We start from the raw sequence: 288,358 nt of genomic DNA on the forward strand, positions 1-288,358 counted from the left end.
AGCAAAATTAAACACAGAATAAATATGGAATTGCCTGTTATTATTCGGTTGAGAAGCTTTTATCATCCAGTCTGTTGTCAAAAAATATGAAGGTTAGAATTTATAAAACAGTTATATTACCGGTTGTTCTTTATGGTTGTGAAACTAGGACTCTTGCTTTGAGAGAGCAACATAGGTTAAGGGTGTTTGAGAATAAGGTGCTTAGGAAAATATTTGGGGCTAAGAGGGATGAAGTTACAGAAGAATGGAGAAAGTTACACAACACAAAACTGCACGCATTGTATTCTTCACCTGACATAATTAGGAACATGAAATCCAGACGTTTGAGATGGGCAGGACATGTAGCACGTATGGGCGAATCCAGAAATGCATTTAGAGTGTTAGTTGGGAGGCCGGTGGGAAAAAAACGTTTAGGGAGGCCGAGACGTCGATGGGAAGATATTAAAATAGATTTGAGGGAAGTCGTTTAAGATGATAGAGAGTGGATTAATCTTGCTCAGGATAGGGACCAATGGCGGGCTTGTGTGATGGCGGCAATGAACCTCCGGGTTCCTTAAAAGCTAGTAAGTAAGTATTATATACTTATAATAATAATAATAATAATAATAATAATAATAATAATAATGATAATGATTTATTTTAGCTGGCAGAGTTAAGGCCGTAAGGCCTTCTCTTCCACACAACCAGCAAAAAGTGTATATACATATGCATGAACTTACAAAGAATTCAACAATTTGATTTAGATGAGAGTTACATGTATACAAGAGTTATTTACGAATTAAGCAACAAAATACTATGAACTATTAATTAAACACTGAAATAAACTGGGTAGCAGAATTAAACTAAAATACATAGAATGTTAATATATTTCAAATTATATTAGATAATAGAAAGAGATTATTATGAGACAATTTTGAAAATGCAGCACAATCAGGATGATGTCTAAAGAAAAAAAGCAACAGTGTAGTCAGTAATATTTTAAATCAGTATGATTGGAGTGAAATGCTAATAAGGTTATCTTTTAAGCTGTTCTTAAAGGTGTTTGTTGTCTTGCAGCCCCTAATACTTTGTGACAAGGAATTCCATTGACGCGAGGTGGATATTGTAAAAGATGAGGAATAACAAGATGTTCTATGAAGAGGTATATTTAGCGTGCCACAGATAAGTGATCTGGTATTTACGTCGTGGTTAGAGTATAGATAAGAGAAACGAGACGAAAGGTAATTTGGTGTTGAGGTGTGCAGAATTCGAAAGAGTAAAGACAAAGAGTGTAAAGTTCTGCGTTCTTTAAGTCGGAGCCACGAGAGACTTGCGAAGGACGGTGATATGTGATCATATCGTCGGATGTTGCACACGTATCTGATGCACATATTCTGAGCTCGCTGTAACTTGACTGACAGTTCAGAACTTAGATCACTTAACAAAACGTCACAATAATCGAAGTGCGGCATTACTAGGGTTTGTACTAGGGTAAGTTTTAGTTGCTGGGGCAAGAAGTTTCTCAAGCGACTCAAAGAGTGAAAGGAGGAACAGATTTTCTTTATCGTTTCTTTAACTTGAAAATTCCAACTTAGATTATTATCAAAAAAGAAGCCAAGATTTTTTACGACAGATGAATAAGGGATTAGCGTGTTGTTAAGGGTAACAACTGAAAGATTACTGTTATTAAGGGAGTTAACTACACGCTTATGTCCAATAATTATGGCTTGAGTCTTACTTGGGTTAAGTGCGAGTCCGAAATTGGCCGCCCAAGTGGAGACAGTGGCTAGGTCACAATTTAACTTGTCAATCGATTCATTGATCGTATTGGGTCTGGAATGTATGTAAAGTTGTAGGTCGTCGGCATAGAGGTGATATCGGCAATACTGTAAGTTCTTTGATACGTCATTAATGTAGATAGAGAAAAGTAGTGGTCCTAATACGGAGCCCTGCGGCACTCCCGCCTTTGTGTATCGCCATTGGGAGAATTGATTATCAAGTGAAACACACTGTTGGCGGTCCCGTAGGTAGGAGTCCATCCAGCTCAAGGTATTGTCTGATAGGTGCAAAGTTTTCATCTTTGCAAGAAGCAAGTCGATATCAACAGAACCAAAGGCATTGCTGAAATCGAGAAGAGTTAGTGCCGTTACTTCACCCCTATCCATAGCTTCACGGATGTCCTCGGTCACTTTAAGTAGGGCTGTAGTAGTGCTGTGTCCATGCCTAAAACCCGATTGATAGTCATCGAGGAGTTTGTGTTCGTCGAGATAGTTCGTAAGTTGTCCGTGTACAATATGTTCTAATGCTTTTGAAAGAGTGGGAAGAATTGATATCGGTCTGTATTGGTTTACTGTAGAAGGTGTGTTAGATTTAGGTAAAGGTTTCACTAATGCCATTTTCCAGAGTGAGGGGTAGGACCCAGTCATAATAGATGCATTGAATATATGGGTGACGGCCGGCAGAATCACATCTATTATTTTATACAGGAGAGTGATATTTATATTGTCTACACCTTGGGCTTTAGATTTCATACATCGCAGCGTCTTCATTACGTCAGTCGGGTTAATGTAGCACTTATGTATAATAAGTACATATAAAAGCCATTATTACTAGAAGCAAAGCCATTGTAAATGCTTACTGGATTGTGCAATGAGGTAGGTGATTTTTTGAATCCTGTCTCAACTTTTATATTCAATTATTATTATTATTATTATTATTATTATTATTATTATTATTATTATTACTACTACTATTATTATCGACGAACTGTTAATACTATACGACTCATAGATCTGTCAGTCACTGGAGACCCTCGGTTTCTTCTTTTTCTGACGAGGATATGACATGTACATCTGTGAGGTACGGTTGACCAACTGACGTATGGCGACCGGCTTAGCCTGGCAGCAGGGTCGGCACGTAACTCATTCCATCATGGGTGCGTAAAAGGCCTACTTGGGTTGAAATACTTAGAAGTATTCCATGTGACCAGTTAAGAGATTAGATACAGCTTACAGCAATAAAATTTTGAAAAATATTCAACATTTTTTTCCTCCATTACTGTATCTTGTACAATAATGAAAATTAGTATGTGTAAAATACTGTCCTTCTGCTATATGAAAAAAAAATATTTTTACGATTTAAAGAAAATCATTTTTTTTTTCAAAAATCAAAATGGCGGCAGTTCACTGTGCAGTGATGAAGCGTTTTCCTCATAATTCAAAAACTATCCAACATTCTGTGATGAAATGTTTTGTGTATATTTATGCATGTCATATCTGCAATATAATTGAAAATCACTTCTCTACCTTTGATAGATTGTATGATAAAACATTAATTCATTTAAAAAATGGTCAAATATCAGTATCTTCTTCTAACACAAAATAAAAAGAAAATGTATTAAGGAATGTAGTTGAAAGAACATGATATTGTAAACATGAGTTTCAGCAATAACACAGAAGAAAGAGAACATGAAAAAAATGAAAAGTTTATGAGCTATGAGGGAAACACTTCATCACTGCACAGCGAGCTGCCATCATTTTGAATTTTGAAAAAAAATATATATATAAATAACTTTTTTTTAATCGTAAAAATATTTTTTACACATAGAAGAAGGACAGCGTTTTACACATACCAATTTTCATTATTGTAGAAGATACAGTAATGGAGGAAAAAAATGTTGAATATTTCCAAAAAATTTACTGCTGTAAGCTGTACCTAACCCCTTAAAGAAAAATGAACAATTTAATAGTAGTGGGAAAATGTTAGAAGAAGACCGATGCAGCGAAAGAATATTCCATTGGTGCATCTACACCTTCAATATTCACTATTATATTGCACGACTTGAATGTTTTATTATTATGTTGTTTTTGTTTAATTTAACAAAAATAATTTCACTCTCAGATTTTTTTGTACCGATTTTTTTTTTCGTTATTGTTGGTAACTCTATAGCATCTATTAGATGCTTTATGGTTGTGCTAACAGATGGAGTTACTTGTCAACAATGTGACGCTGAAACGTGTGTTCAGGTTACAGCCCAGCGACGGTCCTGATGTATTTTTATATTTGTGATGATTGGTTAATTAATATTAACCCGGCACACTCACAATCACACTCACATTCATACAAATTTCCAGACTCTACTGGGTGTTCAGTTCAAAGTGTGTCATGGCTCGCTGTATGCCGTCATGTGGCTAGCCGATGAGCCTAGAGAATCCAATCTTCCTACACTTCCGCAGAGGCGTATCACCTAAGAGCGAGAGAAGTTGCCTAGCAAGTACGGCGTTCATTCTGAAGAGTACGTACCGATTCGTACGGTAACGCCAGTAGTGGCAGGAATGTGAACTGTTTGGAAACACGTATTATCGGGATATGGGGAGAGGGTTAAGACGATTACTTACGTATTTGTTGACATTAACTTCGACGGTCAACATGGACACGGAGCATTTGATTTGTGTTGTGGAATGTTACCGTACGCAACCGATGATAACAAATACCCTGCGTACGACTTGCCGGCGCAAAACACAGTTCGAAAGAGGTTATGGTAGCACACAGACCGTACAGACCGCCATCTGTTGCTGCGACGTTCAAGTTATACCGTACACGTTCTCAAGTTCAGATTGAACGCCTTGAATAATAGGCAACTTCTCTGACTTATAAGGTGAAACTCGCTTCAAATCGGTGACTCAATAACAGTGACGTCATGACACACTTTGAAATGAACACCCAGTAGACACCCAGGGAATTCCTCTTCTTCAAAAAAAAATTCACCGAGAGCCGAGCCCGGGAATCGAACCCGGAATCTCCTGAGCTGGAAGCCAGCATGCTGACCAACAGACCACGGAGGCAGTCTGTACCGAAGTTTGACTGTAATATTAAGAGAGAAATTTCAGCCGTGAGAAAAGCTGTTAAATAATTTCTGTTGTGTAGTATCAGACAGATGGAGAGAGAGAGAGAGAGAGAGAGAGAGAGAGAGAGAGAGAGAGAGAGAGAGAGACATTATTATTACTCACGCATCATCAGAGGTTGTTGTTTTTTATTCTTGAATTGGAACGTGAAAGAAAAATTAATAGTCCTTACGTTTGAACACAAGACAAGCATTCAATTGGAATATGATGTCATAATCTTGAGTTATATTAATCATTTTGACATGGACAAGTATCGAAAAATAATCGTACAAAAGGTTTTCGTAACGCTGTGCTTCTCTGAATAAGAAATTTTGACATTAACCCATACAGTACGAACATTTATCACTTCATTCTGTCCCTTTCCGAAGGTTTTGAATTCACTTTTCGCTCTCTTGACTAAATAAATCCTCACTGCCGCTGAGATATACATTGTTGCTAACATTAGCACCAAATCAAAGCCTCTTGTAACACATCAGCATCATACATAATAGTTGCGTTCTGGCCGTGTATTTTATTACGGAGGCGACATACGATTTAGATCTGTGAAATGTTTACTGATCGAGGAATAATAGACGCCATCTATTAATAAAACTATTCTTTTTCAGTACATATACAGAGAAGGAGATATATAGTTATGCATACTGAAGCGGGCAATATAATACATTAAAATAAATCAAAAACTGTTTTGTAATTGAGTGCATGATTAATTAGAATATTAAGCTGAAATTCTGCTAGTTTGCCACCAGTGACTCACCTACGAATATAGACACCTACTCAATTAGCAGCATTCTATCTCTTAGCCACTGCAGTAGGGTTGCCGGACTTTCTAATGGCAGAAAATAATGATACGTGTTAATCATTTTATTTAATTTGCAAGAAAACCGTCCATTTTATTTTAAAATTGCAAAAGGATAAATCATGTCTTATCAGTTTCTTTAATGATAAGAGTCAAAAATCAGAATTGTACTGATAATGCTTATCGAGAAAAACAGTCTTAACATTTAGAGGAATTTTTTTTTTTCTGAGAAATGTGGACTAATGTGATATTATAATTTTTTTTATTGTACTCTATGCAAGGAATAAGTTGTTAAAATATGCACAGGTTATTTTACTTCCACTTTGTATACAGGGTGTTTCCAGGCTGGTGTTACAAACTTTCAGGGATGATGGCGTAGGGCACATGTATCAATTTGAGATAAGGAACCCTGGTCCGGAAATGACTGAGTCGAAAGTTACAAGCAAAAATAATTGTGTGGAAATGGAATTGTAATTTGGTACCATGTGGCCTCCTTCCCTTAACCTTTGGAACAGTCGTGGAAAGATGGTACGGGCCGGATGTCCCTGATATGGTCATGCTAAGGTTTGAGAATTTTTCTAGCCGCCATTTTGAAAAAAAGTGAAAACCACTTTTTTCTTACTCGTTCTCAGTTTAATGGACTTTCTTAAAACAATTTCCTTTCTCCATAAAAATAGCTTTAATTGTCCAAAAAGTCCCAAATTCCAAAAGTCTACCTAGTGGCCGTATCAGGAACATGTGCACATGATATGGCCACCCTTGTTCCATGTTCTACAAATCGTGATCGTTTTCAGTTTGATAGCGCAGTTGTGCTAAAATTAAATAATTTTGGTGTAAAATGAATAAAAATGACACTTAATAATCTTTTTTATAATTCAAAAGTGTAGTCAAAACAGGTTTTTCCATAAAAATTAAGTTGTTTTTCTTAAAATACAAAATTTTTGCGTAATCCCAGCTACAGTATAAGGCATGTAAATTTCTCAGGTGAAAAAATAACAGTAGAATGAACTTGATATGGGCATGGTGCATTTGATATTGCCATGATGCATTTGATATGGCCATATCAGGAGCAAGTAAGCTTTCACGAAAATCGTTTGATTATGAACAACTCGTAAAAGATACGCCATCAACGATAACACCAATCAACAGAATATTAAAAACTGAATGGAGTACGATGGTTTTCATGAAACAAGTCTTTGAAAAACATGCATAAAACAAAGGAGACTTACCAGAGAAAAATAAGAAGAGGTCACACGAAAACCGCAAAACGGGCAACTGACGCCATATTGGAAGGAAAACGATCAAGTGACATACCAGGATGCCCTTTCACTGGATGCTGCTGCAATTTGGCGGATTTTTTGGTTAACTAACTCACAATATGGGGGTGGCCATATCAGGAACATGGCCATAACAGGAGCACCCACCTTATGTGTCTTTCAAGTGTCAAATTTTATGTTACCTTGTTAACATGTTTCGGCCTGTTATTGGCCATCATCAGAACTGGTTGTTGCTGGTCTTGGCGCCTTTTGTTTTGTTTCCAAAGTGATATAGTGTTAAAAGTTGTGTAATCAAGATGTATATCGGTTCTTCAATCACAATTACAATGATGTGTTAAAATAGGAAACAAATTATGAGCATCAGCTGAAAGGCTAAAGGAGCATGCGTACATTAAAACACTGCTTCTGGGGTAAGAAGGAAATAAATTTTATTATTGTTAACAGTGCTTATGGGTTGTTTCTAATTTAATTCACAATGATAACAAAATTACTTCGACGGAAATGTGAGAGCTACAACACATAATTTAGCAAGTTTTATTGTAGTATTTAATATTAGCTACGTTCGTTACTCGTTTGTTTTTCTCTACACATCTTTGGCGTGCTATAATAAGATTGAAATTGTGTTTTCATCAGCTAGAACGATTCATCAAGTAAACGAGAGTAACCACATTGAATTTCTACTACTACACTTTCCTCATTTGTTTTTCAAAACAACATGAGCAGAAAACAGAAACAGTAATACATAATTACTCTAAACACCGCCTACTCGAACGTATCTACGCATCCGATGGCTGCTTATACCAAATACTGCCTGCTCACTCGGTGGTCAAACATGAATAAAAAAATTGTCGATAGATGGCAGCTTCTAACGGCCAGTGAAGTCGCTTGTGGATATAGGTTCTGTGCTTTATGTTTTGTAGTATGTGATTAAAATATTACTTTGCTTCGCGACTCTAATAGCTTCGTGAATCCATTATATTCTTCGCTCTTGAAAAAAGAGGAAATGCAACTAGACATGCATAAACAAAATTTAAAATATGGAAGCTAATGAGTTGCACAGTTACAAAATCTGTTGTGTGACAGAATTAAAAACAATTCTCAAGTTAAAATTGCAAATGAACTACTAGTAGGACATTTTATGGAATTTGTAAGGTTAATTAATTATTTTTGTTCTTAAAAAACTGACGGAAACCATGATCTGTTCATATGCTACCAAAAAACATTATGGACTTTTCAGATAGGGACTTTTGCAACTAGTCAATTCAATAAAAAAAAAAAGAACTACTTCCCCCAGGAACTTACATCTTCAATACTTTCCGAGAAAGGGGTTTCACCGAACAAGAAAACTGGAAAAGTTTTCTGTGTGGAACTTCCCTACATTATGGGTAATAAGTAGAGGTTTCACGAATTTATCCACAAGAGTTTTTGATACAAATTCCTGACATACTTCAATATGTCACACTGGCACAAAATAGGTAGAACAACTTTTTTCCCCATAGTTTGGAGCATACATATGCATTGACGAAGTACATTTCGTGCTGCCACCTACCATTTCAGCGAAAGCATTGTTAGAATGGTCTTATGAGCAGGCAGTATAAACAGCCATCGGATGTGTTCAAGCAGGCCGTGACTCTAATGATCAGCCATAATGCTGACGTCGTGTTCAGTGAAGTTTATTATATCTATTACTACCACAGCTATTCACGAAGTTCATTGTTGTTGCTGCTTCATTTTTTCTCATTGTTTCTCAATTTCTGTAGTTGCATTCGTTTATATTGGCTTGTTTCTCAAGAGAGTGACCTTTGTGTAGTATAGCCCAGAATTCCTCGCATAACCACTGAAATTGATTCGTCGTTCTTGAAGAACACTGAGGCTCAACGCTCTCTTCCTTGGTTTCCATACATTATCTTGAAGATGGAACTATTTCGTGCATCTTTAATCTGAGGATTGGAAGTGTCAGGTGACTAGCACAGTCAGTTCTGCTATGGCGCAAGTTAATAATAAGCAACTGATTAAATAACCCAGAGCGAAGAAACTTTTTTGCTACTTTTGAAAATTCTGTTATAATCTAATGACAGATTCTATAGCTGCAAATTTTCAGCTAGAGTTATGGAGATGATTGCAATGAATTCGATGAGTGTATGGATTGCGTGTAAACATGTATGCATATATGCCCAAGAGTACTGACAATTTTTCGCATGAATTTAACCATTCAGATTCAAATTTCAAATTCCAACAAATAATGAGAGACAATATGAAGTTTAGACTACCTCTGTGGTGTAGGGGTCAGCATGCTGGTCTCTTACGCAGAGTTCCCGGGTTCGATTTCCGGTCGGGTTGAATTTCCTGGTTGAGGTTTTTCAGGGTTTTTCCTCAACCGTAAGGCAAATGCCAGGAAATTCGGGCCACAACATCCCTGAAAATCACCGGCCTCATTCATCACCGAAATCATATTCATAACAAATCAGTAATACATATACAGTCGCCATCTAGTTCACAACAATAGAACCAGTCTCAACAATAGTACACAGACCTTCGGATTTCAACCAAAGATTAACTCGCGATATGACCAAAGGTGTTAAAGGGAGTATAAATAACAGCGAGGGGGGAAAAAATGAAGTTCATGTATAAAACGGTGGAATGGGTGACGTAGTGTTTTTAGACAGAGATTTTTATATTCAGATATTGTCCTATAGCAATCGTCGTGGCTAACAGGCTTCGGCACGAATTGGAGTCACGTGATGGTCCAGTCACGGCCATCTTGACAATCGCCTAATATAAATACATGTTCAATGTTCTAAAAAATAAACGAAGTCCTATATTAAACTCATGTTAAACGTGCATTTAAATATAAACTTGTTCAACGTTGGCCATGTTATGACTAAGAATCGTCTTATGAAACACAGCCCGTCTTGCAAGACAAGGGATGGTAAAAAACAGTAGGCTGGGAGGAGGGGGAGAGAACTGAACTTCGCCCATATAATCTGGAAATAATTAACAGAACTATATGATGTCTTCATATCCATCTGATGAATTTGAAATTACTAATCAGCCTATCCCGATGTTTTAATTAGAGAAGTGAAATCTGGTTCTCCATTTGTTGTAGGGTAATTTGTAATTGCTCAAGTAAATGTTGGTACATCAATATGGAGCCCGCTTTACGTTTAAAGTGTTTCATTTTTTTTTTTTCAATTCCTCACGTATAATGTCGAGTCGAACATTAAAATAAACCTAGCACGAAATGACATAAGGAATGGATATTTTGAATTGTAATAAATTTTCGGGAAATTTTTAAATCTGAGAAATTTTCCCTTATTTAGGCTTCCTTGCAAAGTTTAAAAATTTTATAATATCAAAAGATGATATTCGACAACGTTTTTTTCTTAATCAGTATTAATATTATGGCAAAGTACACGTGACAATGGAGTTTTGTATAATGTATGAAACCCTTTAAATAGTTTAGAACATAACAAACGTGTTAAACTATGGTGAAATAATGGTGAAAAATTAAGAAAATCGATTAAAAAATTTATTGTGGCTCTCTATTTAGATCGAGCTCAAAAAGCTAATTAATTTATGTTCCCATGACTATTTTCAAGTTTTTGAGCTAATATGAATAAAAAATTGTGAAAATTATGACGCAAGGAGCCTTTTTAGTGATGTCAATATAAAATACATTTTAAAAATATAATTTCGAAACTATCAGCCCTAATGGCACAAAATTTAGTACAGATTATAGTATTGTAGGTATATTTTTGTAGTTTAAAATTCATAAATTTTGGATGAAAATTGTAATAGTAATATGCGTTACAAGAGCGGTATGTTGAAGTTTTCATGTTCGAGGAAAAGTTTGAAAAAGCGAAACGTAGTTGAGATTTTTTAATTTCCGAGAATTGAAAGAAGACATACCGCTCGAGTATCGTACATTATTTTGTGCGAAGATCGTTTATTAAATACCTGAAAGAGGAATTTCTAATTAGTTGCAATGAAATCTCCATCTTGGTTTCTGTTCAATGACGGCAAATTTGCAAAACAAAAATATCTATCTTCAACATTGTTGCTTTAAAATGTTTTCTGTGTTTACTATACTCCAGCAGGCCGTGATATACGTCTGTCTTTTTTTCCTCCCAGTCTATGATGAGTCTGGAATCTTGTTGATTTTTCACGGCTTCCTTAATGTTACTTGCATCACGAATGCAGTAACTTTAGTGGAGTTGTAGAGTTTACTTAATTTTTGCAAATATTTAAAAACAATAATTAACAGTGCAATTTAGGTGTAATTGCAGTGGTAAGTTTTCAATTTATAATTATTACTATATTGAATGTCTCTAAAAATAATATGTTAAAAGCCTAAAGCAGTAAAATCAATATGTTACTTAAGCGGTAAGAAGAGGGAAATTGTTATGTGTGTTAGGTTGGGAATACTGAATGTGGAATTTTAGACTTACCGCGGATTGGTTTTGTGCGGAAACCAAGCAAATACGCACGATCTCGCACAAAAGTTTTAAAACTCACAGAAGTGTCCCCGAAGTGATTTCTAGTGTTTAAGATATAGAATGATTCAGACTTAAGAAAAACATTTTATTTGCATCTTCTTTTTCAACTATAACCAGTCCACGCATATATCAAACTTTAGCGGGAATCTTGAGATGCCATTGACGGCAGTTGTCGCGTACATCACCGGTCTCAGGAATGCATTAATACCGGTCAGATAGTTCAAGGAATGCGCCATAGGAGGAGAGACTGTGCTGTTTGGAGGACTGGGTTAGGTTGGCTAGCAACTCAGTTGCGGTTGTTGTGCTGCGAGCGGGATCCCCGCTCGGACCTCTGCTAGATGGCGACGCCCCAGCTGCGGTCCGGCTGCGTCCAGATGTAGCCGGTGCCCGTCATGGTGCAGAAGGCGTTGTAGTAGCGGCCCGGGCTGCGGCAGTACGACCACAGAGGGCATTTGCAGCGGAACAGCATCTGGAACTCCTCCTTGCAGATCTCGTTCCACCAGCAAGTCCGCTACGCACACGAAATTGAATAATTATACAAAGCATCGGAAGATGCTGCTACCTTCATGCGTTACCTTTAAAGTTTACGAAAAAATGTTTCTAGATTAGTAAGCTATAGTTCCCTAGAATACGACCGCAAAAGAAGTGGATTTACAAAATGTAATGTCATTTTTATGCAACAAGAATAGAAGGAAAGAATGAAAGAGAGACTAGAAAAAGGGAGAGATGAAAAGAAAGGGGAAACAATACGAAAAAAAAATCTAGAGAGACTGGGAAAGGAAAAAGAGATCTAGAGGGAATAGAAAAGGAAAGAAAAAAATGAAAACAAAGAAAAGCTAGGGAGAACTGGAAACTAAATAAGAAAAAAGCAAAAGAGAGAAAGAAAGAAGATCTAGAGAGAATATGAGAGTAAGAAAAGAAAAGTAAGGAAAAAGAAAGCCAAAAGATCTCGAAGGAATAAGAAAGTAAAGAAGGAAGGGAAAAAGAAAAAAGAAAGAATATTGAAAGAGAAAGGAAGAACATGTAGAGAAAATATGAAAGGAAATAAAAAGGAATGAGTCATAGAAGAAAGAAGATCTGGAAATAATAATAAAAATAAATAAAAAAGAGAGAAAGAAAGATCTAGAGAGAATAAAAAACTAAAGGAAGGAAGAAAGAAAGAAAGAAGAAAACAGAGAGAGAAAGATTGAGAAAGAATGGGAAAGAAAAGAAGAAAGAACAGTAGAAAAAAGGAAAAAAGAAAGAAAGAAAAATCTAGAGAGAATAGAAAAGCAAAGCAAAGAAAGAAAGAGAGAGAGAGAGAGAGAGAGAGAGAGAGAAAGATTTAGTGAGAATGAGAAAGAAAAGAACGAATGGTAGAAAGAAGGAAAAAAGAAAGAAAGGAATAAAATCTAGAGAGGAAGGAAAAATCTAGATAGAATAGAAAAGGAAAGAAGGAAACAGAGAGTGAAAGATTTAGAGAGAATGAGAAAGAACAAAAAAAGAATGGTAGAAAGAAGGAAAAAAGAAAGAAAAGAATAAGATCTAGAGAGGAAGAAAAATCTAGAGATAATAAAAAAGGAAAGAAAGGAGGAAGGAAACAGAAAGAAAAAGATCTAGAGAGAATACGAAAATAAATGAAAAATAAAACGAGAGACAGAAAGATTTAGAGAGGAAGGAAAACTGAATATCGAAAGAAAGAAGGAAACGGAGAGAAAGATTGAGAGAGAATGAGGAAGAAAAGAAGAAATAATGGTAGAAAGAAGGAAAAAGAAAGAAAAGAATAAGATCTAGAGGGGAACAAACAATCTGGAGAGAATAGAAAAGGAAAAAAAGGAAGGAAGCTAAAAGAAAAAGAATCTAGAGAAAATAAGAAAATAAATTAAAAATAAAACCAGAGAAAGAAAGATCTAGAGAGAATAAAAAACTAAAGAAGGAAAAAAGAAGGAACCAGAGAGAGAAAGATTGAGAGAGAATGGGAAAGAAAAGAAGAAAGGATGGTAGAAAGAAGGAAAAAAGAAAGGAAAATCTAGAGATAATAGAAAAGGAAAGAAAGAAACAGGAAGAGAAAGATTAAGCGAGAATGAGAAAGAAAAGAAGAACGAATTTAGAAAGAAGGAAAAAAGAAAAAGGGGGATAAAATCTAGAGAGGAAGAAAAATCTAGAGAGAACAGAAAAGGAAATAAGGAAACAGAGAGTGAAAGATTTATAGAGAATGAGAGAGAAATGAAGAAAGAATGGTAGAAAGAAGAAACAAGAAAGAAAATAATAAGATCTAGATAGGAAGAAAAATCTAGAGAGAATAGAAAAGGAAAGAAAGAAAGGAAAAGATATGATGGAGGATCAAGAGAGGGATGGATAGAAAGGAAGAAGAAGAAAGGAGGAAAGAAAAGAAAAAGAAACAAGGCAGAAGAGAATTAAAGCAAAATTATCTCTGGTTACATACGGGTACGGCATTGTAGAAAGACCAGTCAAAGATGACAATGAGTGAGTTGGACGTTTTTTACGGTATAAGTCCTGATATGTGATCCCGGACGTGTGATATTTGTGACGAAGAAATCAGCTATTGGCCACTTTTTCTCAGATAGGACCTACATGATTTTCCTCTGTCATTATCATCCTACAAATTTATACATCATCATCATTATCATCATCATCACATCACCACCACTACCACCACCTCACCGAAGTTGATGAAAGATCTGATGTTCATTATCAGACTACAGAAGATAGATGATAATATTATGCTTACTTATTCTGTACACCTTGAAACTTTTCTGATAGCCTTGCTAAAACTATGCAAGCGACGTTGCTATTATGCGAATGGATGTCGCACCTCTGTTAGATAGCCTCTCACTGATTGGTCCTTGAAACTCCTCTTGACCAGAACCCGGGCCTCGGATTGGAGGAGGAGCGCCAGTAGCAGCCACGTGACCTGCAATAAATTAGTTGCTTCATTTTATTCTTGACATGTCACACCTCACAGATTGATGCTATGCTGAGTTCGAAATGATATCCGTTCATTGTCCAGGAGGTGAGACGCGGCGTTTGAAATCTGTCATCTAGAAAGATCTCTCCTACATCCCGTCTATCAAGGGAACCCGGACATTGGTTTGCAGCCTTTTATAAATTTAACTATGTCTAAGTCATATACAATTTTTTTGTTAAATTTATTTACACACGCTTTAAAATGTATGGTGTTATTATCACGTGTGATGGATCTTTGGGTAATATCAGTAGGCCGTGAACTATTGTTGAGAGTCTATTTCTATTGTGTACAGATTACTTGTGCTCATGTAACTGATTTATATTTTGTTTTAATGTTTATGATTAGGGCTAGGATTTTAATGAAACTGCATCTTTTTTCTAGTAAGCCAGAAACATAGCTGCTTTAGTATTTATATGTTATGTGATAAACTGAGTGTTTTAAGACATATTTGTTAGGGAATTTTTGCCTGTTTCAACTCATAAGAGCATCTTTTGTGTTATTCGGACATTTTTTAGGCATTTTCATTTAATTTTGGCCACAAATCTCCATTATTAATATAAAATAATGTTTATTTCCTTTGATATTTTGTACACATATTTTGTCCATTAATATCCTTTATTTTTTACTTGGTTATTTAACGACGCTGTACCAACTACGAGTTATTTAGCGCCAATGGAGTTGGTGATAGTGATATGATATTTGGCGAGATGAAGCCTAGGATTCGCATAGATTACCTGACATTTGCCTTACGGTTGGGAAAAACCTCGGAAAAAACCCAACCAGATAATCAGCCCAAGCGGGAATCGAACCCGCGCCCGAGCGCAACTCGGATCGGCCATAACCGACCGAGCTGCGCCGGTGGCTAATACCCATTATTTTGTATAATATTTTAATCGTTTTTCTACACAAATATTGCCCTTTTAACGTAGTACACCCCATGTAATGGATCAGTCCAACCATCCCTTCAATATAGACTCCTCTATACTTTCTAATTCCGTATAAGAGCGGCCTTGTAATGGACTACATGAAAACTACATCAGGTAAAATAATTAATTAAAGTGTACCACTTAGAAAAAATTATGTAAAATTAAATAAACTTGAATGTTGGTACTAGAATTTAATTTAATTACTAGTCTAAATATCAAGTAGCACAAAACTCCTTTTCCTACTAAACCAATTTTAGAATGTAAGATCAATTTTAGGGCATTTTTAAGGGCATTTTTGAAAGATTTTTAGGTTATAAATGCATTGTTTTTAGGACATTTTTTTATGATTTATAGGTCATCAAAATCCTAGCCCTATTTGTGATATTGGTGATTAAGGCGGTGATGAATCAGGCTATCTAAATTTTCAATCCGGCATTTCTCTTTATGACTGAGAGAAACCATGAAAAACTCCAATCATATTGGCAGGTTACGGGGCTTGAAACCGGGATCTGCCGTATGATAGTCTGAAATGTTACCGTGGTAGCCATCTCGCTCGGTTACATAGTATTTTATACCGCGTATTCTTCTGGGTATAGGACATGGCGATTTAACATTGCCATAAGAAACTTTTGTATAAAATAATGAAGAAACTTTATCAGAGGACCATGTTCAGAAATTAGCAGCAATAATGAACAGTTGAATATCACTAGGTTAAATTTTTTTGTTCCTCTTCCTTTAACAACGAATTATTTCGGTACAGTAAAGGAAATAAAAATTCCCCTCATCACAATAAATCGTACATCGCATAGATCTTTTATTCAATTATTTCTAAAGTAATTATTCTTTTTTATTTCACGAAATGCAAACAATTACGAAAACTTTAATTTTAAGAGAAATACATCTTTATTACAATCCATACTCAAAATTTACTGTAATAAAATTTTAATGTTAAGCTAATTTAAAGGGGCGGGTAAGAAGGAAGAAATTACAGGGAAATCTTATGACGCCGAAAAAGTTACGAGTGGTATGTATCCAAATATTTTTCATAATGAAAAATAAATAAAATCACTGGTATTGTACAGTACTGTGAGATTGTAATCGAAAAATATCGACATTATGACTGGCAGTAATAAACAATTGAATGTCACTAGGATGAAATTTCTTTTGTTATTTTTATTTTGTTATCAAAATATTTCGGTATCGTATAGGAAAATTGAAAATTTCCCACATCACAATCAATAGCATATTTTCTTATAACTTTGCATGATATTGATTTTAACTTTTTTTTTTTTTCATTTTACGGAATGCTTTTAATTCGGATAATTTTGATAATTGTAACAATTTTAAGAAAAGTACACCTTTATAACAACCCAGTCTCAAAATGTACAGTTAAGCCGACTTAAAGGGACAAGTATGAAGGAAAGAATTGGAGAGGAATTTTATGTCATCGATGATAATATTACCAGTGGTATTTACCAAGATATTTTTTTAAAATTCAAAATAAATATATAGTTAGTGGCATTGTACTGTGAGATGATATCGAAAAATGTTGATATGTTGACTAGCAATAATAAATAATTGAAATTGAATGTCACTAAATTAAAAATAATTTTGTTGTTTTTCTTCTGCCGTGAAATTACTTGGGTAACATAAACGAAAGCCAAAATTCTACACATCACAGCTAATAATATATCGTATAGCTTTTCATTGAATGGGTTTTAATCAAATTCTTTAATTTTTTATTGTACAAAATAGAGATGATTATGATAATTTGATAATTGTTACAATTTTTTGGGAACTATACCTTTATAATAATCCAACATTTACTTTAATAGAATTTTACGGTTATGACTTAAAGAGACAGGACCAAAGGAAGAAATTAGAGGGGATCTTTGTCACTGGCAACATTAGAAGTGGTATTTATGGAGATATTTTTCATAATTTTAAGTAAAACAGAAAATTTGTGACACTGTATTATGAGACAATTTATTAGCTAGTGGAAGGAGAAGTTGGGTTTGGGTGAAATTCCTATGCAGTCGTGTCTTGTATTTTAAACAAAGTATTTAATCACCACCAGAAAGAATCGAACATAGCAATCTTTATGAACGTTGGTCGAAACGCTTGGACAGACAGACGCACTGATCTGCATTACTTTCCCGTCGTGGCGCTCCTCAGGCGCTCCCGAACACCTCACTAATCAATAACGGGCCCACGCCCCGTACGGATCGACGTACCTGTGGCCCCATGCCTACCGTCACTGCGACTGAAGACTGGTCCGCGGTTTTGCTGTCCTCTAACGGCCAAATTCTGCATTCGTGTCGTCGCTTAGCAACGAGACCGGCAAACATAATATGGCGTCAGCCGGAGCGACCGTATGACAAAAATGAAAAGAAATTCCTCAGAAAATGATTTCGTTTCTCGTAAGAAGTAACCAGCGAATAGGGATTATAAAGAATGGACACTGAGCGAATTTTCCTGTGTTTTGTTTCTCTGTGTTCCGGCGTTTAGTTCCACTTTCAAGCGCTAGAGGTTAGTGTAATCGAGCATACGCTAAGATAATAATTGAGTATAGAGTTGAGCATAGACAAATAAATAGGGAGTTGAGACACAGAATCCAAACATCGCCTACCTTATTGCATAATCCAGTAACGCTTTGCTTCATATAAATTCAAGTTAACAGCTTTTTCTTATTTCTCAGTGACAAGCTAGTTGTAATAATAATTTTGTATATTTCAGATATAATAAATTATATTATAAAATAATATAATACATTATAAAATTATGTATCAAATTCGTTTAATATTTGTATATGATATAATATAGGTATATGGTTTTACTTCTCATAAGAGTTTTGTTTTTCCATTTTCAGTGCTATCAAATCATTACATATTTTAATTGTTGTTGAGGTCAACGTCTCAACTCTCATTATAAAGGAACTCTTAGAGTCTAGACATTACAGTTAATGACGTATTTATTATTTTATGGATCCAATTTATTTTATTTGAGTACATAGTGTACCTACATGTATTAATTTTATGTGTTATATTTCCGCTGTGTCGACTGCTAGCTGGTGTGATGTCAGCGCCAACTCTAGGGAGAAAGCAGAATCTCACGCTCTAGCTGGCTTGAAGGTCATTGAAATCAGTCCGGCTACATCAAAGGTACCGACGCGAAGTGTCCATTCTTTATAATCCATATTCGCTGAAGTAACTTAGAAGTCAAGCAAGACCACTCTTGTTTGGCTTTTGTATGAGATTATTGGAAACGGTTAAAAAATCACTGAAGTGCCATCTTTGTATCTGCGAGTGATTATCTATAACATATTATTGTTTTGTAACTTTCCCTCCATCGATTGGGAAATTTATTAATGTTGAGCTTACTTACATCCCGTAAAAAACGGGGCAGCTCCTTTTTTCGGCCTAGGCGTCTAGCGTCCCCGTAATTTTTGTCGGGACACGCAAAAGTCCCGTATTTTGAACCGAACTTTATTTCATAATGTAAGAATCAATAATTTCTCTAAATGATGTGAGTTTTTAGGCTTTCACGGTGACTGTGATTAGAAAATTAGGCTTTTGGTAGCCCTAATGTCAAATTTAAAGACACGATGAATTATCCAAGGGCCTAATTCTAGTTCTCTAATTGCTGTTTACTTCAGAAATAAAATTAATGTTCAAGTTATTGTTTTGATTTGTATAAGTGTTTGCAAATGTATGATTCTGAGATCAGCAAACATTAATGAACTGAAGGGTCCAGGGAAGAAACCAGGTAAGTCACTTTGTCCTTGAAACCTGTTTTCTTCGCTGAAAGAGTTGACTTACCTATCTCTTTTCATGTACGCCAAAAATTTGAAGGCAAATAAATCCATGACTAAACTGTTTCTTTTCCTGTTTCATGCCTCTAAACGATATTCCTTTCCATAGAGAATCTAATGGCACCTCAAACTCCATCTCGACAAAAAAGTGACTTACCTGGTTTTTTCCCTGGACTCTTCAACTAAGGGTACCATTAGACATCATCTCATCTTGCCAAAAAATTGTATAAATCTTGACTTGTTTCACATCGTAAAAGTGCAATGCTAATGTAAGATCTGTGAAATACAATAAATGAAAATAGAAAATAAAAGAAGTGCCAAATACTGTAAAATGACGTATAAATTGACATAACTTCCACAAAATCTATAAATCACATGGTACGGGAAGCTCTTAAACTTGATTGCCAGGTCATTAGTGTAAAGCGATGTTCTGGTCTTCTTGCTTTATAAAACTAAAAACAATAACACTATAATTACATCTACGCACAAATCCCTCATTAATAACTTTTTTGGTAGTTTCTTAGTACCCGGTACTCGTTACACAGATCGTTTTTATGTTTACAAAGTGGTTCCTTTCTGAAAAGAATTTTAATAGTTTGTTACTAGATGTGATTCTAGTCAGTTTGTAATATATGTTTGGTCCAGGGAAAATATACATCTTCTATGATTATACAACAATGGCTGACTTAACAGCTTATGTAACGAGTACCGGGTACTAGGAAACTTCCCTTTTTTAAGGGGAGAGTGTACTTCCATATCTTACAGTGTTAAATTCCTCAATTTTGGGTGCACTTTTCTCAGAAGCTATTAAAGATACAAATATAGTAAATATAGGGCATATGTAACATACCTTTATATGTACAACCGGTTAAATACATTTAAAATTCCAGTGAGCGGTTGGCAAAAAAAAAAAAAAATCATTGATAATATTTTTTGCATTAAAATTTACTAAGACATTTTTTGCTGAAGACAGGGCTAAAAGCTAACAATTTGTTGACAGAAATGTCTTTGCTTTCTTCAATCAAATTTAAAATAGTAATTCTCTTGCTGTTTATAATTTAATTGATTTTCTAAGGGTGGTTACTAATTTTAACAAATTCAATAATGACATGCTATCAAAAAGGAGTACATTATATGACAGCAAAATTTTTTTTTTATTAAATGTGAAGCACAGGAACGCCATTTCATAATTTCAATTAAGAAACACGCCAAACGAATTATCTTTGCACCAAAAAGCGGATGCTTCCTGGACCAAAAATACACAAATTCAATCTTCCAACACGATTTTTTTGTTTGAATACTTTCGTTTTATAGTTTATTTCAGCGATTTTAAAAAAGGTAAGAAGTGGCGTTCCTGTAATTCACTATTACCAAAATTTTAATAGCCTCCCTATGGATATACAAATTCAAACTCAAAACATAAAACTATTTAGGGCCAAATTAAAGACGTAGCCTATCAACTTTCTCACGCCTTCTTTTCTGTAGATGAATTTTTGACATTCAACAACGCTTCATGAATATTTGTCTTGTATGAAGTATTGATACTAAACCTTTGTGTTGTACTAGCAAACTATATTGTAAAACTCTTCTGTATATATATTTCAACTACATTGTGACTATAATTTAAGACTTTTGTATTAAGATTTTTCTTTTTTGACATGTTCTACCCATATATTCTAGCTGTGAAACCATGTACGAATACCATGGAATGTAAATAAATACAATACAATTATTGTTATGTTTATGAAACGCTGTTGGCAATTCACAAAATGTATTTGTCAAAGCGGATAAGAATTGTCAGAAAACAAATGTTACAATATTCTGACATATTTGTAGATTGTCAAGATTGTAGGACTGTCAGATTTATGAAACAGGGCCGTGCCTGATAATGTATACTCTTGCCATCTGGTGGCAAATTATTGTGACGAATTGGTATATTTCACAAGAAATATACCGATTGAAGTTGGCAGCATTGTCTACTTTTGGGAATCAAACATGGCTACACAGATGTTCCTGAGGAATTCTCTCAGGACTCTTACAACCAGAAATATCCAATGGTATGGTATCAGAAGCTTATCTTAATGTCTCCATTTATTTCAATGGATACTAGAAAACTGGTAGAAACTAAGTATTGCATGTGGTAGTTTTTTTTTTCTCTTAATGTGCTGATTTGTAATGTTATCGTCTACAAAAATTTAGTGTGCTAGAGGATTTTTCTTTTCAAATATTTTGCTTTATGTGGATTTGAAGAAAATGCGAATTTTGGAAAATACCGTACTGTGTATTGACATTATCAATTTCCTTTTTTAAGAAAGGGACATTAACGAAAATGATTGTATTTTGTTTGTATTTAGACGTTGTTGTTACTGAACTGTTGTAGGAGACATTTTTATACATTATGAAAATTTCGACAAGTCTTAAGAGTTGAAAGAAGTCATATCTGATTTAAATATGATTTTCAGGTGTGGATCTGCAGTTCATACAAGTGCTGCAAGACTTGGTGAGAATGTTGATAAGGCTTTGGAGGTGAAAGAGGCCCCACAGGTGGACACTAAGAATGCGCTGTTGAGGCCTGACGAACTGTCGCACAAGAAACAGCTGGAAGGTTACATTACTGTTGATCAACCAGTAAGAAATTCCTCTGATACTTGTAATTTTGTCGTGGATAATATGAGTAAATGTAAGACATTTCGGTAATTAACTTAGCCTTGTTTATGACGAAATTAACAAACGAGATAGTGTGGTTCTAGACACAATTAACAAAAAGGTGTTTTTGATGGATATAACATCCACATGCATCAAATTTACAGTGTGCGTACACAATTAGCATATCCAAAAATATGGAAAAGGTAGAGTATCCACCGGTCACTGAAAGAACATTGCACACTTTTATCACTGCCAATGTGATGTTATAATAGTACATTATGCAACGAGCCTATAATGATAGTAATTAAGACGCAAGTATGTTTGTTTATGAAACGAGCACAAGCGAGTTTCATAATTTTCATACGAGCGTCTTAATTACCATTATAGACGAGTTTCATACGACTTTTTATGCTCGACCATATTTCTAACTTGAAATTATTCAGAAGTATTCATTTTATTTGTATCTAACTGAAGAGCGGAACTGACCTTGTGCAATACCTCGTAAATTGTGAGATGTGCGCATACGCGAAAGTATTGATTTTTTCCGAGGAACAGATCTCCACATTGACCTTGATAGCCTAAAACCTACAGAGTAAACTAAATATTAACCTTGATATAACCTGGAAATTGATTTAGAATTGAAAAACGAGATGACAAATTGAATTTATTTCAATATTATTTACAATTAACGCTAATTATTATAGTAACAGAACATAACATTCTGCGACAGTATTGGATTTCCAGCCTCCTTGACGTTTCCCTCGTCTTTCGATTGCATATCCGAGAATAATCGAAAACCTGACCTTTAATGAGTAGGTGTACTTTAATGACATGCATTAAAGGACTGCTACCAGGTGTATAATTACTACATTTCGGCATGGTCGAGCATGAATCAATTTTGAACACTTTTATCACAACCATTATACATTTCAATTTTTACTGCACTATATATATGAAATTATTACTGCATTAACACATTGATTCATTCACATGCTTAATGAACTAAATGTAATTATGAAGAATGAAGACAAAAGACGTTCGCCAACTTCTTCCACTACACACAAATTCCACAATTTGGGACATCTGGCTGAAATCTACGGCTGACCACTAGGATCCAGAATACAAAGCAGAGGTTAAATTAAAAATACAATATGATTGCGGAGAGAATACGAAACAATGATAAATTTAACAATAAAGTACAATTTGATTTTGGAGAAACATGAGATGAAAATACATTGAAGAATAATGAAATGAAGTAAAAAAAAAAAAATTACACAGTATTATACAAGTGATTGTGTAAAATGGACAATGAATCTCTCAATAACATTAGACAAATTTTGTTAATGCCCTCATTAGAAAATTTAAGAGAAAGGAGAGTGGTTTTAGTTAACATGAAGTTCCTCTAGCGCCAAAAAGAAGTCCTTCACTTCCCATGTATTAATATTAATTTTATATCTCTCACTGAAGTGAGGAATACATGGGTTGTAAATAGACTTCTTTTCATCGTTAATGTTTTCGATATGTACACTAAGGCAGGCAACATTTGCAAACGAAATGATACTAAACTTGAGGAATGTTACTACAGAGGTATAGTATTATGTGAGAGGTTAGGTTAGGTTTGATTAGGTATATGTATTATGTGGCAGGTTAGGTTTGATTAAGGTGTGTAGTATTATGTGAGAGGTTAGTTTAGGTTTGATTAGGAGTGTAGTATTATTACTGTGTTGGCGACACTGAAACCCACTTTCACATTAAGGAAATATGGCCGTATTCGTCATTCACATACGACGATTTTCGTATATAAGTAAGATAGGTATTTAGGGCAGGTTGGGTTGGCATACAGCTCTCTCAGTGATCACATCAATTTCTAAAAATCAATACTATAAATCCAAGGCATTTTCAAGGTATTTTAGCAAGTTCTTACAGTGGTCTTAACCTTCTCCTTTTCTCTACCGGCCGCATATTGAAGTACTTACATAATGACAACATTCTGCAAAAATAGACTGTGACAAGCTCCGTCATTTGTAACTCATAGATGAACATTGCCTCCATCACGGGTGTGCCAGAGGAGCATGTTAAGACCCGCCTGGTTCGGATCTACCAGCCCAGCAAGAATGCCATGCAGTCTGGCACAGACAACACTCACCGCTGGGAGATGGAGTTTGAGACCCGGGAACGCTGGGAGAATCCACTCATGGGCTGGGCCTCCAGGTAAGTTAATGCCTCATGACCATTCATCTGTCTCTGCATCTGTGTCTATTGTTGAACGTATCTGTCTGATTTTATCTGTATCTGTCTCAGCCTGACTGTGTGCTTTCATCTGTCTCTTTGTATGTCTGTGTTTCTTTCTGATTGTGTTTTTCTGTCTTTCTCTATATGACTGTGTGCTTTCATCTGTCTCTTTGTATGTCTGTGTTTCTTTCTGATTGTGTTTTTCTGTCTTTCTCTATATGACTGTGTGCTTTCATCTGTCTCTTTGTATGTCTGTGTTTCTTTCTGATTGTGTTTTTCTGTCTTTCTCTATATGACTGTGTGCTTTCATCTGTCTCTTTGTATGTCTGTGTTTCTTTCTGATTGTGTTTTTCTGTCTTTCTCTATATGACTGTGTGTCTTCATCTGTTTTTGTCTGTCTTATCTCTCTCTCTTCCTTAGTGACTATGTCTGTCAGTGTCTCTTTGTCTATGTATTTTAGTCTGTCTCTATCTGAATATGCCTCTCAGGCAACAAAAAAACAGAAATAAGATTAAGAAAATAGTATTTAAAATTAGCTTACGCGTGTATCCATACGCATCTGTAAATTTACATTGCACTAAATTATTGTAATTCTCTACTGTAAAATGAATAACTTTGATTTGTTATTTCACTCTTTTTAAAGTCTTAATATGTGTGTCCTTTACATGACATTTGATTTTCGCTTTCTATCTCATTCCTAAAAAATTAAAGCATAACCATTCATTTTACACGGCTGTTTTTACTTTTATTACAATTTTTTTTGTTTTCTTTTGCATGATATTTATTGTCAGTTAGTAGGTAAAAGTCTTTTGACATGTATATTCTTTGACTCACTGAGTCTCCTCTGGGAATTAGTAAAGCAGAAATAAATATTAATATAAATTTAAAGTTTAAAAATATGGATTTTATAATAAGAAATTCCCAGTAACTAACAACAATGTTAATTCGTTTAAGGTGGGAAATTATTGGTCACGAATAGACCTAACATGTCAGACGGCGCCAAACTTGCTACACTTACTGCTCCGTGTGGCCGCTTCCATTTAACTCAATGCGGTCTATAATTCCAGCTACATTTGTCGCAGAAAGTTGCTACAAATGTCGCTACGTGTGGCATGTCATGTGGCCACACGTAGCGACATTTAATGCAGAAACTAGCAGTAATTGTAGCGCCCGTGTGGCCACCCGTTTTGCGACAATTACGGCAGCTTCATTTGTAGCAGAAAACCTGCGACAAATGTAGCGCGTGTGGCCGTACCCTTAAACGTCTGTATATAGAGTTTTTATTAGTAAGACCGTTAGTGGATAGAGCATCAGCACGTAGAGCTGAAAACCCGGGTTCAAATCCCGGTGCCGGAGAGAATTTTTCTCCTTTCCACTCATCTTTCATCATATGTTGACGCAGAATTTCTGCACGGAAATATCATATGTACTTCGGTACATCGTAATAATATAATCTTAATTTTTAGTTTTGAGTTGGTATGGGAAGGGGGTAACTTAAGAATTGACAGTCACATAAAAATGTGACCCTTCCCTTTGTTGTTGTCTTCCCTTTCTTCTCATTGTATTCCCCTTGTTCTCCTTGTTTCCCTTATTCTCGTATTCCTCTTGTTCTTCTTGCATTCACCATTGGTCTCCTTGTTTTCCCTAGTTCTTGTATTCCCCTTCTTCTCCTTGTTTTCCCTTGTTCTCCTCGTATTTGCCTAATTTTCCTTGCAGTCCCCTTGTTCTGGTGACATTCCCCTTGTTTTCTCCTTGCGTTTCTCTTTTACTTCTTGCAGTCTCGTTGTTCTCCTTGCATTCCCCTTGTTTTCTGTGTCTTTCCCCTGTTCTCCTTGCTTTCCCCTTGTTCTTTTGTTTTGTAACCACTTGGCGACCAAGGATATCTTACATGCAGATGTTAAAAATATTTCTAGTACACAATGTTTGGCTTGGTGTTACATTATTATGGGTTGCAGTAACTCTTTCTTCTGTAAGCAATTGTGTATGTGTTTGTTTCAGCGGTGACCCACTATCCAATATGAAGATAGACTTTCATACTTCAGATGATGCAATCGCATTTTGTGAGAAGAATGGCTGGAAGTGGTATCTGGATACCCGAAAAGAAAAAGAAATGAAGCCTAAATCTTATGGCGTGAACTTTTCATGGAACAAGAGAACTAGAGTATCTACAAAGTGAAGGTCATCAAAGTATACTACTAGTATCCACTATTTGTTTTAGAAAAATAAATTGATACATTTCTTCTCTTCTTCGTAATTTTGATGTATTTATAATTATTTTTTTAAGCTTTGAGCAGTTTCTTCTTCTGATATTCCTTTGTTATCTCATTCTGATTGAGAATTAAAAGAAAAAGAAATTAAGAAATAAAAATGTACTCTTCTCTTGAATTTTGTTCAAGCAGTAATAGAAAAGTTAATGGTATAAAGTCATCCCAATACCATTTCTTTTTATTCGTATTTGTTGCATATATTTGCTTCATGTGTTTTCAGAACTTTTAGAAGGTCACGTATTTCTGTGGGTTGAAGTAATTGCAAAGCAGAATTAGCATGATAAGAAAGTCTTGGTGATTTAGCACCTCATTCCCCTGAAGTCAACCTGTCTAGGGTTCCCAGAATCATCAGGAAAAAGCACGAGACACTTAGCATTGATCATAAATTGAGCTGTGATGCTTATCCATGTTGTCTTTGAACAGATTAGAACAATACAATTAAACCAAATTAAATATTGTTATTGAAAATAAAGTACTAAAAGAATAAATTGAACAAAATGAATTGAAAAGGTACAGTCTTAGAAAAATATTTTGTCACACAGGTACTTTATAAATCCAATCAATCAATCTTCTTAATGTATCCAGCTGTTTGCTGACAACATAAAGTCCACTATAGTCCACTGTAGTCTATTCAGTTCCTGTTTTTCAAGAGAAATGAGGGGTATTTTGATCGGTGTTCCTTATAGATGCCTGTTGCTAGTAGCCAGAGTTGGGGTGTAGTCAATATATACTGCAGGGTTGTGTAGGACAGTATAGAAGAATGTGTTCCAGATCTTCATCATGATTATTACACCACAGACAAGTAGGATTATCAGAAATGTGAAATCAGTGTAGGTACAATTGAGTGACATTGTGACCTGTTCTGGCTCTTGTTAAAAATGTTTGAACATGTCTGGGCAAATTTTTGTACATTTCCAGGTCGGCTGCAAAAGGGTATCTGTCGGATACAAGGGGGAGAGCCATTAATCCTTCCCATTGAAGGCTTTAAGGAACTAATCTGGACAAATACCTAATGTCCCATCCCTACCTTCCTGTGGTGCAGCTGTTGGTAAGCATAATTTTACAAGCTGAACTAAAGGGAGGGGCTACTCATCAATTAGCACTGGTCAGCTTGATGAATTAATGACTGAATTTGGTATAATTTTCCTCTATTCAATACCTAATTCCCTCTTTACCCTTTCCTATTCAGTCTTCTGACTGAACTCTTACTTTCTTCGACCCCGACGGCATTAGAGCATTCGAGGCCTAGGGGTTCATTTCCCTTTCTACTTTTCTGTTCCTAGTGCTGACCTGCTATGGCACTAAAATCGTCCTCCAGTGGCTTAAGGAGGGAAAGCTGGTGATCAACAAGATCTCCCAGCTAGGTCCAATGGACCTGTCAACCAACAGCAGGTGTGGTCCTCCAGACATTCTGGGGGTTGTGTGTGAATGAAGTAGCCACCAAAACGTTAAAATATGGTGTTCACTTAAATCGGCTACAGCTTGCCATTTTCACTCCAATACCCAAGAAATGGATTCGGAACACTTCAAAATCTGTGCTTCAGTGGCTGGCCATGATAATATCTTTGAAAAATATTGGAGTGTAAGAGGTCAAATGACTTTATTGTCAAATGCCTGGCATTAGAAAACAACAACATTTCCAGGTCATTTGGTTTCTTTTGTACAGACTGTAAAATTTTTCCTTTGTCAGAAGAGAGCCAATTGTTGATCCATAGGTTTGTAAAATGAGACTTTACTGAAGCAAAAGCACTGGATAGAGATATCACTTGAAGAGGTCTTGGTTGCAAATATGTTGCCTATTTTGCAATATTATCGACTTCCTCGTTTCCAGGTATACCACAATGACTAGGTATCCATTGAAATGTTATTTCCTTTTGGAGTTCTTAATTTATTCTTTATAAATCCAAGAAAGGAGGCATTGCGCATGATCAGATTTACAACGAAACAAAACTAATTTTATTACCTCAACTAGTCATTCTCTTGTGAACCAGGTCGCTCATCTTCTGATCATGCGCACTTCTTCATTTCTGGGACTTATATATAATTTATTTCAAGAAATAGTCTGCCCAGGCATCCTGGGTTGCCAAAAACACAGAATAACACACATATAAGAATAGTAATGATTACAGTAAGATAGATGAGCCAAATTTAAATGTGAACTAGCAGCTTAAGTTTAAGAAATAATAAATTTGTACATATATTTGTAACAATCACACACTAACGAATAGAAAAGGGGGGGGGGGGGTATTATGCTATTCCGTATAAATGATTTTTCAGAATTGCCACAGACCCTTTAATGGTTGAAGTAATTATTTTTGGAATGATGTCATGGATTCCAAATGTTTTGATAGTGTTTACAGTTGATCGTGGGATGGTACCCCTCGCTCCGATCATTAAACCATGTACTTCCCAGGTGCCTTCCATCTGATATTTTTCTCGAAAATACGGAATAGTAGGCTCATAAATTTGTTGTTTTTCTTTGTTGACCTCGGATGGTTGGGTCTGGCTCATCTCAAATCTAACAGTTGGGTCCAGTATAAAGCCTTTACTATTAGTCTTGTCTAGAGCCACGATGTCCGCTCTTCTAATTCCGCCGCCTTCAGACGCAACGCAGTGCACCTCTTCATGGACCTCGAAGGATTTGTTTCTAAGGGCTTGTGCTATTAGTTTTCGGATGTTATGATGGCGTGAATTTCTCAGGAGTTCTCCATGCTGACAGGATCCTAGGACGTGTGCTAAGGTTTCAATCTCGTTGCAGTATCTGCAACAGAAACCGTCCAAGGATCTCCCATGAAGACTTCTCACTGGTGCTACGTTAGCATTCATCTTAATTGCGTCCCGCCATTCAGAGGAAGATAGACCCTCCTTAGAAAAAATCCATTTATTTCCGGGAGTATATTCTTGAAATAAAATAACACCTTTTCCTTTATGTGGAAGCGCACACCATTTGTCGTACTCTTGTTTCCTAAGATTTTGTCGTAGTTTATGGACATTGATGTTACTTATATCCAGATCTCTGTGCGACAAGACTTTTTTCTAAGACTGTACTCCATACAAAATAGGTCCACATGAGAGTACACTGTTACAAATCAAAGTTACTCGTACAATAGTTTTCTGAATAATGGATTTCTTTTAATAATTGTTTGTTGTGAAGCATTAAGTCATGAAATGCAACACAATTCTCACTCCACAGTGAGTTTATGCAAGATAACAATCTTTTAACATTTGCATTTATAACAGGGATACACATAATGAACTCTTTTTTTTTTTTTTTTTTTTTTTTTTTTTACTACCTGTCTACAATGATAAGTCTTTCAAAGTAAGGTAAGTCTCTGAAGTGGTTGAAGTTTGTCATGTTGATAATTTGAGTTTTAATGTTACTGACTTCCATAAGGGTGATAAATCAACTGTAACTACAGTACATCCTAATAACTTTAATGTAACTGAAAATCAGTACCTGCTTCCGTGACCACATTTGCACATATCTAGCAGGAAAGAAATGAAGATGCTCTAGGAATACTTTGAACACTACATACAAAATGTTTATACAGCCAGTGCTGACATACTGCGGAGAAATTTTAATTACTTCACCTTTCATAAACGACATAGAATATGTTCAAAACCAAGCTCTCAGACTCATTACTTGTGGAATCAAAACAACTCCAATAGATTCTATGAGATTCCTCACTAATATTAACAGCATCAAAATGACAGTACAAAAAAAAGCACTGATTCAATATGAAAAACTTATCAGATTACCAGGAAACAATTGGCATTCATACAGTCCTCTCTGTAGATTGAAAACTCAAAAAAGTTTCATATCCATTGTTCAAGAATTAAAGCAGAAAATCAATATCCCGAATTTAAAAGAAAACTTACAAATTAAACCAAACCCTTTAACTCTATTAAATATAGAATATAATCTAAATTTAACAGAACAAATACTGAAATCAGAAGAAAATACTGAAACAATTGTCTTTAGAGACAATTAATATTAGGTACCCTCCACAAAACTGGCTTCATTTATACACCGACAGATCCTTGATCTCCAGAGAACAAGGTGCCGGTGCAGGTGTTACGTGCTGTCTCTTCTCACTTTATAGATCTCTTGGATATGGAACAACAAGTTTTGATGGTGAAATCATTGCAATAAGTGAATGTCTCAGGAATCTTCTATGCCACATCAATAAATTTAGGAATGCAGTTATATTGTCAGACTTCAAAGCAGCTATTCTATCAATCGTCTCTAAACACACACCTTCATCTCAAACAGCAGAAATAACTAAAATGCTCTCTCAATTAATGTCACTCAATAAAAGAATTGTATTCCAATGGATACTATCCCATTGTGGAATCCTGGGAAACGAGAATGCGGATGCTTTAGCAAAGAAGGGCAGCATTGCTACTTACAGACCTGTTACTAAATCTACGTATTACTCTGTGAAGAGATTTATTAAATCTACATACTTAGACTTCTGCAAACAAAATTTGATAACTCAATCCCAAGGGAAAAAATGGAACTCTCTGCATCAAAATCCACAGTTAATTCCCGATTTATCACGAAAATCGTCTGTAGCTGCATTTAGATTGGCAACAGACCATGATTGTTTGGCCAAACACCTGCATAGAATTGGAATATATCAGTCCCCTAACTGCCCATTGTGCAACTCAAACCAAGAAATGGATTCGGAACACCTCAAAATCTGTGCTTCAGTGGCTAGTCATGGTAATATCTTTGAAAAATATTGGAGTGCAAGAGGTCAAATGACTTTATTGTCAAATGCCTGGCATTAGAAAACAACAACAACAGTTGCACATATGACAAGTGTCTTTTGAGTCAGAATAAAACAAATTACGTTGAAATTCGAATGCTAGAGGCGGACAAAATAATAGAAATTAAATAATTTAATAATACTTGGTGGTACCTAGCTTAAAGACTGAATAGGACTGTAAAATTTTGAACAGTGTTGTTACTTTGATCACTGCCATAATTCTGTAAAAAATTACATTTTTCATTATTCTTAAGACAAAACACGTCATTCATGTGTAATAAACCTTCAGAATATACAATTAAAATGTAAGTTATACCATTTAGGAACACATTAAAATTTTTGTCCGACTCTAATAATGTAAGTTTTCGGTTAATGTCCCCCACTTAATGTGCATAGACCTGTTACTTTATATTCAGTATCAACAAATCAGTATAATGTGTAACTCACTGAAGCATACCTTTGTTCCTCAGATGCATTTTTTTTTATTTTATTGGGTTATTTTACGACGCTGTATCAACATCTAGGTTATTTAGCGTCTGAATGATATGAAGGTGATAATGCCAGTGAAATGAGTCCGGGGTCCAGCACCGAAAGTTACCCATCATTTGCTCGTATTGGGTTGAGGGAAAACCCCGGAAAAAACCTCAACCAGGTAACTTGCCCCAACCGGGAATCGAACCCGGGCCACCTGGTTTCGCAGCCAGACTCACTGACCGTTACTCCACAGGTGTGGACCCTCAGATGTATTCTGAAATAGTTCCAAACTGCTGATTTTCAAGGAAAATTAGAAAGTTGTCTACAGTAGAGTACTTTATTTTGTTTAGACTTCAACTCTTACAGGCATTCAATGACAGTCATGGGAAATTCATCACTTGACCATATAGGAGGCCCGCACATATAATTTTAAAAGGGAAGAGTTTAAGTAAAACATTAATTTTTTTCTTGACATAGTTTATTTATTTATTTTTTCTTGACGTAGTTTATTATTTTTTTTTTTAATAAATGTTATATGGAGATCGAGTAGCTCAGTTGGTAGAGCAACTGGCTATGGACTGGAAGGTTCTGAGTTCAGTCCCAGATGGTAGTGGAATTTTTCATCAGAATGGCCGTGACGTTCATTCGGCCTCCTATCAAATTGAATACTGGGCCTCTTTTTCCAAGTAAAAGGCGGCCAGAATATGGTGGTCACCACACCATCTCATTCTAGTGCCGAGGCCATGAAAGCATGTTCCTCTACACCCATGCCCCCCAAGCACTATCATGGTATTTGTCATAATCTATTCACCATAAAACAAATACATGTTTTGGCTTCGTAAAAAAAGTCTTAGAATATACAACTATAAACCTAAATTTTACAATTGACAAGGACAAAGTATCATATCTATATAGAAAGTAATTTGTTACTGGCACTATGGATTTACACAACAATAAAAAATAAGCATAATAATTAACAGGAAAGAATTTTACAAAAATTATGTTAACCTACTCAAAGTTCGATGATAGAAATTCATGTAGACCATAAAAAAAAATTCTGCAAAAATGCATTTCACATGTATTCTAAATGCCGCCTGATTTTGATCTATTAATGTTATATGGAATAACACAGTACAGTAGCTTAAGTAGGGATTGAGGGGTTACAAAATAAATGAATACATACATTTAATGAGTTATTCTTTGCTTCAGAGTTTTGGACTGTAAGCAAAAAACAAGAACACGTAGAAGCAATAGAAATGAAATTCCTGAGAAGTGTGGCAAGTTATACATTACTAGACAAAACGCGAAACCGTGGCTACTGGCTGGTGTACAATATTCCAGTGGTAAGGTTTCGTTCGTGCCAGAAACTACATCAGCAATAATAGTTTAATGAAACAATGTTCACATAAGCATTAAAATAAACATATTTTATACAGTTAATAAATACTCAGCATGTTCGTTTGTGATGTCAATAACCTAAAAATATAGGTCTCTTCTGAAATTATTGAGGTGTTCAAAAAAAGAAGTGGACAAGCCACAAATCCTGATATATAGAATATCTCAGTATTTCTCTGGGAGTTTTAAGTTTCATCTGAGCTCGAATGTTTAGGATGGGAGGTAAATCCGAGAAATTGAAATGAACAATTTTTCGAAAATTTCGTAACTTAATATCTGCCGAAATTAGATTTCTAGGAAAAAAAAATACACAGATGGAATTTATTTTATAGCTAAAAGAGCTCGAAAATTAAAAAAACAAAAAAAATTGGAGATAGCAAAATGGAATCTTTTCGTTTGAAATGGAATATATTGTGCTAGGGCAGGAAAATGAAACAAGACAGCTTCAGTCCACATAATAATAATAATAATAATAATAATAATAATAATGACAGTAATACCAATAATAAATATAAAAACTGCTATGATATTCTTTTCATTTTTCTGAATTTCAAAGTATGTCATACTAGTGTTTAATCAGCATAAATGTTATTTATGTAATATAACTATTTTTATTAAATTTCCAAACTCACAATTAACTCGAAAACTTTAAGTAATTGAAACATTTCGAAAACAAATTTGAAATCACCGCGATGATTTCTATGAGAATCCGCAGTTTTAACATACAAAAATTTAGTCACTCTGGATATGAAAGCCCGTCAGATGAAAATACGTCTTTGTTTAACAAGCCGTAACATGGAAACTAGTAGAAATTTTGAATAGTAACTACTTTTAAAACTAATTTTGATTCTTTCGAAACATTTCTCTGCTTTGATCCCCATCTAAAGTGAAAATTAAAAATGTTTGCCACTTACCAACTTTTGAGGATGTCAGTGTCTATTTTGAACAGATCACTTCGAAGTTAGTATTTTTTCTCACTTTCCAAAAAAAGATTTTGATTTCGAATTTTTTTATGCTTTCCTTAGACATTTATCTATGAATCCTAAAAATTCCAGCATGATTGACTGTCATAAGAGCTACGACATGATAATGTTTAACAGTGTGAAAAATAGTGTCCTGATCGCCCGCACAACTATGGCAACTTTCTTTCTCTCCTTTCTGCACAAAAGATCATATTTTGATGCACTCCTTACCCGATACCCATGTCAGCAAGTGCTGACAGCCATTGATATTAAGACAAGACCTCAAGGTATATTAATTGACCTATAAGTCAGTAGGCTATAGGAATAACTGGAGATAATCATGTTGACAAAATGATAGAAGATTGCATACCGAAGACAGTATTGAAATAGGCTTACAAACCAATATTGGAAGAAGAAATGTGGGACAATCGGTATAGACTCGACAATTTTGAATAGCCTTCTCTCCTGAGATTGGAACAAGTCCTTGAGACTTAATCTTTGTGGTTAATAATGATTATGAATGAGTTTCGTATTTTTTAATTACTTTTAAATGGGGGTGGTTTAAACCCCCAAGACCTCAAACTTGTGTACATATATGAAATGTCACCTGGATAAACAGTTGAAATGAGCATAAGTTTAAACCTATTAGAAGTTCCAACAAATATGCTGACATGATTGTAATCGACAGGAAGAAGAACATTGGCTTTGTTATTGACCCAACAGTACGTTTTGAAAAAAAAAAGTCATGACTAAGTAAAGAAGCAGGTCGCGAGAAAGAAAAAGCCCTATGAACCTTACTTCAGATATCTGGAAGAAAAATACAACGTACCTAAAAATCATTTGTAGGTGAATGGGTTATAGTTTAGAGCACGTCGAACTGTATTAAAAAAAAATGTGTATTTTTTTTCTTCCATAGATTTTATATTGATATATCAAATCTACAGAAAATTTTAATTCTTTATTGTAAATCATTCGTACAGTTTCATAAAGGAGTAAATAAATTAGGGCCTATTCAGCTCTGAGGATGGCCTCTAAAAAGAAATGCTGAAAAAAATTATCTATGTATTTTTTTTTTTTTTTTCATTTTATATACAAAGAATTTAAATACGTGGTTGTAACCAAACTGTACCCCTTGTTATAGGGTAGCTACCCTTTTCCGGACTCTCTCTACATGGAGTAGTTTACTGTCTTTTATTCACATAGGCTGTACCTTTTCTTTGCAATTTATCTAATATTTTTGATCAGACATACTCTGAAGACGTAAGGACCTTGGTAAGGACTTCCCAAGAGATGTTAGGTTGGTATCCCCTCTGTTCCTAGCGTGTAACTTAACGAGCGCATGCTCGACTGTAGTGGGCGTTGGAACTTGGAATTTAACATGAGATATTAGGACAAAATTATTATGTGCAGCTCATTAAGTTCTGCATATAGAAATACAGTGTGTTAATATCTTGATCATGATTGTACCTAAGTGAAGGAAAGAAGGAAAATTAGTATTAGGTGTATTTATAGTGTGCAGATTCACGATGAACACGTGGTTATTTTAAACATAGCGGCGCTCAGCGGTATAGCGCTTGTGTATGTGGTAAGGAATGGAATCTTATATTGATTTGGATGAAAGCTCCAACTCGAACTCCAAATTTGATCACAGCGACTGCAGCACTGACGCAGGCGAGGGGACGCCAGGCATTCCAGGAGGACCACTGAATGCGAAGCAGGTGATAAAACCCTTGCCTTTCTTTTCTTTGTATTTATGTACTAATTGGGCATTTTAATACAGTGAAACGCAGAGAAGGATGACGAATGATTAGTTAATATGATTATCTAGATTTTAGTTACGTAGTATAATTCTGAACTCGGTCTCTTTTAGAGAATTGCCACAGCTTTAAAGAAGTTAACTCTCAACGACAACATGAAGTTCATGGAAAACTTCGATCCTGAAAGAAGTAACAGAGAAAGGAGAAAACTAACACGCAAAATTTATAATGGAGGGTACGTATCATAATTAATGTCTTGTAAGCTTCACATTACGTTTATTTAAAGCACGAATAATGTTATATTTTCAATGCAGATGTAAGGTTATGTTCGCATTTAAGATGGTCTATATGCATTGTTCGTGTTTTTAATCGAATTTATAACAGTTTTCATGATGTTAATTTAATACGAAGAATTCATTGCGTTACAAGTTGTTGGCAATTGGAAAATACCGTTTACCAATGATTGGAATATTATATAATAGGCCTAGTGTCTTGTTAGGGACATCAGGTTATGCACATATTTTTTTACGTTTCAGTAGGTTGGCAGTATGTTGTCAAGTTTCCAGTAACTGTTGCATAATGAAGTAAGTGATTGAAGTTCGTCACGTTGATAAATTAAGTTTTAATGTTATTGACTTCCATAAATTCGGGAAGTAGGTAGTTCGATTCCCGTTCTTCGCATACAATGTAATGTCTTTTCAAATCCTGCTTAAACAGCCCTTCTATTCGTCATCTTCTCATAGTGCGACTCCACTATATGTAAAGTGAGGGAAGTTATAATATTGGTTGCTTCACGTACAACCTTGTGACAAGACCGATGAAGAAGTGGAATCAGAAGTAGAATTTGCAATAGTTAACAGTTTTCCCGTTGATACAGTTTCGTTTATGAATTAAAAAAAATAATGAAATTGTGTGGTGTAGGTTACAGGAATGTTGACATTTTCTTTTTACAGAAAAAAGCAGACGAACTTATACGATGAGAAGGGAGTGATAATGACACTGGAGAAGGATTTGTGCGATTGTTTAGTGGAATCCTGTCCAGGATGCCATTTTCCCTGTCCAAAGTGCCGTTCGTGCAAGTGTGGTCACGAATGCAGGTACCTTTTTTCAGTTGTTAAAGTTATTAGAATGTACAGCTTGATTCAGGGATTTTGGCCCCTGCAAAAAGTAGATAGACTTCCTTCTTATGTCGCGGTACATTCCATCTTAAAACACAATATTCTTCCACACGTCCCGTTACTAAACACTAGGCTACGACTGTTTGCTAAACAATGTCATGATGACTTATATTTTCTTGACATGAGTGTTCCTCAGCTTCGAGCATAGATATTATTTTCATATTTCTTCTTTCCTCTTCTCCTTCTATGCACATTTGTGATTAAATTTCTTTCTTATGACGCAACACAAAGCTCGCTCTCTAACCAAACAACCAAGGACAGGGGCCATTAACGCTGAATCGAGCTGTACTGTAATTACACAGTTGAGTTACCATTAGTGCTGTCGGTCATTCATTTCTTTACAGTAGCGTTACCAAACAAAGGCGAAAAGTTGTAGATAGGGATTTGGGTGGAGTAGTGACATTCTTAGACAATAATTTATTGTATGTGCAACGAATACCAAAAAGCCTAAACTAACATAATTTAACCTGTCATTGATTCGACCTTATGAAAACTCGCCTTTTCTCTGTGATCGGTATGGAAATCCACGGAAATGAGATGTTTCTGCCCGTTTCTGCAGCCTACCCCTTCCATCTCGACGGAATAATCACACCTGTCCGCAAGTCTCTGCTGGACACCACTTTTACAGCAATTTACCATCCTTATTTCGGTGCGAAATAGGTGTCGGCATTCAGTTTCTCTAGTGTATGGTAGGCCTACATGACTCAACTAGAAGCCAGGTCTGTAAATACATTTGCACTATGTGGTGCAACTCTTATTGGAGGATTTCCTGTATGAAATAGACATCTAACAGCGTCTGTCTTCAATAATTCCCCGTTTCTTCAATAATTTCTCAATAGGTGACAAAGAAATCGAATTCTCTTCCAAACGTGAGTGACCGTATTTTCATTTGAAATTCAAATTTCACACACATGTAATGCTGAATGAAATGTCATGTATATTTTATAATAAAAGTTTTCACGTTTTATTTGGAAGAAAGAGTAATTTTTCGTGCGAATTCGCCATGAAACCTGTTTTTGTTGAAAATATCGTGACTATGAAGTAATTTCGTGTTTTATATCTATTTCGCGAATATGTTTCACATAATTTTGGGCTTTCATTAAGGGATTTACATTTCCTATGCATAACATTAAGTTTTTAACACATTTTGCGTATATCATTAATACCAAAAGTCACACTGCTGATTATATTATACATAGGTTGGATAAAAAGTAATGGCAACACTGCTGTCATGTGACGATGGTGCGTTCGAGAGCTGCCAGCTGTGTGGACATGAACAAGGACTGTTAGATGAGTTAGTGCAGCCAGCGGCGACAGTACTCCATCAATCTGCAGTGTGTAGAATGTTGACTTTCATAGGGTAGTGCGAGCGCCCTAAGACCATCCTTACAAAACTAGAGCAACGTTCCTGGATCAAAATTGAAGTGGCACGAGGTCGTAGTGCACAAGAATGTTTTCAGGGACTGCGTGAAGCATGTGGCGATGCAGCGTTGCCATATCGCACAGTTGCACGATGGGTTAAAGCGTTCCGGGAAGCCTTGTTGCACCGGTACCAAAGGGAAGGTGACGACTTTCTTGGACGAATCGTCGCTATGGACGAAACCTGGACTTGCTCGTATGAACCAAACTTGAAACGCCAATCAAATGAATAGAAGCATCCCGGTTCTCCTCGTCCAAAGAAAGTGCGCCCTACACAAAGTGCTGTGAAGGAGGTGTTCATTGTGGCGTGTGACATTGATGGGGTAATACTGCACCACGCTGTACCTCCAAGGCAGACGGAAAACGCGGACTACTGGAACATCCTCCGTACTCACCCGATATGATCCATGCGATTACGATCTTTTCACCAAAGTGAAAGAACCACTGCGAGGGACCCGTTACAATACCAGAGATGAACTTATCCGTGCTTTAGGGCGGTCAATACGGAACATCAACAAAGATGGATGCACTGATGGTGTACGATGCCTTCCAAACATTTGGCAAAAGGTAATAAATAAGGGGAGTGACTATATAGGAGGTACGTAAATGTTGTACCCCTGTGAATAAAGCCATGTCAGAAATATCGAACTGTTGCCATTACTTTTTATCCAACCCTAGTAATTATTATTATGGAACTAAATTCATGAATAAAAGAAGAGTGTTATCGTAAAAAGACAAGTATTTGTCCTGGATACAAAATACAATGCAAATGGAGTAACAAATTATTATTTTACCATGGACCAAATTTGAGATAAAACTGAAAACAGCGAAGTACATAGTGTATCAGAAATATGGCTGCATAACTGATACCAAGCTCACATGCAGCTTGTTGGGTTGATTTTTGTGGGCTCGTATCAAAAGCTACAAGAATCCTTCCTGTTGTTGCTGCTGCATCAGTGCTACTGCGAGGCCTTGCAGGAGATTTCCTTTCTGGATGCTTCCCATTGCCAGCAGTTGTTTTCTCCACTAAAACCCGAGTCACATGGGGATAGTTTACAGGAGTCAAGTGCTTGAAGCCTCTAAACTTGATGCTATATTTGTGATCACACGGAGACATTAAACTTGAAACCATGCTTGAAAAAAAGCGCGCGCTGAATGTTGTATTCGTAGTGGTGTTTGAATTCTTGTATTCTGTTATAGTTAATAAAAATCAATAGTGAACTGGCATTTTTAGTTTGGTGAAACTGAAGATGCCACCAGCACATATTCAAGCATATGTGCAGCTAATTGGCGCCTTGTTATTATACGAATTACAAAATCCACAGTTAATTCCCGATTTACCATGCAAATCGTCTGTAGCTGCATTTAGATTGGTAACAGGCCATGATTGTTTGGCCAAACACCTGCATAGAATTGGAATATATCAGTCCCCTAACTGTCCATTGTGGAACTCAAACCAAGAAATGGATTCGGAACACCTCAAAATCTGTGCTTCAGTGGCTGGCCATGATAATATCTTTGAAAAATATTGGAGTGCAAGAGGTCAAATGACTTTATTGTCAAGTGCCTGGCATTAGAAAACAACAACAATAAAATATTCTTGAAAAAAAAAAAAAAAAAAAAAAAGGAAAAGAGAACATGGGTTAAGAAATGGATTCGTAGAAGAATTATGCACAGTGCATCTAATACCTTATTGAAAGAATTAGCTGAAGAAGATCCTGCAGAATACAGGAAGCATCTCAGAATGAGTCCTGTTTTAAGGGTTTTTAACTTTTTTCGAACCACTTCTACGTCTATGTTTTCGAAACCTTGTTCCATGAGTTCACTGACTGGTTTCTGGAATAATAATTCCTGCTTGTTTTTATTGAGGTATTCTTTGTCACGTACATTCCATAGATAACTCAATCCCAAGGGAAAAAATGGAACTCTCTGCATCAAAATGCACAATTAATTCCTGATTTACCACGAAAATCGTCTGTAGCTGCATTTAGATTGGTAACAGGCCATGATTGTTTGGCCAAACACCTGCATAGAATTGGAATATATCAGTCCCCTAACTGCCCATTGTGCAACTCAAACCAAGAAATGGATTCGGAACACCTCAAAATCTGTGCTTCAGTGACTGGTCATGATAATATCTTTGAAAAATATTGGAGTGCAAGAGGTCAAATGACTTTATTGTCAAACGCCTGGCATTAGAAAACAACAACAACAACATTCCATAGAAGTTCATACTTCTCATACACTTCCAAAAACTTTATGATATTGTTGGAATTCCACTTAGGGGCGCTCATTATTAATTTACTTCGACAATAGGCCTGAAACTACAAATTTTCTACTTGCCAAGTTGCTACAAGTTCGCATTCACATGCGGGAAGTGGTGGAGTCAAGTTGGTCACGTGACGGGAAAGTGGACACAAAAGTTGATGGGTCGTCAACTCAAATTCTGCTTGACCCTCAAGTCACAACTTGGCTGTCTCGACCATATCACACGGGGAAAGTTGAAGGAAAGTCGACTTGCTCCAAGCACTTGACTTCTGTAAACTATTCCCGTTTGAATTAGCCTTTACCCACAGTCGACGGCTACAATGCTATGTTAAAATCATGTCTCGCCAGTCTTGCGGCCTCACGATCATTACCATACATTATTGCCCACGCTCAACTGTAATTTAGTGTTGCATGTTCAGCGCCATGTTGACTAATGATGTAAGTTCAGTATCATTATTTGAATTGCCTTTCGAACAGTAATGTCATATTTCCTGTAACAATAATACTGCCATCACACAATGCAATCAAACATATAGCCATATTTCTGATACACCCCATACACGTTACCATGGAACACAATAGGTGCTCGAACTTCTTAAACTCATTGAAAATGGGTGTGTCAGATTACACTGTTGAATAAAATTTAAATGGAATTTAATCTCTGCTATTCAGAACCTTACACAATTAACATATTTTTAATTTTATTTTTCTTTCCCTGATTTATTTTGCAGACAAAACAGGAAGTGGATGTATGACTCCATAGAGATCGAAGGCACTGACGATGTGATTAGGAACAAGTTTAGATAATGGATATATGTATATCTATCGTGTTTCTGTTTATATATTCTTAATTTACAGCCATTAACTGCCATGTTATCTTGCGTTACATGTTCAATGTTACTTTACAGATTATAATAAATTCTTCAAAGAAAAATATATTTTTTTCATACCTTCAATGTTTTTTTACTACTGATTGAGAGTAACTGCCAAAAGCTTTTATAGGCTATGACCTTTCCTTTCACGTATCCCTACGCATTTATTTTATTCCTTTGCTTTCCTATCACCTTCCATTCCTTTCTTTCTTGTAGAGTCTTCCTCAGTTGATCTTGCAGTCCTCAGCTTGGCTTCCTTCAGGAGGGAAGTACAGCTGTGGATCCTATGTCATAGATACATGTTACGTTAACTCTGTCCCCGATAGAGGACCCTTTCTCGTACTGCTGCCACTAATGCTTCTTCTGAGAAAGTGAGCACTGAATGGTACGTACAAAAAACTTGCCATTTTACTATTACAGTAAAATTCCTCGTAACTGGCACCCAAATAACCAGTAATACAAAAAATAATTTGAATCTACCACATTGCCACAATCTGGGCTGTCAGGTTTGCCACATTAGGAAGTTTGCATGAACTTTCGTTTCCAGTGAATATTCGAACCTAAAATTAGTGTATTATTTGTGTTTTGTGATGTGTTTTTATAAGGAATATCCACATATTTTTTCATGTTTACTCAGTTATGAGCAAGTGATTGAGAAATAAGCTTCATGTGGCTGCAGTTTCAACATTTGCTACCATGACATACGAACTTTTTTTTTTTTTTTATATATACCGGTATTTATTCAATTATCCGGCAAAATCTCGTATCCGAAATAGCCTGATCCCTTCGGTGCCAGATAAGAGGGATTCTACTGTATTTGAGATTTACAAATTATTTTTTTTAACATGAGCAATCTCTTTTTGAATTATTTGGAGGAGCGAGGCCCCTCTATTAATTTTATTGGGAAGGGGGATCGACGCCCCTAGATGTATAAATTGAGGGGATAGAAAGTGCATTGCCTCCCCAAAAGTCTGCACCTGTGCTAAATGTCGTCCCAAAAAATAGGAAATGTGATTGAGAAAATGATCTGTAATTATTCCTGGAGCCCTCTCAGAGGAGAACAGGATTCCTTTATGTGATGTAAAAGTGTGGTAAGAAACTGCCAGCTTTTCTTACTCTGAAAGAAACCCTGTTTCAAAAAATTGCATTCCCCATAAGTAGACAGTGGATGCGGGATGAGTTATCGAATGTAAGTGCACATTTACTGTATGTTACATTTTTTTCATTTCATATTGGAGTGAAAAATGGCAAGTTGTAGCCGATTTAAGTGAACACCATATTTTAACGTTTTGGTGGCTACTTCATTCACACACAACCCCTAGAATGTCTGGAGGACCACACCTGCTGTTGGTCGACGGGTCCATTGGACCTAGCTGGGAGATCTTGTTGATCACCAGCTTTCCCTCCTTAAGCCACTGGAGGACGATTTTAGTGCAATAGCAGGTCAGCACTAGGAACAGAAAAGTAGAAAGAGGAGGAAGGAAAGGGAAATGAACCCCTAGGCCTCGAATGCTCTAATGCCGTCGGGGTCGAAGAAAGTAAGAGTTCAGTCAGAGGACTGGATAGGAAAGGGTAAAGAGGGAATTAGGTATTGGATAGAGGAAAATTATACCAAATTCAGTCATTAACTCATCAAGCTGACCAGTGCTAATTGATGAGTAGCCCCTCCCTTTAGTTCAGCTTGTAAAATTATGCTTATTAACAGCTGCACCACGGGAAGGTAGGGATGGGACATTGGGTATTTGTCCAGGTTGGCTCCTTAAAGCCTTCAATGGGAAGGATTAATGGCTCTCCCCCCTGTATCCGACAGATACCCTTTTGCAAACAAAATTTGATAACACAATCCCAAGGGAAAAAATGGAACTCTTTGCATCAAAATCCACAGTTAATTCCCGATTTACCACGAAAATCGTCTGTAGCTGCATTTAGATTGGCAACAGGCCATGATTGTTTGGCCAAACACCTGCATAGAATTGGAATATATCAGTCCCCTAACTGTCCATTGTGCAACTCAAACCAAGAAATAGATTCGGAACACCTCAAAATCTGTGCTTCAATGGCTGGTCATGATAATATCTTTGAAAAATATTGGAGTGCAAGGGGTCAAATGGCTTTGTCAAACGCCTGGCATTAGAAAACAACATTTTTTTCATTCAGACCATTGACTGAACAGGTTTTAAACGTAAACAGACGACGTCAACATGCTACCGTCAGAAGGAAAAGAAAAATAACGTACTGTAGTACATACCTTGCAAGGTTCAGTCCTCGTCATCATTGATGCAATTACCATTGTTGCAGTAAACGACGATATATTCTCGTAAGTTGTCGAAGCTGAATCGTCTTCGCCTATCGCTTAAACAGTTTTTGTATCGAGAGAATTTCAGAAGAAAACCTCTAAAATGGGGATCACTCAATTTCTTTAGAGGAATATTTGTACTGAGCATTATGTTGCACGTGTCGTTTAGACCCACACAACTAAATGATGATGATGATGATGTAGATGGTTCCTCAGATTTCATTTCAAGCATTTCCTGTGTGATGTACTGTTGCAATGTTTCTCTATAGCCTTAGTTGTTTTGGTTTTTATTTCAATTTTACATACATTACACACGATATTGTCTTCATTAATACATAAAATGTCACTCTCATACTTCTTAATTGCATTCTGTAACTGAGCGAATTTAACGTTTTGCCATTATGAATGGATCAGCAAAACATATTCAACTCGTACTAAATACAGGGACATCATTTTATTTTTACTTCAACTTTTATTGTACCTGAGTTTTTGAATTTACTTCACTCCCACCCTTTCTACTAACGAAGTTCCAACTGTCCTCCACACAGAACCAAGGCCGCAGTACTGAGTTAGTGATTATAGTACGTTTCAGAAATATGTTCGCGTTTTACAGTGACGAAAACTTCCAATATTGAATCATATTTTCGCACAGGTACTGTCGTCCGTTTGCTAAGTTCGCATCCCGATTTTTCCCCACCTGCTTCTGCTCGCTCCACTGTAAAGACTAGTGGCTGGGCTTTCTTAGCTCTTTTCTTAAAACATTAATTTCTGTTAGGAATTAATTGGACGTCTACGTAATATTATGCAACTGTTTAAAATAACTTAAATAAAAGGGCCTCGTAACTATCACGTAATTCCCCCCTTTCTACGATCCTGCGACATAATCACTTGGACGGACAGTAGATAGCATGTCTGAGTAATTTTAACTGTGCGGGTCGGGCAGAAGTGAAGACTGAATTTACAGTACGTAAGGTACTCTTTTACAGAGTAGGTACAGAATTATTTTAACATGAGTTACTAAGTATGAAGGACGAAACTAGTAATTGGAATTAGATGCAATAGTCTATAGTGCGATAATAGGCACAAAAGAACTGAAGCCTGTATCGAAATGAACGGCCACCATTTTCAAAAATGTGTTTAAATATCCATATTATGATTATTTTTCATTTTAACTTCATTCTCTATATCGTACACTAATGTGCTGTAGACAGTATAATATACACTGCATAATGAATACGTTCGTATGGATAACTCAGTTCGTGAGTAAAAACACTTATTGTTAATACTGTACTGTATTTTGATTAAACAAAACCTAATGAAAATTATCACACTCAAAATCGCGATATTTCCTAGTTTACGTAAATGGATGAACTACTTTTCTTCCCTGCTATACCTAGTGAAGTGATTTGTTTGTGTTTTACGTCAGTATCATCGAACTACAGTCATGGAAGGGGGTAGCAAACGATGTTTGCGGTTCTCTAAAGGTATAGCCAGGTTAATATTATAAATGTTAGTAAAAATTAAATGATGTCCCTGTAGCTTGTCCCTACTAGGATTCGAATCTGCGCCCGCTCGTTTCACGATCAGACGCGTTGACTGTTACTTCACAGCGGTGGACAAGCTTTAATAATAATAATAATAATAATAATAATAATAATAATAATAATAATAATAATAATAATGCATTCTCTTAAAATATTTAAGTTGGTATACTTTGTAATTTGTATGTGGAAAGATTTAATTTCCTGTATTTACTTATAATTAATATTATATTTATTTATTCGTTCTGCGAATATCAAATTAAATATTTCTAATAAAATTAATTAATTTCCTTTTGTCCTGTGATTTGTGAATAGTGAAAAGGATATAAACGTTGAATGAGTGTGATGACACGGAATTGGTCGCTTATTTAAAGTCCGGGAGCATCATAACAAAATTGGCCCCGTTTTGTTGTGTTTATGTCCCCCTCCCCTCGTTTGCGCTATCAGTGCCAGCTGACGAACTCCCTCCCACTGCCGCCACGATCAGTCTACTCCTGTCGTCCACACGTGCAGCATGATTAAGCAGCGCACAGGTCTCTTGTGCTTCTTCATTGTTTCCGTGATTCAAGCGCCCACCACTAGATCGCGTAAGTAATATTGTGTACTTCAGTGTGGTCATTGTTAAGAATTGTGAATTAAACTATGGTTTAACGTTGAAAGACCTATTTATCCAGTTTAATTCATGTAGACCTATAGAAGGATTTTGGCCACAAAATATACGTATAACGATTATGGTTCTTTTAAAGAATCTATAATACTGGAAGGCGTAAAAACAAATCAGCAATTTGTGTTGGTTATTGGCGCAACTTTACTCTATGTTTTCATTTTTAAAATATTGTTGACATTAATGTTTTTCAGTGATTGTATTCATACCTACATACATTACTTACATACATACGTGTTCTGCACATGGGCAGGTCTTTCACTGCAAACCCAGCTTTATCCAATCTTTCATATTTTCTGCCTTCCTCTTTGTCTCCTCATATGATCCATACATCTTAATGACGTCTATCATCCGATATCATCTTCTGCCCCGAACTCTTCCCTCGTTCACCATTCCTTCCAGTGCATCCTTCAGTAGACAGTTTCTTCACAGCCAGTGACTCAATTTCTTTTTCTCTTTCTGATCAGTTTCTTAGCATGATGATTGTATTCAGTATTAATTTGTTAGTTGTCAATAGACAATATATACAGGGACATCATTTTATTTTTACTAACATTTTTAATATTAACCTGGCTATACCTTTAGAGAACCGGAAACACAGTTTTCTACCCCTTCCACGACTGTAGTTCGATGGTACTGGCGTAAAACACAAATAAATCACTCTACTAGGTATAGGAGGGAAGAAAAGTAGTTCATCCATTTACGTAAACTAGGAAATATCGCGATTTTGAGTTCGATAATTTTCATTAGGCGTTTGTTTAATCAAAATACAGTACTGTATTAACAATATGTGTTTTTACTCACGAACTGAGTTATCCATGCGAACGTATTCATTATGCAGTGTATATTATACTGTCTACAGCACATTAGCGTACAATATAGAGAATGAAGTTAAATTGAAAAATAATAATATGAATATTTAAACACATTTTTGAAAATGGTGGCCGTTCATTTCGATACAGGCTTCAGTTTTTTTGTGCACATTATCGCACTATAGACTATTGTATCTAATTCCAATTACCAGTTTCGTCCTTCGTACTAGTAACTCATGTTGAAATAATTCTGTACCTAGTCTATATAAGAGTACCTTACGTACTGTAAATTCAATCTTCACTTCTGCCCGACCCGCACAGATAAAATTACTCAGACATGCTATCTACTGTCCGTCCAAGTGGTTATGCCACAGGATCGTAGAAAGAGGGAAATCACATGACAGTTGATTACTTAACGAGGCCCTTTTATTAAAGTTATTTCAAACAGTTGTATAATATTACGTAAACGTCCAATTCCTAACAGAAATTAATGTTTTTAGAAAAGAGCTAAGACAGCCCAGCTTTTACAGAGGGGCGAGCAGAAGCAGGTGGGGAAAATCGGGATGCGACGTAGGCAAACGGACAGTACCTGTGCGAAAATATGATTCAATATTGAAAGCTCTTTCGTCGCTTGAAAACGCGAACATATTTCTGGAACGTACTATACTCACTAACTCAGTGCTGTTTACTGTATGCGGTCTTGGTTCTGTGTGGAGGACAGTTGGAACTTCATTAGTAAAAGGGGTGGGAGTGAAATATATTCAAAAACTCAGGTACAATAAAATTGAAGTAAAAATAAAATGATGTCCCTGTATAAGTTTCTGACGTCAAAATTTTAACGTTATAAATTTGTTACAGTGTGTATTAAAATTATATATAATAACTAAAATTAAAGATTACAATGAATTAAAAAATGACTCAGAATATTAACTATTTACAATGACTATAAGCTGCATTTATATTAGCATTTTGCAAGATAACTGAAAATAATAATTCCGTTTATTGAATCCTGTGGCCATTAATAAATGGCGCAGATTCTAGCGATGGAATTCTTCGTACTCCAGACGATGACGTACAACATACAGGAACACCATCCCTGAATTGTCTCCATTTAAATACTCTTGTATTGGATAATAACATTTTTCCTGTAAATTTTTAATAACTACCTTTTTAAATTTTCCTACTGCAGAAAGATGTTTCCTTAACGTGTTGGGGTAACCTGTTGTATTATTTAAAGCCAGTATGTATGATACCCTGGGCTGTGATTTCATGTGTAATAATACAATGTATTTTAATGTAATAATAATAATAATACTTACGGCTTTTAGAGAACCCGGAAGTTCATTGCCACCCTCACATAAGCCGCCATCGATCCCTATCCTGAGCCAGATTAATCCTCTTCGTACCATCATATCCCACCTCCCTCAAATCCACTTTAATGTTATCCTCCCATTACGTTTCGGCCTCTTAACTAACACTCTATATCAGCCGTGGCGAGAACGTGACTCGCGAGACATTGTGGCTCGCAGTGATAGCTGTGCATTTCGCTTGCTTATACCCTCCGCCAACCCCCACCCTCTCACTCACTGGAGTCAAACCCCATTCCATTTGTATTTGTCTCTGACCTGCGAGTGGCATATGTCTCTCTCGAAACCATGTACGAAAGTTCCAAGTAGGATGGGAGGACGCATTTTTTGCTGTCAATATGATGAGAATATTAAATGTATGATTTGTTCACAAGTATTACGAGGAAAACGGTTGTATAACATAAAACGGCATTATACTACATGTTACTGATGAAACATTAAAAGGTTAAGTGTTATTGTTATCATCATCATCATCATCATTATCATCATCTCTGTACGTCGACCCTTTTTCAGCAGATGTACGAATAATGCGGTTAGCTCTTCAATTTGAACTCACTGATTTGATGTCAAATGAAAGCTAGATGTAAGGACTTGACAAATGTTGAACTTTAAAATCTTTGCCAAAAAAAGAAATATCCGAAGCTTCGTTCTTTCGCTTACTCTGTTGAAGCCATGTTCGCTACAGCTTACGTTCGTGAAAAATTATTTTCAACAATTAAAATAGTAAAAACCAAATTTAGATCACGACTGACAGACAAATACCTTCGTGATCAACTACGACTGACAGTAAGTGACATAATTCCTGATTTTGAAACTTTGTCGCAGAGACATTCTGAAGACAGTTAATTTCAGGTTGTGATATTGTTCATTTATTGTTCATTTCTTTCTTCGTTACACGTACTAAACATTAGTTTGTAGCCTTGTACTGTATAAAATTATATTTAAGTGCTTGACGTAAGGAAAACGAAAATCCGTTAATAAGTCAGACAGTTGCTTCACTTCCCCTTCGGGTGTCCGCCTCCCTCCATAGGTGCTATGCACGTTGCAGGTTACACAGTGGCTCGGCGCCGATTACATTTTCGCCACCGCTGCTCTATATGCATTTTTGAATTCGTCCATACGTGCTACATGCCCTACCCATCTCAAACGTCTGGATTTAATGTTCCTAATTGTGCCAAGTGAAGAATACAATGCGTGCAGTTCTGCGTTGTGTAACTTTCTCCATTCTCCTGTAACTTCATCTCTAATAATAATAATAATAATAATAATAATAATATGAATTTAATCGACGAAACTTGACGCAAAATTGGAATATTTGAAATGAGAGTTTATGATGATGATGATTATTATTATTATTATTGTTATTATTATTATTATTATTATTATTATTATTATTATTATTATTATTATTAAGATAATCTTACTAAATGCATTTTTTTCTTATTTATGATATTTCAGCTTTATGAGAGTTTACAATATATTATTTGTTATGTTTGAAACTGTTTTTGTACGAACGATTCACTCTTAATAATACAAAGGCGTTAATATACGGGCAGTATTGGTTGTGGTTATTTAGGACGTTCGTAAATAAACTGGAAAAGCCTAGAGTAATGCTTGGTAAATTTGGGTTGTCTTGAGTGGAGATTTAATAATAATAATATTAATAATAATAATAATAATAATAATAATAATAATAATAATAATAATAATAAACTGAAACCAACCAACCTAACTGCAGAGCTGGGATGTTAGAAAGGAACATGACACATCTTTAATAGACGTCATATTATCTATGTTTTATGATATACAATTAAAATTAATACGGCACTGGAATTGTGAACTCACTGGCTACATGGAAACCAATTTTCCAATTACAATGATTTAGTTCGAAAAGACGTTTCTGACTTGGGTTGGGAAAGATTAATGAATCAGCAGGCTTTGTGCCAGTAACAATCAAGTCGTCTGCGAAAAAAAGAAGAAAGAAAAAGATCCGTTATGAGTTCGCCTGTTACACATACACACACAGTGTAATCACTAATCAGCAGTTGCCAGATGAACAAGTTTTGTCGCAAGAAACGCTGGGAATGTTGGCGTCCACTCCTACGTTTATCAAAATTAAACGCACCGACTTCTTACGAGACGGGTTCTCTTTGAAGAGATAATGAGACAATGAGGTCACTGCGTGCTTACCGATGTAACGTTTGGATAGTGAAGGCCAAGACTTTTAGAAGTTTCACAACTCTAAATAAATGGATAAATATGTATAACTCAGAAATATTATTGTTACAGAAATACGGAACAATTCCTATTGAAGAATTTGAATGGATGTAGTCGAAGTGAAATATAAAAATTGGAAATTTATCTTTTGAAGAGGTGGAGAAGTTCAAATATCTTGGAGCAACAGTAACAAATATAAATGATACTCGGGAGGAAATTAAACACAGAATACATATGGGAAATGCCTGTTATTATTCGGTTGAGAAGCTTTTGTCATCCAGTCTGCTGTCGAAAATCTGAAAGTTAGAATTTATAAAACAGTTATATTACCGGTCATTCTTTATGGTTGTGAAACTTTGAGAGAGGAACATAGGTTATGGGTGTTTGAGAATAAGGTGCTTAGGAAAATATTTGGGCTAAGAGGGATGAAGTTACAGGAGAATGGAGAAAGTTACACAACACAGAACTGCACATATTGTATTCTTCACCTGACATAATTAGGACCATTAAATCCAGAAGTTTGAGATGGGCGGGGCATGTAGCACGTATGGGCGAATCCAGAAATGCATATAGAGTGTTAGTTGGGAGGCCGGAGGAAAAAAGACCTTTAGGGAGGCCGAGACGTAGATGGGAAAATAAATATTAAAATGGATTTGAGAGAGGTGGGATATGATGATAGAAAGTGGATTAATCTTGCTCAGGATAGGGACCAATGATGGGCTTATGTGAGGGCGGCAATGAACCTGCGGATTCCTTAAAAGCCAGTAAGTAAGTATTTAAATGCATATTGGGGCACGCGGTATTCCAAAAAACTAAAGGTCGCGGGTTCGATTCTCAGTTATAATGAATTTTGAATATTGACATAATTGCTCTGGCTGCACTATAGCTGTCGCATCTATTCAGTCTCTAGCAGAAATGTGTGTCAAATGGTTCTCCTTTGGAACAAAGGCGACAAACATTCAGGATTAGTACCGATTGTCTGTAGAAGTGGAAGCTTTAACATTCCCCTACTTTGTGGGCCTATATCGCCTGTAATAGGTATACCTTTACCCCAGTGGCGGTTTCTCGGGGGAGGGAAGGGAGGAACGTCCTCCTCACATTTTTCTTCTTTTGAAAGTAAATACCAAATGAAATATATGCCTTGAAATTCGAGGAAGATTCGATAATTTTTAAGTTCACAGCTATAAGAAAACCTCGGTTGATCGAGTTTTAAACGACGCGCAATCAAGTGCTGCTAGAAAACTGTGAAAAAGATGCGAGATTGTTTGTGAGGAGGAAAACCAATCCATTCCTCATTTACTGCAGTTAACACACACAGACAACAGCGCACTAGCGGCGAGAGATAGAAGCAGAGTTTTAAAGCAAGTAAATGAACGGAGAGGGAGGAGATCCTCCTCTGAATCAGCGCATGGGCGGGAAATAGAAACCGACTGGTCTTGCAGCAAGCTCGCTACCGCTGCCATCTAACGATGCTGCATTCAACCAAACTATAACACATCTAGGAGGAGGCACAATAAAAACAGTTTTAACTCAAAACTATGAAAGACACCATAATATAACTTTCTTTTAAAATTACAAAACAAAATATACTATTATTCATTGCACTTTATATAAGGTACTATTCATGGTTCGAAACTTTCGAGGATATCTGAAAGTTGAAGTTAGATTTATACAGGGTGCGTCAGAAAGAACGGATGGATTTCACATGGCAAGAAAATTGTAAAGATTCATCAAATCAAAAATTTATTGTTATCAACATATTCACCAATACATGCAGTTTATTTATGGAAAACAACATTATCCATATGATGTCCTTGGCTTTCAATACAGGCATCGAGGCGTTTTCTGATGTTCGCCATCACTTTCACAGTCATAGTTGGTGCAATTGCCACGATTTCTTCGCGAATCGCTGTCTTCAGTTCGTCCAGTGTATGTGATCGATGTTTACAAACTTACGCCTTCAAATGGTCCCAAAGAAAGAAGTCGCAGGGCGCGAGATCTTACCGTAGCCTCGGACAATCTCAGTGCAATAGAATTTCGTCCAGGTGATTTCTTCTTTAATGTTGAACCTGTGATACGAAATGAAGCCACCCACCGCAAAATTGTATTCCGAGTTGGAATCCTAGCGTGACATCCGATGTCGAAATGAGTCCTGAGTGGCGATCACAGACTTCATTTTTCAAAAATGTCTCTACGATGAAAGCACGTTGTACACCAGACCAACACCATATTCTCAACTGAAACTGCATTCTATGGCTGACCCAACAGTCGTGGTCCTCCTCACTATATCTCTCTCCTCGTTGCGTATCGATAGTTTGAAATCCATCCGTTCTTTCTGACGCACCCTTTATAAAACAAAGAGGAAGTAGTTCTAAGTTAGTATCGCAGATCATTTTGGCCCCTGAAATTCACTTCCATTCATTGTGTACTAGACAGGACAACAGCCAAGTTGTCAGTTTTGTATAAATATATTCGAAATTGAAAGTACTCCAAACTACATTATTTTGAACATAAAAAAATTAATCGGTCACCTGCAGCTTTGAACAATAATGATAGTATGACCAGAAAGGTATCATTTTACAAGAACTGACATGTGATACTGAACTTGTAAAAGGTAATTTGTGGCAACACAGACCACGTGAGTGGGTGCAGTGTTCTCGCTTTCTTAACAGATTATTTCCCATCCCCACTTCCGTAAAACGGTTCTGGTTATGTGTTAATAGCTAGTCTCTTCCAACACTTGTGATGCTGTAGTGTGCGCGAAAAATGCTGGGAGTTTGTGAATTTCCTTGTAATTGTTAATTTGTGCAATTATCCAACAATGAATGGAAGTGAAAACATAATATATTTTGGACAATTTAGGAAACTCAGTTTACAAGAACAGATTATTGCTATACAGAAGGGAAGGCCAACCCTAGCACTATCTGATCTTACAAGTATGCATGTAGGCTAATTTGTAGCATGCTTCTCTCGAGAATGTGTCATTTTGCGCTGCAAACTTCTTTCCTCCTCTTAAGAAATATGCAGGAGCCGCCACTGCTTTACCCACTATTTTACCAAGCGTAGGGTATATTGAAAATATAGGTTATGTGACATTTACATATTCTTTCTTTCTTTCTCTATTTCTTGCTTCCTTTGTTTCTTTTCATTTTTTCTTTATTTTAACAGTAAGTGAATCGAAGATGTCAGGGGAAACGGGAGAGTCTCCCAGAACCAATTCGTGATTGGTCTGGGTCATAGCGCCCTTGATGGAAACCACACGCGCCACGGGCAGAGTACACGCAATAAAAGAAACGATTGTGGCAGTCTTAAATGGAAGCGCTTTGTGTGACGCACTTCCGGTCTGGGCAGCGAGAATGGGAAGACTGCTCTTTGAAATCGACGCAGTAGCTTCTGCGAAGTAATGAAAACAACATTACTAGTAATGATCTAGTAATGTGATAACAATAATAATCATCATGCTAATAATGCACTTTTAATGACGCATGCAAAAGGATTTCCCCAGTCATGAAGTCCGCGTGTCATTGTTGCGTATGCAACGTGAACCCTTTTCACGGCATAAATTGAAATGACCGTGAAGCTGTTCCCACCTCCGTTTATTGCGGGGTTTATATTGGATGTAATGTTGCCGCTATGTCTCCAATACACCAATATTGCATGGCGTTCAATTACTGCAATGACTAATTTCCCAATAAGCGAAAGTATTTATGTATGTCTAGCAGACCATTCGTAAATACCGTGTTTTACATTCTGCTGCCACTTTACTAATGTGTTCTTTAACACACTGCGATAATTTAACGCAAACTGACGTCAGATGTATGTGGAAAATTATGTATTTTTTTATTTTTTCGCCTCTTGTGTCGATCTAAAATGGATAGCATATGATTATGCTACAATTGAACCGAAATCCCGCATGTCTAGAAAACTAAACTTTTCAGGAGATACAAAATAACATCTCAGGTCCTAGATTTGTGCTCAAATTATTTTTTCTTAACACTTTAGCTAAAATGAATGTTGATGGGAATATGTGGGGTTTCTCTTCATAATATCATAGTCTACTATATACAGTCACGAAGCTTGAGTTTTGAGGGTGCTAGAAACAATAAACTGTGCCGATACTATTTCGCATTGTCTGTAATGAGGCGATATTAGCGATCCTAGTGGTGAGCAACTATCTAATGTTTGCATATTTACTACGTATTGAGCTTCGTGACTGTATATACTGGACTGTGATATCATGAGTCACATGTTTAGAACTCGAAATCATATATATATATATATATATATATATATATATATATATATATATATACATACATACATACATATACACAGTGAAACCTCTCATTTACGGACATCGAATGGACGTAACAATATGTCCGCATATGGAAGGTGTCCGTTATTGGGAGAGAGGCTCCCCAATCTAACAGTAAATTTATAATATGCTTTAAATGAAATGAATCCACACCTGTGGAGTAACGGTCAGCGCGTCTGGCCGCGAAACCAGGTGGCCCGGGTTCGAATCCCGGTCGGGGCAAGTTACCTGGTTGAGGTTTTTTCCGGGGTTTTCCCTCAACCCAATACGAGCTGGGTAACTTTCGGTGCTGGACCCCGGACTCATTTCACCAGCATTATCACCTTCATATCATTCAGACGTTAAATAACCTAGATGTTGATACAGAGTCGTAAAATAACCCAATAAAATAAATTAAATGAAATGAATTCCTGTAGTTTGATTCTAAATACAGTCTACTGTACTACAATAAATTCTTTGCAACTTTGAACTACAGTAGATAAGACCGAAAAAGGAAAATACAGTACTGTGCCATGCAATTTTATTCTAGGTCTACAGTTATGCAGTACTGTAATTTACAGTTTTCAACTTAACCTTTACGTTCAGGTGCCATGTCTCTCGAAACAGAACAAATGATTGAAGTGCAGAGAATAATCCTACTAACCCTATCATGTGTCGAATACAATTTCACGATCGCGGAAACCTTGGACCCATCAGACAGGTTAAATTTTATGACTTTGTTTATCCACCCGCTTCCAGCTAACAAGGAGTAGCTGGCTGGGCTAGTGGTAGCCTACGAGACCCTTATTGTCTTCTTTCATGTTAAAGAATTTCTTTACAGTTCTCAAAACTAAATTTTCCATTTTTGTAACACATTAGGTCTTGACATCCAAGTTCTGTCCGCAGTCATGAGGTAAAGCAAGCTGTAGGACTGTGAAACAGCTGACCGTGTCCGTGTTTGAGAGTGTCCGTAAACGAGAGTTAAAATTATCATTATTTCTATATTATTTCAGTTGGGACATAAAAATCTGTCCGTATTTTGGGGGTGTCCGTAACGAGAGGTTTCACTGTATAACTCAATTTCGTGAAAAAAAATTACATATGGGGTTTCTCAATAATTATTGTGATTCAATTATATCCATATTAATTTATCGTTTTTCTGAGGAGTGGGTGTAGTATATGTAGATATTATATCTTATTTTAAGGGTTAGGTACAGCTTACATCAGTAAATTTTTTGGAAATATTCAACATTTTTTCTCTCCATTACTGTATCTTGTACAGTAATGAAAATTGGTATGTGTGAAACACTGTCCTGGGTGAAATCCGAAGGCCTATGTACTATTGGTCGTATTGTTGTAAAATAGATGGCGACTGTATAGGCCTATGTTTTACTGATTGTTATGAATATGAGTTCGGTGATGAATGAGGTCGGTGATAATCAGGGATGTTGTGGCCCCAATTTCCTGGCACTTGCCTTAAGGTTGAGGAAAAACCCTGAAAAACGTTAACCAGGAAATTCAACCCGACCAGGAATCGAACTCCGGCCCTCTGCGTAAGAGACCAGCATGCTGACCCCTACACCACAGAGGTGGTCAAATGCGTTTTATAATACTTACTTACTGGCTTTTAAGGAACCCGGAGTTCATTGGCGCCCTCACGTAAGCCCGCCATTGGTCCCTATCCTGTGCAAGATTAATCCAGTCTTTGCCATCATATCCCACCTCTCTCAAATCCATTTTAATATTATCCTCCCATCTACGTCTCGGCCTCCCCAAAGGTCTTTTTCCCTTCGGCCTCCCAACTAACACTCTATATGCATTTCTGGATTCGCCCATACGTGCTACATGCCCTGCCCATCTCAAACGTCTGGATTTAATGTTCCTAATTACGTCAGGTGAAGAATACAATGCGTGCAGGTCTGCGTTGTGTAACTTTTTCCATTCTCCTGTAACTTCATCCCTCTTAGCCCCAAATATTTTCCTAAGAACCTTATTCTCAAACAACCTTAATCTCTGTTCCTCTCTCAAAGTGAGAGTCCAAGTTTCACAGCCATACAGAACAACCGGTAATACAACTGTTTTATGAATTCTAACTTTCGAATTTTTTGACAGCAGACTAGATGACAAAAGCTTCTCAACCGAATAATAACAGGCATTTCCGATATTTATTCTGCGTTTAATTTCCTCCCGAATGTCATTTATATTTGTTACTGTTGGTCCCAGGTATTTGAATTTTTCCACCTCTTTGAAGATAAATCTCCAAATTTTTATAGTTCCATTTCTTACAATATTCTGGTCACGAGACATAATCATATACTTAGTCTTTTCGGGATTTACTTCCAACCCTATCGTTTTACTTGCTTCAAGTAGAATTTCCGCGTTTTCCCTAATCGTTTGTGGATTTTCTCCTAATATACTCGTGTCATCAGCATAGACAAGAAGCTGATGTAACCCGTTCAATTCCAAACCCTCTCTGTTATCCTGAACTTTCCTAATGGCATATTCTAGAGCGAAGTTAAAAAGTAAAGGTGATAGTGCATCTCCCTGCTGCTTTAGCCCGCAGATTGGAAAAGCATCAGATAGAAACTGACCTATACGGACTCTGATGTAAGTTTCACTGAGACACATTTTAATTAATCGAACTAGTTTCTTGGGAATACCAAATTTAATAAGAATATTATATAAACCTTCTCTCTTAACCGAGTCATACACCTTTTTGAAATCTATGAATAACCGATGTACTGTACCCTTATACTCCCATTTTTTCTCCATTATCTGTCTAATACAAAAAATCTGATCAATAGTCGATCTATTACGCCTAAAACCATACTGATGATCCCCATCAATTTCATCTACATATGGAGTTAATATTCTCGAAAGAATATTGGACAAAATTTTGTACGACGTCAACAAAAGTGATATTCCTCGAAAGTTACCACAGTTAGTCTTGTTCCCCTTTTTAAAAATAGGTACGATTATGGACTCCTTTCATAGTTTTTATGCTCGACCATGCCGAAATGTAGTAATTATACACCTGGTAGTAGCCTTTTAATGCACCTCATTAAAGTACACCTATTCATTATAGTTCAGTTGTTCAGCCAATGAGAAATCACCATTGTGCCATTATAAAACCGCAAGTATCGATTATTCTCGGATATGCAATCGAAAGACAATAGCGAAACGTCACGGAGGCTGGAAAACCAATACTGTCGCAGAAGGTTATATTCTGTTACTATAATAATTAGCGTTAATTGTAAATAATATTGAAATAAATTCAATTTGTCATCTCGTTTTTCAATTCTAAATCAATTTCTAGGTTACGCATTCTCTGCATTACATCAAGATCAATGACATTATTGTTCCTCGGAAAAAAATCAATACTTTCGCGTTTGCGCACATCTCACAATTTCGAGCTATGAACAAGGTCACTTCCGATCTTCTGTCAGTACAGATACAGGGACATCATTTTATTTTTACTTGCATTTTTATTGTACCTGCATTTCTGAATGTACTTCACTCTCACCCCTTCACTAATATCCTTGCTCCCGTCAGACACACAAACTTACGGCCGCTGTTGCATTCGAAGTCTTCAAGCAGTGAAGTAAACACTGCAGTGTATAGTGTGTTTCAGAAATATGGTTGCGTTTTCTATAGAAGAAACAACCTATATTAATAATATCGCACTAAAAATTATATTGAAGAAACGATAAATTAAATTTCAGAGAATATGCTTCAAAATGTTTTTAATAATATGCGTAAAGAATTGAAGCCTGCATTGTAATGAACAGCAACCATTTTCAGCAACTTGTTTAAAAATTCAGATTAGCTTATTTTGAATTGAGGTGGCTAGAAGCAAAGGAATGCTAGTGACATTTGTAATAACATGAGTTAAGTGCATCCAGTGTAAGCTAAAGTATCTAAAATTTTAGTGTCAAAGAGATATTTTAATTGCATCACACATTAAAATTTAAATAAAAATTTCACCGATTTTACGAAAGCTTAAATATTTAAACCCCATTTTCTCAAAAGTAACAAGTGCACTTACAGCCCTTTACTTATGAGCCCCTCAATTTAAATGCACTCTCTATATTGTATGTTAACATCAATAATTAATATGCTAAATAAAGTAGACATTACATAACGAACATAGCCGCCTAAAAAGTTGAGTTTTTGAAAAAAAAATGTTACTACTCTACTGTATTTTGATAAATTCCGTAAAAGTGATGATCAAACTGAAAATCGTAATATCGTATTTCCCTACAACATAAATGGATACACTACTTTTCTCTCCTCCTATACCTAGTAAAATGATTTGTTTACATATTGCACTAGTATCATCAAACTCCTGTAATGGAAGGGGGCAACAGTGTTTCCGAGTATAGCCAGGTTAATGTTAAAAATGTTGGTAAAAATAAAGTGATGTCCCTGTAAAATGAATATTTCTGAATAATTTCAAGTTAGAAATATGGTCGAGCATAAAAAGTCGTATGAAACTTGCCTATAATGGTAATTAAGACGCTCGTATGAAAATTATGAAACTCGCTTGCGCCCGTTTCATAAACAAACATACTTGCGTCTTAATTACTATCATTATAGGCTCGTTGCATAATGTACTATTATGTTACAATTATTAGCAAAATAATAAATAAATAAATAAATAAATAAATAAATAAATAAATCAATAAAATAAATTCAGTTTATCTACGGCGAGAATTATTTTTCCCGGGAAGGAAATCAGAACACCTTTTCCAGTCAACACTGGTGTGAAGTTTCTAAGAAGTCACACTTGAGACATAGGCGAAGACTTCAAGGTCTGCGAGTCCTACAAACGAGAGGAAATTGGTTCGCGGGGCGGGCGCGCCGTCTTCTTCTGTTTTAAAATGGGCGTCTGGTCTCGTTTGCAGAGTTGGTGTGCCAGACCAGCGACCGGCCGCAGGAGACGGAGTTCCTGCCGGAGGACGGCGTCCCGCTGGTGGCGCCGCTCAGCAGCGGGCTGCCCCCCGGCTCCGTACTGTCTCTGGAGGGCTCCACCCCGCGGGGAGCGCAGGAGTAAGTATCGTGGGCGACTTCCTTGCAGCTGCCCGCCCTACCGCCCGCCTTCTCTGCCAGCCACTTCCTGCTGCATTAACCCACCTTGTCCACCTCCAGACATTCATCTCAATCAACCCAATTACAAAACCTCGAAAATCTGAATGTGACCACGTGCACGCGACAAACAACACCACAACACTTGGAAATTCCTCCTTCATTGCAGTGGGAGCCAGATTCATCTGTTTATTTGGGAACCATAACTGTCATCGTTTGAGATGCAGCACTTCATACAACAATGGAAGCCAAATTAATGAGGTTATTTAGGATGTAATATTTTAGATAACAATGGGAGCGAATTAATATCGTTATTTAGGATGTCATTTTCAAACAACAATGGAAACCAAATTAATGTCCTTATGTGGGATGCAATATTTCATACGAACAACGAATTGTATTATTTGGAATATATTTCGTACAACACTAGTGACCAAATTAATGTAATTATGTAAGATGTAATATTTCATGCTACAGTGGAATACAAATTCATTAGATTCATGGGCTGGAACATTTCTTACAACAATGGAATCCAGATTTATTTGATTGTTTGGGATGGAGCATTTCATACAACAATGGAATCCAGATTTATTTTATTGTTTGGGATGGAACATTTCATACAACAATGGAATCCAGATTTATTTGATTGTTTGGGATGGAATATTTCATACAACAATGGAATCCAGATTTATTTGATTGTTTGGGATGGAATATTTCATACAACAATGGAATCCAGATTTATTTGATTGTTTGGGATGGAATATTTCATACAACAATGGAATCCAGATTTATTTGATTGTTTGGGATGGAACATTTCATACAACAATGGTAATCAAATTAATGCGACTTTGTACGATGTAATATTTCATACAACACTGGAATCCAAATTTATTTTGTTGTTTGGGATGGGATATTTCATACAACACTGGAATTCAAATTTATTTCGTTGTTTGGGATGGAGTATTTCATAAATACTTGAATCCAAATTTATTTTGTTGTTTGGGATGGAATATTTCATACAACACTTGAATCCAAATTTATTTTGTTGTTTGGGATTGAATATTTCATACAACACTGGAATCCAAATTTATTTTGTTGTTTGGGATGGAATATTTCATACAACAGTGGAATCCAAATTTATTTTGTTGTTTGGGATGGAATATTTCAAACAACAGTGGAATCCAAATTTATTTGATTGTTTGAGATGGAACATATTTTCATACAATAATGGTAATGCAATTATGTAAGACGTAATATTTCGTAAAACTACGGAATCCAAATTCATTAGATTGTTTAGGATGAAAGGATTCATACAACAATGGTAATAAAATTAATGCGACTTTGTACAATGTAATAATATTTCATACAAAGTGAAATCCAAATTTATTTAGTTGTTTGGGATGGAATATTTCATACAGTGGAATCCAAATTTAGTTGATTGTTTGGGATGGAAGATTTCATACAATAATGGCAATGCAATTATGTAAGACGTAATATTTCGTAAAACTACGGAATCCAAATTCATTAGATTTTTAGGGTGAAAGAATTCATACAACAATGGTAATAAAATTAATGCGACTTTGTACGATTTAATATTTCATACAACAGTGGAATCCAATTTTATTTGGTTGTTTGGGATGGAATATTTCATAAAACAGTGGAATCCAAATTTATTTGATTGTTTGGGATGGAACATTTCATACAATAATGGTAATACAATTATGTAAGACGTAATATTTCGTAAAACTACGGAATCCAAATTCATTAGATTGTTTACGGTGAAAGAATTCATACAAAAATAAGAGAAGAAGACGAATTTCCAGGCTAAAAAAAACGATAGTCCTCCTATCATACCTTCCAATTGGTTCTTGATCGTTGTGTGCAGTGAGTAGTTGCAGATGAAACTACTTTAAATAAACATTGCTCACATTATTCATTCTTTTTTTAGTGTAGTTTTCCATATCCTACACTGCGTTATGGTTGAAGAAAAAAATATAGGTGCTGACAATAAATAATGTGTGACCCCAGGTTTTCAATCGAGCTGCTGGTCCCAGATGATACGAGGTTCACAGAGCAGCCACCAATGGCCCTGAGTTTCCATGCGCGGTTCGACATGGAAAAAGTGTACCACAACTCATTCCTGAAGCATTCGTGGGGACAGCAGGAGATTCCTTATTGGTTTCCACTGCAAAAAGGAACCGAGTTTAACATCACAATCCTTGCAGATGATAGAGGCTTCAAGGTCAGTCCTCCGATACCTTCTACATTCTGTATGGGATTGCTGCTTGATCTTAGGTATTTGGTACCAAGAATGTGATAATGGGTAGCCTATATTTTTACTTTTCATATGATGAATTTCAATTGTTTCAACATTATTACCGGTACCTATAATTTCTATGGACAGAATAGACTGTAGAATTGTTTTGAAAATGAACGGAAATAATTATATGTGCATGCTGCTGGCAATAAAGTAAATAAAAAGGCGTTGATAAAGTTGTTCAACTTAATAACCTCAAATTAAATCAAATTCAAATGATGACGCAAATACATTAAGTAGATAAATAAATAGAGAAGTGAATAAACTAAGAAATGAATGAATAAATACAGACATGAACGAAAAAATAATTACATGAACGAATAAATAAAGACACGAACGAATAAATAAAGGTATAAACGAATAAGTAAAGAAATTAATGAATAAATAAGGAAATGAATGAACAAATAAAGAAATGAATGAATAAATAAGGAAATGAATGAACAAATAAAGAAATGAATGAATAAATAAAGAAATTAAGAATAAATAAAGATATAAACGAATAAGTAAAGAAATTAATGAATAAATAAGGAAATGAATGAACAAATAAAGAAATTAATAAATAAATAAATAAATGATTAAATAAATAACCAAATTAAGAAATAAATGAATAAATAAGAAAATGAATGAACAAATAAAGAAATGAATGAATAAATAAAGAAATTAATGAATAAATAAAGATATAAACGAATAAGTAAAGAAATTAATGAATAAATAAGGAAATGAATGAACAAATAAAGAAATAAATAAATAAATGATTAAATAAATAACCAAATTAAGAAATAAATGAATAAATAAGGAAATATAAATGGATAAATAAAAATAAACAAATAAATAAATAAATTACTAGTAAATAAAGAAAGAAATGAGAAATAAAGAAAGAAATTAATAAATAAATGAATAAAGAAATAAAGACATTAACGAGTAAATAAAGATATGAATGAATAAATAAAGATATGAATAAATAAATATAAATAAATAATTAAATGAATAAATAAATGATTAAATACATAACTAAATGAAGAAATAAGTGAATAAATAAAGGTAAAATAAAAATTTATAATTAAAGAAAGAAATGAATAAATAAGAAAGCAATGTGTAAATAAAGAAATAAGTAAATAAATTAATTAATTATTAAACAAATAAAAATGAACGAATAAATAAAGACATGAATAAATAAATAAATAAAGATATGAATGAATAAATAAAGAAATGAAAGGATAAGTAAAGAAATGAATGAATAAATAAATAGATAAATAAATAAATAAATAAATAGATAAATAAATAAATAAACAAATAAATAAATAAATAAATAAATAAGTGATTAAATAAATAACTAAATAAAGAAATAAATGAATAAATAAAGAATTAAATGAATAAATAAAATAAATAAATAAGTAAATAAATAAATAAATAAATAAATAAAAAATAAATAAATAAATAAAAAATAAATAAATAAATAAAGATATGAATAAATAAAGAAATGAATGGATAAGTAAAGAAATGAATGAATAAATAAATAGATAAATAGATAAATAAATAAATAAATAAATAAATAAATAAATAAATAAGTGATTAAATAAATAACTAAATAAAGAAATAAATGAATATATAAAGAATTAAATGAATAAATAAAATAAATAAATAAGTAAATAAATAAATAAATAAAGATATGAATGAATAAATAAAGAAATGAATGGATAAGTAAAGAAATGAATGAATGAATAAATAAATAGATAAATAGATAAATAAATAAATAAATAAACAAATAAATAAATAAGTGATTAAATAAATAACTAAATAAAGAAATAAATGAATAAATAAAGAATTAAATGAATAAATAAAATAAATAAATAAGTAAATAAATAAATAAATAAATAAAAATAAATAAATAAATAAATAAAGATATGAATGAATAAATAAAGAAATGAATGGATAAGTAAAGAAATGAATGAATAAATAAATAGATAAATAGATAGATAAATAAATAAATAAATAGATAAATAAATAAGTAAACAAATAAATAAATAAATAAATAAGTGACTAAATAAATAACTAAATAAAGAAATAAATGAATAAATAAAGAATTAAATGAATAAATAAAATAAATAAATAAGTAAATAAATAATTGAATGACTAAAGAAATGAGTAAATAAATAAAATAATTAATAAGAAAATAAGGATATGAACGAATAAATAAAAACACGAATGAATAAATAAAGAAACGAATGAACAAATAAAAAAATGATTGACTAAATAACTAAATGAATAAATAAAGAAGGAAATAGAAAATAAATAAGTAAATAAATAAATGAAAAAAATATAGAAATCAGTAAATAACTAAATATATAAAGAAATAAAGATATGAGCGAATGAATAAAGACATGAATGAATAAAATAAATAAATAAATGGGGAAAGAAGGAAAGAAAGAAAGAAAGAAAGAAATGAGTAAATGAAGAAACAAATGAATAAATAAATCAAAATATGAATACATAAATAAAGAAATTAATGCATAAGTAAAAAAATGAGTAAATAAAGAAGTGAATAAATAAGTAAAGAAATTAATAAAGAAATAAATAAGTAAATAAATCAAATTCAGGTAGTGGTGCAATTGCTTATACTGTTTGAAGTATAATAACATCGAATTAAATTAAATTAAAATTATGGTGCAAATGGATTATATTATTAAAAGCAATAACATGGAATTAAATCACATTCAAGTGATGATTCAAGTAACTTCAATTCGTCTTGTCTGTTTTATTTTTGGCTCCACAAATAACATACATGTTTTTCAAGAACTGAAATTTCGTACATAAAGAAGAGACAACATTTTAATCAGTTCTCGTAAAAGTTAATTTCACTTCCATTTGAATAAGGTGTTCTGTTATTTAAAAAAATAGGAAGTTTCGATTAGAATACTAAAATGTGATTCATGCTATTGTGTTTCAGATTTTTGTAGAAAAGGCTTTGTTCTGGATGTTCTTCCACCGAACAGATTCAACAAAAGTTTCACATGTCAGGGTTATCGGTGACGTCACATTACACAAAATGTCTTACCACGTGGGTGTTCAGGTGAGATATATCTTCAGTAAGAAATGTGATGCAGTGTAACCTTAATAATTTGGGGATTATGATTTCAAGCGCAAAATTAACTCAGAATATTATGTATAAATCATATTTTGAATTTTACTAAGTTTATTCTAGCAAAAGTTGTAGGCCACATACTGCCTTAAGCAAAACAAAAATAGAGATTTATGGATAATTTTCGGTCTGTAGGCCATAATGTCTTATGTGAATGTAAACAAAAATGCAATCTCTGTTCCAGAAAACGTGCAGACCACGTTCAGATCTCCGAGCACAGGACCTGCAGGTGATTGGAGCTGCTCCATATGTTTCGCAACTTCAGCATCCCTTCTCAACGGGGTCCGTAGTTTCTGTGTCCGGTGTCCTGCACAGCAACGCCGAATGGTAGGCTGCATTGATTACTTACAAGTTTATCAAGCACACACTTGCTTGGGTAAAAGTTGTTGTTGTTGTTTTCTAATGCCAGGTGTTTGACAATAAAGTCATTTGATCTCTTGCACTCCAATATTTTTCAAATATATTATCATGGTCAGCCACTGAAGCACAGATTTTGAGGTGTTCCGAATCCATTTCTTGGTTTGAGTTGCACAATGGGCAGTTAGGGGACTGATATATTCCAATTCTATGCAGGTGTTTGGCCAAACATCATGGCTTGTTGCCAATCTAAATGCAGCTACAGACGATTTTCGTGGTAAATCGGGAATTAACTGTGGATTATGATGCAGAGAGTTCCATTTTTTCCCTTGAGATTGTGTTATCAAATTTTGTTTGTTGAAGTCTAAGTATGTAGATTTAATAAATCTTTTCACAGAGTAATACGTAGATTTAGTAACAGGTCTGTAAGTAGCAGTGCTGCCCTTCTTTGCTAAAGCATCCGCATTCTCGTTTCCCAGGATTCCTCAATGGGACGGTATCCATTAGAATACAATTCTTTTGAATGAATGAATTTAAATACTATTATAGTCACAATCATGCCATGGTATGAAAGAAAAATTTCTTTCGATCGGGAATCGAACCTGCGACTTCCTGTTCTCCAGTCAGGTGCTCTACCACTGAGCTATCGAGTTCGTCTCACGCCAAAGGCTTGGAATTATCCTTTCATACTGGCGACTCTGTTATAGAGTACTGTCCATAGCGTCTGATCTAGTCAGCACTGCTTATGGCTTGAAAGAAACTTTACAAATGTAATCTTCATCTTACGATGTTTGGTGACATATACACGTCCGTTGATATGACATATTAATGAATTTAAATACTATTATAGTCACAATCATGCAATGGTATGATAATTCCAAGCCTTTGGCGTGAGACGAACTCGATAACTCAGTGGTAGAGCGCCTGACCGGAGAATAGGAAGTCGCAGGTTCGATTCCTGCTCGAGGTTGTGAAATTTTTCTTTCATACCATGGCATGATTGTGACTATAATAGTATTTAAATTCATTAATATGTCACATCAACGGACGTGTATACGTCGCCAAACATCGTAAGATGAAGATTACAATTCTTTTACTGAGTTTGAGAGAGCATTTTAGTTATTTCAGCTGTTTGAGATGAAGATATGTGTTTAGAGACGATTGATAGAACAGCTGCTTTGGAGTCTGACAATATAACTGCATTCTTAAATTTATTGATGTGGCATAGAAGATTCCTGAGACTTTCACTTATTGCAATGATTTCTCCATCAAAACTTGTTGTTCCAATTCCAAGAGATCTATAAAGTGAGAAGAGACAGCACGTAGCACCTGCACCGGCACCTTGTTCTTTGGGGATCAAGGATCCGTCGATGTATGTATATATATATATATATATATATATATATATATCATCTGATGTCGTCTTCTACCCTGAACTCTTCTCCCATTCACTATTCCTTCCAGTGCATCCTTCAGAAGGCAGTTTCTTCTCAACCAGTGACCACAAGGTGATATGAATGGGATATTTGTAAATGCTACCATTGTCCTGGCTGGACAATGACTGTTTTCACAAAAATCGTCTTTGAACTATGGTTGTTTTATGAAAACCACTGAAAAGTTCCACTCCTATAACATAGGCCTATGGTGTTTTTTTCCCTAACAACTAATTCAGTAGATGACCGCTACAATACACTCATCACATGCTTAATATCTCAAATTGACATTTTTTGGACTATAGTTTCTTCTTTTTCAAAAAACCCTTCAATTTTATTGAAACTTTGTTATGTTCTATTTAGTACAAAATAGTTATTTATAGAAACACGAGCTTGCTAAACGAGTGTGTACTACATAAATAATATGTACTTATTTTTGTGTTATATGTACCAATAATTACTATATACTAAATATTTCTTCCCCTTAATGTTGATATTTTTCTTAAAAATCCACAGCACTCGCTCATTGTTTATTTGTGTGTTTAAATGTTCTGTTTATGATTGAATCATTATCAGTTAATTAATTAACTATTAATTTTAATAAACGCAAAAATAGTATAGTAATTTATGTCTCAGTTATATCTTTTTACTCTCTTCTTTCGCCTCTCTGTTCTTTCATGTTCGTTAATGCTACAATATACTGGAGTACCGGTACACTGTAAAATTATATCTTTTTATCCCTAGTTTCTTTTAGATAATTAATTTATTATATTTGAAGAAGGTCGAATCCGTGGAGATGAGACAGAAATGCATGTATCAGTGTTGTAATTTTATCTCACACTGTGTTTCACTCTACAGGATGATTATCAACCTGCAATCAGACGGTGATATTGAAGACGTGATAGTGCTGCAGTTCAAAGCTCGACTCAAGGATGGAGCTGTTATACACAACACTTTCTTCAATGGAATCTGGGGTTGGGACTTCAGTAACGACTCTGTCCCTCTCCAAAGAGGAGCTGAGTTCACAGTGGATTTCCACTCAGATGACAGACACATAAAGGTCAGTTCATTAGCCAATACAGGGCGGAAGGGAACCTATTACATTAATTCACAGAAGTAATAGAAAGATTTGTCACATAAGTTTTTTGATACGTCCAATACTTTTTAAAATCCAAAAATGTTGTTGTTGTTTTCTAATGCCAGGTGTTTGACAATAAAGTCATTTGACTCTTGCACTCCAATACTTTTCAAAGATATTGTCATGGTCATGGTCATGGTCACCCACTGAAGCAAGAGAGTTCGAATCTCACGTCGCTGTCACAATATAATAACCATTGTTACATAACAGATAAATATAATTGTTAATAATATTAAAATAACCTGGGCAAGTGCAGTGTATCTAGCCTAACATGAATGCATTGAGGTGTTCTGAATCCATTTCTTGATTTGAGTACCGGTAAATTAAAAAATATAACGTGTTGCAACACTGCAAAGAGAGTATGGTAGCTCTTCAGTTACAATTTCGCCTTTTTCATTGAAAGATCGGTAATCTTCTTAAGGAATTTCTCTATTATGCAGTTATTTTCAGACATACAACACTTTCGCTTCAATTTACAACCATAAAATATTATTCACTTCAATGCTCGCATACCAGAAGCGTACTGACTGTACAGCAGGGCCCTTTGTAGTGGCAATGACACAGCATGAAAGTTAGACTAGATTTGAAAGAATTGATACTTTATGTAAAAGAAATGTGGTTATTTATTAACTTCTGAAGCTAGTAATACATTAAAATATGATTAATATAATATTGTAAATTTATTTCAACTCAACAATAATAATTCCTTTCTACAATTCACATTAAACGCTCTCGGCAACAATGGGATTTGCTCTCCACAGACGACGACAATGACAATTCACTAGGACTATTACGAACAACAATGAACTGTTAATCTTAACTAATATTTACAAAGCACTATTTACAAATCAGAACTGTCAGTTCTCAGTTCACAGTTCTTCTAGCTCAGTCACTCGAGTTCACAGTATCTCGAACCACAGACCTTCAGAGACAGTCCACTGTACTCGAACTCAGGTCCCTCCAAATGCGGTCCACTGCACTCGAACTCAGGTCCCTCCAACTGCGGTCCACTGCACTCGAACTCAGGCCTTTGGATGCTGACACAGTTGCGGACGCACACTCAAGTCGAACTCCGGTACACAAGACTGGCTGGCTTGCTCTGTTCACTGGCTTACTCACTGAACTAATCATGAATCACACACACACTGTCCGAGTTCCCTCGCGCTTCTTCTTTTATAACCACAGCGACGTAGCCTGGAAAGTTCGAATTCCCGATTTTTCCACTTCGACGGACTTCTCGAAGAGTCGGGAGGGTCCGTCCCCCCTTCACTCCGCACGCAGCAGTTGCGCGCGCACACTCCCTCGCCGCGTAGGCCCTTTCCCCTCTCTTCTCTCCGCCGCACGCCGTCCCTCAGTGCTCCGTGGAGCCCGCGCGATCTTCTCTCTTGCGGGACGCTGGTCGTGAGTTCGAATCTCACGTCGCTGTCACAATATAATAACCATTGTTACATAACAGATAAATATAATTGTTAATAATATTAAAATAACCTGGGCAAGTGCAGTGTATCTGGCCTAACATGAATGCATTCCACTGGTTCATATTATAAAGACGAACTTTACAGTTTTGTTGGTATGTGTTTTATTGCAAATATTTTTAGTCCATATCTAGCTTCTGTATTTCTAATTTTGTCTTGTTTCATAGAAACATTAACTAAAATTAGACTGAATAACTTTATGATATCTTTATTGTGTTAACATTTGCAGTTTACCTGGCTGACTAGTTTCGGAGTGGTAGTCTTCGGACAATGAAGGATACCACTTCTAAAATAGTCAGTCAGGTAAATTGCAAAAGTTAACACAGTAAAGATATCATAAAGTTATTCAGTGATTATAAGTTTTGTTGTTGTTGTTTTCTAATGCCAGGCGTTTGACAATAAAGTCATTTGACCTCTTGTACTCCAATATTTTTCAAAGATATTATCATGATCAGCCACTGAAGCACAGATTTTGAAATGTTTCTTGGTTTGAGTTGCACAATAGGCAGTTAGGGGACTGATATATTCTTTCCAGCCATAAGCAGTGCTGACTAAGATCAGACGCTAACGACAGTACTCTATAACAGAGTTGCCAGTATGAAAGGATAATTCCGAGCCTTTGGCGTGAGACGAACTCGATAGCTCAGTGGTAGAGCGCCTGACCGGAGACCAGGAAGTCGCAGGTTCGATTCCCGCTCGAGGTTGCGAAATTTTTCTTTCATACCATGGCATGATTGTGACTATAATAGTATTAAATTCATTCACAGATATATTCCAATTCTATGCAGGTGTTTGGCCAATCATGGCCTGTTGCCAATCTAAATGCAGCTACAGACGATTTTCGTGGTAAATCGGGAATTAACTGTGGATTATGACGCAAAGAGTTCCATTTTTTCTCCCTTGAGATTGTGTTATCAAATTTTGTTTGTTGAAGTCTAAGTATGTAGATTTAATAAATCTTTTCACAGAGTAATACCTACGTAGATTTAGTAACAGGTCTGTAAGTAGCAGTGCTGCCCTTCTTTGCTAAAGCATCCGCATTCTCGTTTCCCAGGATTCCACAATGGGATGGTATCCATTGGAATACAATTCTTTTATTGAGTGATATTAATTGAGAGAGCATTTTAGTTATTTCTGCTGTTTGAGATGAAGGTGTGTGTCTAGAGACTATTGATAAAAGAGTGTATCGAACAATGAATAATAAAATTAGAGATTTCATCTCTGCAGCAGTTAATATCCAGGATTCTGAACCATTAAATAATAGTGAAACTGCTAAAGTTTTATTAACTTTTAATTTGCAGTATTTATATTCCCTCCACATACCGGTAAGGGTTTTCACAAGACATATCGTAGTAAAGTTTATTTGACGTTCTGCTGCATTTGTGTGCAGGTGTGTATCAATGGGGAACTGTTCTCCCGCTATGAGCATCGCCTTAACCCTGAGCGTGTGACCATGGTGGTGGTGAATGGAGCCCTCACCTTAAAGAGCGTGCTGCACTACACCAATGGGACACACGTGGATGTGTCTCAAGGCCCCTTCAAGACTTGTGCCCCACTGGGGGCTACACCCAGCTTCAAGACTGTAAGCATCTTTTATGGGATGACCTACGTCTATGCAGCAAACCTTAGTGTAGTCAGCCAATGTGGGTACGAGAATGCGCCTAGAATGAGGATTAGCACAATAGATCTTGAAAGATCGCAGTGCTGGGTCAGTGCCTCTCTCCCGAAATTCCCTTACATTTCATTCCACTCTTTATGAAATGGATAATATCTACCTCTACTTAAAGAAAACAAAGTGAGTTAAGTGGCAGGTTTTCTTTGAGTATTTGATTTTGTCCTTCCATCATTACCTTATTACCACTCTCTAATCAACTTCGAGAGCCTGTTTATCACAAATTAATAAAGAAATTAATAATATAGTACAGTTCTCCACACTATGTACCTATTAAGTATGAGTATTTTAAAAATTATAACACAATAAAAAAATTCGACTCCACACTTCAACACCTTCCAACAATAAAACACACCCTCCTAACAGGCAGAGAAGTTCGAGATGACGCTGCGATCTAGTAGGCTCTGATGATGGTGCGTCAAGCACTGAAACAGCTGTAAGCCGGACAAATATTACATATTTAACACGAGTAAGTCCACTAGTTCATCAATTAATTATATTCAAGTGTTAAAAGTGATGTACGCAAGATTCAAAATAAATAAAAAATTATTTTATACTTGAAATTTAAATACTGTTAGGATATATTTTGTGGTTCAGTACTTAGGTACTGATGAATATGAATTCAAGATATTTTGAGATTAAAATGAGTATTACTTTTAACTGGCCAGTACATTATCTCATTGTGACAAAATAATTACCGTTATATGGTATCCAATGGTTTCCAATATACAATTAGTACCTTGACTAGAAATATAAGACAGGAAGAAGGTATTTTCATAGATTGAGTCATAAAAATTCATCTTCTCAAAAATGAACATCATTTTAAAACTTGAGATTCTTAATGAAATGCATAAATATGTGGCATAGCAAATTAAATGCACTTTAACCTTTACTTAATAATAGTGAAAAATTAGTTGTTTAAGAGTTTTGTGTGTGATGTAGCTGGAATTTACAGCATATGGTTTTTCTCTTCAATTCTGTTGCAGCTTCTCTGTGAATTGTGTTCCCGTCTGCCTGACCCACACATGTCTGTCATGGCAACCCCAATGCGTTTCAAGCGGCAACCTTGATGACAGAGGTACGTCATGCTATTTTTGTTGACTATATCAACATTTTCTGTCTTGTATAAATAATAATGTAACTATTATTTTTATTGTAAAGTAATATAATAATAGAGATATAACATTTTACTGCTACCAGAACAAAAGAATCGACTTCTGACGTCTCTAGTGAAGGACGTGGAATGTACAGGGCCATAGCAAGGTTTTGCAGTTAGCAGCATTTCTTTTTCCTTCACCTTGGTGACAGATAGCAGATGGAAAGGAGACTTACCTTCCCTGAAAGATCAGGAAATAACCCAAAATAAACTGTTTTATCATCCTACAAGCAATTGATAAATAATAACAATCCAGGTTGCCAGGCAACGATAGAAAACAAAACAAAAGCTGTGGGAAAAAATGAATGAGATGTATAAAAAATTGAATACTCTTTCTTCGGAATATAAAGTTGTTGTTGTTTTCTAATGCCAGGTGTTTGACAATAAAGTCATTTGACCTCTTGCACTCCAATATTTTTCAAAGATATTATCATGGTCAGCCACTGAAGCACAGATTTTGAGGTGTTCCGAATCCATTTCTTGGTTTGAGTTGCACAATGGGCAGTTAGGGGACTAATATATTCCAATTCTATGCAGGTGTTTGGCCAAACAGTCACGGCCTGTTGCCAATCTAAATGCAGCTACAGATGATTCGGAATATAAACTACTGGTATATAGTGTTAAAAGTTGTGTAATCAGGTGTATGCTCTTTCTTATTGAAATTTCAAAGGGAGGTGGGAGTAAGGGGGTGAAACCTAAAATGCAATTAACGCTAGTTTGCATCTGTAAGACATACTGACATCATCTGTAGACTAAAAAAAATTTAATGGATGCCATTTGAAATAACGTGAGGTGAATGACTCTGATTGCCTCTTTTATCTTGGTGGAGTACTCATGAATCAACCTTTTATCTGTCGGAATTTCAAAGACAAATTCTTTCCTGAGCCTTTTTGCACTTCAACATAGCATTAACAATTGATATTAGAGGAAAAAAATTCGGTCCGGTGCATGGGATCGAACCTGGGTCCTTGGTTCTATGTACCAAGCGCTCTAACCACTGAGCTACACTGAACTTCAATCCACAGCACCGGATCGAATTCCCCTCCTCTAGTGTAAAACCAAGAACCAAGGACCCGGGTTCGATCCCCGGTGTCGGAGCGAATTTTTCTCCTCTATTATCAATTGTTACCATAACAGATAAATTCTGTAGGATAAAAAATTAATCTTTATGTAGATAGCATTAACGTTTAGCATACTCTTTAATATCTAAATTGACGTGTTTTTAATTAAATTTAATTGAAATAAATAGTTATTTAGACTGTAAAGTTTTTTTTTAAATGGAAGCCTTGTTTAAGCTCCATTTGTACATAATAAGAAAAAATTGAAATTTGAATGCAAACCAACCAACAAAGTGGACAGAACAACAAACTGCTTTATTCTTATGATATACCCAAACATGTCTATACTTTTTTTGCAGCATTGTCTAATATACCAAGACCTCAAAATGTCTAGATAGTACATATCTAGTTAGGTATGAAACCGCAAATATATGTCAGAATATATACTACAATTGTTGGATGGCAATATCACAAAAACGAATAGTTATTTCAGTATTTTAATTTTTTCCTATCTTCACACTTTTGAGTATAAAATATAGAATATTTTAATTGTGGCAAAAATGTTTTAGGTGTTCAAATTCTTCTCTACAGTTCAAAGGAGGGGCACAAAGTAACAGCTGGTTACTACACGAAGAGGAAACTGTGCTGAGATCTTCAATGCCAAAGGACGAGAATGTGTGTTTGTGTGTGTGTTGTAATGTACTCTTTAGGCTAAACAATGCGCTGTATCTTATTTCAATAAAATATTACATTCTCATTGTTTCTTCTTCCTATGACACTTCGGACCATGGCCTCTCCAATTAAAGTCTTCCACTCAACTCTGTTTTTAGCCATTGTTCTCCAATTCCTGATACTTCTGTACCATCTCTTTCCATGGGAACCGAGGTCTTCCCACCATCCCTCTTCCTCCAATACTTTCCTAGGGATTCTCTCCCCTTCCATCTTGATACTATGTCCGGCCCATTGTAGTGTTTTAAGGTGTATGGCTGTTGATAAAGATATGTCGCCATATAATTTATTCGACGAACTTGAAAAGTGTAAACTATGTTTTAAGTTGAGTTCAAGTCAAGTAGCAGCTTGAGTTCAAGTTTCAAGTCAAGTTAAATCCCTTACTTACTTACTTACTTACTTACAAATGGCTTTTAAGGAACCCGAAGGTTCATTGCCGCCCTCACATAAGCCCGCCATCGGTCCCTATCCTGTGCAAGATTAATCCAGTCTCTATCATCATATCCCACCTCCCTCAAATCCATTTTAATATTATCCTCCCATCTACGTCTTGTCCTCCCTAAAGGTTTTTTTCCCTTTGGTCTCCCAACTAACACTCTATATGCATTTCTGGATTCGCCCATACGTGCTACATGCCCTGCCCATCTCAAACGTCTTGATTTAATGTTCCTAATTATGTCAGGTGAAGAATACAATGCGTGCAGTTCTGCATTGTGTAACTTTCTCCATTCTCCTGTAACTTCATCCCACTTAGCCCCAAATATTTTCTTAACCACCTTATTCTCAAACACCCTTAACCTATGTTCCTTTCAGAGTGAGAGTCCAAGTTTCACAACCATACAGAACAACCGGTAATACAACTGTTTTATAAATTCTAACTTTCAAATTTTTTGACAGCAGACTGGATGATAAAAGCTTCTCAACCGAATAATAACAGGCATTTCCCATATTTATTCTGCGTTTAATTTCCTCCCAAGTGTCATTTATATTTGTTACTGTAGCTCCAAGATATTTGAATTTTTCCACCTCTTCGAAGGATAAATCTCCCATTTTTATATTTCCATTTCGTACAATATTCTGGTCACGAGACATAATCATATACTTCGTCTTTTCGGGATTTACTTCCAAACCGATTGCTTTACTTGCTTTCAATAAAATTCCCGTGTTTTCCTTAATCGTTTGTGGATTTTCTCCTAACATATTCACGTCATCCGCATAGACAAGAAGCTGATGTAACCCGTTCAATTCCAAACCCTGCCTGTTATCCTGAACTTTCCTAATGGCATATTCTAAAGCGAAGTTACTTTTTATTTGACGTGAAAGGAACTTGAAACAACTTGAAGAGTATGAGCGTCACTTGATAACTTGAATTCAATCCTGGTTGGGATAAGTTCTCTGGTTGAGATTTTTCCTGGCATTATCACCTTATCACCATCTCATTCAGACGCTAGGTAACTATAGTAGTTGATAAAATGTAAAATAACCAATAAAAAACTTGAATTCAAGTGGAAAACGCGCGCATTCAAATTGAACATACATTTTATGCGCGGTAAATTGTTGTTCATGTTGTACTAGAATATAAAAATAATAGAAACAATGAGTAAGTAGAATAATGACTAAGAACTTGGTTAGTCACGATATTTACAAAAGCGCAACCGTTCGAACTTAAAAATCATTCCCAGTATATGCACTGTACATTTATTTGTAACCGTCGGCGCAGTAGGTATAGCACTGGCCTTCTATGCCCAAGGTTGCGGGTTCGATCCTGGGCCAGGTCGATGGCATTTCAGTGTGCTTAAATGCGACAGGCTCATGTCAGTAGATTGGCATGTAAAAGAACTCCTGCGGGACAAAATTCCGGCACACCTGCGACGCTGATATAACCTGGGCAGTTGCGAGTGTTGTTAAATAAAACATAACATTATTATTTATTTGTAACCCATCTTCATTTGCTGAATATGAAAGCCCATTATGCTGCTAACTTAGTAAATTCGTAGCATTCATATTGCATAAGCACTGCAAACATATTTTCATGGATGAATATATCCCCCCCCCCCAACCCCGGTGTTTAGGTTCCCCCCAGAACTTTACGGTTACTTTTTACGACTACCGGTATTCACAGAACAGTGCATTTTAGTCCGTACATTTTTTTTTTTTTGTGCGTAATTCGTATTGTTCAGTTCGGCCCGCTCAGTGCCTGCTTGAACAATTACGTAAGCGATAAATCTGTTGTGTTGTGATCGAAACGGAACGGACCGAAGTAATTTTGATCTATGTGGTAATGGACTCTGAAAACAGTCAGGAATGTGAACAGTTGCATAACGAAACGGCGATGTGTTTGTTTATGTTGACAGAAATAAGTCTTTTATTCTGAAAAGAAATTTATTCGAGCGAAATGGACGACGAACGGCACTGGTTCGAGAACTTTACATCGTATATGGAGAAAAATATTAGAGGAGTTCAAGTGAGTGAATAATATTTGTCTGTTTTAACCTTAGATTCCGTGAAATTTCCGTAACATGTAGTAAAACACAATTGTTTTATTCGTTTCTAGTATGGTATCTATTCCATCGCCTTTGTCGGATTGGCCGTGGCACTTCGAAGCGTTCGACCGGTAAGTAAGAAAATAGATATAATAAAATTATCATAATCGTGAGAGCAGAAAAATTAGTTTTGAGCTTTTAACATTCTGTGTAATAAGTAGGACTAGAGATTTAATCAAACTGTCTAAATGTTAATTTTCAGTGGGTATGGTATGGTGTATTGTGCTAAAACTTCTTCCCTGGAAACAGTTCGATACGACTATTCTTTAATTGCAAATTTGGATAAGAAAAAAGTGATTTACATTATAATATATTTTCGTAATTATTTACTTTAACGATGGCGTGTGTTTACAGTATTAGTCACATAGTGATAGCATCTGATTATGGGGATTGTGTTGCGTTGTGTTTTGCCCTTCACTGGTATGTATTTCCATAAATATTACGAGTTAAAGGTTAGGTTAGGTTAGTTAGAGGAGGAGATAGCTAAGTGACATGAGGCAACTTTGTTTGATACTACGGCTAAACTAGCAATGAGGTAGTTTCCTTCCTACTCCGCTTATATACCTTGCATATACGAATCTAGGTGAAACTAGCTCTGAGGTAGTTCCGGTGATTTCGGAAGTGAAAATCGTTGAATTTATAAGGGAGATGCAGTTGATCGTATATGCAAGGCACAATAAAAGTCTAAACAAACCAAACCTAACCTATCACATTCATATATGCAAAGGTACGCAGAGTACGAAGGGAACTACTTCAGCGCAAGTTTAACTAAAAAATCCCTTACAAATTCAACGATTTCCACTTCCGAAAACTACTCAGCGCTAGCAAGCGTAATAATTGTATTTATATGACGGTTTGTTAAACATGTCGGTATTTAATTGTAGGGCCTGCAGGTATTACTACAAACCTATTTTTCATTAATTTTTCCCTGTTATAACTTTGGTTCCCATGGAATATCAAACTCCAATTTTTTTTACAGGTACCTCCTATGGAGTACCTATTCACTTTTTGTATTAACAATTTTAAATTTTTATTAGCTCCTCTACTAGGACTCAAATTAAGAGAAAACTGAAAAGCGAGCATTTTTAAACTACTCTAATTAAAAAGGGGTCAAGTAAGAGAATTCAAATATTTTTTGCTGAAGATTTGCTGCATAACTGTTCTATAACAAAATTACAACCGTGGTATTTCATTCCTTTCCACCGCAGAAAAAAATTTGAAACTGTAATTTTTTTTTAAATACGTAAATCAGTTTTAGCCTTAGGTAACTTGCCATTATTACAAAGAGAGATAGGGTAAAAGAGTAGCTATAGGACATAAAATATAGCTTGGAATGTGCTGAAAATCCTAATAATAGTGTTTTACCCACCTTTATATAATTTTTCTTAATCTAGCTATCAGATTTACTGCAACTGTCTGCAAAAGCTAAAATGAAGACTAATAGAAATAAACTGATACTAATTTCTGCCTACTTATAGATAGGGGGTCATCATTATAAAAATATTAACGATTTTAAAAATAGTCGAACTATCAATTAATTTTTTTCTGGTCCTTTTGAAGGGTTTAGGGGAAAGACACACTTAGTCACATTTTGCAAGTTTTTCAGGAGAGCGTTTTTGCAGAACTGACTGTTTTTTCCTGTGTAAGATTTTCCGTAATATGCTTATAATGTGAAACCAAGAGAGTTATTTTCCTGTATGTTTAGGGGATCTCAACTTTAACTGACAGATTTAGTTAAATTATAAAAATTACTAAATTTGGACTAAACGTGTTTTTCTTCTTGACATTTCATTTGGTATGCATTGACCCTCAAGAGAACTGCTTTAATAATGAAGATGCTTTACAAACTTGGTTTGGCAACTTCTCTAACTCCAAACCAGCAGATTTCTCAGACGTGGAATCGAAAAACTACCCCAGTGTTAGCAGAGAGTCATAGATAATGTAACAGAATATATTACTGATTAATTTCTGTCTGTTCAACTCAAATAAAAACTTTTGTCAGTCACCAGTATAGCTCAGTCGGTTGAGGCACTTGTCTGCCAATTCGGATTGCGCTTGGGCGTGGGTTCGATTCCCGCTAGGGCTGATTACTTGGTTGGGTTTTTCAGAGATTTTCCCCAATCGTAAGACGAATGTCAGGTAATCTATGGCGAATCCTCGGCCTCATCTCGCCAATACATCTCGCAATCACCAATCCCATCAATGCTAAATCTAATAATTTAATATAGCCTAGACTAGACGGCAGTTCGGAAGGTGGTCAGCTGCTATATGCGCCGTAGCATTTCTGGTATGTGACGTAACACGCTTGTACAGTAGAACCAATCGGAATCAGTCTGTAACAAGTACTTCCCGAGTTCGTTTATTCACGTGTGAGTGTTTCAATACATTGAATAAGTAAAACTAACATTTACTGTGTGTGTGTAAGATAAATAAATGGAAGAAGAGACTGTAAAAAGACAAGTATTGTACAGGCAGGCGCGAAAAATAGTGTTTAAGGTGTATAATTATTTTAAAAACGTTGACGATCTTGATGCTGGCTGCAACGTTGCCAACGTGCAAGAAACGACTGCAGAAGCATGTGGTGTGGGATTGAGAACCGTGCAAAGAATATTGTTAGTAAAGGAAAGAGTTTTTGTTTGGTGTCATGCTTACAATAATCAATGGCTAACATCATTATTGTCTTTTGATAATTTAAATTCTCTGCTGCGCTATTTGTATTACACGTGCTCATGAAGTCCAATGTGACAATGTTGTATGCTGTCTTGCTGTCTCTATCTGTCTCTCTCGACGCAAACGCTAGCAGACTACCGCCTTCCGAATTGCCGTTGACTATATTATAGTATTGTTTATTGCCAGAAAATTACAATATAAAGAAATTGTAAATCTACAAAATTCTAACACTCCCCTGAAAGAGTGTGTAACCGAGTAGTTGATAGTGTCGTTAAATAATCAAGTAAAAAAAAAAATTGTCACAGCAAAAAACTACTATGAACTTTTGCGTCAACACAATATTTATATCGTAATATTTGGTAGGTGGACCTACACAGGTTACAATGAATTTTAAGCACATATTTTAAAATCTTGTCAATTTTTAGCTGTATGAAAGTGTCTTTGACAAATATTTTTCATTATTGATCAAAATTTGACAAGTTTTCTTGTAAAGTGTTGAATTGGAAGAAACATTTGACTTTAAGACTTAACTTTCATGTTTATTGTTTATTGTTAGTAAAATAACATGTACAAAAATACAGTCTTAATTCTTCCCTGAAGGAGTGAAAACTCGTGCTCACGGAGTTATCTGAACACATACTTAACACAAACAAAGATAATTATTTGACACAAAGTGGGTCAAGGAAAAAAAATTATAGGAATAAATTAACTTTAAAAATACAATTTCAATTTGAACAATTTAAATCATACAAATACATACACATATTAAATCAACATTATATTCTTTAAAAATTTAATTCCTAACGCTATTTTTTAAATTTCTGATGCAAAAATTTTCCAAATTTGGGTATTTTTCAATTTTATTATATAACCTTGGACCAAAGTAGGTACCATGGCTAAGAGCTGTACTTGTGAAACACTTTTGTATTGTATTTATTAACATTCCATGGTATTCATACATGCTTACAGCTGGAATATGGACCAAGTCAAAAAACTTAATACTATTATAAAATCTTAATTTATAGTCACAGTCTAGATGAAATATATATAGACGAGATTTACAATATTGTCTACTAGTACAACACATAGTTTTAGTATCAATTTCATGAAGTGTTATTGAATGTCATGTATTCACCTACAGAATAGAAGGTGTGAGAAATTAGGTACTTCTTTAATTTGGCCCTAAATAATTTTATGTTTTGAGTTTCATTTTTTATATCGATAGGGAGGCTATTAAAAATTTTTACTGCCATATAACGCACTCCTTTTTGATAGCACGATAGACTTGCCGATGGAGTATGAAAGTCATTTTTTTGACGTGTATTTATGCTATGAACTGTTGAATTAGTTACAAAGTTTTCACGATTACATACGAGGAAGATTATTAATGAAAAGATATACTGACAAGCCATGGGCATTATTTGTAGTTTTTTGAAAATAGTCCTACAAGATTCCCTAGATTTGGCTCCTACTATTATTCTAATTACTCTTTTTTTTAATAGAAATATATTGTTACTATCTGTGGAATTTCCCCAGAATGTTATTCCAAAACTCATTACTGAGTGGAAGTATGCAAAGTATATTGTTTTTAAGGTATTGATATTTACTATCTTTTGCATAGATCTAATAGCAAAATAAGCTGAATTTAATTTGGGGGTAATTTCTTTAACATGATTTTTCCAATTTAACACATTATCGATTTTAAGCCAAGAAATTTGGTGGTTGTTGTTTCTAATAGGGATCTATTATTAATTACTGCGGTAGAAATTTGTGACGTTGAATTTGGACAAGATTTAAATTGAATTATGTTAGTTTTGTTACAATTTAATACTAATTTATTGACTGAGAACCAGTCACATATTTTGAAGAGAATTTCCTCTGTTGAAGATTGGAATGTGTTGGAGTTATTGCTTGTAATTACTATACTTGTTTCATCTGCAAATAATATGGGATGACCTACATCTTTTATTATTTATTTATTTTTTTTTATTATTTTTTTTTTTTACCTTGGGGATTAATTGAAGTGAATTTTTATGGCAGGTAGAGTAACTATCTCATGCCCCCATGTTTTAAATTGCTTCCAGTGCACTTCATTAGAACCAGGTACCCAGCTTCGAAGCCGTTAGCCCTGTGAACTTACAGTATAATACATCTTTTATTAGGGGGGCAAGATCATTTATAAACGCTAGAAAAAGTAGGGGACCTAATATTGATCCTTGAGGAATTCCATTCCTGTAGTCGTATAAAATCGGATCTTTTAGTTCCATATTTATGATGATACAATTTGAATTTATTACGATTTTTATGTATGAAGTTTAATAAGGCAATATAATAAATCTGTTTAATTTTCAAAACATTAAAATCAGTGAAGAAAATCTCGGATGAGTAATCACTTGGTTTATTAAGGCATATTTTAATTATTATTAATTGTGGTGTAGACTAACACAGTGAAGTCTTTCATGTAAAGTCTGTTTGAATTGCAGTTGAAGAAGTTCACCTCTCCTCGAGAGATTCCGTCCAGCTTCCTGGAGAAGCACATGACACTGTCTGGTAAGGTGGTGCGTGTGGAGACATCTGTTGGCTCGTCACCACCACTGCTGTTGGTTGACCACTACCCAGTCGTGGCATGGCAGCTGAGACGGTCCAGCAGTAATTGTCTCCCTGTGCACATCTCCAGCGTGGATGTCCTGAATAATGGCGTGTCATGGCTGCAGCATGTCGTCGTGGGGACACCTGTCAGATTCACCCTCCTCAAACTGAACCCAGAGTCTGTCAGCTGCATTGTAACTGCCAAAACGGTAAATTATGAAACTTCACTTAATGTTAGAACGCACTCAGTTTTAATGACTTCCAATTCCTTGTATATTCTATAAGATGTGAAATGTGCAATGCTGTAACAGGGCGGGTTTTCGCGAAGTACTTCAGACTCCATCATTGCTTCTTTATTGCCAGTTCATAATCTCATTAGGACTGACCGTTTTGACGTGAATTACATCTACAAGTTTGGGCCTGTACTAGGATGCTTCCCAGAAAGTGTTCCAACACATTTCCAGACCAGTTTTGTTGCGCCTATAATTTCTAAAGTACACGACATATTCCAATGAAGTAAACGACGATCAACAGACGAAGGATAAAGGTATGCGGTGTGTGGATAAGCTTCAGGGCTTCTACCGCGTTGTCTTGGTGTTATTGCCTGACGTTTCGACCGCTGTGTTGTGGTCATCTTCAGAGCAGTTGGATAAGGAAATGGTCTGCCAGCTCGTGTATATATATATATATATATATATATATATATAGTAGTCTCGATGGAGGGAGTACTTGCGGTGATAGGTCGTAGGTTCTCCTTCTGGCATCTGATTGGTCCTATGTGGTCCAATCCGGTTGAGGTCTGTATGAAGGGGAGTATTCATATTAAATACTGGCCCTCATAAGGTCCGAAAGAGTGACCTTGATACCGCCCCCCCCCACTTCATCCGGACATTGGGCACGGTATCAAGGTCACTCTTTCGGACCTTATGAGGGCCAGTATTTAATATGAATACTGCCCTTCATACAGACCTCAACCAGATTGGACAACGTAGGACCAATCAGATGCCAGAAGGAGAACCTACGACCTATCACAGCAAGTACTCTCCCCATCGAGACTACTATATACATACGAGCTGGCAGACCATTTCCTTATCCAACAACTCCTCTGAAGATGACAACACAGCGGTCGAAACATCAGCCAATAACACCAAGACAACGCGGTAGAAGCCCTGAAACTTATCCACACACCATGTACACCAGCCGCGGAAGCCTACGCGAACATAAAGGTATGCATTTACTACATTGTATCACACTCCTCAGATGAATCGTACACAACAGATATTTTAAGTTGACTGCAGTTTTCACTCTGATTTGATTAAATGTGTCGTGCTCATGTTTCGAACATCTGTCCAATTATTGTTCATGAGACGAAACACCCTTTTTGTATTAGCATTACTACTTGGTATGCTTAGAACAAAACTAACCAGTTTTTCTAAATTTATAAATTAACACGGTTTGATTTTAAAACGGGTGAGCACTAAAACCCATTTCTGCAACAAGCATTACTTTCTACAAAGGCAGCACATTTTAATACATTTCTAGAACAACAAAATTCATCATATAATCAGTCATCGCTAAAATCAAATTTTTAGAATAAAAATGTTTATGTCATGCAAAAATAAGGGAGAAAAAATCTCGAAGAGAAGAATAATACAGGAGCCAGGAGACTGTTAAAAATTAGGGGCAAATACAGAAGATCCCGGGATATACAGGAGGATTGGCAACCCTAGGCTAATTTAATGAAATCTAACATGTCTATATTCTCTGAATTTCGGTTCTTTTGTACTCAAAGTTGACTGAGAAATAGATGGTGAATTTGCATGAGTTTCGTTAAAAAGGATGCATACCTCTAATTGTGCGCGTCTTCTGTCACCAAATCCACCACCCTCGCTGCCGCCGCCACCACCATTGCCACCACCACCACCAACCCCGTTGCCGCCGCCATCACCACCACCACACCCGCTGGCGCCACCACCACCACCCCCGTTGCCGCCGCCGCCACTGCTACCACCACCACCCCCGCTACCGCCACTACCACCACCACCCCCGCCACCACCGCCGACGCCGCCACCATCACCACCACCGCCACCACCACCACCACCACCCTCGCTGCCGCCTCCACTGCCACCACCACCACCACCACCCTCGCTGCCGCCTCCACTGCCGCCACCACCACCACCTTCGCTGCCGCCTCCACTGCCGCCACCACCACCACCACCACCCTTGCTGCCGCTCGCCACTGCCGTCACCACCACCACCACCACCCTCGCTGCCGCCTCCACTGCCACCACCACCACCACCACCCTCGCTGCCGTCGCCACTGCCGTCACCACCACCACCCTCGCTGCCGCCTCCACTGCCGCCACCACCACCACCCTCGCTGTCGCCTCCACTGCCACCACCACCACCACCACCACCCTCGCTGCCGCCTCCACTGCCGCCACTACCACCACCCTCGCTGCCGCCTCCATTGCCGCCACCACCACCACCACCCTCGCTGCCGCCTCCTCTGCCGCCACCGCTACCACCACCACCACCACCACCACCACTACCACTACCACTACCACCACCACCACCACTGCTGCTGCCACCACCACCACCACCACCACCCTCGCTGCCGCCACCACCACCACCACCACCACCCTCGCTGCCGCCTCCACTGCCGCCACCACCACCACCACCACCACCCTCGCTGCTGCCTCCACCACCACCACCACCACCCTCACTGCCGCCACCACCACCACCACCCTCGCTGCCGCCTCCACTGCCGCCACCGCTACCACCACCACCACCACCACCACCACTGCTGCTGCCACCACCACCACCACCATCACCACCACTGCTGCTGCCACCACCACCACCACCACCACCACTACCACCACCACCACCTCCACTGCTGCCGCCACCACCACCATCACCTCAATTCTTTCATTTTCTGTTACGAACATCTTGTTTTAGGAAGGAATTAATATTGATTAACTAGAATCAGTTATTTATAGTTCTGTTTCACATATATTTGTATTATAGTTATATGTTCATGTTTTTTCTGAGTGTCTCATTTGAGTTCACTTAATTTCCTATATAAACAGTAACCAATAAAATATTGTTGCTCAGTTGTCTGGATTAGCCTGGCTTAACGAGCCCAATAGAATAGGCGACCTCTCTGATCTTACCTGTCTGCCCTGATGGAACCTGTATGTAGTACCGAAACATTGGATATATCAAGTTCCAAGGCAGGGTGGAATACCCAAAAGCCTAATTCTGTTGTAATGTATTACTGTTACAGAAATGTGGTAACGTGGGTGTAGATCTGGTGTCTCTGGGCTTTGCTTCTGTCTCTTCATTAGACTTCGAGCTGGAAAAGGATCCCGTGTACATGAAGTATTACAAGAAACTCCTCGCAGCTGAGAACCATGCTGAAAAGAAAGGCCTGGGCATGTGGGCTGGAAACGACGTCAGTTGGCTCACTCGACAGTGGAGGCGGCTTTGGGATCATCTTAGCTTTGCCGTCAAATCAAGTACGAGTAAATTGAAGCAGAAGGGTGGAGGGTTACAGATGGTGAAGGCGTAGTTCTTTTAGTGGGAGTAACAAGTGCCAAACTGGCGTATCGAGCAAGTGCCTGTGATACTTAGCAATGTTCAAATGCCTGAAATTAAAAATAAATATGATTTTTTTTTTGTTAATGCTAGTAAACTGTAGACAGGTGGATATATTGTTAATATAAAATTAATAGTTTTCTTTTTCACTTTATTTAGTGTTGTGGTGAGGTTTTTGAATTGCACAACCTTGTTGGGATAGTGTTGTTTGAGACGTGGAGTGTTCCTCTACTCCAATCGTCTGCGCTATCCAGGCAAAAAGGTCGAGGACACAAGGCAATATAGTCCTGTAAATGGAATCATTAAGTATCGGTAGTTCTGAAACATTGATATGATTAAATTTCAACCTCATCACAACTTAAACACTGAAAACCATCTTTTCCCGTTTTCCTTCCTTTATCCCATCAAATTTATACAGATGGATCTCTAAATCCTAATAATGGGACATCAGGAGCAGGGTATTATATTCCAAAATATCAAGAAAGTTATTTCATACCATGTTCATCCTCCTCCAGTCTTGACACTGAATTGCTAGCTATTGATGCTGCTCTTCAGTGTGTTACTCAAATTTCTGAAAAATCTATTTGCATACTTACCGACTCCAAGGGGCTATATGTAATATAATCAAATATGTACCAAACCTATATGCACATAGAATTATTCCAATTCAGAAACAACTAAGTAAACTAAAAGAACTCCAAAAGGAAATAACATTTCAATGGATACCTAGTCATTGTGGTATACCTGGGAACGAGAAAGTCGATAATATCGCAAAACAGGCAACATATTTGCAACCAAGACCTCTTCAAGTGATATCTCTATCCAGTGCTTTTGCTTCAGTAAAGTCTCATTTTACAAACCTGTGGATCAACAATTGGCTCTCTTCTGACAAAGGAAAAATTTTACAGCCTGTACAAAAGAAACCAAATGACCTGGAAATGTACAAAAACTTGCCCAGACATGTTCAAACATTTTTAACAAGAGCCAGAACAGGTCACATTGTCACACAATTGTACCTACACCGATTTCACATTTCTGATAATCCTACTTGTCTGTGGTGTAATAATCATGATGAAGATCTGGAACACATTCTTCTATACTGTCCATCCATAAACCACAAAAGAAGTAAATTAAAATCATCAGTACCAGTTGCAGAAGACCCAGCCCTGCAGCATATATTGACTACACCCCACCTCTGGCTACTAGCAACAGGCATCTATAATGATTTTTTGCTTCATATTTTGAAGACAACAGGAAGCTGATAACAATTCTGCAAACCGCAACTAAAAATGCCAAATGGTTCTCGATATATGTAGTGAAGAAATTTTATCCACCATTTCTGCTGACGTCACACTGCCGTATCCGTGAATTGCATTGTGTAAGCTCGCAGCTACAATAATGCTTTGTTGTTTTTACTGATAGAGTTGCAGACCTGATCCACTATCCATCTAATTATCGTGGTATATTGTGATGTCTAAAATCTATATATATAATTTGAACTGGTAATGGAAATTACGGGAAAACGGCTGAACGGATTTTAATGAGTGACCCCTCATTTTCATGCCTGGCATCCAAAGTTTTTCGGAAAAGTAGTAGTTTTCAGTGAAATGTCAATTTTCCTACATAATTTTCCTATATTCCAAAATCCATCTGTTGTCATTTTTGGAAACTAATTTTATTCAATCACGGCCAACTTGATTTAATTTCAGAACAAAACACACACTACAATAAACAATAGGCTATTACACGAAGGCCATGACCTGCAGGATTGCCGACATATCTAGAGCTCAATTCAACTTGTTATTAAAAACTGATTCTGCAGTGTATAATTTTCTGAGTACAGCTGTGTATTGGATATTCAAATCTACGTAACTTGAGGTGTTTGATGACATTATTACCATTAGAAATGAAATATTGTTATACTTAATGCCATGATGTGACTATTTTTCATTAATTATACATATTAATGCTATATTGATGATATGAAAGTGAAACGTTTTGAGGTTATGTAAGTAAATGTAGAGAATATCTTAATTTAGATCTTCATTTCTATAATTTACTGAGTGACTGCTATATAACTACAAAACTTAAGTAAGATAATAATATTGTTATTAAAAATCAAATATTTTTATACTTATTAAACCAGTGGGGTTGGGTCTTTTTCATATACTTAATGGCGGTGTAGTGTAGATATTGATATGTGTCATTGTCTTTAGTATTGGCTCGAGAGAGCGCAAAAATTACAGTTCCTAAGGAAAGATAAAAAGGTATTACTTACTGATAAAATAAGAGGTCTAGAAAATTTTGTAGTCTCCAGATAATTTCAGCAAGATCTCTTAGTAGGATAAAATGATTTTACGCTCTACATTTCAAGTTCTACATGCAGCAGCTATACGAAAATGCTATTGTTCGAAAGCTTAGTAAACCTGACATTTTTTTAACTTTTGCCTACAATCCACAATGATCTGAAATAGCTACTGCTATCGTCCTGACATTGATACTTGCGTTTTCGCGTTGAAACTCAAAAACTGAAGTTGGATAGGTTCAAGAAAAAGTATCATTCAGAGGGAGTATGTTTCATTATTATGGAAGCAAATAACTTTCAAAAAGACAAGTATTCTTCATTGAAAATAAATCTGAAAAATTTTTATTTGACCGTCTAACGAACTTAGTTTGCAGCAGGGGCGTATTTTGCGGACTACCGGGGCTACCGGCTGTAGCCCAAGGAAATTACAAAAGAAAAAGTTTATAATATAACATAATGTAATAATTTTGTATTATTAGTTTTACCATAGTAATTAAAATTAAAGTAATTATTAGATTTATATGCGCTGTCTGCTCTCGAAAAGAAACAAGTTGTCAAGGCGGCATCGCTGGAGAAACCGCTTGCTACGTGAGGTAGCCTGTGACCGTTTCGCTCACACTGTCCTTCGCACAACTGTCCGTCCCCCCCGCTCCCTCCTGTTTCCATCATGCACTGTAGGCGGGCGAGTTGCTGCTCTCATGATCGGTTTCTTCACAGGCGCGAAGCAGTAATACGCTTAGTACGCTAGCAATTGAATGTGATTGTGTTCTTGCAGTGCATTATTTTAAATCTGTGATTTGTTCGAGTGTCTAAGAGTAGTATTAATTGTGAATTAAGTGTAATATATTCAGCAGAAGTCTTTGATTTTCAACAAACCTATCCATGAAATATTATCTGCCATATATGAAAACCAGCTCAACCAAGTTATTCCTGAAGTCCTTAAGTTGGCAACATTAATTGTAACAATACCAGCTACGTCAGCATCGGTAGAAAGAACATTTTCTGCGTTGAAGAGATTAAAATCCTACTGTAGATCAACTCATACACAAGAACGTTTATCCGGCTTGGCACTAATATCCATTGAAAAGTCATTTCTACAGAAACTTTGCAAGTGGCCCAACTGTAATTTCAAGGACGAAGTCATCAACGTATTTTCGTCCCAATCAAGACGTCTGGAATTCACGTAAATATGTAAGGAATTTTATTATAGGGATTTTAAAATATATTTTGTGTAATAATAGGGTCAGTGGTGGCCCAAACCCTTTAACCAGTATACGCCAATGGTTTGCAGCAGCATTTGCTGCACAAGCCACTAGTATGTTCTGTAATTAAGTATTTCATTCTGGTATTAACAATTCTATATATAAATCCCACAAGGGTAGCTGCCCTTCAGTAAGGGTTGCCAAAAGACACAGCATACTAAACAAATAAAATAAAAATAAACATTTGCGTTATCACTATTTACGATTTTTATTTTCAAATGGAAGCTACCCTTGGGAAAGTACTTTTATTCAATAATTGAAGTGCAAAGAAAGCTTGCCCATTTGAGTGATGCGCAGAGAACGATATTCGGTCCTCGTGCCGCCATGCTCCGTTACAGGGCTGCTATGAATCACCTAATGCTGATTACAGGGTGCATTCGAAAGCGCGGTCTTGAGCTGTTCGTATCGTGGAGTGTTGCTGTGCAGAGTGGGTAGAAGCCAGCGTGTACGTTACATATTCTGCGTTTTATCACTGATATCAGGAGTTTTATGTAGTTCAAAGTGTGTTTGTTAAATAACAGAGTTCTATATAAAATTTATGTACTTAACAATGCTCCTGTTTCGCTCTAAATTAGGAAGTGCTAATAAAACGTTACACAGCCAAACTAGGGAATTATTTATAACATTCATAAATTTATGAAAAAAGAAACACGCCCCGCTTGTAACATAAGGAGTATATACAGATTAAAATAAACCGACCATAGTACCCTAGTTATCGGAACATTTTAATAAAATCACATAGTTTTAGTGTTTTATTACAACGTCAAATATAAATTATTACACGATTACATATTTCTTATAACATCTTTGTAATTTCATTCAGTGATTTTATATGTAAAAGAATTCGTGCTTCTGTATTTTCAACAATGTTATGTTATTAGTTACTCTGCAACAAGGTTTAGGTTACGTTACATGTGCTGTGATAAATCTCACTCGAAACATCAAGCAGCAGACGACTGAGAACTGCCAAGTGAATCGAGGCGAGGTTGAGTGCACCCGAACGTTTCCGAAAGTTCGCGCAGCTTTCTGTGGCAAGCTCTTCTTGCGTCACCTCTACTAGTAATCAAATAGAATATAAAGGAAATTTAGGTGTACAGGTGATTACGTAAAATCTGAACATAATATTTCATTATGTCTATAGCAATAATTTTCAAAATATTTAAAGGAATTCCAAAAGACTTAAAACATTCAACTGAGAATTTTGGAATTGTTCCCCTTGCTCCGAACAATAGGCCAAATACTTCAATGTGTTCGGATGTGCTAACACTAGCAGTAAAAATAGAAATGTTGATGAATTTGTTATTGAATTTAATTTGCTCATAGAATAGCGCATGTTGAATGATGATTATTTATCCTTCACATGAAAACTGTGTCACTAGAGACAAGAAGAACAATATTTTAGAAGGAAATTCCTGATATCTTCATTCCCAACCATAGTAGTTGTGCAGAAAGTAGTGTGTCTATTTCAGGTAAGAATATGGAAATGGTGACTTTGTGTAGTCTGTACTTACGTACTTAAAATGTCGAAAACATATTAGGGGAGAAATTTCTTTAAACTCCAAGAAATCCTTGTAAATTTGTAGTTCTTTTTTTTTTTATATAGGTAATTCAAGTTCTATTTGGATGCAAGTAGAGAACATTTCCAGCAACTGCTACGAAATTGATGAGTACTGTATTGACAATGTTCGCGTAGGCTTCCGCGACTGGTGTACATGGTGTGTGGATAAGCTTCAGGGCTTCTAACGCGTTGTCTTGGTGTTATTGGCTGACGTTTCGACCGCTGTGTTGTGGCCATCTTCAGAGCAGTTGTTTGATAAGGAAATAGTCTGCCAGCTCGTATATATATAGTAGTCTCGATGGGGGGGGGAGTACTTGCGGTGATAGGTCGTAGGTTCTCCTTCTGGCATCTGATTGGTCCTACGTTGTCCAATCCGGTTGAGGTCTGTATGAAGGGGAGTATTCATATTAAATACTGGCCCTCATAAGGTCCGAAAGAGTGACCTTGATACCGTGCCCGATGTCCGGATGAAGGGGGGCGCCGCGTACATGTGGAGACCTGGTTTCTCATTCCTAAGTATAGGTCGTAAGTTCTCCTTCTGGCATCTGATTGGTCTTACGTGGTCCAATCCGGTTGGAGTCTGAATGAGATGCCAGAAGGAGAACCTACGACCTATCACCGCAAGTACTCCCCCCCCATCGAGACTACTATATATATATATATATATATATATATATATATATATATATATATATACGAGCTGGCGGACTATTTCCTTATCCAACAACTGCTCTGAAGATGACCACATCACAGCGGTCGAAACGTCAGCCAATAACACCAAGACAACGCGGTAGAAGCCCTGAAGCTTATCCACACACCACTGTATTGACAATGTTTAATGAAAAACCCAACATTGCTTGTTTTTCTATCCAGTTTATGCAAACATATTTTGCAGGTAGAGTAATGATTACTGAATTGCATAACTTACGAATAAAACTGTATAAAAATATGTAAATTTATCTGTGGTATAACAACCCATGTAGGGCCAAGGTAGACCAGCTGGCTGCTGTCTTCACGTTCACATGCCTTGGCAGAGGTGCACGATCATCCAATCAATTCAGGGGTAATGTGTAGTCAGCATGATGATCCCCTTCAGCCCCAGTGATGCCATTTTAATTCTTAACAACACTGTTCTCTCTGCTATTCTAGTCATTGTATTGCCAGTTTGTTCCTAGCAGACGAATTTTTCTGTTGTGAACTTCAGTGAAAAATTACGTTCTCACTCAATGTGACAATGCTGTACAGTGCAACTTGTACAGCCTCCCCTCTAGTCTGCACTCACTCCTCGCCTATAGAACTACTTCCTGTTTCGTTGCTTTAAAACATGAAATTAGTATAATAACTGCGAACTTCAAAATTAATATCAGTAATATTAAATAAGGCAATAGTAAGTGCCCACAAATAAAGAAAAATTGCAATGCTACATGCTGCTACAGAATAAGGCCATGACGCTAGAGCACGGGACTAATAATATAATTACATACAACAAAATATTAACTTATTTTGGTATGATGTAAGGATTCCCATCCATTGATAGTGATCCTGCCATGGGCAGTTTTAAAAAGTTTGCCGGTGAGGGAACAAGAAAATGAATTATGGAAAGTTGGGGGCAATTTTCAGCCTCTGTGTGTATCTGTGCGAGTGCTTGCGCACACATTAATTGAAGGATACTGTGGAGAGAGTACGAGTTGACGTGGAAAGAAGGAATAATGGAATGAAAGTGTGCTTGATATTAATGATGTGTTATTTGTTGTTTAGTCAACTGTTCGAAAACAGGTCTGAACCTATGTTGTAACCTTATATGGTTATATTGTTTACGTGCTTTAATATATTCACATGAAATAACAATACCGGGAAATAATGAAAATAATGGTTTTGGTGGAATTCGAAATCATCCCTTTAAGCTAGCTCAAGATTGCTTTACAAACTGAAATCTCCAGTTTACATTTCAGTAGTTCATTTCCTTAATTTTATTATTACAGTAATTCTAGCTCTTAGGATTTATATATATATATATATATATATATATATATATATATATATATATATATATATATATATATATATATATATATATAAAAAAAAATCAACCTACAAGATCGTAAATCGCCCGATCAGTAATGTGTATCAAGATGACCGTGACTTGATTAGCAGAAGTTAGTGCAGAACCCGTGTGGTTTGCACTAATTGGGAGACGGACATTCCTATGGAAAGTAGAAACTTTGTACGTATTTGTTTAATTTGTTTATAATTATCACCTTTCCTGCAGTTGTAATCTGAGTTTGTGTATATTGAAGTTTTGTGATGCGTTTAATTTGGGTTTGACCATTTTTAAATATATAATAATTTCCTGATCTCATCATTGAATTTGGCCTATAGTAAAGTTAATAGTTGTTCCAATATTAGTAATTCTTGATTAATCATTGAAGTAATTTAATTGTTCGGTGTGTTATTGTTAATTACTATTGTCCACTTCTAATTCGTCAGGGTTTTTGTAATTTTTAAATAAGATGTCGGAGATGTGCAATAATACATTTTTAGATCACGTTTGCGAACAGAAAGATAATAGGTCTGACGTTAGTGATAACTGATAAAATTAAGAAGGATTTGATGAGGAAATAGATTAGCGACATGTAGACCTACTGTCAGTGACAAGGTTAGGTAGCTTTCTTGAGGAGATAGGTTAGTGACCAGTAACCTCAGCATCAGTGGTAAGGTGAGGTAGGATTTGATGAGCAGATATATTAGTGACATATACCTCCTCTGACATTGACAGGTTGGATAGAAGTTGATGAGACATATCAATGGCATCTAGCCGCACTGTTAGTGTTAAGGTTAGGCGGAGTTTGACGAGGAGATAGATTTATGACGAGATATGCGCGAAAAAAGTGATGAAAGTGATTCGCAGTGACGAATCAAGGGAAAACGAGCGTTGAGGTAGTTCCGGTGATTTTAGAAGTAAAAATGGTCGAATTTATAAAGGATTCCTTGCGGAGATAGATAAAAAAAGTTAAGGATTTTATCGGGAAATATTTCAAGGAAAAAAGTTATTCGAAACTGTAGTAAATTACGTGTGAAATGAGAAGGTGTGTGGTAATGGAAGTGCAAATGTTGTGATTTCTAGTGAAGGAAAGGAACGTACGGACATAAAATACACGATACGATGTAAAACAATAGATTTTGACGTTTCAGTTTGTTAGTGAATTATTAGTACATTGGTAGACTATAGACTATAACAGGATAATTATATTGTATTAAACAAATGGGTTTGAAGAAATTGTAGAAAATGTAGGAGTAGTGTATCAGCTTTTGTTAGAAGTCGGACAGTTTGATTACTAAGGACTTAGTTTTTTTTTCGCGTTAATTTCCAGATAAGATGTAGGTATTTTGGATGATGTTGGAATACAAACATTAATTCGCATCCTACACAAGTTCAGTTATGTACGGCACTCACAATTCAAATTTTCGGTAATTCTTCGAAAGAACTACACTAAAATAAGCATATCTCCATTCTCCCTCTACTAACGTAACATGCGAAGGGTCCAGGACGAAGTCCTAGGGAAATGATCCGTTTGCCTGTACCCCTCGAGTGTTGATAACAAGTGATGGGGGGGGGGGGACTCAATAGTGCATTAGCATATACAGGTAAGTATCACATAACTTTTATGTTGAAAGTATCTGTGGGTGCTAACTAAAACCACGTGTTTATCACTATATACATCTCATAAAGGGGATATGATCGGTGGAGCTGTCTGACAATCCTCCCAGCTAGGTCATATGGACCTGCTAACGAACGGAAGGTATTGTCTTCCAAACAGTTTGGTGGTGCGTTAGGTGATATAATCGCAATGACATAAAAATATGGTGCCTATGTATTAAAACGGTTGTACTTTTTACTGCATCCCTCTTCTATATTGGAGAGCAAGAGTGTTAATCACTTTATTGCCAAGGACTCATTATTAGTTAACATCATCATCATCATCATCTCACAGGAGCCACTGAAATATAAAGAGAATTATGCGTTCTTTAGTGTAGCTTTCCTGAAGAATTGCCAGATTTTATTTTATACATATTTACTATATTTTGTGGGGGCTTCTTTTCAATTTGTTGTGGTGCGCGAAAACCTCTAGTTTCCTATAAGCAGAAGTTTGAAATTTCTCATAGAAGATAATGGTTGCCATTCAGGTTCATAACCATACTAAACGCAATGTCGTAATAATATGATGTCCGTGCACAATATTCTTTGTCATGATTTCTATCTATCTTTTGGTTATAGTCCCAAAGACAGTTTAATAAAATTGAGAGCCAATATTTTGGATAACCTTTGGTCTCTCTTTCACTCCGCATTTTCTGCGACTATAATTTAACTGAATTTACCTGATTAACTGATTCTTGAACCAATCTTTTCTAATGTAGCTATATCACAACGAGAGGCTGTACGTATATTCATTATTACGTCACTTCCTGCATTCCCGCGAAATGTTCTGAACCTTCATGCATTCGATAAGGGTCCGAATATCTGATGCTGATGTGTGTGAACTAGATAATGATGTACACTTTAGTCTTTTTTTCTTATTTTTACACAATTAATTGCGTGTTTGTATTTTGGGTATGTCTTGTTGCAGAAAGACTAAAGGGTAGTGTTATTGTAGTATGGATGATGTTGTACAATGTACACATAACAAGAAAAACATTGTTACCGGTACGCTGCAAGTGACTTTGCATTCTCGGGCAACAAGAATACCAAGAATATTACTGTGCAGAATTGAGGACAAATTTCCAGCTCTAAGTGATTTTATGGTGAGTTAAGTAGGCCTAGATGAAATATATGGCATAAGTAATAAAACATTTTATTGGTAATTGTATAGAAGAACTAGACTGAAGTAGGCACTATTTTTTTCTTAAAAGATTTCGTATTACGAATAGCATAGAGTACTAAGCACGTGGTTTTACTTTCCAGCACCTAATATTTTCCACAGAGTAACCTAGAGCTGTTTACCTTTTGTTATGTAGTAGTGAATGGATATGTCACCACCACATTATTTACATCAGGCGTCAGAATCAAAAGAAATCAAATTAAAAATATCATTAGGATGCGATCCGCATCCTATCAACGCCGGCTGTGAAAGCCTACATTCTAAGATTAAAATATCATTACTAGATGGCTCTGTTTCTGTCTGTCTTTCTCTTTTCTCGCCAAAATGTCTTTCGTATCCTCTTATGCTGTCTTGTCTGAATTATATTTTTTTAAATAAAAATATACCACGCTATTTTGTGGAAATGTGGAAAAGTCTCGGACTACCATTTAACAAAATGAAAAGCATTATTATAATTGTAATTAGGAGGACCTTGCATATGTTACAAACGTAATATTCAATTCAATTTATTTGGCCATTAGACATACAGTTTTAGGCTTCGTCAGAATACATTGAAAAAACATATAAATACATTTAAAAAAACACTAATAAGAGAAACAGTAAAATTTAAGTAATACAATGAAAACATGAAATAATTTGAAACTTTTAAATTGAAGAAAACTAACTAAATTGCAATTCAACTTATTTATTAAAATAGAATTTCATACAAATTTGTGTTGAAAAACTCAGCAACAGAATAAAAAGGATTATTTAATAACAAATTGTAAAATCTAGTTTTGAAACTATTGATTGGTAATTTATAATATTGACTTGGGAGCTTATTATATAATTTCATCCCCATAATTAGACTCACATTGGATGGCGGAGACCTCTATCTTGTCTCTTTAACTCTCTAGCTCGTTCATAAGTGCATTCGCAGGATGTAATATTAGAGATTTCACCATTTTTCAGGATTCTCTTTCGAATGCGTATAAATTGTTTTGAAGTTTTATTAATATTGAGTGAAGTTTCCTTGTCAGAAGTTTTCCAGCTTATTAAGAGCAGTTTACTGACGTTTTAAATTAAAAAGTCTTAAAGAGGATTTCATTGTACTGTATGTAGTTTTTATGTAAAATGTGAAATATCTAAAATTGTTTTAATGTGTGCAAATATTTAAAAACAAAAATATAACTCTGATATGTTGTTTCGTTGACTTTTCCACTTTCTGAGGATGTGGATGCTAAGGAATAGAATGTGCATTTATGTAGAAATCTTATCTATAATTACCAGTAATATATCTATTATCTTCAATATTTCAGGGTTCACAGATGAGGAGCGCAATGATGGAATCTTGTTCTTTCCATCCAACAAATATATACCGCGAGAGACTAGAAAATTTAGCAGTAAATATTAAAACTGAAAATGTTGATGATGCTTGGGAAAAAAATTCTACACAAAGTGAAAGTATTGAATCTGGTGATAGAGTTGGAGTACATATAAGTAGTATTCCAGATGAAAAGTGTATAGTACCGAGAATAATTCAGGAAAGTGGAAATGATCTAACAGTAGAAGCAAGTCACACCGAGTGGGAAGAAAAGTTCAGAGTAGATGTAAGTCATGAACGTGAAGAAAATTTACCGATAAGTATAAAGGAAGAAGTTGAAGAAAAGTATGCCATAGACTCAGTTGATGTTGAATTTGAAGACAACTTTACCGTAAACAGTAATAATGAAGACTGTGATAAGAATCGCACAGAGGGGAATAATATTCAAGTGTGTGAAGAAAAATTTGTCAAACGCAAAGAGAAGAAAAAGAGCGGAAGACATAAAGGTCACAAAAGAAAAGTTCGAGAATATACTAGTCGTATTTATGAATGCACATTTTGTGGGAAATGCTTTAAGAATAAGAATCACTTTATAGAACACACTCGCATCCATACAGGGGAGCGACCTTGCATCTGCGGAATTTGCGAAAAATCGTTTAGTCATGCCAGTTCGTTGAAGTTGCATAAGCGAACACATAGTGGAGAGAAGCCGTATTCATGTAAGGTATGCTTGAAATCATTCGCGGAAAGTGGAAAACTTAAAGTTCATTACAGAGTACACAGTGGCGAAAGACCGTATTCATGCGGTATATGTAATAAATCCTTCTCTCAGAAGGGTAATCTGGATAAACACGTCACTACTCATAGCGGGCAGAGGCCATTTTCTTGTCAGGTCTGTAATAAAACTTTTGCTCAAGTCGTACATTTAAAAATTCATTCTCGGATACATACTGGTGAAAGGCCATATGCATGTGATGTATGCAAGAAAGTTTTCATGCATAAATGTTCTCTAAAAGTACATTTGCGTGTGCATAGAGGTGAAAGACCGTATACGTGCAAGTTGTGTAAGAAGACTTTCGTTCAGGCAAGCCATCTTAAAATGCATCATCGCGTTCATACTGGGGAACGTCCATATACTTGCGAAATATGCAAAAAATTATTTATGTATAAAGGTGCTTTGAGAGTACATGTCCGAATTCACAGTGGTGAACGTCCTTATTCGTGTGAGATATGCAACAAAACCTTCACACACACATCTAGTCTGAAAATGCATCGACGTCTACTTCATCAAGGAATGTGAATCAGCAGAAATTGCTATATCGAAACCTCATTTATTCTTGGTGTGACGAAATTAAGGTATTTATTATTTATTACCATAACAAAAATTACAGGTTTCCTGAATAGTTGTGCACAAGAAAAGCAAATCTCTTCTGGGCGACGTGAAATGAAGGTATTTCATTACTTTAGGTAGTTTGTTATAGAAATAATGCTATTATTAACAAATACCTTACTATAATAATACCTGACAGCTGTATACTAGCAGCATTGACGTGAGTGCGAAATATCGCGGACCTGACATCTAGCGGAGCGGTGTGGAATTACGTCCACAAATACAAATATTAACATAGCGGGATTTGGACTGCTGTCTAAAACGTGAGTTACTAATGTGGAATAACATATAAAACACTTAAGAAATATTGATAATATTTAATGTAAAATTATTATCTTATGTCAACGTTGCATATTATGAGAAATATTGCATACTTCATGTTACTTTCCATGATTGTTACATACTTTTTCTTTGGTTTAGTGAGACGAAATCAATTTTGATATTAGAAATGAATTTACAATTTAAAATTTCCGGTACATTTTAACTTCTATGCATTTATTAGGTTTAAATAAAAAGCCAATTTGTATTTTTCTATCAACACAAAGACGAAAGAATATGCCTACTAAAGAATGTTATTGACTCACGTTTTATGATCCTTCGGAAATCGAAAGTACGATTTGGAGCAAATTGTAATGCTGTAATTTTGTAGCAATTATAAATAGCACGTATACACCCTGACATTTTAACACAGCACTAATTAATAAAACAATATACATTGTAGTTGATTACAGCCTAGGTAGCAGCACCAGCGTCGTTCGCGCGCAGGATTGCTAGCTGTCCGGTATTATTATAGTAAAGTATTTGTTATTAATGTTAAAAATCGATCCATGACCTACTCTGATCTAGTAAAGATTCTGTTCCGTTTGAAAGTTTAGGGTATGTTATTTTTATGTGAGAGTGGAATACATTTCTACTATACTAGCACACGGGAAGTTCACATATTTTTTAAAGTGAAAATCACCATTTTTGGATATGAAGTTTAATATTTAAGGCGTTTTACTTCAGTGAGCCACAATAGTGTTTTCGTAATGAGACAAGTATTTTCCCTGGACCAATATAATACAATCAGCTGAACTTCCTGCGCACTAGTTTCTTCTAAAATATATGTCTTCTTGTTATGGTAATAAATGAAATTATGTATCCAATCTGTGTGTGGTGTAGACTTTCTTGCACTGGTGTAATTTCAGCATTGGTCTAAGGCTAAAGTTTCACTTTACACACAAGTTACATGAATACCTTTTAATATTTGTTTATGTATGTTTGTATATGTATAACAAAATTCTAGTAGCTTAATTGTATTTCATTTAAAAATCGCAAAAAAATAGGTTGACATTACAATAGAAAGTAATTTAAATTGATGGGAAAATTAGATAGGTGTAAATTTAGGAAACTCGTAGACCCACTTCATGTTTTTCTTAGTTTTCAAGGGTTGATTTGAAAATACATTTTGCGATCGCGGTGTTCTAAGATTTCCATTTTTTCTCAGGGAAGATTAGTGGAATGTGTCCATAAAAATCACATTTGAACAATCTAGAAAATGATGCAACTCTGTTAACACAAGCGATATGTGATCACACTACTTGTCATGTAGAAAATTGTTCCTCATTAATAGATCGATGTTCTAGTCCCTTAAGACTGATACTATTTGAGTGTTTTCAAAATTGAAGTATTTATCTCTGTGATTAATGGAGCATCAAACATACCTCTTGGATATTTATTATAATTGTGCATTATAGATTTTGTAGTTACGATTTTAACGTACATGTGTGTTAAGAATCAAAATATTTATTTATTAGCTGGAAGAAGGATAATTTAAGACAGTCATAGAATTGAAAATTGGAAAAATTCAGGTGCTTGTATTTGTACTTCTTTATTCTCTTATATTTCATTGCAGGACGAGATCCTTTCGTTGTTTCAAACTAATAACGAATCAATGCGACAGAATTTATAGGTAATTGTTATGCATCAGTCATTACCTTAGCTTTAAGCTTACTGATTTTTTTTTAGTTGATTTGGGTTTGCTAAGGAGAGAACTTTAATTTGTACATATTGTCCGACTTACAAGGGAAGGGTTTCGGCTCGAACAGGAATTTCATATCCAAAATTTGTATACAGGCCCATCTTTACATCTCTGTAAAGCTCCCAGAAGCATTCGTTTGTGTAATGTGTGGTTTGTCTGTTAGAGCACTGTACAAGTTGAGAGGGGGAGAGCACTGCACAAGTTAAGGGGATGGAACACCTTACCTGTAAGCCTAGCCTAGCCTAGCCTAGAAGCTAGTGCGAGTGGTAAAATGTCTAAAGCCCATTTAAGAACATTTTTCTCCAACGTTCTGTCTGAAAATATTGCAACTAATCAAAAGTGTACACTGTTGTGTGAGTCATTGAATGCGCACAAGGACGCAATCTTAATAAATGAATCATTCCAAGCCTAGGACATGGAATGTATGATCATTCCACCTAAAAAAACTAAATATATCCAGCCTCTGAATATCTATTTCCTTAGACAATACAAAAAATATGCTCGGAGGATAACAGATTACATAAGGACTCTTGCTGAGAATCCAGAACTTAACTTGGGAAATCGAGTGTTTATAATGAAAATGCACTCTGTTTTCCATATCCAGTTGTCTGCTCCAGTATACCGCCCTATGCTTCAGTATTCCTGGCAGTCAGCTGGTTGGTTACTTGAATCGTGAACAAGTCTCAAACTTCAAAAATGTAATTCAGGTGGGATTTGATTTTTCAGCACTGGAGTGTGGTTCAGAAGATTGTTCAGGCATTGCTTCTGCGTGTTGTGCTTATTGCTCTGCTCCATACTGTTTCGTGCATTTTGTAGAGAATCCTCATGTACATTTTCAAAGAAGTGTATTGACCAATACCAACCAAACGGAGAGTTACACAAATGAATGCTTTTACGGACTTCATCACCATTGTGAGGTAAGCGTCTGTACAAATTTTTAACCAAAAATTCCTGTTCGAGCCGAAACCCTTCCCTTATTAGTGGTTATGTCGCAGAGACGTGGAAATGGGGGAAATCACGTGACAGTTATTTACTTAATGTAGGGTTACCATCAGAAGAAATTCTATAGGAGAACATGGAATCTAAAATAAGAGGAGATTGCTGAAAAAAGGAGAACTTTTTAAAAATTGGTATGAACAGAATTAAAGATAAAAACAGTGGCTCATCTTAGTTTTCTCACTAGTTGCTGGATCAGTATTACATCTGTACTTATCGGTGGAGCCTATTTTGTGTAGAAGAGCATGAAGAGACAAACATATCTTGTAGCAAATAACTATGGAACTGTTCACAGGATATGTCCTTGAAATTATATTTTACCGTGATGTCTCTGACTGTCTCTATTAGCATGTAATTTCGTTCTTTTTCCATTGAGCAGATATTAGAGAAAATACTCTCTCAGCACTTTCATTGTGACTGGGGATAAGTAAATAGAATTGACATATTTTTAAGAGTTCTCAGAAAGTTTCAGAGCTCGCAGAACTGTTGGAATTGAAGAATTTTCACCATTGTTTATCTAAACTTAAATCTTTGTCCAAATTAAATTGATTGACGTATCTTTGTTGTTGTTGTTTTCTAATGCCAGGCGTTTGACAATAAAATCATTTGACCTCTTGCACTCCAATATTTTTCAAAGATATTGTCATGGTTAGCCACTGATGCACAGATTTTGAGATGTTCTGGATCCATTTCTTGGTTTGAGTTGCGTAATGGACAGTTAGGAGACTGATATATTCCAATTCTATGCAGATGCTTGGCCGAATAGTCATGGCCTGTTGCCAATCTAAATGCAGCTACAGACGATTTTCGTGGTAAATCGGGAATCAACTGTGGATTATGATGCAGACATATCTTTGTACATTGCAGAATAAAATTGATAAAATGGCTTAGAATAATGAATAGTGACTTTTTAGAGTGTAAGACTGTTTGGCCAACCACCTGCATAGAATTTGAATTGGAATATATCAGATCCCTATTCGCCCTTGGTAGCGCAGTTGGTATAGCGCTGGCCTTCTATGCTCGAGGTTGCGGGTTCGATCTTGGCCGAGGTCGATGGCATTTAAGTGTGTTTAAATGTTACAGGCTCAGGTGAATAGATTTACTGGCATGTAAAAGAACTCCTGCGGGACAAAAATTCTGGCACACCGGTGATGCTAATATAACCTCTGCAGTTGCGAGTGTCATTAAATAAACCATTTTTTTTTTCAGTCCCCTAACTGCCCATTGTGCAATTCAAATCAAGAAATGGATTCAGAACACCCCAAAATCTGTGCTTCAGTGGCTGACCATTACAATATCTTTGAATTAGAATGCAAGAGGTCAAATGACTTTATTGTCAAACACCTGGCATTAGAAAACAACAACAGAGTGTAAGAATTCAGTGCATGTCAATATAAACTTTAACTTTTCAGCATCAAAATAAACCATGATTTTGATCATTGGGTGAAAGGTTTCGGAGCCACAACAGTTTAAAGTTGGTAATTTTATGAAAATACGATAAATAAAAATATTTTTAATTTAAACACTATGAAGTTCTGATGCCTCAAACTTTGCACAAAGCATTGTATCATAGTTGTCTTACTTACTTACTTATTGGCTTTTAAGGAACCCGGAGGTTCATTGCCGCCCTCACATAAGCCCGCCATTGATCCCTATCCTGAGCAAGATTAGTCCAGTCTCTACCATCATATCTCACCTCCCTCAAATTCATTTTAATATTATCTTCCCACTATGTCTCGGCCTCCCCAAAGGTCTTTTTCCCACTGGCCTCCCAACTAACACTCTATATGCACTTCTGGATTCGCCCATACGTGCTACATGCCCTGCCCATCTCAAGCGTCTGGATAGTTGTCTATGGACAGAAAAAGTTTCATTGTATTTAAAAATTGCAAGGTCAATTTTCTCTATATTTCGGTCGATTTGAGATGGAATAGCCCATATGTATTGCATATCCATAACACGAAACAGAACAAAAGGCAGTCAGGCAAAACAAAACAAATTCATGACCAACTGTAATGAAGAAAGTAGGAATCAGGGGTCACTACAGGAAATTCCTTTCATAACTCCCTAACGAAATGTTTGCGGACCCATGTTCATATGAACTTTTGTTGTTTTGATGTCAGGAATATGCGCCCACATTTATGGATACATATGAGCCGTTCAGAGCAAAAGTGGTGTAAGTCAAAATTAGGTAGTGAGGTTTAAAGTAAAAATTCTATAAAATACAGCGCAAAGTAGCAATTAATATGTCCTTCTTGGTATCCACTGACTACTAATAGTTTAAATAAATTGACTATTAATTGTTACTTTGCGCTATATTTCACAGAATGTTTACTTTAACCCTCATTACCCATTTTTGACTTACACCATTTCTGCTCTGAATGGCTCATATATAGATACATCCTGTATTTCTGCATCAGAGGTTCATTTAAGTCCTCGGGCTTCACGTTAGCACTTAGCCAACTAAGGTTGTCAGCAGAACCAGCGAATAGGGATTATAAAGAATGGACACTGAGCGAATTTTCCTGTGTTTTTTTTCTCTGTGTGCCAGCGGCTAGTTCCACTTTCAAGCGCTAGAGGTAGTGTAATCGAGCATACGCTAAGATAATAGAGTTGAGACACAGGATGCAAACATCGCCTACCTCATTGCATAATCCAGTAATGCTTTGCTTCAAATAAATTCAAGTTAACAGCTTTTCCTTATTTCTCAGTGACAAACTAGTTGTAATAATAATATTTTATATTTCAGATATCATAAATTATATTATAAAATAATATAATACATTATAAAATTAAGTATCGAATTCGTTTAATATTTATATATAATATTATATAGGTATATGGTTTTATTTCTCGTAAGAGTTTTGTTTTTCCATTTTCAGCGCTATCAAATCACTACATATTTTAATTGTTGGGGTCAACGTCTCAACTCTCATTATAAAGGAACTCTAGAGTCTAGATATTACAGTTAATGAAGGATTTTTTATTTTATGGATCCAGTTTATTTTATTTGAGTACATAATATACCTAGATGTATTAATTATGTGTTATATTTCCGCTGTGTCGACTGCTAGCTGGTTTGATGTCAGCGCCAACTCTAGGGAGAAAGCTGAATCTGACGCTCTAGCTGGCTTGAAGGTCATTGAAATCGGTCCGGCTACATCAAAGGTACCGACGCGAAGTGTCCATTCTTTATAATCCCTATTCGCTGGCAGAACTAGCTCGACCACATTACAGTGTTCACAAAAATGGCGGCCTCTGACAAGGGAATAGAAACTCTGCAATGAATGACTACTCTGTTGCCAGAGAAGGAAATTATGAGTCACACGAGAGGCATCCTAAGGACTACGAAAATGTTAATATGATTACCAGATAATTGAGAATGTTTTTATTGTGTTGTGTGTCCGCTATTGAGAAATTTTGAAGTAAAAGATATGTTTATATAGCTGTCCATATCCATTACAGAGATTGTCCACTACTGAGAAGGTATTCTCTCATTAAAATGTTTGTAATTCTGGAGGGAAATATAATGTGTTCTTTATTGACAGGTATTCGTAAAGAGAAGTTTCAGTGTATTAGATTTTTGCCAACTAATTTTGAAATCATAAAATGAGGGTTAGCATATAAAGCTGATTTTAATGGTCTTGTTTCCTTAATTGATCTCAGGTTTTCTCAGGGAAGCAAGTATATCAATATAAGTTTATGTGTTCTAACACAAATGTGAGATTGATAGTTTTAAAACATACAATACATAATTTATTTTCCTGATGATAAGAATTCTGGTCTATAAGGCAGCTAATAATTCACAATCCAAGCAGGAACATTTGATGTTCAGTTTTTATTTAGAGTAGACAGTTATGTTTTAAAGATATATATTTATTTAAAGATGTTTAATTTTAATTTGACTGTTGAAGTCAACTATGGAGTACCACAAAGAGGACTGAGGAACTGAATTTAGTAGGCTGTTATTGTAGTGCATTCATTGAGCTTGTGATCAGGAAATGATTGTATTTATTTCGGAAGTGCCATATTATACATAATATATTCCTTATGAACATGTAAAGTCTGATGTAATTAAATATGAATTTTGAGTGTTATTGCAGAAGTGAACTTTTAAATTCATTACATGATTCCTTGTTCATCACATCCTTTCTTTTTCCACCAAAATTCCAAGTCGCTCTTTTACATTATTTTTGAAGATTTTAAAATGTTATGTTTTTTGGAGTGAAATTGGGAATATGTACTTTATTCTTATATCTTCAACCAGGGTTGCCAGACATCCTGGATTTCCCAAGATTGTTCTGGATTTTAATGGTACAGCCTGTGTCCTGGATTGAGTTATACAGGGACATCATTTTATTTTACTAACATTTCTAATATTAACCTGGCTATACCTTTGGATTAACGGTTGAGAACCGGAAACACTGTTTGCTACCCCCTTCCTCCTTCCACGACCTGAGTTTGATCGTGGTGGGAATATAATGGTGTAGCAGACGGTTGACTCAAACTCGTTTTCTACTGCGCATGTCGTCACTTGGGAAGCAGCAGCGGCGCGCTAATTCGCACCGCAGAACAACACAAATAGCTGTTGTGTGTACGTGCACGGTGTTAATTCTTTGTTTATATTATATTGAATGTTATTCTTGTATCAGTAATGCTATTAATGTGACACATTTTTAAATCGATGATGTACTTGGAATAACTCACATCACACAGTGACATTTGAGCATTACCACAGTACATTTAGCAAAACTACATCTATGGCCGGTTTCACCAACTTCCAGTAAATCAGTCCAAATGAAACATTAACTACTGAACATTAAAATATTTAACGTTTCACTAAAATGCGAGCTGCTCACAACCAAATTTTCTTAACATTTAATGAACAGTAAGTAATGGCTCATTAAGGATAAATAAATGCGATCTATGAATTTTTCATAACTATATCAGAACATCTTTATACGAAACCACAGTCTACTATATTGCAAATTGTGTACAGCATTAGAAAACAGTTTTGTTGTGTCTCTTGGTAGTGAAAATGTTGAAATTTTGGCCGCGATTTACACGAGTACGTTTATAAGCGCTGTCTCAGTAAATTTCAAGCCGAGCATCTATTATATGCCTCGTAACGCTTAATACGTCACGTCTCTGTGGTGGAGCAGTCATTAGCGTGCTGGCTTGTCAAATCTGAAACCCGAGTTCGATTCTCGATGAGAACTATTTCTTTTATTAACTTAACTAATTTTTACACATGTTACCTTTCTTCATTTTCTATTTTTTGTCATCATCATCATCATCATCCTTCACGAATTAGGCCTCTGTAGACCTGTTTCGGCCCCATCTAGCAGTCTTCTTAACGGTCTTCCTGGTCGACGATGTCCTCTAGGTTTTCTATTTTTTGTAGTGAAACGAATTATTTCGCAACTCTGGCTCCACTAGGAGAATTAAGAAAACTCCTGGGAGATCAATTTTCTTCCCGAAATACAACAAAGACAAACAAACAAATTATAGAAAAAGACGCATGTGGATCTAATAGTTTGTCCACATGCCACTGGCGTCTGTTATTTCCTGGCATCTTCGGTGCATTGAGTCCATCAGATCGCTGAAATAGTTCTGGTCCTCAGCGAGATCTTCCCAGGTAGCCAGAACTTGATCCCACAACTGATCTGGATTTTGAGGTAGGCTGTCTCGATATTTGTCAATCCTCCTCTTTCTCATGCCTTTCCGTGAACCGTCTTTGAACATTTATGGCGATGTGCGCGGGGTAGTTATCCTGCTGAAAAATGAAATTTCCTTTGGAAATAAAACGATTATAAATTCCATGAATCCAGTTCTTTCGCTTCTATTTTAAAGCCAGTGCAAAAATATCTTATCGCTAGTTATAATATAATTATAATAAATGAAAGTTAATATACCAATTAAGTTTTGTTATGTTTTAATGCACATTGTGTATTAATTTACTAATATTTCTTAGGTATGTAGTTATAATAACCACTTTCATGTGTTAAAATAAAAACTCAATTGTATGTTACCTAGTTGACTAGTTTTCAGCTTTGTCTCAGCTGTTTTTATTATAACTTATGGTCAATTTCTTCTAAAATTTTGAGTACCACGATCTTCGTGACGCAGTATCTTTCGTGAATTTTTGTATAATTCAAAGTTTCAAAATTATCGTTTCTTAAACAGTTAACATTATCTCCATCTGACTCCTAATTTTCGAGCAGTTCCAGATATAACAATTCTGTGTCGAAACGTTCCGCCATTTTATATTGCAACTAATGAACCATTAAAAATTTAAAGACGAAAATTTCTATCACTAAATTTAATGATAGTTTTACTGGTTCGTTAGGCTAAAGATGCTTGATGAGATATAAAAATGATTTAATGAACCAGTAAATAGATTAATGAATCGTTAAAATCTTAGTGAAGGTTGGTGAAACATGCCCTATTTGTTACAAACTGAATGTGTACTGTAAAATTAATTTTAGTAGGTAGCCTTATAGTTATTTTTATCTCACAAATTATACTGCTGTTTCAATATTATTTACTGTTAAATATAATGTGTAGGTCTATTGTAGACGAACTGAAGAATTGTTACATCTTAATTTTGATGAACTTGTTTATTATTTTTTAAATTTAGATTCAGATTTTTTTCGACGCATGTTGTTATTTTAAATTCCGAATGGGGTGACTGTATCCATCTCTTGTGCTTAAAATTGTTTTATGTTTTAAACATACAGAATTAATAAAAGTTAGTGTATTTAATTACTAACAAGTAATATAAAATGCCATATTTGATTCTGATTTCTTGGTATTCATAATCAATTAACCTACTCCACTTCCAAAACCTTACGGAGTTGAGCTGAGCTAAGCTAGCAAGCTGCGAGGGAGTTCGCAGTGCTTCCCGCGTGACGTCATCACGTAGTACGAGCACAGGCGAGACTGCGCACTGCTTCACCATTATATTCCCACCACGAGTTTGATGGTATTAGCGTAAAATGCAAACAAATCACTTTATTAGGTATAGGAGGGACGAAAAGTAGTGCATCCATTTACGTAAACTAGGAAATATCACGATTCTCAGTTTGATCATTTTCGTTAGGTTTTTATTTAATCAAAATGTACTACTGTACAGTATTAACAATAAGCATTACGAACTGAGCTATCTATACTGACATATTCATTGTGCAGTGTATAATATGTCTACAGCAAATTAGCATAAAATATAGAGAATACTTTTAAATTGAAAAATAATCAAAATATGGATATTTAAACAAATCATTGAAAATGATGGCCGTTCATTTCGATACTGGCTTCAGTTTTTTTTTTTTTTTTTTTTTTTTTTTTTTTTTTTTTTTTTTTTTTTTTGCATATTATCGCGCTATGTTGTACACAATTCGTATTTCCAGTTTCGTCCTTCGTACCTAAAACCAGTAACTCATGTTAGAATAATTCTATACCTACTCTATAACAGAGTACCTTAAGTGCTGTAAATTCAATTCTGCCCAATCCGCACAGATAAATTTACTCTGTCCGTCTAAGTGGTTATGTCGTAGGGTTGTAGAAAGGGAGGAAATCACGTGACAGTTAATTATTTAACGAAGCCCTTTTATTTAAGTTATTTTAAACAGTTGTATAATATTACGTACACGTCCGATTCCTAACAGCAAATGTTTTCAGAAAAGAGCTAAGACTTCCCAGCCCACTAGCCTTTACAGAGGGGCAAGCAGAAGTGGGTGGGGGATGTGACGTAACCAAATGGACACAGTATCTGTGCGAAGATATAATTCAATATTGAATGCTTTTTCTTCACTGGAAAATGCGATCATATTACTGGAACATATTATATTTACTCACTCAGTACTGCCTATGCGGCCTTGGTTCTGTGTGGAGGACGGGAGGTTTACTACATAGTAGAGGGGATGGGAGTGAAGTACATTAAAAAACTCTGGTACACTAAAAATTGAAGTAAAAATAAAATGATGTCCCTGTATTTGTCCCAGAATGTCAAAAAGATTGTAAAAATACAATTTTTCCCCATTTCTATAAATTATTTTTAAAATTCCTCATTCCTTTTTTCAAGAATATCCAAGCTATGTTCAATATCGTTGTCAATGCTGCCTGGCGCCTCGTATTGGGTTGTATTGAAATAAAAACGATAAGTAGTATGTATTATGTATTATACAGTATTCTTATTCTTTACTCTCTTTTGAAGTTGAATTATTATCCACATGAATTTAAACACTGCATCATGCACTTTTTCTGTATAGATTAGGCTGTAATATATTATTTTTGAGACTTCATCAATAATTCAAAGGAAATATAATCTAACATACAGTAAATGTAACAAAAGTAAAAGTTTAGGCCCTATATAGGCCTAATTAGTTGAAATACATAAAACTAATAACATCGTTATATTGCAAATTAAATTAATTCAAATGTGTAGTCACTATAGTAGATTAGTAGCATTGCTTTTTATGTACAGTAGTGGCAAAAAAAAAAAAAACCGGACCGACCCTTGTAACTGATTTCAGAGCCTTGTTCACTGCAGAGCACGATAGACTGGAAACTAAGACTTTCGTGGTTCGAATCCTGCCTGGAAAGGAAACTTTTCTTTTTTTTTTTTTTTTTTTTGTTCCTTATTCAAATTTATTCCCAATACTTTTCGATTGCTAGTAAAATTCATGTTCTGGGAATAATAAGTTGATTAAGTAGTAAAATATCGCTACAATCGAAAAGTATTGGGGATAAATTTGAATAAGGAACAAAAACTTTTTCCTTCCCAGGCAGGATTTGAACCACGAAAGTCTTAGTTACCAGTTTATTGTGCTCTGGAGTGAACAAGGCTCTGAAATCAGCTACACAGGTCGGTCCGATTTTTTTTGCCACTACTGTACATGGCAAAAACCACCATGGAGAAAAATACTTCAGCACGTAAATTGTTATATTAGTTATGGAGTCATCTTTAGATGCAGAAGTAATCACATGGAAGAAATATAAGCAAAAAAAGGGCACATTTCAGCCACAACAGAGTATTTTTCCTTAAAACAACCATTGTCCACAGTTACCTACATTTACACATGTATATCTATAAGGCAATTTAAGTTATAAATGTACTTCAGTTTTCCCAAGTTTTACAACACCTAAAAAATGGTATGATGAATTTCATACTTGAATTGTCAACAACACCCACGCCAGTTAGCTTTTTGTTTCTTCTGAAAATTTATGTTTTTGGACTATGGTTGTCTTTTTTTTAACCTTTCCATTATTTTTGTTGGGAGAAAATTTTTTAATAGGATTCCTTTTTATTCTAATTAACAGTTTAAAAATGAAGCCACATTTGTGTGTGTGTGTCTTTTTTTTTTTCTTTGTATCAAGACTTCAATTTCGATGTTACTGGAAGGAGTATGCAATTGTATCTTTTCATTATTAATCTCTTTACTTAATTCTAGTCTTCAAGAAGATTTAATTTATATTTTTTTTATCAACCTATGCCATCAATTGTGCTTATAGTAAGGAACACAGAATGGACATTTTGTTTAAGGAAATTCATTTCGTGTGAAAGGGAAAATACAATAAAATTTTCAAATAAATATTTGTTAATAATACGAATATGCAACTGAATGCCATCATAGTGTATTGAAAATATTTTTAAGGAATATAATTTACTGGATGTTGCTACTAACTCTTTCTAGTATTCTGAAAGGAAATAATTTAAATAAATTATTGTACTTATGCAATGTAGAAAATGAGATTTTACAGGAATTTTGATGTAAAATTATACCTATAAAATGTTATTAGGTATTTTAAAATGTGTCTCAGGTGTAATTTTTTTTGTTTAAACTTAAATATCCCCTATATAGTCAAACCTACTGGTACCGGTGCTACTGTTTAGTAATTTTTATAATACTGAGCCAGGTCCCATTCTTAGACATTCCTGGTATGCTTCAGAGCAGAGGTCCAAGCCCTTCCTGCATCAGGATTGGAAACCTGTACTACTGGTGTTGGTGAAATTATAAAGGAAAACGGGAGCCCATAATGTTAAAAAATGGTGTAGAGGCTGATTCTCTTTGCCCACTTCCCCTATAATATGTGCATTCGATGCTGCACCAATCTTTCAGATTTTCCCAATGGGAATACCCCAAGAAAAAACCCTCTGCAACGTCTGCTTTGTCCACCACAAATTTCATCACGACATGCCTGGGGATCGAACTCGGGCTGCCTGAATGGAAGATTAGTGCACTAGCACTTGGGCCCAGTCACAACTCCAGGTTAGTGACATTTGATACTCGCAAAGGTAGGAGCTAATTTCTATAATGCGACACAATCAAAGACGGTTCCTATCTCATTTTGAAAGACATACCTATACTAAATCACTAGAGTTGGTGGAAAAAGTCACTATATTGGCAGCCCTGGTTCCCACTCCGCCGAGCCTGATTTCTACCCCGGCTAACTTGATGCATATCGTGCCGTTACGCTTGATTAGGAATTTGAGGAAACTTGCTTGTGTTATGCTTTAAAAGCTTCGGCAATTTTCGCTTTGGAATTGTCACATATTTTCAGTAAAAATTAGTTTTAATGAGAGCTTTGGTTATCCGAATACCGCTGATTTCATAATGGAGGCAGCACTTTATACGGCATTGAATTCTTTAAAAGTTTTACGGTCGAGTGTGGGTCAAGTTTTTGAAACACTCGGAAATGGCTTGAGGGCCGATCACGGCGAAGATGGGCGCGATACCAAGTTTTTATTTGAATTACAGGAATTACTTAGTACAGTGAATATCAATCTTAGGTAAGCGGATTAATATCACGAATAATAATCTGGTGACATGCTAATATATAAAAATATCTCGGTCTGCGTAAGCAGAAAAAGGACTTTTAGAATGAACTAAAATTAAGTTTTCATTGTGTCTAGTGTTAGCTTATTTATGGGATGAAGTTCAGAACATTGATACCTTTCTTTCCCTCTTATTCCAAAATTCCAATCTTGTGCACACAAAATAAATTATTGGCACTTTCTTTTAGTATAAAATGTTCTTCAAGCAAAGAAATACCGGTACGTGATTACACAGTATGTGCATTTGCAGGGATGTGGAGCAAGCTGTAAACAGTTTATCTGCACCTCCAGGCCCGTTTAACCTGGGCAACACTGCATACCTGAGCCAGGAGAGCACGCAGGACAGACAGGCTCTGTACTCACAACTGGTGAACAGCTACAAGTGGACTGACAAAGTGCGTAGGCTAAATATCTCTGTATCCTGTAATACAAGTTCTTGATTGGAAGGCATGCTGAAAAGAAAATTCACGTCTCAAGTAGAATGGGTTGGGGACAACTCGCCACAGAAAATTAGCGACAGAGGCAACTCGCCACATAATTGAAATTCGTATCAAAGACAATTCGCCACATAATTGCAATTTGTATCAAAGACAATTACCCACACATTAAAATTCGTGTGAAAGGCAGTGGCGTAGCATGAAATTTTGAGCAGGGGAAGCTAACTCCAGTTGTCTTTCATGCAATATGAGAAAACGTATTACAAAAATACAGTCTTAAAATAAATTGTAGTCAATGTCAAGTCAGCAGTCGAAGATTGATTGGAACCTCGTAAGTAAAACCAATAAGGCATGACCTCAATTGGTACGTAGTAAAATATGATTTCACGGTTTACACATCTCTTAACAAATAGACACGTAAACGTATAACATTAGCTCACTCCCTGTCATACTTAGAGAAATCACAATATTAACAGTCAATAGATACAGTATGTAAGTATGCGTCTGTCTTTTGGTTGTGTCCTTCATTGACAGCAAGGGACTCGGTCATTTGTTTTTTAAATCACACTTTTGTTCGTAAGTCAGTCTTGATAATACAATTGTCCTAAAAAAATTCAAGTAAATTAGTGTCAGGAACTGTTATTTCGCTCATTATTTATTATATCAGCCACAATGCACACTAACACTTCAACTGAACACAACTGACGAAAAGGGATAACTCGGAAACTACTTATTTTAAATGTTAAAGCTAGCTTCTTGCGAGCCTTGCGACTAGGGTAGTTTAGTTAGAAAGGGATGTAAAATCTGCGGGGTGGATTACACAGAAGAAACCAGTCTGCTTGGAAGCTGGTGTGTGCAGGCTTCTTGCTTACTGCTGCATCACAAATCATCCTGAGCTGCCGCATCACAATATTTAACGCGTAAATATAAATTCTATTAAAATTAATAAATAATTTTCTCCATAAACTGCAGATTTATTATGAAATTATTATTAACTGGGGAAGCTAAGTTTTTTAGCTTACATTGACGCTACGCCACTGGTGAAAGGCAATTGGCCATATACCTACTAAAATTCGCTACAACTTGTAATTTATGAAGGTAATACTCAAATTCGCAACAATTTATAATATATTCCTATGGTAACACAAGACAAATCCGGAAGCTGTAATCTAATTCGGAACTATGGCGGAAGAAATTCGCTTCACAAAATCAGAAAGAGGCTCTGACAAATTAATATATCTTGGCTACATGTACACGAGACTTAGAGGAAATAAAAATGGAGTTGAAGCCAAATTTTATGTACTGTACATAGCAATTTACATACTTAGTGGAATTTACAATTATTAATCTCTGTATTAATTTGCACAATATTGAGCTTCTGGAAGTCATGGATTTATCTTTGTACCGCAGTGTGGCTAATTGTCTATCTGTGGCGAATTGTCCCAGTTACCAATTTTCTGTGGCCAATTGTCCGGAACCGAAATAGAATACCACCTCAACTTAAGTTTGCAATTAAACTAAAGCAAATTCATATATCCTATTTCGTTGACCTGGTTGGCGCTGGCCTTCTATGCCCAAGGTTGCGGGTTCGATCCCGGGCCAGGTCGATGGCATTTAAGTGTGCTTAAATGCGACAGGCTCATGTTAGTGTAGATTTACTGGCATGTAAAAGAACTCCTGCGGGACAAAATTCCGGCACATCCGGCGACGCTGATATAACCTCTGCAGTTGCGAGCGTCATTAAATAAAACATAACATATATCCTATTTCACTTCTCAAAAAGCCATTCTGACAGAGCAGTGAAACAACTTCTGCATCAGTAAAAATGGTTCCTTAAGGTGGTCTACCCATCTTAATGTTATTTTTAATATGCTAGCTTTGTCATATTTGTTCAGAAATGTGTTAAACGCGAAATAATTTGAATTTTGAAGAAAAATATATTAAAAAATATCGATGACTGTGTGTCTCAAAAACTCTTCCGCATTCATAGACATTCTTAGCGCGGGCTTTCAGTGGATGATCAGCGAACTAACGTTTTTCGTATTCATAAACCAGTGTTAGTAATATGATATGATATGATATGAATCCTGTGTAGCACGCTCATAGCATGGGCTAGCGAAATGTGTATGAATAGCACCCTAAGTGATGGAACATTTTACTAGTTTTTTTTTTTTTTTAATTCAGCAAGTCGAAATTAGTGAGAAGTTTTGTCTTTGGTACTAAATGGCTTTTGACCAGTGTAATCAAATGGTACTCAACAGGTGATCGAAGTGTTCATCCTCTTCTCTTAAATATAATCATTTCTGTTGAAAAGATTTTGGGGAAACTTCGTGAAATTCATTTTGTTGTATTGCAAGAATTGCTTGACGAATATTTTCCTTTAAATCCTTTATATTCCTTCCTGTTTAACCTTTTTGCTGTGTAGGCCATCAGAGTAACAGTGAACAAATTCATTACGTATTCTTGCATTGACCATCACTCTGATGGTGCTGGTGGCGCAATAAAAACACGGCATCCAAAGCATAGAATGAAATCTCAGAACATGGTTTTAATTAAGAGACAATGTTCTGCCTTCTGTTAGGAGTCGAAAGAACTATATTCTATTGCAAGTAGGGTTTGGCAGGTAGCAAAAAAAGTCAGCAGTTAAAAGGTTAAGAATAGCCAATAATAAAAGCCACAAAGAAAGCCACGTGTTCGCAGTTTTTTCACGAACTTAAAATTGTTTGTGATGATTGAACGTGTGTCCCAGAATAATTATGACGAAATTTCCTCTTGCAAGAATGTTTTCTCACATAAACGAATATTCTCTGTTCTAAATTACGAGTACATCGAATTCTCACCATTTTCCTCAATATTACACGTTGAATCACGTGTCAAACTAGCACCACAGTAACAACTCAACTGTGTACAAACTCAAGTAGTCGATCTTAAGTATGCCAGGAATACAGTTCGTCCAGTTTCTGATCTCACTAACCAGCAGAAATTCGATACAACAGATGTTAGAGATTATCATTTTGTATTTATGAAAACTAGTTTACAGCATTTAACTGATACGTGCCTCCTTCACAGGTTCACGAGTATGGAAGCCTTGCTGCAACACTGCTTAGCCAGAACTCATTGAAGCGTTCATATATCAACTCTAGCAGTGCCAAGAGACGTCGAACTCAGACCAGCAGCCATAACGTCTCAGTACAGTATGTATAAATGTATAATTCTAGCTTATGAAAGGTTGTTTTGGAATAAACATCACGTATTGAATATTATTTTATGTTTGTTGCAGGACTGTAGACTCCGCCATAAACACCATCGACCGGTTGTTCAACGATATGAACGTCAATATAACCAGGCCATTTGCTACTAATGCATTGCTACAGGTAAATATTAGATACTGTTGAAGCCAGGCCAAACAAAATCATCTAAGACTATGATTATCATCTAAGACATTCTTACTGTAGTTAATTATTTCTAGTAGTACCTTTTTTAAAGACCCATATTATTATAGGCCTATTTTCTTTTATTTTTCGTTGCATTTCAATCCATTCCTTTACTCTTTGTCTCTATAATTGTGTTTGCTGGCTTACCATAAGCAATATATTTTTGTTCTTCTGGAATGTGATTTGTTGTTTCATTTCTGAAGCTAATTTGTGTTTCCTTCTTTTTTCCATATTCTGAACACATCACATAGTTATATTTTGCATTGGATTAATGATATTAAAGACTTTACTCCTAAGATGTCACTGAAAAATGTGGAACAACTGGATAATATGCACGGTAGACCAACATCGGTAGTCAACGTTGCTTGCTAGCCACTAGTCACCGGGCCGTACTGAGCCGTGTCAAACAAAAGACAATCGAAATGGTGGTAGTAAAATGCGCGACTATATTCTTAAATAATTCACTCCCTTAATCAAGTGCAAGGTTTATGCAGTACAACTGCGTTGTTTTGAATGCACCAAAAGAAAATGCAGATGTAGTGAGATCTTAAAAGTAAGTTATCACAACGAAATAAAGGGGGGGGGGGGAGTGTGTTTCAGGGAATATCATTGAAATGAAGGAAAGTAAATGTCCGGTTAATGGTCACCAAAGCGTTAAGTACGTATTTATGACCGCGTTGCCGTTTTATTTGTGGTTTAGAGAAAATATCTCGACTTTTATGATGGAAACTTTTAGTGGCCATGAAATTATTCACCGCTTTCATCATATTATTGTTTAACAATATTACGAAACAAAAATTGTCATAAGGGCCATGACCAACAGGATCATCTTGGCTGTCTGCACATGCGTGGACTTGGTTAATAAAATCCTAAACTAACCAAACCTAACCTTCCTATAATATGCAAGATGTGTAACCGGAGCAAGAAGGGATCTTCTTGATTTGATCTGGAATGTACACACGAAAATAAATTCAAGTAAGGATCACACTGCTACTGCATGAGAGGTCCACGCATGTGCCAAAGCAAAACTGTTCCTGTCACGAGGCCCTCACCTAAGCCACGTAATCTACTCGCAATATTTACGCAAATACATCTTGTCGCTAACAGTGGTGCTATCTCTCAGTAATGTTCAGAACGAAGCAGGTAGAGAGAAAAAAAAAACAATTTTCTCCTTCTAACGACACCACAGATCAACGTCATGTCCTTATATTGGCTATATTGTGTATTTAGCTCAATTTGGTCGTAACTGTAAGGTTACGGTTCAAAGCTACCATAGTAAATTCTTCAGTTTAGCGAAAATGTCTATGTGAAAAATGTATATAAACGAAGTTTTACTATTATACAATTCTGCTTCTTGTCAAGAAACAGACCTGGTATAACAGTGTTTATATAGAGGAGTATATATAAAGTTGACAGGGTTACATGCAGGAGGTTCACAACCTCAAATATCCAGTTACAATAATTTAATCACCTAGTTTATGTATTCTTTTCCCTTCACTGGGTATTTTGATTACAGATCTCTTTGGGGCGCGTTCTCAAGGCAGTGATGGCATTCAAAGGCTTGATGATAGAGTGGGTGGTGGTGAAGGGTCATGGCGAGACTCTGGACTTGTGGACTGAATCACGTCACAAAGTGTTCAAGAAAGTTACAGAGAATGCCCATGCTGCAATGCTTCACTTCTACTCCCCCACTCTTCCAGAGTTGGCTGTGAAGTCATTTATGGTAAGTTAAGTGAGGCTAAGCTTAAGCATAGTTGAGTCTTACTTGGGAAGATTACTTGGTTGGATTCATGTTGGGGGTTTTTCTTAACTGTAGAGCTTATGTCTTGTAATTCCACGACGATTTTTGGATGCGGACTGATTTTGACAAAATACCATCTCTCAAGGGAACATTCAACACTTGAAGGTTGTGTAGGACCTTCAAATTTTGCAAGAATTAAAAAAGAAAATCAGTCTCCCGAATTTAAAAGAAAACTTACAAATTAAACCAAACCCTTTAACTCTATTAAATATAGAGTATAATCTAAATATAACAGAAGAAATACTGAAATCAGAAGTAAACACTGAAATAATGAAACAATTGTCTTTAGAGACAATTAATAGTAGGTACCCTCCACAAAACTGGCTTCATTTATACACCGACGGATCCTTGATCTCCAGGGAACAAGGTGCCGGTGCAGGTGTTACGTGCTGTCTCTTCTCACTTTATAGATCTCTTGGATATGGAACAACAAGTTTTGATGGAGAAATCATTGCAATAAGTGAAAGTCTCAGGAACCTTCTATGCTACATCAATAAATTTAAGAATGCAGTTATATTGTCAGACTCCAAAGCAGCTATTCTATCAATAGTCTCTAAACGCACACCTTCATCTCAAACAGCAGAAATAACTAAAATGCTCTCTCAATTAATATCACTCAATAAAAGAATTGTATTCCAATGGATATCATCCCATTGTTGAATCCTGGGAAACGAGAATGCAGATGCTTTAGCAAAGAAGACCTGTTACTAAATAAAAATGTTATGTTTTATTTAATGACGCTCGCAACTGCAGAGGTTATATCAGCGTCGCCGGATGTGCCGGAATTTTGTCCCGCAGGAGTTCTTTTACATGCCAATAAATCTACTGACATGAGCCTGTCGCATTTAAGCACACTTAAATGCCATCGACCTGGCCCGGGATCGAACCCGCAACCTTGGGCATAGAAGGCCAGCGCTATACCAACTCGCCAACCAGGTCGACCCTGTTACTAAATCTACGTATTACTCTGTGAAAAGATTTATTAAATCTACATACTTAGACTTCAACAAACAAAATTTGATTATACAATCTCAAGGGAAAAAATGGAACTCTCTGCGTCATAATCCACAGTTCATTCCCGATTCACCACGAAAATCGTCTGTAGCTGCATTTAGATTGGCAACAGGCCATGACTGTTTGGCTAAACACCTGCATAGAATTGGAATATGTCAGTCCCCTAACTGCCCATTGTGCAACTCAAACCAAGAAATGGATTCTGAACACCTCGAAATCTGTGCTTCAGTAGCTGACTTTGATAATATCTTTGAAAAATATTGGCGTGCAAGAGGTCAAATGACTTTGTCAAACGCCTGGCATTAGAAAACAACGACAACAACTATTTATTTTTATAATCTTGGCCGAGGAAATAAAATCAAATCGAATCATCTGAGAAAAACTTAGTAAAACAGAGTAAAATGTAGTTGGGGACATAGGGACCGTAGTTACATTTTGACGTTTGGATGTTATTTTTTAATTATGAATTTTAAAATTAATCCTATTATAGTTTGTTTCCAACTAAAACATGTGAGAGTTAGTTAATTAAACTCCTTAAATCAGCCGGGACATACATTTACCCATTTCAGAATATTCACCCATATAGCAAGCAAATTGATGAGGGTGTTTGATGTTGTGTCAGTTATTTACTCTGGTATTCTGTTTTTTGCATTGCAGACGTGGTTTCACAGTTACATCACTCTCTTCAGCGACCCCTGCAAACGCTGCGGCAACCATCTACACAGTTCCCTGCCTCCAACCTGGAGGGATTTCAGAACTCTGGAGCCCTTTCATGAAGAGTGCAAACCATAGGAAACCTTCCACACCCTCCTACAGTACGTTGTTGATAGAGAAGGCTCATGATTTCAAAATATATTGTATTTATTTTGTATTACATTCACAATACTTGTATTTCATTAAACCTTTATGTTACAAAATAACTTCATATCACTATAACATAACCTATTCTTTACAAAAGGCAAGACGTACCACGTAAGTACACAACAACACATTTATGTGTTCAGCACATAAATAACAGCAGGAATTTTAGTCTAGAGATCATAGTACTAAATATAACAATGCAGAGCATGGGTACATGTCAAAGTCTCCTCATTTTGTTGTACTTCTGTTAATTCGCAGATATAAATACATCAACTGTCATGGGAGACTGTATGAAAATGATTCCGTTACGCTGAGAAATGTAATGGCTGCATGATTCAAGATGACATATCCGTGGAAAAACTTCTAAGAACGCGAACATTCGAAGAATTAAGCTGAAGTAAGCGCATATTATGTTGAGGTGTTGGGGTAAATGTTTTGCGTTTAATCAGTATTCAGTTTGCAGTAGTTATTGTACTTTTTGACGCAGATAAAAGAGGCTTAAAGTAAACTTATAGTTTAAGGGGAGAGGATGGTATTTTTTAAAACATTTTTCCTATTTTGTGTAAAAAATTAATTTTGTGTATGTAGAGAGCTCATAACTGTGGAAACTCAACCAAATAAAAATATTTTGAAAAAAAAAAAAAATTTGGGGGCCCAAATTTGAAAAGAAGTATACCCAATGCAGGATTGTACTAAAACCGATATATCTAAACCGCTTTTAAAGATAGTTTCAAACAGTTTTTTACAATGTATTTGCAAAAGCATGTTCTACAAACTGTCTGTAACAGAATTTTGATATTATTCCCTACGTTTGTAAAATAAACAATTAATATTTAATAACAATTTTCTGATTTCCTTTCTTGCTAACAAATGGACGTATTTTTAAAATGAAATCAATTAACGAAATTCTGTAACAGAGAAAAGTGTTCTAAATTTCATGCATGTATCTTTAATAGTTCAGAAATTATATCCATTTTCGTCTGGCAATGTAGCAAAAAAAAAAATGAAGTTACTTGAAACCGATAAAAGCGGGCGTGTGATTTAAAAATCCATAGCGCAGGAAGTTTAAAAATGACGTCTCAACATCCGATAAGGGCACAAATACCTACAAAATGTTATGCAATGCATTCCACACATATCAAAGGGTATTTTAAAGAAAATTTTTTTTTAAATGCAATTTACTGGAAACAACAATAAAAGTGGGCGAGTGATTTAAAAATCCATAACACAGGAAGTTTAAAAATGGCGACTCAAATCCGATAAGGGCACAAATACCTACAAAATGTTATGCAATGCATTCCACACATATCAAAGGGTATTTAAAAGAAATTTTTTTTTTAAATGCAATTTACCGGAAACAACAATAAAAGTGGGTGAGCGATTTAAAAACCCATAACGTAGGAAGTTTAAAAATGGTGACTCAACATCCGATAAGGGCACAAATACCCACAAAATGTTATGCTATGCATTCCACACATATCACTGAGTATTTTAAAGAATTTTTTTTTTAAATTTACTCTTTTCCACCAAAAAATACCATCCTCTCCCCTTAAGCATTTATAAGTTTATGGATAATGGAAACATTAGTAATTTCTATAGATCTTTACTACAGAGAAATTGGAGATCCCATCTAATTTGTTTCTCGACATTTCTTACTTGGATTTATAAGTTAAATACCGTACAACCCCTATTTAACGTTTTTCTGGGGACACAGAATAATTAATCTTAAATGGGGGATGACACTAAACAGGGGTTTGGTATTTTTTTGTTTAAAAAAATTTTGAAATATTTTCGCAAAAATTCAATTTATTTGTAAAAAAGCTACAATAATTAAATTATGGATAAACTTTACAAAAAAAAAAAAAAAGTAAAAAAGATTAGGGGAAAGATGGGTGCCTATCAAGTCATGTTCCCATCATCTCAGACTTTTTTGTTTTGTGTATTAACTTTTTCTGCAAAAGAAAGTGTTTTCCTTTTTGCGAGGCACACATGTCCGTGAACGCGCAGGGGGGGAAGTGGGAATCACGTGATCCACTCTATTAACACATGGCGAGGCAGCAGGATTGCCAAGTCATTGACTATTAAAAAAATTGTGTTTTACGTGTTGAATTTATTTTTGTATTAATCGAAATTAAAAAAAAATCATTTAAGAGTAATTATTAACGCAAAATGCGGGTTTCACAGTAAAGAGAAAAACTTTAAAGCGAATATAAAAATACATTAATCATATGTAATAATATTGGGACCGTGAAAATTTAATGTTTAACGTAGGTCCCCTAAAATTGAGGTTTAGCTGTATTTAATTCTGAAATTAAGAATCGTCATTGATTTATTATTGTAACGAAACATTTAAATTCAGGAAGAGATAATCCCTATATAGAATTTTTTCTCATTATTGAGTCTGTATAATACTTACAGTATTGGGAATTTTATGCATATATTTAGCTGTTTTAAAATCATTGCGTTCCAAAGAGTATGAAATATTTAAAGGAAATTCCAACGAAAGTGAATCCCCAGATAGTAGATGTGACTGTCTTCTTTTTGTTTGCAGTGAAATTACATTTCGTAAAGCAGTATAGTTCACAAATTAAAAAAAAATGCAGTGAACAAAGCAAGAAATTGATATTTCCATCAATTTATAATATTACTCTTTTTCTCTGGCAGTTAATTTAGATACCTTTGATTTTTATTAGAAATTGTTTATTCCCCTAAAATATAGGAGGTATGATAGTGACATTCCCTTTTTTACCAATGCCTGATGTGTAATTGATTTATGTCCTGTTTCTAAATCAAATCGACCTGAAAGGAGAATACTTTCATGCCTATTCGACTAGACATAACAAAACAGTCTTTAATGTTCATTTCCACTTCAGAACCTGGTTTAAGAATCTCTGCAGAATTTGTCATGGGCTAGCCAATCAGACATTCAACACACACACTTATCACGTTATTAACATCATACATATATATATATATATATATATATATATCTACTAGACATGGGAGTCGTGCAGAAACATATGCAATTAGCTGGCTGGTAGTACTTTGTATGAGTTTGCCAACTTTCCCAAAGAGTTTGCCAACTTGCCCAAAGAGTTCGCCAACTTTCCCAAATTATGTTACAAATTAATTTCAAATGTCAGTCATGTTTCATCATATAGAAAATGTCTTTTTCCTCCCTTCAAATTTACGTCTTTTGAGTGCAGTATGTAATTGATTAACAATTCAACAAAAGCATGTATATCGAAATATTTGTGTAGCTTTAGTTATAAAAGTGGAAATGCAATTTCGTATTTTTGAATAGGATTTTATGAAAGTTCAGCTAATGGCAACATAACGAGAAATACTAGTGAAATTCTGCACACAGATGAAATCATTTTAATAAATAATAAGTTTCAGTGAAAAAACTAGTTCATTTATGAATATAATTTGGAATGGTGATGTAATTTCATAGTCTGTGTGTCTAATTTGCAGTGTGGTTGTTCACAAATTTGAATAGGCCCAGACTTGTTCAGCTAGTAATCTGTTTCAACGTCACTTTATTTGTATAAGTTCTTCTTTATAAGATTAACAGAAACTTTACATAAATACTATCAATAACCTTACTTACAAACAGCCTGTATCATGTCCAAAAATGAACTTTGCGAAAGTATATCGAGCCAATAAAGCCCTTACATGATAAACACAATAATGATGATGATAATGATAATGGTATGAAATAATGCAGTGTGATATGAATGTACATTTGTTGGTGGTAAGACAAAGGTCAAAATGTGTGACCAAGGAGAAAGTCTTTTATGCACTTCGCTAGGAGTTACATGTCTAATGCTACATCCTTGAACCATGTCCTCCATTTTCACCCTATAAACACCTATAGCCTTGCATATTGTGCTGGTTTAAGTTTTGAACAGGGTTGTTTCACTCGAAATCTGGCAACAGGGCGAAGTTAATCGATTTTAATACACTTGCTGGTGAGTTAATCCACTTCCAGCTTCCGGAAGCTTCCGGTGATGCCCAGCATGTCGTTGTTCTTCTTGCACGTGAAGCCCTCCTTCAAGGCCGACACTGCTCCTTCCCTTGCTTTCGCACTGTACATGTCAAGGCACACTTCCATTTGGTCATGGGACAGCAGGATCCCTCTAGCTGCCTGTAGCTCCTTCTTCCACAGAGCTGCACACACGCACAAGTTAGATATGAAAGTGACTGTCATGTACAGCTAAGTAATAACAAATATCAAAATATGATCAATTATTATTCAATCAATATGGCTTAAGCATTTCATTACATATGAAAGAAAAACATATGAGAAAAAATATTGATGTGTTACATCCTATTTAATCTTGATACAAGCGTTTTCGCCCCTAATGGGGCATCTTCAGGTACAAATATAAGTATCATCTAAAAATCAATTACAATACAAGCCTACATTTAAAACTGCCTTGACTAGAATAAAGTATGACATAGAGACTAACCAATGGTTTCACTCATATCTCATAGATAGGAAACAGAAAGTTGAAATCAATACAACTATGAAATCTACATCGACATGGGGAACTATTAATAATGGAATTCCTCAAGGATCAATATTAGGTCCCCTACTTTTTCTAGTCTTTATAAATGATCTTGCCCCCCTTATAAAAGATGTAGGTCATCCCATATTATTTGCAGATGACACAAGTATAGTAATTACAGCCAATAACTCCAACACATTCCAATCTTCAACAGAGGAAATTCTCTTCAAAATATGTGACTGGTTCTCAGTCAATAAATTAGTATTAAATTGTAACAAAACTAACATCATTCAATTTAAATCCTGTCCAAATTCAACGTCGCAAATTTCTAGCGCAATAATTAACAATAGATCCCTATTAGAAACAACAACAACCAAATTTCTTGGCTTAAAAATCGATAATGTGTTAAATTGGAAAAATCATATTAAAGAAATTACCCCCAAACTAAATTCAGCTTGTTTTGCTATTAGATCTATGCAAAAGATAGTAAATATCAATACCTTAAAAACAATATACTTTGCATACTTCCACTCGGTAATGAGTTTTGGAATAATATTCTGGGGAAATTCCACAGATAGTAACAATATATTTCTATTACAAAAAAGAGTAATTAGAATAATAGTAGGTGCCAAATCTAGGGAATTGTGTAGGACTATTTTCAAAAAACTACAAATAATGCCCATGGCTTGTCAGTATATCTTTTCATTAATAGTCTTCCTCGTATGTAATCGTGAAAACTTTGTAACTAATTCAACAGTTCATAGCATAAATACACGTCAAAAAAATGACTTTCATACTCCATTGGTAAGTCTATCGTGCTATCAAAAAGGAGTGCGTTATATGGCAGTAAAAATTTTTAATAGCCTCCCTATCGATATAAAAAATGAAACCCAAAACATAAAATTATTTAGGGCCAAATTAAAGAAATACCTAATTTCTCACGCCTTCTATTCTGTAGGTGAATTCATGACACTCAATAACACTTGAAATTGATACTAAAACTTTGTGTTGTACTAGTAGACTATATTGTAAATCTCGTCTGTATATATTTCATCTAGACTGTGACTATAAATTAAGATTTTATAATAGTATTAAGTTTTTTGACTTGTTCCATATTCTAGCTGTAAGCATGTATGAATACCATGGAATGTTAATAAATACAATACAATACAGCTAAGTAATAACAAATATCAAAATATGATCAATTATTATTCAGTCAATATGGCTTAAGCATTTCATTACATATGAAAGAAAAACATATGAGAAAAAATATTGATGTGTTACATCCTATTTAATCTTGATACAAACGTTTTCACCCCTAATGGGGCATCTTCAGGTACAAATATAAGTATCATCTAAAATCAATTACAATACAAGCCTACATTTAAACCTGCCTTGACTAGAATAAAGTATGACATAGTGACTATATTATCTATATCTACATTAATTGTCCTGTCAAAATTAAAAACGAATTCATTTTAAAACAATGTGAATGTGCTTAGTCATGCTAAGTAGATCCCTTGTATGGTATCTCAGATGTATTGCGTTGTCAATAAAATCATTAAAATACTAAAACTATACAAATTTAAATCTAATATTATCAAATGTGGAGTCATAAAGCATGTATAACTAATTTCGTGGAGCAATTGGAATTCTCGTAAAATGTTCAGTGCCCTCGTATACGAGAATTCCAATTGCTCCACGAAATTAGTTATACATGCTTTATGACTCCACATTTGATAATATTAGATTTTAATTTGTATAGCTTTAGTATTTTTAATGATTTCATTGGCAACAACACAATACATTTGAGATACCATACAAGGGATCTACTTCGTATAGCTAAGCACATTCACATTGTTTTAAAATAAATTTGTTTTTAATATGTTGACAGGACATTTAATGTTGGTATAGATAATATTGTCACTATGTCATATTTTATTCTAGTCAAGGCAGTTTCAAATGTAAAGCTTGTATTGTAATTGATTTTAGATGATACTTATATTTGCACCTGAAGATGCCCAATTAGGGGCGAAAATGTTTGTATCAAGATTAAATAGGATGTAACACATCAATATCTTTTCTCATATGTTTTTCTTTCATATGTAATGCAATGCTTAAGCCATATTGACTGAATAATAATTGATCATATTTTGATATTTGTTATTAACACGAGGCTTAGCTGAACATTTTCCAACATGAATTGTAAAAAATGTACAGCTAAGGTTAGAATCACTTTTCCAGTCTGCTAACTCATAAGGTTGTAATGTAAAGTTACTAGACTTTTTACATGAAAACCGGGGACACATGTCAACTCCACAGTAAGATCAGTATAAAATTTTGAGCTCCCTTATTGTATAGTGAGGGTCACATAAGAACAGTTCCTAAACAGCAAATATTGCCGTCTTGTCAGTGTTGCCAACTGTTACCAGACATCACACGATCCTATGTACTAAATTACTTATTTACTTACCATATTTTATGCTGGAAGGTTATTCTAAATAATTCAATAATTTGTAACATATTTTCGTAGGCAAACTATATGGGAAAGGAATCAACAAGTCAAGTATTTTGTCTAGCAATACGAAATGCATTGGTTTAACTAAACAATTGATTCATGAGACCTAACCTAAAAATGTATTTTGTTTGATAACATGAAATTATTAGTACTAACTCCGAAAACTTACCTGATTATAGTCTTGAATTATAACCACAACGAAACACATAAAATAACTTTTATGTATTAATATTAATATTGATATTAGTTAATTATTAAAAAGGTAAAGGTATCCCCATAACATGCATGAAGGCACTTGGGGGGCATGGAGATAGAGCCCCATGCTTTCCATGACTGCAGCACTAGAATGAGGTGGTGTGGTCAGCACCACACTCTGACCGCCTTTTACCCCCGGGAAAGACCCTGTACTCAATTTTTATAGGAGGCTGAATGAACCTCGGGGCCGTTCTGAAAGTTTGGCAACGAGAACTAGCTAACTGAGCTATGCCGGTGGCGATTTATTATTTTCATATTTTTATTTCATTTTATTTTATTATAAACGTTACCGAGTTGCTTATGGTTGTATTTATGGTATTCTAATATTTAATTTTCAATAGCTAACTGAAATGATTTCCAATTTATATTACAGTACTGTGACATTCATTGCCTGTAAATGTGTTTTCCACCATATCAAAAATTATGTAGCATTAAGAAGTTTGTCCTGATATGAAAAAAAAGCAAATTTAAATTTATTGTATTTGTTACTTTATAGTGCCACCAGTAACATATCTAAAGTTCATTAATTTTGCTTTACGTTTTCAACAAAATGGAACAGGACTTTTGAATCATTCCATGTTTTTAAAAATAGGATGATTATTTTATATTTCTACATTTTTTGTAAGTCTATAATCAATAATACATAAATTATTTATATTCCAAATGCTTAAGAAAGATTGATGTATGATTTTGATTGGGGTAATTATATTAACCCCCTCCCTTGATAATGGTAAGATTTGAAAAATCTTGGTAGCAGGAGAGTTAATCACCATTAAGTAAGTTATTAAATGCATAATTGAAAATTATATGAAGAACTTCTCACCAATCATTTCTGCCATGGGCATAACGCCTCCATATTCCTTTGGCATAATTTTGGGATCCAGGTACTTGAGGGCTTCATCTAAGCTGGTGTGGATCTGTTGAAGAGAAACATTTTGTTACGTATTTGTAATAATATCAGTGCTCTCTGTATTTACAAAACGATCAGTGTGTATGTAACACAGTAAATACCATTTAATGAAAATCGCATTATATTGCAGTTAAGTACCTTTATGCGTTTCTTATACTTCTCTGGGATGAGAGAGAACCCAAAGTCAATTGCAAATTTCATAGATGGAGGAGCATTGATGCCATGGCCTTCCTTGTGACGCATTGGTACTGTTTTCTGAAAAAGATACACATAATCAAGTTGAATGGAGCCAACTCGTGGATCATAAATCATGACAGATTATCAAGTTCTGAATGGAGAGAAATGCTAAAAATGACTATGATGGTGGCACCAGTACGTTCTCTCCCTGGTCGCTCTACAGGCACAACCCACTGTAGGCACTGCAGTGAGTATGAAACTTTACCACATGTGCTTGGGAGTTGCCCACAGGGAGACGTACTCAGAATAAAACGTCACAACATCATACGTTCTATGATCGCAGATGCACTTCGATCCAAAAATCTAGACGTTCACGAGGAAGTTCATTGTATTGCTGATGGTGGGAGCAATCGTAGGATCGATATCATAGCTATAAATAGGAATAAACATACAGCCGAAATAATTGATCCTACCATCAGATTTGAAATCTCAGCCACTCAACCATCTGAAGTGAACGAAGAGAAAAAGAAAATCTACGAGCCCACGATTCAGTACCTAACGGCAAAATACAACATAGAAAAAAATCACAGTTACCAGTCTCTTCTTCGGAGCGAGAGACACCATCCCGAAAGCCTTTGTAAAGTGGAGGGAAAAATACAAGCTGATGAGAGATCTTCAAGATGCCATCGTCACCACCATAATAAAATTTTCTGTAGCGATATTTCGTCAACATCTTTATGGTATACATTCAATTTAAATTACACTTGGTTCTATTTTTTTTTCTTATGTCTTATTCACTTTTGTCTGAAACCTGTTTATATAATTTTTCATTTTAAATTTTATTGTGAGCTATTCTGTGTCACAGGGCAAACCCAAAATATTGGGTCAAACCAATAAATTAAAATTACAGTCGAATCCCTCTTTTACACTTTTCAAGAGACCCTGAACAAATGGTGTAAACTGAGGAATACATAAATGATTTGTCACTATGGATAGCTCCTCCGAAACACCAGGAATCATTTAATTTAAGGAGCAAAATAGCACCTGCCATCAAAATCAACAACAGGGTCTATTGATGCTACTTACCTCTCCATTCTTAACAATACGCACAGCCTCTTTGGGTGTGAAGAGTGTCAGGTAGTGAAAACCAACTCCAGCTCCGTCTCCAAAGTGAACATAGCCATGAACCTGGTTCATCTCGTCTTCCATGAGGGTTTCATATGTGATGCCATGAATACGCAGAATGTCTGCATTTGTATACTTGTAGGGGTCAAACTTCGCTGCAATAACAACAGTTTGGACTTGTTACATGGGTTAGTGCTTGAAAATTTAGTTTTTAACACACAACATAATTCAGTTGAGAAAAAGAGAAGGTAAAGTTCCCCACATACACGTTACAAAGGTTTCGGGCATAGTTCATTTAGTCAGCTGTCGGTTTTTCACAAAAGACAGCACTGCAAGTTGGAAAGTTATTCAGTACTGGGGGATTGTTTCTTAATACGTTAAATCTAATATAATTTTATGCTCGACCATGCCGAAATGTAGTAATTATACACCTGGTAGCAGCCCTTTAATGGACCTCATTAAAGTACACCTATTCATTAAAGTTCATGTGTTCCACCAATCAGAAAATACCATTGTAGCAATATGAAAGCGCAAGTATAGATTATTCTCAGATATGCAATCGAAAGACAACTAGTTCTGTTACTATAATAATTAGCGTTAATTGTAAATAATATTCAAACAAATTCAATTTGTGGTCTCGTTTTTCAATGTCTAATTCAATTTCAAGGTTATATCAAGATTAATGTTTATTTTACTCTCTAGATTATATCAAGGTCAATGTCGACATTTGTTTCTCGGAAAAAATCAATACTTTCGCGTCTGCGCACATCTCACAATTTACGAGGTATTGCACAAGGTCAGTTCCGCTCCTCAGTCAGATAAGAATAACATGAATACTTATGAATAATTTCAAGTTAGAGATATGGTCGAGCATAAAAAGTCGTATGAAACTTTCCTATAATGGTAATTAAGACGCTCGTATGAAAATTATGAAACTTGCTTGTGCTCGTTTCATAAACATACTCGCGTCTTAATTACTATCATTATAGGCTCGTTGCATAATGTACTATTAAAACATTTCTTGAAAAATGGGGGAGGCTGAGCCCCCCCTTGTCTATGCCACTGCAGATATGGGAATACGAGTATCGCTTAGCAGTAAGGAAATAAAGCGGACTCTGTATTTTAACTTCAGTGTATTCAAATTTTGTTTCACGTCTTGTTGATGCACATAATATGGAAAACATATCATATGATGACCAGTTCTAATATTAGAAATATTTGCTTGTACGGCCGGGTAGCTCAGTTGGTAGAGCAGCTGGCTACGGACTGGAAGGTCCGGGGTTCGATCCCAGGTGGTGACAGGATTTTTTCTCGTTGCCAAACTTTCAGAACGGCCCCGAGGTTTACTCAGCCTCCTATAAAATTGAGTACCGGGTCTTTCCCGGGGGTAAAAGGCGGTCAGAGCGTGGTGCCGACCACACCATCTCATTCTAGTGCCGAGGTCATGGAAAGCATGGGGCTCTACCTCCATGCCCCTCAAGTGCCTTCATGGCATGTTACGGGGATACCTTTACCTTTACCTTACTGAAATTATTTATTTCTTAATAATTTCTAAAATGTGAAGCCCACGTTGATTAAGTTCTGCCCACCCGACAAATTTAAAAAAATGCTGGTACCGCCACTGACAGTTTGATCTGACAAGCTAACAGGGCTAACTGACGGAGTGGCTTCAGGATTTGTAATTCATAAGAGTCACAGCTTCTTATGAAACCCAGATGTTCATTTGCCGGTCTCAATTCTCTCTCTGGATCCTCTTGTTAAAAGTGATACTTACATCCAATGCCGATAACCAGTCGTCGTCCCAAATGGTCCCTCTGGGGCACAGGGAACAGGTAACTATAACAACAAATCAGTGGTTATTTCTATGTCTTACTGTTGCAACACTGCCCAGCACGTCATATTAAGGAGCTTTCTGTCTTATGAGTTTGGAGGAATAGTCTATATAACTTAGTACGAAGCTTTTTGTATCTAATTTTAGAGATTGTACAGATAATTCATTTGTAGAGCCATTTTCTTATTTTTATTTTATTTCAGTAGGATATTTTATGACGCTTTATCAACATCTTAGGTTATTTAGCGTCTGAATGAGATGAAGGTGATAATGCCGGTGAAATGAGTCCGGAGTCCAGCACCGAAAGTTACCCAGCAAAGTTACCCAGCATTTGCTCATATTGGGTTGAGGGAAAACTCCGAAAAAAAACCTCAATCAGGTAACTTTCCCCGACCAGGAATCGAACCCGGGCCAGACGCACTAGCCGTTACTCCATAGGTGTGGACGCATTTTCTTATTGAAACAGTTACTCCTAAATAATGCATAGGCTTTTATTTTCCTAAAGTAATTGGTTCTAAGCATAGGGAAAGTCAACAAACATTTACAACAGTTGGAATAGTAATTATATAGGATGAAGGGTAAGTAATGTTATTAATTTCAGGGGGCTATTCTTTGAGATATTTCAAACAAAAATATTTAATACAATTTTGCTCGTTTTTGCTTCCTTTTCCGGATAAAAATTGTTATATACGAAACATTTCATAGCTTGTTTTGGGAAAGCCATTGATTTAATTCCCAATATGCTCTGTCAGTTTAATAGAGCAGTGTATTATGATATTAAATGATTGAAAGAATTTTAGTTTTTCCTTTAAATGTGCAGAAATTTGATCCGAAAAAATGTAACTTTTCGTTCTGAAAAGGAATTTTAAAATGTTACATTTGTTCGGATCAAATTTCTGCACATTTAAAGGACAGAACTAAAATTCTTTCAATCATTTATTATCATAATACACCGCTCTCTTAAATTGACTGAGCATATCGGGAATTAAATCAATGGCTTTCCCAAAACACGCTATGAAATGTTTCATATATCAATTTTTTTTTTTCCTGGAAAAGGAAGCATAAACGAGCAAAATTGTATTAAACTTTTTTGTTTCAAATATCTCAAAGAAAAACCCCCTGATATTAATGGCCTTACTTACGGTACACCCTGTATAGTGTATGTTAAAGTAACAAACTTATATCACGTGTCATATTAATTTTAACTGCACCATTAAACGTCACTGATGCAAATAGATTGACTTCTTCTAGTGCAAGATCTTTAAAGACAGACCAATCAGAAAACTGAAGGATAATATTAAGAGGGAGTGAAAGCTAGTTACTATACATTGTTGCCGGGATTGTTAATACCGGTATCTAAAATTTCAGAGACACAAGGTCCGGGAAAGAAAAAATCTTTAAATACATTATGTTGACGGTACCAAGTTTGGAATAATAATGGACATATGGCAACATCGGATCACCTTCGCGCAGTTAACCCTTCACTCTGTTAATGTAATGTTAGTAGGATTCCTTATGTTTGAATCAATTAATCCCTTTCAGTGTTGTACCGTATCAGTCTATCACATATTGAAAGTGGGGCAGAGTTTCTTTGGTTTGAGTGTTAAGTGTTGAACTGAGCCAGCCCACTATGGTCAATATGTGATAGAACTTGAGTTTTGTACCCATTGCTGATGAGCTCGTTCATTGTGTGGTCTGTGTAGTCGAGGTTTCTGAACGCAGGTGCATAAGCTTGTCTCAGCAGCAGATATCGCTCCAGGGCCTCCTGTGCCTGCACCACGCTGTACTTCTTTGTGCGCAGAAATCGAAGCAGGAACTGGCCATCTGTAAGATCAGGAAAAGCATTTATCGTTAGAATTTCATGTCTATATGCACTGAAAATTTAAAAAAAAAATTAAACCAGGCAATTTTTTAGTTATTCCCTAAACAGTTCGATTCCAGAAATGTTTGGTATGTAACATCTATATTTAACTGAATTAATAGAAAAATTAAAGGATTTGGTGAGACGAAAATTACACTGACGTCACTAGACTTCGGTCGCCACGGAAATACGTTATTTGTAAAGGTACCTACTGTACTTTTCGCGAAATACGATTTTTCAAAGCGTACATTTTATGCTTCAAGTCCTTTCGGGTCAAAAAGTCTTTTAAGAGACGTTTTACTTTGTTTTTACGAAATTTTAATTTAAAGTGCCAAAAGATTGATAATTATGTACAGATACGGAAATAAAATTTGAAGCTCCCTTATTGTGCAAGTTTCCTTTACAACACACTGCGCATGCGCAGTAAACAAGAACTGCTGTATATATAATCCTTGTGGACAGTCGTGTGAAATTGTTGTCTGCATACAAGTGGACTCCCATCAAGACTAGCTCCAAATTTTAATTCTATATCTGTAAAAAATTTTGAGTTTAATATTCAAACCATATGAAGAGTCCACTGCAAGAATGATGGATGTCATTTGGAATACATTTTGCACGAGAAGCAATTGAAAGTTTGAAATGCTTAGCGCTCAAAGCTTAACTGTGATTTTCCGATCATTACTGGACAATGACTATCAGTGTTAATGCCATATAACTCTGTATGTACATTCTATATGTCTTAAGCTATGCATTGACAGTCTTGGTTCATTTTCGACAAGAAAGTGACATCCATCATTCTTGCAGTGGACTCTTCATATTTTAATACAGAATTTTGAATCTAGTATTCAAACCGAACTTTAACATACATATTTGTGGATATTATAAAAACGGCACATCAGTGCACATAAACGGCCACTTTTTTTGTTGTGATAATTATTCGTAATGGTGAAACTTTTAGTAAATCTGAAAATCTGAAAATTACGGAAGCAGTGAATATTCAGCATGTCAAATTGAAAGGTGAAAAAGTCATTAGTTGCTGAGAGAAAAAACTGAATTTCCCTAATTTTTTAGTGCTCAAACCTGTATATCCCTCCTTAAGGGGTTAGGTACAGCTTACTGGAGTAAAATTTTGGAAATATTCAACATTTTTCCCTCCCTTACTGTATCTTGTACAATAATGAAAATTAGTATGTGTAAAACACTGTCCTTCTGCTACATGAAAAAAAAATATATATATATTTTTATGATTTAAAAAAAGGATTTACATTTTTTTTTTTTCACTATGCAGTGTTGAATCATTTCCCACATAACTCAAAAACTATCCAACATTCTGTGATGACATTTTTTTGTGTGTATTTATGCGTGTCATATCTACAATATGATGCAAGATCACTTCTCTACCTTTGATAGATTGTCTGATAAAAAATAAATCCATTTAAAAATGATCAAATATCAGTATTTTCTTCTAACATACAGTAAAATTAAAAAATATATATATTATTTATTAAGGAATGTAGTTGAAAGAGCATGATATTGTAAACATGAGTTTCAGCAATAAAATAAAAGAGAGAGAACATGAAAAAGTTAACAAGTTTATGAATTATGAGGGAAACGCTTCAGCACTGCATAATGAACTGCCACCATTTTGAATTTTGAAAAAAAAAAATATATATAAATAATTTTTTTAAATCGTAAAAATATTTTTTTCCTATAGCAGGAGGACATTGTTTTACACATACCAATTGTCATTATTGTACAAGATACAGTAATGGAGAAAAATGTTGAATATTTCCAAAAATTTTACTGCTGTAAGCTGTACCTAACCCCTTAAATGAATCGATCATCGTCGTTTCAATAACTGTCCAAGTTTTCGGCACCAATAACCTGAAGTTGTAGGCCTGCTGTATATTCTTACCCAGACGGCAGTTGATAATCCTGGGATTCTTCTTGATCCAATCCCTCATCTGCGCCAGGGCCTCATCCCTGGTGTGCTTGGTCTCTCTCAGCTCCTTGAGGGCTATCAGCTGCGTCTCTTGGGGCAGTTTGCACTCGTACTTGTCAGGTCCTCTAACCCACTGCGGCATGTTGGCTCTGCAACACAACCTCTCATTACTTCGAGCTGCAATCATTGTTCAGTAAACTACACTGTCATTTATAAAGACCTCTAAATTGAAAACGCGTCTGCACATGCAAAGTCACGTGGTCTCGAAGGCAACCTGTGTACGTAGAATGCTCTAAGCGTATGGTTGGCCAGATTGAATTTTTATCGTATCTGTTTTCACAGGTTTTAAACTAGAATTTTCGTCCTCATAGGTCAGTTCTATCTTATTACCTTTCTTTTTGCCGTTAATTTTACTAATTTGGTTTGATACAGAATTTTCACAACCTCTCCACCAAACTACTCGCTTTCTTGTGATATGCAATTCAACTCGAAATTAATTTTTCACAGTACGAACACATCAATATGAACTGCGGAAAATATTCAAATTAACAAAAAATGATGGGAGAGAGTAAACAGAAAGTGTGCCTAAATTACTGAGATTGTCGTATAGATTCTTTAGTTCATTTTTCTTTCAAAGTACGATTTTTGTGAAAACAGAACTATTTTTTAGCGTTATCTATTACAGTATCTTGATAGTAGTAACATGGACAAATACATTAGAAGACCTCCAAATCAATAAGTATCTTGATAATAGTAACATGGACAAATACATTAGAAGACCTCCAAATCAATAAGTATCTTGATAATAGTAACATGGACAAATATAGAAGACCTCCAAATCAATAAGTATCCTGATAATAGTAACATGGACAAATATATTAGAAGACCTCCAAATCAATAAGTATCTTGATAATAGTAACATGGACAAATATAGAAGACCTCCAAATCAATAAGTATCTTGATAGTAGTAACATGGACAAATATAGAAGACCTCCAAATCAATAAGTATCTTGATAATAGTAACATGGACAAATATAGAAGACCTCCAAATCAATAAGTATCTTGATAGTAGTAACATGGACAAATATAGAAGACCTCCAAATCAATAAGTATCTTGATAATAGTAACATGGACAAATATAGAAGACCTCCAAATCAATAAGTATCTTGATAATAGTAACATGGACAAATATAGAAGACCTCCAAATCAATAAGTATCTTGATAGTAGTAACATGGACAAATACAGTAGAAGACCTCCAAATCAATAAGTATCTTGATAGTAGTAACATGGACAAATACAGTAGAAGACCTCCAAATCAACAAGTATCTTGATAGTAGTAACATGGACAAATACATTAGAAGACCTCCAAATCAATAAGTATCTTGATAGTAGTAACATGGACAAATACAGTAGAAGACCTCCAAATCAACAAGTATCTTGATAGTAGTAACATGGACAAATACATTAGAAGACCTCCAAATCAATAAGTATCTTGATAGTAGTAACATGGACAAATACATTAGAAGACCTCCAAATCAATAAGTATCTTGATAGTAGTAACATGGACAAATACATTAGAAGACCTCCAAATCAATAAGTATCTTGATAGTAGTAACATGGACAAATACATTAGAAGACCTCCAAATCAATAAGTATCTTGATAGTAGTAACATGGACAAATACATTAGAAGACCTCCAAATCAATAAGTATCTTGATAGTAGTAACATGGACAAATACAGTAGAAGACCTCCAAATCAATAAGTATCTTGATAGTAGTAACATGGACAAATACAGTAGAAGACCTCCAAATCAACAAGTATCTTGATAGTAGTAACATGGACAAATAAAGTAGAAGACCTCCAAATCAATAAGTATCTTGATAGTAGTAACATGGACAAATACATTAGAAGACCTCCAAATCAATAAGTATCTTGATAGTAGTAACATGGACAAATACATTAGAAGACCTCCAAATCAATACTGGGTGTTCAGTTCAAAGTGTGTCATGGCTCGCTGTATGCCATCACGTGGCTAGTCGATGAGCCTAGAGAATTCAATCTTCCTACACTTCTGCAGAGGTGTATTACTTATCTGCCAGAGAAGTTGCCTAGCAAGTATGGCGTTCATTCAGAAGAGTACTTACCTATACGCACGGTAACGCCGGGAATGTGAACTGTTTCGAAACATGTACTGAGGTGAGTTTTTTTTTTTACTGTTGGGATATGGGGAGAGGGTTAAGACGATTACTTCCGTATTTGTTGACATTAACTTCGACGGTCAACATGGACACGGAGCATTTGATTTGTGTCGTGGAATGTTGCCGTACGCAACCGATGATAACAAATACCCTGCGTATGACTTGGCCGCGCAAAACACAGTTGGAAAGAGGTTATGGTAGCACACAGACCGTACAGACCGCCATCTGTTGCTACGACGTTCAAGTTATACTGTACACGTTCTCAAGTTCAGATTGAACGCATTGATTAATAGGCAACTTCTCTGACACAAAAGCTGAAACTCGCTTCAAATCGCTGACTCATCAACAGTGACGTCATGACACACTTTGAAATGAACACCCAGTATATACGTTCGAGAGACTATTGAAGTTTATAAGCGAATTTTAAAGCCACTGGTGGCAAAATTCGGAACTACATCCCAAGTTATACAACCCGATCAGCATTACAGATATTCATTATACCTAAATAATAATAATAATAATAATAATAATAATAATAATAATAATAATAATAATGTCAGTTCGCTAATATGTTTTCGCGGGATATCAGCCGAGTTAAGATTTTGGAATGCTCCAAGCTTTCGACTGCTATCTCTGCAGCCATCTTCAGGGAAGTGATGTCCGAACAGAAAGTCTATATTACCTTTCGACTTTCTGTTCGGACATCACTTCCCTGAAGATGGCTGCAGAGATAGCAGTCGAAAGCTTGGAGCATTCCAAAATCTTAACTCGGCTGATATCCCGCGAAAACATATTAGCGAACCAACGCAGAGAAAGCCTCAAATCATACAATAATGTCAGTATTATACGTAGTTTTATAAACCTGGAAAATCCTTTAAATAATTAATATTTATAATATATATTTAAATTGTCAGATTGGCAACATTTATAACAAGTTTTTTCCCATCATTCCCATCGAAACACAAGTAACAATTTCTTCAACCCCATTGCTTGTTTGTGATTATATTCATATGTATTCAATCTCTCTCTTTATTATTATTATTATTATTATTATTATTATTATTATTATTATTATTATTATTATTATTATTATTATTATTTTAAGTTAATACTGGTATACCGGTATATTTTTCTGTATGTGCTTTGATCGTGGTTGAGTGAAAGAGAAAATCTGATGGCCTTAACTCTGCCAGGGAAAATAAAATTATTATTATTATTATTATTATTATTATTATTATTATTATTATTATTATTATTATTATTATTATTATTATTTTTTTAAGTTAATACTGGTATACCGGTATATTTTTCTGTATGTGCTTTGATCGTGGTTGAGTGAAAGAGAAAATCTGATGGCCTTAACTCTGCCAGGGAAAATAAAATTATTATTATTATTATTATTATTATTATTATTATTATTATTATTATTATTATTTTAAGTTAATACTGGTATACCGGTATATTTTCCTGTATGTGCTTTGATCGTGGTTGAGTGAAAAAGAAAATCTGATGGCCTTAACTCTGCCAGGGAAAATAAAATTATTATTATTATTATTATTATTATTATTATTATTATTATTATTATTATTATTTTAAGTTAATACTGTATACCGGTATATTTTTCTGTATGTGCTTTGATCGTGGTTGAGTGAAAGAGAAAATCTGATGGCCTTAACTCTGCCAGGGAAAATAAAATTATTATTATTATTATTATTATTATTATTATTATTATTATTATTATTATTATTTTAAGTTAATACTGGTATACCGGTATATTTTTCTGTATGTGCTTTGATCGTGGTTGAGTGAAAGAGAAAATCTGATGGCCTTAACTCTACCAGGGAAAATAAAATTATTATTATTATTATTATTATTATTATTATTATTATTATTATTATTATTATTATTATTTTAAGTTAATACTGGTATACCGGTATATTTTCCTGTATGTGCTTTGATCGTGGTTGAGTGAAAAAGAAAATCTGATGGCCTTAACTCTGCCAGGGAAAATAAAATTATTATTATTATTATTATTATTATTATTATTATTATTATTATTATTATTTTAAGTTAATACTGTATACCGGTATATTTTTCTGTATGTGCTTTGATCGTGGTTGAGTGAAAGAGAAAATCTGATGGCCTTAACTCTGCCAGGGAAAATAATATTATTATTATTATTATTATTATTATTATTATTATTATTATTATTATTATTATTATTTTAAGTTAATACTGTATACCGGTATATTTTTCTGTATGTGCTTTGATCGTGGTTGAGTGAAAAAGAAAATCTGATGGCCTTAACTCTGCCAGGGAAAATAAAATTATTATTATTATTATTATTATTATTATTATTATTATTATTATTATTATTATTATTATTTTAAGTTAATACTGGTATACCGGTATATTTTTCTGTATGTGCTTTGATCGTGGTTGAGTGAAAGAGAAAATCTGATGGCCTTAACTCTGCCAGGGAAAATAAAATTATTATTATTATTATTATTATTATTATTATTATTATTATTATTATTATTTTAAGTTAATACTGGTATACCGGTATATTTTTCTGTATGTGCTTTGATCGTGGTTGAGTGAAAGAGAAAATCTGATGGCCTTAACTCTGCCAGGGAAAATAAAATTATTATTATTATTATTATTATTATTATTATTATCAGTAATTGGCCTTGTGCTGTTGTTTTGCACGTTAATATTATAAATAAATAAATAAATAAATAAAATAAATTATTATTATTATTTTAAGTTAATACAGGTATACCGGTATATTTTTCTGTATGTGCTTTGATCGTGGTTGAGTGAAAAAGAAAATCTGATGGCCTTAACTCTGCCAGGGAAAATAAAATTATTATTATTATTATTATTATTATTATTATTATTATTATTATTATTATTATTATTATTATAAGTTAATACTGGTATACCGGTATATTTTTCTGTATGTGCTTTGATCGTGGTTGAGTGAAAGAGAAAATCTGATGGCCTTAACTCTGCCAGGGAAAATAAAATTATTATTATTATTATTATTATTATTATTATTATTATTATTATTATTTTAAGTTAATACTGGTATACCGGTATATTTTTCTGTATGTGCTTTGATCGTGGTTGAGTGAAAAAGAAAATCTGATGGCCTTAACTCTGCCAGGGAAAATAAAATTATTATTATTATTATTATTATTATTATTATTATTATTATTATTATTATTATTATTTTAAGTTAATACTGTATACCGGTATATTTTTCTGTATGTGCTTTGATCGTGGTTGAGTGAAAGAGAAAATCTGATGGCCTTAACTCTGCCAGGGAAAATAAAATTATTATTATTATTATTATTATTATTATTATTATTATTATCAGTAATTGGCCTTGTGCTGTTGTTTTGCACGTTAATATTATAAATAAATAAATAAATAAATAAATAAAATAAATTATTATTATTATTTTAAGTTAATACTGGTATACCGGTATATTTTTCTGTATGTGCTTTGATCGTGGTTGAGTGAAAAAGAAAATCTGATGGCCTTAACTCTGCCAGGGAAAATAAAATTATTATTATTATTATTATTATTATTATTATTATTATTATTATTATTATTATTATTTTAAGTTAATACTGGTATACCGGTATATTTTTCTGTATGTGCTTTGATCGTGGTTGAGTGAAAGAGAAAATCTGATGGCCTTAACTCTGCCAGGGAAAATAAAATTATTATTATTATTATTATTATTATTATTATTATTATTATTATTATTTTAAGTTAATACTGGTATACCGGTATATTTTGCTGTATGTGCTTTGATCGTGGTTGAGTGAAAGAGAAAATCTGATGGCCTTAACTCTGCCAGGGAAAATAAAATTATTATTATTATTATTATTATTATTATTATTATTATTATTATTATTATTATTATTATTATTATTATTATTATTATTATTATTATTTTAAGTTAATACTGGTATACCGGTATATTTTTCTGTATGTGCTTTGATCGTGGTTGAGTGAAAAAGAAAATCTGATGGCCTTAACTCTGCCAGGGAAAATAAAATTATTATTATTATTATTATTATTATTATTATTATTATTATTATTATTATTATTATTTTAAGTTAATACTGGTATACCGGTATATTTTTCTGTATGTGCTTTGATCGTGGTTGAGTGAAAGAGAAAATCTGATGGCCTTAACTCTGCCAGGGAAAATAAAATTATTATTATTATTATTATTATTATTATTATTATTATTATTATTATTTTAAGTTAATACTGGTATACCGGTATATTTTTCTGTATGTGCTTTGATCGTGGTTGAGTGAAAAAGAAAATCTGATGGCCTTAACTCTGCCAGGGAAAATAAAATTATTATTATTATTATTATTATTATTATTATTATTATTATTATTATTATTTTAAGTTAATACTGGTATACCGGTATATTTTTCTGTATGTGCTTTGATCGTGGTTGAGTGAAAGAGAAAATCTGATGGCCTTAACTCTGCCAGGGAAAATAAAATTATTATTATTATTATTATTATTATTATTATTATTATTATTATTATTATTTTAAGTTAATACTGGTATACCGGTATATTTTTCTGTATGTGCTTTGATCGTGGTTGAGTGAAAAAGAAAATCTGATGGCCTTAACTCTGCCAGGGAAAATAAAATTATTATTATTATTATTATTATTATTATTATTATTATTATTATTATTATTATTATTATTATTATTATTTTAAGTTAATACTGTATACCGGTATATTTTTCTGTATGTGCTTTGATCGTGGTTGAGTGAAAGAGAAAATCTGATGGCCTTAACTCTGCCAGGGAAAATAAAATTATTATTATTATTATTATTATTATTATTATTATTATTATTATTATTATTATTATTATTTTAAGTTAATACTGGTATACCGGTATATTTTTCTGTATGTGCTTTGATCGTGGTTGAGTGAAAAAGAAAATCTGATGGCCTTAACTCTGCCAGGGAAAATAAAATTATTATTATTATTATTATTATTATTATTATTATTATTATTATTATTATTATTATTATTATTTTAAGTTAATACTGGTATACCGGTATATTTTTCTGTATGTGCTTTGATCGTGGTTGAGTGAAAGAGAAAATCTGATGGCCTTAACTCTGCCAGGGAAAATAAAATTATTATTATTATTATTATTATTATTATTATTATTATTATTATTATTATTATTATTATTATTATTATTTTAAGTTAATACTGGTATACCGGTATATTTTTCTGTATGTGCTTTGATCGTGGTTGAGTGAAAGAGAAAATCTGATGGCCTTAACTCTGCCAGGGAAAATAAAATTATTATTATTATTATTATTATTATTATTATTATTATTATTATTATTATTATTATTATTATTTTAAGTTAATACTGGTATACCGGTATATTTTTCTGTATGTGCTTTGATCGTGGTTGAGTGAAAGAGAAAATCTGATGGCCTTAACTCTGCCAGGGAAAATAAAATTATTATTATTATTATTATTATTATTATTATTATTATTATTATTATTATTATTATTATTATTATTATTAATACATGCTGCGAACTAAGAAACGTCTAAGAGGATAGATTTTAACTCCTCTAGTAGTAGTGGTAGAGATAATGGTAGTGGTATTAGTAGTAACAGTAGCAGTAGTAGTAATAGTGATAGTAATAGTAACATGAAATCTATTTAGAGTTAGAGAATGCGATTATTATATTTCAACTGATGCGCCAAATGGTTGATGGAAAATAAGAGTTCTGTATATTTCTCTTTCAAAATTGAGGAAGAAGTATTGAGAAATTTGTCATCAAACCAGTCTTACATTACCTATCTCATGGCATGATTAACAAGCTCTTCAGGTGATATGCAAGTGAGAAAGCACTAAAAACCGGCCTGCTAATAAGGAAACTACAAGTTTCACGGCTGTTTTCGATAGACGTCCAGCTTTGTGTCGAATGACGTTCAATTACGTCACGGTACCCAGAGATGACAACTGACTGCAATTTACATGGTTACGGCGAATTAATTTCACTTCAGGAAGGTGTTAAATTTAATGGCAAGTCATTTTCTGACATTACAAGCCATTTATAGTCGACACCCTTTACTTTCTAATCCCCCCTTTTCCCTCGTAACTCGATCCAGTGACGTCGAAGTTTGAGATTCGAGTAAAGTTGCTTTCATTAGTGAATTATTAGAGTTATTGTATTTCGCATGTGAGTGGGCGAAAGAATGATAGTCAATCTGACAGAAACAGCTATGCGTAACCGAATGTTCATTTGTTAGCTGGTTTCACGAAGTGATTTTCCGGCTGTTACGTTTTTAATGCGAAGTTTTGACTTCTGGGAGTGCCCCTGTAGGTGCTAAGGAAAGACAGTGAGTTTCCTACAATGACAATACTCGTATATGTAAAATATTAAAGAATAGTACATTATGCAACGAGCCTATAATGGTAGTAATTAAGACGCGAGTATGTTTGTTTATGAAACAAGCGCAAGCGAGTTTCATAATTTTCATACGAGCGTCTTAATTACCATTATAGGCAAGTTTCATACGACTTTTTATGCTGGACCATATTTCTAACTTGAAATTATTCAGAAGTATTCATTTTATTTGTATCTGACTGAAGATCGTAAGTGACCTTGTGCATAGCTCGTGTGAGATGTGCGCAGACGCGTAAGTATTGATTTTTTCCGAAGAACAATAATGTCATTGAGCTTAATGTAATGTAGAGAATAACATGAACTAATTTTGATATAACCTGGAAATTGATTTAGAATTGAAAAACAAGATGACAATTTGAATTTATTTGAATATTATTTACAATTAACGCTAATTATTATAGTAACAGAACATAACCTTCTGCGACAGTATTGGATTTCCAGCCTCCGTGACGTTTCCCTCGCTGCCTTTCGATTGCATATCCGAGAATAATCGAAAACCTGAACTTTAATGAATAGGTGTACTTTAATGACATGCATTAAAGGACTGCTACCAGGTGTATAATTACTACATTTCGGCGTGGTCGAGCATAAAATGAGTTATAATACTTCCTATATTTCATTATATGTCGTCAAGGTGGTCTAGTGGCTAGAACGCTAGACTTAATCCTGTGCGCCCGGGTTCGATCCCTGATGTACCCCCGTTTCATAACTTGTATTGGGCAAGCCCGTGGTCCAGGTAACACAGGAATTTTCTCCGGGAGCTCCGGTTCCCCTGTGGCATCCCAACAAATCTTCATCATCATCCCATTGTGGGTGTAGCGTAGACTAGCCTCCTATGGCACACTCTGGCCAACGACTCTGTCGGTAAATTGGTCTACGTAACTGGCTTCAGATGTGTGAATGACAGTCAAATACCCGACATTAGTAAAAACATTTCATTATATTAAGAGGTGATTTAAAACCCTAACTCATCAATGTTAAAAAGGCCCTATGAATATCCTACTATCTCAGAAACTATTCGGGTTTAAAAATACTAGGGCTGGATAAAAAGTAATGGCAACAGTTCGACATTTCTGACACGTCTTTATTCACAGGGTACAACATTTACGTACCTTCTATATAGTTGCCCCCCTTATTTATTACCTTTTGCCAAATGTTTGGAAGGCGTCGTACACCATCAGCGCGTCCATCTTTGTTGATGTTCCGTATTGGCCGCCCTATAGCATGGATAAGTTCATCTCTGGTATTGTACCGGGTCCCTCGCAGTGGTTCTTTCACTTTGGTGAAAAGATCGTAATCGCATGGATCATATCGGGTGACTACGGTGGATGTTCCAGTAGTCCGCGTTTTCCGTCTGCCTTGGAGGTACAGCGTGGTGCAGTATTACCCCATCAATGTCATACGCCACAATGAACATCACTTTCACCATCCCTGCCTTCCCGGAACGCTTTAACCCATCGTGTCACTGTGCGATGTGGCAACGCTGCATCGGCATATGCTTCATGCAGTCCCTGAAAACATTCTTGTGTACTACGACCTCGTGCCACTTCAATTTTGATCCAGGAACGTTGCTCTAGTTTTGTAAACGTGGTCTTAGGGCGCTCGCACTATCCCTATGAAAGTCAACGTTCTACACACTGCAGTAGATTGAGAGAGTACTGTTGCCGCTGGCAACTCTCGAACGCAATATCGTCACGTGGCAGCAGTGTTGCCATTACTTTTTATCCAACCTATGTATATCGTAATTTTTATAGGGCGTTTATTCATTCATATTAACTGCAGTGATCATCAATAATTTTTAAACGTCGATTAGAAAAAAATGACCATCATGTCCACACCTGTGGAGTAACGGTTAGCGCTTTTGCCGCGAAACCAGGTGACCCGGGTTCGATTCCCGGTCGGGGCAAGTTACCAGGTTGAGGTTTTTTCCGGGGTTTTTCCTCAACCCAATATTAGCAAATGCTGGGTAACTTTCGGTGCTGGACCCCGGACTCATTTCACCGGCATTATCACCTTCATTTCATTCAGACGCTAAATAACCTAGATGTTGATAAAAGCGCCATAAAATAACCTATTTAAAAAAACCTTAATCTGTTTAAAGATTAACTAGCCACCGGCGTAGCTCAGGCGGTAGCGCGTTTATCTGCTGACCCAGACTTGCGCTAGGGCATGGATTCGATTTCCTGATTACCTGTTTGGATTTTCCCCAACCGCAGGTAATCTATGGCGAATCCTCGGCCTCATCTCGCCAAATATCATCTTATCACCAATTCCACCGACGTTAAATAACCTAGTAGTTGATAGAGCGTCATTAAATAACCAAGTAAAAAATGATTAACTATGTAAGAGAATTTAACAAAAGTAGATCCACATCGCAGTACTGTTGGAATTATGTGGTAAAAATTTCATGCAGATGTAGATAATAGTTTTTGACAGAATGGGGCATATGTATGTTAAAACTTAAACCCTGCGCATAAATCGAAATAGGGTCAGGTAAGTCCCTAACATTCACCAGATGGACAGGCTAGCAGGCATTTGCAACTAGCTCGGTAATTTATTTATTTTATTTATTTATTTTTATTTTGCTAATAATTGTAACATAAAATATAATATATACAGAAAAACTTTAGCTCCCCCCTGGAAGAGTAGAACTCGTGCTCAGGGGCGGATTCCTGAATTGAAATTAATAAGTAGGGGAGAGTCGGGTAGTATCGGACATCGGGTAGTATCGGACAGTGCGTTTCTTTCATCTACGACCATATGGTAATACCTGAATGACATGGTTACGGTTCTCTATGCGACATCACAGAAACGTAACCATGTCAATCAGGTACTATCATCGTGTGGTAGATGAAAGAAACTCACTGTCCGATATTACCCGATGTCCGATACTACCCGACTCTCCCCTAAACAATACAATTTGTCTTATGTCTACTATGCAATTATAATATATAAATTTATATTTACAATTTTTCAATTTTTATAAAATCCATACATAACTTTTTAAATTTAATACTAGAACTATTAGAATTTACAAGATTAGGATATTTAAATATAAATTTGTTATATATTCTTGGGCCTAAATTACTACTATGATTAAATACTGTAGCAGTGTTGCATTTTGGTTCAAACAATTTTAAAGAATTCATACCTTTTGTTTCATAACTATGAGAATACAATTCAAAATTATTTCGATTTTTATATATGAATTTTATTAATACAATATAATGAATTTGTCTTACGTTAAGTACATTAAAGTCTAAAAACAAATTTTGAGATGGAAAATCAATAGATTTATGAAGACATATTTTAATTATTTTCTTCTGTAATAAATAAAGTGGATTAAAATTGGTTTTAAATAAGCTACCCCATCCAATAATTCCATACATAATTACCGATTAAAATAAAGTTAAGTATATTATGCGTAATAAACTTATTGACAAGTAATTGCTCAATAAAACAAAATAATATACTATTTTACATAATTTATTACAAAGGTAATTAATGTGTTGGTTCCATTTTAAATGATTATCGAAAATTATGCCTAAATACTTAACTTCAGAGAACTCTTTAATAATCGGACATTTACACTGTATAAGACAACAATCAGAATTATGTAATTTAATACTTAATCTATATATATAATTTGAACTGGTAATGGAAATTACGGGAAAACGACTGAACGGATTTTAATGAGTGATCCCTCATTTTCATGCCTGGCATCCAAAGTTTTTCGGAAAAGTAGTAGTTTTCAGTGAAATGTCAATTTTCCTACATAATTTTCCTATTTTCCAAAATCCATCTGTTGTCTGTTTTGAGAACTAATTTTACTGAATCACGGCCGACTTGATTGAATTTCAGAACAAAACACACACTACAATAAACAATAGGCTATTACACGAAGGCCATGACCTGCAGGATTGCCGACATATTTAGAGCTTACAATTTGTTATTAAAAACTGATTCTGCAGTGTATAATTTTCTGAGTACAGCTGTGTATTGGATATTCAAATCTACGAAACTTGAGGTGGTTTGATGACATTATTACCATTAGAAATTAAATATTATTATCGTTAATATCATGATGCGTCTATTCTTCATTAATTGTACATAATATTGATGCTATATTGATGACATGAAAGTGAAACGTTTTGAGGCTATGTAAGTAAATGTAGAGAATTATCTTAATTTAGATCTTCATTTCTATAATTTACTGAGTGACTGCTATATATAACTACAAAACTTAAGTAAGATAATAATATTGTTATTAAAAATCAAATGTCATTGTCTTCAGTATTGGCTCGAGAGAGCGCAAAAATTACAGTTCTTAAGGAAAGATAAAAAAAGTATTACTTACTGATAAAATAAGAGGCCTAGAAAATTTTGTAGTCTCCACATCATTTCAGCAAGATCTCTTAGTAGGATAAAATGATTTTACGCTCTACATTTCAAGTTCTACATGCAGCAGCTATACGAAAATGCTATTGTTCGAAAGCTTAGCAAACCTGACATTTTTTTAACTTTTGCCTACAATCCACAATGACCTGAAATAGCTACTGCTATCGTCCTGACATTGATACTTGGGTTTTCGCGTTGAAACTCAAAACCTGAAGTTGGATAGGTTCAAGAAAAAGTATTTGGCCAAAAAAATCCATTCAGAGGGAGTATGTTTCATTATTATGGAAGCAAATAACTATCAAAAAGACAATTATTCTTCATTGAAAATAAATCTGAAATATTTTTATTTGAACGTCTAACGAACTTAGTTTGCAGCAGCATTTGCTGCACAAGCCACTAGTATAGATCGAATAGGAGGGTATGTACTTTGGTATTAATAATACAAAAGTTTTTTTCGACGCTAAAAAACCTATTAGTTGATACAACTCGTTAAATAACCAAGTAAAAAAACTACCAAAGTTTTCTTGTAATTGGGTTCTGCCACGTTTTTATGGCGTTGTCAATTGACCATTATATAAGAATTGTTAAATTCCTTGGCATGTATTATTACTTGTTTTGCGTTTGTTATATGAGCTGTGTGCACTTTTACAATTGATCTGTTGTGCGCAATTTACGCTAAAGAATAAAAAAACGTGCGCTACAGTGTTTTGTTTGCATAACAGCGCGCACGTAAATAGTGCGCTATGGTAATCTAAGTAAACTGGTTCCGTGCGAACGTAGAAGTGGACCGATCGGCGCAGTATTGCACGGGCGAAGGAGAAAGTGACGGGAGAAAGTAGCACGGTGACGTAACTTTAGTAGAACACGGTAATCCCGCGGCTTCCGCGCTAACGCGGGCCTTGAAACTCGTTTTCATGGCAACCGCAGCTTTAATTTACAAAGACAAATGAAGGCTTTGGTTCTGCTTTCGAAGGCAAAGAGAAAAATATTCAGATCTATTATAAAGAAAGAAATTAATTGAATAGGATTTTATTTAAACTTTTCAATCGTCTTTTTCTTCCTTTTTTCTTCATGATTTGATGAATTGCAATCCCTTCCGACTCTGAAGTTGATAGTATCTTTTCCTGTGTTTGCTGTTATTTCTTCTGAGGGCAATTAATAGAAAAATAATTATTTGTAATGTTGTGGGTGATTTGAATTCTCGGATTGGCAATGTAATTTTTAACTTTGGTTTTTTTTTATTAATTTACACTCGTTTTCATGGCAACCGCAACTTGAATTTACGAAGACAAATGAAAGCTTTGGTTCTGCTTTCGAAGACAAAGAGAAAAATATTCAGATCCATTATAAAGAAAGAAATTAATTGAATAGGATTTTATTTAAACTTTTCAATCGTCTTTTTTTTTTTTTTTTAATGATTTGATGAATTGCAATCCCTTCCGGCTCTGATGTTGATAGTATCTTTTCCCGTGTTTCCTGTAATTTCTTCTGAGGACAATTAATAGAAAATTAATTATTTGTAATGATTGTGGATGATCTGAATTCTCGGATTGGCAATGCAATTTTTTACTTCCCCCCCCCAATTTACAGTCGCGTTGTTTTTGAAGTCGTTTAAAGATTTTCATTTTCGCATTTTGAACGCGGTTGATTCTGAATATTGGACGGAAATATGCCCTGCTCGCACCATCGAAGATTCTGTTTGGATGATGTAGCGAGCGTATATTGCCTAATGTAGAGAGGAAATAAAAACATATAACTGAAGGATATTTTCTTACACGTAAGGCAATTAGCTGGATCTATTTATGTTTATTTTTTATTTTTAGTGGGTTATTTTACGACGCTTTATCAATACCTTAGGTTATTTAGCATCTAAATGAGATGAAGGTGATAATGCCGATGAAATGAGTCCGGGGTCCAGCACCGAGAGTTACCCAGCATTTGCTCATATTGGGTTGAGGGAAAACTCCGGGAAAAACCTCAACCAGGTAACTTGCCCCGACCGGGAATCGAACCCGGGCCGTCTGGTTTCGCGGCCAGACGCGCTAACCGTTACTCCACAGGTGTGGACATTTATGTTTAAATACGACAGTTTTTTTGTTTTTGTTTCTATAGTATCATTTGATAACTGAGTTTATATTTTAGAAAAATACTTTGTTTGCGGAGACCATTACATGCCGATTGATAATTATTACGGTTAGTCAGGAAAATGCTTGGGAAAATCTGAGGGAAAATCATACTAGGAACCTTGTTAAAATATAGACAGTCTCGAGAATTAAATCACAGACCTTTCAAAACCAGCATGCAATCCCAAAATTGGATAATTGTAGTTAGTTTCTATGTAACGAGGTTTCAAAACAGTACAAGTTGTTCAATCTTTACAAGGTAATTTTTATTATGGAGACTGGTGAAATTATTGTCATCTTTAGCGACATGGAATTACTGTGTTCTCTAGCAAGGGGTGACAGATTTTTAAGAGATTATGAATTTTGTTAGCATGACTTCCTTGAGAAGAGGAAAAGATCGGGAGTCTCAAGACGTAGATTTTCGCGTGAAAGAATTTTGTGACTCTGTGAGAGGATTTTAGACAAAGGTTATGTCTTTGTTTCTTACTCACGATTTCTGTTTTGCGTAGAGATGTGTCTACAAACGAACATGTAATTGAAATTGTAAATATGTTTGTAGAATAATGTTTCGTGAGACTGAAGAAATCTCTGGTTGACAGAGTAGATAAGCTAACATAAATTAAAAACAAACATGAACTGAAAATAGGACAAGAAATAAGAAAAAACTCTTTTCTATACCATTTTTGTGTATTATGATACTTCGAGACTCGAACTCTTGGCCCTTTCTTAAGATCAGTTATGACTGAACTACTATTAGACCTATTTCCTGATATTCTATAAAATTTTATTCGATTGTTTGCTTTGAATTTTAGGAGAGACCAATACGGTAAAGTTAATATTTGTCCAATTTCCTCATTCAGTTCTAGGAGATTTGTAAAAAAAAAACAGACACATGAAGTGTGATTGTTCCAACATTCGCTTAGTTTTTCGTAAAGTTATGTCATGTTTCTATGCCGAATACATCAACAAACCTGGGTTTACATCTCGGATAACGGGCAGTATCCTTATAGAAACCAGACTGGACACAGGAATGGAGTTAAATTACGTCATTCAGCTAGCTTGTAACGCGGCTATGCTAATGGACGTCTCACTTTAAACAGTTTATTACACTCTTGAACTTTTATTACTTTCTTTGCGGTCGATCGCAAACATGTGCAAATATTGAGTGAAAGGAAGATTTAACGTTAACTATCGGATAGAATAAATTTATGATATCAACTTCAACTTTCGTTTCTAATGCTTTCGTTTAGATAAAATACCAATTACACCAATAAACCAACTACTATAATATTATCGCACATGAATCCGTTTTATGTTTTTCCGCTAGGTAATATTATGAACACTTGTAATTAACGTTAAAGTTTATGCAAGTCTAGTTTTTCAGGTAAAGGGAAAAAATTGTTCCGGGGCCGAGTATCGATCCCGGGACCTCGGGAACGTACCAGCGCTCCACCAACTGAGCTGATGTGCACTCGATGTGGGTTTCTGGCGTCTTGTCAGCCTGCTCGAGTTGTGTGGATGCAAGGGGAAAAAGTTGAGACGGTGTCGGGTGTGGTTCCTGGGTAGCTCAGTTGGTGGAGCGCTGGTATGTTCAACCAGAGGTCCCGGGATCGATACCCGGCCACGGAACAATTTTTTCCCTTGAAATTGTTGAAATTTATATTTAAACTAGTGGCTTGTGCAGAAAATGCTGCAAACTAAGTTCATTAGACGTTCAAATAAACATTTTTCAGATTTATTTTCAACGAAGAATACCAGACATTTTGAAAGTTATTTGCTTCCATAATAATGAAACATACTCCCACTGAATGATTATTTTATACCAAATACTTTTTCTTGAAACTATCCACCTTCAGTTTTTGAATTTCAGCGCGAAAACGCAAGTAACAATGTCAGGACGATCAGTGGGTTTTTCATGTGGGAGTAAAGCAATAGCTATTTCAGATCATTGTGGATTGTAGGGGAAAGTTTAAAAAATGTCAGGTTTATTATGCTTTCGAACAATAGACATAGCATCTTGGTATAGCTGCTGCATGTAGAGTTTGAAATGTAGAAGGTAAAATCATTTTATTCTGCTAAGAGATCTTGCTGAAATGATCGGGAGACTACAAAAAATTTTGTAGACCTCTTATTTTATAAGTAAGTAATACCTTTTGCTCTTTCCTTAGGAACTGTAATTTTTGCGCTCTCTCGAGCCAATACTGAAGAGAATGACGCATATAAATATCTATACCACACCGCCATTAAATAGGCCTATCTGAAAAATTTACAATTCATTTTATATATCAATATGCCTGGTAAATTATTAAATAAGTATATAATAAATTTCAATCTTAAGACATATCAACTTGCAAATGTAATCATAGCTGAGAATTGTCGTGAGTTATTCTAAAATATTTTATATCATCATTATAAATTTTAAATTTTAACATCATTGACAAATTTTAACCATTGTATATTAATTGTAACATGAGCTATATGTATAAAATATTCGTCTAGTCTAATTTTAAAATCCAAAGATTATCTCTATATTCATCCTGCATTATGTCATATTTACATATAGCTCATGAATCTTATGTATTACATATATTGTTTTCTATTCTTTGTCATTTGCATAATTTACTGTTATAGGTCCAGATTATATGTTTTTTGTTATATCTGAAGATGCCCTAAACGGCGAAAACGTTCATATTGTTATTACATAGCAAATAAACATTTGCAAGTTGATATGTCTTAAGATTGAAATTTATTATATACTTATTTAATAACTATCTGAAAAAGTTCCAACCCCACTTGATTAATAACTATAAAAATATTTGAATTTTAATAACAGTATTGTTATCTTACGACAGTTTTGTAGTTATATAGCCGCCACTCAGTAAATTATAGAAATGAATATCTAATTTAAGATATTCTCTACTTCTACTTATATAACCCCAAAACGTTTCACTTTCATATCATCAATATAGCATTAATACGTATAATTAATGAAAAATACTCGCATCATGGCATTAATTATAATAATATTTAATTTATAATAGTAATAATGCCATAAAACCTTCTCAAGTTTTGTAGATTTTAATATCTAATACACAGCTGTACCGTACTCAGAAAATTACAAATCGCAGAATTAGACCTGTGAATAATTTTTGGTAAGTCTTAAAGTTTCTAATAACCAATGGAATTTGAGCTCTAAATATGTCGGCAATCCTGCAGGTGTGTAATAACCTATTGTTTACTGTAGTGTTTGTCTTGTTTTTTTTTTTTCTGAAATGCAATAGTTCTCAAACTGACGGAAGATGGATTTTGGAAAATAGGAAAATTATGTAGCAAAATTGACATTTCACTGAAAACTACTATTTTTCTGAAAAACTTCAGGTTCCAAGCTTGAAAATGAGGGGTCATTTATTAAAATCCGTTCAGTTGTTTTCCCGTAATTTCCATTACCAGTTCAAATTATAATAGATGTTGAATTATTTTACGCCATCGTTCCAGCCTTTCTCCTTCAAAATTTCTGTCTCTGCATTTTGACAGCAATCATTAAAGTGAGCCAAGTGGCCCTTGCATTTGGAGATCATATATCTAATCAACCCTTTCGAGGAATTTTATTGGAATTCGAGAATCGAGCTCGTACCCTTTAGTTCATTTTCCGTACACTTTTACCCTTCTTCACATTGATTAATTCTTCCATTATAACCCTCATATTAATTTTTATTTATTTATTTGGGATTATGAGAGGTTATGAAAGTCACCACGAAGACAGTCATTCACCCAACATGAAAACAATCATTCTCGTTATCAACCTTCAGTAACTAACAGTGCTAAGGTCCGCTGTATATTCGGGCTGCCAGCAGGAAACCCCAATCAGTGCTCGAACGAGTTTTCTTGCCCTCCACGAGTCGGCGGTGGGGGAATTTTATGAAATAATAATAATAATAATAATAATAATAATAATAATAATAATAATAATAATAATAACTTACAAATGGCTTTTAAGGAACCCGGAGGTTCATTGCCGCCCTCACATAAGCCCGCCATTGGTCCCTATCCTGTGCAAGATTAATCCACTCTCTATCATCATATCCCACCTCCCTCAAATCCATTTTAATATTATCCTCCCATCTACGTGTCGGCGTCCACAAAGGTATTTTTCCCTCCGGTCTCCCAACTAACCCTCTAAATGCATTTCTGGATTCGCCCATACGTGCTACATGTCCTGCCCATCTCAAACGTCTGGATTTAATGTTCCTAATTATGTCAGGTGAAGAATACAATGCGTGCAGTTCTGTGTTGTGTAACTTTCTCCAGTCTCCTGTAACTTCATCCCTCTTAGCCCCAAATATTTTCCTAAGCACCATATTCTCAAACACCCTTAACCTATGTTTCTCTCTCAAAGTGAGACTCCAAGTTTCACAACCATAAAGAACAACCGGTAATATAACTGTTTTATGAATTCTAACTTTCAGATTTTTTGACAGCAGACTGGATGATAAAAGCTTCTCAACCGAATAGTAACAGGCATTTCCCATATTTTATTCTGTGTTTAATTTCCTCCCGAGTATCATTTATATTTGTTACTGTTGCTACAAGATATTTGAACTTCTCCACCTCCTCAAAAGATAAATTTCCAATTTTTATATTTCCATTTCGTACATTATTCTCGTCACGAGACATAATCATATACTTTGTCTTTTCGGGATTTACTTCCAATCCTATCTCTTTACTTGCTTCCAGTAAAATTCCCGTGTTTTCCCTAATAGTTTCTGGATTTTCTCCTAACATATTCACGTCATCCGCATAGACAAGCAGCTGATGTAACCCGTTCAATTCCAAACCCTGTCTGTTATCCTGGACTTTCCTAATGGCATACTCTAGAGCAAAGTTGAAAGTAAAGGTGATAGTGCATCTCCTTGGTTTAGCCCACAGTGAATTTGAAACGCATCTGACAGAAACTGACCTATACGAACTCTGCTGTACGTTTCACTGAGACACATTTTAATTAATCGAACTAGTTTCTTGGGAATAACAAATTCAATAAGAATATCATATAAAACTTCTCTCTTAACCGAGTCATATGCCTTTTTGAAATCTATGAATAACTGATGCACCTTATACTCGGACCAATGTGTATTAGAACTTTTTGCTTGTGTTAGTTTGTACTTTTCATCTGTAAATTATTGACCTTCACTTTTGAATCACTCTGTACTTCCCTTACATCCTACACTGACTGAAACACAGAGCCGTCTCAGTTTGTGTCAAGGTCGCGAAGCTGGTGACCCGCTTTCTTTGTCTCATAGAACTTTCTTATCTCTTGCAAGGTCAAGGTACACCTACGACGTGCCGGTGCGTCAACAGGTGCGATATTTTTCAGTACCCGGAACACTAACCTATCAGTGTCAAACTCAAAAAATCAGAGGGTTCATGCTGGAAGGTGGTATGAGCTACAAGTGTTTTATTCTTGTGAACCCAAGTCATAGACCGATCGGTAAATGGTGATTTTCAGGGGCAGGTATTTATGGAGATAATTTTATCATTTGTTTTTTTTTTTTAATATTGGTGTCGGCGGAGATTGCTGGAGATTGATTTGTATTCTTGCCGGAGATTAATGGAAATTTTGGAAAACACAATTATTTTGGAATTGGAGTATTAACTCAGTATGGATATTACTTTCCAAATAATTGACATTAAAGGTTCGTTGGATTCTGGTAAAAGTACGATATGGCCAACAGAAATCATTTGTTGGATTCAGACTGTATTTAACACACATTAAAAAAAAAAAAAAAAAACCTTGCAGTCCCCAAATTAATACTTTCAAATTATTAGTGAAATGTTGAATTGTCCGTGTTTTGAATTCACTAATGTAATGAGAACACTTGGAATACCATGTAATGTAGTCTACTTGGATATATAACAATTCAAATGAAAAAAAAAATCCGAAAAGGAAATTCAGAATATGAAATTCGCTATAAAACGACGCAATAGTAATAATTCGCGAATCTGTTCATATTTCGATATTAGAACTCTATTTCGCGATTTGTCGCGATCGTTTTATCCGCATATCATTAATCAGAATCACTTAATTCGTAAAGATTAATAAAAATCTATTGTATATATGTTATGTCGTGATTTTCGCGATCTCCATAAATACTCGGCCCTGATATTTCTCATCAAAGACTTCGGGTTTCAATCCTCGACAGATTCTACGCAGATTTCTAAAATTTTATTAAGCACTACAGAATTTCTGTTTTCAGTTAAGGAAGCCACTGTTTGTTGTCATTCTTAATATGGGTGGCAGTCTGCAAACTAAGAGACAAATTTCGCTTATGTCGTTTGTCTATACAGCTTCGGTAGTAGGACAACGATTTATGACACATACAGCAACATAGTTCCTTGCTTAATAATAATAATAATAATAATAATAATAATAATAATAATAATAATAATAATCTCCACCTGACTGGAGATTTATCCTTCGAAGAGGTGGAAAAATTCAAATATCTTGGAGCAACAGTAACAGATATAAATGACACTCGGGAGGAAATTAAACGCAGAATAAATATGGGAAATGCCTGTTATTATTCGGTTGAGAAGCTTTTATCATCCAGTCTGCTGTCCAAAAATCTGAAAGTTAGAATTTATAAAACAGTTATATTACCGGTTGTTCTGTATGGTTGTGAAACTTGGACCCTCACTCTGAGAGAGGAACATAGGTTAAGGGTGTTTGAGAATAAGGTGCTTAGGAAAATATTTGGGGCTAAGCGGGATGAAGTTACAGGAGAATGGAGAAAGTTACACAACACAGAACTGCACGCATTGTATTCTTCACCTGACATAATTAGGAACTTAAAATCCAGACGTTTGATATGGGCAGGGCATGTAGCACGTATGGGCGAATCCAGAAATGCATATAGAGTGTTAGTTGGGAGGCCGGAGGGTAAAAGACCTTTGGGGAGGCCGAGACGTAGATGGGAGGATAATATTTAAATGTATTTGAGGGAGATGGAATATGATGATAGAGACTGGATTAATCTTGCACAAGATAGGGACCGATGGCGGGCTTATGTGAGGGCGGCAATGAACCTGCGGGTTCCTTAAAGACCATTTGTAAGTGTGTAATAATAATAATAATAATAATAATAATAATAATAATAATAATATTTATATAAGGCACTTCTTCACTTCATGGTATGTATATGCAGAAATTGCCTGTTCCTGCTTCAAAGATCCCTCCATCTCTTCCTTGATCGCTTCGTCCTTTAGGTCTATATTCTGCTGCTTGTTTAGGAAGTCTACCCATTTCCGTCCTATTTATATGTGAGATCCAGCTATTTATTGTTCTGTTTTATATTGATATAATATACAGAGGGTAAACCGTAAGTATGTCATTAATTTCAAAGGGTTATTCTTTGCGATATTCCAAAGAAATAGTTCCATACAATTTTGATCGTTTTTTATTCTTTTTTGAGATAAAAATTGTGTTATATGAAACATTTCATAGCGTTTTTTTGTGTGAAAGCCATTGATTTAATTCCCAATATGCTTAGTCAATTTAAGAGAGCAGTGTATTATGATAATACATGATTGAAAGAATTTTAGTTTTGTTCTATAAATGTGCACAAATTTGATCCGAGCAAATGTAACTTTTCGTTCTGCAAAGGAATTTTATGTTAAATTTGTTCATTTACAGTAAAGTTAAAAATGTTGAAAATTACAGATAAGCAATGATAAAAGAGTTCAAAATAAAGTATTGTTGTAACCTCAAATGTTCAGTTGTTTTTATTCCAACGAGCCTTTTATTCTTATCATCTCTGCTTCGATTCGATTGTTTTTCTGGATCTTTTTATCACAGTATAGTATATGCAGTCACGAAGCTTTAGTTGTGAGGGTGCTAGGAATAATAGACTGTGGCGGTACTATTTCGCATTGTCTGTAATGAAGCGATATTAGCGATCCTAGTGGTTAGCAACTATCTATGGATGCATATTTCCTACGTATTGACCTTCGTGACTGTATATACTAGACTGTGTTATTATTATTACCTCGAATGTTTAGTTGTTCATAATTACAGTTGTTCACATTGGGATTATCTCGCCGAATAGAATTCGTGATAATAGTTAATTTCAGGTAATTTAATTTCGCGTTTTAAACTCATGTTTGCAGTCATTAGATAACAGTCATTCCTGTTGTAACGGATGTTACATTTTAACTGTTTTGAAACTCTATATATTGAAAATGAAATGAATTTTGTCAATTTTTATAATTATAATGAATTTAGAAGATGAGTATCATTTTACGGAAAAAAAAGTTTAAATAAAATTTATTATTATTGCAGAAAATAAAGAAAAGGTTCCGTCACAGATGTTACAAGATTTGTGAACCACTTCACACCTTATTAACAAAAAGTGTAAAACTCAGGTCTCTGCCTCAAGCAAAAAGAGATCCATTCTCATAGTGTTCATGTGAAAGCTATGCAAATCTCATGGCATCCAATTAGTTCACTAAAACATAATCGGTAACTATTTTATAGCTGTTTCTTCCGTGTCACGGATGTTACAGATGAGTTAATGTCCTTCATTTTCCCAGTTTGAAAACAACTGTGACATTTCTAAGTTAAAATATTCACTTGAACTGTAAGATTGCTAATTGAAGGGCTCAGTCCACACCTGTGGAGTAACGGTTAGCGCGTCTGGCCGCGAAACCAGGTGACCCGGGTTCGATTCCCGGTCGGGACAAGTTACCAGGTTAAGGTTTTTCCGGGGTTTTCCCTCAACCCAATATGAGTAAATGCTGGGTAACTTTCGGTGTTGGACCCCGGATTCATTTCACCGGCATTATCACCTTCATCTCATTCAGACGCTAAATAACCTAAGCTGTTGATAAAGCGTCGTAAAATAACCTACTAAAAAAATTGAAGGGCTCAGAGCCAAAGGCGACCAACCCACAATGTTGTATTGTTCATTATTAAGCCTTTTTTCAAAACTATACATTGTTGTTATAGATTCATGATATTTTTTTGTATTTATTCAATGTAGACCAATTAAAATACATTGTGAAACCAATCATTTTTGTCAGGATCCTCTTAATATCAACTCTTATTTACTCATTTTGTAATTGTGGGTTAGTCGCCATTGGCTCTGAGCCCGTCAATTGTTATGAACCCAAACTACTGAAAATAAAAGGCAGAAAGAATATAGTATAAAAAGTTTCTTGATCCTGAAGCTCTGGAATTAACAGTGCTGACTCTCAAAATATTTCTTTAACAATAGCTCCTTGAGAAACATAGATTAACAGCTGATCTCTCTATGAGTAAGTGCTGAAAACTTTAGGGAAACAAAAATACCCATTACTTAGCCAAGACCAGTTAGAGTCAATGTCTATAAAACTTGTAAAATATTTTCCTTTTGAAAATAAAACATTAGAGTATTTAAATTTAGAGCCTTATCTATGTGTTACACTAATAGTAAACAAATATTTCTGAAAAACATTTTTTCATTGGAATTCCCAGTTTGCCTCCGGTCTCGAAATAATTATCATGAATATGACACTCTTACTACGTCATACTACTTTTGACCTATAAAACGGTACGAAAAGACGTATTCCAACCAATCATGGCTGCTTATCGCACAATTTTATCGCGTCCCTAGCATTTGTTTAATTTTATCGCGTCCCTAGCATTTGTTTCTTTGTTTGCCAACATTTGAAACTGCGCTGGTCTGGACGTCAAAAATATATATAAAATTACAAACCACTCCAGTCGATACACAGCAGTTTCAAATATGACTCGCATTGGCATTCAAGAACAAGAATTAATAAAAATCACTGATCATACCTATGCATCTTCTGAAATCCGATTTACAAATAAATGAAGAGCACCATTCGGAAAATCCTGAATAAGTTGAATACACCATGTAGGCCTAAATCAACGAGTTCCACTTCTATTATGCACACGTCCAATATAACATCAATTGAACCACCAACCACATTCAAATTTGAAAATTGTACATTCAATAATTATTCCTTTTAAAATTATTCATTCGGAAATTCTGAATAAGTTGAATACACCATGTAGGCCTAAATCAACGAGTACCACTTCTATTACGCACACGTCCGATATAACATCAATTGAACCACCAACCACACTCAAATTTGAAAATTGTACATTCAATAATTATTCCTTTTAAAATTATTCATGTTTATTTTTTATGTCATCGTCGTTAATTAAAACTTTTCTAACACTTGTGTATATTAGTTAGGTTATGTTATAGCTTCTGCTCTGAGAGGATAAAAAGAACTTCTGCTATAAGATATTATGGATAGTCACGTATCAGAGATTGTTTAATATTAAGATTTATTGAATAGTAATCATTACAGTGTCTGTATAAAGACACTACTGCCATCTAGCATGCATCTAGAGTAATATTTGTAATGTTGAGATGGTACAATAATACATTTGAAGACACTTGTATTTTCGTAAGTCAATTAATATTTTATTGTATTGGAGTACTTCGTTACTTCTAATTTTTATATACTTTCTTCTAATCGTGTAATAGTCAATTAAATCCCACTCGAGTTTTGATTTTCTCTAGATAAATCAAAACGTCTAGTGAGATTACTGTTGATAACAAACATTCCTTAAACTCAATTAAATTACCGGAAAACTATCAGTAGTCGTTGGATTATAGAAAAAAGTATCCAGTACTCTTTTTTTTCTTCTGTCGACTGTTTCAATGTGCATAATTGTACTTTTTCCAAGTAGATAAATTTCTGTATTAAACAAGTTGCAGTTAACTTATTACACTATGGGAGCTCACGAATTGTTTTGTACAGCTGTACAAGGTATAAGTCCGACATCCACACTTCCGTACGGCACATAACACGCTAAGCAATTAGTAGTTCCTTGGCGGAACGCCTCTGTTTTACTCAATGTCAATGGCAACAGTGTCTAGGTCGTAACAAATGAGAGTTGGTTGCAGTTTCTCTTGAATGGGCCTGTCCATTTACAAAGAAATTTACTATACGAGCTGTGTATCAAAAAGGATTCTTTTTTCGTATGTGTCTAAGATTCCAGCTCGCAACAATTAATTTATGTGCTTGTGTAGACTAAGTAATGCTAATAAAACGTAGTACATTAACATTTTTACATTCGCTGGACTGATCTGCTAAATTCTTTATATCGGCATTCGTTATAAATGCATTAATTTTACAGTAACGGTCTTAATAATAAACCGTGTATAGTTTTTATACGTGACTTATGCAGAGCTGAGACAGAAATGTTACTAATAAACCATGCATAAGCGATGGATGTATAAACAGGCTGTAATTATACAATGGGAATTGCTTTGCAGTAGTTATATACACGAAACCCCTTGTTTAAGCGTTGTATATAGAGAAAAATGGCCGCCCCTCTAACAGCTGTTCGTATCGACTGTCATTTTATGATGATGGTTGCCTTGTAACCACAGAAGAACAAACCAAAGAGCACAGTATAATTAGAATAATATTGCTGTAGCTTGTACTCTTTGACCAAAATAGAGTGTGGTAATCGATCAGAGCCAGTTGTACTATCGATACTTAACACAGCACACTAGAGCGCTCTACCGGGTGCAATAGAGAACCTCAGATTTTCTATTACCTTTCGTAATGAAGTAATGACGAAACTATGACGTAGCTGTGTAACAGTTATACTGTTATGCACGACGTATGTAGTGATTATTAGTAAGGAATTTACACACGACTTATAAACGAGCTACTCATTGTATAAATATTAGACAGTTAAACGTCTGTATATAGAGTTTTTATTAGTAAGACCGTGAAAGTATAGGGAAATGGCGGGGACCAATATGAAAATTCTAGAAACTGACAAATTGATTATTCTGCAGTGGCAGTGGTGATGGTAATTAGTAGTAGTAGTAGTAGTAGTAGTAGTAGTAGTAGTAGTAGTAGTAGTATTTTTAATTACGCTTTCAATTTTAGAGGTCTTATAACGTCAAAATTAACGTTGAAGGGAAATAACAAATTTTGCTTGTAGCTCTGTATCTGAACAAGACCAGCAACTTTACTTTTCTCCCGGAGGAAGCCATGCTAAAGATTTTATCACTCTCTAAAATCCATCCCTCTCAGCCAGATTTGAACCCGCGGTTCTCTGACATAACAGATTGTCTAATAAAACAATTGTATGTTCTACCAAACCTATACAAGGTAGAAGGCGTTCAATGGTAGTAAAGGCTGGTTCATAATAAACCGGGAACGAGAACCAGAATGAAAACGAGAAGCAGAGGACGTGAATATGAAAATTTTTGATTCACAATAAACCGAGAACGTAGACGACCAAGCATATCGATATGCATGTCAATAACGATATGTAAAGTCGATATTACGCATTCTGATGTTATTTGTGTATATTGACCAATGGCGTTCTCTCATGAGTACAAGGCAGGCAACATAAACACAGGTTAACCAACTTCGAAATTTCAACTGAAACATTTCATTAGGTACGGTACTATAAATATGCCCATGCATCTTTATTATCACAACCTATTTTAGGTCTACCATAACGTAAAATAATTAGAGAAGAAACATTTGTAATAGAACAAAAATGAACACAACAGTAGTTATTGAATTGAAGCATGAATATGTAGTGTGTAATACAACCAATACAGTAATAAAATGTGATTCGCTTCCGACCGGTGTTCAAAGATGCAGCTACTGAAAGCCACGTATTCTTCTTCATTTTCTCATCTTTATACGAGGCGCGCCGCTTATCGTAAACGTGGGGATTTTCCTCAACATTCAATATTAGAATCTCATCAAATAAAACTTGCTCCATGATGCACAGCACAGAACAAAATAATGCAAAGGTTATGTCACGATCTTCTTGCTACAAAATATACGACGACAAAATAGCTTTTAGATGGCAATAGAATGAATCTAGTGGGCTGTGATCGGAAACGTGAACGCCAAAGTTGAAACTTGGCCAACTCTCCGTTCCCGATCCTGGGCTCCGGCAAGCTTTTCGTTAATTGTGAATGCTCACGTTTAAATGTACACATTTTAACAATTTTACCGTTTTCGTTTTCGTTCCGATTCTCATTTCCGGTTTATTGTGAACCAGCCTTAACGCCACAGAGTAAATCCTTAAGTGTCTTTTGTGAGAAACTGAATCTTCGCCATTCACTCATTCCACAGGTCGAAATATTTTTGTGGGTGTCACGTATAGTTTAATAAAATATTTCACTGTTATTCTGAATCACACTGTATAGATAATGTAGGCCTAAGTTACGTCAACGCGTCGTAAGTACTGATTATAAATTTTAATTTTAGATAATTATGCACATAAAATGGAGGTAATAATTGATTGTATTCACTATTGTAGGTGGAGTAAAAAGGGTACACTGCAGAAAGTAAAAAGAAAGAAACCTCCAGCTCCAGTAGTAGTTTCATGTCTAACATGTGTAACGTTTGTAGTTTGCCTCGTATGAAAAAAATTAACCGGCGTAACACAAGAAGTCGTACGATCGCTTTAGATTATGTCACATTGTATTATCTAACTTAGGCGTGATTAGACTGGCCGCTTATGAATGAATGGAAGGAGAAAAAGAGAACGCAAGAGTTCATTACAGCCTCATATTAACGTATTACTTTCTAACAGTGTGTTGTTATTGTTGTTATATATTTTTTTGCTAAATCATTCGAGTTACTGTAGTATAGACTAATGTCCTTGTTACAACAGTCCAGATGCTTCTTGCGAGACCTTAGTCACCTTTTGCATTAAATCTTTGTCTATTTAGCGAGAACAACTGCTATTTATCCGACCAAAAGAAGGTGCGTAATTCTTAAAGCGTTATACTATTATATATAATTATTATATTAATGGAGAAAAATTCGTTCCGTCACCGGCAATCGAACCCAGGACCTTCAGCTTGGCGCGCTGAGTGCTCTTACCATCTGAGCTATGCCGGGATCCTATCCACAGCGCCAGTCAAACTCTCCTGCTTTGTATCGTGAATGGACTACTACCTGCATTTTAGACGTATGTCATGTATGCAGAACCGCATATTTTTAATGATTTTATGGTCATATCAAAAGTTATTGATTACACAATATTCAATCGAGGACGGCGAAGTCCTTAAATAAGATATATATATATATATATATATATATATATATATATATATATATATATCATTCTTCGTAGGATATCCTGTAATTATACAGGGTGAACCATAAGTAATATCATTAGTTTCAGGGGGTTATTCTTTAAGATATTTCAAACAAAAGAATTTAATACAATTTTATTATTTTATGCTTCCTTTTCGAGATAAAAGTTGTTTTATATAAAACATTTCATAACGTGATTTGGGAAAGCCATTGATTTAATTCCCAATATGATCAGTCATTTTAAGAGAGCAGTGTATTATAAAAATAAATGATTGAAAAAATTTTAGTTTTGTCCTTGAAATATTATATATATATATCATTCTTCGTAGGATATCCTGTAATTATACAGGGTGAACCATACGTAATGTCATTAGTTTCAGGGGGTTATTGTTTAAGATATTTCAAACAAAAGAATTTAATAAAATTATATTATTTTATGCTTCCTTTTCGAGATAAAAGTTGTTTTATATAAAACATTTCATAACGTGTTTTGGGAAAGCCATTGATTTAATTCCCAATATGATCAGTCATTTTAAGGGAGCAGTGTATTATGAAAATAAATGATTGAAAAAATTTTAGTTTTGTCCTTGAAATATTATTAAATTTGATCCGAACAAATGTAACTTTTCGTTCTGAAAAAGAATTTTAAAATGTTACACTTGTTCGGATCAAATTTCTGCACATTTAATGGACAAAATTAAAATTCTTTCATTAATTTATTATCATAATACACTGCTCTCTTATATTGACTGAGCATATTGGGAATAAATGGCTTTCACCAAAACACGCAAAAATGTTTGTCATAAAACAATTTTTTATCTCGAAAAGGAAGCCAATATGAGCAAAAGTATTAAATTCTTTTGTTGAAATATATCAAAGAATAGCTCTCTGAAATTAATGACATTATTTACGGTACACTTTGCATATAATGTTGACTTTCAACTGTTATTTACACGCGATCTGTGCTCCTCAGAATGACCATGACTGAATTGACAGTGAGGTAACCGTAGTTAATCTATGAATTCCTGTACGTGGTATTCACCTCACCCGATTTCCTCATCGCTCACACTTTCTTTTGTCTCTGGTAACTTATCTGTTTTCCTGGTCCATATCTTTGTTTTCCCCGTGTAGTACATCGTTGCCCTAACAACACGCAGTCTATATTTCATTTTGACTTTCTCTTTGATTAGGGAACGACTCAACTAGGAACAAAGAATTCCTTAGCGTAACGATCCCGGCATCGACTCTTGGTTGCCTCGCCCCAAACTCGCCGCTGGTGAAGCAAGGTATTGTAATTATTTATTTAAAGGGGCCTGGTTATTAAAACGGTGTTTCTGAACTTTTATAAATTAAATTAGTCTATATACTAGTAATATAATTATATAAAGTTACCGAATTGAATATTATTTATTTGTAAAGCTACCAGAGAAACTATAGTTAGAATTAGGTTGTAATGCATTATTATTAAAAACTGAACATTTTAACGTACAAAATATAACTTCAAATGTAGTTCTACCAAGGGTCTATAAAAATAAGAAACAAAACAAAAGCGAAAGCGGTTACCATGGAATAGTAATATGCGTTACAAGAGCGGTATGTTGAAGTTTTCATGTTCGAGGAAAAGTTTGAAAAAGCGAAACGTAATTGAGCTTTTTTAATTTCCGAGAATTGAAAGAAAACATACCGCTCGTGTATCATACATTATTTTGTGCGAAGATCGTTTATTACATACCTGAAAGAGGAATTTCTAATTAGTTGCAATGAAATCCCCATCTTGGTTTCTGTTCAATGACGGCAAATTTGCAAAACAAAAATGTCTATCTTCAACATTGTTGCTTTAAAATGTTTTCTGTGTTTACTATACTCCAGCAGGCCGTGATATACGTCTGTCTTTTTTTTCCCCCCAGTCTATGATGAGTCTGGAATCTTGTTGATTTTTTCACGGCTTCCTTAATGTTACTTGCATCACGAATGCAGTAACTTTAGTGGAGTTGTAGAGTTTACTTAATTTTTGCAAATATTTAAAAACAATAATTAACAGTGCAATTTGGGTGAAATTGCAGTGGTAAGTTTCCAATTTATAATTATTACTATATTGAACGTCTCTAAAAATAATATGTTAAAAGCCTAAAGCAGTAAAATCAATATGTCACTCAAGCGATAAGAAGAGGGAAATTGTTATGTGTGTTAGGTTGGGAATACTGAATGTGGAATTTTAGACTTTCCGCGGATTGGTTTTGTGCGGAAACCAAGCAAATACGCACGATCTCGCACAAAAGAATATGTTGTCTAGTAAATAGTTACTCAATATTTGGTGATAGAAGTTTAATCTATTCCAGGTTACGAATTTTTAAAGGAATTATGTCAGATGAAAAACTCTATTATAATAAAATATTGAATATCGGTCGGTGATAAAATACTTCTTTTTGAAAGGATTGTCCGGCAAGAAAATTTATGCGAATATGGTGGATATATTGAGATTGTGGATTGCCCTTGGCACTACATTGTAAAAAATTGGGTTGCGGGGTTTAAGAGAGGAAGAACGGAAATCAAAGATGAACAGCGTGTTGTAAGATCTGTTCGTGTGATCACTTCAGAAAATATTGATGCCATGCAGGACATGATTTTGGAGGTTCAAACGTAAGTTATTGTATATCAGAAACTGAATATTTCCTATCTGTTGACATCTTACATCGTCATTCAGGTATGAGAAAGATTCTCTCACTGGAATACCTATTAAGGGGTTAGGTACAGCTTACAGCAGTAAAATGTTTGGAAATATTCAACATTTTTACTCCTCTATTAGGCCTACTGTATCTTGTACGATAATGAAAATTGGTATGTGTAAAACATTGTCCTTCTGCTATATGAAAAAAATATTTTTGCGACTTAAAAAAATATTTTTATATATTTTTTAAAAATTCAAAATGGTGGCAGTTCACTGTGCAGTGATGAAGCTTTTCCCTCATAACTCATAAACTTGTTAACTTTTTCAGGTTCTCTCTCTTTTATTTTATTGCTCAAACTCATGTTTACAATATCATGCTCTTTCAACTACATTCCTTAAAAAATAATTTTTTTTTTAAATTTTACGTAATATAAAATACTGATATTTGACCACTTTGTAAAATGTATTTATTTTTTATCAGACAATCTATCAAAGATACAGAAGTGATCTTGCATCATATTGTAGATATGACGTGCATTAATAAACACAAGAAATTTCATCACAGAATGTTGGATAGTTTTTGAGTTATGTGGGAAACGCTTCATCATTGCACAATGAACTGAATTTTGAAAAAAAAAAATGTAAATAATTTTTTAAAATCGTAAAAATATTTTTTTTCGTATAGCAGAAGGACAGTGTTTTACACATACTAATTTTCATTATTGTACAAGATACAGTAACGAAGGAAAAAAAAGTTGAATATTTCCAAAATGTTACTTAAGTCAGAAGCTAATAATATCCGATCCATGCTCATATAACCTATTTTACTTCTCTACATGTTAGGAATCAGTGCTTGAAGTTTTGCCTTTTGTTTTTTTAAACACCCTGTATAATGTCTGTTTTATTAACATTAACATGTCGTAGCTAGTGATACGAGTACACTGAGAACTCGTACTGATATTGGACATAATGGGTGTGTGGAGCAGAGATCTTAACACATTTTACGTGGCACAGTAAGATCCATATTTCATAGGCCCAAAAACTGTCCGCGCTCGATATTGTGCTAGATTTGCCAAAACGTGCCCTACTCCGTCTAGGTTTAAATCTGTCGTTTTGTTCAGGATGAAGATAATGACAGTTTCCAGTTCCTCATTCTATATACTGTATGTAGTAGTAGGTTGGGTTATTTTACGACGCTTTATCAACATCTTAAGTTATTTAGCGTCTGAATGAGATGAAGGTGATAATGCCGGTGAAAAGAATCCGGGGTCCTAGCATTTGCTCATATTAGGTTGAGGGAAAACCCCGGGAAAAACCTCAACCAGGTAACTTGCCCCAACCGGGAATCGAACCCGGGGCCACCTGGTTTCGCGGCCAGACGCGCTAGCCGTTACTCCACAGGTGTGGACTATATACTGTATGTAAGTCTTTCCCCACGATAGCTTGGATCAAACAAATAAGCTATATTATTAATTGGATGAACGCGGAATTCGCACTTGGTTAATCGATCAATAGCTGACAGATCGATAAGTTACAGATTGTGATGATCAAGAAACACGACAAAGATTTAACAAATCAATAGTAACCGAATAGATATGTCAGTATTCGAGAAATCGGGCATGAATCTTGTTCCATAACTATAGAACTTAGATCTGGATTGATAATAATTACTAAAATTTAGCATTACTTTAATTAAACATTGAAATATGGAACTATAAAAATTGGAGATTTATCCTTCGAAGAGGTGGAAAAATTCAAATATCTTGGAGCAACAGTAACAAATCTAAATGACACTCGGGAGGAAATTAAACGCAGAATAAATATGGGAAATGCCTGTTATTATTCGGTTGAGAAGCTTTTGTCATCTAGTATTGTCAAAAAGTCTGAAAGTTAGAATTTATAAAACAGTTATATTACCGGTTGTTCTGTATGGTTGTGAAACTTGGACTCTCACTTTGAGAGAGGAACAGAGATTAAGGGTGTTTGAGAATAAGGTTCTTAGGAAAATATTTGGGGCTAAGATGGATGAAGTTACAGGAGAATGGAGAAAGTTACACAACACAGAGCTGCACGCATTGTATTCTTCACCTGACATAATTAGGAACATTAAATCCAGACGTTTGAGATGGGCAGGACATGTAGCACGTATGGGCGAATCCAGAAATGCATATAGAGTGTTAGTTGGGAGGCCGGAGGGAAAAAGACCTTTGGGGAGGCTGAGACGTAGATGGGAAGATAATATTAAAATGGATTTGAGGGAGGTAGGATATGATGGTAGAGACTGGATTAATCTTGCTCAGGATAGGGACCAATGGCGGGCTTATGTGAGGGCGGCAATGAACCTACGGGTTCCTTAAAAGCCAGTAAGTAAGTAAGTAAGTAAGTAAGTAAACATTGAAATATTGTGTGGCCAAAATTAAAACCGCACGCCTTAGATGGACAGAACATGTTTATGAGATCTACATGGTGAAGAATGATAAAGAAGGTTGTGGTACAAATATCGGACAGTCGTCCATAAGTACGATATTTTGATAAATTCGAAGATGATCTCGAAGTTCTCAAAGAGCGTAACTGGAAGAATTACTGCTTAGATATAACTCGTACTTGATTAATCCAACGATATGAAGTCAGTATCAAAGAGCTTACATAGTTTATAATTTATAAATAATAATAATAATAATAATAAGAAGAAGAAAAAGAAGAAGAAGAATATGCTTTCAGTCGGCCTGGTTGGCGCAGTTGGTATAGTGCTGGCCTTCTATGCCCGAGGTTGCGGGTTCGATCCCGGACTAGGTCGATGGCATTTAAGTATGCTTAAATGCAACAGGCTCATGTCAGTAGATTTACTGGCATGTAAAAGAACTCCTGCGGGACAAAATTCCTGCACATCGGCGACGCTGATATAACCTCGGCAGTTGCGAGCGTCGTTAAATAAAACATAACATTTTAACATAATGCTTCCAGGAATGTTTGTCCAAACATTTTCGTCCTATACAACATTCCGTCCAAATTTCTATGACCAACACATTTAAGTCCAGTGGAATAAGTGCATAGCATTTTCGTCCAGAAATTTTTTAGTCGACAAAAATTTAGTCCACTATACATATTGTCCAATCGTGATTGATTTTGGATATTCAGATATTAGAAGCACATTTTAAACAGATGCCAATAATATAATTCCAAATAATGTATAACTCAAAAATACAGACGTGTTTCTAGGGAAATGCATACATTAGTTTTACTTAAAATTATCAGGTTTGGATCCCAAAGTAATTACTTCAAAAAGGAACAAACCACTGCTCATAAAAGACGGCTATTGTCATCAACACCACTCTTATAATCAGGATCGAACCAGGATATATTGGCGATGTTAGAATCGGTCAACCTGTAATGAAATTACACAGCAACCCGCAGAACACCGAAGATGGAAATTAAAGAAGGAAATTACACTTTCTAAGAAATAGCTGCAATGAATGCATGATCTTTGTTTTTTGAAATACCTGAAAATAAATCTCATATTTTATTTCAATGATTCTTTTTTTATAATATGCACAGCTACGAAAATTTCAAGTAAATAAATTTGGACTAAATCAGGTAAGGACAAAATATATATAGGACGAAATTTCACATAATACTAAAAATAACATGGACGAAAGATTTGTGGACAAATTCGATGCAGGACAAACATAAAATAATAATAATAATAATAATAATAATAATAATAATAATAATAATAATAATAATAATAATAATAGTAATTCTTTATTTATACTGGCAGAGTTAAGGCCATAGGGCCTTCTCTTACACTCTGCCAGGTCACAAAGTATACAAGCAGTTATAATTTAACAAAAAGTTAAAGAACAGAATACTAACATATTACAAAGAGAAATAATGATAGCATAATAAAATCGACACTAAACAACATGAAAATAATACAATAATAGAAAAAAAGAAAGTAAAATACATTGGAATATAGCAAAAGCAACTCATTTAGCGCAAATGGTTAATATGGAAAACGTAAGGAAGAATATAAGAAAATAGAATATAATAAAATAATAAAAAAGAAAAAAAAGAAAGAAAGAAAATTAAATAAAATTCACAATAAAAGGCTATGATAATAAATTCGTCAGCTGATAAAGGGAACAAAAAGGGGAAAGGAAGGAAAATAAATATATAGCCTATATTTTTACATAACTATCGCAGAGAAAAGAGCTTATAACTGAAAGGAATCTGAGTTGAAAAAGTGCAATTTGAATTTATTTTTGAAACTAGACAATGTCCGACAGTCTCTGACATGTTGTGGTAGAGAGTTCCAGAGATGAGCTGCAGAGACGGTGAAAGATGAAGAGTAGAAGGGTGTTCTGTGTTTAGGAACTGGACATATAACTGGACAAAAGTAAAGTTAGGACCAAATTACGAATGGACGAAAAGTAATGGACTAACATTCTTCTAACCTTAATAATGCCATTCATGTGACTGTTTCATATCATATTTCACACTCTCCTAATTACATCTACTGATGATAAAGAATATTAAACAAGGAAATGTAATTTTCAATTAAGATTCAATCTGCCCAGGAACACGGAAGCTAACTTTGCTGCGATTGCGGTCAGAGGAGAAGTGAAGAGATGGTGTTAGCATCAAATTATTCGGTGGGCGAAGGCGGAAGAAGTCTCTTTCTGGTTAACTCTTCACCTTTCCATTCCAGAAATGAAGAGTGGGAAAAATGTGTTTCTCCTTTGTAAACTATTGCAGCATTTTCTTGATAAGTCAAGAGATCATGCTGCTGCGATCTTTTAAACCGTGCTCTCGAGTTTTAGTAAAGAATGCTTCTGTAGCAGTTTATTATTTGATAATTTGTTACTACTTCGCTCATGCAATTAGTATCCAATCCCGTATAAGAATTCGTTCAGTTTCAACCAATCACAGTCATCTGTCACTGTAACATTGTTGAAATAATCTTGTCGCATCTGATTCGCAATTGTCTGCATATTGTTACATCTGATTCGCAATTGTTTCTCATTAGTACGAGGAATATTTAGAAGGCAGTGACAGCTCATCCTCACTGAAACCACAGTCTAGTATACACAGCCACGAAGCTTGAGTTTTGAGGGTGCTAGGAACAATAGACTGTGCAGGTACTATTTCGCATTGTCTGTAATAAGGCGATAGTAGCGATCCTAGTGGTTAGCAACTATCTATGGATGCATATTTATTACGTATTAAGCTTCGTGACTGTATATACTAGACTGTGCTGAAACCCTGTGTATAAATCACTGCCTGCTGGTTCACATCCTACGGCTACTTACACTGCCTGCCCAATAAACGATTATGCGCGAGTTGCCGCTAGGTGGCAGATACTGACTTTGCATATATTGATAATGTTAACAGTGGTGGGCACTGCCTGCCACCTAGCGGCAAAATAACTTTGATTGCGCAGCAGTTTACACAGCAATAGAATGCGATCCAGCAGGCAGTGGTACAACTTATCGAGGATTTTTTTTTCTTTGTCGGTTGTTATTGTGGTTGTATAAGATGAAAGCTCGTCGGAATTTTTATGAAGAGAGTTCCACAACAATCCAAAATATGAGAGACAAAAACTATCGAAGAAGATATATTATTTTAAAATACATTTGTGCGAGATCGTGCGTATTTGCTTGGTTTCCGCACAAAACCAATCCGCGGAAAGTCTAAAATTCCACATTCAGTATTCCCAACCTAACACACATAACAATTTCCCTCTTCTTACCGCTTAAGTGACATATTGATTTTACTGCTTTAGGCTTTTAACATATTATTTTTAGAGACGTTCAATATAGTAATAATTATAAATTGGAAACTTACCACTGCAATTTCACCTAAATTGCACTGTTAATTATTGTTTTTAAATATTTGCAAAAATTAAGTAAACTCTACAACTCGACTAAAGTTACTGCATTTCTGATGCAAGTAACATTAAGGAAGCCGTGAAAAAATCAACAAGATTCCAGACTGGGGGGAAAAAAAGACAGACGTATATCACGGCCTGCTGGAGTATAGTAAACACAGAAAACATTTTAAAGCAACAATGTTGAAGATAGATATTTTTGTTTTGCAAATTTGCCGTCATTGAACAGAAACCAAGATGGAGATTTCATTGCAAATAATTAGAAATTCCTCTTTCAGGTATGTAATAAACGATCTTCGCACAAAATAATGTACGATACAAGAGCGGTATGTTTTCTTTCAATTCTCGGAAATTATAAAAGCTCAACTACGTTTCGCTTTTTCAAACTTTTCCTCGAACATGAAAACTTCAACATACCGCTCTTGTAATGCCTATTAGTATTCTTCTTCCTTTTATCTTCGTGATACAAATCTGGAAGACGAGAGCAAGCTTCAGTGATTGATCGTTAAAAAGGAAAAAGTCAGCTGTCTGAAGCAAGCCGGCTTTTTTGCACATGTTTGGGTCTACTGACCTCAATGGCAATGCGATGATGCAAGACGCCCGTAACCAGTTCGAGAGAAGAATTTCGCAGCCTCCGGCGATCTACACGTAACCAGAAAGTTGGACTTCCGCGTCCATGCGAATGGGTGCAGGACCCGATCGGTTGCGTGCAATATTGTGCAACTTGATGCCCACCTCTTTCATTCTGACACGTTAACAACACGCTTTGTTGTCATGGTGCACGATTAAGGTAAAAAAGTTGACAGGAGATTTCAGGAAATTCCTATGATTGCGTGTGACGTGTATGCAGGAATTAGGGTAAATAAATAGTACAATTTGATGTAAAATTTACTAGTGGCTTGTGCAGCAAATGCTGCAAACTAAGTCCAATAGACGTTCAAATAAACATTTTTCAGATTTATTTTCAATGAAGAATACCAGACGTTCTGAAAGTTATTTGCTTCCATAATAGTGAAAGATTCTCTCTCGAGCCAATACTGAAGGGAACCACGCATATAAATATGTACATCACATCGCCATTAAATGTATGAAAAAGGCCCAACCCCAACTTGATTAATAACTATAAAATATTTGATTTTAATAATATTATTATCTTACGTAAGTTTTATAGCTTTCAGTAACATATACTATATATAAAATATAGCCGCCACTCAGTAAAATATAGAAATCAAAATCTAATTTAAGTTATTCTCTACATCTACTTATATAACCCCAAAAGTTTCACTTTCATATCATAAATATAGTATTAATATGTATAATTAATGAAAAATAGTCACATCACGGCATTAACTACAATAATATGTCATTTCTAATAGTAATAATGTCATCAAACCACCTCAAGTTTTGTAGTTTTTAATATCCAATACACAGCCGTACCCAGAAAATTACACACCACATTATTTTTAGTAAGTTAAGTTTTTAATAACCAATTTAATTTGAGCTCTAAATATGTCAGCATTCTTGCAGATCATGGCCTTCGTGTAATATTGTTTACTGTAGTGTGTGTTTTGTTTTATTCTGAAATGCAACACGGCCGAATTGATGCTCGCTTCACTTCTCCTGAATGCAATTAGCTAGTTCTCAAAACTGACGACAGATGGATTTTGGAAAATCGGAAAATTATGTAGGAAAGTTGACATTTCACTGAAAACTACTATTTTTCCGAAAAACTTTGGGTTCCAAGCTTCAGAATGAGGGGCCATTTATTAAAATCCGTTCAGCCGTTTTCCCGTAATTTCCATTACCAGTTCAAATTAGTATATATATATATATATATATATATATATATATATATATATATAGCTGTGTCTAATGGACGGAATGAAATAAGATATGAATAATAATCAACTCTCTAATAATAATAATGACAATAATAATAATAATAATAATAATAATAATAATAATAATAATAATAATTTCAGCATATACTTGGAGGATTTAGTGAAGAACTGTTTTCAGAACATGGGAGGATTGATAATAGGAAGAAGAATAAAGTGCATAAGATTTGCTGATGATATGGCGTTGTTAGCAGAAGAGGAGATGCAAATTCTTTACGGTACTATAAAACATGCTTTGCGATCGTCATTTGTTTACAGCATAGACAGTCAGCTGAAAATGGCGGCTCCGTTCAAACGTTTTGGTGAAGCTAACATTAGTGAAATAGAATTTCAGTAAGTCAATTAATATTTTATTGTATTAGAGTACTTTATTTTTTCTAATCTTTATATACTTTCTTCTAATCGTGTAATAGTCAATTAAATGCCACTCGAGTTTTGATTTTTTATTTATTTTAGTAGGTTATTTTACGACGCTTTATCAACATCTTAGGTTATTTAGCGTCTGAATGAGATGAAGGTGATAATGCCGGTGTAATGAGTCCGGGGTCCAGCACCGAAAGTTACCCTGCTTTTGCTCATATTGGGTTGAGGAAAAACCCCGGAAAAAACCTCAACCAGGTAACTTGCCCCGACCGGGAATCGAACCCGGGCCACCTGGTTTCGCGGCCAGACGCACTGACCGTTACTCCACAGGTGTGGACTCGAGTTTTGATTTTTCTCTAGATAAATCATAACCTCTAGTGAGATTACTGTATATATATATATATATATATATATATATATATATATATATATATTATTCGGGGCACCTTTAAACTGATCTAGGCCATGGTGTGTAAGTGCCTGGAGAATGTCATAAAGATTGGGTAATAGGTATTTGCTATAAAATATTAGGGTCAGAAATACTAAAAAAAGTACTATATTAATTCTATTGCCCATACAAACATTATAAAAACATGTTTAGACAACTTGAAACCGGAATTGAACAAATTCCTTTGGTAGGATAAAAATTCATATAATAATGGTGTTTATGCTCGACCATGCCAAAATGTAGTAATTATACACCTGGTAGCAGTCCTTTAATGCACGTCATTAAAGTACACATATTCATTAAAGTTCAGGTTTTCGATTATTATCGGATATGCAATCGAAAGACAACTAGCAAAACGTCACGCAGGCTGGAAATCCAATACTGTCGCAGAAGGTTATGTTCTGTTACTATAATAATTAGCGTTAATTGTAAATAATATTCAAATAAATTCAATTTGTCATCTCGTTTTTCAATGTCGAATTCAATTTCAAGGTTATATCAAGTTTAACGAGATTATAGGCCTATCAAGGTCGTCGACATTCGTTTCGGGGAAAAATCAATACTTTCGCGTCTGCGCACATCTCACAATTTACGAGATTACACAAGGTCAGTTCCCTTCCCATTCACATAAGAATAACATGAATAGTTATCAATAATTTCAAGTTAGAAATATGGTCGAGCATAAAAAGTCGTATGAAACTTGCCTATAGTGGTAATTAAGACGCTCGTATGAAAATTATGAAACTCGCTTGCGCTCGTTTCATAAACATCCTCGCGTCTTAATCACTATCATTATAGGCTCGTTACATAATGTACTATTTAAATGAAAAAAAAAAAAAACATTCTTAAAATTTTTACATTCACCAGAGTGTCCCCTTAGTTTGGGGATTATAGAGAATTCGTTTTATACGCAATTACGAAGAAAATAATCTTATTTGAATACTGTGTATCTTAAATGAATAATGGTTCAAAGAAATAAACAGTAAAGAGTAATGTCATTGTAGAATGATACAGAAACTGAATTGTTGCAAAGAGCGTGACACTGATATAGTAATATGCGTTACAATAGCGGTATGTTGACGTTTTCATGGTCGAGGAAAAGATTGAAAAAGCCAAACGTAGTTGAGCTTTTTTAATTTCCAAGAACATGAAAACAAACATGCCGCTCGTGTATCGTACATTATTTTGTGCGAAGATAGTTTATTACATACCTGAAAGACGAATTTCTAATTAGTTGCAATGAAATCTCCGTCTTGGTTTCTGTTTAATGACGGCAACTTCGGAAAACCAAAATATCTTTCTTCAACATTGTTGCTATAAAATGTTTTCTGTGTTTACTATACTCCAGTAGGCCGTGATATACGTCTGTCTTTTTTTCCCCCCCAGTCTATAAATGCGAACTTAAAACAAACGGTAAGGTTATGTAATGATTTATTTTTCATTTTAATATTTTAACAATATTATTTATATAACATATTGCAGTAATAACATCGGCAAGTTGATTTGTTGATTTTTTCACGGCTTCCTTAATGTTACTTGCATCACGAATGCAGTAACTTTAGTGGAGTTGTAGAGTTTACTTAATTTTTGCAAATATTTAAAAACAATAATTAACAGTGCAATTTAGGTGAAATTGCAGTGGTAAGTTTCCAATTTATAATTATTATTATATTGAACGTCTCTAAAAATAATATGTTAAAAGCCTAAAGCAGTAAAATAAATATATCACGTAAGCGGTAAGAAGAGGGAAATTGTTATGTGTGTTAGGTTGGGAATATTGAATGTGGAATTTTAGACTTTCCGCGGATTGGTTTTGTGCAGAAACCAAGCAAATACGCACGATCTCGCACAAAATAATCTGATTTGAGTAGACCTATATGTTAAATGAATAATGGTTCAAAGAAATAAACAGTAAAGAGTAATTCCATTGCAGAATGATAAAGAAACTGATTTGTTGCAAAGAGCGTAAAACGTAAAGTGAGAAAATATGTGTCCCCTCGTGACACTGATAATCCTTTTCTCTTTTGTATTTCTACAATGTCTCCATAGTTACCAAGCCACACAGCTCTAACACGAAGTGCATTCAGGTTGCATTTACGGTCATTAGCGATCTGTCCAAGATCAGGTTTAAGGCTGTATGTTACAATGCCCCGAGGGTCTCAGTGTTTTGCTAATGTACACCATTGACGATGGCCTAAGATCTTTTTATGATTCCTCACGTCTACATACTGTAGCCTCAATGTTACAATGTGTAGGAATATCCGTGGCTCAAGTGCTAGGGCGCTGGCCTTCCATCTAGGCGGACCGATTTCGATCCCCGGCCAGGTCGTCATGAAATTTGTGGTAAATAAAATAAACATTGTAAAGTGTTTTCCTCTATCCTTCCACCAATACTCTCCACTTCATCTACACTCCCTCCCATTCTTCATAATCTCAGTTTCTGGCTTGCGACCGATACTGCAGGCCGCCATCGAACTTGGACCCAGTGGTAAGTGGTCATTAGTTACTGGTGGTAGTGCTATGTACCGTGGGCTCTCCTCTGGGATCAGGATATCTCGTGCGACCGGGGGATGGAGGAACCGCGGTGATGTCTACGTGAATAGCTAAAGGGATTCTGCAGAGTGTAGGCAAGTTTGGGGGCGGCCCGTAGGGGAATCTGTAGCGCGGGGTCTACGCGTGAAGGTGGTCCCAGCCCGTGCCCCTCTTCTTAAGGGGGACTAGTATAATGAACTTATAGCTACAATATAATAACGATTAAGGAATAGCTTTATGGTTGTAGGTAGAACTTACGGCCGTGGGTTTCAATCCTGACGAGGACATAGATACTTTTCGATTGCTGATAAAATTCATGTTCTGGGAATAAGTTAATTGAGTAGTAAAATATCCCTGCAATGGAAAAGTATTCGGAATAAATTTGAATAAAGAACAAAAAAAAGTTTCCTTCCCAAGCCGGATTCGAACCACGAAAGTCTTAGTTACCAGTCTATCGCGCTCTGGAGTGAACAAGGCTCTGAAATCAGCCACAAGGGTCTGTCCGGTTTTTTTTGCCACTACTGTACATCATTGCCGGTTGAATTAATGTGTAGTTACTGGTCATGAACAAAATTTGACTAATAATTTGGAATAAATCGCTGTGCACAGACAGCTTGTAATATTCTTACCGTATATGGTGTGAGCTTGTCCACAAATTCAAGACCTCCTTCAGTGACGTCAGGTTCTCTCGTATCTGCAATGACAATAGAAGATCGTGCCAGATTAAATTTAATTCAACGAAGTTTATTATCGGAATCACAAATATAATTATTGTTACACTGTTAGATCTGATAATCCCTTTGGTAGCTCGTATGGTAGAGGAATGGCTTACGATGACTACTTTTCCGGGGTCGAATCCTGATAATGATGCAGTTGTGTTTGTAGTGGACAACCAACGTTCCTGAGGGTTTTCCTCGGTATTCTCCCGGTTTCTTCCATCATTCTACCGTCACTTACCACTTTAATATTTATCTTTTCAGTAGTATTCACCCAAAAAGGTGCGGCGTTTTCGGTATTGTGACTGGCGTATAGATGGCCTCAGTCTGAGGAGGCATCGTACTCTTTTTGAGAGCGGAAGGACATTCTAATATTTATTTATTTATTTATTTATTTATTTATTTATTTATTTATTTATTTATTTATTTATTTATTTATTTATTTATTTATTTATTTATTTATTTAATCTGGTAGAGATAAGATCGCCAGGCCTTCTCTACCCCTCTATCAGGGGATTTCAACTATTATTGAAAATTTACTTACTTACTGGCTTTTAAGGAACCCGGTGGTGCATTGCCGCCCTCACATAAGCCCGCCAACGGTCCCTATCCTGTGCAAGATTAATCCAGTCTCCATCATCATATCCCACATCCCTCAAATCCATTTTAATATTGTCCTTCCATCTACGTTTCGGCCTCCCCAAAGGCCTTTTTCCCTCCGGCCTCCCAACTAACACTCTGTATGCATTTATGGATTCGCCCATACATGCTACATGCCCTCCCCATCTCAAACGTCTGGATTTAATGTTCCTAATTATGTCAGGTGAAGAATACAATGCGTGCAGTTCTGGGTTGTGTAACTTCCTCCATTCTCCTTTAACGTCATCCCTCTTAGCCTCAAATATATTCTTAAGCACCTTATTCTCAAACACCTTAAATCTCTGTTCCTCTCTCAAAGTGACAGTCCAAGTTTCATAGCCATGCAAAACAACCGGTAATATAACTGTTTTATAAATTCTAACTTTCAGATTTTTTGACAGCAGACTAGATGACAAAAGCTTCTCAACTGAATAATAACACGCATTTCCCATATTTATTCGGCATTTAATTTCCTCACGAGTGTAATGTATATTTGTTACTGTTGCTCCAAGATATTTGAATTTTTCCACCTCTTCGAAGGATAAATCTCAAATTTTTATATTTTCATTTCGTACAATATTCTGGTCACGAGACATAATCATATACTTCGTCTTTTCGGAGTTTACTTCCAAATCTATCGTCTTACTTGCTTCAAGTAAAATTTCCGTGTTTTCCCTAATAGTTTGTGGATTTTCTCCTAACATATTCACGTCATCCGCATTGACAAGAAGCTGATGTAACCCGTTCAATTCCAAACCCTCTGCTGAAAATTTGCACACATTTTATTTTTAATGCATCTAACAAACAGTTAAAAAAATTAATAAATCAGATTAACATTGTAAACATTTCAGAAGTCAGTTCTAGTATCCCTTAATACGGACTTTTCCCTTATCGAGCTCTGAACTCGAGACCTAGGCGAAACCGACGCTCTGGGCGTTTAGCTAAGGGTGAGTTAAGACAGAATGTGAATTTTTTTTCTTTCATAACATACTACAGAAATATCCAGAAATCTTCTGCGTAACGTCATGTTTTGTTTAGGTAGTTACGTAAGTTTGTGTACAGAAATGACAGATTAATTAGACTTGCTTCTACTACAGAACTCTATTAATCAGGTCATTGCTGCTGGTATTGGTCACATGTTAGACACGCAATGCGAGAGGCGAAATTAGCTAGCAATTACCGATTTACAACACTCGTGCAGGTTCGAGACTCATTTGCTATTATTACAGTGTTAGCCTACACTTGGAAAGGAGACACGCGATATTCTACGACGCTGTGTGACATACAGAGATTACAATCCGTTTCTAAGAGACGTTGCAGTAAAATCTGGAAGAGGCTGGAGTGAAAAAGAGAAGGGAAACAGTGTCACGAAAATGACACATTTCTTCAGCATTACTATGTATTTAATATTTATTATGCAGATGCGTTAGCAAAGAAGGGCAGCATTGTTACTTACAAACCTGTTACTAAATCTACGTATTACTCTGTGAAAAGATTTACTAAATCTACATACTTAGACTTCAACAAACAAAATTTGATAACACAATCCCAAGAGAAAAAATGGAACTCTCTGCATCAAAATGCACAGTTAATTCCCGATTTACCACGAAAATCGTCTGTAGCTGCATTTAGATTGGCAACAGGCCATGATTGTTTGGCCAAACACCTGCATAGAATTGGAATATATCAGTCCCCTAACTGCCCATTGTGCAACTCAAACCAAGAAATGGATTCGGAACACCTCAAAATCTATGCTTCAGTGGCTGGCCATGATAATATCTTTGAAAAATATTGGAGTGCAAGAGGTCAAACGACTTTATTGTCAAACGCCTGGCATTAGAAAACAACAACGACATATTTATTGCTACATAAAATACAAAATAAATACATATTATTTAAGTAGCTCACACCCGTTTGAGCAAGCTCGTGTTTGAGGGCGGTTCCTATAAATAACTATTTTGTACTAAAGAACATAACAAAGTTTCAATAAAATTACAAAACCAATACAATTATTAACAAAACAGGGATAATTATTACGTAGACCATTTCGTTTATATGACGTTATTCCATTTTCGACCAATGAAGCGTAATGAACTTTTGAATTCCAACCAATCAAATTTAACAAAAATATTGGTCTTGTAAACCAAAAATAAGGAACATCGCGATAATTTCTGCAGCTCGATTTATCACTATCAATTTATCGCATGGTCGTTCTTTTGTTTAGTCAGTGTCGCCAACTGTTTCCACGTAAATCCATGAGCATGAATCCATTGTACTAAATAAAGTGCGAAATCCTACTTTCACATCTTCTAATTCCATGTCCATTGTATCTAAAGAAAATGACACTCCTTCGTAACAATTGTTCATTTAATTGATGTATTAATCAGGTTATTTGTAATTATACTATAAAATATTTAAATTAAATTGTGATTTCAGCAGATAATGAAAACGTATTTCTGTTATAATAACAAGAGAAAAGCGCAGTACATGTAATTAACATTTTAAACCTGTATTTCGCTTTTTTCAATTGGCATTACTGAGTAACATTCAATTTCTTTATTGAAGTAATCGTTATTCATCTATTTCGACTTCACAATGTCTGAATAGGTTAAGTATTCATAAATATACAATTATTAACATTTTGTAAGCGAATTTTAGGGATATATTATTTACACTTTTATTTTATTTACGAAATAGTCCTAATAAATATGACTCGAGGTCTCTTGTGACATTACTATAGATAAAAGTAGTTAATCAAGCCAAGAACAAAATATAAGTTGGAATGAATAAATAGTATATTGAAATTAAATAATTTCCATAATTTTTTCTTAAATTTATTAAACACAAAATAACCTAGATCAGGATTTATTATCAAAATAGATTCCTTCTCGCATGATAAATATGTTGTTCTTTTTATATTTTAAACGATTTTTATGATAATATTTTAATAATATGTATTTACATATTTGTTGAATTTAGAAAACATTAAAATCGGAATAAATCAAATTTGTTGGATAGTCAATTGACTTGTTTAGCAAATTTTAATTATCCACTTTTGTGTTACAATTTTACAATAATTCAGACCTTTACCATATTGCGACTGATATTAACTTACTGTTTATACAGACAGCAAGTGATTAACTCTGCAGATTCAAGAGGGCAATAGAATACGTTAAAATAAATACTTACTTACCGGCTTTTAAGAAACCCGGAGGTTCATTGCTGCCCTCACATAAGCCCGTCATTGGTCCCTATCCTGAGCAAGATTAATCCAGTCTCTATCATCACATCCCACCTCCCTCAAATCCATTTTAATATTATCTTCCCATCTACGTCTCGGCCTCCCCAAAGGTCTTTTTCCCTCCGGCCTCGCAACTAACACTCTATATGCATTTCTGGATTCGCCCATACGTGCTACATGCTCTGCCCGTCTCAAACGTCTGGATTTAATGTTCCTAATTATGTCAGGTGAAGAATACAATGGGTGCCGTTCTGTGTTGTGTAACTTTCTCCATTCTCCTGTAACTTCATCCCTCTTAGCTCCAAATATTTTCCTAAGCACCTTATTCTCAAACACCCTTAACCTCTGTTCCTCTCACAAAGTGAGTGTCCAAGTTTCACAACCATAAAGAGCAACTGGTAATATAACTGTTTTATAAATTCTAACTTTCAGATTTTTTGACAGCAGACTAGATGATAAAAGCTTCTCAACCGAATAATAACAGGAATTTCCCATATTTATTCTCTGTTTAATTTCCTCTTGAGTGCCATTTATATTTCTTACTGTTGCTCCCAGGTATTTGAATTCTTCCACCTCTTCGAAAGATAAATTTCCAATTTTTATATTTCCATTTCGTACAATATTCTCGTCACGAGACATAATTATATACTTTGTGTTTTCGTGATTTACTTCCAAACCTATCTATTCACTTGCTTCAAGTAAAATTCCCGTGTTTTCCCTAATCTTTTGTGGATTTTCTCCTAACATATTCACGTCATCCGCATGGACAAGCAGCTGATGTAACCCTTTCAGTTCCAAACCCTGTCTGTTATCCTGGACTTTCCTAATGGCATACTCTAGAGCAAAGTTAAAAAGTAAAGGTGATAGTGCATCTCCTTGCTTTAGCCCACAGTGAACTGGAAACGCATCTTCTGACAGAAATTGACCTATACGAACTCTGCTGTACGTTTCACTGAGACACATTTCAATTAATCGAACTAGTTTCTTGGGAATACCAAATTCAATAAGAATATCATATAAAACTTCTCTCTTAATCGAGTCACATGCCTTTTTGAAATCTATGAATAACTGATGCACTGTACCCTTATACTCTCATTTTTTCTCCATTATCTGTCGAATACGTTGAAATAAATGAAAACCTATTATGAGATTTGTAATTATATGCATGATTAATAAGACAATTAAGTTGGAAGTCTGCATAGTTCGGCAACAGGGCATCGTCGGTTAAATAAATTATTTCAATGAAACACGAAGCATCTCTATTCAATTTCATAAACAATAGCCGTTACTTCCGACGTGATAGTCTCTGTCAATCGTCTCCGACTACCATGCCATTTACCTGTCTGTCACGATTCCATTAAAACCGCTTCGTACGAGAACCCATCAGGAAATGAGCACCATGCAGAAGTTATAAGCTCGCTTCCGACTCCACACTTCTCGGATGTAAACGGACTTTAGAAACGAAAGTTATATAACGAACATCTCATTCCAGACGAACTCAGACAAATATTTTTGTTGTTTTAATGATGCCAAATAGGCAGCCGGGTAGCTCAGTTGGTAGAGCAGCTGGCTACGGGCTGAAAGGTCCGGGGTTCGATCCGAGTTGGTGACAGGATTTTTTTTCTCGTTGCCAAAATTTCAGAACGAACCCGAGGTTCACTCAGCCTCCTATAAAATTGAGTACCGGGTCTTTCCCAGGGGTAAAAGGCGGTCAGAGCGTGGTGCCGACCACGCCACCTCATTCTAGTGCCGAGGTCATGGAAAGCATGGGGCTCTACCTTTACGGGGGATACCTTTACTACTTCAAATTTGGGAGCTTTTCAATCTTACTTAGTTACATAGTTACTTACTTATTTATTTACTTACTTATTTATTTTATTTATTTTTTATTTATTTATTTATTTTATTTATTTTATTTATTTATCTATTTATTTATTTCATTTATGTATTTATTTACTTATGTATTTATTTATTTATTTATTTCGATCCCAGGTGGTGACAGGATTTTTTCTCGTTGCCAAAATTTCAGAAAGGACCCGAGGTTCACTCAGCCTCCTATAAAATTGAGTACCGGATCTTTGCCGGGGGTAAAAGGCGGCCAGAGCGTGGTGCAGACCTCACCACCTCATTCTAGTGCCGAGGTCATGGAAAGCATGGGGCTCTACCTTTACGGGGGATACCTTTACTACTTCAAATTTGGGAGCTTTTCAATCTTACTTAGTTACATAGTTACTTACTTATTTACTTATTTATTTACTTATTTATTTTATTTATTTATTTATTTATTTTTTATTTATTTATTTATTTATTTTATTTATTTATCTATTTATTTATTTCATTTATGTATTTATTTACTTATTTATGTATGTATGTATTTATTTATTTATTTATTTCGATCCCAGGTGGTGACAGGATTTTTTCTCGTAGCCTAAATTTCAGAACGGACCCGAGGTTCACTCAGCCTCCTATAAAATTGAGTACCGGGTATTTCCCGGGGTAAAGGCGGTCAGAGCGTGGTGCCGACCACACCACCTCATTCTAGGTCATGGAAAGCATGGGGCTCTACTTCCATGCCCCCCAAGTGCCTTCATGGCATGTTATGGGGATACCTTTACCTTTTTTTTTAATGATGCGAAATAGCAACTCTGGGATAAAACGGTATCATTTTTCAATCTAATAATTTATTTTATTTACAAATAACCTAAACCTATTGTATTTTTCTAACCAAACATAGAAGTTTGCCGTACGTTGAATGTGAACATTGAGTATAAAATACTCTTTGCTCATTATTCTTTTATTTATTGACATTTTGACGACAAAGGTTATTCTACGTTACTGCCATGATAAGTTTTGCGTTATTATTAAGGATTATTGTATTGAAATTTCTTTCTTCTTTGTAAAGAACTAAAGATTCAATATATTATTAGGCATCCACACCTGTGCAGTAACGGTTAGCGCGATTGGCCGCGAAACCAGGTGGGCCGGATTCGATTCCTGGTCGGGGCAAGGTACCTGGTTGATGCTTTTTCCGGGGTTTTCCCTCAATCCAACATGTACAAATGTTGGGTAACTTTCGGGGCTGGACCCCGAACTCATTTCACCGGCATTATCACCTTCATCTCTTAATAACCTCAGACGCTTAATAACCTGAGATGTTGACAAAGCGTCGTAAAATAATCTCATAAAATAAAAAATATATATTATTAGGCCTAGTCAAAATCTATGTCACTTTTATTTTAATGTCATTAAAAAAGAATGACAACAATAATTCCATTAATAATTGTACTTTTAGAACTTCGAATCTACAGACGATATATCATATGAAAAAATATACAGGATGTTCCATTTGATTTAAGGAGATGGGGTTGAGATGATTTTCGGTTAATAGAACTTTTCGTTCTGAAAAATAATTTTACAATGTTACATTTGTTCACATCAAATTCCTGCATATTTAAAGGACAAAACTAAAATTCTTTCAATCATTTATCTAATACCCTACTCTCTTAAATTGACTGAGCATATTGAGAATTAACTCAATGGCTTTCCCAGAAATACGCTATGGAATGTTTCATATAAAACTATTTTTATCTCGAAAAGGAAATAAAAATGAGCAAAATTGCATTTATTTTTTTTATTTAAAATATCTCAAATATTTTGGAGCAACAGTAACAAATATAAATGACACTCGGGAGGAAATTAAACGTAGAATAAATATGGGAAATGCCTGTTATTATTCGGTTGAGAAGCTTTTGTCTACTCTGCTGTCAAAAAAATCTAAAAGAATATATAAAAAAGTTATATTATCGGTTGTTCTGTATGGTTGTGAAACTTGGACTCTCAATTTGAGAGAGAAACAGAGATTAAGGGTGTTTGAGAATAAGGTTCTTAGGAGAATATTTGGGGCTAAGATGGATGAAGTTACAGGAGAATGGAGAAAGTTACACAACACAGAACTGCACGCATTGTATTCTTCACCTGATATAATTAGGAACATTAAATCCAGACATTTGAGATGGGCAGAGCCTGTAGCGCGTATGGGCGAATCCAGAAATGCATACAGAGTGTTAGTTGGAAGGCCGGAGGGAAAAATGCCTTTGGAGACCTAGACGTATGTGGGAGGATAATATTAAATTAGATTTGAGGGAGGTGGGATATGATGATAGAGAATGGATTAATCTTGCTCAGGATAGGGACCAATGGCGGGCTTATGTGAGGGCGGCAATGAACCTCCGGGTTCCTTAAAAGCCAGTAAGTAAGAAAGTAAGTTCCCAGAAATACGCTATGAAATGTTTGATATAAAACAATTTTATCTTTTTAGTTTGAAATATCTCAAATATTTTGGAGCAACAGTAACAAATATAAATGACACTCGGGAGGAAATTAAATGCAGAATAAATATGGGAAATGCCTGGTATTATTCGGTTCAGAAGCTTTTGTCGTCTAGTCTGCTGTCAAAAAATCTAAAAGAATATATAAAGCAGTTATATTACCGGTTGTTGTGTGTGGCTGTGAAACTTGGACTCTCACTTTGAGAGAGGAACAGAGATTAAGGATGTTTGAGAATAAGGTGCTTAGGAAAATATTTGGGGCTAAGAGGGATGAAGTTATAGGAGAATGGAGAAAGTTACACAACGCAGAACTGCACGCATTGTATTCTTCACCTGATATAATTAGGAACATTAAATCCAGACGCTTGAGATGGACAGAGCCTGTAGCACGTATGGGCGAATCCAGAAATGCATGTAGAGTGTTAGTTGGGAGGCCGGAGGGAAAAAGACCTTTGAGGAGGCCGAGACGTAGATGGGAAGATAATATTAAAATGGATTTGAGGGAGGTGGGATATGATGGTAGGGACTGGATTAATCTTGCTCAGGATAGGGACCAATGGCGGGCTTATGTGAGGGCAGCAATGAACCTCCGAGTTCCTTAAAAGCCATAAATAAGTATATCTCAAAGAATAATTTCCTGAAGTTACTTACGAATCATCCTGTATGCCCTTATAAGAACTGATTTCTCTTACGTAACGTAACAACGTTGTCAGTGGAATGTACTGAAGGTGTGTCCGTCAAATGAGTAACGCCAATGAAATGTAAACGATGGAATTGAAAGTAATACCGGGAGCAGATTAACACCTTGTGGGTCGTGTTTCCTAGTACGAGATGCTCTCATCTGTGCAATAGCTTTCACTCGAGAACCGCTCGATTAGCGATTTACGCTCCTTGAACTACACGATGCCGCGCCGTAACCTTTCTTCGATATTCCCGAGCTCAACAACTGGAGTGGAGAAGTGTCACACTTTTAACACATTATTTTATTCTGCGCTACTTTATACTTGTAAACAATTTCTTGTGAGACAAAAAAATCGAATCTGATGTTAATGAGCGGGATTTCCACCAGAAACAAGAAGAACCTGATTTAGTTGTCGTTGGTTTTGATTCATTGTGGTTCGGAATTCTCGAGCAATTACCCAGAAACCACGATCTGGGTTGAATGAAACGTGTAAAATATCTCTTGTTTGTTTACAAGTTTTTTCATCGAATCATGAGACTGAGCTTATAATTAATTCAGTTGGTACAATATTTTAAAATGACTATTACACTTTTACTACGTCATACTGCTTTTCACCAATATAACGGTACGAAAGGACGTATTTCAACCAATCATGGCTGCTTATTGCACAATTTTATCGCGTCCCTAACATTTGTTTAATTTTATCGCGTCCCTAGCATTTGTTAAATTTTATCGCGTACCTAGCATTTGTTTATTTGTTCGCCAACATTTGAAACTGCGCTGGTCTGGACATAAAAAAAAAATATATATATATATATATAAAATTACAAATCAGTCCAGTCGATGCACAGCAGTTTCAAATATGACTCGCATTGGTATTCAAGAACAAGAATTAATAAAAGTCACTGATCATGCCTATGCATCTTCTGAAATCCGATTTACAAATAAATGAAGAGCACCATTCGGAAATCCTGAAGAAGTTGAATACACCGTGTAGGCCTAAATCAACGAGTTCCACTTCTATTACGCACACGTCCAATATAACATCAATTGAACCACCAACCACATTCAAATTTGAAAATTGTACATTCAATAATTATTCCTTTTAAAATTATTCATGTTTATTTTTTATGTCATCGTCGTTAATTAAAACTTTTCTAACACTTGTGTACAGTATATTAGTTAGGTTATGTTATAGCTTCTGCTATATGATATTATGGATAGTCACGTATCAGAGATTGTTTAATATTAAGATTTATTGAAAATCATCTGTCAAGTGACGTTGATTACTGGGATTCGGATAATTGAAGTGGAATGCAACCGTTTTAATAATAAAAATGAAACTGAATCAACAAAGCCTTCTTGACTAGTAACATTGCCATCGTGTATAATAGATCGAGAACTTCTCGACGAGAAGGCATTGCTCACTACTGCCATCTAGCATGCATCTAGCGTAATATTTGTAATGTTGAGATGGTACAATAATACATTTGAAGACAGTTGTATTTTCGTAAGTCAATTAATATTTTATTGTATTGGAGTACTTCGTTACTTCTAATCTTTATATACTTTCTTCTAATCATGTAATAGTCAATTAAATCCCACTCGAGTTTCTCTAGATAAATCAAAACGTCTAGTGAGATTACTGTTGACTATTACACTTTTACTACGTCATACTGCTTTTGACCAATACAACGGTACGAAAGGCCGTGTTTCAACCAATCATGGCTGCTTATCGCTACAATTTTATCACTTCCCTAGCGTATATTTAATTATTTTGTTTATTTATTTATTTTGCTTATTTATTTATTTTGTTTATTTATTTTGTTTATTTCTTTATTTTGTTCATTTATTTAATTTGTTTATTTATTTATTCATTTATTCATTTGTTTAATTATTGATTTATTTATTCATTCATTTATTCATTCATTCATTCGTTCGTTCATTTATTTATTTATTCTGGTGTAGTTAAGGCCATCAGGCCTTCTCTTCCACAACAACATGAATACAAATACAATAATAGAAATAAACAGAAAAAATACATTATATACAAAGTAAAGCTACACAAAAATATACACAGGTTGCAGTCACACAAACTTTAATTGAGTGATTAAGTGATACTTAATCACTTTCCTAGCATTTCGTTCTTTGTTTGCCAACATTTCAAACTGCAAATTCTTTACTGTACTATAAAACATGCTTTGCGATAATTTGTTTTCCGCATAGATAGTAGACTGAAAATGGCGGCTCCGTTCAAACATTTTCGTGAAGTTAACATTAGTGAAATAGAATTTTAATAAGTCAATTAATATCTACAGGGTGATCCGTTTGGGCATGGATAAAATAAAAACACCGTAAAACATTTACTACTGAACTTTATTTGTTGAAACTTTATGCATACAACCTGAACTCATAACAAATGTTCAAAATGTTCTCCTCTTGCTTCCACACACGCATGCGCTCGTCGGATCATGGACTGTCGCACCCTTTCAAATACTCCCATACTGTATCGACTTGTATCGATAACATCATTCGATTATCTAACAAAATAAATCGATTACGAACTTAAGTTGTTGGATTACACCTCGAAACGCTTTTGAACGTAAACTTTAATTCTTATGAGTTTCTGAATTGATTAAAGTTGCAACACTTGCTACCAAGCTCACAATATCTAACAGATGTTTCATTATGTTCTTTCATTAATAACCAAACTCTAAACTGGCTACGGTGTAACGAACGTAGAAATGTTCATTCTCTTGTTCTCCTTTTCCAAGTCCTTCAAACTCTACACCTACCTACCTTGCCTCCCGTTTCAGTTACCTGTCATCATATCATAATCTCTTCACACGCACTCAAAATAGCCGCATACTACCATACCAACACATAACACATCATCGTATTCATCATCATACACAATCTCGCTCTCGCGCTTGTGGAATACCCTACCCAGTGACATCAGAGACTGTCGGAATTTAGTAGCGTTCGAAAGCAAGCTTATTAAGCATTTTCTTACTGCGTAGAGTAGGTTTAATTTGTACTTAATAAAAGAAATGCTTCTCTCTTCTTAACTTTTACAATAACAGTCTTACTAATAAACCGTGTATAGTTTTTATACGACACTTGTGCAGAGTTGAGACAGAAAACGTTACTAATAAACCGTGAATAAGCTATGGACGTATAAACAGGCTGTAACTATACAATGGGAATTGCTTTGCAGTAGTTATATACACGAAACCTCTTGTTTAAGCGTTGTATATAGGGAAAAAATGGCAGCCCCTCTAACAGCTGTTCGTATCGACTGTCAATTTATGATGATGTTTACCTTGTAACCACAGAAGAACAAACCAAAGATCACAGAATTATTAGAATAATATTGCTGTAGCTTGTACTCTTTGACCAAATTGTAGTGTGGTAATCGATTAGAGGCAGTTGTTCTATCGATATTTAACACGCCACACTAGAGCGCTCTACCGGATGCAGTAGAGAACCTCAGATATTCTATTACCCTTCGTAACGAAGTAATGACGAAACTATGACGTAGCTGTGTAACAGTTGTACGGTTATACACGACGTATGTAGTGATTATTAGTAAGGAATTTACACACGACATATAAACGAGCTACTCATTGTATAAGTATAAGACAGTTAAACGTCTGTATATAGAGTTTTTATTAGTAAGACCGTAACTGTCTAGCTTTTATTAATCAGTTAATCTTTTAGTACTTTGATTTTTATTGTAGGCTATTTGTAAATTTAATATTAATTGTAATTATAATTGTAATTGTATTCTTAATATTGTAGTTGTAATCCCCTGGTAGAGGGGAAGAGAAGGCCTGATGGCCCTGTCTCTACCAGGTTAAATAAATAAATAAAAAACTAAGGATTTTCGGACAAATGTTTATATGAACTTTTCTTCTTGTTTTGTTGTGAGGAACATGCCCCCAAGGTTTGTCAAAGTATTTCTGAAACACTCTGTACAAAGAATGGCTGTATGAGCACTGCCTCCTTCCTGGGACTTATAATGTACCTGTGCGACAAAACTTATTTCTAAGACTGTATATACCCTCTGTAATTAAGAATACCAGAGAAGCAAATGATACTTTGCCTTGCGTGAACTCGAAAGAGCAACATGTGTAACTGATATTATTCTTTCTCTGAGCGATGACTCGAAAATATTAAAGGATTCTTTTCGGAATATGTATGGTAAGACTTTCCTGTGTTAAATTTCAACGTACCTCGTTTACATATTTTTGGGTCATCTTCAGAACTGGTCGTTGTTGGTCTTGGCGCCACTTGTTCTGTTTCCTGTGAGAGTGTGTTCCTGTGGTATAGTGTACCGTAGAGTCAAAGAGTGTGTATGTTTTGAAGTTGAGTTGTGTGTTGAGAATTTCGTTGGGGTGTGTTTTCGTGTGTCTGTATATTTCATATTGTTCTAGTTTCTGGCTTTTTGGTTGGATTTGTAGTATTTCCATGTCTGTGTTGATGTCTCTGTGAGTGTGGTTATCATTTGTGATGTGTTCTGCATATGTGGAAGTGTTTTGTAATTTTGTTATGGCTGTGATGTGTTCTTTGTAACGTGTTTGAAACGATCTGCCTGTCTGTCCTATGTAGAAGTTGTTGTTGCCGGTATTACATTTGAGTTTGTATACGCCTGTGTGGTTGTATTTGTTTGTTTGTGTTGTTTGTGTGTTGAGGTGTTTTTGTAGAGTGTTATTTGTTCTGTATGCGATGTTGTAATTTAATTTCTTGAATGAGGTTGCAATTTTGTGTGTGTTTTTGTTTTCGTATGTTAGTGTGATGTATTTTTTGTGTTCTTGTGTTTGTGTTGTATTCTTATGTTTTTTGTGATTATGTTTTGTCTTACGTATTATGTTGTCTATTATGTTAGGGTTGTATCCGTTTTCTTGTCCTATGCAGGCTTATTTGATTGTGTTTAGTTCTTCGTTGTAATCCTGTTGGTTCATTGGTATGTTGAGTAGCCTATGTACCATTGTTCGGAATGCAGCTTGTTTGTGTTGTGTGGGGTGGTTGGATGTGTTGTGTATGTGTGTTGTTGTTGTTGGTGTTGTTGGTTTTCTGTATACTTTGATTGTGTGTTTGTTGTCTACTTTTGTTATTGTGATGTGTAGAAAGGATTCTGTAATGTTCGCGGAATTCTATCTGAAGAGAGATGAAGTTGTCTGTGTTCTGCAGACAGTTTCAGGCAAATGATCAGACAAAAAGGAATGGAAAGTTGGGAGGTCCGTTACGTTTCCTTCATTAATAAGTTCTTTGTTACGCAACAGTAGTGATAGCAAACAGCTGACACTGAAGTGTTATTTTTGCTGAAGAAACGCAGCAGCCGGTTTGTAGTATTATGTCATGTTTGACGCCTGAACATGTGTTTGACTGGAGAAACGGCATATGTATCCTGTCACGTATTTGGAAAGTTGCGGTAATAGTACAAATGATCGCAAGTAACATGGACATTTACATACTATACAGGTTTAATATTTCCGTAATTGATTTTAATCATATATCTTAGGATGTCTTGTTCCAAACTAGACCACATAGCAATCTGCAAGACCTTCCTTATAATCACAGAATTTTAAATTATACATTTCATTTCCTAGCCTGTCGAACTATGCAATATTATAACATTTATGACCATACAGGGTGTGAGTGAATAGTCTGTACAAAATTTTATAGCTTATACAGGACGTTAAATTGTATTAAATCCATGGTATAAGTAGATGGCGCTACACGTACCTTAATGTGAGTAGAGTTCTGCTTTTGTTGGTCGTTTTTGGTTTTCTGCACTTAAGATCCTTCGCCGATCGGACGATCTTTTCACCAGTATGGAAACTAATTCTCTTTCACTGGCTGCGGTTTAAGCTTCCTAGAAATAAATACACATATTGTTACGAAGATACCATTCTACGTTAAATACAGAAACAATTGCGAAACAAATTTAATATGTATATCCTCTGAGCCAGAGATCCGAGTTCAAATCCCGGAGAATTAGTGATGGGAAAGTACTGTTTGAGTAGATTTTCTCGTGAGACTCCCGGCCTCCAACCGATGATTAAATGTGTGGAAATACATCCAAATTATTTTGGACATTTATTTTACGTTTAATAATTGAAGTTCACTGCTTATCCGCTCGTTGAAATCTCTCAGTTTTATTCGTTTGTAAAGATGAAATTATTATTTTATTAAGCAAGGTAGGCCGCAGGTAAATGGAAATGAAGAATTTAAAACATCTAAACCACTCAATTACGTACTATTACGTTGATTATTTTATAGTTGTGAATTTTATTTAAGGGTATTTTTGGTGTTATAAGACTGACCAAATTTGATATGTTACGGAATTTGTTGAAATTATTTTTTAACATTTTATTAAGGATGCTGGGTAGAGCTGGCAACAGTATTTTTCACATGTAAATATGAATATATAAATTATTTTTTTCCTCCGTTTCTATAAAACGCAGACTAATTTACTCTGCACCGTGTGATAAATAAATATTAGTGAGTTGTGAGGTGGCCACAGAAAGAAATTATCTTTCATTGTTTTAATACAGAAACGGCAGAAAGAAAGAGTATTGAAAAAAAAATGTATTGTTCTAAATTCAGGAACCCTTTACTCAGAAACTAAGTACTTAGGGTAAAGGGTTGAAATTTTTTATGCTAATATAAACTATATATTCTTCAAAATTAATGGACTCCTATTTTAAAATATTTAATTCAAATAGTGAAAATGTGGAGAGGCATGTCATATTTTTATATGACAAAATAAACGTATGGGGTGTGACGGTGTCGTGTATAGTTCCTGGGGTAGCTCAGTCGGTAGAGCGTTCGCGTGCTAAGCGAAGGGTCCCGGGATCGATACCCGGCTCCGAAACAATTTTTCCTTGAAATTATTCTATCCTGCTTTACAGGGAGCTACTACCTGAAAGCCAGATTTGTATAATACATTCGTTACTGGAGGTACGTTAACAGAAAACCACAATTTAAGTCACACAGTATTGTGTGCACTCATAGTTGAGTTCTGGCGTCTTGTCAGCTCACTTGAGTTGTGTGGATATAAAAGGAAAAATTGTGACGGTGTCGTGTATAGTTCCTGGGGTAGCTCAGTCGGTAGAGCGTTCGCGCGCTAAGCGAAGGGTCCCGGGATCGATACCCGGCTCCGAAACAATTTTTCCTTGAAATTATTCAAACCTACTTTACAGGGAGCTACTACCTGAAAGCCAGATTTGTATAATACATTCGTTACTGGAGGTACGTTAACAGAAAGCCACAATTTAAGTCACACAGTATTGTGTGCACTCATAGTTGAGTTCTGGCGTCTTGTCAGCTCACTTGAGTTGTGTGGATATAAAAGGAAAAATTGTGACGGTGTCGTGTATAGTTCCTGGGGTAGCTCAGTCGGTAGAGCGTTCGCGCGCTAAGCGAAGGGTCCCGGGATCGATACCCGGCTCCGAAACAATTTTTCCTTGAAATTATTCAAACCTGCTTTACAGGGAGCTACTACCTGAAAGCCAGATTTGTATAATACATTCGTTACTGGAGGTACGTTAACAGAAAGCCACAATTTAAGTCACACAGTATTGTGTGCACTCATAGTTGAGTTCTGGCGTCTTGTCAGCTCACTTGAGTTGTGTGGATATAAAAGGAAAAATTGTGACGGTGTCGTGTATAGTTCCTGGGGTAGCTCAGTCGGTAGAGCGTTCGCGCGCTAAGCGAAGGGTCCCGGGATCGATACCCGGCTCCGAAACAATTTTTCCTTGAAATTATTCAAACCTACTTTACAGGGAGCTACTACCTGAAAGCCAGATTTGTATAAACGTATGGGGATTTGTTACATTGTGCTTGTGTAATTGGAAAAGTATATTTTTATTCCATTCATTTTCTCAAATAATATGTTTTCGACATAGGGGGAAAGTTTCAAAAGTGTGAGATCAGAACTTTTTATAATAGGTGTTCCTAAGTTTTGACAATCGCAAATTCAATAAACTTTTCTTTCTGCCATGCCTGTATTAAAAAATGAAAGATAATTTGTTTCTGTGGTCAGCTCACAACTCACCAACAGTATTTATCACACAGTGCAAAAGACATTAGTTTATGTTGGATAGAAACAGAGGGAGAAAATTATATATTCATATTTATATGTTAAAATAATGTTACTAGCTCTACCCTGAACTCTTACAGGGGTTTGAACTTCAGATAGTTTTTCCTTCAAATCTTTCAGTGAAAATTCATATTATTTTTGGAAAATATTTTAACTGAAGGTAAAAAAGAGCAGTTCTTGCTTATATAATCTCAACACGAAAAGTCTTTTAGTCATCAGTAGATTTTAAGAGGTTACAGTTAGTCTATAAAATATTGGCAAAGACAAAAATCATTTGTCTGAGTCCGAGATCAGATCTGCGAGCTCTCAGATCACAAGTAGTCGCTCTACAATCAAGACAAACTTGATTTATTTGTAGCTTGGAAAGATTTATCCGTGTGGAAGCAAAAGTTCGCATATTTAAATAGTTACGGCGTTGAGCTTAAGTATTACGCATTGTTTTCCTATGGCACTTATCTCTTCGTGAAAGCTTTTGTTCAAAGTCAGTAATAGTGAATGCCATAAATAGAGAATGGTACGACGTCATGCTTTAATGTAAGATTACATATGACACCGCATTAACAACAGGCAAATGTTCATGTCCTTGGTGGAAATCGTACCTACGACATTAGTCATTAAATATACCGTGACCAGCCGATAAAATCACACACTATACTTTCGGCAAACTTCTTTTTCCTGTCTTTAAACCATATATTTAAATAATTATTTCACGTACGTTGTGTAATCAAGATGTATAAAAAAAAGTAAAGACACAGACCTCAGAAATGAGATTTCTCAGAAAGACACAAAAATGCAAATGTCTGTATCTTGTAAGAAATCAACTAAACATCAGCATAAAAACCAGAAGTTGTAAAAGTAATGCAGAGTCACCTGGAAAGAATACCAATAGCACTGCCATCTAGAAATGTTTCATGTTATGAATCATTTCGAAGGACATCCGTGTGGATGTCTAAAAAAACATCACTGAACATATGAACATCTACTCCATGGAGTAAGGAAGAATAAAAGAACTGATAAGTTGGAAAAGAATGTAAAATAAATAGTGAGTAACATTTTCATTGCTTATGTAACAAAATACCCACGTACAGTAAAGTACAGCGATCCCAGATTGTAGCATGTTATTACAACGCCGTTCGGAATATGAATGACGCTTACGTAATATAAACACGGTAGTATGTTGAACTCCTTGAAAGGTCTCGAGGATGGCACGCCCAGCGTGCGGTCGGCTGGAGAATGTGTAATGTTATTGGACTCATGTCAGAGGGAGATGTTTAAAATCACAATCAACATCTCGGCGGAAGATGTATTGCCTGCATCCACGATCGGGATTCTATCTTTACCGTGTCCAAATAATCTTAGAGGCAATTGTCCTTAAGTTCAGTTCATTATAACGTGAAATGCTTCAAGATATCTACAATTAGCTACGAGTACTTTCCTTTTCATCTCTAGAGTCAGTGTTTTAAGGTAACTCACAAATCTGAACCTTTACAGTATTTCGATTTTAAAATTTGGAGATCGTATGAGAGTAAGTTCTTGGTAGGAAAAAAAAACACTCATGGTTTTTGCCAATGTTCTGATTTATCTTACCTTCCTGTTTCCACAATCGCTATATTGCTGCTGTATTATTTCTTGTACTGTGAATTGTTGCTATAGTTCGGAGGCATCATTTTAGGTATTTAGTATTTATTTATTTAACCCTTAAATTGGCAATGTATTCTATAGGATACAACAGATTAATAGGCTATATGCTATAATTTTAATAGAACAATAAAAAATAGGTAGGAAATTAAAATTTCACAATACTATAATATTGTACAACATATAAAATATGGACATTGCGATAGTTGTTTTCTTTACAGTCCGACACGGTTAAATAAACTAATGTGAGAAATGAAGTTTTGCCAATTTAATCACAGTATAAATCAGAGAGAGAGAGAAAAAACTCATCCGGCCTTAATTAAGGATGACCACGAGGATCCGGAAATCAATAGCAAACAAATACAATTAATTAAATATGAATAGTGTTATAAAAATAAAGTGTAATAATTAAACACCATTGATTATCAATTGTAAAATAATAGTTAAGATTATAGTCATGATTATTCTTTATGAATTGATTAGTAGGACGCTCTATTCGAACCCTTATTTAGGGCGGCATTTTTATAAAATTGGCTTTAAAGACCTTCTCTTCCCCTCTTCCTGGGAATTACAGCTGCAATATTAAAATATTAACAATGTATTTTTTTAACATTAATTTACATTTTTGTTTTGTTCATTTGAATTTATTAGGATGCCGATATTTAAAATACAAGATTTGGACGGCTATCATTTCGATATAATATATTATATATATATTAAAATTATAATTACAATTAATATTAAATTTACAACAATAGAAATCGAAGTACCAAAAGATTACCTGATTAATAAAGACTACACACATTATTTTCTTTGTTCTACAATATGTCATTAGGAAAGTCCAGGAAAACAGAGAGAGTTTGGAATTGAACGGGATACATCAGCTACTTGTCTATGCGGATGACGTGAATATGTTAGGAGAAAATCCACAGCCTAGACAAAAATTTCTTGCAAAGAGTGTTGTTTTCTGATGAAGCGACATTTCATTCCTTGAGGCGCGTTAATCGACAAAATATTCGGTCACCAGATTTAACTCCGCTAGACTTATTTATGTGGGGTTGTGTAAAGGACAACAGCTACAGAAAGTCCGTAAGAAATATTCAGGTCTTACATGAAAGAATTAGAGATGCTACATGAATAATAACACAAGATAATGCTTTAAAAAACCTTGACTGAAATTGAGTATCGATTAGACATCATAAGAGCAACATGAGGCGAGCATAATTATGAAAAGTATGTAACAAAACTTCCAACATGCAATTAATCTTACAAAACAAACAGAATAAAAATATGTTAATAGGTTTCAAAGTTATTGCTGTATATTTTTTCCTACATTATTTTATGTACATGATGTGTTATGGATATACGACTAGCATAAAACACTCACATAATTAAACGAAAAGTTAATTGAACTTAAATTTTTAATTTTCTTGAATTAATTAAAACTGTATTATTTTATGTAAATGAAGTAGTTTAGATGCATTTTATTTTACAATGAATGACATAATTTTTTTCTTGTTTTGTTAGTTTTATGTAAATTTCGCAACTTATAATTGTAATGTACAACAAACAACTTATGCAATTAAAAATAAACAGCCTTAAATTGTCGACTAACAGAGTCTTGAGCGATGAAAAGGTTCTTCAACTTTTTCCTTCCTGAGAGATTATTGCGTGAAAGATCGCATTTCTCAGATTCTCTGATGGTTTCCGCTAGATTTTAAAACAAGATCTTGTGGAGTAACGGTTAGCGCGTCTGGCCGCGAAAGCAGGTGGCCCGGGTTCGTTTCCCGGTTGGGGCAAGTTACCTGGTTGAGGTTTTTTCCGGGGTTTTCCCTCAACCCAGTATGAGCAAATGCTGGGTAACTTTCGGTGCTGGACCCCGGACTCATTTCACCGACATTATCACCTTTATCTCATTCAGACGCTAAATAACCTAAGCTGTTGTTAAAGTGTCGTAAAGTAACCTACTAAAATAAAAACGAGATCTTAATCCTATGGACTATTTTGTATGGAGTCAACTACAAAAAGCAGTTTACTACAAAACAAGAATTCGTAATATTGAACATTTAAGACAACGCCTTCTTGAATGTTGGGACCGGCTTGATCAAAAACAGATATCCAGTGCTATTGGACAATAGAGAAGACCCTACAAATGGTTGTGCGGACAAATGGCGGACACATAGAGCATCATTTTTAATTTTGATTATTTGAAAGATCATTAATTATTATTAATTTTACCAAAATTCAGTTTCTGCATTTGAAGTAATAAATCGTCTTCAAAAACCACATTTTTCGCATCATTGTGTATTGACCTTCATAAAATTTTAATTCAGCCTCAAAAAACATAATAAAAAGTCCTGCTCATCTTTACAGTCTACTCTTCCCAACAGTGTATTCATTAAAAATTAATGTTATGTATTACCGAAAATAGAATATTTCTAATTTGGAAATTTATCTTTCGAAGAGGTGGAGAAGTTCAAATATCTTGGAGCAACAGTAACAAATATAAATGATACTCGGGAGGAAATTAAACACAGAATAAATATGGGAAATGCCTGTTATTATTCGGTTGAGAAGTTTTTATCATCCAGTCTGGTGTCAAAAAATCTGAAAGTTAGAATTTATAAAACAGTTATATTACCGGTTGTTCTGTATGGTTGTGAAACTTGGACTCTCACTCTGAGAGAGGAACATAGGTTAAGAGTGTTTGAGAATAAGGTTCTCAGGAAAATATTTGGGGCTAAGAGGGATGAAGTTACAGGAGAATGGAGAAAGTTACACAACACAGAACTGCACGCATTGTATTCTTCACCTGACATAATTAGGAACATTAAATCCAGACGTTTGAGATGGGCAGGGCATGTAGCAGGTATGGGTTATGCATAAAGAGTGTTAGTTGGGAGGCCGGAGGAAAAAAGACCTTTGGGGAGGCCGAGACGTAGATGGGAAGATAATATTAAAATGGATTTAAGGGAGGTGGGATATGATGATAGAGACTGGATAGGATAGGGACTCAGGATAGGGACCGATGGCGGGCTTATGTGAGGGCGGCAATGAACCTCCGGGTTCCTTAAACGCGAGTAAGTAAGTAAGTAAGAGTATTTCTAATTTTGTGCCGTTCTTTTTGGCCCACTGCGTAGATGCATATTTTATATACAGCTCTCTAAAATAAATTTTGACATTTATTATTGCAATATTCCTGCATAGTAATTAATTTTGTAATTATCCCAACGTTGTGTTGCTCATGTCGTAACATTTTAATATGGAGTGACAAACTGACAGTACAGTATATTGTAAACACAACACCAGACGTGTGATATTGTGTGTTGAAACTCTATAATGTTTTCTAATGCTTTCGGGTGTTATTCTTTGCAATAACAACTACTGCTATTCGTAGACATTGCTATAGTCAAGGACAGAACTCTATATGAGAGAGAGAAAGCAATGCTGGATTATTTAGAAGAGGAGTAGCTTGTTCTTTTCCTATTACTGACGTCAGTTATGTGAATACAGGCGTTTGTAACGACTTCAACAGGTAGGATAACATTCTTACCCCTTCTGTTCATCTAAATACGAGGATACTGTAGATATAGATTCCAAAATATCGGAAATTTGTTGTATTTTTCAGAGTAATTAAACATTTCAAGCTACAACTCATAATAATACTAGAATTCTCTCTTAAACTGCAATAAAGGGCTTCTAAATGCTTTTGTGCGAGATCGTGCGTATTTTCTTGTTTTCAGCACAGAACCAATACCCGGTAAGTGTGAAATACCACATTCGGTATTCCCAACGTAACACACATAACAATTTCCCTCTTCTTACCGCTTAAGCGCGACATTCATTTTACTGTTTTAGGATTTTAACATATTATTTTTAGAGACGTTTAACATAGTAATAATTATAAATTGGAAACTTACCACTGCAATTTCACCTAAATTACAATGTTAATTATTGTTTTTAAATATTTGCAAAAATTAAGTAAAGTCTACTACTCCACGAAACTTATTGCATTCCTGATACAAGTAACATTAAGGAAGCCGTGAAAAAATCAACAAGATTCCAGATGCCGATGTTATTACTGCAATATGTTATATAAATAATATTGTTAAAATATTAAAATGAAAAATAAATCATTACATAACCTTACCGTTTGTTTTAAGTTCGCATTTATAGACTGGGGGGGGGGGGGGAAAGACAGACGTATATCACGGCCTGCTGGAGTATAGTAAACATAGAAAACATTTTATAGCAACAATGTTGAAGAAAGATATTTTGGTTTTCCGAAGTTGCCGTCATTAAACAGAAACCAAGATGGAGATTTCATTGCAACTAATTAGAAATTCGTCTTTCAGGTATGTAATAAACGATCTTCGCACAAAATAATGTACGATACACGAGCGGTATGTTTATTTTCATGTTCTCGGAAATTAAAAAAAGCTCAACTACGTTTCGCTTTTTCAATCTTTTTCTCGACCATGAAAACGTCAACATACCGCTCTTGTAACGTATATTACTATTCTTAGTGTATAGTGTATTTCTGCAATTTTAGCTTGACTGGATTAAAAATATCATGTAAGGGACTTTTTATACCGAATAATAATTAAAAGTTAATAAATGATAATAAATTTGAAACCAATAACTCCATAGAGCCCAAATTTGGTGTAATATTATGTGATAGGCCTGGTAACAAATATGCGATAATGATTTCATAATGATACATTTAAAATTTTAGATGTTGGAAAATTCAGTCATATCTCCCTTTAAAGAGATAGAAATTAAATTAAATGTACATTAAAACTGCGGAAGTGACATTCCGAAAAATAATTTTATTTGTGTGTGTAGTCTACTAGATTTTGAGGAAATTAGGTTATGGTGTTCCTTATTGATTTGCGGAAACAAATTTCTAAATCACCAGCGACACGATATGTGACAATAATATGAAATAGATAATACTGAGTGATAATGGTTCTGATTGGTGGAAATTCAACGGATTCCTACACTCCATTGATGAATTGGTACATTAAAGAAATGGTCTATTTAGTTTCATTGTTACGCCGCTTTAACACCAGCGAAACTCGCTTCGGTGAACAGAAGACGATCGCCTGCTTTTTCATGTTCACATTATTTATTTAAAAGCTTCTCAGAAACGGGTTTACCACGCTGTAAGAAAGTGCAAGTGATTTCCAAGACAAGCGTTTTGTGTAGTTTTGTTCTCACTCTCAGCATGACCTGAGAATCGGCGAAAGAAGAGAGACAAAAAAACAGAAGACAATCGTGATCTTTTATTTCCACGGTTCTCCCACTGACGTGAAAGTAGTTACAGCAGCTTGAAATGTTTGAGAGTTCTTTTTAATCACGGCCTACTTTGTTATTATCAGACATGTCTAAGCTATTATTACGAATTGTTTAGTCAGATTAAAACAAAGGTGAAACGAATGTACTCTTAACTTCCGTGTAACAAAATATGAGGTGATATGAAATAATTATGTGAATGTTCTGACATCATTAACAGTGTTGAGGAAGTTGAATTAAACATAACTTTTGATCGATTTGAGTTCTGAAATATATTATTAACTGTATTCAGCTTAAGTAAATGGTTCAATATGATGATTTGATCAATTCTTGAAGATGTTATTTTCTGTGGTTGGTGATACGAGAGACAGTCTAATAGATCTGTGATAATATTATAATAAAATTGTAACGGGTATTAGGGAAAGGATTAAAAATAGAAACTCTGGGCCGATAATATCTTTGTATTCAATTTGAGAAAGGTGTCAAACATGCATTTTAAACACGCAAATTGACAACTAAAATCAGTAAATTCAGTTTTAAAGCCTATTACATAGATTAGATCTATCGACCAGTATTTTACGTTGGAGACCCGGGCTCAAATTACGAAGAGTCTAATTGAAATTTATAGTGGTCAAAACCAGAATGGGCATTTCCCGTATACTCCCATTTTCCCTTCCATAATTACACCATTATTCTTAATCCACAATCACTCATAACTATTTTAGCAAGGAACGATAAATTACTGTACCTTTTCGTCTTCCCCCTATGGCCAGCGTAAGAGGCAAATACCCCTGTAAGAATCCTTGAGTTGGCACCGACATCTTAAAGGGAGAGGATGTTATTTTTTTAACTTTTTTCCTATTTGGTGTAAAATATTAATTTTTTGTATGTAGAGAGCTCATAGCTGTGGGAAGTCAACCATATAAAAATATTTTGAAAAAAATATTTGGGGGCCCAAATTTAAAAAAATACACCCAATGCAGGATTGTACTAAAACCTATATATCTAAACCGTTTTTAAAGATAGATTCAAACAGTTTTTTGCAATGTATTTGAAAAAGCATGTTCTACAAACTGTTTGTAACAGAATTTTGATATTAGTCCCTACGTTTGTAAAATAAACAATTAAAATTTAATAACAATTTTATTTCCTTTCTTGCAAACAAACGGACGTATTTTTAAAATGAAGTCAATTAACAAAATTCTGTTACAGACAAAAGTTTCCTAATAGTCTAAAGACTGTGTATTCTAAATTTCATGCATGTATCTTTAATAGTTCAGAAATTATATCAATTTTTGTCTGACAATGTAGCAAAAAATATGAAGTTACTGGAAACCGATAAAAGCGAGCGTGTGATTTAAAAATCCATAGCGCAGGAAGTTTAAAAATGACGTCTCAACATCCGATAAGGGCACAAATACCCACAAAATGTTATGCAATGCATTCCACACATATCAAAGGGTATTTTAAAGATTTTTTTTTTAAATTTAATTTACCAGAAATAACAATAAAAGTGGGCGAGTGATTTAAAAATCCATAACGCAGGAAGTTTAAAAATGACGTCTCAACATCCGATAAGGGCACAAATACTCACAAAATGTTATGCAATGCATTCCATACATATCACAGAGTATTTTAAAGATTTTTTTAATTTACTCATTTTTAACCAAAAAATACCATCCTCTCCCCTTAAGTCGTAAGTGGCACAAAGGGATACAACGTTCACCCAAAAAGGAAGGCGATATATTCCTGTCAATTTCAAGGAAAATTAAGAACTATAGGTCTGATACAGAGTGTCCAAAGAAAAAACCTTCGTGAATTTAAATGAATATAGCGTCACTGTCGATAGTTGTATGTGCATGAAAATGGTGATACCAGAAAGAGCAACTCAAACATTTTATAGTGTATACCTCACAGACACTCAATGTGTGTCCGCGTGACACGCCGAAGACATCAAGGTGATATTCCCACTCACGTCACGTACGCTCCAACATAAACTACTACAGTCTTTCATAACCTTTTTGGCAGTGAGGCCCCATCTTTTCCCCACATACTTTAGTGCAGCCTCCTGGCCTGAGATTTAGAATAGAATGCAGAACGTAGTAATCTGAAATTTGGTATCAATTTAAAAAATAAAATAATTTAATTATGTTTTTATGCAATACAAATTACTGGGATGTTTAAATTTTCATAAAACAACCTTTAAAATAATAATAATAATAATAATAATAATAATAATAATAATAACAATAATAATAATAATAATAATAATAATAATGATAATACTTACTTACAAATGGCTTTTAAGGAACCCGAAGGTTCATTGCCGCCCTCACATAAGCCCGCCATCGGTCCCTATCCTGAGCAAGATTAATCCAGTCTCTATCATCATACCCCACCTCCCTCAAATCCATTTTAATATTATCCTCCCATCTACGTCTCGGCCTCCCTAAAGGTCTTTTTCCCTCCGGTCTCCCAACTAACACTCTATATGCATTTCTGGATTCGCCCATACGTGCTACATGTCCTGCCCATCTCAAACGTCTGGATTTAATGTTCCTAATTATGTCAGGTGAAGAATACAATGCGTGCAGTTCTGCATTGCGTAACTTTTTCCATTCTCCTGTAACTTCATCCCGCTTAGCCCCAAATATTTTCCTAAGCACCTTATTCTCAAACACCCTTAACCTATGTTCCTCTCTCAGAGTGAGAGTCCAAGTTTCACAACCATACAGAAGACCCGGTAATATAATTGTTTTATAAATTCTAACTTTCAGATTTTTGGACAGCAGACTGGATGATAAGAGCTTCTCAGCCGAATAATAACAGGCATTTCCCATATTTATTCTGCGTTTAATTTCCTCCCGAGTGTCATTTATATTTGTTACTGTTGCTCCAAGATATTTGAATTTTTCCACCTCTTCGAAGGATAAATCTTCAATTTTTATATTTCCATTTCGTACAATATTCTGGTCACGAGACATAATCATATACTTTGTCTTTTCGGGATTTACTTCCAAACCGATCGCTTTACTTGCTTCAAGTAAAATTCCCGTGTTTTCCCCAATCGTTTGTGGATTTTCTCGTAACATATTCACGTCATCTGCATAGACAAGAAGCTGATGTAACCCGTTCAATTCCAAACCCTCTCTGTTATCCTGAACTTTCCTAATGGCATATTCTAGAGTGAAGTTAAAAAGTAAAGGTGATAGTGCATCTCCCTGCTTTAGCCCGCAGTGAATTGGAAAAGCATCAGATAGAAACTGACCTATACGGACTCTGCTGTATGTTTCACTGAGACACATTTTAATTAATCGAACTAGTTTCTTGGGAATACCAAATTCAATAAGAATATCATATCATACTTCCCTCTTAACCGAGTGATATGCCTTTTTGAAATCTATGAGTAACTGATGTACTGTACCCTTATACTCCCATTTTTTCTCCATTATCTGTAATAATGATAATAATAATAATAATAATAATAATAATAATAATAATAATAATAATAATAATAATAATAATAATACACAACATTTAAAATATCGATAATGTAAATTGTAAACTATTTTAATAATGCCCCCCCTTGACAAAATTCTGCGTAAGCCACTGCATATGAGTCATTGTGGTACTAAAAAAAGTAACTTTTTTTTTCACATTTTCGGTAGACACTCTTCTTTAGATCCATTAGGTCAAGTTTATAACTGTCTCTTACTTTTATTTTATTTTATTTTTTTATTTGGTTATCTTACGACGCTGTATCAACATCTAGATTATTTAGCGTCTGAATGAGATGAAGGTGATAATGCTGGTGAAATGAGTCCGGGGTCCAGCACCGAAAGTTACCCAGCATTTGCTCGTATTGGGTTGGGGGAAAACCCCGGAAATAACCTCAACCAGGCAACTTGCCCCGACCGGGATTCGAACTCGGGCCACCTAGTTTCGCAGCCAGACGCGCTGACCGCCTATCTCTTATTAATGTTTTACTTTCTGTTACATTTTCCAGCACAAATCAGTTTGCCCATCACAACGGCGATGTGGTTTTGCCTATCTTCTTTTGTATTGAGAATATAAACGATGGAAAACTGTTCAGATGGGAATAGGAGTGCGTTAAAACCTGTCTCGACGCCATTTTTGTTCATCACGGACGCCACTTTCACTAACCGGAATTAAACCCAGGTCTTCGCTTTAGGAAGCCGACATAAGGCGGTCGGTGTCAGGATTTGGCTTTGTGCTTTTTCAGGAAGTTTAGACCTCGCACACTGCAGCTGAAGATACGAAAGAAGACGTAACAGCTGCCAAGAGTTCGGTGTTGTTGAGACGCGGTGTTGTAACGATTCATGGACTTGCTTGGCCATTCAATCCATCTCTATTTTTTATGTTTCCTTTACCAATTGATTAAATGTTCTCTATTGAAGTAGGTATTAATATTATTATAAACGAAAATTACTCTTTAATATTTTATTATTCAACATTTTCAGGTCCACACCGTGGAGTAACGGTTAACGCGTCTAGCCGCGAAACCAGGTGGCCCGGGTTCGATTCCCGGTCGGGGCAAGTTACCTGGGGTTTTCCCTCAGCCCAATACGAGCAAATGCTGGGTAACTTTCGGTGCTGGGCCCCGGACTCATTTCACCAGCATTATCACCTTCATCTCATTCAGACGCTAAATAACTTAAGCTGTTGATAAAAGCGTCGTAAAATAACCTACTAAAAAAAACATTTTCAGAATGTACAATTTTTTTATTTTTATATGGCGATCTTTATTATTATTATTATTATTTATCTTATGCAATTTGATCGATTAATCGATCAGTTTCTGTTGTAAGATTACTCGATCAAAAATATTTAATCGAATAATCGAGTCGATTAAAATTAATCGGTTGTTGTTGATATTAATTATTATTTTGTTAATACAAACTCATACTAAACATTCCGACAATATTCCTCTCTCGGAAATTTTTTCGGGGAAATAGTATTGTTATTTTCTAACTGTAAACCAGGTAGCGTAGGGAATATCTTTGCACAAACACTTCAGAAAGAGATGGAGATATGACAGTGACGTACTCTACATCTATTGAAAGTTGAAACACAATGCGAAACCACAGTCTACTATATACAGTCACGAAGCTTGTGTTTTGAGGGTGTTAGAAACAATAGACTGTGCCGGCACTATTTTGTATTGCCTGTAATGAGGCGATATTAGCGATCCTAGTGGTGAGCAACTATCTAATGTATGCATATTTACTACGTATTGAGCTTCGTGACTGTATATACTAGACTGTGGCGAAACCCTTATTAAGTTTTATGGTTTTCCAAGAAAACTTCCACCTTGCTGTCACCTCATCTCATTTGGGATTCGTCCCCCTCATCCCTTATAAAATAGTCATTTCTACACTGCGTGCAAGTGAGAGCGTAACTATCTTCTGCTCTTTCTAAAATCTGGTAATTCGATTACAATAGGGGCCAGTCTTCTGTTTCGACCGCTGTACTTTTGCAGCTGCAGTTTCTGTACTGAGTTTGTATATGAAGGTTGTGTGTTTAGTTTGATAAATAAAAAAAAAAAACAGTTTTCTGTGGTTTGTGAAAAGTGTAAACTCCGTTATGTCACATGAGAATTTGAGAAGTAAACTCGGTGAAACGTTTGGATTTAAATTGAACGGTCATGGAGAAGTGCTTGACAGAAAAAAGGTTTTTTTTTCGTGTTTAGTGATGCAGGAAACATTGTTACTAAACGTAGAGCGGCACTTAATTCGGAGCATGTGAATGCACTACATGTTTAAAATCATGGTTGAAGCAGTATTAACTAGGTGAGTCTTGATATTTTTTTTATTTATGTTTGTCTCAAAAATACCCGGAGAAATTGACACAATAAATTATAAGCCTCATAATAAATATGTTAGTAAATAATTAAAATAGTTGTTTTGTAATATAACGATACAATAAACCAGATATTCAACATTTAATACTTATGCTTATCACAGAACACAAGTAAAATTTAAAAATAATTATGTATTACAGTATATTAAAACATTTTTTCAAATCGATCAAAACTCGATTAATCGATTAAATTGAAATAGTTAATCGATTAAATATTTTTATCGATCAATAGCACTAATTATTATTATTATTATTATTATTATTATTATTATTATTATTATTATTATTAAAATTGAAAAGTGATTTAATGTATTTCATGATAAAATCAATATATAACTAGTTTTATTTGAAATATAGCTTTCGGTACTTTTATTTTGAAGCCTCCTATAGCTGATTCTGATCGGAATGAGTTCTGCAGTTTCGAAGACGAAGTTAGCGGTATAACTGTTTGACATCCTGGACTTCATCTCGTACACAGATCATGTAACGGCTCCATATTTTCTTCCTCTTCACATTACATACCATGTAATTTAAAAGGCTCGGTTTTACCTACCATATCATTGCCCTAAGTATAACAGAGACTGTTTGTGGCACTTATATTTTGCATATATATTCGAAAATACGTCTAGACATTTCGATAAAATTTTGCCTTTAACGTTTCTTGAGCTCAGAGAGAAATAACAGTGGTGTAACCACCATACTCGACGAAAATTAGGTGCCAAAAATGACTCTTACTTTGTTTAATAAAGCTGTAAACATTAAACAAACATTGATAAAATCCAAGAGCTTGAAATGACATTCAAAATAAGAAAACACTTTCACTTTTATGCAACAGTGGCCTTCATGTACGCAGGTACTGCATTCTTCTGCAAATATACCACCGTTACATAATAAACAAATAATTAGCCATATGAAAATAAATAAATAAATAAATAAATAAATAAATAAATAAATAAATAAATAAATAAATAAATCCGTGACGCGACACTCATGGAAAAGACCGACCACATGCCTCAACAGAGGTGAACGATCATCCAACCAGTACAGATGTAACGTGTGTTCCCCCCAGCCGTTATAGCTGGCTCAAGAAATCTGATTTTGTTACTGTAACTCCCCAAATTCATCACTATTCTGGGTGAACACGGGTTTCATACACTGGCCAAAATTTCATGAGAAAATTTCTCAGCTCCTGAGGACCCAGACAAGCACTAGTCAAAACCATGACGCCTTACACCACGCAGCTACGACGTGAAATTATAGCAGTTCAATTTCTTATATTATAATATATTAAATTATTTTACTATTGTTATAGGCAATATCAGAATTTTAAAAATAGGTCTATTTTCGTACGTAATATTGAAAATATTATTTTATGCTCGACCATGCCGAAATGTAGTAATTATACACCTGGTAGCAGCCCTTTAATGCACCTCATTAAAGTACACCTATTCATTATAGTTCACTTGTTCAGCCAGTGAGAAATCACCATTGTACCATTATAAAACCGCAAGTATCGATTATTCTCGGATATGCAATCGAAAGACAATTAGCGAAACGTCACGGAGGCTGGAAATCCAATACTGTCGCAGAAGGTTATGTTCTGTTACTATAATAATTAGCGTTAATTGTAAATAATATTCAAATAAATTCAATTTGTCATCTCGTTTTTCAATTCTAAATCAATTTCCAGGTTATATCAATATTAATGTTCATGTTATTCTCTAGATTATATCAAGGTCAATGACATTCGTCCCTCGGAAAAAATCAATACTTTCGCGTCTGCGCACATCTCACAATTTAGAAGGTCAGTTCCGCTCTTCACTTAGATAACCATAACATGAATACTTATGAATAATTTCAAGTTAGAAATATGGTCGAGCATAAAAAATCGTATGAAACTTGCCTATAATGGTAATTAAGACGCTCGTATGAAAATTATGAAACTCGCTTGCGCTCGTTTCATAAACAAACATACTCGCGTCTTAATTACTACCATTATAGGCTCGTTGCATAATGTACTATTGTGTATCGCTCTGTATAAGTATTGTGAGTGGAAATACTGTAATTTGACTATTTGTTTTTTACTGATGGCGAGTATTGACCATTCGTCATTCACCCATATGAAGCCAGTTATGTAGACCAATTTACCGACAAAGTCGTTGCCCGGGGTGCGCCATAGGAGCCTGGTCTACGCTATATCCGTGATGAGATGATGGAGATTTGTTGGGATGTGACAGGGAAACCGGAGTTCCCGGGGAAAACCTCTGTATTACCTGGACTACAAGCTTGCCCAATACAAGTTATAACTCGAGTGTACACTGGGGATCGAACCCGGATCAACAATGAGGAATACATTTTAAGATTATTATTATTGTAATCCCTGCCAAAATATGAACTTCGCGTAACAATTTTTAATGGAATTGAATTGAATTGAAAGAGAGGAATTTGGAGGACAAATTTAAAAGTTACGCAAAACGCGTCCTTGCAAGGGGTTCGGGGCTGTAAGAAACTAAATATGTGAGCTCCAAGCCTGTTGACCACTTGTCTCACTCCGGGTTACGCTGCTCCACTGAAGGAGCTCTAGAAAATTTTGAGGGGGAAAACCGAAAATGGACGTAACCTCTTAGGTACCACATACGCGAGGGGACGAAAATGTGATCAAAGTGATCACGGGACGGGACGAGGAAGAAATGGCTGGTATAAATCTTCACATTGAAATGACCTGTTTTAATGAAGTTATAGTAATGAAAAACTTTAACACTTTGGTGAAAATTCCTTCTCACAGGTATAGAAAACACTTTTTGGAGCTGAGTGACGATTCCATTATCAGCAAAGACAAGGAAATGGAAACCTACATATTTTGTGCAGTCCTGGAGAATAGCTACTGGTAACAGATCCAACAGGTTTCTCTTTCCTTGTCTTCCCTGATAATCAATAAGTTGAACTACATCTATCCCATGAAAGGGTGCAGAACCCATAAATTTCGCATAGCGTTGACCACTGTGAAAGTGTTAAATCACACTTCAAACGCTTTGTTTCTCTTTCTCTAACCCAAGATTACTAATCATTCGTCTGATAGATTACTCAGGTTGGTAACATTGCTAATTGAAGACTTTCTGGTTGCGCGAGACTATGCCAGTTTCATCAGTCTACATGAAAAGGAGTCTCTTTGATGATTGTTGAAAATGATTGACAGACAAGAGTTTAGTACTAATAACATAACTTAGTGCAAACTTTTTACATTATCAGATCGACCGTCGTATCTCGGTTGGCTGAGGTGCTTTTGCCGATCCAGAATTCAGTTCGGGCATAGATCCGATTTTCGCGTGGGCTGATTACCTTGTTGTTTTTTTTTTCGAAACTTTCCCCAACTGTAAGACGAATGTCAGGTAATCTATGACAAACCCTCGGCCTATCTCGTCAAATACCGTCTCGCTATCACCAATGTCATCGACGCTAAATAACCGAGTAGTTGATACAACGCCGTTAAATAACCAACTAAAATACATTATCAGTAAATGGTGATAAAATCAAAATCCTGGATCTTCACGGCCTACGGAACAATATCATAAACAATTTGCGTATTTGTTGTTTAGTCAACTGTCCAAAGACAGATCTGAACCTAGCAAGTGACACCAACAGGCCACCATTTATGAGGCAACTAAGCCAGGAGATAATGGGTTATGATAGCTAATTTCTTTCTCCCAAAATTTTCAGCAGAAATACTCAATTGTTTTATTCAAGAGTCACTATTCAAAGAAAAGGTTGCTGTGAAACAAAAGCCTGTGATATAATTTGAGAACAGAAAAGGCCTACATTTTTAAACCTAAACAATAAACAAATAAATAATTCATATCATGAATGTAATTGTTAATAAAGGGCTGCACAATCAATTTTAATGTCTTTATATGCTAATATAATATGCAAAGCTGATATTTTGATAAAAATAAAAAAATTCCGATTTCGAGTCACTTTCAATGGGGGAAAAAATTAATTTTTGAACAAAATTTCAGCTATTCAGAATTCGAAAAATAGTTCGTGCTATTGCTAATACGATAAGATTTCGAGTAACAACTTGAAAAACACAGCGAGGTAAAAACAGACAAAAATACAATACGAGCTTTTCGCATATCTAATTTCGAAGCTCCTATTTCTTTTATTTTCTTGAAACAAAAGACGGCGGAATAATTGAAATACTGAGAAGTCCACATTCTTTTATTTTTATTGAAACAAAAGACGGTGAAATTGTTTAAAAATACATCATTATGATTTAAATGTTTGTAGTTTCTTTCATCTTTTTAAGGGTATATGTACGTGAACGACCACAAATATTATCAGAAAATGCAGGCATAAATTTCTAAAATTTTATAAGAAAATGAACTCACAATTGGACAAAAATTACAAGGTACCACAACAAGACTTATTAGAACTTAAATATCTGATAAAAGTATAAAAAAGGTTACTGATAATATTTTTTAGAAATCAATTTTTACTTTAAATTAAATTTTCCAAAATTTGAAAATTTCACACATAGATTATTTCATAATTTCACAACCATTAGAGATAGAATTCTGAAATTTTATACACTGATTTAACATGCATTTATGCAAAAGGTAGACTATAATAATGCTCATTTCTTTGAAAATATAAAAATTAGGTCACAAAACATGTAAATTTTAATATATTTTATATAGGACAAATAAAAAATTAATTTTATTAAAATAAACAACTCTACATGTCTGAGAGTAGTCTACTTTTCAGAAATAAGTGTTTCCTACATGCAGGAAAAATATTAAAGATGTCAGAGGGACCATAACAATGTTATGGTTACCAAATGACGTAACTGCAGAATTCTTTTGTTTTTTTCATACTCTGATAAAACTGGTTTGAAAAGTATTATTAGTAACCTTTTTTTAATACTTTTATCAGATATTTAAGTTCTGGTAATTCTTGTTGTAGTACCTTGTAATTTTTGTCCAGTTATGAGTTCATTTTCTTATAAAATTTTAGAAATTTAGAGCCTGCATTTTCTGATAATATTTGTGGTCGTTCACGTACGTATGCCCTTAAGCAATTTAATTAACTTCATTAAAACCATTGTAAATACGGAGAAAATTTTTATAATCGAGTATGGTTACAATTGCATATTTTCACTTTGTTTTAAATATACAGTGTCGAAATAACAGAAAATAATAAAAAGTGTATATTGATCAAATATTTGCATGTAGTAGGCCTATTTGGAGTTGGCAGTCATAATTATTTTGTTAAACAAACGCAGGCGAAATATCTCGAAGTCCCTCTCTCTCTCTCTCTTCACTTCCTTGACTCACCTGTAGCTGACGATGTTGCCGGGGCGACGGAGCTGTGTACAGTGAGCGACTGACTGTGTTAGTAGCGGCTCTGACTCAACTTATTGTTGGGTAACACCACGCCTTGGGGGGCAGGCCCACGATCTGGAGGCTCCACTCTTATTGGTTCCTCGACAGTCTCACACCCCACGAGGACCACTTGCCCTTAATTGTTTGGGGTGAAAACATTTCTCCGGGAAGCGAATTTCTTTCTAGAAAGGGGGGACAAAAAAAGTCTTAAAAGTTATGTCATTCCATGACGGCGTAAGACATTTCGACGGAAACCGCAGATGTAAATTATATCACACATGTCACATGGAGGAACTGGGTAAAAAGTGCTTCATTGTACCGATACAGTTCAGCTGGTTAGTGTGGGACAAAAGTGGTTTGTGATAGCAAAACCTTAGTGCGTGTTACTTCATGATTTCTTGCGTACACTTAGGATTAGACCTATTATTCATGTTACGGACGTTATGATATTATATAAAAAAAATTCGATCAACCGAAATATAGCATTTTAAAATGTAAGAATAAAAAGAGAGAAAAAAAGTGAAGCCCACAACGATGGTATTAATAGTAATAATAATAATAATAATAATAATAATAATAATAATAATAATAATAATAATAATAGGCTTATATAGAAGAATAACGATACATTTTCATTTCGAAATATCGAAATATCCTTCTACAAGATTTCCTTCATCTATAATGTGTATATTTGTGTGTGCATTATTATTATTATTATTATTATTATTATTATTATTATTATTATTAGGGACCAGATTAATCAGTGTTTGTATTGCTTTTTTGTATTTATATGTGCTATCTGGTAGGATGGAAGAGAAGGCCTTATGGCGTTAATCCTGTCAGATTAAATAAATAAATTATTATTATTATTATTATTATTATTATTATTATTATTATTATTATATTACTTTCAACCTAACCGTATATAAGTAACAAATCTTTGCGAATCTTGTAATTACCATTAATATATTAAAATTTGATACTACATGTTTTTACATATTTACCCCAAATTACATATTACATATCTACATATTTTGGGATTTTATTTATTTTTACTTCTTTAAAAGGAAAAGGAAAACTTCTACTGGGGAAGTTTACAATTCGAAATACGCAGATTTAAAAAGCCTTTTTACTTACCCGAGAAAGGATATATTTCGGGACCAAACGTAACATCTTAGTTTCAGGTATTAAAAGGGGCACTCACCTCTTACCGCCCACTGTATAGGGAAGACCAGGTAACTTGATACCCTAAGGGTGAAACCTAACCATTTTTCCCCCATTACTACAAATGCTAGTGGATTATGGTGATTTTCTAGTTTGAAGGTTGAATTTTCTTTTGCCAACTTCGTTTCGAATTTCGATACTGACAAATACTATAAATGGTAGTGATTTTGTAACTGGTATGTTGGCAGCTGAGGCAAATATCGACAATATTTGCCGGTACTGGAGTTCCATGAAATTAAAATTGTACTAGATTTCTCAGCCGGTTACTGGAAGATTGTGAAATTCGAACTTATTAATAATTAATTAATATTAGTATTAATATTAATACATAATAGTTATGTTATGTGTTGCGTTGTGGTTATAATTCAAGAATAGTCAGATAAGTACGAATGAATATAATATACTTGGGCGTGATAATGCACGTGGGTAATGGATAGAAATATTATTTCAAATTTTAATGAATTTCTTTCGTGTTTAGATATTTATTACTATGTCAAAAAAATGAAATAGTGTTGCAGTGACTCCTCCAAGGAAGAAAATGTGTGGCATTCAGAGTACGCTTCAGAAATCTGTAGTTCACGTGTATAATGAGTTGAAGAAAGAAGATAATGAAGAAGGAATTATGCTAACGGAGACAGCAATTACAACCAGAATAGGACAATTATTAGGAGTAAGTATTCTTAAGCATACATTTCAAAGTGGTATTCAGTTTTAGGAGTTTGCACTAATAATTTCATGATTGTGATCAAACAAAACAAATTTTTAGGTTAGGCCTAATGTTTAATCAAGTCAGTGATTTTCATATTGCCAAACTAAATACATTTAAGATACTGTAATACTGCAGTAGGTGATAGCTTAAATACATTTACAAATTAAACGAACAAGTAATCAAACAGCACGAAAGTAAATTTCCAGTTTTCTCTTTTGGTATTAAATTAACCGTTCAGATCACAATTTACATGCCACATCGGCCGAAGAAAATACAAGTCATATTGTAATTATTAACTTGATATTGCAGCAAATATTACATGAATGTTGGCCTGTTATGGTGCTTAAAAATAATTCAGTTTTATATAATAACTATATAACATACTCTATAAAGCATAGGAACGTTGACTCTGGCTGAATAATTTATTCATGACTGGTCTAAGTAATATTAAATATGGTGTTTCTTCAGAAAAGCTACCCCACCCAAAGTACTTGTTAAGATATAACACTCGAGAGGACGAGGAGCACTACTGGGAAACTAACCATTTCTCTTCGTCCTGGACCTCTCGCATGTTATATTGGTAATTAGTAACAAGTTTGAGGGAGGGACTACAACAATGCATTAGAATATACAGGTAAGTGTCAAAGGATTTTTGTGCTGAAAGTATTTGTGGCTGTGCACTAAAACCACGTGTTCATCACTATGTAAATATCACAGAAATCAATTAAACAAAATAAAATTATGCCTTCTTTGGTGTAGCTTTTCTGGAGAATTACCTAAATATTAGCCTACTTAAACCTATCGTAGACCCAACCTAACATGTTGATCATTTTCTATTCATATAGCTGTAAATGTTGGTATTATGCATGAATTTTATGATATAACAATTTTTAGAAGTATTATGTTATTGTTTGTTATTACAGCTTGGCTTAACTACAGCCACGAAAGTGATAAATTCACACAAGGGGACCCCACTCGTGACACCAGGAAAACATAGACTACGTAAACATCCAGTGACTGATGCTGATGATTTTACGAAAGATGCAATTGCGAGATTTATTTATGACAAGTTACATAAAGGTAGGGAAGTTACAGGAATTATTGTGTTGATTTATGCAATGTAATTCTGATATTAGTCATAGGCCTATGTATAAAAATATGGCATAATTTTCATTTACTGTTACAGGGGAAGTACTAACAGCAGCAAAAGTTCTGGAACATATGAATGATGATTATGAAACATATTTATTTAGAGTATCCTTATCATCGGTGAAAAAAATTTTGAAAGAGATGAAATTTCTATGGAGCAAAGGGGATCCTTATACACATGTATGAGAAAGTGATGTTATTCGTTTTTAAGAGAATATATAAGAAATGTGGAGCGTGAGAACCCTAAACCCGTAGTATTCTTGGATGAGACTTGGATTTTTATGAATGGTAAATTTCAATGTATTGTGAGACATTGAGTGATTAAATTTTTTACTAACAAATAGATTAACACTTATGTGGAATATGAAATTGCAATTAATATAGGCTACTAGTAATGAATTCAGGTGGGAACAACATGTTTTGCAATTAATAGTTTCATATTATAACTAGAGGTTAGTTATAAAATTCTTGAATGGTTTTCCTGTCTTTAAAATTTTTGTGTCTCTTAGAGTGTCAATGTGAATTGCTTTTCTCTCTCTGTTTTTTTAAGTATGATCACCCACTTATTCATGAAATAAACCAGGTGAAGTTTCCAGTGACATGAATGGTGTTATTCATAGACCAACAAATGAGGGTGGAAGATTAGATGCCGGAACGAAAGGTGGATTTATACTCGGTAAGTTATATTGATTTATATTTTACATAAATTTGGCAAGAGTAATTTTTTAAATCAGGGTACAAAAATATAAAAATTGGTGACTAAATAAAAACGTGGGAAAGCCTTTCACCAAAGAGGATCTCATGTCATGTCATGTTATGTTATGTTATGTTTTATTTTCTTTATTTAAATGCTGTGAATTCATGTGACGTAATTATATGCCCAGGTATAATTTTTATTGCAGGTGCTGATTTAATTTTTTCATGCAATTGAAAGAAAAGTCAGGACTACCATAGTGCTATGAATAGCCCTGTAGTTGAGAAGTGGGTGCAAACACAGTTGTTGACCTGAGAACATTAGGGCAATGCGTTATTGTCATGGATAGTGCTGCATATCATAGCAGACTTGTGAAAAATCAGCCAACAACAAAATGGAGGAAAGAACAGCTACTGGTGATTGCAACTGAATATAATAGATTTGTTGTACTAAATGATAAGAGTTGATGGTGTGAAATCACCTTTTGATATTACATTGCAATATTAATTTCCATACTTTACAGTCATTATTATTATTATTATTATTATTATTATTATTATTATTATTATCTTTACTACTACTACTACTACTACTACTACTACTACTACTACTACTTATAGATGCTACTTTTTTCTTTCAGGTGAAATTGAATCTACATAAGAATCCTAAAACAACAGAGCCTTGCCAATTACTGTTCTGAAGCGGCCTTGTCTTATGTGTTGTGTCTATATACAATTAATTCTTTCAGTTTTTTTTCCCCCTTTAATGTAATGAAGTTGTTGGTTGATTGATACCAAGTGTTCAGCAGTTGATGTCATTTGTTATCTTGCACTCCAATATTTAACCAGATGATTGAAAGCTGTGTAAAGTTAAACAGTCAAGACAATGATCCATATCTTCATTGAGATTTCAGAAATGGCATGGGGAGATTCTGAAATATCAGTTCTTTGTAAATATTTGAGACAATCATGGCCTGTGATAATATGAGTACTGCCACTGTAGATTTTCATAGAAGTTCAGTTATTAAATTAGGTGTATTATTTTTACTATGTATTGTACTATATTTTTGTTTCGCTTAATTGATGAATTATATATGCTGTAAATTGAATAGTAGACTGTAGGTCTATAGCTTAACTGATGAATTGTATGTGCTGTAAATTAAATAGTAGGCTGTATACCACAAGTGATGAATTGTTTATGCTTGTAATGTGAAGTAATTTGCATGATATTTATTATCAGTTTCTGTATATTTCAACTGATTGAATTGTTTATACTTTTAAATTGAATTAACTTGCTTGCTATGTATTATATTTTATAGCTTTCCTGATGAATAATTGTTTAGGTTTGTCAATTTAATAATCTGAGTGCCATGTACTTCATATTTTTAGTGGAGCCACCAATGTAGCTTAGTCGGTAGACTCGTTGGCCTGCAAATTCAGAGCTGCACTCGAGGGTAGTTTGGATCCCCCATTTGGTCTGATTAGTTGGTTTCTTCTGAGGATTTTCCTCCATCGTGGAGCAGACGCCGGATGGCCTATTGCAATTTTTTCATTTGCTTTAGAATCATTCCGATTTTTGTTACCACATTGTCATGTTCTGATCTTGTTATTCTTTTAACAGTGTGGTAAGATGCAGGTATAGATAACCTTACAGTAATTTTGCTACCTTTCAGCTACCTCATTACCTCCCACTCCATAAAGTTCATGGATCCACGGAAGTACCAGTCGTCGATGTAATTTGACCATTTTGCTTAAAATATTAAAACACTGTAAAATATTGAGATTTCATGCTGTTACGTCCATTACTGCAGCAAGAACATCTGATTTTGAATCTGATAGTATGACAGCCTTCTCAGATTTATGAAGTCGATACTGGAGATTTTGTAAGCTTAAAAGTGTATCTAAATTTTCACTATCAAAATTAGTCAGTGTTTGAAGTTAGTTAGTTAGTTAGTTAGTTAGTTAGTTAGTGGCGTTTAAAAAGGGCGCGTCAGCTACTATGGCTATTTGCGCCCTTATCTAAAATCTTTCACTAAACACAAACACAATACAATAACCAGAATGTTTAAAAAGCTAAAAAGCGTTGTCACGGTTAAAATGGGGCAAACAAGTGTTTGAATATAATTCCCTGTAAAAGGGAATATACTGGTATTGTACTACAACACCACTACATCTATGGCTTGGTAAACAGGATCCATCTATAAAAAATACTGTATGTAGTCACTCACTGACCAGATCATTTATTGTTTCTAATGATTTTTAAAATGTCTGGAGAAGTATCACATTTCTTAACATCATCTGTTAAAGTTAACTTATATACTATTCATTTTGAAATAACTTGGGATTGTGTTTTATTAGTAAAGTTTCCCTTAATTGAGCAAGTTTGAGTTCTCCAAGTAGAGTCAAAAAGTCTGTTGGGATTTTGGCTCAGTTTATTAATATTTGTGGACTGTGATTTTTTGTTCTAGACAACCATATTATCTGCAAATGATGAGATTATCATAAGATCTATTTCTTTAGTTAGACCATCGACATTAATATTGGAAAATGTATTCCTGAAAACAACAATGTGGGAAGCCCAGATGAATCTGTCTCTATTTACATATTTGTGACAATGAATCAAATAATCAAGTCACTGACCCAGTGTAACACTTTATCATGGACACCCTAAGTTTGCAATTTCTTAAGTGATTTATATCTACAGAGCCATATGATCCTTGAAAATAAATTAAAATTGTTAAGTTGTTTTGTTTTCTGTTTAAAATATCTTTAATATCTTGACTAAAATTTAAAATCTGTCCATTTGTTGAATGCAATTCTCTAAAGTCAACCCAATAAAATGAAAGTTAGTTACTAGATTCCAGGAACCAATTCAATCTATGAAATCATCTCTTCCATAATTTTGGCTATCATACTAGTAAGTGGTATCTGTCGATAACTCGAAAAGATATTAGTTGAATAATTGCTTTTCAAAATTGATGTTATGATAGATTTTCTCCAGACAGATATTGTATTTTAGATGAGATTACAAGATAAAAGTAGTGAGTTTGCTTGTTTGCCAACATGTTTAAGAAAATCAGCATGTGTATTGTCTGGACTTGGAGATGTTTTGGGTCTTATGTTATTAAATTAATAGTAATATTCAGTTCTTGATTAAATATTGTTATATAAAGTAGATAGTAGATTTAATATTTCTTTCAGTTTTTCCTTAATAGTCTGATGTACACAGATAAAACTAACAACCACACCACCAACTAATCTAATAGAAATTAAAATATAATTAAATGTAGAAAAAGTAATTAAAATTATAAATACACGTAATAAACCATAACCCCCTAATTTCAACAATATACTATTTTATTCCCTTTTACAGCTTGTAGATAATTATTAATTATAGTTATTACTTATTAGCATAATATTTATTGAACTTATTGGCTATTTCACTTCGTTTGAAAGATGTTATTGTGTACAAAAAGCATTTTTTGATGATCGTTTCATGCTGTATGTTGTGTATAAATCTATGATTTCTGACCATCTGTTCTGTGTAATCCATCTTTTGTATAGAATTAATAAAATATTCTTTTGGTAGTAATTATTTTATTAATTGAGTGTTTAATTTTCACCAGCTCACATTTCTTGAATCATTTGCTTTTTCTTTTTTAAATTTAGGACACAAGAGCCAAAAAGAGACTTCACAGTTATGTATCATACATTTTTTCAATGACAGACGTGGAGTTGCAGAAATAATAAGTGTAAGTGTAGCATTATTAAGCAATTTACAAACAAATGAAATCTTTAAAAAGGTATCTAGAAGTGAAATTACTTATGGCTTTTAAGGACCAAAATTATTTTTGTAAGTTGATTTATTATTATTTCAGTTTTAGCATAGTTGTATTATCCATTTCCTTACTAATTTCAAAAGATAATCAGAAGTTCATTCGAATTCCAACCAAAAGTCAATTGGTTATTAATTTATCTACCTTTAGGAAGTACAGTGTATGTACGCTGGAATCTTTGAAGTGAAGTGACAATAATTTAATTGGTCTTGGAACAGATTTGATTCTTGAATATTATATACTATACTTTGTTGTATATTTACGTCTAGTAACCTATTAATGCTAATACTAATAATAATGTAAAGGAATAAAAGAATAGAACATAGCAATACATTTCTCATTATTATTGAAACTATTTAGAATAACCTTCCAACATTAAGGTAAAGTACGGTGAGTAAAGAAGTCATTCAGTACATAGGATCGTGATTTTACTACATGTGGTGATATCTGGTAACAGTTGGCAACACTGACAAGGCGGAAATATTTGCTGTTTGGGAACTGAACTTACGTGATCCTCACTATAAATATGAGTGAACAAAAGGCAACCTTTCTCATACAACTACTCTGTATTGTAAAAATCAAGAAGGGAATAATCGCATACGCATAAGCGGACGACGTAGTAGTAGGGTCTAAAGACCTTACAAAGTTACAAGAAACAATAAACATCATGGTAAAATGGTGCAATAAAAACAAATTTGATGTAAATGTGAACAAGACAGAAATGATGACACTCAGAAACGGTGGAAGAGCACCAGAAACAGTAGAAATCGTCATGAAGAACAGAAAATTAAAAATTGTACCAGACTACAAATATCTAGGCTTAAGAATACAAACCAGCGCAGATATTGATATTAAATATTTTCATGATTTTACATATTTTGGTACATATTCAGCTTATTTTTCTTACATTAATATGTACATATTTCACACCTTGATATTACATAAAAATCCGGTCCCTAATTATTATTATTATTATTATTATTATTATTATTATTATTATTATTATTATTATTATTATTATTATTATTATTTCTGGTGGCCTATAGCAACAAATGCTGCTTGTTGATTTTCGAAAAACGATAATAATATAATATAATATAATATAATATAATATAATATAATATAATATAATATAATATAATATAATTTAATATAATATGACACCCGAGAGGAAATTAAACGCAGAATAAATATAGAAAATGTCTACTATTATTCTGTTGAGAAGTTTTTGTCATTCAGTCTGTTTTCAAAAATAATGAAAGTTAGAATTTATAAAACAGTTGTAGGCCTATTACCAGTTCTGTATGGTTACGAAACTTGGACTCTCATTTTGAGAGAGGAACAGAGGTTAAAACCAATTTACTCCCATAGAATTGCATTCTATTATCATACAAAATATGAATATAAGACCTTCAATAGATTTATTCATTCTTGATAGTAGAAGAGAAACAATTCTCCTTAATAGATTTACAATCTATCACCTATTTAACCTCAGCCATTATACTAATTCACGAAAATATTTATAATAAACAAACTGAAATTATAAATTCATTAACAGGGTGTTTGAGAATAAGGTGCTTAGGAGAATATTTGGGGCTAAGAGGGATAAAGTTACAGGAGAATGGAGAAATTTACACAACGCAGAACTGCACGCATTGTATTTTTTACCTGACATAATTAGGAACATTAAATCCAGACGTTTGAGATGGGCAGGGCATGTAGCACGTATGGGCGAATTCAGAAATGCATATAGAGTGTTAGTTGGAAGACCTGAGGGGAGGCCGAGACGTAGATGGGAGGATAACATTAAAATTAATTTGAGGAAGGTGGGATATGATGGTAGAGACTGGATTAATCTTGTTCAGGACAAGGTAAGATGGCGGGCTTATGTGGGGGCGGCAATGAACATCCGGGTTCTCTAAAAGCCATAATATAACATGACGTATGATATAATAATAATAATAATAATAATAATAATAATAATAATAATAATAGTAATAGTAATAGTAATAATAATTATGATGATGATGATAATAATAATAATAATAATAATAACAATAATAATCATCATCATCATCATCGTCCTTGCAGGTATTAGGCCTAGTGGACTGTTACGGTCTCCGTCCATCTTTTCAGGGGGCGTCCCAAAGATCGTCTTTAATGTGGTATATAGCGGAGAATTTGTCTTGGGAGTCTGGAAAGGTCCATGCTATTGATATGGTTAAGCCATTTTGTCTATAGTGGTTGAGATGTTCATAAATAGGTGTAATTTTCAATTATTTTGTAATTAGTTCATTCCTTTTGTGGTCAAGCAAGCTGTAGCCGGCAGTCCTCCTTAGAAATCTCATTTCCGCAGTTGTTGGACGTTGAACATCTGAGTTTCGGACAGTCCAGGCCTCACTACCATACATGAGGACAGGTCTTGCTAGAACTTTATATGCTTTTAACCTGGTATGTTTTTGGGTTTTCGTGGTTGTGAAAACCTGGTTGATGGTTCTTAAGGCTCCATTAAAATGTTGAATATTTTCAGATATATCAGTAACAGGTAAATATGTCAAATTATAACCTAAATATTTAAATGAGTTTACCTGTTCTACCGTATGGGTTCCAATGCAAATTTCACTCCTAACTGGTTGTTTACCTTGGAACGCCATAATTTTTGTTCTGTTTGGGGAAATTTTCATATTGAAATTTTGTGTCATTATATTCAAATGATATATTGAGTATTGCAGCTCGTCTTCATTTGTAGCAAAAAGAACCTGATCGTCTGCATATAATAATGTATCTAGAGTACAATTTCGGAAGAGCGGGATGTTTCCATGAATTGTTAGTCGCCAATGTCTGATGATGGAGTTGATACAATTATTGAATAAATAATAATAACAATAATTTTAATAATAAATAAGACAAACCAAACCACAAAAAAAAGAAGAATAAAACACAAACACAAGAACACAAAAAATACATCACACTAACATACGAAAACAAAAACACACATAAAATTGCAACCTCATTCAAGAAATTAAACTACAACATCGCATACAGAACAAATAACACTCTACAAAAACATCTCAACACACAAACAACACAAACAAACAAATACACCCACACAGGCGTATACAAACTCAAATGTAACACCTGCAACGACTTCTACATAGGACAGACAGGCAGATCATTTCAAACACGTTACAAAGAACACATCACAGCCATAACAAAATTACAAAACACCTCCACATATGCAGAACACATCACAAATGCCAACCACACCTACAGAGACATCAACACAGACATGGAAATACTACACATCCAACCAAAAAGCCAGAAACTCAACACACTAGAACAATATGAAATATACAGACACACGAAAACACACCCCAACGATATTCTCAACACACAACTCAATTTCAAAACACATACACTCTTTGACTCTACACTACGAACGCACCCACACAGGAAACAAGAGGCGCCAAGACCAACAACGACCAGTTCCGAAGATGACCGAAAATAGGTCGAAACATGTTAACAAGGTACGTTAAAATTTAACACAAGAAAGTTCTTATCATACATATTCCGATGCGGTTAGAGTGTTAAAAATTGTGTAATCAAGATGTATAGATGAATAATAAATACTAATAATAATAATAATAATAATAATACTTACTTACTTACTTACAAATGGCTTTTAAGGAACCCGAAGGTTCATTGCCGCCCTCACATAAGCCCGCCATCGGTCCCTATCCTGTGCAAGATTAATCCAGTCTCTATCATCATATCTCACCTCCCTCAAATCCATTTTAATATTATCCTCCCATCTACGTCTCGGCCTTCCCAAAGGTCTTTTTCCCTCCGGTCTCCCAACTAACACTCTATATGCATTTCTGGATTCGCCCATACGTGCTACATGCCCTGCCCATCTCAAACGTCTGGATTTAATGTTCCTAATTATGTCAGGTGAAGAATACAATGCGTGCAGTTCTGCGTTGTGTAACTTTCTCCATTCTCCTGTAACTTCATCCCGCTTAGCCCCAAATATTTTCCTAAACACCTTATTCTCAAACACCCTTAACCTATGTTCCTCTCTCAGAGTGAGAGTCCAAGTTTCACAACCATACAGAACAACCGGTAATATAACTGTTTTATAAATTCTAACTTTCACATTTTTTGACAGCAGACTAGATGATAAAAGCTTCTCAACCGAATAATAACACGCATTTCCCATATTTATTCTGCGTTTAATTTCCTCCCGAGTGTCATTTATATTTGTTACTATTGCTCTAAGATATTTGAATTTTTCCACCCCTTCGAAGGATAAATCTCCAATTTTTATGTTTCCATTTCGTACAATATTCTGGACACGAGACATAATCATATACTCTGTCTTTTCGGAATTTACTTCCAAACCGATCGCTTTAATTGCTTCCAGTAAAATTCCCGTGTTTTCCCGTATAATAATAATAATAATAATAATAATAATAATAATGATAATAATAATAATAATAGTTAGTAGTAATAACAATTCTTATAGTGGTGATGCTTATGATGACTGTGATGATATGTAATCAATTAAAACATGATTCAGAAATACGCTTCTGTAAATAAAGGGAAATATTCTTTGCTGGGTGTGATATCAAATTGCAGTATTATTCAGAAACCGTGTAATATTAAGTTTGTGTATGTAGATTGCTATAAAAATAATATGTTCACATGTGGTCAAGTATCACATGAAACCCACTCTGTTACGCGGTTGTACAACAAAAAGTTGTAGTCGGACTTGTACAGCGTTTCATAGGTTAAGTAAGCATGCTCAATTTTAAATCACATAGGTTGCAGTTTCGCGGTTGTAACGTAGTTTGTTTTCTTTGACGTCCGCATTCTCATCCAGTTTTGTCCTCTGTAATGATACACCTTGATACGGTTATACAACTCAAAATCGACGACTGTATACAGCATTTTATAAACCGGCTGATGATGAGGACGAGGTGTGGCTTGCCTCGAGCTTCAAATTTCGGTTAATCATTTTAATTTAATAAAAGCATAACCATGGCTGCCAAGTGTGAGCTTTTAAAGCTTGTCAGCGCATGGTACCCGTTTGTCAGTCTTTTTCACAAGTTGTTGTTTCCATTCTCCTGTAACTTCATCCCTCTTAGCCCCAAATATTTTCCGAAGCACCTTATTCTCAAACACCCTTAACCTATGTTCCTCTCTCAAAGTGAGAGTCCACGTTTCACAGCCATACAGAACAACCGGTAATATAACTGTTTTATAAATTCTAACTTTCAGATTTTTTGACAGCAGACTGGATGATAAAAGCTTCTCATCCGAATAATAACAGGCATTTCCCATATTTATTCTGCGTTTAATTTCCTCCCGAGTATCATTTATATTTGTTACTGTTGCTCCAAGATATCTTAATTTTTCCACCTCTAGATTCTAGATTAGTTTAATAAAAACATTTTGGGGCCCGAATTTTGAAAAAATAAATACCAAGATAAAGTAATTCATTAATCTCACAATTAATGTAGCCTAATGCTGGCTTTAGTAGTGGATCGTTCCTCTTCATATATTATCTATAATTACTTCTTTCCTTTTTTATTTCACCTTGTCACAGAAAAAACAGATGTGCGTCCTTTTCAGTTCTCTGTAAACAGTTCGAAACACAACAGTACTTTTGATTCACTCTGTATATTAAAAAACTCTGATACGTGATCATTATCATCATCATCATCATATTCCAGGCACGAAATTAGGCCATTGTTGGCCTGTTTCGGTTCCAGCTATACAGGATCCAATAGACGTTTCTGTGGACGTCCAGGTCGTCGTCGTCCTTGAGGGTGGTATTTTCGCATTTCTTGGGGTGTCCGGCCAGCTTCCATACGAGAAATGTGTTCAAGCCATCTGTTTCTGTATTCTGTAATTGGAGGCCGAGACGTAGATGGGAGGATAATATTAAAATGGATTTGAGGGAGGTGGGGTATGATGATAGAGACTGGATTAATCTTGCACAGGATAGGGACCGATGGCGGGCTTATGTGAGGGCGGCAATGAACCTTCGGGTTCCTTAAAAGCCATTTGTAAGTAAGTAAGTAAATGGTTGCATGTTGAGTTCCTGCAATATATCCTCGTTCCTCTTGTGGTCCAGAAGCGTGTATCCTGCAGTTCGTCGCAGATATTTCATTTCAGCTGCTCTTAATCTGCTGATATCTCTTTGTTTCAGAACCCAAATTTCGCTTCCATAGAGGAGAGTTGGTAGTGCAAGGGTTTTATATAGCTTTATTCTGGAATGTTTCTGTACTAAACTTGGTTTTAGGGTATGGTTTAGCAGTCCTAATATTTGTAAGAATTTGTTAATGTTTCTGCTTACATCATTCTCTCCTTCGTATGATATATTACATCCTAAGTATGAAAAGGAATTTATCTGTTCTAAAATCACATTTTCAACAACAATTTTGCTTCGGATTGGGTTTGTACCTTCAAATGCCATTATTTTGGTTTTTTCTGATGAAATCTTCATGCCATGTTCTTCTATGATTTTGTTTAGTTTAAATACACCCATCTGTAAATTGTCTTCGTAGTTTGCAACTAATACTTGGTCGTCCGCGAATAGAACTGTGTTTACTCTTATGGAACTTGAAATTTGAATTCCTAATTTGTACTCCTCACACCAAAGGCGTATTATTTCATCCATGTACATATTGAAAAGACTTGATACGTGGTTACCCAGCAATTTTATTTCAAGCAGTTTCATTTTACTTCCCGCGAATCCAAGGTGCAGAACTTCTGGCTTTACTTTCTATCCGAAGGAAGCTGTGGTAGGAACATGTGTGGATTTGAAAAATTCATCTCCTTAGGCGGGATTTGAACCTGTACGGCAAGTATGCTAACTAGCTTCTCTGCTACTTTGTAGTAATACCCAGACTATTTGTTCAGAGTAAACCTGAGCATGTAATATTAATAACCAATGACTGCAGCTCGATTTTATATGGCGTGTCATATTTTTTTCTGATCCTTGTCTAAATGGACCTATGCATGTTCTCAGATCTTACCGTGAAATGAAAGATCTTATAATTGATAATGAGCGCGTACGTATTTTGCTGCGTCTATAGCTCGTAGGCAATTTTTTTTTATGCTTTTGAGTTACAGTAAGTTAATGTAAATAATTTTAAGACAAAATAAGTACACATAAAATTATCATATCAGTTATTATTAATGTGCATATGTTGAAAATAAAACTCACTTTGAGAGAGGAAGAGAGCTTAAGGATGTTGCAGAATAAGATACTTAGAAAAATATTGGGGTTAAGAGGGATGAAGTTACAGGAGAATGGAGAAAGTTACACAACACAGAACTGCACGCATTGTATTCTTCACCTGACATAATTAGGAACATTAAACCCAGACGTTTGAGATGGGCAGGGCATGTAGCACGTATGGGCGAATCCAGAAATGCATATAGAGTGTTAGTTGGGAGGCCGAGACGTAGATGGGAGGATAATATTAAAATTGACTTGAGGGAGGTGGGATATGATGGTAGGGACTGGATTAATCTTGCTCAGGATAGGGATCAATGGTGGGATTATGTGAGGGCGGCAATGAACCTCCGGGTTCTCTGAAATCCAATTGGAAGTAAGTAATTGAAATTTCGGTTTGAAATATTTTTATATAGCAAGATAAAAAAAATAAAATAATTATTTATGGCATACTTTTAAAAATGTGCAAAATATTTACGTATAGGGTGTTAGTTGGGAGGCCGGAGAGAAAAAGACTTTTGGGAAGGCCGAAACAAAGATGGGAGGATAATATTAAAATGGATTTGAGGGAGGTGGGATATGATGGTAGGGACTGGATTAATCTTGCACAGGATAGGGACCGATGGCGGGCTTATGTGAGGGCGGCAATGAACCTCCGGGTTCCTTAAAAGCCATAAGTAAGTAAGTAAAATTTCGTTAGAAATATGTTTATACGGGAAAATAAAAAAAAATTAAAACAATTATTTATGACATACTTTAAAAAATGTGCAAAATATTTACCATATGAGGTGAATATTTGTATGTATAATATCTATATAACAAATTATAAGTGTGCAAAAACTTTCAAATTTCATTTCGGTATTGCCTTACCAGGGGACTACTATAGTTTAGGTCTATATTATTCCACAAGGTGGACAATAAACCTAGTTGGACTGCGATAATGAACACCTTTGTAATGGCATAAGCCATAGGTATATACAGGTGAACCGTAAGTAATGCCATTAATTTCATAGGGTTATTCTTTGAGGTGTTACAAACAAAAAAGTTCCATAAAATTTTGCTCGTTTTTGCTCTCTTTTCTATATAAAAATAGTTTATATGAAAAATTAATGGCGTGTTTTGTGAAAACCTTTGATTTTAATCCCAATATGCTCAGTCAATTTAAGACAGCAGTGTATTATGATAATGAATGGTTGAAAGAATTTTTGATTTGTCCTTTAAATGTGCAGAAATTTTATCCGAACGAATGTAACTTCTCGTCCTGAAAAGGCATTTTACAATGTTACATTTGTTCGGATCAAATTTCTGCACATTTAAAGGACAAAATTATAATTCTTTCAATCATTTATTATCATAATTCACTGCTTTCTTAAGCAAATGAAGCTTTGAGATATAACTCCCTGTAAAGGTGATTTGAATAACTTCGAGAGAGAAATTGTTCCGGGGCCGGGTATCGAACCCGGAATCTTCGGTTAAACGTACCAACGCTCTACCAACTGAGCTACCCGGGAACTCTACCAGACTCCGATACAATTTTCCTCTCTATATTCACAGACCTCAAAGTGGGCTGACAACCGTCAAGCAACCAACATTGAGTGCACACTAACTCTGTGTGACTTAAATTGTGGTTTTCTGTTAACGAACAGTGATATATTATCTAAATCAAGCTTTCAGGTATAACTCCCTGTAAAGGTGATTTGAATAACTTCGAGAGAGAAATTGTTCCGGGGCCGGGTATCGAACCCGGAATCTTCGGTTAAACGTACCAACGCTCTACCAACTGAGCTACCCGGGAACTCTACCAGACTCCGATCCAATTTTTCCCTCTATATACACAGACCTCAAAGTGGGCTGACAACCGTCAAGCAACCAACATTGAGTGCACAGTAACTCTGTTTGACTTAAATTGTGGTTTTCTGTTAACGAACAGTGATATATTATCTAAGTCAAGCTTTCAGGTATAACTCCCTGTAAAGTTGATTTGAACAACTTCGAGGGAAAAATTGTTCCGGGGCCGCGTATCGAACCCGGGACCTTTGGTTAAACGTACCAACGCTCTACCAACTGAGCTATCCGGGAACTCTACCAGACTCCGATCCAATCTTTCCTCTATATCCACAGACCTCAAAGTGGGCTGACAACCGTCAAGCAACCAACATTGAGTGCACAGTAACTCTGTCTGACTTAAATTATGGTTTTCTGTTAACGAACAGTAAGATATTATGCAAATCAAGCTTTCAGGTATAACTCCCTGTAAAGTTGATTTGAACAACTTCGAGGGAAAAATTGTTCCGGGGCCGCGTATCGAACCCGGGACCTTTGCTTAAACGTACCAACGCTCTACCAACTGAGCTACCCTGGAACTCTACGAGACTCCGATCCAATCTTTCCCTCTATATCCACAGACCTCAAAGTGGGCTGCTTTCTTAAGTATTAAAAATTAAGTGAATGGTTTTCACATCGCATGCTATAAAATGTTTCATATAAAACAATTTTTATTTCGGAAAGGAAGCAAAAATGAGTAATATTTTTGTTTGAAATATCTCAAAGAATAACCCCATGAAATTTATGACACTAGCTACTTACTGTTTACCTTGCATATTTTGCCGTATGGTAATTTATTACTTTATAGGAGACATACAGACCTTACGATGGTATTTACACACGTCAAAGTGATTTTATTGTATTACTTCTTCTTTCGTTAGAAAGAAAGTAAACTAAAAATATGGATAAACTGTTTTAAAAACCTGAGGAGCGGTGTATTGGTAACCGATATACATGGCTACTTCCCACGAAACAAACCATTTTAATGAACAAGAAATTCTTGTTTGTATCTTCTGCGGTTTTATCTTGTAAAAAGAAAAAAATGCGCAAAGTTGGCAAGAACGCCGAGATAAAAACTTTCACTGACCATTACTGGAGGTTATGTGGATGCGCAGAACAGCACGGCTCTGAGTGTAACCTACATTTCGAGGAGGAATTTCCTTGTTTGACTTGAGCAGCGCTGCAGGAATAGAAGCAGTGCCCACCAGATCAAGCGTCATTTATTTTCTGCTGCGCAACTTACACGAACAAGATCAGAGGATGCATTTTAAAATTCGGTGTCTTGAATGCGATACACTTTACTTATTATGAATTCCGCGCGTTTCGCAATATTTCAGTTTTGACGCAGAACTATGTCCTCCTCCTCAATAAATAATTATTGGGGGTGATAGATGTAACATGCGAATTGAACGCCATATAAAATTGCAACCCCTTTCCTTATCATTCCCCTGTTCTCCTTGTCTTACCCCCGTTTTTATTCCGTTCTCCATGTCTTCCCCTTGTTCTCCTTGTAGTTCTCTTGTTATCTTTGTATTCCTATTGTTCTCTTTATATTCTCCTTGTTTTCCTTGTAGTTCTCTTGTTATCTATGTATTCCTATTGTTGTCCTTATATTCCCCTTGTTTTCCTTGTAGTTCTCTTGTTATCTATGTATTGCTATTGTTCTCCTTATATTCTCCTTGTTTTTCTTGTAGTTCTCTTGTTATCTATGTATTCCTATTGTTCTCCTTATATTCCCCTTGTTTTCCTTGTACTTCTCTTGTTATCTATGTATTCCTATTGTTCTTCTTATATTCTCCTTGTTTTCCTTGTAGTTCTCTTGTTATCTATGTATTCCTATTGTTCTCCTTATATTCTCCTTGTTTTCCTTGTAGTTCTCTTGTTATCTATGTATTCCTATTGTTCTCCTTATATTCCCCTTGTTTTCCTTGTAGTTCTCTTGTTATCTATGTATTCTTATTGTTCTCCTTATATTCCCCTTGTTTTCCTTGTAGTTCTCTTGTTATCTATGTATTCCTATTGTTCTCCTTATATTCCCCTTGTTTTCCTTGTAGTTCTCTTGTTATCTATGTATTCCTATTGTTCTCCTTATATTCTCCTTGTTTTCCTTGTAGTTCTCTTGTTATCTATGTATTCCTATTGTTCTCCTTATATTCCCCTTGTTTTCCTTGTAGTTCTCTTGTTATCTATGTATTCCTATTGTTCTCCTTATATTCCCCTTGTTTTCCTTGTAGTTCTTTTGTTATCTATGTATTCCTATTGTTCTCCTTATATTCCCCTTGTTTTCCTTGTAGTTCTCTTGTTATCTATGTATTCCTATTGTTCTCTTTATATTCCCCTTGTTTTCCTTGTAGTTCTCTTATTATCTATGTATTCCTCTAGTTCTCCTTGTTTTCCTCTTGTTGTCCTTGTCTTCCTCATATTTTTCTTGTAGTTACCTTGTAACCCATGTATTCCTATTGTTTTCCTTGTATTCCCCTTGCTCCTTGCATTCCCCTTCTTCTTGTCTGTCCGTTGTTCTCCTTGTATTCCTTTGTTCTCATTGTATTCCCGTTGTGCTGTTTGTCTTTCCCTTGTTCTCCTTGTATTCCTCTAGTTCTCGTTGTAGATTAACTCTATATTATCCTGAAGTATTTTAAATTCCTTCTGCGACACCCTGTATAGGGCACATAATGGGCCAATTCAAGTCTTATAAGCAAAAGTCTCATGGGGGCAGAAAAAAAAAGTTATTTTTTTCCCACCATGTTAATAATATCAAAACAAGTGTTTAGGTCTATACAAATTTTGGCAACAGGAGCGCAATTACGATGGCCGTCCAGAAAGTAAGTTTGCCTGGAGCCGTTTACAGAAAAAAACACAATTTCATGGAAAGATTTATTGGAACAGATATATCAATTGAGTTATTTTTTCAACGTATTTCCCACTGGAATTGAGACAACTGTCATACTATATGATCAACTTTTGTATCCCTGTGTCGTATTATGTCTACCGCTGGGATCGGAACCAGTGTTTGACAGCCGTCTGCACCTCTCTGTTGATCCCACGGTATGACAAATGTCTCGTTTGCGGTGGGGAATATGTTGAAAAATAGCTAAACTATTGCTGTATCTACTCCAATAAATCTTTCCATGAAATTGTGTTTCCTTTCTGTAAACGGCCCTAGAGGAACATACTTTTTGGACGGCCCTAGAGGAACTTACTTTCTGGACGGCCCTCGTAATTGCTCTCCAGTGCATAAGCACTTGTATTGGCATTAACATTTTGGAAGAAAAGAGAAATAAGTTTTTTTAACTGCCCCCATGAGAATGTTTGCTGTAAGTGCAAGGATCTCATCCAGGTCCTACCCTTGAAAAGTCAGCCAAGCTCTCTTGCTTTTGAACGGGTTTCAGAAGCCTGTAACTCGGATCAGCAATAAGGGAAGGAGGTTTCTAACAAGACGTAAACATCAACCTCACGAAAAGAAGTTGCATTGCAATGAAGTTATACAGCAATAGACTTATGACGTACCTGATGTGTGTTCTGAATGGAAGTTATTCCCCTATCAAGCAAAAAAGAAAACAGTGCTTACGTCATTTTGTTTTCGCAAAGTGATCTAGCGAGTTTTCATTGAAATATACGCGAAACAACTGTTAATATGTTTTATCACGGAAGAGAGACAAGGATCAGTGACCGAAGACTTATTGCAACTATGTATAGACACGTTGCATAATATTGCAAGCCCTTTTATGATATAAAAAGGTAAACAAGGCTGTATCTTAATAAACAAAGCAACGTCACGCACATCATTGCATGATTCATGGACTCTTCTTTAGATGACGAGCATCGAACCGTCTGTCACTTACTGTTACGTAAATTATTGAGTCGAGTTACATGAAACAAATGAGTCGTCATACTGTGACCGTAAATTACATTATAAAATGGCGGATGGTTTATTATTAATCGATGTCTTATCAAGGCTTACTTACTTACAAATGACTTTTAAAGAACCCGTAAGTTCATTGCCGCCCTCACATAAGCCCGCCATCGGTCCCCATTCTGAGCAAGATTAATCCAGTCCCAACCATCATATCCCACTTCCCTCAAATCTATTTTAATATTATACTTTCATCTACGTCTCGGCCTCCCCAAAGGTCTTTTTTCCACAGCTCTTCCAACTAACATTCTATATGCATTTCTGGATTCGCCCATACGTGCTACATGCCCTGCCCATCTCAAACGTCTGGATTTAATGTTCCTAATTATGTCAGGTGAAGAATACAATGCGTGCAGTTCTGTGTTGTGTAACTTTCTCCATTCTCCTGTAACTTCATCTCTCTTAGCCCCAAATATTTTCCTAAGCACCTTATTCTCAAACAACATTAATCTCTGTTGCTCACTCAAAATGAGAGTCCAAGTTACATAATCATACAGAACAACCGGTAATATAACTGTTTTATAAATTCTAACTTTTAGTTTTTTTAAAGCAGACTGGATGACAGCGCTTCTCAACCGAATAATAGCAGGCATTTCCCATATTTATTCTGCGTTTAATTTTCTCTCGAGTGTCATTTATATCATTCCCGCGCCGTGGCGTCGCGGTCTAAGGCATCCTGCCTAGGACTCACGTTACGGAATGCGCGCTGGTTCGAGTCCTCATGGGGGAAGAAATTTTCTCATGAAATTTCGGCCAGTGTATGGGACGGGTGCCCACTCAGCACTTGGGGAGCTACGATAGGTAGCGAAAATCCGGTGTCGCAAACCAGCTATAACGGCTGGGGGATCATCGTGCTTACCACACGATACCTCCATTCTGGCTGGATGATCGTCCACCTCTGCTTCGGCATGTGGACGTAAGGCCAGCAGCCGGCTGGTCGGTCTTGGCCCTGCAAAGGGCTGTAGCGCCATGGATTTTTATATCATTTATATGAAGGCTTACATAGTAAAATACTTTTTTTTTTACTAAAGAATTAAGTTGCGGAATAATTATATTTATTGTTTCAAGGATATTTTTTTTTAATTTCATTTGTCCTCTTTCCCATTTCCCTTCTTTATTTTAACATAAAACGTTTAAGTGGGAACCAATTCAGGAGAAGAATCCCTTACCATTTCTGAAGTACTTTACGAGAATCTTGCATCTCAGCAATCCGTAATATAGTCACCGCTGTGGAGTGAAGGGTAGCATGTCTGACCGTGAAAACGTGCCGTCCCGGGTTCAAGTCTTGGTTGCGACAAGTTATTTGGTTCAGGTTTTTTCTGGGGTTTTCCCTTAACCCATTAAGAGCAAATGCTGGGTCATTTTCGGCGCTGGATTCTGAACTCATTACCACCTTCATCTCACTCATACGCTGTATAATGATAGCAGTTGATAAAGCGTAGTAAAATAAACTAAATTAAAAATTAAAATCGTAAATTTGTGGTCGCATTTTAATAAAGGAGAAAGTATAGCTGATGACAAAGAAAAGGCCGACTTATTAAATTCCTATTTCATTTCGGTCTTCAATAATAATAATAATAATAATAATAATAATAATAATAATAATAATAATAATAATAATAATAATGCCGCTGATAGGAGTGGTTGTGTCACAGACCGTGAATGTGAACCAAATTCGACTTTCAAAATAACTTCCAAAGGGGTTAGAGAATGAATAACGAAGTTAAAAAATCGGAAGTCTTGAGGACCAGATAGTATTGCTACAGAGATTCTTAAATTAAGTTCCGAGGCCATAATTCTATACTTAATGCGTATATTTCATGTTTCCATGTGACTGGAAATCAGCTATAGTGGTACCCATACATAAAGGTGGAAATAAATTAGATGTCGGAAACTACAGACCGATTAGCCTTACATCTGTCGTATGTAAAGTCATGGAGCATTTGATATCGGATTTGGTTATTTTATGTATTATTATTAATTGTAATTATTGTGTTAAATTGTATTGTGTATTCTTATTGTATTGTGTATATAATTGTATTGTGTATTGTATAATTGTATTTGTATTGTATAATTGTAATAATAATGGTTTATTTTAACTGACAGAGTTAAGGCCATTCGGCCTTCTCTTCCACTCAACCAGTATGATAAAAATTACTACAATGCTATGAATATAACATAATTAATACAATACAATACAATACAATACAATTGAAAGCAATACAATACTACAAATACAAAACAATATAATACATAATTAATATAATACAATGACAATTCTTTTCGTCTTCACAACACCAATAAAATAATTATGTAATAATAATAATAATAATAATAATAATAATAATAATAATAATAATAATAATAATAATAATAATAATAATAATTGTAAATTGTAAATTGTATTGTGTATTGTAATTTTATTGTGTATTGTTTGTACTGTCACCGGGTGCATGCCCACTTGCAGTGTAAATAAATATATACATACAAACTATGTTATGTTATTCCATGGCTAACAACAAATTAGATCCAAAATAGCAATAGAAAACAAAATCATAGATCAAGTAAGCCACTTTAATTGCCGGTACGTAGGAGGTGAATCTCATTTGATCATGACAAAACAAGTGACTATTCAAAATCTGATTTTAACAGAAGTAAGCAAATATAAATATAACCTATGTTAGGATACACACATGAACCGTGTGTGACTAAAAGCGGTTATGGCTTGCAAAAAAATGCGACTCGTGTAGAAAATTGGAATTTTTTTTCGTGCTACTAGCTTGCTTTCTTTGGAAAGTTGCGTACGCATTCTCAAACTTGTTTCAAGTGATTATGGACTAATCGAATCATGATCAGACGCCATTCCTCCCCGACAATATGAAATGTGCGAGTTGCGTAACAGTCGGAATTCCCAGTTAAGTGATATAATTGAGTGCTTTCGCATCGGATCGGATAGGAGTGATGTCTGAGCGAGTGCCGAGTTATCTAATCTGATTACTTTTTGTGAATTATTATCTAACGAGTAGCGTTTCACAATTATTATTGTAGTGACCCCGCCGAGGGGGCCCGAAGACACCGCCTGGGGCACACTTTACAAGAAAACCAACACAAGGGAGGTGGCAGATTGACAAATAATTCGAAATAAAGTAGGAGATGTGCTAATAGGACGAGAAGAAAGGATAAAGAAATGAGGCAATGAAAAAAAGAGAAAGAAAGAAAGAAAGAAAAGAAGAAAGAAAGAAAGAAAAAGAAAGAAAGGAAGGAAGAAAGAAAGAAAGAAAAGAAGAAAGAAAGAAAGAAAAGAAAGGAAAGAAGAAAGAAGCATGGAAATAAAGGAAGAAAGAAAGAAAGAAAGAAAGAAAAGAAGAAAAAAAGAAAGAAAAACAAAGAAAGGAAGAAAGAAAGAAAAAGAAAGAAAGGAAGAAAGAACGAAAGAAAGAAAAGAAGAAAGAAAGAAAGAAAGAAAGAAAAGAAAGGAAGGAAGAAAGAACGAAACATAGAAATAAAGAAAGGAAGAAAGAAAGAAAGAAAGAAGGAAAGAAAGAAAGAAAGAAAGAAAAAGAAAGAAAGGAAGAAAGAAAGAAACAAAGAAACAAAGAAAGAAAAAAGAAAGAAAGAAAGAAAGGAAGAAAGAAAGAAAGAAACGAACGAAGGAAGGAAGGGAGAGAGAGAGAGAGAGAGGAAGGAAGGAAGGAAGCAAGAAAGAAAGAAAGAAAGAAAAGGAGGAAGGGAGGAAGTGAGAAACAGAGAAAGGAAGAAAGAAAGAAAGAAAGAAAGAGGAAGGAAGGAAGAAAGAAAGAAAGAAAGAAAGAAAAGGAGGAAGGGAGGAAGTGAGAAAGAAAGAAAGAAAGAAAGAGGAAGGAAGAAAGAAAGAAAGAAAAGAAAGGAAGGAAGAAAGAAAGAAACATAGAAATAAAGAAAGAAAGGAAAAAAGAAAGAAAGAAAAGAAGAAAGAAAGAAAGAAAGAAAGAAAAGAAAGGAAGGAAGAAAGAAAGAAACATAGAAATAAAGGAAGAAAGAAAGAAAGAAGGAAAGAAAAGAAGAAAGAAAGAAAGAAAAAGAAAGAAAGGAAGAAAGAAAGAAACAAAGAAAGAAAAAAGAAAGGAAGAAAGAAAGAAACGAACGAACGAAGGAAGGGAGAGAGAGAGAGGAAGGAAGGACGCAAGAAAGAAAGAAAGAAAGAAAAGGAGGAAGGGAGGAAGTGAGAAACAGAGAAAGGAAGAAAGAAAGAGGAAGGAAGGAAGAAAGAAAGAAAGAAAGAAAGAAAAGGAGGAAGGGAGGAAGTGAGAAAGAGAGAAAGGAAGAAAGAAAGAGAGAGAGAAAGAGAGAAGAGAAAGCGAGAAAGAAAGAAACAAAGAAACAAACAAAGAGAAAGAAAGAAATAAATAAAGAAAGAAAGAAACTTATGATAAAATGAAAAAAAAGGAACAAATCAGAAAAGAACAAATAAGCGAAGAAATAAGAATAAAAGAATAGAATAAAAGAGAAAGATAGAAAGTAGAAATAGAAGGCCAGAGGAAAAGGAAGAAAAAATAGTCAAGACAAAATGAGCGGCAGAGATGAAACTGATGAAGATTTAGCTGTACGTCAATAGTAATTGATCATAGACCTATCGTGAAGATAAAATTGAAGGTCATGTAAAAACTGGCTTGAACAGTGTTTCAACTGGTAAATCCTCATGAGTCCGAATCAGGTGTAACAGGTCTAATCTGCAAAACGAGTTTTAACAAGTTAGAAATACAATGATCGATTAGTTACAGGATTTCTGTTAAAGAAATAGCTTGTACGTTTTTATATCAATTTTAAGGAAAATAAGGTATAATAGTACCTTTATTACTAAGTACTAGCCATAAAAATTCCTTGTGAATGATGATGTAGATCAGAGACGGGCAAAACGTAAGGATCAGTTGATGCAGCCTGCATGGCAACAAAATGACAAGGTGGGGAGAACAAGAAATATATTTCTGATATCGGAGGTTAGTTGCAGGGTAGCCTGACTTCACGGCGATCACAGAGTTTGTGTTGTAGCACACATTTTTCCCGTCTGTGATGTAGATGATAATGATGGCGATGAATACATGGGATAGATCTACGAATAAATAAGTAAATAAATAAATACTCGTAGATAAAATAAACAGTCGGCCTCGGTAGCGTAGTTGGTATAGCGCTGGCCTTCTATGCTCGAGGTTGCGGGTTTGATCACGGCCGAGATCGATGGCATTTTTGTGTTTAAATGCGACAGACTCATGTCAGTAGATTTACTGGCATGTAAAAGAACTCCTGCGGGACAAAATTCCGGCACACCGGCGACGCTGATATAACCTCTGCAGTTGCGAGCGTCGTTAAATAAACCATAATTTATTTATATAAAATAAACAAAGAAAGAAAGAAATAAAATACATTAAGTAAATATATTAAATTAATTATGTGAATAAAATAAAATAAATAATATGTAATATAAATAAACAAATACAATTAAATAAATAAAATACAGTAGATAAGTCCTTTTTTAAGATTTTAACTTGCTTTATTCACGTTTTAATTTATTCTTTTCAAGCCTATACAGGGTCTTTCCGGGCTGGTGCTACAAACTTTGAGGGATGATGGGGAAGGACACATGTATCAATTTGAGATAAGGAACCCTGGTCCGGAAATGACTGAGTGGAAAGTTATAAGCAAAAATAGTTGTGTGGAAATGAAATTGTAATTTGGCACCACATGCCATCCTTCCCTTAACCTTTGGAACAGTCGTGGAAAGATGGTATGGACCGGATGTCTCCTACGTGGGCACTTGTCCCGATAAAATCTGTGAGCTTGTCTACTGTTCCCATTAGCTCATCCGTATTCGAAAATCAGGTCTGCTTATTCCGCTCTCGTGTACTCCTCCATTTCACTAGGACTGATCGACTGAACACTGCAACTTGTACACATACACTGCTGTCTGCAGATGTGCATATCAGGACCGACCATGTTCGTTACACATTACGCTATCTGCATTGCTTTAGTGTAGTTTCCTGTCCCCATCTCTCAGACAGCGCACTGAATGGAATACTGTAGGCAGACAACGTAAACAACGTCAGGTGAATACAGTATGTGTAAGATGTACAGATAAATACACATAAATAAGGTGTACAGAGGAATAAAATTATTTCATTTCCACACAACTATCTTTGCTTATAACTTTCGACTCAGTCATTTCCGGACCATGGTTCCTTATCTCAAATTGATACATGTGCCCTTCGCCATCATCCCTGAAAGTTTGTAACACTAGCCCGGAAACACCCTGTATATAACTGTGTAAGTTTATTTAACAGAATCTTCTAAATCTTGACTTAGTGTCTGCATATGTTTTTCTCAAACGTATCTAAGGGAGTCAAATTTATTTTATGAGTTTTGTCATTTCTTTTTCATAAGTTGTCATTTGGACTTAGGCCAGTTTGGAATCCACCTTTTCGTTTGTGTATGACTTTCAAGACAATAAATATACTGCGAATTAGCCGTGAAGAAGAAAGTCAATAAATATGCTCATCTTTTAGACAATTATATCTTTGTCCCATTTGCTGTGGAGTCCTTCGGTCCTTGGAGTCATGACGCTAAAGTTTTGGTATCTCAAATCGGCCAAATTTTGATCTCCATTACTGGTGATCGCCGTTGCACTACTTATTTGCGTCAACGCTTAAGAATTGCTAATCAACGCGGAAATGCAATGAGCGTTTTGGGTACTCTTCCAGAGTCCAGCCCTTTGGACGAACTTTTTCTCCTGTAAAATTTATTATCTCTGTGTAAATGTTTATATTTAGTTTTTATATAGGCCTATGGGTAATTGTAACGATGAAAATATTGTTAGAGGTAAACACTCTTTGAAATATTTAAATGGGAAAATCGTCGTATCTCGGTTATTTTGACAAATTTTATGTACATTTTCACTTTATATGAGGCATTGTTGTGTATTATTTGTTAGTTTGTACTGATATTTAAAATAATTGTTAATTATTAAATATTATTACAAATGTATTACAAAGAAATGAATTGATTACTGCGAACAGTTTGGAATTCACATTTTCATTTGTGTATGACTTTCAAGACAGTAAATATACTCTGAATAGTAACATCTTTCCGAACTTAATAAAGAAATTAAATTGTACGAGACTCGTAAAACACACAAGGAAAATATGTGTCAAAGAAAGATTACCCAACTGAATTGTTGTTTAAACACTTCAAAGTTTTCAATATTAAACAAATGTATTATTTTATTTTATTGAAATATTTTCATAGAAATTTTAATAACTTTGAAAGGTATATACATAAATATAGAACTAAAATATGAATTCTCTGCGTTTGTCTGAACCAAAATGCAGCTTTTTATCATAGCATGAGTCAAGGTCCCAGATTATTAAACAAATTTTATTCCAATAATATTTCAACCACGAATCCTCTCCAAATTAATAAAAAAAATTTTTAAAAAAATTGTATTGGATTTATAGTTTGGGTTTTAACATATTAAACACTTTTAATCTGTATTCACTCTCAATTTTAATTTTATTTTTGTCTGTATTGGAATCCTCTCCTGAGCACGAGTCTTACTCATTCAGGAGTGGGCTAGTTTATCTTTCTTTGTATTTATTAATTTGTATTCATCTCAGACTTACTAGCAACAAAAATTAATAAATAAATAAATAAATAAATAAATAAATAAATAAATAAATAGGTAAATAAATAAATAAATAAATAAATAAATAAATAAGTAAATAAGTAAGTAAGTAAGTAAATAAATAAGTAAATAAGTAAGTAAGTAAATAAATAAGTAAGTAAGTAAATAAATAAGTAAGTAAATAAGTAAGTAAGTAAATAAATAAGTAAATAAATAAGTAAGTAAATAAGTAAGTAAGTAAATAAGTACGTAAGTAAATAAGTAAGTAAGTAAGTAAATAAATAAGTAAATAAATAAGTAAGTAAATAAGTAAGTAAATAAGTAAGTAAGTAAATAAGTACGTAAGTAAATAAGTAAGTAAATAAGTAAGTAAGTAGGTAAATAAGTAAATAAATAAGTAAATAAATAAATTAATTAAATAAATTAAATTAATTAATTAAAGAAATTAAATAAATAAACAAATAAATAAACAAATAAACAAATAAATAAACGAATAAACAAATAAATAAACGAATAAACAAATAAATAAATAAACAAACAAACAAAGAAACAAACAAATAAATAAATGAATAAATTCGTGACACTAGTTGTTCGGCATGGGGAATTTTGAAGACTTGTATTTCTGTGTGTAAATCTGAAAATCGATTTTTTTTGCAGTAATGCTTTTTTTCTCTCTACCTCTTGTAGCCTAATGAGAAAGTATAATTGCCTATAAACTCATACCAGTATTTATGTAACAAATTATTTATGATTCGGTAGTTGTGCTTTCGCAAAAGAATGAAAGCTGCAATTAATTTTAGAAGAAACATTCACAAGTAAATACAGTGTTGAGATATAAACATATGAGCAGGAAAAGTAAATAATGTGGCAAACCTGATGTGCACAAAAACAGAGACAAGGTTTGGGCGAGAGACCCGCCCTCAACTGAATGTCACAGACAGAAGCAAGTTTTATGAAATACTGAAAGACTTTCACTAAAGTCATAGAACCTGAGCATTACTAGTCAATGCCCTTGCGGGTTCCAGGATCCAGATCTGGTCCTGCCGTGTGCATAACAACGCCTTGCTTTTGTTTCGTAATGAATCACAAACCAGACTTCTTTGACAGTACGCTGATTTCATAAAAGAAATACTGAATGTCATGACAAGAACAAAGGAGCGTATTGTTCTGTTGTTGTCATAGTAATGAAGGAAGTTCCCGTAAAGAAATACGATCTATGAAATTATTGTCCAGTTGGTCTACACTGGAAATTCAACTTCTACGGACGGGATGGATGTTTTTCTGGGCTGAGACGAAGTAAAGTATGGTCATTATAACTGACAAGCTTTGGAGCATGTTTCTGATTGATTAGCAATTCTGCTCCACGTAAGAAAACATTCGCCAAAATTTCCGTTTGATGTGCGAGCTAAATAATATGTCGATATTGAATTCGAGTAGGTCAAAGAAGGACGACTAATAGATAGTAGTTGTAGTATAATTAGTAGATGTAGTAGTATCTAGTAGTAGTAGTAGTAGTAGTAGTAGTAGTGGTGGGGCGCGCGGTAGGGGCATAACACTGCAAGCCGGAAGGTCGCGGGTTCGATTCCCGATGGTGTCATGGATTTTTCCAATGATCTAATGTCAGGAGTCGTCATCTCAGTGCACTATGGTGCAGGGACAGTTTGCTCGCTAGCTCAGTTCTATCACAGTCTATTATATACAGTCACGAAGCTTGAGTTTTGAGGGTGCTAGAAACAATAGACTGTGCCGGTACTATTTTGCATTCCCTGTAATGAGGCGATATTAGCGATCCTAATGGTGAGCAACTATCTAATGTTTGCATATTTACTACGTATTGAGCTTCGTGACTGTATATATTAGACTGTGATTCTATCCCTTAGACAGCAGGAGGTGGGGGGAAGGAATCGGGTGATGGCAGTGGCGTCCGTTCACTTGTTCAACCCTTTTAATCAGTCTCTAATAATTATAATAAACACGGAAGAAACATGTACTTAATTTATTTTAAGAGGAACTGTGTAATAAATTAACCACTTTTCAGTTTAAGACAAGTTGTATTTTTCCGTTATGTATTGTATCGGATTTGAAAGTAAATCTTTTTTTTTTTTTATTAAAGTAATTGAGAACTTACAAACCTATAGACTTAATGCATTTTACTATTACAAAATATTAAATAAATCGAATCCATTAGTAATATTTAAATCATGTCATCCTATTCCTTTCTTCAAGTGTCGTCAATAAAATAAAATGAATTATCCATTTTTTATCTAACACCATATATAACAAAACCAATTATTTGTTATTATGTATAACATATTATCGTTTCTGTTACAAGGCGTAAGTAGGCTTAAATTATTTTATTACAATGTAAATAACAAATTATAAAATTTATTTTCGCTGTTCCTTAGCATTGGTTTTCCTGGATTTTTTAATCACTTTTCAGTTTAAGACAACAAGCAAGTTGTACTTTTTTGTTATGTATTGCAGCGGTTTTGAAAGCAAATAGTTTTTTTATATTAAAGTAATTGAGAACTTACAGACCTATAATGCATTTTCACTGTTACAAAATATTAAACAAATCGAACCCATTACTAATATTTAAATCCTGTCATCCTATTCCTTTGTTTAAGTGTCGTCAATAAAATAATAGTACATTATGCAACGAGCCTATAATGAAGGTAATTAAGAAGTGAGTATGGATATTTATGAAACGAGCGCAAGCGAGTTTCATAATTTTCATACGAGCTTCTTAATTACCATTATAGGCGAGTTTCACACGACTTTTTATGCTCGACCATATTTCTAACTTGATATTATTAATTTTATTTGTATTTGACATTGAGCAATGTTCCGTATGTTGTGAGATGTGCGCAGACGCGAAAGTATTGATTTTTTCCGAGACGTCCACATTGACCTTGCTAGGCCATAAGAACATACAGAGATAACATTGAAATTAAATTAGACATTGAAAAACGAGATGACAAATTGAATTTATTTGAATATTATTTACAATTAACGCTAATTATTATAGTAACAGGACATAACCTTCTGCGACAGTATTGGATTTCCAGCCTCCGTGACTTTTCGCTAATTCTCTTTCGATTGCATATCCGAGAATAATCGATACTTGCGGTTTTATAACGGTAGAAAGCTGACCTGTCATTGGCTGAACAGTTGTAACCTGAGTCGTCATTGGCTGAAAGACCTGACCTTTAATGAGTAGGTGTACTTTAATGACGTGCATTAAAGGTCTGCTACCAGGTGTATAATTACTACATTTCGGCATGGTCGAGCATAAAATAAATTATCCATTTTTTATCTGACACTATATAGGCTATCACAAAACCGATTATTTGTTATTTTGTATAACATATGAAACATATTGTCGTTTCTGTTACAAGACTGAAGTAGGCCTAAATTATTCCATTACAATGTAAATAACAAATGATAAAAATTATTTTCTCCGATCATTAGCATTGGTTTTCCTGAATTTTTGAATTCGTTTTCCCCTCACTAACAGGTTTATGTTAGGTGTCAATGCTCGTGTAGAACACAATCGAAGAAGGCATTGTAAATTATGGTCAGAAAGTTGGCCTCTGTGATGGGATGCGTTGGCTTGCCTCGACACACTGCACACTTCTACCTCCTCAGCCAGCGTCTCGGCGCTCCGAATTAGTATGTAGGCCAGTTGACGATGGCTGATTCTAATCCTTTCGGCCGCACTATGACCCTGGACTTACTCAGCCTCTAACAAATGAGTACTAAGGACATTTCCTTGGGGTAAAGAATGCTCTAGAAATATAAGATACGGAAGATCGTCAGGAGATAATGTTGTTCATCCAGGCTTTTCACATTTTACAGCGTTCCTGTTCTGATGCTGTTCTATCATGCTTCCTGTCCCCCCTTACGTGGTAGTTGTTAGGTTACGTCCATTTTCGGCTTTCCCCTTCAAAATTCTCTGGAGTTCCTTCAGTGGAACAGCGAAACTCGGAGTGAGACAAGTGGTCAACAGGCTTGGAGCTCACATACTGATTTTTCTCAGCCACAAATTTTCTTGCAAGAGACTGTTTTAGCATGTTTGTTTTTCCTCCCATTCATTCATTCATTCATTCATTCACCTTATTAAGTTTTAGGAGTGTTCTTTCCTTGCTGAGAAACCTCAGGTAAAATTTTTAAGTGTCTCTATCAGCACCTTGATCTTCATTCTACAAATTAAACAAGATATACAGGGTGTTAAAAAGTATCCAATATTTTAGAAGGTGCTAGTATGCACCAAAACAAGAAAATAATAGTCCTGTCGCTCTAATTTCCGGCAGCCAATCACGTTGCAGATCGGTTACATTTAAACGTGTGCGTCTTGTAATTCACTGATGAAGACGTTAAGCATCCTAAGGCTCGATAAATACTCAATATAATCGCCCGCCATTTTGGCTCTTTCGTTGGCGTTCGCAGAAAGTACACGAGGACGTTATTTGCCGCTCAATTATTTGCTCAATTACAGTGCGTTTGATTTATTATCATAGGAGCTACGACATGATAATGTTTAACGGTTTGGCAGATAGATCCCTCGTCTAGTAGCTCGGCAATGAAAGAACGAAAATGGCGAACGATACTACCTACTTAGACTTTATAGAGCCTTCTCTTCCTAAGACGAAAGCAAAGAGGAAGAGTCACGCCGGGAATAACAGCGTCGGGACTATAGCAAACATGGGTCCTACAACACATACTTCCTGAGATCTCAACACTTGTTCATAGGAGGTGCTCAATATGACGTCCATTCATGGCAATGCATTCCTCTGCCCCTCGGCGTAAGGAATCACGCACTCTTTGAAATTTGTTTTAATACGTTAATAAGAAAGTCCTGATAACGATCCCCAGTTAATCTCTGTGGTAGCACTTATGGCCCTATTAATCTATCACCAAGAACGCCTGCTCATACGTTGATTGAAAATCGGTGCTGATGCCTTGTTTCTTCAACTGCATGGGGATTTTCATCAGCTCACACATGCTGATTACGAAAATTCACAACACCATCTCTGCTGAACCCCGCTCATATCCGCAATCAGACTTTTGTTTTCAGTATTCCTTGTGATGTATCATTATTCCATGCCAGGGGTGTCAACTACGGTATGATTGTCTGGTAGTCTGCTGTATTGTAGGACAGAAAAATGCATTGCCATGAATGGACGTCACATTGAGCTCCTCCTATGATCAAGTGTTCAGATCTCAGAAAGTATGTGTTGTAGGACCCATGTTATTAGACATTATTTTCTTGTCTTGATACATACTATCACCTCCTAAAATATTGGATACTATTTTTAACACCCTGTATATTCGCTCGGGAAGCTACATGTTTGTGCAGCCGATCGCATTCTTTCGGCGCCGGTACTCAAGGCTCGATTAGCTGGACATCTTCAAGGCAATCTACGAGTCCACGTGGAGATATCGACAGCCAGAGTGACTGACAGATTACGCAACGGAGTAGAGAAATATGTGTAAACGCTTAAGACAATATGACAAGAAAGTGTACTTGTGAAGTTTTACGTGATCTGAAATGTTATAACTTTTACCCTTGGTTCTAACATGTAATCGTTGAAGTGTAGTCCATCTCTGCTTTCGTCTGTATGCGCCCCCCTAGTTCCTAGTGAAATGTCGATTTACTGTCTAGACTCAGTTGAAACTGCTGGCATTGTTTCACAAAAGAATCGAAGTTCGATTCGAAGCACAGTTCATGACATTTATGATGGACTAAGTACTGTATATCTGAACTGATCATCGTCTTCATACAGGGATTAGGCACTAGTGTCTACTCCGGCTTCAAAATAGGCCTATTGTTAAAACCTTCTTGGTTTCTGGGACGGCAAATAGCTCCCATGCAAAATAGCTATATGTTAAGTCGTCTCATAAGTACAGATTATTTTTTTACGTTTGGTGTTTTGTAAAATTTTAATGACTTTCTTTACTTAAGATCATCACTTACTTATTTACTTACTTACTTACTCATTTACTTATTTACTTACTTATGGCTTTTAAGGAACCCGGAGGTTCATTGCCGTCCTCACATAAGCCCGCCATCGGTCCATATCCTGTGCAAGATTAATCCAGTCTCTATCATCATATACCATCTCTCTCAAATCCAGTTTAATATTATCCTTCCATCTACGTCTCGGCCTCCCCAAAAGTCTTTTCCCCTCCGGTCTCCCAACTAACGTTCTATATGCGTTTCTGGATTCGCCCGTACGTGCTACATGCCCTGCCCATCTCAGATGTCTGAATTTAATGTTCCTAATTATGTCAGGCGAAGAATACAATGCGTGCAGTTCTGCGTTGTGTAACTTTCTCCATTCTTCTGTAACTTCATCCCTCTTAGCCCCAAATATTTTCCCAAGAACCTTATTCTCAAACACACGTAATCTCTTTTCTTTCTAAAAGTGAGTCCAAGTTTCACAACCATATAGAACAGCCACGTTTATTTGTGTCCTTCCACATTTGAATATTTCTGCAATTTTTCTCGCAGATGTTCCCTTCTCACTTTCTTCAATCACTTTTCGTCTCACCTCTAAACTTAACAGCACTCTAGATTTATTCTTGAACATGATTTCTCTCTCAAACTAGCTCCACAGATCCTCTGAATTAATTGAACGAAAAGAAGAAAAATTCGTAGAAGCTGGTCCAAATAGAAGAAGATAGAAAGAGGAGGGGAAAAAAATTTCAAATGGTTAACTACAGACGTAAAACATACTGTGACATTTTCGATAGAAAAAGTCCGTGTTTCAATCCCTTAAATCCGAGGAAGAATTTATAGCTGTGTCGGGTCGGAGTGGAAAGTGACAAAAGAGTCATAAAACAGTAACCAACTAACCTCAAGATATGGAGGGTGTACTGTTGTATACTCTATTTTATTTGAAGGAGTGCAGTTCGGTGGCTCCTTTGAACACCCACTTACAGATTTATGACTTCCTACACAAACACCATCCCGGTCGGGGCAAGTTAATCTGGTTGAGGTTTTTTCCGGGGTTTTCCCTCAACCCAATACGAGCAAATGCTGGATAACTTTCGGTGGTGGACCCCGGACTCATTTCACCGGCATTATCACCTTCATATCATTCAGACGCTAAATAACCTGAGATGTTGATACAGCGTCGTAAAATAACCCAATAAAATTTAAAAAAAAATTACACAAACACCTCCGACAATTCCATCCTGTCCCGTCGTCCCAACATTGCACAGTTGCCACAATCCTGGTGACCCTCGAAATGAGACTGACGGGATTCTTGGAATTCGAAAAAAATGCGGCAACTCTGCCTCCACGTGTATTTGACGGAAGTCTGTCACTTCTTCTGAACGAGTGTTGTGATTGGTTACTGACAGGAGAAGACAAGATTTCCGTCACAGTAAGGAAGACATTTATTTATGACAACCAATTAGTAGGGGGCAGTAGAAGGTCTGTCGGCAAAGTCCTTTCTATGAAACTGCACTCCGTGAAATAAATTAATACAGTATGCCCTCGTGATATTGCTTCCTGTTCTCTAACCATCGAAAAAATAGGTTAGACACTATCCGTGAAAAGATTTTTTTGTTGGACAGTGAGTGATATAGTCAGGTTCCAATCCAAATAGACCCCGGCCGCTGGCCGGCGCATGAAGTGGCCGCTAAATAAAGAGAGAATTTGTACCGTATTGATCTTATGGAAAATCCAATTGGTTCCAGAGAAAATTGGCCTTTTGGCCAGGTGGATTTTAAATGAAGTGACCGCAAAAGGCACGTTTCATTGTATTTTCACCCATAAGAGTCTCGACCCGTTGCAGGGCGATTTAAAGAGAGATATATAAACAGAAGCACTCACTTGAATGTGGGTCAGATGCTGTGGAGGAAGGTGCAAGTTTTTGTCGACTGCCCGGAGCTGTTCGGAAGAAAACCGGTCAAATTAAAGTGAACCGTGACCTTGAGGAAGTAGCGTGCGTGCACTTCCACAACCTTGCATCTGTCACACCAACGCGTTACCGCTTAACACCACTTCTTTCACTTTCCATCAGCAATTTTATTGCAGTTGCACTTTTTCTTCATTTGACAGTCCTCTTCAATTAGAGTGAATAATAATAATAATAATAATAATAATAATAATAATAATAATAATAATGTTTTATTTTCGCTGACAGAGTTAAGGCCATAAGGCCTTCTCTTCCACTCAACCAGCCTTAATCAATACAATACATATTTAAATTACGAATATTTACACTACACTTAAAAGGTTCTCCAGCAATATTCTTCAGTTAAGTTTTAACGACTAGTAGACTACATATTTATTTAAATTTAGATAAACCTATAAGGTAAAGCAGTAACTTAATTTATGAGCTAATTTAATTCAATCAATTATAATTAATTTGAGATAGCTAGTAAAATGATGAAAATTAATTTAATATAAGCTTACTAGAACTATGGGTAAAAGGCGGCCAGAGCGTGGTGCCGACCACACCACCTCATTCTAGTGCCGAGGTCATGGAAAGCATGGGGCTCTACCTCCATGCCTCCCAAGTGCCTTCATGGCATGTTACGGGGATACCTTTACCTTTTTTTTTTTACTAGAACTATGTTGCAGGGAGAAAAAAGATATATAAATCTAAAATATATTTCTATAATGAGAATATTAATGTAATTGCCATTAGAGGTTTTGTAAATCTATTTAGAGAAGTTAATGATAATAATAAGAATGGACAGTTGTTAGTTTCATTATATGTAATAAATATTAATCAGCAATTAATTTGTTACGTAAGAATTTATGTAATTTGGACCTAAATGAAGTTATTGTCCAACAACCCCTTACATCACTCGGAAGCGAGTTCCAATTTCTAGCAACTGAAACTGTATAAGATGAAGAATATAAAGAAGTCTTGTGGTAAGGTATAATGAGTAAATTGTTATGATGAGATCTTGTACTTAGCTGATGATATACGGATAAATTTTGAAAGCGAGAAGCCAAATAGATTGGGGTAGCGGTGCGCAGAATTTGAAATAAGAGAACAAGAGAATGCAGGGCTCGTCGATCGCTTAGCCTTAGCCAAGACAGAGTTTGGAAAGACGGGGAAACATGATCATACTTACGAATATTACAAATATAACGGACGCACGCATTATGCACACGTTGTAGCCTGTTGCTCAAATTTGCATTTAGGCTACTTAATATAATATCGCAGTAGTCAAAGTGTGGCATCACGAGTGTTTGTACAAGGATTAATTTTAGTTTATCTGGAAGAAAGTGCTTCAGTCGCTTTAATGAGTGAATAATAGAAAATATTTTTTTTTGGAAGTGAATTCTCCGAAACGATGAAATAAATGAAGACAGATAATGGAGCAACGGTGTTACAAAAATTTCAGGAAAGGCAGAGGTGCTCGGAGAAAATTTTGTCCCAGTTGTGATCTACAGCATAGAAATCTTAGAGATTCTGTCCGGAACTGAAATCAGCTTGTGTTTGTTGGGAAACCGTCAGTTGTAATTGGGAGAGCTGTGACTGGGAAATGGTAATTAAGAAAGGAAAGAGGTAAAGGTACTCAAAATAAGAAAATAATTGGTTGGTTGGTTGAAAGGATTGGACGCCAACAATAATATTCTTTGTAATGTATGATTCAACATATTTTATGGTGAAATCATAACGAATAGAAAGAAGAAGTGTGCGCAATCCTATCTGTTCAGCATTGTCGACGGTGACCAAGAGAATTAGTGGCGCTGCGATCGGTATTGCTCAGTTGGAAGCGAATATCCATAAAAGAAGCAGTAGAGTGTTCGTTCATTTCGTTTGCTTTTTTAGTGTAATTAAGTGCGTTAAATACTTTAAGTGCCAATACACTAATCTGCAATTATTCGTACACGAGTGACAAGTGAGTAGCTCTCACGATTTATTTATTAAAGGACGAGATTATTATGTTTTTGTCGGGTTATATTTGAAGCAATGCCTTCGTGTTTTGTTCCGGGTTGTAGGGCGTGCGTGTTTCATTTGCTTATGCAAACAGAACAGACAATAAAAGAAAAATTGAGCGATGGAATGTGGGACGACATATTTCACGAGTGCGTAGGCAGTATTACCTCAATTGTAATTCAGCCACCGGGAACAGAATGCTGCTTGGATCATGCCATGGATATCATACCGAAACTAATTTTTCACTATATGAAATGTTGGTTCTTCTTCCGGACGAAACAAATCCGACGAGAACTCCAAGCTCCGAGAGCCGCCAAATCATCTCGTAAATTCTCCAAAGTGTCGGACAAGTAACTGTTGGTGAGTTCATAATGCATGCCTACAAGCAGCCCTAAGTTAAGTTTTACATATTAAACTATTATTTGTTTTACAGTGTGATGTATATGAATGTGTTTTTCTTTCAAATAGTCTTAATGTTGTAAGTACAATGCCAGTTACGTACGTATATGGAGCGAAAGGTAAACAGTGCAACTTACGTTAAATGTATTTACGTACTTTCACACGGAACAGACTGAGCGGACTCTGCACTAGCGCCGCGTGGTATCGGCCGTTTGAATTAACAGAGTGCGACCACTACTTCTTTCTATTCGTTATGGTGAAATGTTCCAAGAAATGAAATGTGATTTCAATATTTGCATTCAGTAGTCATCAATGGGATGTAACTGCATTCATTGAAACATTTATTCAGGCTGTACTGCTTCATAGTATATAGAGTTTAATTCGTTGTTGTCACTGGTAATCTAGTGGTCGAAATGTTGGTCTTCAAGTCGGAAGTTCGAGTCTCCACGAGCAGCTCTATTTTTTTTATTTGTAATTGCTTTATACATTTAAATTAATTGATTCATTTCCATGGAAACATTAATTGACATAGATAATATTTACTTCACTTAATAGCCTACTTTGTAATAAATTATTTTTCGTCGAGATATTAATCCACATAGGGGCTATTTTACTTTATATTTTTGAATTAGTCACTGAATTAATTAATTTTCATCTAAATATTAACACACATAGGGTCTACTTTACTTTAGACTGTATATTATATTTTTAAATTACTCTAGGCCGTCCAAAGAAGAGATGGACTGAAAATTCTAGTTTGAGACCGTAACAGGCCACTTGGCCTAATACTTGTTAGGAAGATGATGATGATGATGATGATGATGAATTAATTACTTCATCAATTTTCACTTAAATTGATGCACATAGGATTTACTTTACATACTTTATATTTTTAATATTCTTTTAAACTTTATTTCATTCACATGGATTTACTTTACCATTGTATTTGCTTAATTCACAGGCAATTATAGTGAAAGCTTAGGGTAGACCAGGGTAATTGTAAACACTTTTCACTGATTTCAAATATATTTCAACATTACACAACCCTCAGTAATGGTAAGCATGACAAAGAAACAGTGTGTTATTTTTATATCTTTCTTTCCCCTGAATATGGGTTTAAAATAATAAGGTTGACTTTTTTCACCTTTTAATTGCTAGTTTACATTTATCCCACCTGTTTACATTTACCTCTTTGAGAGGGGGTAATTGCAAACGCCAATTTTCGCACGGGCTGTCAGACACTGAACAATTTTTGTTCTGTTTCAGAAGAAAGAACTGTACTCCTTCCAACTCCAATTTTGGTCACTGGTACATTTCGTCCCTTTAACCTATGATATATGACGATATAGGAACTCAGTACCTCTCCTGATCTTGACGAAACTGTAGTTACTATTTTTCACATCTGTGACAATCCTCTCTAAATCTTCTACAGTGTAGTTGGTGGGAGTCTTTCTAATATAATTTCTTGGCAGTTTGATTATTGAAAAGTACGAAATGTAACCATAGTAGAACATGTTTACAATTACCCCCAAGCAATTAAAACTATGGGGCAAATGTAAACACGTCATAATTTAATGAACTGAAGTTATGGGAGATCTCAAAACCATTGTAATAAATGTTAACTACTATACATTACTCATAAAAACAACATATTCTTAAAAAATAGCACTGTAAGTTTACTCACAATGCCAAAAATTAAGGTGAAGCAAAATTCTTTCTCAACTTTCTTTGTAGACTCTCACAAAACATTTGTTCACAAGTAAGCAGTTACTCCTATTTGGCGCCAAACTGCTTTGTAGGTTAGCCAACATGTTAATTTAAATATTCCCCCGAATTAAAATTTTTATGTTGACAGTTTTGTATTTCTCACAGCATTTGTTTGCACTTACCCTTATATACCCTACAGTCTCCTAACCTCCAACACGCATACATAATCTTGCCTTTGTACACGATCTCATGTTAAAATTGTTATGTCGCCTTGACTGTGGGATTCAAAATGGCGGATTGTTCAGCTTGTATAATAAAGTGCTCTAGTTAAATTAATGGATTCATGCTCATCGATTTCCGGGGAAACAGTTGGCAACACTGACTAAACAAAAGACCATGCGATAAATCGATTGATTGCGATGTATGATTGTGATTGGTTGGAATTCAAAATTTCATTACATTTCATTGGTCGAAAAAGGAATGACGTCATATAAACGAAATAATCTGTAGTAATGTCACGAGAGGTCTGAGATTTGCCGATTTATCTGGGAAATCTCAGACCTCGAGTGGCATTTATTAGGACTATTTCGTGAATAAAATAAAAATGTAAATAATATATCCCTAAAATTCGATCACAAAATGTTAATAATTGTATATTAACGAATACTTAACCTATTCAGACATTGTGAAGTTGAAATAGATGAATATCGATTACTGTAATAAAGAAATTCGATGTTATTATTCAGTAATGCCAATTGCGAAAAGCGAAATACAGATTTAACAATGTTAATTACATGTACTGCACTTTTCTCTCATTATTATAACATAAATACATTTTCATTATCTGCTGAAATCATAATTTAATTTAACAGTAACAGTGGGACAGCTATATACCAATGCTTATGTATTCACAGCGAGACATGTTGCTACACAGTGAAGCCATCTCTCTTTAGATAGACCTAATTAAAACACGAATTTTATTACGCCATACGGAAGGCAGTTTGGTGCAAGGTCATTGGGTTTGATATACGATGATGTTACATAAATTTGAACATCTGACTTTCTATTAAATTGTTTCATTTCATTCACAAATACAAATTTTATAGGCTAGAATTATAAGTTATGTTACCTGTGGGAGCAGGACCAATGTCAGCTGTGTCTTATTTCGACCGTTACAAACAGTGCTACACGAAAGCATTTTTTATAGCCCAACAAACGCATTCTCGCTGTAGTGTGTAACGGAACTAAAGCTGCATCTACACAGTTCAATATTCCAATCCCGTATGCGTGCAATCTGGGAAGAATATTGAAAGAATCAAGTTTAAAAGGTACGTTCAATTAAGATGCATGAAGATTTTGTGTGTACATGGTGCGCCGTTTTGAACGTCGTCTTCACTCCGTAAATATATTAATTAATATTAAATATCAATCTTGCATTCATTGCTTTAAAGTTGAAAGAAAAGTTTAACTGTGTAGTTGCATCTTAATGTATTCATGATCATCAATTTACGGGGAAATAGTTGGCGACAACGACTAAACAAAAGAACGACCATGCAATAAATTGATAGCGATAAATCTAGCTGCAAAAATTATCGCAAAGTGTGACTGTGATTGGTTGGAATTCAACATTTTATTACACTTCATTGGTTGAAAATGGAATGACGTCATATAAACGAAATAATCAACCATTGTTCACTATGGACAACATTGAAGACTCATCGGTCTTATGGAGACACTTGAGTTCATTGTTGATAAAAGAATTCAACATTCAGACGAAAATAATGCTTTCTTTCTACACGAAGAATAATGAAAATATAAACCCAGACAATCATTTCTTTGAAATGTTCAAGTTACACATAGTAACTATCCTTGGAAGTGGTTCAGGGCTGACTAGTGAATGCAAACACGCAGAAACAAACATCCTCACGACACTTTCTATGTAGTTGTTGGTTACCATAAGAGTGTTTAAATATTACTGATTACATGAGTTTGTTCTTGTATGTTCTCTTCGATTGTCTAGCATCTTATCTAACCGCACCGGATACACTTTCTCTCGCGAAGAAGATGGACGGACGGAGTGGGTGACTAGACCAGGGTTCTGATCCACAAAAGTACCTACGAACTACAACTGAAAGCTATTGCAAAGTAAGGAGTTGTATCTTTCTGTTCCACAGAATTATGTGTAACGTCATACATTATCAGAAAACGTGTACAAGTGGTGTCATAGTGATGACGTATATACACATTGCTTTCATAGAGTGAATAGACGTTAATAATTTGGAGAGTTATTCCATTTAGTAGCTGTATCAGTGTCTATTGCTTTTCTTTACGGGCGAAAAGTCCGCATACCCATATCATCAAAATAGATTTCAAATGATTAGACTTGCTTATTACGGGTCCAAAACATCAGCATGTACTCTTCCAAGGTCTCTGCACGACGATTGCGCCTTCGTCTACAGCTTCTACCAGAAGTTTAGTAAACCCGTTCGAATCAGATATTTCACTCTGTCCTCATACTTATGTGAAGCCCCCTGATGTTTATAAAGGGACCAAATGCCTGTGAAAAATGATTTTTTTTTACTACAAACCCAATCTCTCTATCTTTCAAACTGTGGATTATATAACAATATCTCTGTTGCTGACAAATAATAGTCCAGAAAGCATGTATTTCGATGAATGAATTTTGGCATGGAGTTAGATATTATTTCAAGTCATTTTTTCACATCCCAATAATCCGCCACTTCACGTCCACACTCCTGAATTTCGACCCATTTTCACTTTTTTTCAAGGAAGAAATCTAACCTTTCCACTTACTTACTTATGCTTTTTAAGGAACTCGGAGGTTCATTGCCGCTCTCACATAAGACCGCCATCGGTCCCTATCCTGAGCAAGATTAATCCAGTCCCTACCATCATATCCCACCTCCATCAAATCCATTTCAATATTATCCTCCCATCTACGTCTCGGCCTCCCCAAAGGTCTTAATCTCTCCGGCCTCCCAACTAACACTCTATATGCATTTCTGGATTCGCCCATACGTGCTACATGCCCTGCCCATCTCAAACGTCTGGATTTAATGTTCCTAATTATGTCAGGTGAAGAATACAATGCGTGCAGTTCTGTGTTGTGTAACTTTCTCCATTCTCCTGTAACTTCATCCCTCTTAGCCCCAAATATTTTCCTAAGCATCTTATTCTCAAACACCCTTAACCTATGTTCCTCTCTCAAAGTGAGAGTCCAAGTTTCACATCCATAAAGAACAACCGGTAATATAACTGTTTTATAAATTCTAACTCTCAGATTTTTTGACAGCAGACTGGATGATAAAAGATTCTCAACCGAATAATAACATGCATTTCCCATATTTATTCTGTGTTATTATTATTATTATTATTAGTACTATTATTATTATTATTATTTCAGTACATGGCATTGTAATTTTACCCTCTTTAGTGACATCTGGTATTAGTTGGCAACACTGAAGAGACGGCCAAATTAGCCTTTTAGGAACTGCTCTTACGTGATCCTTATTATACAACTTGTTTACCAAGAATTCCATTACCGCTTTGATATATGCCGTGTATCGCAGGGTAAACGTTCGAATATTTGTGAGATATTGAAAACAAACTTCAAGAATCTATATATAATTTGAACTGGTAATGGAAATTACGGGAAAACTGCTAAACAGATTTTAATAAATGACCCCTCATTTTGAAGCTTGGGACCCAAAGTTTTTCAGAAAAATAGTCGTTTTCAGTGAAATGTCAATTTTTCAACATAATTGTCCTATTTTCCAAAATCCATCTGTCGTCAGTTTTGCGAACTAACTAATTGCATTTCAGAATAAAACAAAACACACACTACAGTAAATAATATTACACGAAGGCCAGGATCTGCAAGAATGCTGACATATTATTTAGAGCTCAAATTAAATTGGTTATTAAAAACTTAACTTACTAAAAATAATTTACAGGTTCGATTCTGTAGTGTCTAATTTTCTGGGTACAGCTGTGTATTGGATATAAAAAACTACAAAACTTGAGGTGGTTTGATGACATTATTACCATTAAAAATAAAATATTATTGTAGTTAATGCCGTGATGTGACTATTTTTCATTAATTATACATATTAATGCTATATTGGTGATTGAAAGTGAAACGTTTTGGGGTTATTTTAAGTAGATGTAGAGAATAACTTAAATTAGATTTTGATTTCTATATTTTACTGAGTGGCGGCTATGAGTATATATAGTGTATGTTACTGAAAGCTATAAAACTTACGTAAAATAATAATATTATTAAAAAATCAAATAATTTTATAATTATTAATCAAGTGGGGTTGGGTCTTTTTCATATATTTAATGGCGGTGTGGTGTAGATATTTATATGCGTGGTTCTCATCAGTATTGGCTCGAGAGAGAGAGTATCTTTCATTATTATGGAAGCAAATAACTTTCAGAATGTCTGGTATTCTTCATTGAAAATAAATCTGAAAAATGTTTATTTGAACGTCTAATGAACTTAGTTTGCAGCATTTGCTGTACAAGCGACTAGTATATTTATAAAACCAAGGTGATTTTCGATGTCTTATAGATCTACAGTTCTGTAATTATAATATGCAGTTTTCTATTTTAATCGCCCTATATTATAACTATTCATTAACTATTTTGCTATCACTACTACTACCGCCACTACTATTATTGTTAGCACTATTAGTTCAGGAAATCTAAGTACAGTACTTCAAAAAATAAAGACGAAGTCTCATTTCCTCTTTCACCTTTCTTACAACATTCTTCCACGCATGACTAGGTCCGTTGACCATTGTGTCAAGGCGAAAAAAAGGCGTGAGCCCTTTTTCAGTCTGCTTGAGGAGGGTTTTTATTGGTGATTCAGTGCTTCCATAATCGGAAATCTCTCAGGATAACATTGTTACATAACCAGTGACTCGGTTTTTCCTGAGCCACTTTTATTTAATAAGAAAGGTGCTTCCTTCTTCTGGTCTGTCTTTAATGCATTATCACCTTCCTTGAATACAGCTGAATAATAGAGCATTATGCTAACTTCCGGTAAAAGGAAAACAGTGTTATACAGCACTTAAAACACCGTGACAGCTCAGGGGAAGAAGGGCGTAAATACACGCATGAAATGCATTTCCTTTTTCGATCTGTGCAAATTCCTGTTGGGCCTTGGAGTTGATTTACTCTTTATGTACAAAGAAGGAAGCAGATGTGATCCGAGGCGAAGGAAAAGATTTTTAGTTACGTAAGTCATAAGAGCACCGTTTTCTGCTACAAATCCAGTTGACGTCCATTACTGTGGAGTAGCGGTTAGCATGCCTGACCTGAAACGAGCGGGCCCGGGTTCAAATCCGGAGTTTTTCCTCAATCCATTAAGAGCGAATCCTGGTAATTTTCGGCACAGGATTTTGGACCCATTTCCCTGGCATTATTACCTTCATCTCACTCTGACGCTAGTTATTATTATTATTATTATTATTATTATTATTATTATTATTATTATTATTATTATTATTATTACTAGCTGTACCCGTGCGCTCCGCTGCACTTGTTAGAAATAAATATAAAGTAATTACATAATTAAAATAGGACATCTGGTCCAAGGAACATTCGTGTTTGATAGAAGGATAAATAATTTAATATGTCACTTAATTGAAATTGTATTTAAATAATTAAAATGCGACCATTTTGCTCCAGAGACCACTCATTTAGTGCAATGATAATTCCTTTAACATGTTTCTTAATTGTTATTACAAGCAAATAATTAAAATATGATTATTTGGTTCAGAGAACATCCGTTTTTGGTGCAATTTGGTCCCATCAAAATTTTGCTTGGAATGAAACGAATCGGAAATAATTTTTAAAGAAACTTTTGTTAGGTAATATTTTTCACAAAAATCAATAACAAGCGAGATATTTCGATTTATTTAATTCAGGTCCCTTATAACCTTCCTTTTAAATAAAGTATTTTGAATGCCATATAGACTAAAATCTAACTTACAACGAACTTAATTTATATTCCAATTTTCAACGAAATCCGTTCAGCCATTATCGCGTGAAAAGGTAACAAACATCCAGACAGACAGACAGACAAACAAAATTTTGAAAAAAGGCGATTTTCGGTCTCAGGATGAATAATTATACATGTTAACACCAATCGTTAATTCTCTGAGATGAAAATGAATGTATTCATAAACATTATTTTAAGAAATACAGGAAATGAATATACAGAATAGCCCATCAAGTTTTCTGTGCATAAGAATCTATTTTAATCTTACCTGTCCTCGATTCATTCAGACGTTACTGTAATAACATTATAGCATTATGTCCATCTAGAGAAACTACACTTTCCAATGATGAAATAATAATTAATTATACAAATCGGTTAATTTAGCTTCCGATATTACTTCATACAAACACAGAAACATTCTCTGTAGGCTTTGTTTGATAGCTTTCGATTGTTGTTGTCCAAGGCCCCTTATAGACGAAGTCATTTTTTTATTTCATTACAGCGACTTCGATGGCGTTATTATCTTAATTTTAAAACTCATTTATTTCAATAAATATCAGTCCTATAAAACTTTTGTATAGAATAAAACTTATCGGAAATCATTTTTAAAGATACTTTTGTTGTATAATATTTTTCAAGAAAATTAATAATAAGGGAGATATTTCGATTTATTTAATTCAAGCTCCCTTATAACCCCCCTTTTAAATAAAGTATTTTGAATGTCATATAGCCTAAAATCTAAGTTACAGTGAACTTAATTTATATTCCAATTTTCATATAAATCGGTTCAGCCATTATCGCGTGAAAAGGTAACAAACATCCAGACAGACAGACAGACATACAAACAAAAATTCTAAAAAAGCGATTTTCGGTTTCAGGATGGTTAATTATACATGTTAACACCTATTATTTTTGAAAAAGCGAAAATTACCAGAAAAATTTCGGCTACAGATTTATTATTAGTATAGATTATTATTATTATTATTATTATTATTATTATTATTATTATTATTATTATTATTAGAGCAAAATGAAGATAAGTTTAGTTATATATAATTCTAAGAATCAAACAATTACAATTTAGTTAAAAAAACAATGTGAGTTAAAGGAATTATTAAAATAATAGAGAAAGTCAATAGGCCTATATTAAAAATAAAAATTGTATATACAAAAATTTTATTTTAAGAAAGATCATTCTAGAGAAAAAGAAACAGTCTATTTGACAACTGTCTTTTGAAAGTAGTCGACGTCCGACGGCCCCTTATTGCAGTGGTTCCCAACCTTTTTTGACTGGCGACACACTTTACTGAACGCCCACGATATGGCGACACACTTACTGTAATGATAATGATAATAATAATAATAATAATAGTAGTAGTAATAATAATAATAATATAATAAGAACCAGTGTTTTCTTCTGGAGAAAAAGGTGGTGATTACTGTTCACTGTAGTTTTTAATCTTCTTTTCGTCCAAATAAGACTTCCAAGGTCTAATCGAAACTCAACTAAAAATTACATTAAAAACATAGTTCCAGCGCGTTGCGCGTAGTGTCGGACATCCAGTGTTGCAGATAGGTCAATGTTAATATGCAATCGAAAAAAAAAAAAAAGCAGCAACTTGAGTGACGTTAGAAAAAAACAAAGATATATATGTATATATGTATGTATGTATGTATATATATATATATATATATATATATATATATATATAAATCACAACCTATCTATGATGAATGTCCGATAAAAGATTTTTATTATCGTTTTTGAAAACTCACCTATTTGAATTAATGTGAAATCTGCGCTTTGTGGATTGCACAGAGATTCTCTCATGGTTGACAGGTCAACACAACAGTATTTTTATGGTAAAAGATGGTGATTCACACAAGTATGACGTTGAAAACGGCAGTTATTAATGTATTTTTAGTTTATTCGGGACCATCGTCTGATTTGACAAAACATTTCCGCATATAGGATACTCAGGATTTCGTTTGTATTCATCTCCACGCCACGTAAAACCATATTGCAAGAGTTCATCACAATATTTACGAAACGCAGTGCGTTTGTGCGTTTCTATGCTTTGTACTGCACAATTTTATTATTACTATTATTATTATTATTATTATTATTATTATTAGTATTACTATTATTATTATTATTAATTGTCTTATTTTTTATACTTTATGCTTTGTATGTCTCATTTATTTTGACCTGCTGTTCACATTTTATTATGCTTTTTCCTTTCTTTCTGTATGTTATATATTATGTCTGTCTGATTTTGACTTACTTGTTGTTTACATTTTATTGTTATTATCTTATTCAGTTTTGTGTGTAAAATTGTAGTGTACTTTGTAAATTTGTAGTGTTTTTTGTAACGTACTTTTACTCCTGGTTGAGTGATAGACAAAGCCGTATAGCCTTAACTCTGCCAGGTTAAATAAATCATTATTATTATTTTTCTGACCCTGAAGGGAATTTTCGCTCACATTAATTGAATTAGCACTGCTGTCACCTATAGCCAGAACTTGACTCACGTTGTCTTTTTCGAATTAAAAATTTGCCCATGATAACATATAAATAAAGCATATTTGATAAAATGGTCGCACTATCACCCACTCACACGTGTATACTGAAACTGACCAATATATTCTGACGATTCTAAACTCTGGGAAGAGTAAACGAATTACTAAGCATTGTTGCAGGTGTTCATGTTTCATAGGTAAAGTCTGTGTCAAAATAAAATATACCATATCAAGTTACTTCGTTGTAAATAAAAAATGCGTTGTAAACGGATTTTCTGGATGGCATAAAATTTATTTTTCACGACACACCGGTTGGGAACCTCTGCCTTATGGTATGAGGTAGGGAGTTCCAATGACGAGAAATTGAAACGGTGAATGATGAAGAGAATCGGGAAGTGTTATGATGAGGTATACTCAATGTGCCGGTGATCTGAGATCGAGTATTTAGGTTAATTTTATTTTATTGGGTTATTTTACGACGCTGTATCAACATCTAGGTTATTTAGCGTCTGAATGAGATAAAGGTGATAATGCCGGTGAGATGAGTCCGGGGTCCAGCACCGAAAGTTACCCAGCATTTGCTCGTATTGGGTTGAGGGGAAAACCCTGGAAAAAACCTCAACCAGGTAACTTGCCGCGACCGGGATTCGAACCCGGGCCACCTGGTTTCGCGGCCAGACGCGCTAACCGTTACTCCACAGGTGTGGACCGTATTTAGGTTAATACTATTTATTTATTTATTTATTTATTTATTTATTTATTTATTTACTTATTTACTTATTTACTTATTTATTTATTTATTTATTTATTTATTTATTTATTTATTTACTTATTTATTTACTTACTTATTTACTTACTTATTTATTTACTTATTTATTTACTTACTTACTTATTTACTTACTTACTTATTTACTTACTTACTTATTTACTTACTTATTTACTTACTTATTTACTTACTTATTTACTTACTTATTTATTTACTTATTTATTTATTTATTACTATTTGTGTGCTGAAGAACAGCCAGAGGCCAATTATAGTTCAGCACAATACACAGACAGAAGATACAAAGGTGCAAAAACAAATAAATAATATCTTAAATGAAGAAAAACAAACATAAATAAAATTGAGAACAAGAACAGTAAATATTAATAATCAAAACGAAACTATACTTTAAAAGGATCTAAATTGTGCCCTATGCATCTACAGACTGGAGAAAGTGATTTTGAATTTCTGTTATAAAAAATGTTTGAAATCTTAAACCTTGTGTAGGAATACGAAGGCTGATATTGTTTATGATAGACTCACAATCAATATCACCCTTGATAACTTTACAAAAAAAATTGATAATCAAGATTTTGACGTCTAGAATAAAGGCTACAACAGTTAAAATATTTACAGGTAATCTCATAGTTAAAGTCAGAGGAATTGGGTATAAATCGAAAAGCACATAAGGAAATAAATTTTCTTTTAATATTTTCCAATTTAACCGAATCATTTGAAGTAATGGAATTACAGACTACAGATGCATATTCAAGTTTAGATCGAACCAAAGTAAAGAATAGAATTAATAGAGACTCTGGAGTATTTTTATTGGGTTATTTTACGACGCTGTATCAACATCTAGGTTATTTAGCGTCTGAATGATATGAAGGTGATAATGCCGGTGAAATGAGTCCGGGGTCCAGCACCTAAAGTTACCCAGCATTTGCTCGCATTGGGTTGAGGGAAACCACCGGAAAAAACCGACTCTGGAGTAGAAAAAGAATAAGTTATAGACCTTATTAAACCAAGCATTCTTATTGAATGATTATAAATATATTGAACGTGATCGTGAAAGTATAATTTAGAATCCAGCAATACACCAAGATCTTTAATAGAATTTTTCCTAGTAATACAGACGTTATTAAGAGAATAATTAAATTTTATGGAAGTAGTTTTTCGTGAGTACGAAATGACAAAAGTTTTTGTTTCATTAATTTTCATTCCATTATTGTCAGACCAAAGTTCAATAGAGTTAATATCATTTAAGAGTTTGGCAATCGGCAGAACTATTTATTGAACGAAAGATTTTGAGATCATCAGCAAATAACAGGTAGTTTGAACTTATTCTTTTACATATGTCATCTATAAATAATAAAAATAATAGAGGGCCCAATGTAGATCCTTGGGGAACTCCACATAAACAATTAAATGGGTCCGAGAGAGAATCTCGTAGACGAACACAACATAATAATGATGATAATAATAATAATAATAATAATAATAATAATAATAATAATAATAATAATAATAATGATAATAATAATAATACGAGTAATAATAATAATAATAATAATAATAATAATAATAGTAATAATAATAAATATAATAATAGTAACATGTTCTAAGCGAGAGTCGATGTCACAACGTCAAAACTGCATGTCATACTCCTTGAGACTGATAAGTAGGCTTTTACCTTATTTATCTGAACAAATGCCAGTTACGGAAATGCATTTTCACCCATTCCGATTGTTAAAACTTTCAGAATGTTCCGGATTTTTCTGGACTGCGATGTAAATTATTAACCCGTTCTAGTTAACGTTCTTCTCGTTTCATATTGTGCTTGTTTCCTTATACAGTATCAATTTGCTACAGAGTTGCAAATTAAGAGCCCTAGGGTTTACAAATTTCATACAACGACAATGTTTTCACCAAAGAAAGTTTGTATGCTCCCGATATGGGTTTATCTACATATAAAAACAAAAGCTAGTTACGAAAATAATTGACAGTCGCTCCTTTTCAAGAAATTCCGCCAGAGGGTGTTGGTTGTTCCTGTGGCAAATCGTCATCCGCCAGATTTCTAAGCCTTTCTGCTCGGCCACTGACCTTTGACGTACAAATTAGTGGTCTTCGGACCGCTGTAGGATAGATACGTCAATTATAAGAGATATTTAACGCGATCAAAGTTCAATTTCACTGCACCTAGAGTGATATATAGCCTTCTTCCTCCTATCCTTGGAGATTATTAAACGAATCGAAGCGACTTTATTCTTCCGCACTTTCCCTTTCACTCGAAAATGCTCAAGAGGGTTAGGATTGCGCAACAGTTTTACGATGTGGTTACAATGAAGCAGACGATAGGTCACCAGTATTGCTCAACTAGGCACTTACGTCAGTATTACGTCTGTAAATAAGTGAACCCTTCAGGGGCACAGGTGAAGTTCGTAGTTATTCGTTTGTATTCATGAAGATCCTCAGGTTTGGCGAATTGTAAAAGAAACCAAACGAGAAAAAAAAAAAACTAACTTTTCAGAGAAGACCATGTTATATCTTTATGACTTACAGCAGCCGTGGCGAAAATGTAACTCACGAGCACATTGTGGCTCGCAATGATAGCTGTGCATGTCTCTTACTGCCCCAGCCCCCACCCTCTCACTCACCGGAGTCAAACTCCGTTCCATTTGTATTTGTCTCTGACCTGCGAGTGGCGTATCTTCTCAGTGTCTCTCTCGAAACCATGTACCTCTACAGAAACGAAAGTTTCAAGTAGGATGGGAGGACGCATTTTTTTGCTGCCAATATGGCGAGAATATTAAATGTATGATTTGTTCACAAGTATTACGAGGAAAACGGCTGTATAACATAAAACAGCATTATACTAAATGTTACTCATGAAACATTAATAGGTTAAGTGTTATTATTATTATTATTATCATTATTATTATTATTATTATTATTATTATTATTATTATTATTATTATTATTATTATTATTATTATTATTATTATTATTTCGATCCTTTTTCAGCTGATGTACGAATAATGCGGTTAGGTCTTCAATTTAAACTCACAGATTTACAATGTGATGTTAAATGAAAGCTAGATATAAGGACTTGACAAAATGTTGAACTTTTCAAATCTTTGCCAAAAAATAAATATCCGAAGCTTCGTTCTTTCGCTTGCACTGTTGAAGCCATGTTCGCTACAAATTACGTTTGTGAAAAATTATTTTCAACAAATGAAAATAGTAAAAACCAAATTTAGATCACGACTGACAGACAAATACCTTCGTGATCAGCTACGACTGGCAATAAATGACATAATTCCTGATTTTGAAACTCTGTCGCAGAGACATTCTGAAGACAGTTAATTTTAGGTTGTGATAATGTGTCCTATGTTTTCTTGTTCATTTCTTTCTTCTTTACACGTACTAAACATTAGTTTGTAGCCTTGTACTGTATAAAATTATATTTGAGTGCTTGACGTAAGGAAAATGAAAATACGTTAATAAGTCAGACAGTTGCTTCACTTCCCCTTCGGGTGTCCGCCTCCCTCCATAGGTGCTATGCACGTTGCAGGTTATACAGTGTCTCGGCGCACGATTACATTTTCGCCACGGCTGACTTACAGAGACACATATCTTAGACATAAGCGTGGACACATTCAAATGTCTTTAATGTGAACAAGAGTATTTCTGCTTTCTTATTTTAAGGGGTTAGGTACGGCTTACAGCAGTAAAATTTTTTTGAAATATTCAACATTTTTTCCTCCATCACTGTATCTTGTACAATAATGAAAATTGGTATGTGTAAAACACTGTCTTTCTGCTATATGAAAAAATATTTTTACGATTAAAAAAAATTATTTACATTTTTTTTTTTCAAAATTCAAAATGGTGGCAGTTCACTGTGCAGTGATGAAGCGTTTTCCTCATAACTCATAAATTTGTTAACTTTTTCATGTTCTCTCTCTTTTATTTTGTTGCTGAAACTCAAGTTTACAATTTCATGCTCTTTCAACTACATTCCTTAATATATAATATATATTTTTTATTTTGTGTTAGAAGAAAATACTGATATTTGACCATTTTTGAACGAATTTATTTTTTTTATCAGACAATCTGTCAAAGGTAGAGAAGTGATTTTGCATCATATTGTAGATACGACATGCATAAATACACACAAAAAATTTCATCACAGGATGTTGGATAGTTTTTGAGTTATGTGGGAAACGATTCATCACTGCACAGTTAACTGCTACCATTTTGAATTTTGAAAAAGAAAAATATAAATAATTGTTAAGTTGTAAAAATATATTTATCATATAGCAGAACGATAGTATTTTACACACACTAATTTTCATTGTTGTACAAGATACAGTAATGGAGGAAAAAATGTTCAATATTTCCAAAATGTTACTGCTGTAAGGTGTACCTAACCCCTTAATTATGAATAATCTATTACTTTTTTTAGTATACGAGTAGAAGTTGAAGTTTAAACATAAAGCGCTGGGGACGAAGAGACCCATCGTCTCGAAGGCGCTGATAAAGTCGAGCAAACATTGTATTGTGTGGTGAGGGTGATTTCTGTTTTGAAACTGTTGTTGGTATATATGGACAGCTCTTCCGTTTCCGCGATCCTCCCCATAACACATTACCATGTCGGGTAACTCGGGAAAAGTGTAGACATCCATTCTCAATTGATGATTATTCTTATTTTATTCATTTATTTTATTCCATAGATCTTACATGAGCAATGAAGCTTTAAGATGTGGAACATGTCAACATTTTACAATATTAAAATTACAATTTTTACAATTTTTTATAGTTTTACAATTTAGTAATTTTCTACAATTTTTACAATTTTGTACAATTTTTTTACATTTTGGCGAGATGTAGTGAGATGAGATGAGGTCCGAGGATTCGCCAAAATATTACCCGGCATTTGCCTTTTCGGTGGGGGAAACCTCGGAAAAACCCAACCAGGTAATCAAATCAAAGGGGTTGATGCCAAGGACTCGCCGTAGACCATCCGGCTTCAGTCCCACGGCTGGGGAAAACCTCCGAAGAAACCAAAGTCCAAAGGGGGATCCAACCCAAGCCCGAACGCAGCTCCGGATCAGCAGCCCAGCGAGTCTGCCGACTGAGCTACATCGATGGCTCTACTAAAAGTATACAATACATAGCCAATCAGATTATTAAATTTACAAACGCAAACGATCATTCATAAGTTGAGCTATATTATAATACAAAACAATTTAATTAAATTTAAGGCATAAACAATTCAACCAGTTGTAATATACAGAAATTGATAATACATATCATGCAAACTACTTCAAATTACAAACACAAACAATTTATCAGTAGAGCTATATAGATTACTATTCAATTTAAAGCATATACAATTCATCGGCCAAAACTATACAAATATATACAATACAAAGTAGCATACTTTCATTAAGCTATACAAATTTGTGCAATTAATATCAAGTAGATTAATTCAATTTATAATCATAAACAATTCATCAGTTGAGCTATACATATTACCATTCAATTTACAGTAGGTCTATATACAATTCATCAGTAGAGCTACACAGACTAGTAATCATTTTAAGAACATATACAATTCATCAGCCAAACTATACAAACATATACAATCAAATTAGTTCAATTTACAAACTTATTTTCGTTAAGCTATACAATTCATATGAAGTAGATTAATTCAATTTATAAGCTTAAACAATTCATCAGTTGACCTATACAGTATACTATTCAATTTACAGTACATACAATTCATCAGTTATGCTAAACAAAAAATACAATACATAGTAAACAGATTAAGTCAATATAAAAACATATTTTAGTTGAGCTATATAAAATTGTACATGTCATTTAAGTAGAATAATTCAATTCACAAGCATAAACAATTCATCAATTGTGTAGAAGGTAGACTGAACTGAAAGGAAAAGGTATCGAACATTAAACGTAAACAAACAACAACAACCTTCTCGTCTCTTACAAACATCTCAACAAACAAACAGGGGTTCACACATTCACATACATTGACGTACGCCAGTGACGTCAAAACAAGCGCATTTTTCTGACCTTGACGTCGTGCGCGGGCATCAAGCGCAAAGTATGGAAGGAGAAATAAGCAGCCTGTTGGATTAAGAAAACAGTGGTGCACAAATTTCAAACGGAACATAAAATTTTATGTCTTTATTTTTATGTGGCTTCTTTCTGTTTGATATTGTCTATATTGCCTGTAAAACAAAAGTAGGTTACTAACACCAGTTTCTTAATATTTCAGTTGTGTTTTAAGCGTTAATAACATAATAAAGAGTTGAAATAGAATATTCACATAAATTCCTTAGCAGTACAAATATACTGGTGAAACATATCATTCATAAAGAAAGTGATATCCATTGAGTATGAAATGATAAGTTGGAATTGAAATTGATGGTATCTTTAGCCTTATAAAAGTAATCAATAAACTAATCAAAACAATATTATAGTACAGATCAAAGTTACTTATGTATATGTGTTAAGTGTAACTAATATTCCATAACAAAACTCTTATCGCATTATGCTTTTGAGGTGATATTGGTGAGCAAATTCCTATCATCAGAATATTAAATTATTTTCTCGAAATCTGCTGAAGCTATAGAGCTGAAATTTTTACAACACATGGGCACGTATCTTTTGCTTATGATGTAACAGTAGTCCCTTTGTTAATTCATTTCCTTACAAATATTTTCAAAATTTGTAATACACTGTCTTCAGTAATACGTATTTACAGTATATTACATTTACGAAAACATTGTTGCAATATCTGTAAGGCTACTAACTAAATAGATCTATATCTGAAAATTTCACTTTTCTAAAAAAAAAAAAAGTTGAGAAACTATTTCCTTCGAATAAGAAGAAAACAAACTTGTGAAAAATGAGCATTAAAATTAAAACTTACATTCTTATAATGCACTTATACTTCTCAGGCAAATCTAAAAATTAACATGGATACAGTTTTAATAAGTTCTCTTCCCTTTATCTATTGAATCAGTCCTGGCCATCCCTGTATATAGCTCGACCTATCTGCATATACCACCTCTTTCGACTGTCACTTTCCTTTCCGCTGTAAAGCGCTCAGGCTCTCCTGAGCTCTAAAGCGCGCGCTTGCTCCTATGGGCATCAATTGACATGACTGACGTACGCCCTCGCAAAAATATTTTCAACGGTAACTTCGAAACGACGCGTCAAAAGACATAGGTTGTTTAACAAAAAGGGTTCCTTATTGTTCGATCTATCACCCCTCAGAGTTTGTCGCAGAGATTTTGAATCACCCTGTATAATTGAAATTGTGGTCTTTACTTTCGTCTTAAGTGTTAGGTATATAATCGAGTTTAATAAATTTTGCAGAAGAACGCTAAAAATCCATTTCCTACAGAGTAATATTTTTCTTATTTTATTCGAATGTATCCCATGTTACAGACTCAGTACAAGACCTCTGTTAATAGTGAAATGTGATTAGCAAATCGCAGGGGCCCAGACGTACGCGAGGGGGGGGGGGGGGGAGTTAACAGATTTGAATCCCCATCTTCAACTTTTTTAAAAAATGGCATATTTAGGTTTCAGTATTTATTTATTTATTTCATCATCAATCATTGTTCACGTCATGGCGGATTAGATGTATTCCAGTTCTTAATCCGCCATCACTCTCAATACAAACATAACAAAAAATTAATACATTTGAACTTATAAGTATCCTCGGTTTACAATAATAATACTACTAATAATAAAAAATAATAATGATAAAAGTAATAATACGAGTAATAATCAACTAATAAGTATACCTCTTTTATTTAAAACTCCTACTCTTTTAAGAATTATTCTATTACTTCATTGACTACTCTTTGTAGTTTCTTATCGTGTAACTCCTCAACATTTATAATTCCATCTCCGTTAGAGCTTTGACTTTCTCTTCCCATCTAATTTTAACTCTAAACAGAAATTTTCCTAATTTATGCAGATTGCTTCCGTTTAGGTGACCATTTTTATAAGCTACTATAGCGTTTATGTGTAGAAATTTTTTATCCACCCAACTGCATTTAGATTTCAGTATTTTTCTTATCCATAATTGTTTCCTATTCTCTAATTTTTCACAGTCAGAGTAACAAAATCTACATCGACATAAGGCATAGTCCTCCTACCCCTGCAATATAATCCCTGTGCTTGGTGCTGCGGCACGTTCGAATTATAACAATGCTATTTTTATTATAAAGAGACCTACCGCCTAGTACCGACCTTGTAATAAAATGAAGCTGACACAATATGAAATTTAACTTGTTCTGAAACATATTAAAAGGGTTGTTTTGACAGTTCTGCAGTGCATATGTTGTTAAATATTGTACATTGTCGATTTTAAACTCATTTTAAGAGCGATATTCACTCGTTCGTTAGAGCTCTGACTTTATTGTGAACCTTTCATTTAATGTTTTGTGCATTTGACAGTTCATATTTTTAATATGAACTTCACATTATCGTTCCAGGTTCTTCGATATGTCTAAGCGACTGCAAAGCTCAATTTTACAACTTTTTTTAGCAACATGTAGCGTAGAGATTCTCTCGAGGTTAGTGAAAATTTCACATTGGCAAATGTTTCTTTGCAGCCGCAGCCTGACGATGTTGTCGAGAACGTTCTTCCAGGAAGTAGTTTCACATGCCCCTGTGAAAACTCAGCTGATAATAATAATAATAATAATAATAATAATAATAATAATAATAATAATAATAATAATAATAATAATAATAATAACAATAATAATAATAATAATAATAATAATAATAATAATAATAATACACAACATTTTAAATACGAATAATGTAAATTGTAAACAATTTTAATAATAACCCCCTCCCTTGACAAAATTTTGCGTACGCCACTGGCGAATCCGTTTTCTTTTTGGCCCGTGTCAATAACAGCATTTGAAGTTAATGAAACGTCTTATTTAGTAAACACAAATTCGTAATCTCACCAAAAACTTCCTAGCGTTTATAAATGTATATAGGCTTTTATTTTAAATTTTACTTCATGTTAACTAACATCATTAGTGTCGACCGATGTGGAATAACAGTTAGCACGTCTGACCGTGAAACTAGGGGGGCCGCATTCAAATCCTGGTGGGACAGGTTACCTGGTTGAGGTTTATTCCGGGGTTTTCCCTAAATCCATTTAGTGCTAATGCTGGGTAACTTTCGGTGCTGGAACCCGGACTCATTTCGCAGAGAATATCATCTTGATCTCATTCAGGCGCTAGATAACCATAGCAGTTGATAAAGCGTAGTAAAATAACCAATTAAAACGAAAAAAAAGTAATTACGTACGGTTCGGCGCAGTGCATGAAACCTTTTCGGAAAACATACACGTAGTTCACAAAACACTTGAAAGATGGCAATACTTCAAATAGTTCGCGTAATAGCCACAGATGGCAGCCGATGCAAGAGCAAGAACAAGAGGGCTGTCTCCTTATTCACCAAAAACATTGTTTCTTAACAGATAGAACTTTTCAAGTCAAAATGGATGGCACATTATCAATAATCAAGAATATCAAAGCCGGAGTTCCACAGGGTTCCGTCTTAGCACCGCATTTATATTCAGTTTATGTACACGATATTCCATTGATTGTTGAATGCAATATGGGATTATATGCAGATGACACCACTTACTTCACCAATGACATTTCAATCAACATCGCACAACGTACTATGCAAAAACAACTCAAAATATTGGAAATGTGGCTAAGAAACTGGAGAATAAAAGTCAATATAAGTAAAACTCAAGCCCCCATTTTTTACCAGAAGAAAGCCAAAATACCAGATCACCTCAATCTCTTCTCCGAAGATATCTACTATACACAATCTGTAAAATACCTCGGCATTACACTTGATAAACAATTTCGATTTCATCACCATGTTGAAGCAGCTCATAACAGAGCATTAGCCAGATTCATTCATCTATATCCATTGTTGAAGTCACCTTACATCAGACCCCTTGAAAAAAAATCCTTTACACTTCTGTTGTAAGATCTCAAATGACCTATGGCTCCGAAATCTGGAGCAATGCAAAATTCCAAATTATCAGACGTCTTCATGCTATGCAGAAAAAGTATCCCTAACTATCACTGGTGCAGACTATAGAACCACCAATAAACAACAAGACATGCTTGAAATAGAATCATTCTACGACATTATACTGAAATTTACAGAAAACTTTCATAAGGACTTGCTGTACCACCCCAATCTTCTGATAAGAGCCCTGGCAACAAGAGTACAAAATAACAACTACCGTCAAGATCGGTCACCTCAATTAAAAATATAAATGTTCCTGCTTGTTTTCATTTTATTGGGTTATTTTACGATGCTTTATCAACATCTAGGTTATTTAGCGTCTGAATGATATGAAGATGATAATGCCGGTGAAATGAGTCCAGGGTCCAGCACCGAAAGTTACCCAGCATATGCTCGTATTGGGTTGAGGGAAAACCCCGGAAAAAACCTCAACCAGGTAACTTGTCCCAACCGGGATTCGAACCCGGGCCACCTGGTTTCGCAGCCAGACGCGCTGACAGTTACTCCACAGGTGTGGACTTCTGCTTGTTAACCATCTCTGTTAAAGTAAAAGCCTTTTCAGGCTGATACTTATGTATCATACATGTTCCTGTTAATAAAAAAATAAAAAAAAAAAACAAAAAAGTGGGCTATCTAGTGACCATACTTACATATGCTTATGCAACGCCAGTCTGGAGTCACATATCGTAAAGGTCCTTAAACCATTACAAACTGTTGAGAATAGAGCTTTAAAAATAATTCATGTATCTGATTGATACACTAAAATTCTGCAAATGCATGAAGATCTGGATATGAAGTTCCTTGAAATTATTTTGAAAGAACAAGTGACAAAATTTTATGACAGCATTAATAAAAGTGAAAATTCATACATTAATCATTTGGGACAATATGATCCATATTTATTTTACGCATACAAAATGCCAAAACCATTTATTTTGTAAACAACAGGAAACATACCGGTACCTAAATGACATTTCATACAAGTTGAGAGGATGCGAAGGCATTTCTTTCCCCTTCTACTTGCCCTGAGTCCGTCAGTATAACAGACCAGTAGCTGTTACCTCTTATACCTGCACCCCCCAAGTTGTACACACAAGAAAATAAAATATTAAATAAAGTACATAAGTCGATATAAAATACAGTGACACAGATGTTTGACAATTACATGTGTCAGTATATTTTAGTGTTGTTTTTACAAAATTTTCAACTAATAATTAATTAAATAAAGGGATGTTAGTTTGTATTATGAAGTCAGGGGGGAGCAACACAGTGCAGATTGTCCCGTTGTGTATGCTGTAGAGTAGCAACTAGCGGTGGAGAAAACATTTATCTTCTTTTGTCAGTAGCTTTTTAATGTGCCAGTTGATATAAACAACAATAAAATGAAATACAAACGCTTAGTATAGATTTTCGAAATATAGATTACCGGTAAACATTTTCAATAATAAGAATTTTCACTATGTTCAAAGTCAATTAGTCGAACATTAGTAAGACAGACAGTAGCATCTTCCCCTTCACGGATGGTAAAAAGAGTGTGAGTAGAGGGGAAGGCCTATCAACCAAACTGAAATGGAGATTACATAATATTGCAATTGTAAATTTGTAATATTAATTAATGTATCACAGTCTGGTGGATGCTGACTACCAGATTTTTTATATCAATTATTATTGTTGTTTAGTCAACTGTCCGAAGACAGGTCTGAACCTCACAAGTGATACCAAGAAAGCACCACTTATGAGGCAACTAGGCCAGGAGATAATGGGGTAGGATGGCCAGTTCCTTTCCACCTTCATTGCACACATCGCCGACTAACTACACATTAATCAGACTTCAGATGCATACAAACAATTGTTCTTCCTCTGGCACATATCGTCAAGTGATATGTACTGCCGGATAATAGATGTACATATTAGGCAGAATCTCACACTGGGAGGACAAGGAGAACAAGAGGAATACAAGGAGAACAAGGGAATATAAGGAGAATGAGGAGAAATAAAAAGAAAACATGGGGAAGGCAAGAATAAACTAAGTAAATGACATTGAAGACTGCACGAAAAGAACATGCTAAGTCACTTTTCTTACATTTTTCAGGGGAGCATCTCTTATCTTCAATACACTGCTAAGACATTAGTTTACATCTCATTTAGTTTAAGTTACAATGCAGGCTTTTTGTCATTCTGATTTACTACAAAGATAATTAACTTTATGAGCTAGCAGATATGAGCAAAAAACAAAAATAAAAAGTGACTTAGCATATTCTTTATGTGGACCCTTCAATTGCTTCATCAAAAAAAGATATGGAACATGTAATGAAGAAAGATAATATACATCAGTAATTCTTGGTGCAAATCGATAACTTGAAAATAGTCTTTTAATTTGCCATTTAAGCAGTGAAATGTGTTACATTATTCTAACTTAATACGTGTTGTGTTTGCAGGAAGTCTCTCTATCCAGAACGACCAGTGGGAAGCATTAATCCAGTGGTCGTCAGAACTCGCTGAAATGGGTATCAGGTAAGGAGTGTATCAGAATATGCACTGTAGTGCAGAAGGGAGAGGGAGAATGCTTCCTAAGCTGGTGTCAGCGATAAGTGGAGAATAGCCAGTAGCTAGCAGACGAGGACACTATTTACCACACCGTTAAACATTATCATGTTGTAGCTCCTATGATATTCAGTCATTCGCGCTATAATGTTTTAGAATTCATAGATAAATGTCTAAGGAAAGCATAGAAAAAAATTTGAAATCAAAATCTTTTTTGGAAACTGAGAAAAAAATATTAACTTCGAAGTGACCTGTTCACAAGTTGGTAAGTGGCAAAGTTTTTTATTTTTCACGTTAAAGAGGGGGGGGGGTCAGATTGAAAGAAATGTTCAGAAAGAATGAAAATTAGTTTTAAAAGTGGTTGCTATTCAAAATTTTTACTAGTTTCCGAGTTTCAGCGAGTTAAACAAACGAGCCTTGCTCATAAGTGTTTCTGATTTTTTATGCTATACTTAATTTAGTATAAACAAATATGTTGTTTTCTAATGCCAGGCGTTTGACAATAAAGTCATTTGACCTCTTGCACTCCAATATTTTTCAAAGATATTATCATGGTCAGCCACTGAGGCACAGATTTTGAGGTGTTCCGAATCCATTTCTTGGTTTGAGTTGCACAATGGGCAGTTAGGGGACTGATATATTCCAATTCTATGCAGGTGCTTGGCCAAACAGTCATGGCCTGTTGCCAATCTAAATGCAGCTACAGACGATTTTCGTGGTGAATCGGGAATTAACTGTGGATTATGACGCAGAGAGTTCCATTTTTTTCTTGAGATTGTGTTATCAAATTTTGTTTGTTGAAGTCTAAGTATGTAGATTTAATAAATCTTTTCACAGAGTAACACATAGATTTAGTAGCAGGTTTGTAAGTAGCAGTACTGCCCTTCTTTGCTAAAGCATCCGCAGTCTCGTTTCCCAGGATTCCACAATGGGATGGTATCCATTGGAATACAATTCTTTTATTGAGTGATATTAATTGAGAGAGCATTTTAGTTATTTCTGCTGTTTGAGATGAAGGTGTGTGTTTAGAGACTATTGACAGAATAGCTGCTTTGGAGTCTGACAATACAACTGCATTTTTAAATTTATTGATGTGGCATAGAAGATTCCTGAGACTTTCACTTATTGCAATGATTTCACCATCAAAACTTGTTGTTCCATATCCAAAAGATCTATAAAGTAAGAAGAGACAGCACGTAATACCTGCACCGGCACCTTGTTCTCTGGAGATCAAGGGTCCGTCGGTGCATAAATGAAGCCAGTTTTGTGGAAGGTACCTAATATTAATTGTCTCTAAAGACAATTGTTTCATTATTTCAGTGTTTACTTCTGATTTCAGTATTTATTCTGTTAAATTTAGATTATATTCTATATTTAAGGGTTTGGTTTAATTTGTAAGTTTTCTTTTAAATTCGGGATAATGATATAAACAAATATCAAATGAATAACAAGACGCTCACAGAATGTGATACTGATAACAATAAAATTACAAGAAAAAAAATGAAAGGCGAGGGAGAGGATAATAATGGTTGTAATTATATATGAAGAAAAATGTACACAAAATTAAAATTATATGTTTAATTCAGTCTCATCATATGGAAGTGGGCAATACAGGAAATTCATTGGAAATTTGTACATTCCATGTACTATAAAGCAACATTTCCTCTTATGATAAATCACACCTGAATGAAAACAGTATTTCTTACAAATATAAAACGAACTCATTGATAAATTACATGCAAATATAAAAAATAAAAGAAACAGGGATGTACAATAATTGCTTCAGTAAAATGTATGACAACAAACAGAAATCTTGTTAGATTCAACCTCTAAAATTACAAAGTATCAGACTTGAGTCACTTCTCTTGAAGTCGAGGAATTAATCGTAATTTTAATTTATGCATGTCTATTTTCAGAACACAAATTAATAATAACTTACTATAATAGGTGGGAGGTACTTTATATAGGAGATATCTGAAACTGAACATTTATGCTGACTAAATTAAAAAATAAAACTCTTTTTAAAACATTTTGTGTTGAAGTATTACGAGGGCAACTTCTATACAAGCTAAGATATAAAGCAACATCCTAGGATTCTGAGAGGTAAATGCTACAGGATAGCAAACATGTGTACCATGAATGAAACCCACAAGACACCAGGTAATGTCTGTTGTATTTATTTAGTCTTCTTCTAGAATGAGGTTATTTCTTTATGATTTTCGGAACTTAAATGCAGGAAGTTGAAAGTTCTAGCAAACTGATATCAGACTTACATCTTCTGATATCACCAGTGGCGTAGCATGAAATTTTGAGCAGGGGAAGCTAATTCGAGTTGTCTTTCATGCAATATGAGAAAAAGTATTACAAAAATATAGTCTTAAAATAAATAGTAGTCAATGTCAAGTCAGCAGTCGAAGATTGGTTGGAACCTCGTAAGTAACACCGATAAGGCATGACCTCAAATGGTACGTAGTAAAATATGATTTCACGGTTTACACATATCTCTAACAAATAGACACGTATATGTACTGTATAACATTAGTTCACTCCCTGTCATATTTAGAGGAATCACAATATTAACGGTCAATAGATACAGTACGTAAGTATGCGTCTGTCTTTTGGTTGTGTCCTTCATTGACAGCAAGGGAGTCGGTCATTTGTTTTTTAGATCACACTTTTGTTCGTAAGTCAGTCTTGATAATAGAAGTAAACTGGTGTCAGGAACTGTTATTTCACTCATTATTTATTATTTCAGCCACAAATCACACTAACACTTCAACTGAACACAACTGACGAAAAGGGATAACTCGGAAAATACTCATTTTCAATGTCAAAGCTAGCTTCTTGCGAGCCTTGCGACCAGGGTAGTTTAGTTAGAAAGGGATGGAAAATCTGTGGGTTGGGTTACGCAGAATAATGAGTTTAAGAAACCAGTCTGCTTGGAAGCTGGTGTGTGCAGGCTTCTTGTTTACTGCTGCATCACAAATCATCCTGAACTGCCGCATCACAATATTTAACGCATAAATATAAATTCTATTAAAATTAATAAATAATTTTGTCCATAGACTGCAGGTTTATTATGAAATTATTATTAACTGGGGAAGCTGAGTTTTTTTAGCTTACATTGACGCTACGCCACTGGATATCACCAAAATGTACCTAGATAGACTGAAGTTTGCAACGTACATTTAGAAAGAAGCTGAGAAACATATTAACTTATGATATATTGTTAATATCCTACAGAAAGGACATCTCTATGAGATATGCATAAGTCTTGCAGTACAAGTGATGAAAATATGTCATAGCACATTTTATGTGACTGAAGAATTAGCTAATGTTAGGTATCAACGGTTGGGGTTTAGCTTCATGAAACCAGATCCCAAATAGCAGTGAGGGAAGTGAGATGGTATGCACCGGTTTGGAATACCGCCTATGGTTTCTATGGTTAGAAAACATAGCATCAGTAAAAAATGACAAACCGTCACTGAAAACATGTGATCTGTAAATTTTTTCATACATTTCTTCATCTGTTTGCTTCATAGATCTAAACTTCAGCCTTCTGGAACTGTATTCAACTTGTGTTTGGACAGATTTATTTGATAAGTGAACCCCTGGAATGTTTACAACGGTAGTATTTCAAATATAGAAGGCTGTGGTCTGTAGCTTGTGGTGTACATTGTTGCCAATTTAGTGACTTATGAGATCTTATTCTTTTAAAACATTTGTCAGTGACAAATATCATTACTTATCTATTACAGTGAAACCTGTTCAAATCGGAACCTGAATAATCCGGAATCCTGTCTATTTCGGAACAATTTATTGGTCCCGGCGAAATGTGTATGTATTATGTGTAATTTTTCCTGAATAAAACGGAAATTGTCCAACGCGGAAACGGAAACTGTCTGCTACTCCAAAACGGAAACAATATTTTGGACACACTATATTTTGTAACTATATTTTGAAACAGTGTGTAATTTCAAGGAATATACGAAATATGTAGGTCACTAAGATAAAAGCAAGTTTTCTTTGCAAAATTCTAGAGGGTACGAGGGTGTGTTGGCCTGTCGATCATAAATTTTATTATCCTGTTGACTAGACAGCCGAGTCCCTTCAAAGATTTTCAATGCTCACACCCGTATACTGTCGTAGCTAAACAGAGCAGTAGTGATTTCCAGGTAAAAAAAAAAAGAAGTTGCATAAAATGTGGCATTAACATTAAGTGATGAAGTAAAAGTTATCCAGATAAAGGAAAATTAGAAACAAAGTCTATGTGAAGTAATATCGAAGTATAGTTGTGCAAAACTCAGGTGTGACACTTTAAAAAATAAAGATCATAATGAGTGAGTGGCGTGCGGCCAATATTGGTGACACAAAAGGAACCAGAAAGCAACTGTTTATGTGGAAATAAATGAACTGTTGTGGGAGTGGGTTCTTCACGACCTTTCAAAGAACAAGCCAATTTCTGGATCTATTCTGCAAAGCAAGCTATTGAACTGGGAAAGAAATGAAATAAACCAGAATTCAAGGCTTCTAATGGATGGCTCCTAGTCCAATTAATTAATAATGTGCAGTGATATGCAGTACAGTATTATAGTATAGTGTTAGATATTAAATATAATTAGATTTGTAAACTTTAGTAATGACTAATGAGTCAGTTACGATAATATTTATACAGAAAATGAGATTTTAGTCAAGATGATTCACCAACATAGTAAGCGACAGAAAGCTGATTTAATGTGATGAGTGTTAAATGGAATATTTTGTACTTCTTGCAATTTGGGACATCCCATTTTGTTTTTCATGTACCTATATGAATGACAAAATATTCTATTTTAATGTCACACCTGAATAATACGGAAACCTGTCCACAACGGAAAATAAAATAGGACCATGTCACTTCCGTCTTGAACAGGTTTCACTGTATTTAAATAGGTTTACATACAGTACTGTTTAAGTACTCGTTAATAATAGAAATAAAGTTTTAATAATTAACACTATAGGAAGGAAATTAATTTTACACTGCTATTAAGCGATTTTCTGTAAAGGAGTATTGGCAATGTTTGGTTCGGGTTTGAATTCTGAACTTTACTGCTTCAGTTTGCGGTATCGTTAAGTAACGGCTAACATAGACGTTTAAATATAGTACTTCTTATTACTGTAGTGATGTTTATAATACAATAATGGATACATTTGTCATACGAAGAGTAAAGACAAAACTTCAGTGACACAAAAGTGATTGTGTTAGTAATGATGGGAATAGGCCCAGTAAATCCAGCCTACAGGAAAATAGTTTTACTACATGCGCTATGTCAAATGCTTTTTCAAGTCAGAAAAATGGCAGTGAAATAGATTTTGGTTATTTTCCGACATTTCTGAATGTTACTCAGTTGCAAGCAAATTGAAATTTTTTATTAAAAAATTTAATGTGTTGCATAAGCTTCAAAGATTCACGTTACTGACTGCAGGAAGCAATTTATTGTATTTGTCATATACGTGTATGTTGGTAAGGGAGAGAGTATGCCTTTTTGAAATCGAGGTATCCCAAGAGAAAATCTAGGAGTAGCATACCGCCTGTGGTTTTTTCCCACTTCCTTCACTGCCAATTAGATTTAATGAATCAGATGACACGGTGATCGAGATACAAAAAGAGGATAGTGGAATAGTTCATTAGAGAGAGAAGTACTGTGGATTGTTCTCATCATCCTATTAAACCTAGTCTAATCTAATCTAATCTAATCTAATAACTACATAACTACACTTCATTTTTAATGTTCATAACAGTCATACAAATGTGTCATACCAAGGCCCATTCACAATGAAAATTAAACATTACCGTAACATAAACACAGAACTTTGCGCCCAGGCTACCAAATGGGATCATTCACAATGATTCACATAAGCATTGACATAAACATTACCGTAAGACGTTAACATGAAAGTTTGCAAACTCCAAACTTTCATGCTTATGCTTACGTGATTTGCAAACAGAACACAATTGTGTAGAGCTGAATATACGACAGAATATGAGAAAATGGCGTCGTTGTTATGTTTCCATGGTTACCAAGTATGTTTGCGGTTATGTTTATATTCCCATCGTGAATGATGGTATGACTTCTTGATTTTAATGTAAAGGCCCATTCACAATGAAAATTAAAGATAACCATAACATAAACACAGAAGTTTGCGCCCAGGCTACCAAATGGGATCATTCACAATGATTCACATAAGCATTGACATAAACATTACTGTAAGACGTTAACATGAAAGTTTGCAAACTCCAAACTTTCATGCTTATGCTTACGTGATTTACAAACAGAACACAATCGTGGAGCGCTGAAGTATACGACAGAATATGAGAAAATGGCGTCGTTGTTATGTTTCCATGGTTACCAAGTATGTTTGCAGTTATGTTTATGTTCCCATCGTGAATGATGGTATGACTTCTTGATTTTACCGGTTCGTTTACATTCTTAGGTTAATGCTTACATTACGTTTAATTTTCATTGTGAATGAGCCTACTCTAACAAAACTTAAAAACACAACGATTTATTTATTGGCATCTTCATGTTATAGCATTTGTTCAAGGACAGAATAACTGATATGCTTGTATGTGGAGTAGCAATTGCAGATTGAATTGATACATAGATAACCAAATGTCTGCAGTTTAGAATATACCAACACAATACATTTTTATATTAAAATAATGTTCCCTCAGCATAATTAACTTGACAAACACACACACACACACAAAATATTTGTAGAGAAACAGTCATTAAATGGCCCACCAATCACACTCTGATTTGCCCTGAGTTCCACATACATACACAATATAAAATCAGACTGTGTTAAATATCACATGATCAAACATCATAAAGGAAATTAACATAAGTATCTCTATGAAGTTTTCAGGAGATCAATTTAATGCAAACACAATTATTTTATCAAACTGTGTGTAGCACTGTAATGGTCGCCATTTTAAGAAGACATTGTCATGACAGCATACCCGTAAGTCACATGGATAGTGAGCTGTCAGAAATCGAAAGAAACATTAATTCTATTGTAATAACAAGTAGTGATAATGAAGATTGACTGCCTAAGAAATTCTTCAGTGTACTTTGTAGATCTCATGACAGAGGTCAGAAATACAGTTGTGCTAAGCAGAAATGCCACTTATCAATAAGTTTTAAACGTGGCACAATGTAAGCTATATTCCTGATTACTATCCATGAATGTGTCAATTTTAATGATGCGAAAATTTCAATACAATCGTACTAAAATTCGTGAAATTCTGTGATGAATAGAGGAAAAAAATTCTGTAACTATCTACACTTTTTTGTAAGCAAATATTAATTTTAAGGGGAGGCAGAGGTGAATATTTCAAAATCCACAAAATTTATCCGATTTGTTTGAAATTGATCATGGATACTAAGTATGTTATTAGTATTGGACATACCAAGTTTCAACTTTCTAAGTACAATAGTTCTGTAAATATTAATAATTTTATAAAACTTTATATTGTTTGATATAAAATGCTCCATGCACCATATTGTAAGAAATTTTCAATATTCCTTTTTATTTATATGTTCATAGAAGGAATATAAATAATGATAAGTATTAGTTTATTATGGGAATAATATAGTAATACAGTTATCTTGGTTTTAATTTCATACTTTTAAGGGCACAAAATCAAAAACTAACATCGGAATATCAAAATAAAGATAATAAAAATGGAAAAAACCAAATTTTCATTTTTTCTTCAGTTTTGTTCGAAAATTTCACCTCTGCCTCCCCTTAAGGACAACATTTACGAGAGCTTTTTATATGTGATCAGAAGGTACCATAAAATGTGGTGAATCGGGACGAAGTTTTATTATTTTTTATTTCTTTGTGTCAAAGATTAAATATAATAATAAGAGTGTTTATGTTTTCATTCATAATGAGTGAACAAATAAACACTCTTATTATTATATCTACTCTTTGACATAAAGAAATAAAAAGTAATAAAACTTCGTCCCTACTCATCCCTCGCTATACTGGAGAATTAGCACGGTCACTTTGAACCGTGCCGTTACGTTTACCACCAAATTTAAGTAAATACACAATGTCACCAACATAAGAACATGACGTTGGTGTGTGGCGTAGTTGGCGGGAGAAATTTTTTCTCTCTCTGTCTACCTCCTTCGTTCTGAACATTATTGAGAGATAGCACCACTGTTAGCGACAATGTGTATTTGCGTAAATATTGCGAGTAAATTATGACGAGTGCCTTAGATGAGAGGCTCGGGACAGAAACAGTTTTGCTGTAGCGCATGCGCGGACCTCTCATGCAGTGGGAGCGTGATCCTTACTTGAATTTATTTTTGCGTGTACTTGCAGATTAAATGATTGAGATCCCTTCTTGCTCCGGTTACAGGCCTTGCATTTACGAAGGTTATGTTATGTTAGGTTAGCTTAGATTAGCTTAGCTTAGGTTAGGTTAGATTAGCTTTGGTTAGGTTAGATTAGTTTTGGTTAGGTTAGCTTAGCTTAGCTTTGGTTAGATTAGGTTAGGTTAGGTTAGCTTTGGTTAGGTTAGGTTAGCTTGATTTGATTCGTCCATGTAGTAGTTAAAATTATAGAATATGACAGTTTTTGATTCGTAATATTGTTAAAAAATAATAGGCCTATAATGAAAGCGGTGAATAATTTCATGGTCCTTAAATTTTTTTTCGTAAAAGGCTAGGTATTTTTCTATAGCCCAGAAATAAAACAGCAACGCCGTCATAATTACGTACTTTACGCTTTGGCGAACATTAACCGGAAATTTACTTTCCATCATTTTAATTGTATTCCGTGAAACACACCTTTTTTCCTGTTAATTTCCTTGTGATAACCTAGTTTATTATCTTATTACATCTTCATTTTCTTTTAATGCATTCAAAAAACCGCCGTTGTACTACATAAAACCTTGAACTTGACTAATGGAGTGAATTATTTAAGAATATAGTCGCGAATTTGACTACCACCATTTCGATTATATTTTGTTTGGTACGGCTCGGTACGGCCCGGTGACTAGTGGCCAGCGAGTAGAGTCGACTATCGATATTGGTCTGCCGTGCGTATTATCCAGTTGTTCCTCATCCCATTTTACGGTATGTGTAAAGTATTGCAGTGGTTAAACTGCTCACTTACTTTTCTGCAAATTCACACGATAAGGAAAGGGTTGCAAGGAGTAGTGAAGTGCATTCCATAACCTCTCCTACTCAAATCCCATCCTCACCTTCCTGTGGTGCAACCTGTTTTTAACAAACGAGGCTCTGGGGACCAAATCACAGCAGTATAACTGTGCCATCAAAAATGAAGGAAATTTAATTCCAGCATGTTGACCTGTCATGGCATGCATAAGAGTCCCCTAAATGGTGAAAAGGGGATATGATTGGTGGAGTTGTCTGATAGTCATCCCTGCTATGCCATATGGACCCGCTAACAAATGGCAGGTGTTGTCGTCCAAACAGTTTGGGGGTTGCGTGTAGGTGATATAGCTGCCATGACATAAAAATATTCTGTCTATATTAAAACAGTTGTACAGTATACTCTCGATTATCCAGGCTACTGACCGGGAAGAGGTACCTGGAATAATACGAAAAAAGGGATAATACGAAAGTTTATTTTGAATGTACCATGTAGTAATAGGCCTATTTGGTTAACAAATACTTTTAAATCTATATTTTAATTTCATATTTACTGTAATAGTACACACAGTAGATGTATATATCAGAGGCGTATACTGGTTAAAGGGTTTGGGCTACCGCTGACCCTATTATTACACAAAATATATCTAACAATTACTTTAATTTTAATTACTATGGTAAAACTAATAATACAAAATTATTACATTATGTTATATTATAAACTTTTTCTTTTGTAATTTCCTTGGGCTACCACCGGTAGTCCCGGTAGCCCGCAAAATACGCCCCTGGTATATATCATTTTACACATAAGATTAAAATCCACTTACAATTAAAGACTAGAAAAGGAAAGTCTTTATCATCCAGTCTGCTGTCAAAAAATGTGAAAGTTGGAATTTATAAAACAGTTATATTAATGGTTGTTCTTTATGGTTGTGAAACTTGGATTCTCATTTTGAGAGAGGAACATAGGTTAAGAGTGTTTGAGAATAAGGTGCTTAGGAAAATATTTGGGGCTAAGAGGGATGAAGTTACAGGAGAATGGAGAAAGTTACACAACACAGAATTGCACGAATTCTATTCTTCACCTGACATAATAAGGAACTTAAAATCCAGACGTTTGAGATGGGCAGGGCATGTAGCACGTATGGGCGAATCCAGAAATGCATATAGAGTGTTAGTTGGGAGGCTGGAGAGAAAAAGACATTTAGGGAGGCCGAGACGTAGATGGGAAGATAATATTAAAATGGATTTGAGGGAGGTGGGATATGATGATAGAGAATGGATTAATCTTGCTCAGGATAGGGACCGATGGCGAGCTTATGTGAGGGCGGCAATGAACCTCCGAGTTTCTTAAAAGCCAGTAAGTAAGTAAGTAAGAAAACGAAAGTAAACTTGTTGTTTACAGTACATACCTACTTACATAATTTATGCCCTGAAATGATCTTTGATACTGTTTTGCTTCTGATCATTCATTCGTTTTCTTATTGCAATTTGTATTATTTTTTCACGATTTCTTGTCAATTTACATTAATAAGTAATACATTATTTTAGAGCGTAAACCATGCATGTGTAATTCGGAAACCGGATAAATCGTGCACGGATAATCGAGAGTATACTGTACTTTTTACTACATTACTCTCCTATATTGGAGATCAAGAAAGTTAATGGCTTTATTACCAAGAACTCAGCATTGGTTAACAAAAAACACATGGTACAGAAAATACAATTAGAGAAGTGACGTTTGATCACGTGACACATAATATTCTTAGCTTTCATTGTATTTTAATATGAATCGAACTAGCACAAGCATTCTTGAACACTTTGGTATAAAACCTGAATGTTAACTGTTCACAAAAGGACCTCATCGGGTCTGAATTGAGCAAAATGAGTCGTATGGAACTTATAGTTCATCTCTCATGAATTACATCTCTAAATAATAGAATATAGGACAATGTCTACATGCTTATTATGAAGTATCTCATACCGTACTACTTGGCAAAAATGTAATGTTTTCTATGATATTTTAAACTAAAAAAATTTAAGATTTGTTTGCTCTTATTAAGAAAGTGTATAAATAACTTACATTTAGAAAATATCTCAACTTGGTTTAACAAAATAGCCCCATACATTGGTACTTTATTAAATTATACTACGTTTAGAACCACAACCCAGCCTTATATTGTTTCTTAATCATATAAAAGGTCAACTTTACTTGCTACTCCTTTGCAGCCTGTATTCTGAACCAAATTTGACAAGACCTCATCAACATCTGACTCTGTCCATGAGACACCTTTCTGAATCATTGCTTCTTTGATACATTGTACAATATGCTTTCTCTGCAGTGGTTGGAAGGATATCATACCGACTTCTAATCCTGCACCATGAAGCGTTTTATTTATTTTTTCCATACTTTGTTCTAGTTCATGGTCCTGATCACTGGCCTGCATGAGCATATTTTGGTGTTCGGTATTGAAAACAAGAATTACAATTACCCTCACATCATTCTTATGACTATATTCTGATAAGTATATGAGCAATTTCGAAACATCTGACGCCTCAGAAGGTACCAATCCATCCAAGATAACCAGATTTTCACCACAAGAACTAAACTTTTCACAAATGTCAGGAGCCACTAATGATCCGGAATGTAATGGAAGAACATAATGTTGAATATTTGTCTCCCATGGGAAAATATTGCTTATTATAAAAGTAGAGTATGTTTTACCAACGCCTGTACCCCCAACAATTGCCATAATTAAAATTTCCGGAGCTTCATCAGAAACATAAAAATCAAATAAAAATGATACTATCTTATTAATTGCACCATCCTGACCAAATACACGATTTTCAAGTTCAGATTTCACACCATCAATATCAAATTTCATCTCACATTTTCTCCTATATGAAGCTAAAAGTAGAGCAGTGCTTGCTACAATTGCTACCAATAAAAATATGATTGGCAAAATAATAAATAAAGTACAACAACGTCTCTTTTTCTCGTCAGTAGTTTTAAGAGTTCCACGCAAACGTCTAATTGCAAGTTGTCGCTGTTTTGGTACATCACTTTTCTCTTCTTTATCAAGCTGCGGAACATTTTCACTCACGTTTGCAC

The 288,358-nt window shown here is 34.8% G+C and overlaps 8 protein-coding genes, 1 long non-coding RNA gene and 1 other non-coding gene across 16 annotated transcripts; 8 read left to right on the forward strand and 2 right to left on the reverse strand.

Moving 5' to 3' along the window:
- Nucleotides 1-8,217: 8,217 nt before the first annotated feature.
- Nucleotides 8,218-17,732, reverse strand: LOC138713126 (uncharacterized). Of its 2 annotated transcripts, none has more exons than XM_069844915.1 (3): nt 17,581-17,732; nt 14,268-14,366; nt 8,218-11,963 (listed from the first exon to the last, which is right to left on the reverse strand). In XM_069844915.1, the coding sequence occupies exons 1-3, from the start codon at nt 17,692-17,694 to the stop codon at nt 11,787-11,789; spliced, it is 390 nt and encodes a 129-aa protein (XP_069701016.1). In that variant the 5' UTR covers nt 17,695-17,732; the 3' UTR covers nt 8,218-11,786. The 2 variants fall into 2 exon arrangements, with proteins under 2 accessions (XP_069701016.1, XP_069701017.1); XM_069844916.1 differs by lacking the exon at nt 17,581-17,732 and adding an exon at nt 17,418-17,555.
- A 3,352-nt stretch (nt 17,733-21,084) lies between these two features.
- On the forward strand, nt 21,085-26,420 carry ND-18 (NADH:ubiquinone oxidoreductase subunit 18). The gene is made up of 4 exons (XM_069844917.1): nt 21,085-21,214; nt 21,620-21,785; nt 23,839-24,014; nt 26,034-26,420. The coding sequence occupies exons 1-4, from the start codon at nt 21,153-21,155 to the stop codon at nt 26,209-26,211; spliced, it is 582 nt and encodes a 193-aa protein (XP_069701018.1). The 5' UTR covers nt 21,085-21,152; the 3' UTR covers nt 26,212-26,420.
- An 8,806-nt stretch (nt 26,421-35,226) lies between these two features.
- On the forward strand, nt 35,227-41,483 carry LOC138713130 (ARL14 effector protein). Of its 2 annotated transcripts, XM_069844920.1 has the most exons (4): nt 35,237-35,623; nt 35,776-35,897; nt 36,616-36,759; nt 41,259-41,483. In XM_069844920.1, exons 1-4 carry the CDS (start codon nt 35,498-35,500, stop codon nt 41,332-41,334), a joined length of 468 nt encoding a protein of 155 aa, XP_069701021.1. In that variant the 5' UTR covers nt 35,237-35,497; the 3' UTR covers nt 41,335-41,483. The 2 variants fall into 2 exon arrangements, with proteins under 2 accessions (XP_069701022.1, XP_069701021.1); XM_069844921.1 differs by lacking the exon at nt 36,616-36,759 and having other exon boundaries at nt 35,227-35,623.
- A 4,190-nt stretch (nt 41,484-45,673) lies between these two features.
- On the forward strand, nt 45,674-74,177 carry LOC138713128 (32 kDa beta-galactoside-binding lectin-like). Of its 2 annotated transcripts, none has more exons than XM_069844918.1 (9): nt 45,674-45,823; nt 59,495-59,639; nt 61,704-61,917; nt 64,940-65,062; nt 65,316-65,458; nt 67,780-67,981; nt 70,925-71,116; nt 72,193-72,284; nt 73,990-74,177. In XM_069844918.1, exons 1-8 carry the CDS (start codon nt 45,751-45,753, stop codon nt 72,274-72,276), a joined length of 1,176 nt encoding a protein of 391 aa, XP_069701019.1. In that variant the 5' UTR covers nt 45,674-45,750; the 3' UTR covers nt 72,277-72,284; nt 73,990-74,177. The 2 variants fall into 2 exon arrangements, with proteins under 2 accessions (XP_069701019.1, XP_069701020.1); XM_069844919.1 differs by having other exon boundaries at nt 74,012-74,177.
- A 2,073-nt stretch (nt 74,178-76,250) lies between these two features.
- Nucleotides 76,251-85,687, forward strand: LOC138713131 (protein C3orf33). Its single transcript, XM_069844922.1, has 4 exons — nt 76,251-76,613; nt 76,704-76,763; nt 81,846-82,160; nt 85,238-85,687. Exons 1-4 carry the CDS (start codon nt 76,545-76,547, stop codon nt 85,520-85,522), a joined length of 729 nt encoding a protein of 242 aa, XP_069701023.1. The 5' UTR covers nt 76,251-76,544; the 3' UTR covers nt 85,523-85,687.
- A 7,129-nt stretch (nt 85,688-92,816) lies between these two features.
- LOC138713132 (zinc finger protein 583-like) lies at nt 92,817-105,396 on the forward strand. Of its 2 annotated transcripts, XM_069844924.1 has the most exons (3): nt 92,830-92,897; nt 95,299-95,473; nt 96,849-105,396. In XM_069844924.1, exons 2-3 carry the CDS (start codon nt 95,327-95,329, stop codon nt 98,151-98,153), a joined length of 1,452 nt encoding a protein of 483 aa, XP_069701025.1. In that variant the 5' UTR covers nt 92,830-92,897; nt 95,299-95,326; the 3' UTR covers nt 98,154-105,396. The 2 variants fall into 2 exon arrangements, with proteins under 2 accessions (XP_069701026.1, XP_069701025.1); XM_069844925.1 differs by lacking the exon at nt 95,299-95,473 and having other exon boundaries at nt 92,817-92,897.
- Nucleotides 105,397-111,716: 6,320 nt separating this feature from the next.
- MED27 (mediator complex subunit 27) lies at nt 111,717-119,712 on the forward strand. Its single transcript, XM_069844928.1, has 6 exons — nt 111,717-112,051; nt 112,347-112,491; nt 115,603-115,727; nt 115,814-115,907; nt 117,484-117,690; nt 119,440-119,712. Exons 1-6 carry the CDS (start codon nt 111,876-111,878, stop codon nt 119,572-119,574), a joined length of 882 nt encoding a protein of 293 aa, XP_069701029.1. The 5' UTR covers nt 111,717-111,875; the 3' UTR covers nt 119,575-119,712.
- A 3,453-nt stretch (nt 119,713-123,165) lies between these two features.
- LOC138713133 (clavesin-2-like) lies at nt 123,166-213,857 on the reverse strand. Of its 2 annotated transcripts, none has more exons than XM_069844927.1 (9): nt 213,796-213,857; nt 178,566-178,634; nt 134,747-134,922; nt 132,635-132,794; nt 130,914-130,975; nt 129,101-129,294; nt 127,976-128,092; nt 127,751-127,844; nt 123,166-123,813 (listed from the first exon to the last, which is right to left on the reverse strand). In XM_069844927.1, the coding sequence occupies exons 3-9, from the start codon at nt 134,913-134,915 to the stop codon at nt 123,620-123,622; spliced, it is 990 nt and encodes a 329-aa protein (XP_069701028.1). In that variant the 5' UTR covers nt 134,916-134,922; nt 178,566-178,634; nt 213,796-213,857; the 3' UTR covers nt 123,166-123,619. The 2 variants fall into 2 exon arrangements, with proteins under 2 accessions (XP_069701028.1, XP_069701027.1); XM_069844926.1 differs by lacking the exon at nt 213,796-213,857 and adding an exon at nt 193,291-193,416 and having other exon boundaries at nt 178,566-178,630.
- TRNAS-GCU (transfer RNA serine (anticodon GCU)) lies at nt 194,348-194,422 on the forward strand. Its single transcript has one exon. It is a non-coding gene; the product is annotated as a tRNA-Ser (tRNA).
- A 1,209-nt stretch (nt 213,858-215,066) lies between the features above and the next one.
- LOC138713135 (uncharacterized) lies at nt 215,067-221,971 on the forward strand. Of its 2 annotated transcripts, XR_011335791.1 has the most exons (5): nt 215,067-216,853; nt 216,960-217,210; nt 217,473-217,598; nt 217,825-218,032; nt 218,257-221,971. It is a non-coding gene; the product is annotated as an uncharacterized lncRNA (long non-coding RNA). The 2 variants fall into 2 exon arrangements; XR_011335790.1 differs by having other exon boundaries at nt 216,960-217,598.
- The last annotated feature ends 66,387 nt before the right edge of the window (nt 221,972-288,358 follow it).

This window comes from Periplaneta americana, chromosome 14 (genome assembly GCF_040183065.1).
Source record: "Periplaneta americana isolate PAMFEO1 chromosome 14, P.americana_PAMFEO1_priV1, whole genome shotgun sequence".
In the NCBI taxonomy this organism is placed as follows: domain Eukaryota; kingdom Metazoa; phylum Arthropoda; class Insecta; order Blattodea; family Blattidae; genus Periplaneta; species Periplaneta americana.

Coding starts and splice junctions, on each gene's coding strand:
- LOC138713126 (XM_069844915.1), bottom strand. CDS start 17,694: ATGTTTGCCGGTCTCGTTGCTAAGCGACGACACGAATGCAGAATTTGG. Junction 14,367..17,580: donor CGGTAGGCATGGGGCCACAG/GTACGTCGATCC, acceptor AATTTATTGCAG/GTCACGTGGCTGCTACTGGC. Junction 11,964..14,267: donor TGAGAGGCTATCTAACAGAG/GTGCGACATCCA, acceptor TCGTGTGCGTAG/CGGACTTGCTGGTGGAACGA.
- ND-18 (XM_069844917.1), top strand. CDS start 21,153: ATGGCTACACAGATGTTCCTGAGGAATTCTCTCAGGACTCTTACAACC. Junction 21,215..21,619: donor ACAACCAGAAATATCCAATG/GTATGGTATCAG, acceptor TATGATTTTCAG/GTGTGGATCTGCAGTTCATA. Junction 21,786..23,838: donor ACATTACTGTTGATCAACCA/GTAAGAAATTCC, acceptor TGTAACTCATAG/ATGAACATTGCCTCCATCAC.
- LOC138713130 (XM_069844920.1), top strand. CDS start 35,498: ATGGAATCTTATATTGATTTGGATGAAAGCTCCAACTCGAACTCCAAA. Junction 35,898..36,615: donor CGCAAAATTTATAATGGAGG/GTACGTATCATA, acceptor TTCTTTTTACAG/AAAAAAGCAGACGAACTTAT. Junction 36,760..41,258: donor AAGTGTGGTCACGAATGCAG/GTACCTTTTTTC, acceptor TTTATTTTGCAG/ACAAAACAGGAAGTGGATGT.
- LOC138713128 (XM_069844918.1), top strand. CDS start 45,751: ATGATTAAGCAGCGCACAGGTCTCTTGTGCTTCTTCATTGTTTCCGTG. Junction 65,063..65,315: donor CTTACCACGTGGGTGTTCAG/GTGAGATATATC, acceptor TCTCTGTTCCAG/AAAACGTGCAGACCACGTTC. Junction 65,459..67,779: donor CTGCACAGCAACGCCGAATG/GTAGGCTGCATT, acceptor TTCACTCTACAG/GATGATTATCAACCTGCAAT.
- LOC138713131 (XM_069844922.1), top strand. CDS start 76,545: ATGGACGACGAACGGCACTGGTTCGAGAACTTTACATCGTATATGGAG. Junction 76,764..81,845: donor CACTTCGAAGCGTTCGACCG/GTAAGTAAGAAA, acceptor TTTGAATTGCAG/TTGAAGAAGTTCACCTCTCC. Junction 82,161..85,237: donor GCATTGTAACTGCCAAAACG/GTAAATTATGAA, acceptor TTACTGTTACAG/AAATGTGGTAACGTGGGTGT.
- LOC138713132 (XM_069844924.1), top strand. CDS start 95,327: ATGGATGATGTTGTACAATGTACACATAACAAGAAAAACATTGTTACC. Junction 95,474..96,848: donor CAGCTCTAAGTGATTTTATG/GTGAGTTAAGTA, acceptor TCAATATTTCAG/GGTTCACAGATGAGGAGCGC.
- MED27 (XM_069844928.1), top strand. CDS start 111,876: ATGGAGGCAGCACTTTATACGGCATTGAATTCTTTAAAAGTTTTACGG. Junction 112,052..112,346: donor ACAGTGAATATCAATCTTAG/GTAAGCGGATTA, acceptor GTGCATTTGCAG/GGATGTGGAGCAAGCTGTAA. Junction 115,728..115,813: donor AGCCATAACGTCTCAGTACA/GTATGTATAAAT, acceptor TGTTTGTTGCAG/GACTGTAGACTCCGCCATAA.
- LOC138713133 (XM_069844927.1), bottom strand. CDS start 134,915: ATGCCGCAGTGGGTTAGAGGACCTGACAAGTACGAGTGCAAACTGCCC. Junction 129,295..130,913: donor ACTGGTTATCGGCATTGGAT/GTAAGTATCACT, acceptor TTGTTATTGCAG/CGAAGTTTGACCCCTACAAG. Junction 128,093..129,100: donor GTATTGTTAAGAATGGAGAG/GTAAGTAGCATC, acceptor TATCTTTTTCAG/AAAACAGTACCAATGCGTCA.